General features: G+C 48.3%; 10 protein-coding genes and 1 pseudogene across 24 annotated transcripts in view; 6 read left to right on the top strand and 5 right to left on the bottom strand.

Annotated features, from left to right (window-relative positions):
* The window catches only part of LOC144179199 (uncharacterized), a 78647-nt pseudogene extending 6519 nt beyond the window's left edge, over window positions 1–72128 (top strand). The window contains exons 3-6 of the transcript XR_013324182.1: window positions 101–532; window positions 2611–2722; window positions 25756–26138; window positions 69511–72128. The product of XR_013324182.1 is annotated as an uncharacterized LOC144179199 (transcript). The remainder of the gene's footprint in view (window positions 1–100; window positions 533–2610; window positions 2723–25755; window positions 26139–69510) is intronic.
* LOC144179185 (uncharacterized) lies at window positions 6499–15871 on the top strand. The gene is made up of 4 exons (XM_077707438.1): window positions 6499–7359; window positions 8746–8899; window positions 8987–9103; window positions 11163–15871. The coding sequence occupies exons 1-4, from the start codon at window positions 7241–7243 to the stop codon at window positions 11520–11522; spliced, it is 750 nt and encodes a 249-aa protein (XP_077563564.1). The 5' UTR covers window positions 6499–7240; the 3' UTR covers window positions 11523–15871.
* Window positions 28481–30864, bottom strand: LOC144179182 (uncharacterized). Its single transcript, XM_077707433.1, has one exon. It carries the CDS (start codon window positions 30245–30247, stop codon window positions 29138–29140), a length of 1110 nt encoding a protein of 369 aa, XP_077563559.1. The 5' UTR covers window positions 30248–30864; the 3' UTR covers window positions 28481–29137.
* A 3771-nt stretch (window positions 72129–75899) lies between the features above and the next one.
* LOC144179897 (uncharacterized) lies at window positions 75900–89362 on the bottom strand. Its single transcript, XM_077708321.1, has 4 exons — window positions 89147–89362; window positions 86562–87046; window positions 86192–86423; window positions 75900–76955 (listed from the first exon to the last, which is right to left on the bottom strand). The coding sequence occupies exons 1-4, from the start codon at window positions 89226–89228 to the stop codon at window positions 76465–76467; spliced, it is 1290 nt and encodes a 429-aa protein (XP_077564447.1). The 5' UTR covers window positions 89229–89362; the 3' UTR covers window positions 75900–76464.
* A 4116-nt stretch (window positions 89363–93478) lies between these two features.
* Window positions 93479–127828, top strand: LOC144179183 (uncharacterized). The gene is made up of 3 exons (XM_077707434.1): window positions 93479–93772; window positions 99084–99240; window positions 125943–127828. The coding sequence occupies exons 1-3, from the start codon at window positions 93593–93595 to the stop codon at window positions 126431–126433; spliced, it is 828 nt and encodes a 275-aa protein (XP_077563560.1). The 5' UTR covers window positions 93479–93592; the 3' UTR covers window positions 126434–127828.
* Window positions 127829–154384: 26556 nt separating this feature from the next.
* Window positions 154385–162934, top strand: LOC144179187 (uncharacterized). Of its 8 annotated transcripts, none has more exons than XR_013324174.1 (5): window positions 154395–154515; window positions 155164–155244; window positions 156670–156787; window positions 160228–161082; window positions 162798–162934. XR_013324174.1 is itself a non-coding variant. In XM_077707440.1 (5 exons), exons 2-4 carry the CDS (start codon window positions 155191–155193, stop codon window positions 160692–160694), a joined length of 642 nt encoding a protein of 213 aa, XP_077563566.1. In that variant the 5' UTR covers window positions 154549–155100; window positions 155164–155190; the 3' UTR covers window positions 160695–160726; window positions 162798–162934. The 8 variants fall into 8 exon arrangements, 1 of the variants encoding a protein (XP_077563566.1); XR_013324172.1 differs by having other exon boundaries at window positions 156667–156787; XR_013324173.1 differs by lacking the exon at window positions 154395–154515 and adding an exon at window positions 154549–155100.
* LOC144179193 (uncharacterized) lies at window positions 154414–209718 on the top strand. Of its 5 annotated transcripts, none has more exons than XM_077707458.1 (2): window positions 154414–154538; window positions 206443–209718. In XM_077707458.1, the coding sequence occupies exon 2, from the start codon at window positions 209364–209366 to the stop codon at window positions 209703–209705; it is 342 nt and encodes a 113-aa protein (XP_077563584.1). In that variant the 5' UTR covers window positions 154414–154538; window positions 206443–209363; the 3' UTR covers window positions 209706–209718. The 5 variants fall into 5 exon arrangements, with proteins under 5 accessions (XP_077563584.1, XP_077563580.1, XP_077563583.1 ...); XM_077707454.1 differs by lacking the exon at window positions 154414–154538 and adding an exon at window positions 204222–204424; XM_077707457.1 differs by lacking the exon at window positions 154414–154538 and adding an exon at window positions 204222–204530.
* On the bottom strand, window positions 175380–204149 carry LOC144179896 (uncharacterized). Its single transcript, XM_077708320.1, has 4 exons — window positions 203700–204149; window positions 200343–200662; window positions 197132–197492; window positions 175380–177418 (listed from the first exon to the last, which is right to left on the bottom strand). The coding sequence occupies exons 1-4, from the start codon at window positions 203935–203937 to the stop codon at window positions 176796–176798; spliced, it is 1542 nt and encodes a 513-aa protein (XP_077564446.1). The 5' UTR covers window positions 203938–204149; the 3' UTR covers window positions 175380–176795.
* A 320-nt stretch (window positions 209719–210038) lies between the features above and the next one.
* LOC144179895 (uncharacterized) lies at window positions 210039–284402 on the top strand. The gene is made up of 11 exons (XM_077708319.1): window positions 210039–210177; window positions 213072–213535; window positions 215642–215776; window positions 223229–223412; window positions 230560–230823; window positions 230896–230949; window positions 241860–242305; window positions 244334–244397; window positions 248086–248143; window positions 249819–249878; window positions 281930–284402. Exons 2-11 carry the CDS (start codon window positions 213186–213188, stop codon window positions 282418–282420), a joined length of 2106 nt encoding a protein of 701 aa, XP_077564445.1. The 5' UTR covers window positions 210039–210177; window positions 213072–213185; the 3' UTR covers window positions 282421–284402.
* LOC144179184 (uncharacterized) lies at window positions 230161–236733 on the bottom strand. 3 transcript variants are annotated; one of them, XM_077707436.1, is made up of 2 exons: window positions 236636–236733; window positions 230161–235485 (listed from the first exon to the last, which is right to left on the bottom strand). In XM_077707436.1, exon 2 carries the CDS (start codon window positions 231232–231234, stop codon window positions 230362–230364), a length of 873 nt encoding a protein of 290 aa, XP_077563562.1. In that variant the 5' UTR covers window positions 231235–235485; window positions 236636–236733; the 3' UTR covers window positions 230161–230361. The 3 variants fall into 3 exon arrangements, with proteins under 3 accessions (XP_077563562.1, XP_077563561.1, XP_077563563.1); XM_077707435.1 differs by lacking the exon at window positions 236636–236733 and adding an exon at window positions 236155–236593; XM_077707437.1 differs by lacking the exon at window positions 236636–236733 and having other exon boundaries at window positions 230161–231065; window positions 235143–235818.
* LOC144178768 (uncharacterized) lies at window positions 253629–276602 on the bottom strand. Its single transcript, XM_077706875.1, has 5 exons — window positions 276357–276602; window positions 275829–276279; window positions 260868–261234; window positions 260034–260095; window positions 253629–259035 (listed from the first exon to the last, which is right to left on the bottom strand). The coding sequence occupies exons 1-5, from the start codon at window positions 276600–276602 to the stop codon at window positions 258548–258550; spliced, it is 1614 nt and encodes a 537-aa protein (XP_077563001.1). The 3' UTR covers window positions 253629–258547.
* Window positions 284403–285606: the final 1204 nt, after the last annotated feature.

The following is a 285606-nucleotide window of genomic DNA, read 5'->3' as shown; positions in this document are numbered from 1 at the left end:
TGGCACGGGTATACGACTACTCTAACACTAAGCACAACAGCTTCGCTCGTCATTCTGCGTCACAGAGCAGTAGGGCACTCAGTTTCGTCCCCTCTCCCAGTTGCAGGCTCTTCCCCCTTCTGGAGCGGCCGCGGGGGGCTGGCCGTCCCCCTGCCGGGCAGCCGGCTGCTGCAGTGCCCGGAGTGCAGCTTCACGACCCCGCGGCCGAGCAACCTGAGGGTCCACCAGCGCAAGCACACGGGCGAGCGCCCCTTCCAGTGCAGCCACTGCGGCAAGGCCTTTGCCGAGAAGGGCAACCTGGTGACCCACCTGCGCATCCACACGGGCGAGCGCCCGTACCGCTGCCACCTGTGCCCCCGGGCCTTCGCCCAGAAGGACACCCTGGCCACGCACGTGTTCACCCACACGGGGGAGCGGCCCTTCCGCTGCCGCTTCTGCCCCGAGGCCTTCCCGCACCGCTTCCAGAAGAAAGTCCACGAGGAGAAGGCGCACAGCCACCACCAGTAGTGCCGAGGGAGGAGGGACCAGTCCGGTGGGTACGCAGACACTCACTCCAGCAAGATTGGAGCGGAGCAAGCCCCGTTGCGGGGATCGTTAGGAAGAACGGTTGTGTAGCACACCAAGAGGGTGGGGGGGGGTCTTGGAGGGAGAGCACATTTTATTCTGTGGGACCTGGCTCCGACGAAAAGTTCTGTCGTTTATTGTGACCTCTCCCGCTAGGTGACGATTGCTCCCTGCTAGTGCGGGAAGTGTGGTTGTGGGTAGGACCCTTGCAGACGGGCGTCTGCATTCGTTGCAGGTGGCTTGCACCGATGTTGGACTCGCCATCACAGACTGCCCACTTGAACACGGGGCGCAGCTTTGTAGACCAACTCATGCACTGCGTCACCATGGGTGCATGTGCAAGGTGCCCGCACTGTTTGTGTGTGACGTGACTCATGCCCTTTCCCACTGAAGTGGTGCTTTCTTGTCCCGTGCGCTTGTACAGGTAATTTATCGGTGCACCTTTGAACATTCAGAAAGTGAGGAAACGTGAGAAAATATAAACTTACGCAAGCTACTCTTTTTTTTTTGACAAACGAATTGAACAAAGGCATGCAAACCATAAAGAACAAAAAAAGAGGAGAGGAGGGCTCATGACTTTTTAAATAACTGGTACAGTATGCTGGTTTTATTTGCCACTGAATGAGGATGTGTTCCCCCCCCATTCATGGGGGAGACAGCTGCGCATATTGCGCAGTTTTGATACAAATCAGTTTTCCTGCGCCAAGGTGCTCCAGAAGCTTGAAAATTGCAAAAATAGTGCCAAACTGCTCCAAAACACTCTTAAAGACAGCAATTTTGTCGCGCACGTCAGTTTGTGGGAAGGAAAATTCCAACTTGAAAGCATAATTTTTGAGCACACCCAAGGTGACGCTGTTTTTAGCGGTTTGAGGGATTGATCAATCAGTAAAAAATTGCCTGGCGATCACGATACTCCCTAATGCAGGGGTGGAACAGCTGCCCCATTGAGCGCCAAACTTGTTTGCCTGTGCCTTCCTGTGCCAAACTGACCCTCTTGCGCCAAACTCGTTTATCAGCACCATCCTGCACTGCAGTACCTGAATTGGGCCACGAGATACGACCGCCATGATTGATGCCCAGCACCCAAAAATGGGGCTGAAAATCGTGTTTTCGCTTTCATCAATTTCGCTTTCAAACTACTGTAGCAGCTACGGTAGTTGGCTTTGGCTTAGCTGTAAGGCAGCTGGCACAACCCACCGTCTCCGCCTTTTCTTTGTATTTCTTTGTGCTGCATTTGCAAGGTTTAGTTTCCCGGTGCGTCCGCTGCGCCACAATCGATGGAAAACGGCCAAAAGCGAAATGTTTTTCTGGCTCATAGCAAACAGATAGAATAATGTTTAGAAGAAAAAATTTAGTTTTTGGAAGTGAACATCAATTTATTCGCCCATTTTTGGCGATTCTAGCTTTGCTGCCTGCAACTATCTGTAGCTGCATGTCTTGAACCAACAGGGTCGGGGACGCTTTCCCTCGCTTTTAGTTCAGTTTGCTTTTGTTCTGAGGTAATTAATCTTTTTCGCCTGTGAACTTTGGGGTTTGCTTTGCTCAGTGAAGAATGGCCCAAAATTCAATATTCAGCATCGCACGCACTAAAAATGCGGTTCCATAGAAAAAATGTCAGCAAACACCTTGTTTTACAGAATGCCACCGCGAGTTCCTCTAAACACTACCGTTTACTGGACGCGAAGCAAGGCCTGTTATCTACTCCCCTTTGGTTCTGGACATGAGGTTTGACCCTTCAACAGTGATATTGAGGCGTGCTCGCTGGGGCCGAAAGTAGATAACTTTGCATGTTGTAAAACCTCCAGATATAGTAGAACTACGTTGCTGAGTCGGAGTAGATTCTAGTGCACGGTAGAACGCCTAAATAGTAGATAGATAAAAGGTAACTTGGCTGGAGTTGGCACAGCGGCCTGCAGGGAGGTTTGGGAGGCACCGTAATGCCGTGAAATCGTGCTACATCTGCTCCAAATTGTGTTACTCGCTGCTCCAAAAGGTTTTTCTGGCTGCTCCCAGCCTGCTACAAAAGGCGCTTTTGCTTGCTCCCAGGACTGCTCCCAAACCCATGGACCCTGTTCCACCCCTGCTAACGCGATATTTGGGTGCAGCAGCAGTGCACTGAGGCAGCACTCACTCGTGGGTTCTCTCGATGGCAACTATGGTGAGCCTCTGCGTCGGCGGTGCAAAGTGCGTCTCGGGAAGGAACCATGAACTGTATCTTAAGCGAACGCACATCATAGACACGCGCATGCCCCCCTCGCGTTTTTGCCAAGCGTTGCGCCCTCGAGCGCCTCGTGCGGGCACAGCATACTGCCCCCTCCGCACCACCACCGCACACTTTGAAGAGCACTCGCTCACGATGCCACGGCGAACTGCTTTACCCTCCCAATTTCGCATCACTCTCCTCCTTTGCTTTCTTTCATCGTTCGCTTTTTCTTTCACTCGTCGGTCCAGGCCATCATTCCCTCGGTTTCGCCGACAACAAGCTCAGCCCAGAGACAGCGGCCAAAGGGCTGCGCCCTAAAAAACGTGCATCATGAAAAAAAATGTCCCAGTGATAGTCTTTTTCCGACCTCACATTGGCGAGTTGCACTTGTTATATTCTGTGCTTTTCTGAAGTTTTCTCATTGAAAACCATTGCAAAGTGCCGTAGAAAAATAGTTATGTCAGCTGAGGCGACAAACTATTCGTGCAAGTTGATGAAAAAATGTCAAGTTTGGGAGCGCCGTATCTCCGAAACGGCACCACTGGGCGCCGCCATCGTAGAAAGGAGAATGGAAAACATGGTGCTGGGCGAAGTGGCCACTCGTTGTTCAGGCACTCAGTTCATTTCACCAATCTCTACTCTGGTTTAGATTAAGCGGGTGGCTGGGTTTTCATTTTATCGGATGGTTTGTTTCGGGAAGTTGCGCGGCTTGAAAGACGGAGCTAATTGAAAACAACATGGCGGCCGCGCTTTGACGTAGTTCATCCTTGTGTGAGGTACAGTGCATTCGTGAAGCAAACTTTGGAGCGCCGAGTTATTGCTGTGTTCGAGAGCGAGCTTGCGAGCGAGCAGCGGGAATGGCACGATCGACACGACAGAAGTTGCGGCACAGGCTACATCATCGTGAAATGTTAAGCAGCGTCCGATAGTGGGACTGGTTATTATTGGACGCTAGTAATAATAATTTATCTCTATGAAGTGAGATTTATTGTCAAAAGTGAGGTGGCTAAAAATAGCAACGTTACTCGAGTTTATTGATTATGAGGTTTAGTGTGCCGACGCAACGCAGGCGATGAGGCGCACCGTAGTGGAGGGCTCCGGAATAATTTTGACCACCTGGGAATCTTTAATGTGCGCAGAAATCTCAATCACGCGGGCGTTTTTGCTTTTTGCCTCCATCAGAAAAGCGGCCGCCGCACTTGCTCAAATTGCGATCGTGGTGAACGTGCTTCTCGGGGATTGCAATGGGAGGGTGCTGTGAGTGGCACAACCGTCACCTTGCTTTTCACAACTTTTGCCATGGCTATACACTTGTGCATACATCACCGTCTGAGATTACAAAAATGATTTCAGCATTCAAATGATAATAAAAACACCTTACAGTTGCTGAGTTTCTAAGTTTGATATTTTCAACAACTCTATGCTGGCTAAAGCCTCAGAATTTGAAAAGCTTGTAAAAAGGTAGTGCAGTTCGTACCTTGCGGTACTTTGTTAGAAAGAAAAGCTTTCTCCGACTGCTGTTGCAGTTTTATGTACCTTCAAAAACGATTTAAAAGTGCACTTGTCACCCCGACTTGCCAAAAATTTTATTTCCTTGGCTCTTAAGACGACATAATAAACATCGTTAACTTCTCCAAATCAAGGTTCTTCTGCTCCAAAATCGAAATTTCGCTGCTCGTAAAAACTGCTCCCAAATCTGTTTTTGCTGTCTCACCCCTGTCCATTTTTCGTTAAGTGGAACCCCGATGATACGTCCTGCGGTCTTGCGACGACCCGCTTTTTATGACATGTCGCCGTGGTCCCTGCAAACCCCCGTAGAAACAACGCATTAAAAACCCCGAGTATGCAACGCTCGGGGCAGGCGGTTCGCTTGATACAGCGGACCCTGGCGGGGGTAAACCGGCTTTTTTGTCCTCTTTTACACCGCTTCGCCGCCCTGTGCTGACCTTTCTGGATTCTTAACCCGTTTGATGCTGCTCGATGTGCAAAGATCCGAAGGTGGGCCAGACACTTGCTGAACAGACGCAAAGCAAGCAGGCGGGTATTAGCGACTGGGGGTTAACCTTCAGCGGCCCCTCACGGCAGCAGTACGCCAACGTGCCAACCGCAAGAAGTCAGTACAGGTGGCTGGCGAACCGTGACTTTGCAGCTCCCATCAAGTTGATGAACATGAGAACAAATACGACGTAATCCTACAGCGGTTACTGCACTCTGCTTTCCTTGCTCGCGCGACCCAAGTTCCTACCTTTCACGACACTGTTTCTCTGCTCTCGTCTCTCTGTGTATCGGTGTCTTTCAAAGCCGCGTGGTTGCTCCGTTTCTTTCTTTATCACCCTTTTTTTATCACCGTGTCACGTTTTGCTTGGCCTTGGAGGTTTCACCCTCTTGCCTTTTCTCCTCTCAATTTGCTCAACCACATGGCCACATCGGCCTTCCCAGCTTATGTCGTGAGCGCGAGGTGCAGGGCTGGTGGGTTAAGGCCGATTCACGCGGTGGACGAAGTCACTGATTCGGACCGTGAAATGTGTACCACGTGATATGACGTCACCGATTTGTGGCCCTAGCAAACAGACTGCAGACGAGGCGGGCTGACAATGCGAGGTTTCTTTTCCGTTCGCGATTCTGGTGGGGGAATACAGCAAAATACTGTGCTTTGGCATGCACAAGGCTGGATAGTCTAGCAACCATGTCTCTCTGCTCGGAGCAGTGGGGGGCATATTGAGATCGCGTGCTTGTTCGGTGCGGTTGCATGGCGGTACAGGGCTTTTGCGCCAGGGGCATTTGAATTGTCAGCCGCAAGCACGAGTGGGCGACACACTGATCGCAGCGTTCATTGTGTGTTCTCACCACGGAGCAAGAATAAAATAGGAGGTGAAACAAGGCGTCCCAGCACGTCAAATAATGTCACAAGCGCTCGTCATAGGTTAAGCTAGTGGCAACTGCCACGGTTGAAGAAACTGCACAGCCGCCGCTTTCGGCATTGCACTGAGCAACCAAGGAATGAATTGCGGCCGCTATCATTTTGCCCATCAGGTGCCGCTACCTTCCCCTTTGCCGTCGCAGCAACGAAGCTTTGCAATCCACCCTGGTTTTTGTTGTGATGTTATCTGGTCGCTCGCCCGCACTTGCGGCAATGGGCCGTTTCCCCTCCTATATATTCTGGCTCTGTGGTTCTCACTCAGCACATCCATGATCTTGCGTGGCTCATTCTGTGGCCAACGCTACCGAGGGTAGCTTATTTAGTGACTCTAGCTACGGCCATTGCCAGGCAACAACGCTTTTGGTCGGCGTCGATCTTTGCTGCTCCCCTCAACCACTTGAACCTGTTGGGCTTTTCGCCTCGCGCAGACGGTCCACACATTGAGAATATGCTCTGTCCGTCCACGCTGTCGCCTGCTCGCTTTATCCTTCGTGTGAATGCTTCCTTCCACCAGACCATGTGCTGACGTCATGCAACGTCACCAGTCCGGCTGCAGACATGTCCCCATTTAGCGTCGGATGGTGTGGGGGTCTCGTAGCATGTGGCGCGTGGCTGGCGGGGTAGTGCAGACACCGTGGGGGCACAAAATATACGTTTTTTTTTTTTAATTAAAGGTTCTAAATATTCACAGCTTCAGCTAGAAGTTTTAGCTGAAGGTTCACAAATTATGCGAGAACGTGCTAAATATTAGTAGTTTAAATGACTTCTTAGCCCACTGTCACGCGTCATGTTGGTGAAAAGAATAGATTCTGGACACAGAGGAATCAAGCATGAAAGAGACTTTGAAAGAGGTTAAGGTACGGAAGAGGTAGGAAAAATAAATAATACAAGTGTCGGAAAAGCATACCAAAAGCCCCAAATGCCCTGTCAGTGCTTATACTAGAATACTGTCCGCGCGCTCTGTCCCGAGCGGGGACGAGGCCACCGGGATGAAGCCGTTGGTGTGTGGGTGCCTGTGCACATCGGTGCTGCGGCCAGCGGGGTGGAGCCACTGGTGTCTTCCGGATTCCTAGGCCTATGGTTCCTCCTCCTTCGGTCGCCATGAACCACGATCTCCCCTTCCACCTGCTCCTCGTCTTCCTTCTCCTTTCTCCTCTTCTATCTACTCCAGCTACTAGAAATTCCTTGCTTTCTCCCCTCTGCTTCCTTGTCGTCTTACCTAGTGTCACTATATACGGTTTTAGAGTATCGGCACTCTTTTCTCCCATTGTTCCGTGCCGCCGCCAAGATGATTGGTCAGTTCGCGACACGTGACATTTGTTTACACTGCGACGGTTCATGGGCGCTGCCATTTTGTTGCTTGTGCGTTTTCAGTCGGTCAACTGTGGTAGTCCTAGCTGTTCGCCCTGTGGCTGCGCGCGACCGACGTTCCGAACGTGAACCAAACCGACCAAACCATCCCGCGCTTGGCACGCTTCGCAGCATTTTAGCTGCAGAAGTGTGTCCGGAGATGCCGTTTTGCTGCATACTCAGCTGTTACAACTCCCAGGAAGATGGAAAACGCTTCATGCGCTGCCCGCTGGGGAAAAAGGACGGCGAGCGGCTACGCGTGTGGCTGCAACTCGTCAGCCGCGATGAATTCGTGCCCACCCCGTACTCCAGGATTTGTGAGGTGAGATTGTTTGAAGTGAATTCGCGATAGTTAATAAAAGCTGGCGCCTCGTAGGCGTTGTGAGAATTCCGTGCCGAGCGCTTCGCAGCTAATGAGCTCGCGAGACCGGCCGCCGCCGCCGCGAACGTCCGACCGCGGTCTTCGGGCCGCGATATGCGTCGTGAAATTGCTGTACTCGTTCGCTCGCCAACGCGGCCCGACAACGTACGCGTCGGCCGGGTGCTGGCGGAGTTGTGCTGGAATAAAAGTAGGCAAGAGATGTGGACGCAGGAGGCGTAGTTAAACAGATGAGAATTTACAAAGTGCAGGGGGGAGAAAATAGTATGCAAGGGAAGGAAACGGTGAGAGAGTTTGGGCCGCGCGCCAGCGAGCGAGTACGGCAATTTCACAATCCGGCACGCATATGACGACGCCTGTCTTAGAGTTCATAGAGGCATAGAATTCACATACGTGGAAATTGAAGGTGAAATGCGTGCATGTGGCCTCGCAGGGAATTAACATATATGTCTCAGGGTACGGGGGGGTTCACAACGCCTACGAGGCGCCTGCCAAAATAAATACCGCCATCCGTTTAAGTTATTTCGTCCCCGCCCCGGACGTTTGCATGTCGTGGGACGTTCCATCCCGTTGGGCGATTGCCATTACGAGAATCCGAAATGGTTGGATAAATTTTAATTCGGCAGTTTAACGTTCACGGAGGGGTCACGGGAATTAGTGCGGAACTTTCCAGAAGATTTTGGAAGTTTTGGTTTGATGTACACCGCGAACTGTCACGAGTGAAAGCGCTTAAACTTTACAAATCGCGCGTTGTTTCGCCATGTTCTTTCGTCCTCATTCGTTTTTTAATGTTTAGGCGCTCTCCCACTCATTTATGCGGCACCAAGTAGGCCCCACAGATGTGTTATTAATGTCACAAACGCCTTCACCCCATTCTGTTGCCAATTCTGGTATAAAGCATGGCCTGTTCACTTTAGATAAATTCTACGAGGTTGTGCATTCTGTAGTATAACACGAAACTCTCAGAAAAAATAAGAACAAAACAAAAGCATTCTGTGTGCACTAAGTTATGCGTACACTAAAATTTTCAAAATATTTTCGCAGCCTACATTTATAATGCCACTGAGCGTTAGCATTCTGGCATGTTCTAAAATGCCTTGATCACTAATTGCGGGTATACTGCTTGCGATCTGTTGTGTGGCTTGTAAACTCGGAATTTCGACATGATGCTGCCGAATAAGGCCGTTAGACGTATTGTGGGGCGCAATTTAGCAGTTTCAATTTCATGTGAAGTTGACAGAGAGACGTTCAAGCGAGAAAGCATTCACACAATGTTCTGCATTTGATAAAACTTTTCTTGTTTGCTTATTGTATTGAATTGTTTGTTAGGACCACTTTGAAGACAGCCAATTTGAAACGGGCAGGGCTGATGGCCGAAAGCTCCTCAAGTGGAATGCTGTGCCAACGATCGAAGCCTCCAACAACCAGCAGAAACGGGCTAAGGGGAAGGTTCCGAGGAGGCCAGGCAGTGAACAAGCCCACGGTATGTCACTTAGCTGATGCACTGCTGAGCATTGTACCATGCATTATCTCGATGACATGTATGGTTTTTATTTTTTTGGCATCTCAGACACACTGGATGCCGCCGATGCACCTGCTGCCTCTGTTGCCGTTCGCCCATTCCCAGGTGAAGCACATGGAGTATGACCTCCTCCATTGGATGGCGAAGCTCAGCCAATTGAGACAGGTAAGCATATGTGTGTGTGGAAGTGAACATAGCTTCATAAGATGTAGGTATGTGTGGGCCAGTTTCAAGTTCACCACACACACAAATGGCGCCAACTCCATTTGTACGGTTGGGCAGGCACGTACAGCGCCATGGATAACGCGGCTTGCTTCATGCTATCTCAGCATCATCCCTGTGCGGGGAGTTTCTTATGTCTTGCGTTGCTTCAAACCGCTGCGGCTTGAGTTAGGAAAACGTCTCCACCCAAGGCTGCGACGATATTTTATGTGGCTCTGGCGTGTGAGATGAGGCGGTGGTTTTACATGCCACCTAGGCCTGCTGTGCGCTTCTTGAGGAGTATAAGAGACGGTGATGTGCTCTGGTGACAGTGTTCTCGGGCGTTGAATGCATGACCGTCCTTCACCTGAGCTCCCAATGAAGCTAAGCAATTTTGCAAGCAGTATGGGTGGAAGCAGTCACGAGGTATGTACAGGATGAAATTAGGCATGGCAACGACAAAGATTCAACCGAAGATTTTAATTGTTTCATTTTTTTATGTAGACGAAGCAGAAATTATAAGCAGAACAAGAGCACAATACACGCTTTGACTGCTTCAAAAATAGCCCAGAGACAATTGACAAATCATAGCGCCCTAGTTTGTCACTCCATACACCTTCGTCTCTGCGCTGTTTTTGAAATATTCAAATTGTGGTGCCGAACAAGCTTTAGTATGTTATCACGGTACACGTTTGATCATTAGACATCAGTTGAAGGTGTACCTTGCACGTGGCATTCCATGTACGTGTGTTCACCTCAAAACAACCAAACTAGTCCAGGTTAAGGCTGGGCACCTAGCCGTGCTCGTCTTGTCCGTAAAGTATGCCAGCTAGCGTAATTAGTGGAAATTTCAAGCACTCTGTTAAAGGTTCAAGCATGTGATGAGGTCTGAGGTAAAAGCTTCAATGCTGCATCGTCCCAACCTGAAATGAAACAGGTGCCACTGATTCATTACTAATTAGCCCCATCATCGGCTAATTACTAATTAGGCCCATCATTACTAATTAGCCCCATCATGCTTTTAAAACCGGGCAAAGCTCTACTTTTTACAATTATTACATTGGTCAATTTATGCCTGTAAAGTTTTTTTCGTCATTTTTAGCTTGGGGACAGCGGTATTCCTCGTTTAAGTTGACCCACCGCTCCCTGCCGCATCGCCGGAAGAGCGAGAAACAGCGGCAGCGACCGGAAGTAGCGTCATATTCGGAAGACGGCCAGCGACGTGCGCCGCCGCTTCGCTGTGTCCCAGTTTTCTGGGCGAAGTTCCAAATTAAGCAGGCGTGTAACCTGCACTTTATTAATCATCATTGTCTAGAGTTGCTTCTGCGTCGATTTTTAACCGTAATGCTACTGCGTGATTCCCTAAAGCGGCTCCTAGATACCATGGAAATTTCCTACCCGAGCGCCCGTGGCTACTACATTGCCTTCACGAGTAGTCGCGGGGCAGGCCGTGTCGTCGGGTGCTCTGTGCTTTGTACGCGAAGCGACGGGCTCAAACAAATACGGAGGTACCCCAAGTTCCTGATCCATTATTATAAGGGAATTAGGAAATTTGTGGGACCACAGCGCTCTAGGCTTTTGTTTTCCCGATCAACGTTGTTGGCTGTGACGACAGCTTAGCTGAATAAGATTTTAAGAAGAAATCAAGCAAGCTGAAAGCATGAAGCGTTTTATGCGCGCGGAAGCGCTCCGCACACTTGCCGGTCGTGCATGCCTGTACGGGGCACAAAACGGCTAGCACCACACATGCCGCGGCAGGGACCGCCCTTCGCTGCCGTCCAGAATCAAGGCCGGCGCGAAAAGCAAGGTAAACGTGCAAGAGAGGATGATAGTGTGGTGAAAAATTGTGCTACGGATTGTCATCCAAGGTGATTTCAAAAGAGGTGATCGAACGCAAGAATGAGCACAGCAACGATCGCTAGAATGATTATCAACGTAGGGATAGTGTGTTAGTGTTTGAGCTGGGGGATTTTAGTGCAGTTTAAGCTAAACCATTTTCAAATATGTTCTGTGCATCTCGCAGGTGTCAGTCAAGCACATCAGAAAGCTGGCGGATATTGATGCCGAACGCAACCTCAAGTTGGCCCCCCACCTCAAGCCGGCCTACCTGGACCAGGACCATTTTGCCAAAATGAACGTGGCATCTGCGGTTGCTGTCCTCAACCATAGTGTTGGCGCTGCTATACGCGTACTAGTGAGTCTTGGGCGGATGGAGGAGGAGGCCCTAACCACAGCGTGGTTTGTTGAGCGGGTGTACCGGTGGTTCACCCTGATGACGTCGCGGTACATCGGCACCGCTATGAGCATGTTTAAGCCTGACGCTATGATGAGGCAGTGGCGTTCCTCAGGGAGTTTATGGAGATTTTTGCTCATGTCTCCATAAAGAGCAACCGAAGGGACCAGTTCAAGCCCGTACAAGCAGGTGTACTCATTAGTACAACAAGTGCTCTCCAAATTCAGCACCAGCTTCTGAGTGTGCACAAGTTTAAGTTCGTGCTGCTGTGCAGGCTGACGCAGGATGCCTTGGAGAATCTGTTCTCCTGCATTCGGTCGAGGCACCCGGTGCCGAGGGCACTCGAGTTCAAGCTGATGCTCCGCCTCATAATGTTGAGCCAGTTTTTTAAACCGAGTCGCAAGGGCAGCTACGACATAGACGATTCTGTGGACCTCCTCGAGTTTGTCGAGATGAAGAAGGCAGCTCAGAAGAACAGTGTGGAGGCAGCAGAAGTTGAGCTCCTAACTGACAGCCTTCTTGACGATGATGCTCCCCCACTTAATGACGTACAAATGGAGTCTCTTGTCTATGTGGCGGGGTACGTAACGCATAGTGTCAGCAAGAAATTCAAGCTTTGTGACACATGCAGAGAGTGTCTCCAGGCAGAGCCCGTGGAGCAGAATGAGCAGCTTTTGAAGCTGAAGTCTTACCGCTCACTGTCACAACCCAACCCTCTCACACGTCCATCAGGTCATGTCGTGAGCTTGCTGCAGCATGCGGATAGTGTTTTCCGTGCACACGAACATGACGCTCTAACAGTTTCTCTCGCCTCACTCACAAATGCTGCCTTGGACAAATGCCAACTCGCGAACAGCTTTCCACATTGCCACGACTTGCAGAAGCGCCTAACACAGGCTTTCCTCATGCTTCGGTTGCGGATCACCCTACGAAAGCTACAGCAAGGCAAAAACTGCAAAGGCAAAATGTGGATCGAAAAGTGTTGGAATGAGGGCAGCTGTCTCTCAGATTCGTTAGTGTGTTAACTGGCAGCAGTTTGGAGAACAAAAGGCAAACTTAAAGGAGCCATGAAGAGAAAATGCAAGTTGGTTTTATTCGAAAGATTTCGTGTTTTATAGTGCCCCCAGCGCTTGTCCGGATACAAACGGTGCTTTATTCACTGAGAAATTAAACAATTTAGGTTAAAATTTTGATTTTCCCGCTCAATCGTGCGTTTTCGTGGTCCCAAGTGACATCGCAGGAACCGACCGCTCTGCAGCCTAGAGTACCTTCATTCACGCATCCGCCGTACAGGGTAGAGACACGTAACGCTGGCGCCGCCATGTTCGGTTGCTCGCTCGCCGCCGAAGCAAGTCATTGTGTCAAAACCGTGCTAAAATTATCGCCGCAACGCGGTTTACTGAAGAAGTTTGAATCATATTGTCTGTTTCGCGTTGCTAGGTCTCGTGGGAAATGAAAAGAATAACGCGTTGAGCCCGTTGGCCCAATTGCGGCGGCACGGGACCGTTCAAAAATTGTCTCCACCCTGTACAGCGGTGTTGGTTTGTTCCCGCGTTTCTTTACGTTCCGTAACCTAGATGGCGCCACCATACCGTGGCAAGCGTTTGGTTTGTTTTTGCCCGCATTTAAACCTGGCTTGTTTTTGTTCTGGGAGAAAATATTCGTTCCCTGAAACAGTGCTCGCTCGACAAATGGGGTCACGTAAGACACCGTTGCTTGCGTCAATCGGCCAGTGTCGTCTGCGACAACCCCAAGCCCCGTAGTGCTGTGCAGCTAAACCAAAGCATGCTGTGCGCAGTACGAACAGCAGAACGCATCAGTACTTCTATGTTTACATGTGCTTTCGTAACTTCCACTGTTTGTCCCATAATTCTTATTGCTTTGTAAAGAATGTGCCCTAAATTTAAGCGCAAATCGCTCGTTCGTCTAGTTTGTAAGCTCTACCTAATTTGCGTCTGCTTCTGCCAGCCTCCGCCAATCGCAGAGCTTAGCCCATGTGACATCACAGGTTCTGTTGCGGGAAATGAGCTGGTGGGTCGCATGACCATTCCCGTTTTTCCTAATTATGTAGCTTATTTGAGCGAAGTTTACGTTAAAAGTGGTGTCAGTATGATTCTAACGAGACAATCTTTTGAATGAACCAAACTTGTGTTTTCTCTTCATGGCTCCTTTAAGGCACCGATGTACAGTTTAGGATGATTGATTGATTGTGTGATTTTACGCATCGAAGCTGCACCCGGGCTATGGCACCGTAGTGAAGGGCTCCGGATTAATTTTGACCACCTGGGGTAAACTTCGTGTGCCAAAATCTCGAACACACGGATATTTTCTGTTTTCGTCGCAGCCAGAAATCAAACCCAAATCTTTGGGATCAGCAACGCAACGCCTTAGCCACTCAGCCACCGCGGCAAGTCAGTTCAGGATGAATTTAGGAAACCTCACGATCTTCAGTGTGCATTGGGATCTCATACACTTAGGAGCTTATGTTTGTCACCTCCTGCGGAAAGACAGCTGCTGTGGCCGGAGTATTGAACCTGCTATGTCGTGCTCAGCTGCACAATGTCTTAGCTCCCCCGGCTCAGTGCCATGAGTTGAAGGAAGAGGAATGCAACGAGCAGTGTGCCCGGGAAAATGACAGGGTTCATGTGATGGGGAGAGTGAGAAGTGCAGCAAAGACAAGTGCCGCAAGAAGACCGCTCGAGAGTGGCGATGTGTGATGAGGAGAGTGACAACTGCGACGAAGACCAGTGCAATGAGTGGCGTATGGGCTTGAGAGTGACCACGCGTGGACAAGGTGTGTGGTGGGTAGTGTGATGGGGAGTGACAAGCGTGACGAAAAAGAGTGCAAACAAGTAGTATGGGCTTGGGAGTGACCATGCGTGTGGACCAGATGTGTGGTGGTGAGCAACAAACATGACGAAAAGGAGTGCAAACAGAGAGCATGGGCTCGGGAGCGACCATCTGTGTGATGAAAAGGATTAGTGCGAGGGCATGAGTGAGTGATTGTTTGTTAATGTCGACAGGGAAGGTATCTTTGCGATAAGCAAACAAAGCTCTCGCACAGCACAGGGTTTGAAGCCGTTTCATCACACTGCTATACAAGTCACTGTTATTTGTTGCATGCATAATCTGATCTTGGTTCTTGACGTTAGGACTCAGAGGCTCCTCTCAATGTTGAACTTTTCCATAACTTCTTTTCGCGATTCTCCTACTTTCACGCCTTCAATTTTGGCTGGTGTGGGAGAAGCCATTGCAATGCCGCTTGCGCGCATGTGACGCGCACAAACACAGTGTGAAGATTGACTGGACAGTGTTCGACACAAGGGCAAAAAAAGAGACAACTCCTTGGTTGTCTGCATTGTTCGCTAGATTGATGGCCACAGGTGGGCATTCTGCCTTTCACTTGGTTGTATAGCAATGCCGTGTGGTGTTTTTTTTTGTTTGTTTGTTCTTTTGAGATGCACACAAGCTTGTTCGTTTCCCATTCCAATCTCGAAGTTTTTTAGGTGCGCCTTTGATTTCTGCTGCGAATCCGAATTAGCTGAAGCGTGAAGAATTGACTTTTCTGCTTATTAAAGTTGCGTAAATACAGTGAGAGTGGTTGAAACACGGCCAGACTACAATTTGCGCTAGTAATCCTGCAATGTTTACAAATTGCTTCAGTGTCTCTTTAATGTTCACATGTTTGTTGCTCGAATACAGGGGCTGGAAAAGCCCATTCTACTGCTGCGAAATGGCTGGGGCCAATTTCCTCATGGAAATGATGTAGTTGTGTAGTGCCGCAATTCGAAATCGATTGCCAACTTCATTTCTTCTAGCACTTCCGTACATGTACCTGTGTGACGTATATTCACTTCACAATAATCACTTTTCAAACAGTGCAGAAACTCTGTTTTTGTCAAATTTTTTAAGTTACAATAATTACGTTCTTGGAAAGGTTTGTTTTTATAGTTCAGTAGCAATGTGACTTCACTGTGAAGTAATGTGATTTCATCCTCGGGGTAATAGTTTTCAAGTGTGACATAATCAGCTTTGCACATAGATGCACATACAAAATTCTTCCTTGTGTTACTTTGGCCAAGTACTGATATGCTACCAAATGCATAGTCACTGTGTACAGAATATTTGTTGGATAAATGCGTTGTGTGTGTGTGTGTGCAAGTCATGGGGTCTTTGCATTCTACTTTTTGTACCAGTTTTGTGTTAAGTTATGCAATAAAACAGCAGAGTTTTCCTGTTTATATGGCAATCACTTTGCTTTCTTTCAGGGGAAAGTGTGGTTTTTTCTGCTGCTATGATAGTTTTTGTGATCTCGAGGCATTCTTCTTTTCATTGCGATAGTATGCCGTTTGGCATAAGTCGTCTTCGGAATCGGCCTCATTGTCCTCGGAAAGGCTTGCTAGAGTTCATAATGAATTTTTCCAGATTTTTTTGAACTGCGATTGGTTGTGTTCTTTTTTTGAGGCCGTTGTCTTCAATAAATATTTATTTTACATTCAGTTGTTCTTTTTTGCCCGCTCTGCTTTCATATGCTCATCGTTGATATCCTTCTGATAGTATTTTGATTTTCAGCAGTGAAAGAATACTCCCGGAATATGTGAGGCATTTCTGCACTCCATTAACTGGAGCTAAAAATGACCTGGGCGTTAGTGCTGAACGGGCTGAAGTGTTAAAAACTTTTCGAGCCAAATGAGAGTTCAAGCATCGTTCTGCATCACCTAGGTAGTAACGTCCATTATCAGAAAAAGAGGTGGCTGCATTACTGAATTTTTCTTAGCCGCTAAATGATAGCCGCTCACTAAAGTTCACTGAATTCAGTGCGTACAAAAACCAGCACTTATATGGGGGTTTTGTGATCAGGTAGGGTTTACTGGTGAGTTTTATTTCCTGAAAGCATCCATTTTGGCACTTGATGACTGAGTTGCATTTTCTTTGCAAAGGAAACTTGACAAATGAAACATGTTCAAGTCCTTTGAATTCAATTCATCGAAATTTAGCCGCTAGTGGTGTCACAAACTTTATATAGTGGTACTAGCTAGTGACACTAGTACAACCAGGAATGCATTTACCATGTTTAACAGGCCCTCAGAATAAATGCATACACAGACTGCAGCTAGTTAAGATACCATGCGAATCGCCATCCTGTTCCAGAAGGAAAGAGGAGGCTGTGAGGGGATAAGAGAAGAATCTTAGGTATGTCCTCTAAGTTGCAGACTAGAAAAACGTTACCAAGCTATTCTAAATTATGTTTATGAGTTTCTGATATGGCTAACCGAAATTTAACCTGCGCTTGTCGCAAACAGCGCGCATTGCTGGGTAAAAGCCAGCGTTACTGCATAAGGTTATTTAGTGACTAGCAAGAGTAGGGATTGTGCCCGGAATACATACCTGCTGATGCAATTCGCAGTTTCGCCCGAAAAAAAAAAAATCCAAAGCATGGGGCGGGTTCAGCTCGTCTTTTGTGTTCTTGATAATTTTAATGCCTGCTTCTTGAAAGTGATTTCCCAGGTGACTGGCAGAATCAGCGGAAAACTTGCTTTTCGGAAATCAACCGGAAAATTAGCTACATGCGCACAAACTGACGCTGCAAATCGAATGGTGACGTACACGGGCTAAGTTGCTAATATTTGGGCTTGCGGATCGTTATCGCTCGCCTCCAAGTTAAACGGTCGTTTAGGTGGATCACTCGTCATTGCACCGAGCGTTATTTTATCTTAGGCGCGGTTGCCTTTGCCGAAATAACCGTTTTTCGCTAATTCGCAGCGCCCGTATGCGACATTTCTGCCGCAAAAGTTCGGAGAAACCGGGCAGAAAAAGGGTTACTGTGAGCTACTACAAATGCTTGCGCGGTGTTGGCACTCTGTTACTATAAATTATTTGCAGTGCACTTGAAAGATTCTGCACAGGCGAAAAGCGAAAGCGACCGTGCGTTCTAGATTTCGGCGCACGTCAAAGATCCCCCAGGCTTTCAAGGTTAATCTGGAGCCCTACACTACGACGCGCCTCTTCGCCTGTCTAGCGTCGGCGTGTTAAATGAAAAAAATTGTGCGTATGAAGTATTATTTTGAGACCATTAGCTAGTAGCTTCTGACTTCGAGGCACCACCGCCGGCTGCACGGCCCCGCCAGCCCGGCCATGTTGTTTACAAGCGACCCGGTCAAAGTTAGCGGCGAGAAGGTAGAAGAGACAATCTGGCAACATTGATAAGCACCAAAATGGCCACCGCTGCTCACTTGCGTGCCTCAGTGACGGTACTCTAACCTTATTTAGTGACTCTAGTCTTACCCTTCTTCGCACCAGGGACCCTGAAACCCACCCATCACGTGAGACAGCCTACTAGGCTGGCATTTACCCGCTCCCGGTCATGCGACGCTTTCGCATGGTCCCTTGAAAGTCGTATTATTGGGGTTTCACTGTACTTTGTTTGCATTTCATTGGTATGTTTGCTCGATAGCCAAAAATCCCTCTGGGCACTTAAATCTACTTCCGTGCTTTGAAGGTGAAAGTATTATGGCTTTCCCTGGCAGTAGTTATCAAATGCAGTGGAACCCCGATAATACGACTTTCAAGGGACCGTGCAAAAGCATTGTATGACCAAGGTGCGGGTCACGGAGCAAGAATTATTGAGCACGCGTAATAGGGCTTGCTCCGGCGGCGCGATAACGTCACAGCGCCAGGCACGGCACTGAGGCACCATGTGGCGCGAGGTGCCAAAGAGAAAATTCGCGCGGCACGTTTTCCGAAAAGGCTCGCCAGTTCAAGGTCAGTCAGTGCATAGCCGGCTGCCGTCATGGGCAGACGCCGCCGACGAATTCTTCACGCATCGGAATTTCATTGGGGTAAGTTTGTGGCGGAAGTCTTGATTGTAACACATTCCTCATTTCAACACAGTTTTAGCAGCTTTTACACATCACTTCAGGAGCATAGTTTGTGTCTCTGGAAAGCATGCCTTTTGCATGAACTCGTTCAAGCTGTTCTCGTTCACTTCATTCAACTGCTCTTTTGATTTGACTAGGTCAGCTTCGAAAGCTTTTTTCCTCTCCAAAAGCAATTTCTTAGAGCGGTAGCAGGCAGTATACCGCCTTCGCAAGGCTTTTCAATCTTAATTCTGAACTCAAGGAAGGTCGTACTCGTGTCTGCTTCTTGCTCTTTTCCTTTCGAATTTTGTGGACCCGTAATGTGCTGGACAACGTCTTGCACGCACTGCATTGATCTTCTAGGCCACCAAGGAGCATGGGACACCTTCTATGCCGCCAAAATCCGGTCGCATGGACGGAGCCACATTCGAGTTTTATCGTGGAAAATTTTTCCTTTGCCGGACCGCCGCGACATACAGGTTTCTTGTGGAAGGTCTCGAGCATTTGCGTAACGTCAATAGCATTCTGGGTACTTGTGGGAACATTCACTACCATGCTGTTGACCTCGCGCTGTAGGGCATTCTCTCACATTTATGCTCCCTTTGCAAACCGTGAATTCAAGACTTGTTTGCAAACAAGGGGATCATTGGTGATGGCTCCTTCATCTCGACAAAGCAGATGCTGACTGCTCCTTCTGCGACGTCTTGTCGGCTACGGGCGACGCCAGGCATGACGATTTCTCGTTCCCCTACTAACTCATCTAACAAGCACATCTCAGGTGGCTGCAATTTCGGAATCTTGATTTGCGTATGCACGTCAGCGACACCAGAAGTAAGGGCACAGAGTGTGTGTGATCATCGCTTCCAACACCGCAGATGGCGCTGCTTGTTTCTTCGCCGTTCCCAGCATTGGTGCTAGCACTGCCAACCGCGGGGCTCATGAGCAACGTAGGAGGGGACAGGACGCATGGCGTCATTTTCCTCACCGCCTTCAGTAGTGTGCATGTTGGCGTCTTAATTAAACAGCCGAGTTCTCCGTCCTGGCATGATTCGAGCACGTTACGACGGGTCCAGTTGGCGAATAGAAGAGCTCTCTCTCTCTCAAGTAGCTGGGACAGCTTGGGAATATTGACGGCACAGCGTCTGGTAACAGGACAGGCCGTTTGGGTTTGTCTAGGACGACTTCGTTACCAAGTTCACCGTAATACCGCCGCCTCTCTATGTCACTCTCCAAGAAGTGCTTTTCGCAAACATAGTCACAAGACGTGAACTCCCGATCTTTTCTGGGAATAGCACGAGCCCACACTTCCAACCGTACCTAGTCAGTGGGAACTTTAAAGGTAACTACCTTTCAATTGCAGGATGCGTAGTCACTGTTGCAGTTCGGCACGACACATTTCCGTCCTATGCTCGGGAAGCACGGATGGAAAACACTTGCCTTTGGGAAACATGAAAAACGCGTAAATCTGAGAGGCCTGCGAAAGGTGAAAGCGGCGAGAGAACCACTCGTGGCGAGAATTCAGCGTCGGCAGACGTCGTCTGCTCCGGGATTCCTTCTAGTACTTCGTTTCAAGCGCGGTACGGCATGCAACTAGGGAAGTATTTATTAATAACTGCTGCTAAGATGTCCAGCACTTCTATTTATCTATTTTACAGAAAGAAGTCTGGCAATTTTTACAATGTATTCGATGATATTACGATTTTTGTGCGTCGCATCCTTAGAAGAACGTGTAAACTGTGGCAACGCGCTTGGCGCGTCATCTGTTGTGCTGCTCCGCAACTGCATTTCCTCCTCCCCAGACAGTGGCAGTAACGTGCTGCCCGCCTGCATTGTCCCAGCCCAACAGATTCCCCTTCTAGTAGACGGTCTTGCGCGACAGGTGGGCTGAGAACTTATTTAAACTACTATATTGAGCGCGTTTTTGTGTGATTTACGAACCTTCACCTAAAATCCCGAGTTAGAAAAAAAAGGAACTTTATTTTATGCCCCCTCCCCTCTACGGCGTTGAGCTAGCCCGCCAGCCAAGGCGCTACGCAACTCCCGTGCCGTCCGGCACTATTTATAAGCCCACCAGCCCCGCACCTTGCATGCGCAAGATAAGTCCGACGTGGGCGAGCAAATTAAGAGGGGAAAAAGTGAGTGTGAAACTGCCAAGGCCAAGAGAAACGAACGGTAGTGTCTGGCGGGAATGGAAAAAAGGCGGCAGAGAAAAAGGGAGTGGGGTGACAACGCCGCTTTGAAAGACACAGATCAACAGAGAGCGGAGATAGAGGGAAAGAGAGCGTTGTGAAAGAAAGAAACTTGGATAGAGCGGCCGAGGAAAGTGAGTGCTTGGTCGAGAAGAGGGGGCAAAGCAGGGTAAAAGGTGGGAAATACGCCGGTTTATCTGCGCCAGGGTCCTCCGTTGTATGAAGCGGACCGCATGCACCCGAGCGTCATATCGTTGGTGTTTTTAATGCATTGTTTCTATGGGGAGTTTGGTGGAACCGCGGTAATCCGTCGTAAGAAGCCAGTCGTCGTAATCCGGGGGATGTCACAGCGGGGTTCCACTGTACGTCTTTACTGATACATCTTGTTTGCACCTGCTTCTTTGCTTCGTTTCTTTGTCCGACAGGTAGACTGGTGTCACTTCTGACACCAGTGTCAACTTGAACATCTGAGCTACATAATTGCATCATGCAGAAATGTACAACTTTTGAAGCGAGCGCTATTGATGAAGTAAACTTTCGGGCCGATGCAGTTTTATCTAGTTTTGAGACAGTTCGTTGTGCTTTTAGTAAACTGGAGGTCACGCACTGTTCCGGTTTATGGAAGTGTGAACTTTATTCATCACTTATGAGGTTTAATGCGCCGACGCTACACAGGCAATGAGGCGCGCCGCTGTGGAGGGCTCCAGATTTTGACTAGCCTGGGGATCTTTAATAGGCTCCAAAATCTCAAACACATGGGCATTTTCGCTTTTTCCGCTTTTCACCTCCATCAGAGAAGCAGCCGCCATGTCTGGGAATCGAATCCGCGTCCTTGGGCTCAGAAGCACAATGCCATAGCCACTGGCCCACTGCGTGGGTGGAAGTGTGAGCTGTTACATTTGAAGCCCGCCAAGCCTTTTTGTTTCAACAGGCGTGGATGCGCGCACCATGCCGGAAAAATATGCACGTTGAAGTTTACTACTAGAACGGGCTGATTTAAAAATGACACTGGGCACCTGCATTCTCTTCAGCGTACCACGTGGATTATCGTATGTGGTTTTGAAGGCAATTGTAGCCTACACCTATTTTGCCAGAACTATTGTGCACTGTCAAAAGTTGTTTCTTTGCAAGGAAATTACGTCAGCATGCTATTGCACGGTCATGCATGAAAGAAAGCACATGCCCTTCTGAACAATGTGTCACCTGAAAATTGTGTTCCCATATTTATTCGAATGTACGTTGGTCTCCTGTAGGCCTCTTGTCACTGTTAAAAACCGCATGAAGGAAACAAAATGCTATCTGATAATGCTGCGTTGTGTGCGGTGACGACTTCATGTGGACTGCTCTTAGTTCTTTGGTCATTATTGCAGGATAACCTCCCTTGCATTGGGCGGTACTTTCTAAAAAATCAGTCGTCAACCTGTAACCAAATGAATATGGTATCATTATCCAGGTTTTAAACTGTCGAGTCACTAATCAGACGACAATTTTTGTCATGGTACACAGATGTTTCTTCGCTTGTTTTTTCTCTTTGTTCCCCTCATGTTGCTGTTTAAGCATTTATTTCTTCTTGTAAGGCAATTGTAATTATAGTGTAAAGATGTTTTTTTGCTTGTTTTTGCACCTTTTTTTACCGTATTTACACGATTGTAGGTCGACCCTTTTTTTCAAATTTGACAATCCAATGTTGGGGGGTCGACTTGAATCGAAATCAAACCGTCTACCGCTAGTAACGGCAACAGAAACGAGAAATCGGGGGTTCTGTGAGGTGGGGACAGCTTTGCACCCTCGTTCCCATGGTTATGGTCTAAAGTGTGAACCGCATGGGGCGTTTTCTGCTCGCGAAAATGCGCCGCGCTGACGCTGCTGCGAATACCACCCGCATGCCGCGCTATGCGATCGGCGGCGGCAACATGGCGGCGTCACCCGCCGCGAAGAGATGCGCGTAGCTCCTGCGACCGCTTCTAACCGCTCTTTAAGATATCACTGAAGGCACAAACGAAGGTGTTTGTGCAGGAAAGGAGCTGATAATGTGGTCGAAAACGACACTATAAAGCATCATCTGCGCCGCTAGGAAAAGCGCCAATCAAATATCTGCCACCGTGGTAATCCTAAAACAACTCCGGCGGCGCCAGCCGGCTGTCCCGAGAGCTTTCAAACTGCTGCCCTCCTCCCACTGCCGTGCTCGTCACGCATCATACCAAGGTAGAACTTAAAACGCTTAAAATCAGTAGAAGCAAAAGTTGCCCGCGCTACGCCGACGCGCACTAATCGCGTGCAAAAACGTGTCAAGAAGCATTTCATTCGTCTCTAATAAACAAAATGAGTATTAGCAAATCCCTTAATTCAATGCGCGGCGCTAACATAGCCCAAATCATATCACATTGTTCAGTACACTTTCGAACGCGATGGTGGGAGGTTAGTCGCTCAAAAGTAAATAGCACACGGTCGCTTCCGTCAGCCGCCATGTTGTTTGTTTCGGTATCGCGCAGCAGTGGCCGCTGCCGATTGCTTTGATGGTTGTCATCTCGCAGCGAATGAGTTCTTCCCGCTCAACCCACGGCCCATGGTTATTCCGGATGCTTATAGAAAAGCTTTTCTTTTTTAACATCTACCGCGCATACCGCGAGTGCATGGCTCTTGTGGGAGCATCGATCATTGATGGTAAAGCCACCGTGTGGGTTGACGGAAGCGCTTTTCTTTGTGATACAATTTTCTAGGCGGCGCTCGCATTTTTTTCTTTTCTTTTTCTTTTTTTTTTTTTGAGATGCTATTTTTTGGGGTCGACCTACATTCAAGTTGACTTGCATACAATCGTGTAAATACGGTATGTTGTTATTGAATAATTTATTTCTTCTTGCAAGACAATTGTAATTATGGGGTAAAAATGTTTTTTTGCTTGTTATTGCTCCTTTTCTTATTTTTTCGTTGAATAATTTATTTCTTCTTGTAAGACAAGTGTAATGATGGTGTAAAAATGTTTTTTGCTTGTTTTTGCCCTTTTTCTTTATATTCCTGTTGAAGTATTTACTGCCTCTTGTAAGAGGCAACTTTGAGGGGTAGCAGACAGGGAACCGGGATTGTTTTAACGTAATCCTACTGCATGCTTTGCTGCTGAGAAGCAGTGCAGAGGAAGGATGACAGCTTTTTTCCTTTGCTGCTACTCACTGTCATCTCAGTCTTTCAGATGACCTGATAGCTGTGCGTGTTATCTACACCGAACATGGTGAACAGTGCTGAGATGATCAACCTAGCAGTAGCAATACAGCAACTGTGGTTCTTTCTGCTGCACGCTATTAGTTTTAAGTCTTCGCAACTGTGTTTTGTTTTGTTTAATGGGGTGTGTGTGCGTGGAAGTCAGGCATGTGGTCTTTGGCAGGGGCAGCCATGATGAGGTGACGAGAACTGCTTAAATAGGGGCTGGTCGTTTTGGGTGTCTGCTGGGTTGGTTATGATTATTGCAGCACCAGCAATGCTGGCTGAAAACAACGATCAATATTCAAATTTTTGGGTAGTAGCTTTGCACCTATCGTTGTTTGTACGCGGAATGCTTGGGAGCGCTGCAATCACGACGCGTGCAGGCATGTCATGTTGTGCTCTTCTGTGTTTCGTGGGCATCATCAGTAAGCTAAAAAACACTAATACTGAATAGATAGAAAGACAAAAGCTGTTTTGCAACTTTCTCATTGGCATTTTTTCTCCTACCTTTGTTGCTTTAGAAGTTGGCCAATTAATCTCGACTGATTATCTAATTAAGCAAAATACAAAAAAATCACATGACACATTAACACAAAAGTGAGCAATATGCATTTGGTCGCGTCGACTTGGAGTGCATTGGCAATTTTTAAACTCTGGCTAAAGTAAACCGAAACACCGTGTGTACCCTGTAAATTGGGAAAATTCAACACCTTTGAGGATGCGCTGCTCTTGTCACAAATAGAACGACTTGTTCGCACCACGACTGGATGGTTCATCTTGTGGAGCATCCTCCAGAGAGGAAGATCCTAGAGGCAATAGCCAACCTCCTCCTAGAGCAACACACCAAAATCAAAATGCTCCCGCTGGCCAAGAATATGGACCCCAAGCTCCACCACTACAGAAGACAGGCAAGAATGAAATATTTGAGGAGGAAATTCTAACACCATGCTAACACTGTATAGATGCAATCCTGGGAGACCAAGTCCAACCCTACAGCAGTTATAGTTGACTACCAAGGCAACCTGCAGGACTGCCTCATAATATGAAACATGAGCATCGAGGTGGTCGAGACCGGAGCCGTTCTTCTGATAATGAGGCTAGATGAAAAGAATAATCAAGGACTGAACATCATTCGAGTACCCAAGCGAGCAACTATGAACGTCACGGCTGGAACAATCCGAGGCGGTTAAAACACTTCTCGCCACGAGGATGACAAAAGCCCACATGTAAGCTGGTGTCCAGTCCACAAGGGGCTGGAGAGTAATGAGGTGGCAAGCAGGGCACTGAGAGACCTAATGTACTGAGCCCTACGCGACCATTTATACCACTCCCCATTTCCAGAACAGTGCAGTGAACAGCTTGCAAACACAGACAGAGCAGGCAGACTTTTCCATCTCCTCACAAGGAGCTCAACACCCATGATTCGCAGACACAACAGCGAATACAAACCAATACCTTTATTCACAAGTCATGCTTAGCACTGATGTTTCCAAATTGCATACAAGAACACTGCATGCAGTGCAAAGAAAAGTTTACACTTTTCCATGCAACAGGGGGGTGCCGTTTCATGTGGCCCCGGACGACCAAAACCGACCCTTCTACTTTACTAGAAACATGGGAGGCAGTTCTGGCCAGCTGAACCTTATAGATGACCCGGTAAACTTAGTCAGAAGGGCAAGCAGGGTACTGCTGAACCTGAACCCTGGACATGGGGCCCCACCTACTAGTCTCCCTTTAATCTTTTTTAGCCTCTCTCCACCCTTGTATTTTCTAAAATAAAATATTTCTACTACTACTATGTAGCAAGCTTGAACCCACAGGGGAACGGAATGTTACCAAAGTGTAGCATAAGGCGAGATGTTTTTAGTGCAAAAGCACTAGATGTGCTATTCCTGAACAAGCTGTGACACTAAAGCTTCTCAAACCTCTTGAGCGACAGACTGCGAAGGCATCATCTGCGCTGCTAGGGAATTCCCCAGCACCTTAGACCTGCACAGAGCGGCTTGCCTTGCACCAGTGAGACGAGTCTTCCTCCTTCGTGTTTGTTCTTCTTCTTTCCCCTTCTGCGTGACTGCTGGTGCACTGCCATTGCGTTCGCTGCAGGAAGGGCTCTGAGTTTTTTCCCTCTCCTCCTCGCAGGCCTTTCTTCATCTTCTCGCTCCGGGGGTGACCGCAGGTGGCAGCAGCAAGGCCCTCCCCCAGGTCGTCAGCTGTTGCGCTGCCAGCAGTGCAACTTAGCGACATCGCGGCCAAGCCTGCTGAGGCGACACCGGCGCATTCACACGGGCGAGTGCCCACACCAGTGCAGCCGCTGCGGCAAGGCCTTCAAGCAGAAGGGCCACCTGATCACCCACCTGCGCATCCACCCGGGCGAGCGTCCGTACCGGTGCCACCTGTGCCCCACCACCTTCACCCAGAAGAACGTACTGGTCCGCCACGTGCGCAGCCACCCGAACGGGCATGCCTTCCACTGACGTTTGTACCGTGGTCTTGCACAGGCAGCCGCCCCAACGTGATCGGAGGTGAGCGAGCCGCCATTTCTGCGGATTGTTACGAAAGCAGCTAATGCAGTGTTATGCAGCACTCGAAAACATGTGGGGCTTGAAGAGAGCCTCGTTTATCCTACAACGAAACCTGGCTCCGAGCGAAAGTTTCTGTGTTGAACCCTCAACATCGTCACATCACCAGCCAAGTGACAATTGCTCCATGTTAGTGTGGAAAATGTGATTGTGGGTAAAACCTGTATCGGGCAGTGCCATCCTGTGTTGGTCTCACGTGACCACAGTAGAGTGGGTGTCCATTTGAACACACTGTGGGTGGGACTTGTACAGACAGGGCCGTTTGTGTCGGTCTCAGTTGACTGTCATACAGTGCCTATTTGTGTACACCGTGGTTGCGACATGTAGCCGACAGGGCCATTGTGCCCATTTGAACACGCTCAGCAACTTTTCAGACTGGCATAAGCGAAAAGACGCACTCTCATTAGAAATGGTTGGTCATGATGTGTTGCCATTGATACACGTGCGAGCGTGCACACTGTGTGTATGTTTTTCATGCAGTTTTACACTGTGGTGGTGCCGTCTGTTAGTGAACAGCAGCTGATGTTCAGTGCTTATGCAGTGTACCTCTTGTAGGATAATTTTGAAGGGCAGCTAGAAACACCGAGAAAGGCAAGAAGCGTAAAGTAATAAAGTGACAACCAATTACCCACCAATGGTTGCGTCTATCCTTTCACGAACATACTGTGGGAGTGAGTGCCAACCGTAATAAAAGAAAGGGAAGGAGGGCTCGGAGGTATGGTTGTGGAAATTGTTTAATTTAGGAGATGTCGTTTAGGCACAAACACTCGTTTATTGAAACGTTATATAGAACTACAATAGAGCGCAGGTACCTTGTTAGGCTTCCATACGCGCCGCCTTTTTTTCTCTCCCTCTCTTCTCTTCTCTTGGCTTGGATTCTTCCGGTGGTGTGGCATTGGCTAGCTGGACCAAGCTCTTTGTTTGGTTTCGGCTTCGCTTTTTCTTCACATTCCCCCCCAAAATGACGGCAGTCATTTTCTTTTATTGTTACGTTATTTCCTACCAGTACAATAGCTGCATCGGTTGCTGGAGCGTGGACCCTCCGGGCATTCTCAGGAGGCATGATTGGACCTTTCCATCTCGTCCCGCAAACACCTTTTGGATTCTAACAAGTCTCCATTGCTGGCAGGGTGGTTGAGAGTCTCGAAGGAGTACCAAGTCTCCAACCACAAGGATTTTTTCTTGGCATTCTTTTTCGTTGTGGAGATATCGTAGCTCTGCCATGTATTCCTTGGTCCATATATGCCATAAGGCTTTGATGCCCAGCTGTCGACTGGTCCAAAGCTTGTGCAGGCTGACGTCAATATTGTCGTTCTTCATACCCAGACTTGATAGCGTTCCCAATCATTTGCCTATCGAAAAAAGGGAAGGACATAGTGGTTGCGGTTCCCCCTAGACTCGTCATAGATGTGAGTTAACGGTCTGGATTCCAGCACTGCCTCTACTTCTGAAAGCACTGTTGCAAGCTCATTGAATGACAAATATCTTGAGTCATGTAAGTCAGTTACATTTTTCAGTGCAAGTTTGGTGATCAAATGCGTTCGTAAAACCCACCCCACTAGGCGCACACTCAAAGAGAAACTTCCATTCAATGCGTGCGTTTGAGATGAAATCAAGTGTTGTGGGATTGCGTATTGACATCCAGAGCTGTGAAAGTTTTTTGTTTGCTCTTTTGAAAGACATGGCGCTGTCGCTGCATACGACTCGGGGGATTCCTCTTTTGGATATGAATTTTTAGACTGCCGTCAGGGACAGTTCAGTGGAAATGTTTCTTATGAGCTCTAGATGAACAGCTCTGGTGACGGCTAGCCATGTGCGGATAGTCTTTTTTTTTTTTTTTTCCGAATCGAATACGAAGCAAATAGTGATATTGATGGAATATTTTTCGAGTAGTATCTGATATTTTTGAATCAAAGCGAATATTTTCTATTTGAATGTAATCCATAGTAAATATATTAAATGGAGCAATTATGCCAGCATAAAGGTCAATGGTAGTAGTATTAACATTGATTTTACTGCTTAATTAAGGGGGGACACTGGTCTTAAACCTATCTTCCTTGTTTTTTCACCAACTGCAATGAACCTTGACTCCCTGGTGTAGTTTGCTGTGCTGATCTCAAATCAGCACTTATTTTGTTTCTGTGCCAATTAGTTTTTAGTATAACTAACATTAATTAGTGATTTTTTGCGTAATTAGTTGAAAAAAAGCCTAACTAACTGAAAGTTGTTTTCTTCACACCAAAATGTACTAGAAAGCACAAGGAACACAATGTTACGAGTACTTTTTTGATAAGGCCACAAGTAGTGATTTTATGGCAGTTTAAAGTTTGTTGTTCAAAACTTGGCACCATGAGGTCTGGTTCAGAGCGAAATAAAATTTTTTCGACGCATATAATAAAAATTCTGTTCCTACCATTGTGTGCTTTGCACATTATGCTCCATGGCACAACAAAAATTATAGTTTTGTGTGCCCTGAGAGCTGAGATAGCTCTTCCGCAAGTTTGCAAACAGGCCAAAATTAGTGTTTTGAGAAAATGAAGAAAGAAACAGCAGACTTGTTTTCAGTGAGAACAACAACAAAATTGCAGTGTATTTACACTGGTATGGAGTCAGTAGCCACCAGGCACATAATCTGTTTGACTGGAGGCACCAGAGTGGCGCTTCTTGAAAGCTCGCTGCATGCCGTCAGCTGACTTGTGCTTGCGTGCAGAGGCGGATCCTCGACGGCGGTCTTTTTCTGCCATACGCTTCATGCTGGCAAGCCCAGGGTTCAGGTCAAGTTGCTTTAGAATAGAAGCCGAGGCTCTTTCGTTGCCTGCGTTAAACTTCAGCACCGCCTCAGCCACAGCAGCTTGCACAGTGAACAGCGACGAGTGGTTCTCCTTGGGAGCCAGGGCCCATATCATGGAGTGGAGGGACTCATTGGAGTTCTGCGTTTTGCCTTACAGGCAGCGCTGCAGGAGCTTTTCGTCCGAAAGACGCTCGTACACAGGTAGAAGAGCCTCGCACACGTGAGGTGGCAGGTTGTATCTGTGTTTTGGTGTGGGCTCCCCCTTCGCCTTGGCAGTGTTCCGCCGGCACCACGAGTCCGGGCCTGGTGGGCAGAGGCTGTGGTTGGACACAGGGTCGTTTGAAGTGATGTGGTGGTAGGTGGCCATCACCGCTTTGGGCATGGCCCTGACGTCGCCACTGTGCGATTTCAATGCCCAGCCATAATAAGAACTGAGCTTAGTGACAAGGTCGCCAGTTAGCCGACCCTTGCCACCGAGCCTCTCAGATGCTGAGTCCGTACCTTTTGCAAGCAGGTTACGCAGGGTGGTGCCCATCCTCTTCTTCACATGATTGACACAGTCTTCCTTCTTGATTGGAATATAACCGTACACCTTGGCACCCACCAACGCCAAGTAGGTGCGGCTGTCGCCGTCTGACAGAATTGTGGTGTACCTCAGTTTGTGCCGCTGCAGTGACCTCTCAAAGAGGATGAGACCGGCCTCCACCTCCATCTCACCAGCCTTCTTTTCCGTGTTTTTTTGACAGACGTGATTGTCCTTCCAAGCTTGGTAAGCTGGGTCGCCTACCTTTGGCCCGCGCTTGCACCCAGCACAAAAGTTGCTCAGCACGACGAAGTCTAGAACTAATCCTGTAAAGAGTTCGATAACCACGCCGACGCCGATGTGAGACGAGTGGCCTCGCATCATCCACGACCCGTCGTACGTAACACAAATGTTACCGGGGTTGTTCAGTTGCAGATCGTCGTAGAGCTTTCTCACTGAATGCGCACTTTCGGCCATCACTTTGTCGGCAGCGCGAGTCGCAGCGGGCGCAAGCTTCTCCTTCACGTAGCCTTGCGACGTTTTGGTGTGCAGCCCGCGGTGAGAAATGTTCATTGTAGCAAACACATCGTTCAGCGCGGTTTGGCGATTTCCCATAGCCTGCATCGCTCGCGTGGCGAGAACGTTCACGATAAACGGATTAACTTTCTTATCGCTGTTCACGCGGGGAGAGCTCCACTCCGAGGCAACATCACCGCAGGTCGCACACGCGATAAGCATCTTTATGGAAAGGCCGTACGCCCATTCGCCGGTTCTAAATGTCACGCTGTCACCGCAAACGCTGCACTTTACAGCCGACAGCAACACGTTGACGCAGTCCTAACTCGCAATCACGAAGCTGCTCTCGTCAGGTGGGCCGGGAGGAGTGTCGTCGGCGCTCGTGAACAAGTTGGATTTCCGCTCAGTTGCAGGAGTTGAAGAAAGCGCTTTCAACTGTTCTCGTGCAACCACCTCTCTCTGCAGCAAATCCTCAGGTTGCAGCATCACTGTGTCGCGTCTCATACGGTCGCTTTCCGACGCATTTCCGCTGACTGGTGGGGCCGTTAGGCCTACGTCGGCGGCGGTGGCTTTCGCGCAGCTCGGCGCAGGTAGCGCGTCAGGCCCGGCGCTTTCCTCCGCAACTGCAGGACTCTTGTGGAAGTTGTACAACAACCGCTTCGCTTTTTTCCCAAACTTGTGCCTCGTAGCAAACTTTAGCTGGGCCTTCGGCATGGCTCTTTGCTTGTCGTGCGAACACGATAAGCAAGATGGAGCCGCCTCGGATGCGCTCGCACTACCAGAGCAGACGATGCAAACCAGGCTCTGCCAATCAGGAGACGAGATTTGGTCACGTGCCTTCTCTCGGCGAATGGGATCGCTAGTTGCGGGGGTTTTTGGCGCCGTTTTGCTATTCGGCCAATGTCTGCACGGGGGCAGTTGTGGCGCGAAAAAAAAGCAGAAAAGCTGCTCTTTCAAACGATACCGAGGTTGCCGCGATCATGCATGCGGTACGACCGCCGCGCAACGCGAAAGTAGGGCCGTTTTTGCATCGGCTTCAGCAAAAATTCAGCTCCCACGCGCGTTATAAATCAATATAACGTTTTAAATACTGGTTCATGAGACACAAAACTTCGCACATAGAGAGAATAATAGTTGCGGAATTCGAAAATCTTATTTTCAAAAAATCGACTTTTTCGCGATTTTTTCGTCCCAAAGACCTGCGAAATGCAAGACAAAGAGAGTGACAATAAATTCAGGTTTAATGCAAGTTTATTGACAAGATATTACATCTGGTTCTGTGGTAGCATTGCTTGGTTTGCATTGGTGCACTACTTCAGTGGTGCGCTATTACTGTGGATAAACACGAGCTGCTCCACATGCTGTGGAAGGAGAAGTTGCCTCCTGCACGTGACAACATTTCCAGATGCTGAGAAAAGCCTCTCGCTTGAGGCTTGCGTGGCTGGTATTGAGAGGTACATAAGGGCAATCCTCGACAGTACTGGGTACCGGCTCTTCCCCGCGTTTTTCCACCAGAGGTAAGGGTTCTCAGAGCGACGTATTGCAGGCATGCGGAGATAGTCCTCTACCTCTTCGTGTGGTTGCTGTTGGGTGCTCGCCTGTGATGAGCTAGGAGAGGCCAGTGCACCAAAGACATCCCAGACATCACTGATCACAGGTGTACAGCTGGCATCAGCTTCCTTGCCACTGTCTGGAGGAAGGACCTTCTCCACAGCTGAATAGAGGTGATTCTTTAGCCACTGTTTCTCACTTGCTTCTGTGTAGCACACTGCCAACTGTATAGCACTCGGATCCAACAGGGTGCTTAAGGCATGTGCACTCTGCATCTTGATGTCCACGATTCGTGACCTCATGCTCCGCAGAAGGTTTCCTACAAACGCTGCTTCTTCGCCGCCATTTTGACACTGATGAGACAGACGAATCTGCATGCAGTGCACCATTGATATAACTCGAGATAGTGTGGGATCTTTTTCAGAACACGATTCCCGTGTTGCCTCCTTGACGCACTTCAAAACGGAGATGAATGACAGCAGCCATGAGACACCATTCAGTGCAAGTCAAGTTCTCTATCGTATCTTGTCCGGAGAGATCAACTGAAATTGCTTGTCGCAGCTTAAGTAGACGACACATCATCTCATACTCGCTGTTCCACCGTGTGCGAACATGCTGTATCACCTCAAGCGGTTCAAGGCCCATGTTCACTTGTGCTTCTCTTAGGCGGCTTCTTGCTTGCGAGCTCCTTTTGTAATGGCCCACAACGGCTCGGGCCTTGAAACAGAGCTCCTCGAACTCCGGAGTCTCCTTTTTCGCACTCTGAATGCACAGCTGCAGTGTGTGCACAAAGCAATTTATGCTCAACTATGACGTTCGCGACACTGCTCCAAGAAAATTCCTTGCGTTGTCTGTGATAACAAAAACGGGAATACCTTGAGGCAGGCCCCAATCTGCTGCAGGCTCGAGCAGCACGTCCTTCAGGTTAGCAGAAGTATGGCGCTCAGGCACATGCTTTCTCGCCAGGTTGTACGTGTGCGGTTGAAATTGTGAATCAAGCAAGTGGCATGTCATGGAGACGTAACTGTCTACTGTCCTCGACGTCCATCCGTCAGTGGTTAGGGAGTAGTACGACTTCCCCTTCTCAAAGTGATTGCGCAGCTTGCTTAGCACTTTTTCCTTTTCTTTAGTGTAAAGATCTGGAACAACAGTTTGGGAAAATGTGGTTCTTGACGGTACTTTGTACTCTGGTATGGCGGCATGCATTAATGCCAAAAACCCTGGCTCTTCAACGAGTGAGTATGAGTGCAGCCCAGTTGCAATAAATTGAGCAACCTTTTTTGTGAGCATCTTAGCGTGCTGGCTGTCATTACTTAACAGAGGTTTGAAGTGGTGGGGAGTACTTGCAAAACTCACGTTCGACCTTTTGTTGCCTGCTGATTTCTTAGCACTGTCAGCACACTCAGAAACATGGATCTTCTCGTACTCCTTAATTTAGATTGGCCTGGGTAAAGCCACAAGGGATTCACGTAGGTTGTGGTGGTCCCCATTGGTGTTTTCAAACACGTCTTACACGTGTGACACTTCGCAGTCTTAACAGAACGATCGAAGAAGTTCCATATAGCACTGCGTGGACTTCGCTGAGGAGTCCCGTCCATGTTTCCGGTGTGCACAGATCAAATGATGAAACCACAAAATTTGATGAGCGCTCACCGCACAGCCCTGATGCCGAGAAGGGAATTGACAAAGAATGCACCGCGAACGCGCGAAACACGCAGAATGGGCAAAATTAGGGTGGCTAGAATGGGAAGGTGTGATGACTGTGGCGCTCCGCGGGTGTTCCCCCGGGGCGTGCCTGCCGCTGGGGCAAAACAGGACGCTATCGTCAGGGGCGCCGTCAGCGTTTCCGTGGGGGAAAGCCGCTCCAGCGGCCAGCCTCTCTGCCAGCACCTGGACGCGGGCTATTCGCGGTGTGTTTTGCTGCAGATTATTGCGTGTTGCGTGTATGACTGCACTGCTGTGCGGTGGCGAAGATGCCTTCTACTTGAAATAAAAAACTCAGAGGTGGTGTTGCGTGCCAGGGTGCGATTCCGGATACAAATCTTATTCCGAAAGTGCCAAGACCTATTTTTAAGTGGTCGCGTGCTATTCCAAGGGCGGACAAGATGCTTCAGGACAATTGGGTTGTTTGTGCAAAGCCCTGTGACGCGAGATGAGTAGTTCTAGTATGTGATACAGTGAAAACCCTATCTAACGCAGTCACCGAGAATTATCTCACTAAATCGAGAACGTCATAAATTCAGGACTGGGACTGTCATTTTACAAGCAGTTGATGCCATTAACTCCATGCCTAAAGGGAGTCGCATCCCAGCAGCTACCACGACATCGTAACTGCGGCGGCCACGGCGCTCGCCTGACGATAATTAGGCGATGCACTAAAAGTGCGCGGTGAAAGTAATGAGCCAGATAAGGCTTGCCTTGAAGTCGCCCCAGGTAAAAATGTTTTTTCTAGCTGGATTATTGAACCAGAAATTTCGCTCACTAGAAATATTCTAGCTGGAAATAGGTTTATAGCTAGAAATTGAGTTTCTAGTTCATTTCTAGCTTAATTGACATTTACTTCCAGCTAGCATTTGTCAGGCCAGCTAGAAAAAAAAAACCTGCAAGCTGTAAATAATCGTCTCTAGCCAGGCTAAGAATTTTTCTAGTTCGAAGCTATCGAATAATCTAGTCAAATAAAGCCGGGTATTATGATTTCTTGCTAGACATGCTCTTTTCATTTTCAAGGGGAACGCGAAACAGCGCTTTCTGTTGTGCCACCTCCCCGCTGAGCGAAACGTTCTTGGCTCTCATATCCTTGAACCACATAAACAGGGCTTCCTCCAGCTTCTCGTGCAGGATATACGCCTTCTTGAGGTTATTTTTCTTCAAAGCAATTACAGAAGAAGTGGCATGGATGATGGCATCATTTCCCTAAAAGATTGTGGAAAGGGTGCTGGCCAGGGCGCCGTGCACTACGGGATTGTTGAGTAATTTATTACCTAAAGTTCCGTGAAAACAAAACTATATGCCTTGGTTTTTTTTTTTTTCTCTCTGAGGTGGCGCAATAATCTTCGTGGCGTTCTGTCGAAACACATTCGAAATTTCTCATTATTAGATCTGTCTAGCTCGAAATACTTTGTCAAATCGGGAGTGGCGGGGAATCTATTTCGAATTAGTTCGAGTTCATAAAAGCATTGAACCGTAGAAGCACTTGCAGGGGAATCAGAATTTGCTGTTAGATGGGCTTTCGTTAGATCGAGTTTTGTAGTATAGTAGCACCGCTTATTGCGTGCTACACACCTTTCATTTTAATTGGTATTTTAATTATAGAACGAATGAGAGCAAAGGCAAAATACAAGCTTGCGTAACGTCAAAGAAGAAGCAGAACTGAACTGCATTCTGCTTCATGCAATAAATTTTACTCGCCCAGGAACATGTTGGAGCTGTTTGTTTGGTTTTCGAACTACATTGAGAACGAAATGACTCCAGGATGTTGCATTACAACGTATGTCATAATTTCATGCTGATTTGGCAGGTGTAAACGAATTCAGTTATCTGCTTTCGTATGTAACTACGCCCACCACCAACAGCAACAACAAGAAAAAAACGAGTGGCAAGAATAAACATGCCCCGGGATTCTAGAAGATAGTATAACGCTCACCTCGGTGGAAAAAAAAACATTTTCACATAAACCCCACAAAAAGCACTGTACCATAGTTAAGCTCCCGCTCAGCGGCTTCAATGTGGCATTTCTCAAACGCCTGCTTGCTTTTTGGCAGCGTAAAACTCGGCTGTGTTTAGCCGTGTCGCAAACCCCATGTTAGCGGTAGCGTAATAGCCTTGCCTTGTCTAAAGAACTGTGGTATCAACTAAAATTTCTAGAGCTCAGTAACGCGTCCCCGCCTGTCGGGGCCGCGCGAGCTGACGGCACCCCTGACGACAGTGCCGCCACGCGGCATTCACGCAAACGGGGGCCAGCTTTTCCTCGCTGGTCATCACACCTTCCCATTCTAGCCACCCTAGCGAAATGTGACGAGAGAAAGCCAAAAGCTTCCCGTGTTGCCAGACTAGCAACATCGTAGCAAACTAGGCTTTAAAAAAATAAATACAAAATAGTCACAAAAATTTTCCGCTTATATTACATTACTTTATTACGTATTTACATGCGTTTTCAAAGAAAATTTGCGTCCCAATTCATTCCCCAGTCTCACGGTTGCTTTTGCTGGGAGGCTACGCTTTTGCGGGTTACGTATGTCACATGTATCCAGTTCTTGCTTAGCCTTTCGCATTTGTTTTTGTTGCTTCAGGGAACCAGTCGCACACAACGTTTCTATAGATACCGTAAAAACCCGCGTATAATACGAACCCGCGTATAATACGAGGTGTAATTCGGGGACATCAAAATCAGAAAAAAAGTTTTCATCCGCATATAATGCGAGGTAAAGAGCAAAACATTTATTTGCACTGCAGTTACCGTTCAGTCTGTGTCAGTTTTCGCTGGCACCGTCTCCCGACGTCCGTTTAGTCATCGTCAGGGTCGCTGCCGCTGTCTGCTGAAGTCGCCTTGTCGGAAATGTCTTCCCACAGAAAGTGGTCCTCAGTGCTATCAAGGGCGTTCGAGATGCCGCATTTCTTAAAAGAGCGACTGACGAGCTCCTCTGGAATGCTGGCCCACGCATCCGCGATCCAGCCACAAAGCACCGCTGGAGAAACCCGCGTCAGCCATTCGGTAGCTGTCACTTACGGGTATCCTGTCCTCATCCACTCTTGGTAGCAGGACCCGATGCAGTCTTTGAGAGGCTTGTTGATGCAAATGTCTAGCGGTTGCAGCTGCTGGGATGTCATTCCTCCTGGCATGACAATGAGTTCGGTGCGGGGTTCGTGCAACAACTTCTTCACGGAATCGGCCAGGTGGCAGCGAAAGGCGTCCAACACGAGTACTGACGGGAATCCCCAACAGTGCTCCAGGCCGCCGACACCACACAAACTTTATCCAGTCAAGCACCAGTTGCTTTCTCCACCCACGAATGCTGCCTTCGGTAACGCCGAACTGCCGTCCTGCAGCGCAATTTCTGATGGTCTCGGCACATAAAATAACTTTTCTTTTAATTGCAGCCGAATACTGTTTTAGTGCACCCGACATCTTGATAGACTTGCGGTGAACGTGCCGAGATCCTTCGCGTAGTCAAAACAATCAAAATGGCGCCGGCTGAGAGAAGCAGCAGCCAGCTAACGCCACAGCAAGATGGCGCTCCCTCCGCTGAAACCGAAAGTGCAAATTCTCGGGGGAAAACTTTGGTATCCACATATAATACGAGGCACAAATTTAACAGAGCAAAATTTGGAAAAAAACCTCGTATTATACGCGGGTTTTTACGGTACTTTATTTTTGCAAATATCTATAAGTGCTGGCCGCACACAGCTGGATTTTTACACCACCTACCCATCGCCATCATGAGTGTGTTTACCGTATTTATTCGAATCTAGGCCAACCCTGATTCTAAGCCGACTCCCGAAAGTCCGAAGCCATGAAAAAAAAAAACTTACCTCGAATGTAGGCCGAACAAAAAGGCGCGGTCAGCGTTCACAGAAAGAAAACACGTTTATTGAACATGAAGATGTGGTGCTCATTCTGAGTCATCATCGCTGCTAGCCTCTGAATGCCATTCTCGTTGCGGTGCACGCAAATATCCTCTCCCATTGCGTCCTTCAACGACGGGCATTTTTTTTCATTCACGCCGAAGGCCGCCCGGCTTGAACGTTCGACGACAACTCCACGGCTAAAACAACTTTTCTTTTAAGAGCGGCACTATAATGGCACCGCTTGTTTGGTGCCATTGCGCTGTCAAAACCAAACGCCACACCGCACGCAGACCACATCCGCACAATTCAAAATGGCGGCATCGCCCCCAGCTATGGCCCCTTAAGTGGCTACTGGCTCGTCTAGTAATGGCTACAATACTTTCTTTTCGGGGTGGCGCTAGCTGTGCGCCACTTCCCTCAATTTCACTTGGAAATTGGCGCGTGTTTCAAAATCCTCGAATCCAAGCTGACCCTAGAGTTTGCTATATCAGTATTTCAAAAAAACTATCGGCTTAGATTCGAATAAATACGGTACTTTCGTTTGTCCTTGCGTGGCTTTCGTCACCCGCAGTAGGATTGGTAGGAGGACTAGCGCACGGATGTTGGCAAAATGCTTTGTAAGCATTGTAGCACATGCTTTAAGACAGTCCTATCAAATATTAATACACACCACCATGTTCGTTCAGTAACTAAATATTTGAATCAAAATCGGGCAAACGTGCAAGGGAGGTTGATGCACTGATATGTATTCAGGCGCTAACAAATGGGTGAACAGAACGAATGACAGATGTCACACCATTTCTTGACTTGTGTGCGGCTGTTTGGGCGGATTTGCTTTTTTCTCTGATTGTGGCAGTTCACCTCAGCAGAGCTACCGAATTTCAAAAATATTCTAAAATATTCGAACTTTACAAACGGCCCTATTCAGTTTCGAAGCCCAAGTTGAATACCGGGTATTTGCTTCGAGATTCGAAAATTTCGAATATTCGCACATGGCTAGTTATGGAACAAGTGAACAATGTCGCATACGACTTGTGTATTGTGCTCTCTCCTTTGAACAGAAGCGGTCCCGCAAAGTCGATGCCAGTGACTTAAAATGGTTGTGGCTTAGTGACTCGGTCTCGCGGAAGCAGTGCGATTGCCTTGATGGCTGCGAGCATCGAACCTCTGACAGGTTATGCATCAGGTTATGCATCCCTTGATTATTCTTTTCACCATCTGGTGTGCACGCATGATGTTATCTGTTTCTCAAAAAAACTGAATTACATAAAAATGAATGAGGTCGACGCGAGTAGGGGGTTAAATATAATGAAAAAACTTTATTCACTCGCACAGAAACAACACGTCTTCTTTGGTCGAAGTCACAATGCAGAGTCCCCCCGAAACTTCTCTTCACAGGTGAGGGGGAAGCTCTCTCTCTCGGTCCGACCCCGCTGGGGCTTCGTGGTGCATCTTGGGTTTTGGCTTTCTCTAGGAGCTTGGCTGTCTGTTTTTCTTCTTTTTCGTTGCCGTTGGTTTTGAGGTGATTTCTTACATCCTCCCCCCCAAAATGACCATCGCTCATTTTACTTCTGTTTCCAAAGGGTATAGAAGCTGCACAGGATGTCGCAGAGTGGTCCCAGTTGACAACTTTACAGCACAAGACCGCGCTGCTCCGTCACGTCCCTTGAAAACTTCAACACTTCTTCCTGTTTTCCACATGTGTGGCTTTGCATGGTCATCGTGCACAATCACAATGTCATCCACCGAAACGAAGTTATCCTGCCGTGAGGGTATCAGGTGCGCCGGCCGCAACTGTGGCAGGTATTCCTTCTGCCATCAGTTCCAAAAGGCGTTGACAAGTGACCTTCGGTGTTTCCAGCGCCGGTTGATGTCCGCTGCTGTAGATGAAGGAACCGAGGTTTGTCGAGAGTTAGGTGATGCCATCAGTCTTTTTCCCGTCAACAGATGGGATGGCGTCAGCACTGATAGCTCCCCTGGCTCCTCTAGGGCATAGGTAAGTGGACGCGAGTTGATGGCGTCCAGCTCTCAGAACTTTTCCAAAATTGCTTGTTGTGTGATGTCGCTTTCCAAACCAATCTTTAAAATGTAGACGTTTGTCACCATGGTCAGAGCACTGTCAATGCTGAGGGGACCCTAGAATGTCCATCCAAACTTTGTCTCTATAGCTGCCAAGCCATTGTTCTCTGTAGAGCGCAGGACTTGACCTGACAGAAATTTCCAAAGATGATCGGCTACAATCAGAATTGCGATTCTCTGTACAGCTAGCATTCCTGGGTAGATTAGCTTGTCGGTGATAAGTCCTCCCTTAACCTCAATTTCCTGCACAAATGCATGGTCAATAGGAACCGGTACAACGTCTTTCCAAATGAATGGTACCTCCACGGCCTCTATGATCGTTTCGGTGTCACTGTACTGACTCCTTAAGCGCAGCTCTACAATGCGGAAACTTTCAGTCTTTGCAGCTGTCATTCCAAATTTGTTTAGGTGGAAGTCATTTCATCATAAAACCCACAGGTTAATAGTTTTAGAAACATCTTCCCGAATGAAGTTCTTTTGGCTTCCGCCGTCTAGTACACCACGGATGTAGCCGCATTTGTTTTCTCCGATGGCCCAAGTGCGGAACGTCTGCAGAGGCACTTCATCGTTCGTTTCTCTTTTAGTGGCTGCATGTACGTTGGTTGTGGCGGCTTCTTTCGGAGCAGTTTCTTCCTGAAGGTCCCTTCCAGCTTTCCCCCAGGCGGGGTTGCACACCGAAGAGGCATGGCGTCTGCTGCAGTGAAGGCACCTAACTTTGCTTTTACATCTTTTTGACAGGTGCCCCCACGATGTACAACGAAAGCAGCGCCCTGCTTTGGCCAATTTCTTCGTCTTTTCTTCTGGCGGGAGGGGAGACGGGCAGGACTGGGTCTCATGTTTTGTTGCGGTGCAGAAGAAACACCTCCTCGCCTGCTCTGTCTGCGTGTTAAAGGAGCCATGAAGAGAAAACACAAGTTTGGTTCATTCAAAAGATTGTCTCGTTAGAATCATACTGACACCACTTTTAACGTAAACTTCGCTCAAATAAGCTACATAATTAGGAAAAACGGGAATGGTCATGCGACCCACCAGCTCATTTCCCGCAACAGAACCTGTGATGTCACATGGGCTAAGCTCTGCGATTGGCGGAGGCTGGCAGAAGCAGACGCAAATTAGGTAGAGCTTACAAACTAGACGAACGAGCGATTTGCGCTTAAATTTAGGGCACATTCTTTACAAAGCAATAAGAATGATGGGGCAAACAGTGGAAGTTACGAAAGCACGTGTAAACATAGAAGTACTGATGCGTTCTGCTGTTCGTACTGCGCACAGCATGCTTTGGTTTAGCTGCACAGCACTACGGGGCTTGGGGTTGTTTCAGACGACACTGGCCGATTGACGCAAGCAACGGTGTCTTACGTGACCCCATTTGTCGAGCGAGCACTGTTTCAGGGAACGAATATTTTCTCCCAGAACAAAAACAAGCCAGGTTTAAATGCGGGCAAAAACAAACCAAACGCTTGCCACGGTATGGTGGCGCCATCTAGGTTACGGAACGTAAAGAAACGCGGGAACAAACCAACACCGCTGTACAGGGTGGAGACAACCTATGAACGGTCCCGTGCCGCCGCAATTGGGCCAACGGGCTCAACGCGTTATTCTTTTCGTTTCCCACGAGACCTAGCAACGCGAAACAGACAATATGATTCAAACTTCTTCAGTAAACCGCGTTGCGGCGATAATTTTAGCGCGGTTTTGACACAATGACTTGCTTCGGCGGTGAGCGAGCAACCGAACATGGCGGCGCCAGCGTTACGTGTCTCTACCCTGTACGGCGGATGCGTGAATGAAGGTACTCTAGGCTGCAGAGCAGTCGGTTCCCGTGATGTCACTTGGGACCACGAAAACGCACGATTGAGCGGGAAAATCAAAATTTTAACCTAAATTGTTTAATTTCTCAGTGAATAAAGCACCGTTTGTATCCGGACAAGCGCTGGGGGCACTATAAAACACGAAATCTTTCGAATAAAACCAACTTGCATTTTCTCTTCATGGCTCCTTTAAGTACTGCGGCGCTCGGCGCGCGTTGTTGTTTACGTTTCGCACCGCCATGTGGAACTTTGGGGGGTTTTGGGGCATGGGCGCCTTCAGTGCATCTTTCCCTGCTTTCTATCTCAACGAGAAGAAATTCAAGTATGTCCGACAGCCTGCTGTCTGCACCCAATGCCTAATAGGTGGTTGACTCATGCGGCGACTGATTGGTTGGAGTTTCGGCTCTGTTGGCTCGGCTCAGTTCCATATGGAAGTGCACAACCATTTCTTTTGGGAGCTCCGAGAGTATGACGTCGCTAAGCATTGCTGAGTAGGAAGACCTGCTCGTGTCGAGTCCTTTAAGTCCGCAAATATGGGCTTGCACGGGATCGTACAATCGGCGCAGCCCGCGGACGTCCTCGGATGAAGCTACGCAGGGAAGGGTTCTCAATTGGGCCAAATGTTCTTGTTCAATTCTTTCTTTGTCACCAAACCTTCACTGCAGTATATCTACAGCATCTTCATAGCATGTCTCTGTCGCCTGAAGCCCTCTTACTGCTGTCATGGCTGTTCCCGTAAGCAGCGATCTTGAATACTGGAACTTCTCTGCCTTTGAGAGCTCTATGTTGTCGTGCACTGCCTTTTGGAAACATTTCCAAAAAGCTTGCCATGCTGACTGCTCACGGTTGAAAGGTTCCAAGCGCAGCTTGGGCACCTTCAGTCCTTGTTGTCGAGGCTGGGCAGGCAGCTGAGGCTGTGACGTTGTGAAGTGGTTTGCGGTGTTGGTACTCGCCTGCAGTGCTGCGATCTTCGTTTTGAGGAGGCCGATGGCTTGGTTTGCGCGATCGTCGTACTCGATTGTCTCCACGTACTCTCCCTCAAAGGGGTCCTCTGGCAGGCCATCCTCGATCTGTTCGTTGATTTTTCTGAAGTTCGCCCTTGTTTGCCTCCAATCGTTGCAAGGCACTTAATTGTTCCACACCTGCGTCTTGCAGCACCGTTGTCACCTCGTTGATAATGACGGTGTTTTGTCGTCGCCGAGTGCGTCGCTTCACTTTCAGCTTCTTCATCGCCTTTGTCTTTATCTCTACTCTCGACCTTTGTTTACCTCAACTTTAGTCCTTACTGCCGGGTTTCTGCACCATTATATTATGTTTCTCAAAAAACTGAATTATATAGAAACCATGATGTCGACACGAGACTAGGGGGTTTAATATAATTAAAAAAACTATATTGCTTTCAGTTGTGCAGAAACAACACGTCTTCTTTGGTCGAAGTCACAATGCAGAGTCCCCCCAAAACTTCTCTGCACAGGTGAGGGGGGAAGCTCTCTCTCGGTCTGGGTCTGACCCCGCCAGCGCTCCGTGGTGCATCTCGGGTTTCGGCTTTCTCTAGGAGCTTGGCTAACTCTGTTCTTCTTTTTTGTTGCCGTTGGTCTTGAGGTGATTTCTTACATCGCACCTGTAGGGGACATCGGCGAGCGATCAGTTCTGCTAACCAGTGGCAGCTTGTTGCCACGATGGGGTGCTGTTCGTGGTACGGCTTCTCACTGTGCTGTAGTCTGCCTGTGATTCGGAGCACACCGGCATTGTCCATGAACACGGGAATATTTCAGAGTGGTGACTCTGTGGGAGAACGTTCGCCCTTTTGTGTGCATTCGATTTCTTGCTACAGATCTTCACAATGTGCCAGCCGTATCCAGTATTTCTTACCTTCGTCCAGTTTCTCTGTCGTTAACGAGCCAGATTCATTGCTGGTATGGCGCAGCTTGTGAACGTATCTCAGAATCCATGCGGTTACACGTAAAAGTCTCGTTGCTCTTGTGTCCAGCACTGTCTGTGACGTGGAGCTCGTAGCCTGGAGAACTGCTGGAACCCTTCTTCTGTTGCCGCTGAGGTGCTGCTGGGTGGTGAGCGGTTCGGCCAGAAGCTCTCTGGCATCCCCATCCACGCTGGTCCGTCGCACCAGACGGAACTTTCGATGAGCTGCTGACTGCTAGAACTTTGAGTAATGTGGACCGCTGGATTTCCAGATCCAGGACAGTGTCTCCAAAGCGCAGGGTTTGTGAAGCGTTGTATCTCGGTACCCCGATTCAAACTGCTTCCATTGGGACGGTTCGCCTGTCAGCCAGTGTAGGGCCACAGTCGAGTCTGTCCAGAAGTACCGTATTTACTCAAATCTGGGCCGGCTTAGGCCGACCACCAAAATTCAGAAGGTCAGAAAATAACAAAAGAAACGTTAACTTGAATGTAAGCCGAATGAAAAAAGGCACTGGAGTGAGACTAGAACATGCAGTTTATTTTTTTGCGGTGCTTGTCGCAGCATGTTCAATGCTGACTCACAGGCTGAACCTGAACCGCGAACTGCTTCATAAAGCAAGTGACCCTGCCCCTGCTGGCCTTGAACCGAGACCACACGATGCCTCAAATGTTTGCGATCTCCCTCGCCTTCACTGGTATTATCTCCGTCATCACAGGCATTCCGCCCTCTCTTTGCTGCTGGGTAAAATCAGCAACTTCCTTCTCCACCTCGTGGTGTAGATCTTTCTTGCGTCCTGTGAAGGCCATTCGCTTGGCGGCGCAGTTAAAAAGTTTGTTCCGCTGCTTCCACCATCGGCACACGTTCTTCTCATTGACTCCAAAGTCGTGCTGTGCTTGGAGGTTTAAAGTTCTCTCAGCCTCCAAGACTACCTTCCGCTTGAAGGCCGCAGCATAGTCGCACCGCTTCGTGGGCGCAATTGTGCATCGAACATGGGCGCTTCTTGAGTTCACTTGATGATGTACGCAAGCAAGCATGGAACGCTGAGAGCTGGGTTTACAACACATAATTCACAACGTTAAAACAGGCAAAATGGAGCCTGAAAACAATAGAGTTCTGAGAACCCATTGAGAATCTGCCAGCTGCCAAGCCTGTGGCCGTGAGATGGCGTTGAGTGTCTAGTGGTGGCAGGAAAGCCGCATCCTCGAATCTAAGCTTAAACGGCTCTTTAAAAATTATCAGCCTAGATTCGAGTAAATATGGTATGTCTCCTGCATTCGTTCCTTCAAGTTGTTTGTGATGTATCGGCTCAATCTAGCTGCCAACAAATGAGCCATCAGCTCCAGTCTCGGCAGTGTCAGCTGCTTGGTCGGTGAGATCTTTGACTTTTGCTTGTTCAACAAGTGCTCAACCAACTGATGGACTGTAGCAAAAATCACTTAGACGTGAGCTTCTGTTGGGTACCGAGTCATGTAGGAATTGACGGCAATGAAAAGGCAGATTCCCTCGCAGCCCAGACAAAAGAGCTCGAGGTGACGGAAACTCGTTTACCCTACCAGGATTACAGGCGGAGACTAAAATTATCAATAACGAAGAAGTGGCAGTCTGAATGGACAGAACTCAATGAAAACAAGCTCCACCTTGTCAAGCAGCACCTGAGAGAGTGGCAGAGCTGCAGGCATAAAGAAAGATTTGTAGAGGTGGTGTTATGTCGCCTAAGAATTGGGCACACGCGCTTGACCCACAACTTCCTATTGCTGGGAGAAGACCCTCCAGAATGTGAGCAACGTGGGAAGCGCCTTACAGTAATACACATACTTATCGAGTGTCCTAGTTACGAAAACAAACGTCGGGAATTTTTTTCCCACTTTTATAAATTTCAAATTCCATTGCACCCTGCTTTACTGCTTGGCGATGAACCCCTGGTTCCCTTGGAAAAGGTTTTTAAATTTTTGAGTGCCGTCAAGCTTTTAGACAAACTTTGATATTACCATGTTACATCATTTTTTCTTGAGCGGTTTTTAAATTTTTGAGTGCACTCAAGCTTTTACAGAAACTTTGATTTTACCACTTTACATGATTTTTACATGAACCTTTTACCGTAGTGAGTTCAAAATATTTACCTTGTGTCTGGCGCATTATAGCCAAATTTGGCTGCTGCGCCAATAAAATCCAAATTCATTCATTCATCCACATCTGTAACACAAATTTAGGCCACTGCCCCGTAGGCCATCAGCAAACACATGTAGCACTGTTTTCGGCGTTTGTCCAGTTGTGGCAGCACAGTAGCAATGTTGCACACGCACTGTCTGCAGTTCGTTCAATTCACGACACCACTGCACCCACTTAGTGTCTAAGTCCTGCGGCAGCACTTCGTCCCACTTCACGTTTCGTTGCCAGAGTTCCTAGAATAGAGCTTTGAATAGTGTCAGCCATCCAAGTGGATCATACAGTTGAGCTGTAATTTTCAGCACTGTTCTTTTTGTGCTTGTTCCAGGATTGGGTGGTGCACTTGGTGTGAATGTGAGCTCGGCGCTGATGGGGTTCCTTGTTAATCCCCACATTTTGAGAACACCTGAGAGGTATCCTAGAAGCTTGGAATCGTGACCATCGCTGATGTGTTCACTCACTTCCTTGCTGTTTGTAGACTGTTCATGTAGTTTCGTGAAGACAGCGTTGAAGATAGCATTAGCTTCTGCATAAATCTTCAAGGCTTCTTCATTTTCTGCTCCCGTTAGGAGGTCGTCTACATACAAACAGTCCACTAGAATTCTTGCAGTGACTGGATACTCTCCATCCACGCTCCTCAGGTGGTTCTTCATTCATCGCTGTAAGGAGGAAGGGACTTGCTGTTGTTCCGAACGGAACCCTCATCATCTACCATGCCTGGAGTTTTGGCTTCAGTCCAGTCATTTTTGGCACAGTCTCATACCAAAGGAATCTCAAGGCGTCTTGGTCTTCTTCTCGTATCTCGATTTGCTGAAATTCCTTTTGAATGTCTGTAACGAAGGCAATTCTGTGCCTCTGAAAGTTGAGCAGTAGCCCAGCAAGGACAGCTGTCGGGTTTAGGCCACTTTCAAGGTTTTGGTTGAGTGACTTCAAAGCGTGGAAAGCACTTGGACCCGTGTTGTGTCACTTGCCTCCCGTATCACCACTTGGTGTGGCGTGTAGTACATTGGTCCATCGGTCACATCCTCTTCCACCACAGCCCCTGTCAAGCCCTTCGTATAGTACTGTCGGATGACAGCATTGTTTGTATGCCGTAGTTCTGGGTCTTTCTTGAGACGGTTTGTTAGCTGCACCAGACGTTTTTCAGCGACTTCCTTGTTGTCTTTGAGTTCAATGTTTTCCTTCCAAGGAAGGGCAACTTCATACCTGGACCCAGCTCCGTTTCTCCAGTCGACTCCAATGTCCAAAGTGTTCCAAATACAGTGAAAGCCCAATAATACGGCTTTCAAGGGACCGCGCTAAAGCGTCGTATAACCGGAGCATCGTATGAGTGGGGTACGAGTACATGCCGGCCTAGTAGACAGTCTTACACAACAGGCCAGCTAAGAACTTATTTAAAGTTAAATGTGTTCTTGTGTAATTTGTGAACCCCTAACTGAAACTGATCGTTGGAAGAGGCCTTCATCCTGCAGTGGACATAACCATGCTTAAGATAAAGATAAAACTGAAACGGTAAAGTTTCTAAAAATAAAAATCCTGTTTGTGCCCCCCTCCCCTCCACGGCGTCTGCGCTAGCCCACCGGCCATGCGCTGCGTGCTACGCGACCCCCATGCCATCCGGCGCTATTTAATAGGGGTGTGCAAATAGTGAAATTTGATCCGAATGGAATAGTGTCGAATAGTGGCCAAAAATATCGAAATACCAAAGCTTTTATTTGAAAGAACAAGTTCGTTGGACACTAACAAACATATGCTCATGTCCTTGAGCTCGAAATAGTAAGTAAATGCACTAAAAGGAATTAACGAAATTACAAATTGTCATGTTACAGGTAGTACAAATTGTTATGAAGAAACACAAGCTTCTCCACACGAGCTGGCTTCAGGCTCTCTCGCCGTGATGTCACAGTGTTTCCCAAAGTGGAAAACATGCGTTCACTTGGCACCTCTGTGGCAGGGATGGGAAGATACCGCAAGCAGTTTTGGCAATACCAGGGTAGAGTGCAGCTCCATGCTCTTTCCAGTATATCAAAGGGTCCTCCTTCCTTGGCATCACGGGCTCATTCAGATACTTCCGTACCTCCTGACTGTAAGGTCTCGGGTTATTTCTCGGGCTTTTTTACGACACCAGCAGTTCAGCAGTTTCCCAGACTGCTTGCAGGCTTTTCTTAGGACTGGTTGGGGGTTTGGACAGTTTTTGCCTTTCAAACTGCTCTGAAGGAGAGTCCACGCGACCATATCGGACACTAACTTCTGCTGCAAGCAGCTCAACAGCCCGTATCTGGTCAAAAGAATCGATGCAGAAAATAGACTTAAACCTTGGGTTACACAGTGTCGCAAGCATCAGTTCCTTTTGCTTCAAGCTCTAAATAAGCAAGTTTTTGCTGAACAGACCGGCTTCATTTTCAATGTCACAGCTAGTGTCCCTTCAGAATTCGCTCTGTTCCATAGAGAAAAGGAACGACCATTGAAATCGTACCATACTTCTGGCCTCTCAAATCTGCAGTCGCATCCACAATGGGCTGCAGGACCTGCACCAGGCTTGCTGCAACATTCCACTTGCTTGGTGAAAGGCAGCTCACACTAGTTTCTGATGCTGCCATTTCAAGGGACACGGCATCTTTCAGCTCTGCCAAACGGCTCAACATGGCATGTTCGCTGTTCCAGCGTGTGTCGACATCTTGAATGAGACTTGCATTTGGCAGCTCCATGCGCTTCTGGCAATCTTTGAGTCTCCGAGTTGCCGGAGCACTATGCTTGTAGTGTCCCACTATGGCTCGTACCTTTTTGCAGAGCAGAGACACAGCAGGTGTCTCTTCTTTGGCGTTTCTCACTGCCAGCTGAAAAGTATGTCCCAAGCACTGCAGAGGGGTCCAATCCATTTGGCGTGCGGCTGCGCGAATATTGTGGTCATTGTCTGTGACGACATACGCAGGCACGTTGCTGAGGTGGAGACCAGTTCTCGGTGATTTTTTTTTCCATTTTTAGTACCCTAAAGGCCCTTCCGGGCATTACATAGGGGGGGAATAACAAAAGCACACGGTACACTCATGTGCCAAGAAAAAATACAGATGGTAAATATCTGTTTAGATTGAATTTAAACAAAATGTTACAATGGAACAAAAAACTCTGCGTGCAAAATACAGTGCAGTTTAAAAATAGTAGATCACCATAATAACAAGCAAACAACACAAAGTTAACCACAAAAATAAGATTACATAGGTTCTACCAATTTGGTCAAGCAGGTCTTGATGTTGGCCTTCTGGCAAGTGAGTGCACGCGAGAGTAAATGCCTTGATTGTGAAACTCCGCATCATGTAGTTGCATGTCAAAGAGATGTGACTTTGATTGGTCCTAGAGGTCGACATGTCAGTGGGGAACGTGATCGACTCCACTGAGTTTACCATGTTTGAAGCGATTTCAACTTTGAGTGAGTCAACTGTGCTTTGGCACTGCTCTGGAATTACTGTTCTTGAAAATGTTGCCCTGTGTGGGATCTTGTTCTGGGGCTGCAGGTGATGCATCAAGTCTTGAAATCCTTTGTTCTCGACGAACTCGTACGGCTGCAGATCCTTCGCGATTATGCGTGCGATGAACATGGTGGTCTGTTTTTTAGCACTCTCTGACAAGAGGCCTTTTCCCTTAGTCATGCCTAGCAAGGTTTGTTGGTCTGTGCCTTAGGCTGCTGGTTGGCATTGGCTGAATCTTGAATCTCCAAGTAGTGAGTGGGGTGTTTGCTCTTCAAGTGATTCAAGAGCAGGCTTGTCGTGCTTGCTGGCATCTTGAGCATGGAGCCGCATTTCTTGCAGATAGCAGTGCACGGACTTTCCTTCTGAAGAAATTTCCAAATTACACTTCTTTTTTTCACCGTAGCAATAGCCCGGCATGTGTACGTTACACAGGAGAAGAATCGCGTGTGTGCGACGACCATGGTGGCGACCGTCAGATTGGCTATGGATAGGCGTCGAGGAAGGGTCTAGGACAGGTGATGATAGTGTGTTACAACAAAGCCACAATCACAGAAATTTAACAAGTCTATAATTTTACACTATTTTGCAGCTGCACAGTCATGTGATAAAATTAATTTCAGTCGTTACAAAAAAAAACGATATTTTACGGCCGACCATCAAAGGGAGAAGATGCAGTGTCATTGAGTTAAATTCAAAGAGGATCGGTTGGCCGATGTCGATGATCGAAGCAATGATCCGATGAGATGATCGCTGAAACGATGGCTCACTGGCTCGTTGGCCGACAGCACATAGCCGATGACGGTCTACTCCAAGGAAACTCAAAATGTACAATACGTACACTTTATCTCATGATCGGATACAAGAGGTCGCGCAAGGCCTGCGTCAAGCGCCTCCATCGTCTCTTCTCATCGGGTGGTCACAAAAGCGTCAAGCGCTTCCGTCAGCCCGCTCGTCAGGTGGACACAAAAGCGCGGCGAATAACGAAGACGCCCCTGCGGTTTCTCCTTACGCCTCTCACATGCAAGTCAGCTCAGCCGGCGTGAAAACAAACACCATACAGGTAGACAAGCTAACCCCCAGTGAAAGATATCTAGTTGCCGGGCGGTTTTAAATAATAAGTGAGGGGCCCGAACTTAACAATTGCGATCACAAAACGACACTGTTGTAGTACCAGCGATTTTCGCCCGCAAATTTCTCATTTTGTGCCAACTACAACGCATCATATTTGTTTCCAACGCGGCAACGCACCCCATTATTACAAAAGCCTGCATGTGAGGAACGTTTTCTGCACGCTGGAGACACTGTGTCGCTCCTTCTTTTTGTGTATGCGAGTGACACAAAAAAAGCGAGGAACTATGCAATTACATGTTGGCAATGAAAAGTCTGTACGGGCGAAAAGGAGGAATATGTCCAAACATCAAAGACAACTTTCCTGGCCAGAAACGGGTCGCTGGCAATTGTTTGACCAAAAACTTTCGACATTAGGGTCAGTAAGGCCCACACTAATCTAGCCGCAACTTTGGCAGCGTTCTGAATATTGGCCGTCGAATTATTCACAAGTACAAATGCTGGGTATTAGAAAGTCGAATCAAATAATTCAGGCAGGAAATGTTCGATTCGAATTCGAAAATCGAATATTCGGACACCCCTACTATTTATAGCCCACCAGCCCTGTGCCTCGCACGCGAGAGATAATGCCGACATAGTCGACTTTGGTTTCGGTTTCAGTTTTTTCACAATGACATTGACACCGAAAAGTGGTTGCATATATAAGGAAAGTCATGTTGCCCTCCTTCTTCAGAATGGTTGGCTTCTGTTTCAACGAAACATTCACTAAATGGCAAAAATAAACCCCGGGATGAATTCGCATCCATTTATGTCGAAGTAATTTAGTGCTGTCTGCTCCTCCTAAGCGACGCCATATTGTTTCAAAGACACAGGATGCTTTTTCACTCCTTGAATGTTTCTAACTAAACCTTAAAATTTTTTGTGCAGTAAACTGACAACCAAGAACCTCAATGGCCCGAAGTTCTACCCTTCAGACAGAAATGCCTAAAAAGAGAAAAGAAGTCCCCCCCCCCACATTTTAGAGACCTCTCAAGTTTTTCATCTCCACCTTCATATCTTCCCGCTATGCAGTACAGTGGAATCTCGATGATACGAATCTCGCGGGACCGCGAAAAATATTCGTATCATCCGGAATTCGTGTGAGCCAACACAGACCAAAAAATTGAGCACAAAAAAAAGTTCATTTATTTCTTTGCTTACTTTTGCGTGAAGAAATCCGTGATGGTTTTCTGCCTTTTTTTTACTTCTATGTCGCCGAGCAGTCCTTTCTGGAGCGCGTAAAACTTGGCGCTCGTCTCCTCACTCACGGCGCCAAAGCTCACTGCACGCCGCAACACGTCAAGGGCATGCAGTGTTTCGCTCGTCGATGGTGGTGCTTCACTTCCACCGCAGTCCTCGCTGTCACTGTCCGACTGCTGCTCCAGCTCCTCCTGCATCTCGTCGACGATGTCTTCGATCGTCCGGGTACCGCAAGTGGCGAGGTCATCGTCGACGGTGATGAAATCGTGCGACGAGCATTCCACGCCGAGCTCGTCCCACTCTTCAATAGCCGGTGGCTCTTCTGGCTCTGGAGACACTGTCATTGCGGGGCTGAAAAAGCCACACTTGCGGAAGCAGTTTGCGATTGTGTCCGCAGTAACTCAGTCCCACGACATGGCAAGGAAGTGCACAGCGTCCAGCAGACTGATCTGAAGGTCTTCGTCCTTGCGATTAATTTTCGCCCGCAACCATTGCACCAGCATGCCTTTGAAGTGATGCTTTATGTTTTTTATGATTCCAGCATCAAGTGGTTGCAGGCGGCTGGTGGTGTTAGCCGGTAAAAATACCACTTTCACATGAGGCAGAACTACCTCTTTCGGGTGAGCAGAGCACTGGTCAATGAACAGCAAAACCTTTCTATTTTTACTCGCCATCTTGCAATCCAACAGTTAAATTTCGCCTCTCCATCTTCTTGCCGAACTGATGGAGACGAAATAGTGATGCTCTTTTGATGCGCGAGCCTAGAGGACGATCTCGACTCGCTCCGATGACCGACGACCGATGCTTGGAGCGGGTGAGGGATGAGGACTGCCTTCCTTGCTGGATATTAGGTTTATTTACACTATTTACATTACTCCAAGTTTACATCAGGTCAGAGTGACGGTTACATTGTCACTCTGACAGCAGCAGCCTGTTCGGCCGAGATCTATGCTGAACTAGATCCCCTCTCGACCGACCCTCGACAAAACCCAACACTCCGGTTTTGATACCAAAAACCCCGCCTCCAAGAAGGGGGGCGTTCAAGAAAGAGAGAAAAACCTTTCAAAACAATTAATACAAACCATTGATTGGCCACAGAAACCAGCCAATCACACACATGTCCCCACCTGCGGTCACGTGGCCCAACACTCTCTCTTATGCACTCGTAGTGCGTTTCCCACGCACGCTGTTGCACCCGATAAGCAAATACCCGACATCTGCGGCCTAAAGTGGACACAACATTATGTTCAGCGGGCGGCCTATGCTCAAAAGCCAGTCGACGGCTTACAGCGGTCTTTGCGGGACCAACATCCTCCCGCGACGCCGTGCGTCTGCGGCGGGACAATGAGGGTTGCTAATCCCCTCCCAGACGAAGGGCACCGCCGCCTGCCGCCAGTCCCACCGGAAGACGCGCTTCAGGCCCACTCGGTCGTCAACAACCAACGCCGCCGCCGGAGTCGAAGATTCTCAAAAACTTACACCGCGCGCCTTTCCGACACTATGAGACACACCATCATTCAGCTTCCCGTCAGCTGGTCATGCCGAATGACCCAGCCACCTCCGACGCGACAGAGATACTCAGGCTAATCGCCCCCGTCTTTTGACACACAAAAGGACGGGCACAAAACATGCTCTCCGCGTCTCCGAACTTGGCGTCCGTGCGGCTACATGAAAGGGACACAGGATAGCAGCTACCAGTGGAGGTGACGCGGATACGTGAGTTCCCGGCGGCTTTAATTAATTACATGCGGAGCCCGAACTTAACACCAACTGCGTGAGAAATTCCCTGAAGAATTCGCCGGTCATCCACGCCTTTTTGTTCGCCTTGTACACGCAAGGCAAACTACCCGCATTTTTAAAGCATCTCGGCTTTTGCGACCGCCCGATGACTGTTAGCTTCAGCTTCTTCGACCCGTCGGCGTTACAGCAGAAGAGCACAGTTACTTTCTGCTTGCTGTTTTGTCCACCTTGACAAGCTTCGCCTCTGAAGCGCAAGCTTTTGTTGGGTTGCAAATTAAAAAAAAGTCCCGCCTCATCTGTGTTAAACACGTCTCGTGCTTCGTACTCCGACAGAAGCGCCGGCAAAGTGTCGGTCACCCAGTTGCTCACCACCGAGTCGTCCACCTTCTTCCCTTTGCCACACACGGTTTTGTACACAAGGCCGTGCCGCTGCTTGAAACGGTGAACCCACCCGCCGGAGGCCTGAAAGTTCTCAATTCCAAGCAAAAGGGCGACGTCGTCGGCTTTCTCCCGGAGCACTTTCCCGTCGATGTTTACTCCAGCCGCAGTTATTTCCTTGAACCACATCAGGAGAATGTCTTCGAGCTTGACATGCTGGGCTGTTTTGGCCTGCTTGACGTTCACGCCGAAGAGCTGCACGTTTTTCAAAATGGCGTCCCGTTGCCCAACAATGGTGCACAACGTCGACAGTGGCAGGCCGAGCTCTTTTGCCAAGTCGCTGCGCTTCCTTTTAGGCTCCCTGTCGACTCTATTCAAAATCTCCAGCTTCTCCTTGAATGAAAGGGCTTTCCTTTTGCGCTACATAGCTGAGGCTCCTTTGTCCTCTTCCGAGACTGGTAAAGTCGTCTAAACAAGGGTTATCTACCCTGTTCTGGTTGGACACAAAAAGCTTCTGCAACAACACGTGCTTCGAAATGTCTGCTTTTCACTAGGTATTTTTGCATTTCTGAGGTTAGGTATTTTTGCATTTCTTAGGTCGGGTGCACAGCGCTGGTTTGCGCCTGTTGGTAGGACACGGAAAAGAATGGTAGTGGTAAAACAAGGACAAGCAAGTAGCCACACACAAGGCGCTAACTTCCAACAGTTTTATTTGCAGACAACTTCATATACAGTGTAGACCGCTTATAGTGCATGCAGTGGGAGCTGCAAAAATCCGCACTTAAACAAGGCATGTGTGAGTCCAACCATATCGCAGGCTACATTTCAATAATTTTTTGCTGATCATTACATGAACGAACGCTCTTTATTTTGTCTTTTTTTTTTTTTTTTTTTTTTTGCATAAGGCACTGCTAAACGGTTTCCAAACCACGAGCGCGGCTTTAGCTTATAGTTTGTGTTTATGTTTTGAGGGATCTGTGTCTCTTAGCGTCTATGCCGCTGAGAGGGTAGCAGCCCAGCTTATGCCGGCGAGACAACGTTGTAAGAAGGCAAGCCCGATTTCTGTTTAATCTGCGCCTTGTGTTCGTGACGCTGAAGGTGGTCGCTTATCAGGGCAACTTAGAGGTAGGGGAAACCTCCGGCGTTGCGGCACGGCTCGCTATCTCCAGGTGTTAAAAAAGGACAAAGGGTGGTTGTTTATTTGCACAAGGCTCTGATCACAACAGCTTACCGCGCCGGGGCGGCTCACTATCTTCAGCGGTGTGCTGAGAGTAAGGGCAGTTGTGGTTATCACACGAGTGCTAAACACAGGAACCAAGGGTGTCCTTTTTATTTTTTTAATTTTTCGTATCTAAGTTATAGGAGAGAAAAGGATTTTTTTTTTCTTCTTTTTTCCAAATCTAAAACGATGCCCCAGCTATACTGGTTGATCAGTGGACCCGTCAAAAAACCGCACTATAAACGGTATTGTGCTTCGGGCAACCGCATTATAAGCGGTATGCTTATGCATTGAGCTCTATGGGAGGCCTACCGGCATCCAGGAAAACCCCCTTTACGTTATGATTGGTCTATGCTCTATGTATACATAAAAACTGGTTGACGTCAACAATAATGTGAAGGACAGCGCAGGGGGCTGGTTGGCGTCACACTGCAAGCAACGCGGTTGCAAACCATTGTTCGAGAAGTGCGCAATTGTAGCCAAACACAACAGTCGGCTCACATGCAAGATATTGTAGGGTCATTTGATAGTGAATGGGGAAGACGACTCTGGCCTTATGAAAGAAAGAGCGTGTTTTTCTTTAATTGAATGTGACACAAATAAATATGCATAAAGACGTGTGTAGGAATACTTCTTTTGTCGTCGTAGGTTTTTGAAATAACCCAAAAGAAGCACTTCGTTGGTTCGTTCGCTAACTGTCTATTCTCACTTCTCGTCAGAGCCAATTCGAGCAGTCGCCGGAGCAATGCTCGTCCGTGGGCCCCTCCGAGTCGTTCTCGTTGCTTTCTCCCACTTCGGCGGCCACCAGGAGCCAGGCCCCCTCCCTTGCTTCCCGGAATTCTCCGAGCGGCCCCCTCCCTCCAGTCGTGGTGTCCCGTTACGGCCAGAGGCGCCACACAATGGCTTTTCCTTTTTGGCGCCCGGCCGTTCTGTCGTCCCTCTGTTCTCTCTCTCCACAACTGGACGGAGGGTCTGCGCACAGTTCTAACACTCCCCCCCCCCCGGAATGAGACAGGGCTCATTCTACGCTATGTTATTTCCAAAGGGAACAGGCGGTGAATCGGTTGCCTTACTGTTTTTCCCTGCGGCTTCGCAAGAGTGGATTTTGCCGTCTCGGCCGGGAAGCACTGCTGTCCCGATGCCAGTCTTCCTCAGCAGCCGCGGGCGGTCCTCCCATATTAACACCACGTCGCCGACCCGAGGGATCCCTCCTTTCGTTTTCTTCAAGGCGTAGGCCGAATGAAGCTGCCCCAAGTACTCTTTTCACCACACATTCCAGAGAAGCTGCAGGATCTGCTTTCGTTTCTGCCAGAGCAGTCGACAAGGCGTAGGCCGAACGAAGCTGCCCCAAGTACTCTTTTTACCACACATTCCAGAGCAGCTGCAGGATCTGCTTTCATTTCTGCTAGAGCAGTCAAAGCGAGGTCGCAGAGCTTTCCACGAATTTTTCCTCGTACAGTGGCAGTGTGATTAGGCGTCTTCCGGCCAAGAAGCTGGCTGGTGTGAGGAGGGCACCATCGTTAGGGTCGTTGTAAGTGTAAGTGAGGGGCCTGGAACTTATGACTGCTTCAACCTCGGTGAGCACCGTTGACAGCTCGACAAAACCAAGCGTCTGCCGGCCGATGGTCTTCTTTAGGGCCAGTTTGACGCTTCGAACCACATTCTCTCATAGAACCCTCCCCACCACGGCACTCGTTCAGCAATAAACCTCCATTAGTGCCAGAGTTGGAGAAGTAGCTCTGGGAATCGGGGTGCTGCAGGGCCTTCCAAAGATTGCCCATGTCTCTAGAGGCGCGTTTGAAAGTCAAAGCATTGTCCGAGTAAACTACCCGACATAATTCCCTCCACGACATAAAGCGAAGAAAGGCATGCATGAAAGTTCCTGTGCTGGTGTCTGTAACGAGTTCCAAATGCACTGCACGCATCACTGCACAGGTAAACAACACTATATACATTTTCACTGCCTTGTCCTTCTCGTTCACAAAAAGGAGGCCGGCAAAGTCAATGCCGACAACCTCAAAGGGCTCTGCTTGAGCGCTCTGTCCGGGGGGGAAGGAGTCCGGTGTCTGCCTCGATGTGGGAAGCACTGTACCACCGGCACACAGCACAAGATCGCACCACACTTTTCACGAGTTGACGTCCACGAACAATCCAGTGTTTTTGCCCTTACTCTGAACGTTGACAGGAAACCAAGTGGGTCGTACAGCCGAGCGCTTGTCTGTAGGACGAAGCGTTTCGTGTTTCTTTGCACCGCAGAAAATTCGATGACAGAATCTGGAGCAAAGGTTAGAAGGTCTTCGTTAGGTAACCATGTAAAGCCGAGAACCTTTAGCAGGTTGGCGGGTTGACCAAGAGGTACTTCGTTGAGGCTGTCCTGCACGAAAAGTTCTCTCATTTGGTTGTTGTTAGGCCCCCACTTGTGCAGGCCTTGCATCGATGCTGCAGCGAAAATGCGGTTAACCTCGCCGTACACCTTTACCGCTTCCTCTTTGCTGGAGGTGCTGCACAGCACGTCATCGACGTAGATGCAGTTTTTCAGCATCTTCGTTGTTTCTGTCTATTGCTGCTCCATTTTCTAAAGGTGGCACTGCAGCGTTGCCGTCAAAAGGAAAGGGCTTGACGTTGTCCCGAACGGCACTCAAGTCATCCTGAATGCAGTGATTTCCGGCAAGGGCTTGCCATTTTCGGGCTTACGAGTAAACCACAAAAATCTAAGTGCATCGCGGTCTTCAGGGGCGACACTTATCTGCAGAAACGCCTTTTCCGCATCAGCGACGAGTGCGACTGGGTGGCTTCGGAAATTTAGTAGCAGGCGCACGAGGTCTGGATTTAGATTTGGCCCACTGTCCAAGTTGTCGTTCAGCGAGTTTGCGTCCGTACTGTGCGATGACGCGTCGAACACGATTCTAAGCTTGGTTGTCGTGCTGTTATCTCGGAGAACAGGTTGGTGCGGCATGTAATAGCATACCTGCCAGGTTTCCCGAATTTTCCGGGAGACTCCCGAATTTTCATGGTTTTGTATGGTTGTACGACCGAAACAAAAATCTCCCGAAAACGCACCCGTCTTCGGCTTAATCCTTTTCCCAGTATGGCCAAAATGCGCCGGAGGTATACCTGACAATCCAACCTGACACCAGTTCGCATCATTATCAGTGAAGTGCTTAAAAAGCGAAGTCGGCCATGCGCAGACGGTGAACCTGTTCGTCCCATTGTTAGTTTACTGTTTATAAAAATGCAGCGCTGCCGCCGCTTTCATTTACGCACGAGCACGGCCGTTCTAAAGATTTAGCAAGTCTCCAGTGGTGTAGCTTGTTGTTAGTTTAGACGAAACAACAAAACAGTTCAGTTCCTGCTGTTTTGTATTGCGCTTGCAGTACTATTTCCAGGACTTCATGAAAAGGGTGGCGTTAGCAACGTCGAACATTTAAGTGGTGTAGCTTGTTGGTAGTATGGACAAAGAAACAGTTCATTTCCTGCTATCTTGTAAGTAAATAAAAAAAATGTGTGGAAAGTTACCCATTCTGTTGTTGCTAATACCCCCCCCCCCCGCCTTCCCCCGCCACCGGTAAGATCTCCCTAATGCCATTCCGGCAAACCTGGCAGGTATGTAATAGGTATGCTGATTGCCGTTGTGTGGATCAGTGGGTGCTTCCTCTGCTACGCCATCGTCAATCAGTCGCCGCATCTCGGTGTCATACGTTTCCATGAGTTTCGGGGCCCTGTTGAGCCTTTTTGTGAGGGAACGAAATCATTTCTCTGCTACCGCGTGCTTGTCCGCCAGCTCTGCGTCATCCTTCCACGGCAGCTGCACCTGGTAGCGGCCATTAACCGTCTCAAGGTTGTTCTTGAATTCGTCCTTAACCTGACAGTTCGACGGGTTTCGTGTTGTTTCCGACACACCGACACCCTCTAGCTCCCAAAACTGCCTCAAAATTGGCGCTGTTTCTTGGTCGGCTACTGTCGTACGTAGGACGACCGCATAGGCACAGTTTACCAACTGACATGTTGTCGAAGTTTGACCCTGAATTGCCCAACCAAATCTTGTCTCCACTGCCATGAGTTTGTTTTGCAGCTTTCTTACAGAGCCCATAATGTACTCCCAATAATACTCAGAGCCAACAAGGATTCAGGTGCTCGCGTTCGTTAGTACTGTTGTGTCCTCACTCAGTGGGCAGCGAAGTTCTTCTAGAGACCTGCGAATTTTGTCGTCAGGGCAGGGAATTTGTTGCGCGCAGATTGAGGGTGTTTCCAGCGCCTCAATTACCCATTCCGTGTTTGCATTATGCCTGCTGATGAGGCGAACCTCAACCACCCGGAATGTTCGTGCGTCGCATTGCCCTCCAAAGACTCCTATTGAGAGCTTTTCCGTGCCGAGCAGCCGACAGCTGAGTCTCTGAGACAGCTCCTCTGTTATAAACGATCGTTGGCGGCCGCTGTCGAAAAGAATTCTTGTGAGACTCTTTGCGCTCTGTCCACTGCTCCACGCTGTCACAGTCGGCATGAGTACGGATGGGAGATCGGTTGTGTTCTCGGATGCATGCAGAGAGATGGGAACGTTAAACACCTCCTTCACCTTCGTTTCTTCGCCATGCGCATGCATTTTCCTCAAGAACTCCCGGTCGCACATCGTCGTTGCGTGCCGTCGTTTGCAAGCTTTGCATTCGATGCTTGCCCTTCAACGGCTTGCAAGGTGTCCGCGCTTGGTGCACCAGAAACACCCGCCTTTCGATGTTTGGATGGCCTTCTTTTCTCTCAGGTCTATTTTTGCGTTGCAGTCGGGAGTGTCCACTCGCTTGTCCTTGTTTTCTTAGCGTTTCCATTATTTAGCACAGTTACTACCTTTTAGTGCGTCTTGAAACTTATGGCATAAGCCAGCTCGGAAAGGTTTTTGAACTTTCAGAGCTAAGAAATAAGTAGCATTGTTGAACCCTTCTCGTTTTGGAGACTTCACACCGAGCAGTTGGCCAGTGTTTTCTCTCTGTATGCTGGGGTTTCTTCCTCTACCTATTTCTGGCGCAATCATTGAAAGGGCATTTTCTATGCTGAGAATCATCAGTCGAAAGGAGGGTGCTCCTATCAGCGACAAGAACCACGTAATGTATGCCAGCGTGTATTACAACAAGGGTAAATGTAAATGCTTTGTCTTTGACTATTTGTGCTTGTGTACATATATGCGTGTCTGCCATTCAAACCTTTGAGACAATAAAAATTTGCTCCGAGCGTTCTGAGGTCTTTGTGTTCAGATACCAATTCACCGATGATTGGGATTATTCAAAATGGAGCGGAATACGATCAGAATTTCAGAAAATTGGAAACTCTGAAAAATACCGAAATTACGCTAAAAAATGAACTCCGAAAAACTACCACCGAATTTTGCCAAAAACGAACTCCGAAAACTCGGAGCCCTATGTATAATGCACTACCCTGGTAAGATTGTGCGCTGTTGAAACGTGTAATTTTTGCAAAAGAATGACACCTGCATGCTACTGCACAACCATGCGTGAGAGACAGTGTGTGCCATACTTAACAGCGTGTACCTGAAGAATATATCGCTATCTTTATTTCAACATACACTGGCCCCACCTTTTTTAGAGCCACACGAGGGCAAGAAATACTAACTGAATATGTCAGGTCGTGTGGGGGGGACTTCATTTGTAAGGGCCACTCTTTGTTTCGGCATTGGGTCAGCCTTCGTTGGTAATGATTGCAGGCTGACCTCCCTAGCATTGGGTGTTTTAATTGAACAAAAGCAGTCAACATGTAACTAGTCCTCAAGTTGTGGGTCAGTAATAAAATCGCAATAATAATTACGGTCGTAAAGTATTTTTAGGGGCGAAGCCCCTTAGGGGCTGGGGCTGTTGGCATCTCCTGTCATCGTCGTCGTCGTTGTGATCATCGTTCATGTCATGTTGTCACAGTACTAAAACACTGGGAAATTCGTTTCCGTCTCGCACTGTAGTGCTTGCATGTAACACATGCTTAAAAAACACTGGGACACTCATTTACGCCTCACACTAGAGAGCTTCGTGCTTCGTGACCTTTACGGTGAAGCTGTGTACCTCTACCTCCCAACGGTTCCATTCCTGTTGGCAAAAACGCCAAGAAGCCAAGAATACACTTATGCACGGCATGCTTCACCCATCACCAGGTTTCACGTCAGTGGCGACGGCCCAGGATTTCTTTGCTTGTTCTTACCCTTTTTTTTGTGTGTGTGTGTGTGTTGCTGCTGTAGCATTTTGGCAAAAGGCAACTTTGAGTGGTAGTCGACGCAGAACTGTGGCTGGTTTTAATTTAGTCCCACCAGGTGCTTTGCTGTTCAGAAGTTCTGGACAAGGGGGCGACAGCTTGCTGTCTTTTCTGATTCATATCAGGCTGTTGGGTAATCTGATAGCTGGGCAAGTTATCTACACCGAACTTGATGAACACTGCCGAGATCCTTGGTCTAGTGAAACTAGGAGGACAGGTGTGGTGTGGAAAAACAATGCCACGCACTGTTGTTTTTCAGTCTTTCGACTTTTTTTTTTTTTTTTTTTTTCATTGTCTTATCGGGTGCATGTGTGTAGAAGTTGGGCAAAGGGCAGGAACAGCCGCAATGAGGTGATGTCAACTTGTCGAATCGATTGCCATTTCTGGGTGATCCTATTTCTGACACCAGCAATGTGGCCCGAAAACTCCCAAGATTTTGAAATTTTCGGGTAGGCATGAACTTAGCAGATTTCAAGGCAAAGCATGGTGTGAAAGAAAATTTTTTCTGCCTGAGAGCACTGCATAGGTCATTCCTGAACAAGCTTTGGCTCCAAAGTTTCTGCAGCCCTTTGAAAGACCAGCTGCCGAGCCATCAAGAAAGAGGAGGCCTTGTATGCATTGCTAGGCGGTGTCCAGCCTGATCGAGACTGCGCGGAGCAACTCCTGGGACGCCAGACACCCTCCTCTTTGGTGATCAACCTTTTCTGCTCCTCCTGCCTCGCTGCTGGCGCACTGTCACCGTGTTTGTCAGTGGAAGGGTTCTCAATGTTTCCCCGTCGCAAAATTCATGTCCCTCCTTGATTGTTTTTTTCGCCGCTCGCCTTTTTTGGAGCGAACAAAGACTTGCCAGCGTAGCAAAAGAGTCTTTTCGTCTCCATTGCCGCACATGGGTTGGCCATGGCCATGTAGTTTGGGGAGAGGGGTAGGCGAGAGCGCCGCAGCCAGCGGAAAAGTTTTTCTTTCCTCCATGCAGCGAAAGTCCCCACCCTCTGGATTCTTGGGAGATGCAGGGCCCCAAGGACTGTGTGCTTGGTGCAGCATGGGGTGCGCGGGGAGAATGGAGTGCGAACTGGCGGTGGCCGGATGGGTGGTTGGTACGCAGCATCGGCCCTTGAGGGCTGTGTTGGGGCACCTGTGGGACGACAGCAGTGAACTCTGCACCCCCCAAAGATCGCTTCAAGGAAGTGGAAGTGCGCAGTCGAAGTTCACCCAAATTGCTTCACTAACGAACGGCACCCCACCACCCCATGCGTCACTCCAGCGAGACCGTCAGCCGGACTGCAGCTAAGCCGTTCTCCCCTTCTCCACTCTTCCTTGAACTCTCTCTAATTGCCTTTTCTATTGTCGTGCTTCCTTAAAGGGGCACTGACACAAAAATTTAGCATCTTGTTTTTTTCGTTGCGATAAGTAGCTAGTGACCTACTTATAACCTGTAGAAACCTCATTTGCTTCAGCGTGCTACGGTTGTTTAATTAGAGGGATTTTAAATGCGGCCAGCCGCAGTTTCGGTTTCAGCGAGTGCCGCGAAACGATGGATTTTGTGGATTTTGTGTGAACAAAGCTGACCACGTGACCGTCGGAGGGATATCACAGAGCAGAGCCGCCGTAGCACTGTCGAATCCGCATCGACGGCAGTTTCTGCGAATGCCCCCACGTACTGATCTCGTGAGGCGCTTAATTAAAAAGCGACCGTGGATGTGACACAGGCGCTGCGAGTGCAAATGCTACCGCGGCTAAAGAACGACGCGCGACGCTCGAGGCGGTGGGTGGCAAGACGCGCGCTGGGAGCAGCCGGCCGGTCTGCCTACAGGTCCGCCTACAGGTGTGTTCGGCTCAGCACTGCGGCGGATATTCGAGTGCCGCTCTCGTAAGCGGTGCAGATGACAATTTTTAATGCAACCCGCCATCGCATCATTAACTCCTTTCTCATTTAAGCCACTATGGTCGGGACTTGGGGACAATTTCGGGCAGCGGTAACAAGCTATCACTCGAGCTACCTGCGCCGGCCTGGGCCACTTCGCGGCCGTGGCCGCCGCCTGCACAGCGACCGTGCGGCTAGCTCAGTGGGCTTTTCGTGCCTCCGGCGCGTTTTCGCATCCAATGGTAATAAACAGTAATAGAAACAGAGTGCCTGGAATCGCTGTAGAACTTTGGTCGCGGCCAGCTGCCCGATTAGCTGACGAAATCACGGCGCCTCCGCCGCCAACGATCGGGTCGTTCGTTCTCGAGAGCAGAAGCTCCGCCCTCCGGCCCTCCGATTGAAGCGGCGAGCCGGGCGAGCCCGCGTAAAACGCCGGTAGTGCGGAAGCGGCAAACACAAACTCGTGACGTGTTTGGATGTTGTTTATTTACAATTGCGCGTGGTCCTCTGCTGGCTGCTCGGTTGCGTTTCGCACACTTCAAAATTGATTTTAAATATGTTCTAGGCTGTATTCGCCGCTGATATTTTGCAGACGATGTATATGTGTTCCCACCAATATATCTCCGACATTATCTCGCCTACAAAATTTTGTGTCAGTGCCCCTTTAAGTGGACGGCACGGACTTCTACATCCCCCATCTTTTAGTGCACCGTGTTGTGTGTGTCCCTCGCGGGCCTTTGTTGGCAGTTGGGGGAAGCCCCCAGCCCCGCCTATTGTACACCTTACTACCCCCTTCTTACTGTCGCCTCCTCCTTGGGCTTGTAACAGCGAGTGGCGTTTTGCGTTGTCTTCAATGTACTGTGTGTCGGTCTGATGTCAGCTCTAACCCCAACGTGGTGTCAACTGAGGGGCGGTGCACATTGCGTGCGTTTCGTGCCCCGCGAGGGTATTTCTTGTCTGGTGTATGAAAGTAATTGTGCTTGTTTGTCTTGACTCATGCCTCACGACAGTGGCTGATCAGGTGTGAACCCATTGCTGGTTAGCCAGTCCGAACGACCTCTTCTAATCGGCAAGCAGGGGTGGCGTTGTTTGTCGCCCCTCCCATTTTGGGCGTTGGCCTCGGATGGTGCTGTGGCTGGTGACATAGTCCTTAATCACATTAATTAAGCTTCCCTCTTTCCATCGGCCACTAAACCAAATCGGATTCGTGACACCCCCTCCCTTCCTGTGCAGGCCGTTCCTCCTCAAATGGGTGCAGGCAGCAGCACGGCCCCCCACCGCATGATCAGCTGCTTTGCTGCAAGCAGTGCAGCTACGTGAGACTGCACTCGAATAGTCTGAAGAGGCACCAGTGCGCTCACACGGGCGAGCGCCTTCAACCAGTGCAGCCACTGTGGCAGGACATTCGTTCACAAGTGCAACCTGCTCACCCACCTGTGCATGCACACGGACGAGCGTCCCTTGTGTTGCCACCTTTGCCCCTTGGCATTCACCCAGGACACCACCTTGGTCAACCACCTGCGCACCCACTCAAGCGAGAGGCCGTGTCTGCCCTGAGGCCTCCACTCATGGCCTCCAGCAGAAGAGACATGAGGAGAGGGTGCATAACGAGCGCCAGTAATTCATGGTGTAGAAGGAGCCCGGCCACGTGTGTGCCCAAACGCACGCCCCAGCAAGATCAGAAAGGAGCAAGCTCTTTTTGTGGATTGTTACAAAGCAGGCCAACTCCATGCAGCGGAAAACCAGCGAAGAAGTGGATGGCGATGCTGTCGGCGTTGGAAAAAAGTGGCTGTTCACTGAGTATCTCTCCGAGCTGGATATGTGGTGTCCAGCATTCTTCGCCAGCCACCTGGCAAGTATTTTTGAAAACGCAAGAAAAATAAATATCAGCACCATCCTGAAAAAAAAAAAATGCATGGAACAATCGTCTGCTCGGAGCCCACAGCGCCAAGTGGAAGTAAATAGCCGTTATTGGCTGCAGCCTCAAAGTACGCTGCTTCGCGTCTGGTGGCAACAAACACCAGCCACCGGACTCTATCTCGGGCAGAGAACCACTAAATGGGCACTTTTTCATTGCCCATGGCCATGCAGCTGCTGCCAAATGTCGTGTATTCCACTTCGTCGCCGGTTTTTCGCTGCATGGAGGTTGGTCTTTGTGCCGTGTGTCAGAAAGGGGGGGGGGGGTACTCAGAGTGAGAGCCCATCTTATAGAATCGCTCCAAGAGAAAATTTCCTCCTTTGTAATCCCCATCATCATCATGTCGTGGCCTCACTAGCCAGGTGACTATTACTCCCTGGGACCGTGGAAACGGTCATTGCGTGTTGGACCTGTGGCAGACAGTGACATCCTGTGTTGGTCACCAGCATCTCGTGATAAGTGCCTACTTGAACGTGTGCAGCAACTTTCCAATTGCACACAAGCAAGAAGACACTCAACTTTTTTAAATGTTGGCGTCGTGATGCGTCACTGTTCATACGCATGCAAGCGTGCACACTGTGTGTATGTCTCGTGTAATTTTCCACTGTGATGGTGCCTTTTGTGGGTAAGCAGCAGTTGATGTTCAGTACTTGTCGCATGCTCTTTTTCTGCAGATAAATTTAAGGGGAAGTTAGAAACATTCAGAGAGTGAACTGATATCATACTCTGGTTTTACATATCACTAGACGATAATTTCATCCCCTACTTTTTCAGTATGCTTTGTTTCCATGTATGATACTTTCTAAATGTTAACTCTTTCGTTACCGCGGGAAATTGACCAATTTTGAAGGGTCTAACAAAACATTTTTTTCGTGCTATACATTTTGGTTAGGCACACATTGCAGTGACATAAAATGCAGATTATTCCACGCGCTTTCCAACGACACCAGTTTTAATAATGTTTTCCTAAATATAGATTGCGAAAAAAATTATCGAATTCGAAATTTTTGTCCACGCGTCGTAGAAAATAAGAAAAAGTAATTTGTGTATAATAAACGACCAGTAGTAGAAAAAATTTAGAATATACATTTTGTAGGTAGACATTTCAAAAACCCGCCGTAGAAAAAAAATTGAGTTGCGCAGTACAATTTGTAAGATATAAAAGAAAATGATAGCCCGCGTGGTGCCCGTGCCATGTGGTGAAGCCCAACCACTATTTCAAATTTTGCTATTTTGGATGGTTCTCTAAAAGAAATCTGGTGGTTTGACATTATTAAAGGCTCAAATTAGCCTCCACGTGATGTAAAAACACCTTGTCAATGATTATGACCGGCACAATATTGAAGGCAAGCAAGCGATGTGAAAAAATCCGCTTGGAGTTGAGAACCAAACTCTTTGGTAGATGCTTGTTGACGTTCTGATGATCACTTATCAGTCAGAACTTTCATTTGCGGTTTAATATCATGTTCTGACTCACTAATGTAGCCCTGCTTGCAGGAATAACGTACGATGCGCTCGAATCATGCCCAGCAAGCTTTCACCAAGCCGCCGTCGGGCTGTAAAGCGAGTTCAGCACTACGAGCCTACTACATTTCAGCGCCACCTAACAATTTTGAAAAGAAATAAATACAAGGCTGTTGGAGACTTTGCCAGAACAGATAGTTGTACTAAGTAGCGACACTAGACCTCCGGAAATACCCTCGTATGAAACCGAAACTGGCCGGTGAACAGCTGGCGGTGCTCAAGGCCAATTGGAAGCGTTCTCGTCTGAACTGATACCCGATGACTTGGTGTTATCGTTTGACTTTGAGCGGAAGCTCTTATCGCAGAAACAAGGCGTAGATAAAGTGGAAGCACGAGCGGCATGCTCGTTTTGAGGAGCAGTAGCGGGCAACGGAAGCGCCATGGCAAATGAGCTTGTAGTTGGGTAACTGCGTAGTAGTGCCAAATATGAATTTCGCAATGCAAAAACGAAACCGAAACTGCTGGAAACTGGTTGAAAATGGCAGGCACACTCGCTAGACATGCGGGGGACCATCAGAAATAAGCTTCGGGAGAATAAAGCTGCCCTTTGTCCGAACCAAAGATCATTAGTGAATAGCTGGGGCCATTTTCAAGTAATTATCACCCCTTAACGCTGCCGGATTACAAAGCTAACCGCATTATTTGGTATTTGTATTGCCAGGAGCCTTTTGACAAAAAAAAATATTATGGTAATGCAGCCTAACCACGGTCTGCGTCCTTTTTCCTCAAGTGTAGCAGCCACGCCCCCTTCCTCAAAAACACACGCACCTCAGCTCGCAAAAAACGTCGTCGAAAATCTCAATGTCGCCGGAGCGGGAACATTTAAACTGATTCTAAAAGGGCAGCGCCTAGACTAACCACTGGCCGCATTAGGTGTAGGAGAAACGACTACAACATGTTGAAATAGGCAATATAAATCATCGATCACCGGTGATCGATTTGAATAGGCGTGGTAACGAAAGAGTTAAACCTTAGTGGACAGTTGGTGTCAGTTCATGCGTGTGTTTTTTCGCACTCTAAGTGTTTCTAGTTGAACCTTTTCTTTGTACAGTGAATCAGCCTCAGCGGCTGCAATTGTAAATCTTATCCAGAGTAAAGGATACAAAGAGGCTCCCAGTAGCTACCTACCTGGCATAGTGTAATCGTTGCTGTAAACAATTTAGCATGTCTTTTATTTCGTGGCTTTTGAGCATTTGACAGGATGCAAAAAAAAACGTTATTTTGAAGCTGCCATAGCAACACCTAATTGAAAAGTAACTTTTAATCTTGTAAGAGTTCCACGCAGGTGACTGCTGTGAATCGTTTCATGCGTTTTTAGCAACAATGAGGTAGGGATGTGGTGGCTGTGCAATCTTGTAATCGTATTTTTGAAATTCAAAGTTCTATTAAGAATGATGATCCTGCAAGTGTCTTAAGACAGCAAAGTAATCAAGCGCTGCAGCAATTTCCCCCCGTAATCACCACTGCCGTCTGCCTAATGCTTTAAATGCAAGTTTGGTTCATTTTAAAGATTGCCTCGTTAGAATCATACTGACACCACTTTTAATGCACACTTCGCTCAAATAAGCTGTATGATTAGGAAAATGGGGAATGGCCATGTGACCCACCAGCTCATTTACCACAACAGGACCTATGATGTCATACGCCAGCTGTGCGGTTGGCTGAGGCCGGCAAAAGCAAATGGAAATTAATCAGGGCTTTTATAAGCTTGCCAAATGAGCTATTTGTGCCTAAATGTAATGCATATTCATTTTACAGCAGTAAGAATGGTGCGGTAAACAATGAAAGTTACGAAAATACACGTAAGCATAGAAGTACCAATGTGCGCTGCTGTAGGTACTGGGCGCACTATGCTTGTTTTAGCTCCACAGCACTCCGCCGCTTTGGAGTTGTCTTACACGACACTGGCCGACTGGCTTAAGCGACATTGTCCTACGTGACCCTGTTTGCCGAGGATACCCCGTGTTTCACAAAGCGATTACTTTCTACCGTAACAAAACCAAGCCAAGTGCAAACACGGTCAGAAACAAAGCAACGGCAGGCAACGGTCCGCAGCTGACTATGGTAGTGCCGTCTGGGAGGATGGACTGTAAGCAAGGCTGCAGAGCGTAATGACACACTGGAAGTTCGTTTGAGTACCCTCGTGACTTCATGGCGGACGTCACAAAAACACGGTTTCGTGGAAGAATCAATATTTTAACCTAAACTGATTAATTTCTCAGTGAATATGGTATCGTTTGCTGCCGGACAACCGCTGGGGGCACTATAAAACACGAAATCTTTCGAATAAAACAAACTTGTAGTTTGTCTACCTGGCCCATTTAAAGAAACCCTGAAGCCAGTGATTTAGCACTGTCTAGCCACTTTACCAGATTGAATATTTGAATTCATAAGCCATGTAGAATGCTTTAGTGGTCAATTTGCATGCATTCTTTTAGAATTAAAAGCACGCATCGAAGTGCTGTTTTCTTCGTACTACCCTTGCCCACCGAATTGCTGGCAGTGTCTCTGACAACACTGGCAAGTCGTCAGGGGCTGAACTTACTAGACTGCTAGCATGCATACTATCTGTGCACAAAAAAACAATAAATTACAGGGACACATCATGATGTATTGAACGTGAAAGTACCATTGTTATGTTAAGCTTTAGAACAGTCTGAATGACAAATTAATAATATCTAGCGTACAGAGTTGAACCTTCAGGTTGTGCCCAAGAACGAAGAGTGGTGGCACCAGGAGAGGGGAAGCTTATTGTTGACTATTAGACGGTAACTGGCTGAAGGAGAAAATTTATTTTATGAGTCATTTTACCAAGCCCGGCCGATTGCTCTCCATCGGTGTGCCATCGGAGCACATCCATCTGGGCTATACATCAATATGGTGTTTGTGAGCAGCCATTTACAGTCGCTTGGCGCTACCAAGTCAGCTGATGTGAATGTTCTGTGGACAGCAAAGCACCTTCTGTGATTATCACTCCCAGTACTCCCCAGGCTATGCATGAGCTTAGATGAGGTCCAATTAAAGTACGTTCTTCGCATGGCAGGTCGCTCATATTTCAGCCAAAGTATTCTGTTGATCGACCAGATTTTAGGGGAAATCCCCAAGGTGGAGTAAGTTTCTGTGAAGGAAAGTTTGACATCCACATAAATGCAGCCATACGGCTACAAAGGAAAGCTATACAGCTTTCTCAGAAACTTCGTAGTTGAAAAAAAAAAAAAATTCGTCGTCCAGGATTCGAACCCGGGACCACTGCTTAACCGGGACCGATTAAGCAATGGTTCCGGGTTCAAATCCTGGACCAGGATGAATTGTTTTTTCAACTGCGAAGTTTCCGAGAAAGCTGTATAGCTTTCCTTTGTAGCCGTATGGCTGCATTTAGGTGGATGTCAAACTTTCCTTCACAGTATTCTGTTGAGTAAAGGAAGCGAACTGTGCACTAATAACGTGCAGGAGGAAAAGCAAGCACAAATAGACCGGAACTCCTGTTGGCGCAGTTTCAGGCAGGGTGCGCACGAGCACTGCGAAGGCGGGAAATTTGAAATACGTTGGACAAACCCTCTGTTGAATTCATCAGTAGAGGAATGAGACAGGGCGGCAAAGAGCATGGTGCGTGGTAACAGGTAGGAGTGAGTAGATAATGGCGCTACAGCCAATTATGGCGAATTGCTGGTTTGCACTTCCGGCAGCTTTCACATTGAGTAGAACGGCTTTAATTTTCTTTCCCTCTCGCAGGCCCTTCCCCCTCATCGAATGGCCACAGGGTGCGGCACGGCCCTCTGCCTGGTCGTCGGCTGCTATGCTGCCAGCAGTGCAGCTTCAAGGCACCACACCAGAGCCTGCTGGAAATCCACCAGCGCATACACACGGGCGAGCGCCCCCACCAGTGCAGCCACTGCGGCAAGGCCTTTGTGCAGAAGGGCCACCTGGACACCCACCTGCGCATCCACACGGGCGAGCGCCCCTTCCGTTGCCACCTGTGCCCCAGGACCTTTGCCCAGAAAAACACTTTGGTCAGCCACGTGCGCACCCACACGGGAGAGAAGCCCTTCCACTGCCGCTTCTGTCCCGAGGCCTTCACACACCGCATCCAACAAAAGACGCACGAGAAGAAGGTGCACAACCATTGTGTGAAGGCGAACACTCGCCCAAAGTGATTGAAGGAGGTTATGGTTTCTGTGGCAATTGTTGTGCTGCAAGCGATATACGTGGCATAGCAAGAGCGGAGGGGGGGGGGGGGGGGGGGCAGCTTATAAAGAGGGCAAATCGCCACTTGCTAGCGCAGAAAGTGTGATTGTTGGTGAGAGCTATGGCAGGAAGTGGCGGCGGCCCGCACTGGTTGCAAGTGGGTTGTGGCGACAGCCGGACCACTAGCGTGTAGAGTGCCTACTCGAGCGCATGCTGGAGCTTTGCAGACTGACACAAAAAGCACCCCTCTTGAAGAGGGGAACTTGCAATGTATCGCGATTTAGATGTGTGCAAATGCACACAGTCTGTGTAAGTAAGCCAGTGCAACCCCTGATTGTTGTTCCAGCCAGCCTAGTTGAACACGAGAAGACAAGAAAAACAAACAACCCATGAGACCCGAGTCCTGAACGTCTTCCAACAGGCTTACCTAGTGGGGCTGAAATTCTATCTAACACTCGAGGCCCAAACAGGAGCTCCCCTGACTGGGAAATGCTGCATAACTTGAACATGTTCAAGTGGCGACATAAAATGATTAAGGACACAAGGGCTCTGCTCCTCATGCTGACACCCTGTACCACTGCCCATACTGCAAGGACTCCACAGCAGGGCATTCAGCACCTCATATTGGGGCCTCCACTTGAAAGTGCCATCCTGCAAAGAGTGACAATGCCTGTGAATCCCAGCTGCACCAAGAAGGTTTTTCTCTTTCGGAGGGAATTTGTGGAAGAAATGGGCATAGCCCAGTTTAGTGTAGAAGATACGCCTAGAGTAGCCTGTACAAACTCTCGCATTCATTGGACCGCTGGCTGCTCCGTTCCCAATAAATATATATGTACATACATGTTTGCGTGTCACCCAAGTTGAGCACTTGATGCTAGACTGTGCAAGCGACAAGCCTCGTGCCCTGAGAAGCGATTCCTGCTTTGTGAGTTTGGTTCATTAGAGCCAACATATCGATGGCGCATACCACTCTGGAAGATTGGCAAAGTTGGACTTGCATATCATTGTGAAAGTATTATTAGTAACATCTTTATTGGATGTAGGGAGGCCAAGTTGGATAACATTGGGGGGCAGCTAGTGGTTACGGAGTTATTTCACTGTTTGGGCTTCATGTGAGAAGTGGGACCATTGTCGATTTTGATTACACTGCTATAGGGTGCGGCCACACTTGATAGAATAAAGTGGTGTGGAATGTAGAATGCTGTTGTCTAATGAAGTGCATTCTTACCTGAGGAACTAACAGATGGCGCCATGCGGCCAAGCTGAGTGCATAGACAACAGGACCCGACCCACGGTGCATGAAAACCACTGGTGGGAATAGCCCCCAACGCGGGGTCCCACAAATTAAATTCCTCTCTATCTCCATACCTGCCAGGTTTCCCGAATTTTCCGGGAGACTCCCGAATTTTCATGGTTTTGTATGGTTGTACGACCGAAACAAAAATCTCCCGAAAACGCACCCGTCTTCGGCTTAATCCTTTTCCCAGTATGGCCAAAATGCGCCGGAGGTATACCTGACAATCCAACCTGACACCAGTTCGCATCGTTATCAGTGAGGTGCATAAAAAGCGTAGTCGGCCATGCGCAGACAGTAAACCTGTTCGTCCCATTGTTAGTTTACTGTTTATAGAAACGCAGCGCCGCCGCAACTTTCATTTACGCACGAGCACGGCCATTCTGAAGGTTTAGCAAGTCTCCAGTGGCGTAGCTTGTTGTTAGTTTAGACGAAACAACAAAACAGTTCAGTTCCTGCTGTTTTGTATTGTGCTTGCAGTATGTACTATTTCCAGGACTTTCTGAAAAGGGTGGCGTTAGCGATGTCGAACATTTAAGTGGTGTACCTTGTTGGTAGTTTGGGCGAAGAAACGGTTCATTTCTTGCTATCTTGTAAGTAAATTAAAAAATGTGTGTAAAGTTACCCATTCTGTTGTTTCCCCCCCCCCGGGTAACATCTCCCTAATGCCATCCCGGCAAATCTGGCAGGTATGTATCTCAATTCATCGGCGTACAGTGAACCTTGAGCGAACGACGGCATTGAGTTACGACCACGCCGTGTCGGCCACTTCTCTTTCTTTTCTGTGCTTCAGCCATGTAGTCGCTTGTATTTGATATCTCTTCCTATGTTGTAATAAACTCAATTAACCCAGTATCATCAAAGTCCAGTGTTCAATACTAGAACCCAAAATGAAACATGTGATTCAGGTGGTTCTGCCTTTGTTAGGATGGATGTTTGATGTTGGGGGACACTTGAGCAGTTCCAAATGAGATGGTGGTGGTTGGCTTGTGTGGAAAGCTTTTGGTATGGGCATCTTGGTAGAAGATGAAAGGAAAACTAAAGGGTCTCAGCTAGGAGTGTAGGCTGCATTGGCTGTTTGCTTATTAAAGCGAAGCTTTCTTGGTCACACTGTGGTGGTGTTATAACCGAATGCACTGCAGGAAAGCCAACTTTACACAATTGGGGTGCTTATGATGGTGACAAAACCGTAAAAAACGCTTTCCTTGGTCAGAATCGAGCTTGGGTACCTAAAGTTATGAAGCCGTTTACTGATTGTGCCATTCCGACATGATAGAAGCAGCTGGATTTTGGATTTTTAAAGTTCGACTGAGGTGGCATGGGAGAAATCTGCAAGTTCACCCACATTCTCAATTACCTTTCCAGAACTTTGGAGTGTATTAAGGCCAGATAGTCTTGAAGGGGTGGCATCTTGGCATTGTTGCTTTTTAGCTTGCTCAAAGTAGAGGAGGTGCACCTGGGGGTAGTGTGTGAGATGTCGTTTCCATGGAACCAGCGCAGAGGGAGCAATTAACCTCCCCTGTGGTGCAGCATATGGAACCCAATTCCCAGTGCAGACCATAGAGTTGAGGATGTTGGTTGAATTTTAATGACACAAGGACAACTGGGCCAAACAGCGCCAAAAAAATTATTGTATCTGGTACTCGCTCCGTTGAAGGAGGCCAGTATATACAGGGTTTATACAAAATAAAATCGATTTTCGCTATGGGAAAATAGCGGCTAATTTGGACGTGCGAGCCAGTGCAAGTTGATGTTGCAACGATGTAACCACCTGGGGTATGCAGAGCGAAACATGCGTTTGGGATTTACGGTAGGAAGGAGCTAAATGGTGCAGCAGACGATCAGAAAATAAATACACCTAGGAATAAGCTATACTCGGTGACAACTTAAGAACGGCACCGGAAGTTGCCGCTGTGCCTTATCACCGTAGCCGGATGTTTCTCCGCGCGGCGCAACTAGGGCGTTACTGGGAATATTTTGAACATAGCATGAGCTGTTCCCGTGATTTTTTGGACTTAATATGCTTATAAACGACTCCAGTGACGACAAACAAACTGCGTGAGGCAAGGAAGACAATATCACGCATTCATAGCAAACCCCTTTCAAAACGCGCGCGCACTGACGTCACGGGTCCAGCGCTTTGGCGGAGTGATGCACTATATGAGGTGGTGCCGTTCTTGAGTTATAACCGAGTTATAGCAGACAATTAGAAAATCCGGTTTTCGGGCTCGAACATACAAATCAGCCGCCATTTTCCCACAGGCGAAAATCGTTTTTATTTATTTCCACGATAAACAGGTAAGTATTGTCGTAGTTCCCGGTGTCAAACAAAATAGACCACACAATGCGACCTTCGTGTGAAGTTTGAGCGCAAACAGAGCGGCGGTTCAATCAGGAAAAATCTTTAAAGTGTTCCAATTATCGTCGCAACACACTGTATATGGTTAATAATCTGGTGGACGAGAGGGTTTGTGGAGGATTATTTTGTGAGCTCTACAATGATTTGAAAGGAATATGTTAGGAAACAAATGATTGATAGAATAGGTTAAGAGTAATCATAACTGATGAAGCAGCACCCACTCTGCTGCTTCGGGGGGGCCCTGAGTGCTTGCAGTGACTGCAGCCAATTGTTCCACACCGGCAAACAGTCCTTCCCCCCTACAGTGCTGCCCTCTGGTGCCCGCAGAGAAGTGCCTGTTGCTGACCGTGTGTCCCTCTTGATTTTCTGCCAGAAACGCTTAGGTGCCTGACGGCCCGCCGGCTTGAGCTCCTCCATGAACTGCTTGTTGGTCCTTCTGATGCTGGTCTGCACCATGGCTGCTGCTGAGCGTTTGCAGTCCAAGGACTCCCATGCTCTCTCAGCAGCCTCGGGGTTCCCAGCTTTGTTCAGGCGTCGATGGAGGCTTCCTTTGCTGTACTGCAGCAGCCACCTCAGCATTCTACCACGCCTTCGGGCGGTGTGGCCGTGCTTTCAAAGGCAACTGCTTGCGCCACCATAGTTGATGTCATCGCGATACGACTTTTAACACCAAAGACACCACCAACCAAAGAGGAACGCGTTACCACAGAATGCCAAGATCATATGAATACGTAATAATGCTAAAAGAATGCATCAGTATAAAATTCTGAGAGAGCCATAGCTTAGGTTTTGTTTCTTGTTTCTCAGCAGCTATAAGCCAAAGCCCATAATCTTGCACTTAACGCCTATAAAGGTTCCATCCCAGAGTTTTTCAATATATACAGTCGAGAAACTCCGCTTCAGAATCCGCGCCGCGCGTGCACCGCTGCTCCGTTGAAGCTGAGGGGCAGGTGTACTGGCGCGCCTTGAAGATAAGTTGGCTTCGGTTGTCCATATCTCATGCAGTGTCAATCCTACAGTTTCCCTTCCCCTTTTACAGTATATTGTTATGCGCAGCTGGTGTATTGACATCATATAGTTCGTGTTTCCTTTCAACAAAAAGTACAATAGACTCTCGATAAACGGAACTTCAAGGGCCCGAAAAAATTAGTTTAACAGGAGCTCCATTTATTAGGACAGGTGTGAAAGTGCATATTTTTGTGCATATACACACTATTAATTCCATTTTATGGAACTCTAAGCACTAGAAGGTGAATGTAGCTAATAGTTCTTCAGAAAGCAAGAAAACTACAAGAGGGTTAGGCACAGCATTCAAAAAGTTGATTTCGCAAGAATTTGTCGCTGTGCACTACAAAATGCATCATTTTTTGTTTGAGTCCTTGCAACTGCATTTTCACGGAAGCTAGAGGCCTCAACTTTATGGGTGCTTACGAGCCACCGAATTTAGAAAACGGTAACGCTGTAATGAAGCATGAATAGCACCATGAAGGCATGAACGAGGCGGCAGTAGCTGAGCCCTGTAACCTCGGCGTCTTGAATAGAAACTGAACGACTGGAACAAGAAGTGCGATGTCATATTCGTTGCGCTAACACGGCTGACCACTAACGAGACAAGGCTTATAGGCAAAAAAAAAAAAAACATTGTGGAAGAAAAACTAAAACAAGAAAGAAACAGCCAGAACCGTAAAAAAATCTGATTCTCATGCAAATGGGTTTCACAAAAAGTTTCATTTCTGATACCGTTTACACAGTGACTCGAAAATTTTAGTTCCGATTACCAAGAGTTTTTTTTACGTTATATGAATACGAAACCAACCAACTCACAGGCTACTGTTCCGTTTATCGAGATTCGACTGTAGTTGCGAGTTAGCACTCGTCCAGTTGCCTTCTCCTTTGTCTTTCGTCTGTGCGCGCTGCTAGTCAGCATGAAGACTACAACTTGTGGCTACTCACGTTTTTGAATAAGTAATCGCAGATTAAATTATAAGGATCAATTAGAAACATTGGGAAATTGAAGAAACACATGGACATTCACTGATGCCAACTGACCACTTAAGTTTACTACTACTGTTAAGCAAATATATAAAAAAACGAAAACAAACCATACAGCAAAATTCTGCAAGGAAACCTGACTTGTCCTGCCAGTGTTTGGTACCATTATTAAACAGTATTGACCCCTCCCTTTTCTTTCTTTTTCCATTATAGTTTGCACTGTTCATTCAATGCATTTTCTCAACAGTGGAAACAAACTTCATCAGGCAGTAGGCGCCAGTTTATGTCTCTCTGAATGCCTGTCAGTTTGTGTCACTCTCTGAATGTTTCCAGCTGACCTATCTCTAGAAAAAGCACAAACGACGAGCACTCGACATCAACTGCTGTTTATCGACAAAAGGCACCACTGCAGCACGAAATTACATGCAACATATGCAAACTGTGCATGCTTGCATGCATATGAATGGTGACACATTATGATTCTAAGTTCCTAAAAATCGGTGTGTCTTCTTGCTTCAGTCAAGCTACAAAGCCATAGCACGCATTCAAATAAGTGCTCGTGAAGAGTTGCCGGTGACTGACACAGGATGCCACCGTCTGCTACCCGTCCCACCGACGACCAAAAATCAAATTTCCCCCAGCAGCGAGGAACAATCATCACCTGGCTGGGGAGGCACCGACGCGATGACAAACGTGGAAATTGTCCCTCGAAGTGAAGGTTCAATGTACAAAAAACAGGCTCTCTGAGTCCCCCACCCCTTGGCATGCATGCAACTGCTTTGTAACAACTGCCAAAGGGGGGCTTATTCCCTTGTGATCACGTTTAGCACGCACCCATTCTCCTCATGTTGCCCTACTAAGGGTGGTTGTGCTCCTTCTCCTCGTGTGTCTTCTGCTGGAGAAGACCAGTGAAGGCCTCAGGGCAGAAGCAGCACCAGAAGGGCCTCTCCCCCACGTGGCTGCGGACATGCCTAGCCAGGGTGCCCCTCTGGGTGAAGGTCATGGGGCACAGGTGGCAGCGGAAGGGGCGCTCGCCCGTGTGGATGCGCAGGTGGGTGACCAGGGTGCTCCTCTCCGCGAAGGCCTTGCCACAGTGGAAGCACTGGAAGGGGCGCTCGCCTGTGTGGATGCGCAAGTGGGCAACCAGGGTTCTCTTCTCCGCAAACGCCTTGTCACAGTGGCTGCACTGGAAGGGGCGCTCGCCTGTGTGGATGCGCTGGTGGGCCTTCAGTTTGCTCGGGTACACTGTCGTGAAGCTGCACTGCCTGCAGTGCAGCAGCCCACGGCTCGGCTGGGGTCGATGCTGCCGGCTACAGCCATCCACAGAGGGGAAAGAGACGCTACAACCTGCATCGAAAAGAAAGAGGGGAAAAAACTGAGAGCCATTGCACTGATGAACACAGTGGCAGTGTGCCAAGACAAAAGGAAAGAACCAGCACGGAAGGAGAAGCAGCGTGTCCGTTGGTGTCAGGTGAGCCTCTCTGCGCAGATATGATGCACCTACGCATTGCTTTGCAACGCAGACTAGTCCTCCTCCACCTCACTGGCTTCACCCAGGAGGGTTTCCGACTTGGCGGTTAAGGCTTGTTGAGAAACAGCACCCACATACACACACACAAAAATGCCCATCCAATCCATACGCATGGGCGCCAGCGAAGCTGTAACATATGCCGCTGGTATGTGCTCGCATGCCACTCTTTTGGTCCATAAAAGCCTTTCTCATTATACATTGCATGGTTCTAGTATTTCCTTTCGCTCCCATTCCCGCCCGTTGCATCCCCGTTGTAACCTGCCTGCTGCTCAGAAGTACACGATACGTGGCCTTCCCATTTCAAAGTAGCGTGTAGCTAGTCCTCGCCAGTGCCACACTGAGGTTGCTCATTCCAAACCACCAGAATCGCTTGATCGGTATTTCACTCTGTCCCTAGCTGTGAGAGCCCTCTGCTAAAAGAGCGATAAGACCAGCCAAACTCCCTCCCCTTATTATATTTCCTTTACAACGTGTTTGTTTCATGCATGCTTATCGAGTTTTGCTGTGGTAGTTTTCTGCGTACACAGGACTGCAGAATTTTCCTTTCAGCTAGCTACATAACGCTCCACTTTAAAACTTTCCTTTGACACTGCTCTTTGTGCTGAAAGCTGTTAAGTTTGTGCCTCCACAAAAATTTTTTAAATTCTGCAAGCTTTCTGGCCACACTTCTGCTGTTCCAAACTGCACCCCCCACACCCAATCTGCCGGGCCCTTCTTAAGAAAGTTCTTGTCACCTCATTGTGGCTGAACTGCCTCAGCCTCTATGCCTAACTTTTGCGTACAACCATCCTGTCAAGAAACACTACACAAAAAAGCAGTTAGAAAGACAAAGAAAAAAACAGCTAACGGCATAACTAAAAAAACTGTCTGCTATACTCGTCTGGGCCCCTCGGCATGTTGATCAGGTTTTACTTGCTGGAACTGCATGAATCAGCGGAACGGCCGCAATGATGTTCCCCAGAGATCGATCGTTGCGAGCTCGTTGTTAAAATGCGTTCACATCAGTTTTAAAAGATGACAGTCATTCTTGGGCTTCTTAAACACTAACATTTCAGTCTGCATGCCTGTCTGTCTGTGGTTCAGCCGTCCAGCCAAAACATAAACGAATTCTTGAACTGTTTACATCCTTCGTACTTGTCAACATTGTTCAGAAAAAAAAAAAAAAAAGAACCTCACACATATTTAAAGTAAAACATCAATACATAACTGACACTACCACTATTCTTTAACTGAAAATAGATGTGGCTACTTCTTGCGTTGAAAACAATATTTTAACCAGTCTCCGTGGACGCCATGTGAGGCGGTACAGTGTAGTGAAATTTCAGAATGGCAAAACATTATTTGTATGCATAGTACTGTCCACCACGAGGACTGTGAGAGCTTTTTCAGAGCTGAGGAGTCAGCTAGAAGCAATAAAAAATGAACCATATCTCTATGATCGAAAAAAAAATGTTGCCAACTTTTGCCGCACCAGCAAGCTGTTTCCTTGGCATAACTGACAGGCTCAATGCTGCTACAGTAAATATTATTTATTTGCACTTGGGCGGACACTGCGGGGCCTACGAATGAAAATTGTGTCCTAAATTTGCGTTTAAAAAATGAACCAGATAAAGTTTCGTCCATGGCAGTCATAGCAGGAATCAGAAATAATGAAGCTGCTGACTACCCAATGAACTGAAGGCACAAACTAGAAAATTAGTTTGAGCAAATTAAATTACTAAAGTTGATGTAAATTTGCCTGTGTCCTACTTGTGGCTGCACTGTTAAGTTTATTCCATTCAATCAAATATTTGGCTGTATAGCAAATGTCTGGTGTCTGAAGCCATATGTACTGAGCAGCACGAGAGAACACGCTATACACTGAACACGCCGGCCTCACCAACTGCTACAACGACAACCTACTAGTTTGCGGTGTATTATGATGCTACGCCAGCCTTTAAAATTTTTACATTTTTCTTGCTTCTTATTATATTGGCTCTTTAGTGCGCCAGAATTATTTACCACAAGAGGTCAAAAATCATGCATTGTCATGGCCAAGATTTCACACAACATAGCTAACAATACCGCTAAAAAAAACGTGAAAAATCTCGCGGGATGCATAGAAATTTTTGAGAATACGCTGATATACAAGACATGCCACGGAAGTTTACTTTTGCCAAGGAAACAAACCCTAGCGAGTAGTGACTACCTGGATGTATAAATCCAGTTTTCGGTATCCATAATTAAATGTCATGACCCCTCCCCTCCTTGGAATTTTTATTATAGTTTGCGCTCATTCCACAAACTTCATCAGGTCAAATTATGCCTGTTGAGTTCCCTCCGTCTCTTAATGTTTCTATACTTTGGTACAACAATTTGCGTTTAACAAATAGACCAGATAAATTTTCGTCCACGGCAGTCATACCAGGAATCAGAAATCATGAAGCTGCTGTCTACCCAATTAACAGAAGGTGCAAACTAGAAAAATAATTTAACTTTCTTAATTAATTTGACTTTCTGAATTAACTTAATGGCAACGGAAGTTGCCACTGTGCCTCATCATCGCAGCCGGATGTTACTCTGCGGGGCACAAGTACTCCGTTACTGGGATTATTTTGAACATGGCACAAGCCGCTTCCGTGATTTTTTGCACTCAATATGCTTATAAATTACTGCAGAGACGACAAATAACCTACATGAGAAAAGACAGACAATATCACGCATTTATAGCAATCTTTTCAAGACGCGCACGCCCAGTTGACATCCGTGTCCGTCGCGTAGGCGGTGTGATACGGCACATGAGCTATTGCTTTTCTTAAAGGAGCCATGAAGAGAAAACACAAGTTTGGTTCATTCAAAAGATTGTCTCGTTAGAATCATACTGACACCACTTTTAACGTAAACTTCGCTCAAATAAGCTACATAATTAGCAAAAACAGGAATGGTCATGCGACCCACCAGCTCATTTCCCGCAACAGAACCTATGTCGTCACATGAGCTAAGCTCTGCGATTGGCGGAGGCTGGCAGAAGCAGACGCAAATTAGGTAGAACTTACAAACTAGACGAACGAGCGATTTGCGCTTAAATTTAGGGCACATTCTTTACAAAGCAATAAGAATGATGGGACAAACAGTGGAAGTTACGAAAGCACATGTAAACATAGAAGTACTGATGCGTTCTGCTGTTCGTACTGCGCACAGCATGCTTGGTTTCGCTGCACAGCACTACGGGGCTTGGGGTTGTCTCAATCAATCAATCAATCAATCAATCTGTTTATTTGGCATCTACACACTTACAGATGCCGGGAGCACGGACAAAAAGCCAATAAAGTGGCTTGACGGGGTCCGTGCCCCTTAATGTACAGGTCAAGTAAAAGTGCACATTCAAATTGTAGCACAAGCTGCGCATGCATAAAATTCGCGTTTATACAATAAAATCAGCTAGCAACAACACCGCAGCACCACCGCATTTAGCGGTATAAAACGCAAACACAAATACACCCGCCCAAGATTACGCTAATACTGACAACCTGCAGGGTAGAAAAACAAAATGATAAGACATGACACCTAAGGAATCGAAAAATACTGACATCACGTAGTTCGAAATACAGAAAAATACAGACAAATATGTAGGAAGACCGAAAGGGAACAAAAATTACAAATCACAGGTTATATTCCGAGTTTAGCAACGTAGGCAAAGTATAACACAGCAGCTGTTTGCCATAATTTGTTCTCGGGATGGGAACAAGCCATGGTTCTGCATGACGTGTATTATGGCTGTGACTGCGGGGTGTTAAGTTTGCAATATGTAAAAAAGAAGAACTGCATCTTTTTCTTTCTTTGTGATACCGTTTAGTTAGTGTTTCATTATATAAATGCGTAACGGGACTGATATTCATAGTTTCAAAGAGTGGTCCTGTGTGCGCATCATACGTCGAGTTCGCTACTGCTCGCACAGCTTTCTTCTGTATTAAATGGAGTTTGCTAATGTTGGCATTTGTTGTGTTGCCCCACACAAGTAAGCAGTAATTGAGGTGGGAGAAAAAAAGAGAGTTGTAAATCAAAAGCTTGATTTTTTGGGGTAAGAAAAAACGCAACTTGGTAAGAATCCCAGCAGAACGCGAAAGTTTACCTACTACATTTTCAACGTGTTTGTTCCAGGTCATGGTCTCTTCAAAGTAAACACCGAGACTTTTAAAGTGGGACACAGTACTCACAGCAGATGCTCCGATGTGCAGGCAACCATCAATATAGGCTTGCGAATTTTTTGGCCTAAATAGCACGGCTTTAGTTTTTGTGGTGTTAATTTGTAACGCATTGATTGTGCTCCAGGCGTTTAGCGTTGCCAGCACATCGTTGGAATCACGCAACAATCGTGCAGGTGAATAATGTAGTGTCATCCGCGTAAATAACGAATTTTGCAGAGGTGGAAATATTCACAATGTCATTTATGTAGAGTATGAACAGTAATGGTCCAAGGATGCTTCCTTGGGGTACTCCTGAATTTAGAGGTTTACTAGCAGATATTTTATTATCAATAACAACAATCTGGCTCCGAAACTGCAGATAGCTTCGTAGCAGATCTAAGAATACACCCCTGAAACCATAATATTCAAGTTTTGTGAGCAGAGTTACATGGTTAATCCGGTCGAAAGCTTTTGAGAAGTCTACAAACACCGCTAGCGTTAGCAGCTTATTTTCAAACGACGTTAAAATTAACTCTTTTTGTGCCAGTAGCGCTGATTCCGTCGAAGACCCTTTCTTAAAACCAAATTGGGAATCGGTAATTATACTATGTTTTTCGCAGAATGTGGTCATTCTTCCTGTGATTATTTTTTCAAGGCCTTTAGAAAACACGGGTAGGACGGATATGGGCCTGTAATTAGATAACTCGTTTTTATCGCCGCCTTTAAATATCACGCTAACTTTAGCCATTTTCATACGGTCTGGAAAAACGCCGTTTGAAAGAGCAAGATTGTACACATGTGCAAGGGCAGGGCTGATTATGTCAAGCGTGTACTTCACGGGTCGTATTTGCATGTCATCGTAATCACATGACCTGCTATTGCGCAACGTACAAAATACGGAACAGATTTCAGCGCTACTTGTAGGTGTTAAGAATGCACTTTTGCAATTTCTAGCTGCCATATATTCGACGATATGAGGGTTATGAGTACTGTTTACAATGTTGACAAAGTAATTATTAAACTCATCCGCTAGCTGCGTTCCACAGGTTGGTTTACCATTTAGCATTAGTTCTGTGCTTCGCGTGAATTCTTTTTCCCTGCCAAGTAGGGAGTTTAGTTTTTGCCATAAAACATCCGTTCGTTTCATTGCCTCCTCGTTAAAGATGTTGAAAAGGTAGTTTCGTTTAGCCTGTCTAAGACAGTTTGTGACCTTATTTCGAAAAGCCTTAAATGCCACAAGATCAGCGGGGTTTCTAGTTTTTAGGAAACGCCTATAAAGAGAATCTTTCTCTCTTATAAGCTGCAAGGATTCGGGCGTAATCCATGGCTTTCTTGATTTTCTGGATCGCAAACGCTTGCGTGGGAAGTGTTTTTTATAGACCAATATAAATTGTGTCAGAAAGGCTTCGTAGGCAATATCCGGATCGTTTGCCGCATATACGTCCTGCCAGCTTATCGTAGCTAGTTCGTTACGAAAAAGGTCTAAAGTAACTGCATTGATATCTTGGAATGTTGGGCCGGGGCTTCGTCGAGGGTGTTTCGTTTCAGTAGTGTCTGTCATCAGAAAGATAGGTAAATGGTCACTGATATTTATACCAATGGTACCAGACTCAATATTGGGGTCTTCAACGTTTGTAACGAAAACATCAATTAGTGATGCAGAATCGGGTTGAATACGAGTAGGCACAGTGACAGTGTTTACAAATGCATTCGATGTCAATATTGTTGCAAATTCACGCTGTGCTGATGTCGGAGCTAACATATTGATATTTATATCACCACCCAAAACAAGTTTTAGACGGTTTTCGTTTATCCACCCTAAAAACGCATCGATAAATGATAGGAAGGCACACATGTTCCCTCCTGGTGGCCGGTATAAAACTGAAAAAACAAGTTTTCCGCTTAGCATTGTCAGAATCTCAAAGTCATCAGTAATCACACTGAAATCGTCGATGACTTGGCAGCTAAAATTATTTTTTGCCATAAGTAATACGCCTCCCCCTCTTTTAGTCGTGCGGTTTAGGTAGTAAGTATTGTATCCGGTCATTTTAAATATATTCTGCGTTTGCTGATACCACGTTTCGGTCAGCATGACGACATCGAATACGAAGTTAAAGCTCAGAAGTAGAGCATGCAGGCTATCAGCTTTATTGCAAGCTGACTGAGTATTTACGTGAAAAAAAGATAGGCGATGTTTTTTAGCTAAATATACATTGGTAACGTCACTAGTACTCAGCTGAGAGTAAGCCATCTCGGCTTACGAAATGATTCGATGCGCGCCTGCTTACACATCAGGCTATTGAATTTTCTCTAGGTCCTGCTGGCAGGTTATGCGCAGTGTCCGAGATGTGTCTGTCTTGCGGGCAAAGATTTTGCCGTCCTTTGTCCAGGCGTACTTCCAGTTTCGTTCCTTCTTTCGCGCGACAGCTTGCCCGAGCAGTTTTTTAAGAGTAGGACACAAATGCTCATTGACGAACACCGGTAAGGGTTCAGAGAAACCAAAACTGGACGCGCAGACCCGTTTCGTGCGTGCCTTCTCAATTACAGCGTCTCGCTTTGCACGTGAATGAAACTGCACAACCACATTCGGGCAACCCTGATCTTTCCTTGGTACACGATGGCACACATCGACGTCAGTTTCAGAGATCCGTTCATCGATAGCATCGCCGAGCATCCTTAGCATAGCTGGAAGATTTTCCTTGTCAACGGCCGGGAGTCCTTTGATCTCAATGTTCCTACTTCGCGAGTACTGCTCAAGGCTGGTCGTACGTTGCTCGGAGGATATCACAACTTCATTCAGCCTTTTGCATTCTGCTGCTAGATGCAAGTTCTCTTTTTTCAGCGCTGCGTTCTCTTTCTCGATTTTCGCGGAGCGCTTAGCCATTGCGTCAAACTGAGTGCTGAAGAAGTCAATAGAATTCTTTAGTTCTTTGAATTCCCTCCTCAATTCTTTCTCCATCTCTGTCCGCATGTCTCTCATTTCCTGCCTCAAGTCCTTCAAGAATTTAGCAATTTCATGGGGCATCTCGTATTGCGACATAATACAACCACAGTTTGGCAGCAGCGGAACAAAAAGCAATACGCCAGGCGGAAAAAACACGACACAAACCTGTGTTTCAAAAGCGTGACGATTAGGGCAGTGTACTGCGGTGGCCGCTGCTGCCAAATGAAGCCCGGAAGATCACCGCAGATGCTTTTACGGTGGGGGTCCCGCCGGTCATCGATGCGCAGATTCCTCTGCGCAGGCGTCACCTCGCTGGCAACGTCAGCAGGCCAATATGGTGCTCCACACAAGGCGAAGCACTTCACAGCAAACAGGCCAAGCGAGCGGCTGCGATTGGTTCCGAGGGGCGACGAGGCAAAGCTGGTCCGGCGGAGAACGCCAAAGGCCCAGCACCACCGTAGAGCAGGATCTGTGTTTCAAAAGCGTGACGATTAGGGCAGTGTACTGCGGTGGCCGCTGCTGCCAAAAAAGACGACACTGGCCGATTGACGCAAACAGCGGTGTCTTACGGGACCCCATTTGTCGAGCGAGCACTGTTTCAGGGAACGAATATTTTCTCCCAGAGCAAAAACAAGCCAGATTTAAATGCGGGCAAAAACAAACCAAACGCTTGTCACGGTATAGTGGCGCCATCTAGGTTACGGAACGTAAAGAAACGCGGGAACAAACCAACATCGCTGTACAGGGTGGAGACAACCTTTGAACAGCCCCGTGCCGCCGCAATTGGGTCAACGGGCTCAACGCGTTATTCTTTTCGTTTCCCACGAGACCTAGCAACGCGAAACAGACAATATGATTCATACTTGTTCAGTAAACCGCGTTGCGGCGATAATTTTAGCGCGGTTTTGACACAATGACTTGCTTCGGCGGCGAGCGAGCAACCGAAAATGGCGGCGCCAGCGTATACGTGTCTCTACCCTGTACGGCGGATGCGTGAATGAAGGTACTCTGGGCTGCAGAGCGGTCGGTTTCAGTGATGTCACTTGGGACCACGAAAACGCACGATTGAGCGGGAAAATCAAAATTTTAACCTAAATTGTTTAATTTCTCAGTGAATAAAGCACCGTTTGTATCCGGACAAGCGCTGGGGGCACTATAAAAGACGAAATCTTTCGAATAAAACCAACTTGCATTTTCTCTTCATGGCTCCTTTAAAGGAGTACTGACACGAAATTTTCATGTTAAGTTTTTGCTGCGATATGGGTGCCTACGAGCCCGCTAATCATGACATGGCACCTTAGACGGTTGTGAGCAGCGCAAATAAATATTTGCAGACTCATTTATTTGTGTTTCGGTTTTGACTAAATGAACACCGAAGCAGCCGCGATGACAGGAGAGCGCTCTTGACCTCACCATTCTCGTCGCATTACTGGCAGGTTGGATGCGCAAGTGCTCGCATGCATATACCAACCGTGGTCTCGACCATCTCCATGCACCGGGCAGCATAACGTCAGCCCCAAAATCGTGACGTGTACAAACGGTAGAACAGCATGCGCCAACCTCAGCCAGCACGTTAGCCACGACACAGGGCCCCTCATGTCGGCAGTTTGGGGCCAGGAGCTTTCTCGTGTGCACAAAGATTAAAATGGATTTAAAATATGTTGTACTGGACAGTAACTGTTAAGACTTGCTGGGAGGTGCCTCCAAATACAAAGAAAGCTTTTTACATAGTTATCCCAGCTTTGAAATTCCGTGTCAGCACTCCTTTAACTTGTTCTTGAGTATAGCTGCCCCATAAAAATATCTGTGCAAAGAGCATACGAAACAAGAACTGGATGTCAACTGCCGTTTACTCATAGAAAGCACCAACACGGTGAGAAATTACGAGTGACATAGGCATTAACTTATATGGATATAATTCGTGACCCATCACTCTTTCCACCTTGTTGGTTGTGTCTTTCTGCACAGCAGTAGAACGGGTTCAAGTAGGCACTCAGCACTAATGGGCCAGCCCCCTTCACGAGATGCTTGTGAAGGACACAGGATGCCACTGTCTGCCACAGTTCCCACCCACAGTCACACTTCCACACTAGCATGGGGCAATGGTCACTTGTTCGGTGAGGCGACGATCTGATGACAAACATGGAAATCTTCGCCCACAGGGAGCTCTCTCCCTAAGCTCCCCACCGCTTGGCGTGCTACACAACCCTTCTCCGTAACGATTCACATGAAGGGGCTTGCTCCCCTCGGGCCTCGTAGGAGCGAACGTCTGGGCAAACACACGGCTGGGGCCTTCCCCTCGTGCTGCATTACTCTCGGTGGTTGTGCTCCTTCTCCTCGTGTGTCTTCTGCTGGAGGCGACAAGGGAATGCCTCGGGGCAGAACTGGCAGCGGAAGGGCCCCTCCCTCGTGTGGCTGCGCACATGCCTAGCCAGGTTGGTCATCTTGGTACAAGCCATGGGGCACAGGTGGCAGCGGTAGGGGCGCTCGCCCGTGTGGACGCGCAGGTGGGCGACCAGGGTGCCCTTCTCTTTGAAGGCCTTGCCACAGTGGCTGCACTGGTGGGGACGCTCGCCTGTGTGGACGCGCAGGTGGGCGACCAGGTGGCTTTTCCGCACGAAGGCCTTGCTGCATTGGCTGCACTGGAAGGGGCGCTCGCCCGTGTGCGAGCGGCGGTGAATTTTCATATGGCTCTGGAATGGCGTCTTGAATCTGCACTGCTCACACTGGAGCAGCCGACAGCTCGGCTGGGGGCCATGCTGATCCCTGTGGCCTTCCAAGGAGAGAGAAGAGGGGCCTGCAACAGGAGGAGAGAAGCAGTGAGAGCCTTGCCTTTTCGAATGGGGTAGCAGTGCATAGATGGTAGGGGAGAAAAACTGGCGCAAAATAGGAGAGCGAGTCTCTGTTGGTGCCAGGCAAGCTGCTCTGCCAAGGCCTAGCATGCATGGGCGTTGTCTATCAGTGCAGATGAGCTGCCGCCTTTCAAGCTGGCTTGGCAGTCTTTCACTCAGGATGCTTTGAAAATTTCGGAATCGCGGTTTGTACATGGACACACCTTGCACTCGTATCAAATCTCTTCTGATGTCACTCTTTGTGCTCAAAGCTGTTACGTTCATGCCTACTTAAAAATTCTACGCGTTTTCTTGCCACACCACTGGTGTCCCGAAAAGCATCCGTCACCAAGGAGACACTCAATTCAACAGGCGCTTTCTAAGCAAGCTCATGTCAGCTCATACAGCTGTTCCTGCCTCAGCCTCTACCACGGAGCAATAATAATATAGTAGGTGAAACGAGGCTTTCTAGCACGGCCAGATAATGTCACAAGTGCTCGTAATAGGTTAAGCTAGCGGCTTCTGCCACAGGTGAAGAAACTGCGTGGCCGCAGCTTTCGGCATTGCACTTCACAGCCACAGAAAGAAGTGTGGCTGCTCTAATTTCGTACATCAGGTGCCGCCATCCTCTCCTTCACCATTGTGGCGATGAAGCTTTGGAGTCCGCCTTGGTTTTCATTGTAACATTATCTTGTCGCTCACCCGGGCTTATCATTATGGGCCGTTTTACCTCCCATATATTCTTGCTCCGTGGCCTCTACGCCTGCCTTCTACATACAAGCAGCCCGTCAAACAAGACCAAAAAAGTTTGGAAGACTCGGGAACAACAGTGTGTGACATAACTGAGCATGGCTGCTCTACTAGTTTCACTGTACCGAGAATCTTGCCAGTGTTCACCAAGTTCGGTGTAGGTAACACACCCACTCATCTGGTTATCCGACAGCCTGAGATGACAGCGAGTAGCAGGAGGGAAAAAAAGCTGTCACCTCCCTGTGCACTGCTTCTCAGCTTCAAAGCATGCGGTAAGACGAAGTTAAAACACTCATGTTTGCACCGTTATGACAATGGCGGTTTCATTTCTGACACAAACTTTTTGAACCTGAAAAATGAATACGACATTCATTCTGTTACAGGTTGTCTGCAATTTTCAAACATAACACGGCAAGTAGGGAAGTCGGCCTGCTGACATGACCAAAGAAAGTCGACCCACAATCGCATTTAAGAGCAGCCCGCATAAACCTGTCACCGTACACCACCTGACATATCAATATGGTGATCTTTTACTTTCGTGTGGCTCCTAGTAATGAGGAATAATTACAGACATACACTTTTAAAAAGGCCATGCACCTTTCTTTACACATGGCTTAGAAGTAGCACGAGGACAAATTTTCTTGCAAAAGAGAGAACTTTCAACAGTGCACAATCTTCCCAGTGAAGTAAGTGTCGCATCTTTGTCCTTTGTGTCATTTTTCAACTAGCCCAATCCACTATAAACTCCAATGTGTGTATTTTTCCAGTTTTGTGTGCACATCAATGCATGCTTGGCAGGCGCCAAGCATGACAGCTCATATTTCCATAAACCACAACTGTGTGAGACTGCAGATTTACCAAAAAAGTGTGAAGGTTGTTTGAATACTGGAAGGTGTATTAACCAACAAATATATTTCTTCAGGAGTGCTCACTTCAGGTACTGTACATTTCCCCATAATGCAACGGCACAGCTCGGATGTTTTTGGAGAAGCTAGCTTGCTGAAGTTCAGTACAGTTAAATGCATTTGAAATTGCATTTGTAACGAAGAGCAAACATAGCATGAAGATATGGAGGTGGAATTGGAAGATTTGAGTTATCTTTTAAAGGGGCCATGAAGACAAAATGGAAGTTTGGCTCATTTGATACTTGCTTTGTCAGAATAACACGGACACCACTTCTAATGCCGACTCTCTCGTATAAAACAAACAAACTTGTATTTTGTATTCATGGCCCTTCTAAATGGGGGGTGGTACAACTAAGCTGGGCCCTGCCCCTGCTGTACTACTGGTGGTGGCAGTGCGCTTCCTGCTCGTACGTCGACTGTAGGGGCCGGCGTGCCAAGGCTGTGCGGCAGAAGAGTCAACAGAAGGAACGCCTGGCCGTGTGGCTGTGCACATGGCCGGCGAGCGTGGTCTTCAGGGCGAAGGCCGCGGGGCACAGGTGGCAGCGGAAGGGCCTTTCTCCCGTGTGGACGCGCAGGTGGCTGACCAGGTGGTCCTTCCGCATGAAGGCCTTTTCGCAGTGGCTGCACTGGTGGGGGCGCTCGCCCGTGTGCGTGCGCTGGTGCCTCTTTAGGTGGCTCGGGCGCGATGTCATGAAGCTGCACTCCTGGCAGCGCAGCAGCCGGCGATTTGGAAGAGCCCCACGCTGCCACCTGTGGCCAAGCAGTGGGGGGGAAGGCCCTGCAACAGGGAGGAAGAGGAGCGCAAACTGGGAAACCTTTCCACCTAAAGAACGCGGAGGCAGTGCGCCAGCAGCAAGGTTCTAAAGACGGCAGTCTTCTTTGGGCTACATAAGCGTGAAAAATTTGTTCCGTCTCTCTGTCTGTCCCTCAATTCAGCCTTCTGGCCAAGAGATTAAACCATTTGTCAGAAAGAAGTATACCATGGCAGAACTGTTTCAAAAACAACCGAATCTGCTGTCCTAAGTCGTGCTTGTACTCATTATTTATCCCAAAGCTTCGGGCACAATTGCAGCAAAATAACCAGTTGGCCTTAAAATTAAACCATGAATTGGTTTTTATGACATCAACAGAAAAAAAAGCAACCAATTAAAAGCCAAAAAGAGACTTCATGAGCGAGGTAAAAGCAAGCACAAAACGAACACAGCTTGTATTACCGCTGTTTTGGGAAGAGAAAGAAATAACATAAAAAAGAGGATGCATGCTGTCCCAACAGACAGGTGGGAGCAGGGCAAAGGCGGGAAAATTTGAATTGCATTGAACAGACCTCCGTTCAATTCATCACAAGAGGGGAGGGAATAGCATGAGGAATGGGAGCAGAAAAGGAGTTACGTGGCAGGGGAGAAAGACAACTCTCGCCTTTCGGCGACGTTTGCAGTGAAGCAAGCAGATACGCGGTCCAATTTTGTGGAGCCTACCACAAAAAATTTCATTCTTGATTCATCTTTCACACATGAACCAGACAAAGCTCCGTCCACAGCAGTAATGCCAGGAATCAGCAAGGACAAAGCTGTTGTCTGTTCAAATAACTTAAAGGGACACTGAAGCAAATTGGTACAGGTCCCATTGTTGGCTGCATTATGAACTGTCTTCCACGTCATTAAATGACTGCTTAGCAAATTCTATGGTCCCAATTTATTTTTAGCAGTTGGCGATAGAAAGCCCCGTGCACCGACCGCGGCAACCGTATCGACTACCACAATGATGCCATACTAGTTTGCAGTCTAGTTTCATGCCATGTCAGCCTTAAAAACTGTAGCTTTTTTTTTCTTCGTTACTGTGGACATTTAATACAAAAGCATTAGTCAGCTAGGTAGGTGAAAAATGTGGTGTCGCCGAGGGAAAAGAGATAGCACACAATGTGGCTCATGGACAGTTCAGTTCACACAAGCAAGAAATGCCGGCATTTCAAAGAAAACAAAACAGAGTGAAATTGGTGGCACATTTCACACAAAAGCCCCAGTAAACAAAGGAAAGCAATTTAATCAAAACGAAAATTGAGAAAATGTGGATCCGGGTGAAAATCAAAACTGGAACCTCTGAAATGCAAGACAAGCAGGCATCCCCAACACTACAGTGGCTCAATGGCTCCGGCCATCTACAGGTGCACCCAGTGGATGCGTTGTGTCCTTTGACTTCGAAGAACACAGTCGCGACATGTACCGAGGCCTGCATTTGTAGTTCAGGCATGCTGATTATGCAACTAGCAATAACGCGAGTAACAGTGCATGTTTCTGCAAAATGCCCGCTTTGCTCAGTGTGGAACTACAGTGCGATCATGCAGCAGCTACTGAAACCAGCAATCATAGAGTACTGTCCAAACAGATGGTGGCAAGAAGTGTATATGGGAAACGAGTAGGACACAAAATGGGGAAATGATAATGAGGGGACACGCTCGACAATGACACATTAATGCATTTCCGTTTAACTACAACTTAAGGTGTCCTCATAATTTTGTGTTTGCTTGCTGTGTGCTAAGCATGCTCACAATCCCTTAAATTTAGCCCCGACGGGCTTGCCAGTATGTCATCATGGTCAATGTCAGCAATTCGGCAGGCCGGAGGGTGCAGAGAAAATAGCCCTTTCGACTTATTGCTCACTGAAAATGCACGTCAATCAACCACAAAAGTTTAACTGACAAATTTAAAGATACAATGTTTACAAGACGCTTGACGATAAAGTGTCATATCAACTAAGAATTTTTCATTGAGACTTGGCATTCTTCATACACCACCCCAGTGCTTTGTTTAAACGTGTCCACTTAGCGGTTAGCAACAGCTGAGCACATCAGACATCTGCAGTGTGACAACTCCAGGATTATCAGGTGGCAAATAAAGGGCACTAAACAAGGATGACCAACAATGGGAAACAATACAGCAGTTTGTAACAAATGAGCGTAAACTGAAGCAGTGATGATGGTGGCAGTAATGATATGTGCAGCAGTTAACCTCACAGCCAAAATGTTCCTAGAACGGTCACTTGTGATGCAACAACTACAACCCAAGCACAGCTGGAAACTTCCTTGTTAGCAAGGAATATGGCGAAGCTCAGTCACTTGGTTGGACTTGAGGTGACCACGACGAGGACACGATTTGACTGCTCAGTGATGCACAACAAACTTGGAGATCATGGCCGTGTCGGAATGCAGACGGTGGGCATCTTCGGCCCGATCTTTTGGTCCCAGCAGATCAGTTGTTCGCTGGCGAGACTGATGCCTGCAAATATGAAGCACGACTTATCAAGCCGCTTAAGTTTTGCGAAGTCACAAAGCATATTCTGCAAGCAGCTGACCTGACCACGGCTGCCCTCACGACGCCTCCCTAGAGTCTTCCCACTTTTGACAACTGACAATTGCAACAAGCGGCTCAATATGGGATTCAGTCTTGAGGAGCTTGACGGTAAACAGGTACCATAGTCGCTTTTTCGTGCTGCTAGATCGGAAATGGCGCTGGAGAAATCACCAGTAATAAGGCGTAACAACTGCACGACCAGACCAGTGCATATTTCGCAACCTAGGTGTCAAAATCAACCGCGCTCGATGTTAGACTCGTTGTTCAGCGAAGGGCAAAAACGCTAGCGGCAAAAACATAGGCAAGTGGGTCACAGCGATTGGAACGATCATTAGAGGGTGTCAGCCGCGCTGTCCCAGGCCGAACGGCGAACACTGAGGTGAAAAATGATGGACACAGCTTACCGACACCTTGGGCAGCAAATGCGCTGGTCAGTGCATTGTGGCTGTCACTTGCGCTTACCCAACGACCCATACGGTCGGCACATACAACGCCGGGAGCGAAAACAACTTCGTTCGTAAGCGTTCAGACCTCAACCTCAATCAAGCTGCTCTCATTTATCTTCGTTGTTTTCTCGTTCATAGTGAGTAAATTAAGCGAGAAATGCGGCGGCCGAGTATGGCACGCCGTTGTTCTCACAAACAGCATGCATCTTCAGCATTAAGCTGCGCGAGCCAGCGACTTTTCATTTCAATGGTACTCAACCAGCAAACGCCGCACGCAAAAAATCTGGAGCGAGTTGTCACTACGTATGAGCGTGAAACTATATGTTGTCAAACAGTTGTCAGAACTATAATGGTCCCTAGAAATATATCATAACCATGGAGGATGATCATAACAAACGAGTGGGCGCCGCCATAGTTGATATCATCGGGATACGACTTTCCTCGGGATGTTGGGATGTTGGTTTCGTATATATGATACCAACATTCAAACCGAATATGGTTTCTACTCGAAACGCGTCAGAACAGAATGCCACGATTATGCAAATACGTAATAATTCCAAAAAAATGCATCAGTACAAAACAAAACAAATCGAGCCAGCGAGTGACTGGCACTACCGGAATATTCCATATTTCTGGCAGCGCGTTATAATAGGAAACCATGCTTTTTTGTGCGTCAAAAACTTTACATTTACTTTGTGGCATTCGGCTTTGCCCAGTCGCCAAGGCAAGTCGCATCAAGATGGCATCAATCATGGCGGCGCCCACCTAATTGTTTGTTTTGGCAAGGTTGCAAGGCTTTGGCCGTGTTTGACAACTATCTACCGATTTATTTTTGAATTTGCTGCATACCGCTATGTGCCGGGCTGAACGTTCACGCGCTCGTGTCCCGGGGTTCACGCGCTCACGTCCCTGGAGATGCGCGATATGCGTTCCATCGCAGCTCTGCCATCGAACGCTGCTCTTTGCTCAGTGGTGATTTTGGTTGGGGTTTTCCGATTTACGGGGTGGCTGCTTGTTTAGTTTTATCTCTGTTCCCTAACCGCGGCAGCGGATAGGAGTTTATCATGTCATTTTCGTCTCCCGGCCAGGGAACTACTCCCTGGTTGGCTAGTCTCTCGACGCAGGACGTGCCTCTGGACTCCTTGCGGAATGGCGTCACGGCTATTCCGGTGGCTTTGGTCCCTACGAATGGCGGGGCGATCCGGCTCAAAAACTTCAAGACAATTCAAAAAGACCTTCAAGCGGTAAGCGAGCACTACAAGAACGTGAAGGAGGTGAGACCGTATGGAAAGGGTGGAATCATCTGCAAATCCTCAGACAAGGCCTGCTTGGCCGACCTTCTTATGTGCACGAATTTTGGGTCTTTCCCGGTGAGCCCTTTTGTGCCATCTCACCTTGCATGCTCCAAAGGAATTGTCCGCGGTGTTGATGTGGACATCTCTCCCAGTGAACTGCTAGACCAATTCCTGGATGCTGGCGTAGTCGCAGTTTACCGATGCTCCCGCGCAGTTGACAACACTCGCATTCCAACTGAGTCTGTGATAGCTACTTTTGCTGACACTGCATGCCCGTCAGAAATCAAGGTGTGGCCTTTGGTGTACAGGGTTGAGCCTCTATCGCCCCGTCCTCGCCAATGCCGCAACTGCTGGCGTTTCGGTCACAACACAGGGTCATGCAAATCCTCTACCCGCTGTGGCAACTGTGGGGGCGAGCACTTGGCTAGCCAGTGTACTGCTGTTGAATCTTCGTGCTGCCTTTGCGGATCTGCGCATCCAGCCGACTACTCAAACTGTCTGGCTCGTGCATCAGAAATTAATGTTCTCGAAGTACTATAAAAACGTCGATGCTCTCGTAAGGAAGCAATGGCAATAGTGAAAGAGAGAACCTATGCGTACGCTGGGGCAGTGGCTCGTCAAACCCCATCGAATGAACCATCTCTAGCAAAAGCCATATGTATTGCTTTGAAAGAAGTCTTGCCAGAAATTTCCGGCCAACTAGTGTTGTCTGTAACTGAACAGGTTACGTATCAAATCTGTTGTCGGCACATACACAGCAATTGGCGCAGGTTCTGTCGTTACCCTTGTCTGCCTTCCAGCAGCCGGGGTGTTGGCAGTCGGCATCCAAAACTTCCACAGAGCATGTACCCCAGACTTCAAGAGTTCAGACAATCATGTCCGAGTCGAGTCATCCATCGGCCACCGCACTCCAGCAGGCTGCTCCCAACGAGGATGGTAGGCAGATTTCAGCTACGACATCAACTGTTCAGGCTTCGACGCCTGTCTCGGCGGCCCCTCAAGGTCAGCCATCCTGCTCCGATCTTGATCTAGATAATGAGTTTGATATAGAAGTTGAAAACTCCGCAATGTCGGCAAGACGCCCTGAAAGTAAGAGATCACCTTCCAGCTCACAACCACCCACGTCCCCTTCAGAAGTGCGTTCGAAAAAAGCAAAAAAGGGCCAATCCGAAATTAAACTCAAAGAAAGCATTTTGGAGGCAGCTGTGGCTGCCATCAACTCCCCTTAATGTCCCTACGCATTCTTCAGTGGAATTGTCGATCAGTAATAGCGGCCCACGCGGATCTAAAATATCTTATCCACAATCATTCCCCAGATGTTATTATTCTACAAGAATCCTGGCTATCTCACGGCAAGCACTTCATGCTTCCAAATTTTAGTGTGTTTCGTCTAGACAGGACAACAAAAGGTAGTTGATTATTGATTCTCATATCGTTAAACTTTTGCCGCAAAGCCAAGTTGTCCTTCCAGTACTTCTCGTCAGAGTGTGAACTCATGGCCATTGATATCTTCCTCCCTGGGTGTGTGCCCTTCTCGTTACTTAATGCTTATTCCCCTACCGGTGTGCTTACCACCAATCCTCTTGATTTGGCCATGTCGTCCTGTCAGCAAAACGTCATAGTCGCAGGAGACTTTAATTCCCATCATGTTAGTTGGGGTTTCAAAACAGACATAAGCGACTGCTGGTTATTGGATTGGACCGCAGAAAATAACTTGGTCTGCTTCAACTCGGGCAATGCGACATTATTTAGGGGTCAAACGCATTCAGTTTTGGATTTAACGTTTGCAAAGGGCGGATTAATTTCTTCGTGAAGTACCATTGACTGCCCCTTGAGTAGCGACCATGTACCCATTGTTTTTAATGTAGCAGCCTCCCTGAGCGCACCAAATCATGTAGTGCGCACTTTAATAAATTATCAGGTAATGCAACAAAAACTACGCTCAGCCCTCTCCTCTCTACCTAAGGACCCTGCGGAAACGAGGGCTCTGGAGGTAACAACAGTACTAAAAAGTTCACTAAAAAACTCACAATTTATTGTTTCTTCAACTAAAAAAGACGGAGTCAGTCCTTGGTGGAACCAGGACTGCACCAGGGATTATCGTCGTAGAAAGGCGGCATGGAAGAAATTTATTCACAATCAAAGCCCTGATAACTGGGTGAATTTCAAATATTACTCTGCCATTTTCCGCCGAACTATATATGTTGCGAAGGAGGAGTTCCATAAAAGTCGCTTTTCCGCGCTTTCAGAAAAGAAAAACCGGCGTGCGTTGTTTGCATTCCTGCGCAACCGTAAAAGTACTGGTAATCCAAGTACAGTTGTTTCAGTTGTAGAGAAGCCGGAGGAAACTTTAGATTACCTCGAACAGATCTCTAGGGAATTACAAAAAAGGTTTACTGCAACCCTTCCTTCTATTATACTAGAAATAGACCCAGGTTCAGACTTTTCCGCGGTAACGATGGAAGAGATGGCTGATGTCATCATGCGTCTCCCGGACTCCTCTCCAGGGCCCGATGGTATCTCTACCGCCTGTATAAAGCTCCTCTTTGAGGAGTCGCCTGAGGATCTGTTAAATATCGTCAATACTTCCTTAGAAAAATCATGGATCCCTGCAGATTGGAAAATTGCGAAAATTGTTACTCTGCTAAAAAACCCTAGTCTAGGAACTATCCCAGACAACATTCTTCGAATTGCTCTGACTAGCAACTTGGTCAAGTTGGTGGAGAGAATTTTACATGGCCGTTTACTCCGCTTCCTCTCTAAAGAAAATATCCTTAGTCCCCATCAAATCGGCTTCCGCCCAGGCTGCTCTATTTATTTGGTCAGCTCACGTTGACTTGGAGAGCAGAATACAATTTTCCCGCAGATGTAAGCAGGTTTGCGCGCTGGTCACACTGGACGTGGCCAAGGCATATGACAGCGTGGAGTATAGCATCCTGATTGCCAAACTCAAGGATTATGGTCTTCCCAAATACATCATCTCCTGGATACAACAATTTTTAATTGGTCGTCAATATTTTTGTTCCAAAAATGGTTTTCATTCATCGACTCGACAGCAAACAAGGGGTGTTCTGCAAGGATCGGTTCTTTCTCCTATCCTTTTTAATATATTGCTGAGTTCTATTCCAATCAATCAGGCAGTTTGCTCTTATGTATATGCTGATGACATAGCTTTCTTTTCTGCTGCGTGGAATATTCACGATCTATATGAACAATTACAGGCATATCTGGGTTCTATCGAGAGGTGGATTACAGGTTTGAATGTGTCCATTAACGTCGCTAAATGCGCGGTCCTGGTGTTTACATTATCCACTCCTGTTAACCTTTGTTTGAGTTATCGCGAGAAGAACATTCCTCAGGTGACTGCTCTGAAATACTTGGGTATTATCTATGACAGTACGCTTGATTGGCGCCCGCACATAAACCACATTTCGACAAAAGGGGAAAGAGCTCTAGCATTGTTGCGTAGAGTTAGCAACAGAAAAATTGGCATGTGGAGGGACACCCTACTCTTTATATACGGTGGTTATGTAAGACCCATTTTAAAATTTGGGTGTGTCGTCTTTTCGGGTGCAGCAACGTACAAACTCCGTCCTCTTATTCTTTTGGAGCGACGAGCACTGAGATTATGCCTCGGCCTGCCGCGATATGTCGCAAACAACATTCTGTATTTAGAAGCCCGCTCGTCGTGTCTAGAGTCTCGATTTAAACTTTTAACAGTGCAGACTATGATGGGAATCTTCGAGTCTCTTTTGAGCAAACCTTTGTCATTGATGGTGGCTCAGCCAGCATTGTTTTTTAACTATCCATGGCCTCGATACAATCGTCCTCAATGTGTGTATGCCCAAAGCTTGCTTTCACCTCTCACCATCAGTCTTCCGGAAATTCTTCCGATGTTACCTGAAGTCGTACCTGTTTCTCTGTCCCTCAGTAACGTATTCCCCCATAACGCCAAACTGCTATCCACACGGATACTAATGGGTTTGCTGGATGAGCATCTGGGGAACTTGCGCTCACATGTGGTAGTGGCAACGGATGCATCGCAACGTGCGGAGAGGGCGGGCGTGGTAATTTTCAGCCCACAACTTAATTGGTCATTTTCTTGTCGTTTACCTGATTTTACTGGTATATTCTAAGCTGAGTTTTTTGCAATAGTTATGGCCTTAATAAAAGTACCTCCACAATATTTAATTGTTGCTATTATTTCTGATTCCCTGTCGGTTTGTACCGCGCTAACATCACCAAAAAATTAATTACTTATCCGTACCTTCAGCTGCCTTGTGCCTCCCCATTTACGCGACATTTGGGTCCCAGGGCACAGGGACCTATGGCTCAATGAAACAGCTGACTCATTGGCTGGTTCAGCTTTAGATGGCCCTACGGTGGACCTCAGCCCTACCCCATTTCTCCTGGCGCGAGCAAGGTTCCGCAGATATCTACAACTAGGGATGACACAGGGAGGTACTATCACAGGCTTGGATGACTATGCCCACCTTGCTTACACTTGGAATGTGAGATTTTGCGAGTCTCGCCAGTGTGAGGTCACTTTAACCAGCATCAGATGCAGAATACCGCAGCTTAATTTTTATTTTCATCGCGCTGCTCTCACCTCCTCCGATCTTCGTGCTGCTTGCGGCGAAATTGAAACAATTGAACACTTTTTCCTGTACTGCCGCGGTTTTTCTTTCATTCGGAAACGGTATCTAGCCGCAACAATTCAACGTATTGGCCTTCCTCTGTCGATGCCCGTGCTTCTTTCGTTCGGGGCCACATCCCTGGGGTTTTGTCATATAGGGATTATTGCGGCCCTTCACGCGTACATATCAGAGACCAGACGCATGTCCTGCTAACTCGGTCAAAATTTTTTAGCCTTTTCTCCCAAAAATTACATCATTCACTGATTCATTCCTTAGACTTATTATACAATTCGGTAACCGTCTCCCCAATTCCTACAGGCTGATTATATAGGGCCATGAGGTGGGTGTTTTAGCCCCAAAAAGCCACTCCGTTTCTTGGCCAATCCCCCACGTCGGTATGTGCCACTAGAAAAGGATCAACAACAACAACAACTGGCGCGACAAGCTCCGCTTTATTGGCTCGGCGGCCAGCATCGAGTGGGGCGTGCAGCTGTTCTACGCTATGTGGTGATTTTGGTTGGGGTTTGCCGATTTGCGGGGTGGCTGCTTGTTTAGTTTCAACTGTGTTTCATACCCATGTTAGCGGATAGGCGTTTACTTTGTCTCTTTCTTCTCCCGGCCAGGGAACCCCTCCCTGGTCGGCCAGTCTCTCGGCGCAGGACGTGCCTCTGGACTTCTTCCTGCGGAATAGCGTCACGGCTGTTCCGGTGGCTTTGATCCCCACGAATGGCGGGGCGATCAGGCTGAAAGAACAAGTCCATTTAAAAATACCTTCAAGCGGTAAGCGAGCACTACAAGAACGTGAAGTAGGTGAGACCGAATGCAAAGGGTGGAATCATCTGCAAATCCTCAGACGAGGCCTGCTTGGCCGACCTTCTAACGTGCAGGAATTTTGGGTTGCTCCCGGTGAGCCCTTTTGTGCCATCCAACCTTGCATGCACCCAAGCAATTGTCCGCGGTGTTGACGTGGACATATCTCCAAGTGAATTGCTAGAACAATTCCTGGGTGCTGGTGTAGTCGCAGTTTACCGCTGTTCCCGTGTGGTTGACAACGCTCGCATCCCCAGTGAATGTGTGTGGCTACTTTTGCTGGTACTTCATGCCCATCAGAATTCAAGGTGTGGCCTTTGGTCTACAGTGTTGAACCTTTTATCTCCCCCTCATCGCCAATGCCGCAACTGCTGGCGTTTCGATCACAATGCAGGGTCGTGCAAATCATCTATTAGCTGTGGCAATGGACCTCTCCCGGGGTACGACGTCATGCGGCGGCCATGACGTCACGGCGAGCGCATGTGCTGGGCGTGGCCGGGAGCGTGGTTGGCAAAACATTAGGACCGGCGCGCGGCACGTATGCATTTAGGCTGCATTAGACGCGCTCAAAAGGGGAGTTTTAAAGACGATAGTCTTTCTTGGGCTACTTAAACCCAGAAATTTTGGTCTCTCTGTATGTCTGTCTGTCTGTAACTCGATTCAGCCACCCGGCCAAAGTAAAACTGATATTGCGCAATAGTTCTATATACTCACAGCCAAATGGAAACATCTAAGCTTGGTTTATATGTTCATACTTATCAACTTTGTTGAATAAGAAGAAGACATTATGCAAATATAAGACAGGAAATTAGTACACAAGGGATATCTTTTATTAAAAAATTCATGGATGCTTGGTTTTTTTATAACAAATGATATTCTACATCTACTGCAGAAAACCGCTGCCTCCTGGCGGCATATGAAAAATCACGCGGCAACAGCAACGAAAGGTTCCACTAGCTATGTTCCACGTTCTCCTTGGAACGCATGTGGAGCACTGCCACGCGGTTCTCTAATTGTAGTCGGCCGCCTCCATTCACGCACGTCTTCACCGTACTGCAGCGCTTGCGTCGAGGAACCCGGCCTGTAGCAGTGGATTGCGGTAAATTAAAATCGCCTTGCGCAAAGCTTTAGTGTGTTTACCTTGGGATGAGCGTGACGGTACAGGAACAGCATAAGAGGTGAGCGGGAAAGCAAAGGGGGGCATTTCCTTGGCAAATGTCTACAAAGACTATCGTTTTTTGACGACATTTGCAACGAAAGGAGCAGATACGCGGCCAATTTTTTGTTTGTGTTGGCTTTTTTGATGCTGGTGGGCTGCCGTGCTCCCGCCTACGTAAATCGTGCAAGCAAAATCAGTGGCACCAGACACTTTCGCGTCCCCAAAGAGGTAAATTCGGCGGTTACTGTGGATGCACGCAATGCGCCGAAGCGGCTAGCAGCTAAAGCAGCGACAGGGTCTGCTCTTACTCATAACAGTTTCCATTCGCGAACTTCTGCTGTGCTTCAATGTGCCATCCCACCGCCCACACTGGCAGTCCGTGCTGATTAGTGCCATGAAACGATGCTGTTTGTCAACCGGCTGCTATCACGCAGCACCTGCAGATATTTGGTCCAGTGAAATAGTGCCGGGGGGGGGGGGGGGGGGTAATTTTCTTGCTGCGAAAAATTGTCATGTTTTGACGGGGTAGAGTACTGTGTTAAAAAGACAATGCATGGGTAACCTTCTTAGCCGACGCGAAGACATAAATGTTTCGTCGAGCGATCCGCGATAGCCGCCTGTTGCCAGATCGACCACGACAAGTTTGGTCGTATGGGGGAATCTGTACAAGACGAACGAAATTTATTGCTTGTAAGTGCAATAAATTTTTGCTTGATCAATTATATTTTGCCTTGAGGATGTGGCAAAACAGAGATGCTTGCCGTGCTCACATGCATTAAGCATCATGCCTTTGCCGCTAGATGGGTCGCTCACGCGTCCCGAAACTACTCGAAAAATCTGTTTGCCCTAGGCAAACGGACTTAGTGAATGTATTCTTTTGTTGCGACCTCCCGACGCTGGCTTGTGCAGCGGGCGTGCAAGTACACTAACTTTAATTATCATGAAATAATGACTACCAAAAATTATTTCACTGCCACTGTCGCAAGCGATACGCACTAACCATGTGTGGCTGATACGTTACTCTCACCGTGGCCTCCGCGATCGGCTGCCGGCGGCGCGCCGTTGCTCCGGCCGTTCCAATCGGCCGGAGAGAGCGTAATTCCGAAGAGGCCGTTTCGCCGTTTTCTGCCGCACCGCGGCGCGCGTAGCCTAAGGTCGTTTTCCCTGGCGCGGAGGACGAAAACTCGGGCTTCGCAGCCTGTGTGCGACGTTTAATAAAAAAGTTACCGCACACCAATGCAGGTGAAAGGTAGAAGTACTTACTGGTGCCATTAGGGTTACCGGTGCTTTGAATTTTTGACGTAGACTATGCCCGGGGTGATGCATAAGTGAATTCATTGCACAGCAGTATTCTTTTTTGTAGTCACCCATGGTTCCAAAACCAAACACGTTTTCCGGTTTTATTTCTGAAAATCTCGTACATGATGTTTGGAACGCACGGAACGCATATTCCGTGCGTTCAGAGCAAGAACCAAATTATAGGAATTCAGCCGACCGAAATCCAACAATTAGTAAACACGAAAATACCCCCTATGTCGTTTCCTTTTTTTCCCTTTAAACATGCGGTCTTTGACAGATGAAGTAGATGACATGGCAACACTACTTGAAACGTTTGGCGTAACTTTTCCCGCGATACTATTAACAGAGACGTCGTATACTTCAGCATCTGAAGTGTATACTGTCCAAATGGCTGTCGGTATTTTCTCCGCAATAGGCAGGGTAAACGTGCTGGTGCCGTTTATTGGCATGCATGCTTGCATATACAAACGTACAGAGGTACTTCCAGTCTGCGATAAATGGACCTGGTCTAAGTATTGTAATAAAAATCTTTACCCGAGTTACGATTGGTATAGTTCTCCACTTGATGTGTTTATTCACTAATATCCCGAACAACTTACTTACAGCCGATGTTTTGCATACAGATATTTGTGATCAGCTTAACTGCTCACCGAAAAAAATAATGCCCTTAATATGTCATGACAACAAATTAGCAAATCTGGAAATTCAGAAACAGTCGTTCGAAAAAATACATATGTAGAGTCGATAGCGACATGAAAAGCATCGCGGAATATCATAACTTTTTCACTCACGGCAAATAATTTGGTAGCGTGATTGCAGTAGGTACTTGAAACCCCTAAGCATATTAAATAAAACGCAAAAATATGATTTATTCGTACCCGTGGAAGCCTAACAGATTATTTGACTATCGTAGTCACCTGCCTATAAACAATATACGAGAGCTTATTGGTATTACGCTGTTTTCGCGCGCACACGCACGCACGCACACACACACACACACACACACACACACACACACAATGGATACTCAGAGCGTTCGAAACAACTTAAAAGGCAAAAAAGCATATGTTTGCGCAGCGATATCGCGCGAAAATGATGTAACAGCGAAAAAAGAATTCAGCACGCTGGCATTCACTCTGCCCGAAATGACAGAACCCTTCTCGCCATTCGCTTTTCAAGCAAACGACCACTAAAGCTGCGTACAAAGCCAATCGTAGGTGTTAAACAACGTACGTTAAACAACTTTGTACTTGTAGGATCGAGTCAAAACACATAGACCATATATTCAAGTTTTCTATCCCGAAGACGCGACAACGAAGGCTGATTTACAACTCAAAGCGCAGGCAGCGTTGGCCAGACGAGCCTCGCTTCAACCTTAGGCTAACGGCGCCGCCTCGCGGCGTGTGTCGGAGTTAGCAAAATTACACCGCTCCCTTTGTTTCCGCGCCGAATGGGACGGCCGGAGCAACGGCGCGCCGCCGGCAGCAAATCGCGGAGGCCACGCTCTCACAATGACGTTGAGCCATTTCGCGATTTCGCTGGGGAAAAGGTAACAAAAGAATCGGTCACTCACGTAGAGCACGACATCGCCGCGATATTTTTATTGGAATAATTTTTGGCTTTTGTTCTTTATGTTTCTGTTTCATTGCTGTTTATTTTACTTGACATGAAATCGTGTGTACGCCACTGTCTCCGGGCGACGCAAACAGACCAAGAACAGGGAGCGTATGTGCTGCCTGAGGCAACGCGTGACCTCGAAAACAACCATGAATGAGCTTTCCTTGGTATGTGTCCAGACACATAGCATCTTAATTAAAAAAACATTCTTGGAACGCATCACAACAGCACCAACCTTCAGAATGACCCATTTAGGCTATTCTGTCGCGCACTTATTATCCGAAAGCGTCACCCATCAGTTGACCGTATGGTACACGAAAGTGTTGTGGAGGTTGTAGGTGCAGAAAGCTACATGGAGGTGCGACGGCCGCAGCTAGGATAGCTGGACCCCCCACCTGAAATGTAGGCGGCCAACAACGGACTGAACCAACGGCACATCGTTTCTTTCGGGTGCCGCGCGGCCAGGCCGGCATCTCGGCGCAGGCGCGTTCTGCCAACCGCCGCCGCATTTTGCGACCCCCAGAAGGCGCCACCCGTCGCGCACGTGCACTTTGTGACGTCGCGGTGTTTACATACAGGGAGAGGTCCATTGGGGGGGGCGAGGGCTTGGCTAGCCAGTGTACTGCTGTTGAATTTTCGTGCTGCCTTTGCGGATCTTCGCATCCAGCCGACTACTGAAATTGCCCGGCTCGTAAATCAGAAATTAATGTTCAGGAAGTGCTCAAAAAACATCGATGCTCTCGTAAGGAAGCAATGGCGATAGGGAAAGAGAGGACTTATGGGTACACAGCAGCAGTTGCCCATCAAACCCCATCAAATGAAGCTTCGCTAGCAAAAGTCATAGCTATTGTTTTGAAATAAATCTTGCCTGAAGTTTCCAGCCAAATGGTGTTGTCCGTAACTGAACAGGTATCAAATTTGTTGTCGGCCCATACACAGAAAATGGCGCAGGTTCTGTCTTTATATACCCTTGTCTCCCTTCCAGCAGCCGGGGTGTTGGCAGTCAGCATCCACAACTTCCACAGAGCATGTGCTCCAGACTTCAGGAGTCCAGACTGTCATGTCCGCATCCAGTAATCCTTCGGCAACCGCACTCCAGAAGTCTGCTCCCAACAACGGAAGCCAGATTTCAGCTATGACATCAACTGTTGAGGTTTTGACTCCTGTCTCTGTGGCTCCTCAAGGTCAGCCCTCCTCCTCTGATCTTGACCAAGATAATTAGTTTGATATGGAAGTTGAAAACTCCGCAATGTCGGCAAGACGCCCTGAAAGTAAGAGATCACCTTCCAGCTCACAACCGCCCACGTCCCCTTCAGAAGTGCGTTTGAAAAAAGCAAAAAAGGGCCAATCCGAGGTTAAACTCAAAGAAAGCATTTTGGAGGCACCTGTGTCTACCATCAACTCCCTTAATGTCCCTGTGTATTCTTCAGTGGAATTGTCATTCAGTAACTGCAGCTCACACAGATCTAAAATGTCTTGTCTGCATTCATTGCCCAGATGTTATTATTCTACAAGAATCCTGGCTTTCTCAGGGCAAGAACCTTATGCTGCCAAATTTTAGTGTGTTTCATCTTGATAGGACAAGAGGTGGTGGATTATTGATTCTTATATCACTAAACTTTTGCCACAAAGCCAAGTTGTCCTTCCAGCACCTCTAGTCAGATTGTGAACTCATGGCCATTGATATCTTCCTCCCTGGGTGTCTGTCCTCGTTTGTTAATGCTTATTTCCCTAACGGTGTGCTTACCACCGATCCTCTTGATTTTGCCATTTCGTCCTGTGAGCAAAACGTCATAGTTGCAGGAGACTTTAATTCTCACCATTTTATTTGGGGGTTTAAAACAGGCATGAGTGGCTGCCGTTTATTGGATTTGACAGCGGAAAATAACTTGGTTTGCTTCACCTCGGGCAATGCGACATTCTTTGGGAGTCAAACGCATTCAGTTTGAAATTTAATGTTTGCAAAGGACAGATTATTTGTGGAGTACCTTCGACTGCCCCTTGAGTAGCCACCATGTGCCCATTGTTTTTTATATAGCAGTCTCCCCGAGCACACCAAATCGTATAGTGTGCACTTTAATAAACTATCAGGTAATGCAACAAAAACTAAACTCATCCCTCTCCTCTCTACCTAAGGATCTTGAGGAAGCGAGGGCTCTGGAGGTAACAACCGTACTAAAAAACTCATTAAAAATCTCGCAATTTATTGTTTCTTGAAACAAAAAAGATGGAATTAGCCCTTTGCGGAAATCAGGGCTGTGCTAGGAATTATCTTCGAAGGAAGGCGGCATGGAAGAAATTTATACAAAATCAAAGCCCTGATAACTGGGTGAATTTCAAATACTACTCTCCTATTTCCACCAAACTATATCTGTGGGGAAGGATGAATTCCATAAAAGTCGCTTTTTCGCGCTTTCAGAAAAAAAAAAACGGCATCCGTTTGCACTGCTGCGCAACCGTAAAAGTACTGATAATTCAACTACAGCTTTTTCAGTCGTAGAGAAGCCAGAGAAAATTTTAATTTACCTTGAACAGATCTCTCAGGTATTGCAAAAAAGGTTTACTGCAACCTTTCCATCCGTTATAGGTACTCTAAAGGCCCAACCACACGCACGCGTAAAACCGACATACTCGCGCAATGACGTAAACCGGCGTAAGCGCATAAGGAACTGGCGTACGCGTAATGTATTGGTATGCGCTTGTTACGCCCAAGTCAGAGCGCGCCAGACATTGACGCAAACTTTCGGACGTACGGTGTTGACGTACACCTCTAGTGGTGATGTTATCGGCGGTCAGGTCGCATAACAAGACAGTGAAGACAGTAAATAAGCTAACTTCACTATTCATTATGCGATAAAACGAAGTAATTTGTAAAATACGGTGACCAAACAACCGGACAAAACGCGAAGCAACGAGCAACTATGGAGCAAGGCAGTTTTACGCCAAATGTAGCGGAAGGGTTTTGTGCCTGCCAAGTATGCATACTAATCCTTAACGTTTTTAATGTCCCAAGAACTGTTTTAATTGTTTCTGTAATGAATATGCATATTTTTGTGAGAATAGGCATTATTTGCTTTATTTGAGTTAAAATGTAGTTGAATTGTTCGCCACAAAGCTGAGTCCGAAGTAGTCGAGCCACACTGCGCGGCGCATTGGTTTACGCGCGCAGTGCGGCGATATGTGGTTACTCGCCCTCTCCGACATCGTCGGCCGGCGTAAAGGCAGCGGCCGCCGGAGGCGTACGTCGTTCCGCGAGTACGTCGGTTTTACGCGTGCATGTGGTTGGGCCTTAATGAAGAGAAAACACAAGTTTGGTTCATTCAAAAGATTGCCTCGTTAGAATCATACTGACACCACTTTTAACGTAAACTTCGGTCGAATAAGCCACATAATTAGGAAAAAAGGGAATGGCCATGCGACCACTAGCTCATTTCCAGCAACAGAACCTATGATGTCACACGAGACAGCTCTGCGATTGGTGGAGGGCGGCAAAAGCAAACGAAAATTAGGCAGAGTATAAGACTGCCGAACGAGCTATTTGCCTTAAATTTAGGGCACATTCTTTTTAAAGCGTAAGGATGGTGGTAAGTGTAAGTTACGAAAGCACATGTAAACATAGAAGTACCGCTGCGTACTACTGCTGTTGGTACTGCGTGCACTATTCTTGTTTAGCTGCACAGGACTGCGGGGCTTTGGGGTTGTCTCAGACGACACTGGCCAATTGATTGACGCGACGGTGTCTTACGTGAACATATTTGTTAAGTGAGCAGTATGTTTCACGAAACGATTTTCTCCCAGAACGAAAAAAAAAAGGCAGAAAACGACACGACATGGTATGGTGGCGCCATCTAGGTTCAGTAACGTAAACAAACGCGTGAATACCTCGATACCAACTCTGCCGTACAGGTTGGAGACGCCCTTTGACCGGTCAATGCCGCTGCGATTGGGTCAACGTGCTCAGCGCGTTGTTCGTTTCATTTCCCACGTGACCCAGCAACGCGAAACAGGTAAGTTGATTCAAACTTTGCCAGTTAACCACGTTGCGGCGATACCTATAGCGCGATTTTGATACAGTGACTTGCTTCGGCGGCGAGCGAGCGATCTAAAATGGCGGCCCCAGCGTGTACGTGTCTCTACCCTGTACGGCGGACGCGCGAATCAAGGGATCCCAGGCTGCAGAGCGGTCTGTGATGTCATTGCAGCTACGAAAACACACGATTTAGCGGGAAAATCAAAATTTTAACATCAATTGATTAATTTCTCAGTGAATAAAGCAGCGTTTGCATTCGAACAAGCGCTGGGGGCACTACAAAACACGAAATCTTTCGAATAACACAAACTTGTATTTTGTCTTCATGGCTCCTTTAAAGGAGCCATGAAGAGAAAATACAACTTCATTTAATTTGAAAGAACTAATATGCAGTATGTCACTCAGCTTCATTACAGCCACAAAAGATGTTTTTTTTAAACAAAAAAAGCAAGAAGTATTTAAAAACTTTCAAATTTTGCACCAGTTACGTGTTATGAGCAAGAATGATGTCATACGGGCCAACAATAAAGCATAATTTTCAGTACATTAACTGCACATTAGCATTCAAGGGATGCGGTCAAATGGAACTAGAGGCCTTATTACAGACGTCCAGTCATATGTCGTCGCGACAGGTCAGCTAGGCAGCCGCCAAATGCACGAACAAGGTTCCGTGACGTCATAGAAAAGTTGCGGGAAATTGGCTGGGGGGTCGCGACTGCTTCACACGTTTTCGTTAATGTCTCTGTTATTTGTTCGAAGATTGTGATGATATTGGCATCATTGTTATCGGGACTAAACAGTCTTTGTAATAAACCCAACTTGTATTTTTTCTTCATGGCTCCTTTAAATAGACCCAGGTTCAGGCTCTTCTGTGGTAATGATGGAAGAGATGGTTTATGTTATCATACGCCTCCCGGCATCTTCTCCAGGACCCAATGGTATCTCTATCTCGTGCATAAAGCTTCTCTTTCAGGAGTCACCTGAGGATCTGTTAAATATTGTCAATACTTCGTTAGAGAAATCATGAATTTCCGCAGATTGGAAAATTGCGAAAATTGTTACCCTGCTAAAAAACCCCAGTCTTGGAACTGTCCCGGACAACATTCTTCCAATCGCTCTGACTAGCAACTTGGTCAAATTGGTGGAGAGAATTTTACATGGCCGTTTACTCCGATTCCTCCTTAAGAAAATATCCTTAGTCTCCATCAAATCGGCTTTCAGCCAGGCTGCTTTATTTGGTCAGCTCACGTTGACTTGGAGAGTAGAATTCAATTTTCCCGCAGAAGCAAACAGGTTTGCACACTGGTCACACTGGACATTGCCAAAGGAAATGACAGCGTGGAGTATAGCATCCTGATTGCTAAACTCAATGATTTCGGTCTTCCCAAATACTTCATTTCCTGGATACAGCAATTTTTAATAGGCCTTCATAATAGGCCGTCAGTTCTTTTGTTCCTAAAATGGTTTTCACTCATTGACTCGACAGCATACAAGGGGTGTTCCACAAGGATCAGTTCTCTCTCCCATTTTTTTATATATATTGCTGAATTCTATTCTAATCAATCAAAAAATTTGCTCTTATGTATATGCTAATGACATAGCCTTCTTTTCTGCTGCGTGGGATATTCATGATCTATATGAAGAGTTACAAGCATATCGTGGTTCTTTCGAGAGGTGGATTACAGGCTTGAATTGGCCCATCAACATCGGCACATGCGGAGTCCTGGTATTTCCAGTATCCACTCCTGTTAACCTTTGTTTGAGTTATCGGGAGATCATTCCTCAGGTGACAGCTTTGAAATATTTGGGTATTATCTATGACAGTACACTTGATTGGTGCCCACACATAAACCACATTTCAACAAAAGCTGAACGAGCTCTTGCATTGTTGCGCAGATTTAGTAACAGAAAAATCGGCATGCGGAGGGGCACCCTACTCTTTATTTTTGGTGTCTATGTAAGACCCATTTTAGAATTTGGGTGTGTCCTCTTTTTCGGGTTCAGCAGCATGCAACCTCCATCCTCCTATTCTTTTTGAGCGAAGAGCACTAAGATTGTGCCTCGGCCTTCCGCGATATGTGGCAAATAACATTCCGTATTTAGAGGCTCGCTTGCCGTGTCTAGAGTCTCAAATTAAACTTCTAACAGTGCAGACTATATATGAGAATCTTCGAGTTTCATCTGACCAAATATTTGTCATTGATGGTGGCTCAGCCAGCATTGTTTTTCAACTCTCCATGGCCTCGATACAATCGTCCTCAATCTCTTTATACCCAAAGCTTGCTTTCACTGCTCAACGTCAGTCTTCTGGCAATTATAAAGTCGTAACTGCTCCTACGTCCCTTGATAACGTATTTCCCAATAATGCCAAACTGCTATTCACGCGGATACTAATGGGTTTGCTTGACGAGTGTCTGGAGAACTTGCGCTCTCATGTGGCAGTGGCAACAGATGCATCGCAACGTGCGGAGAAGGTGGGCATTGGAATTTTCATCCCACAGCTTAACTCTTTCGCTACTGCCGGAAAACTGACCAATTTTTAGGGGTCCAAGAAAACAGTTTTTTCGTGCTAAAAAATTGGTTAGGCACTAATTGCAGGAACACAAAATGCAGAATATTTAACTGCCTTTCCAGTAACACCAGTTTTTTAAAGGTTTTTATATATCATAGTTGTGAAAAAATTATCAAAATCAAAATTTTTGTCAAGTTGTCGAAAAAAATGATAAAAAAGGAGTTGTGCATATCAAACCAATGGTAATAGAAAAAAATTAGAATATACATTTTGTAGGGAAACATTTCCAAAACGCTCTAGAAAAAATGTCGACTTGCGCGAAACAGTTTGTCAGATATAAAAAAAAATGTTAACACGCAAGTCATGCGGTGAAGCCCAACCTCCAATTCAAAATGTGCAATTTCGGGTGGTTCCCTGGAATAAATCTGGCGGTTTGACATTATCAGAGGAACCAATTTGCCCACACATAATGTAAAAACATGTTGTCAATGACTGACTTTGCATTTACAGCAAGCACAATATTTGGGACAATATTTGGGATGCGGAAAACAACATGCATGAAATTGAAAACGGAACGCCCTGGCTGATGCTTGTCGTTCACGGTCAGTTATCTCTCAAAACATAAAGCTGAGCTTTGTTATCATCTTCTTACTCTAAATTGTAGCCTTGCTCGCAAAAATGAGGTACGATGAGCTAGAATCGTGCCCTGCGATCTTTGGCCGAGTAGCAGTTGCGCAATGAAAAAGATCAGCACAACGAGCCTCCTCTATTGCAGTGGCACCTAAAATTTTTATATGAAACAGTACAAAAACTTATTGGAGACTCCGCCCGAATAGGCAGTTCAACTAAGCAGCAACATTAGACACCCGGATATTACCCTGGCATGGAAACGAAACTAGAAGGCGAACAGTTGGCAGTGTAAGGCCGGTTTGAAGCGCTGTCCTCAGCGGAACAGATATCTGGCGACTAGCTGTGATCTTTTGACTTGCATCTGAAGTTCTTATCGCAGAAATCGGGTTAGGGTGGGGGGAAATCAGGCGCGGCATGCTTTGTTCGAGGATCAGTCGCGGACACTCCAGGTGCCATGGCAGGCAGCCTTGAAGTTGGGTAACTGCGTAGTAGCGCTAAATATGAATTTCGCGATGCGGAAACGATGATTGATTTGATTTGATTGATTGTGGGGTTTAACGCGCCGACGCAACGCAGGCGATGAGGCGCGCCGCAGTGGAGGGCTCCGGATTAATTTTGACCACCTGGGGATCTTTAACGTGCGCCGAAATCTCGTACACACGGGCGTTTTTGCTTTTCGCCTCCATCAGAAAAGCGGCCGCCGCGGCCGGGAATCGAACCCGCGACCTCGTGCTCAGCAGCGCAACGCCTTAGCCACTGAGCCACCGCGGCGGGTGATGCGGAAACGAAACCGAAACTGTTGTAAACTGTTTGCGAATGGTCCTGGGGTAAGTAGAACTACCACAGAACTTAGAACAATAAAACTACCTAAAATCATAAAGTAGCTTTGCAACCAGGCACTGCTTGACATTTTCAGTCGATTTCTGGGATTATTACTGTCAGAGCGCGAACCTGACAATTGAACATCGTTTGCTAGTTCACCATTCACGCCCTGATAGCAAAAAATAAACGCTGGTGCAGAGTAATTATGAGTTGCACGCATTCTTCGTTGGTAGCAGTGACGCGCGATGACCACGCCCCTTTTTCATACCCAGGTGATTCAAAAGCTTGTCAAAAATCACGTTTCCTTTCCAAAAATGAAAACAAAACTGATTTTGAAAGGCAATTTTCTGATCTAACTCCGAACAACAGCCTTACTTGTTCGAGAAAGGCCTGCAACGCTATGAAAAGGCACTCCCAAAGTATCGATCAAATTGATCGATTTTGATAGGCACGGTAGCGAAAGAGTTAATGGGTCGTTTTCTTACCATTTACCTGATTTTACTCCTATATCAGTGATGTAATAGCTGTGCCAATTGCACCTAACTGCACCGAGACGTAAATCCTGCTTCATTTCAAGCAATCTGCACCAATCTTGCGCCGACTCCTCGTTTCGCCGAGCTTCGTCGATGTCTGGTGGGAGGAGTCCTCTTTACGCCATGAGCGTTGAAGAGGAGGGAATCTTAAGTGTTTTCTGCTTGCAAAAATGCGCCACGCACACCACAGGCGCGCCGACACTGCCAATGAACACCCACACGCTGAGCGCGCCATGGCCGGCAGCGGCAACATGGCAGCAGCTTCGGCCGCGAAGTGGTATGGGGATCTTGAGCAACTGCTTCTAACCGCTATTTAAAATGCCGCTCAAGGCACACATAAAGTTGCTTGTGCGGTAAAGAAGCTGATAATGTGGGCGAAGACAGTACTATAAAACATAATCCGTGCCGCTAGTGAAAGCGCCCATGCAATATCTGCGGGGGTAGTAAGCCTGAACATCTGCGGCGGAGCCAGCCGGCTGTCTTGAGCACTTCAAAACTTCCGCCATGAGGTGCGTGCCTCTCCATTGGGACAAGTCGGCAGGCTCCTCCCACTTCCCACTGTCGCGCGCATCGGAAATCAGTTTCTGACTGAGGTAGAAGCTGACGCAGGCATGATATCGTCGATGCGGGCGTGAAAATATTGCGCGGGCAATGCCGACACGCACGAACGTGTGTAAAAACGTGCCATGCAGTTCACGCTTTGCTATCTGCTTTGCAATAAAGCTTGGCAGGAGTTCACTTGACTAGCTCCTAGGGGTCGAGATGGTGAGGGTAGCAAGGGTAGCTTAGTGGGAAAGGGGAAAGGGACGAAAGTTCAAGATGGCTTAGTTTGGGCCCAGCTGTAAGCTTCCAAGCTTTGAAGAAAGTGATCTTGTCTGAGTTCAGGAGGAATGCTACAGGAGCGCTTCAGGAAAGCTTTTTCTGATAAAACTTTGCAAAGCTACTCTTCGTGAAGAATGTGGTCGAAGTTTTCACTGATATTTTTGTGTTCGTTGCAAATAAGTTAGCCATTCGTACACCTACTCTATGATCATCATAGGTGAGCCTTGTTCACAAGCTGGGTGGACACTTCGTGAAGACAGCGTCTTACCGCTTGAAGAAAGCGAGAGAGTTGCCGTTGTTGCAAACCTAGTCCCCTGCGAATTGGAAAGTGAGAGTAGAAGTCGGAGAGGACACATAGCATGCAATTTCGTCTTGGGAACCCGGAGAGAAACAGATGCTTTAATTGGGCGCTAGAAGCTTTAACATAAAATGCACTCAGTACCTTCTGTCGTGGCTGCGATTCGACAATGTCATTTTGCAGAGCCTACGCTTCTTAAGCCCACAGTTTGAAGAACAGAAGTCCTCTTGCACTCATTTTAGGGTGCTAGCTACCAGGCTGCCGTAAGTAATCAAATCCTGCAGTGCCTTTACTTGGATGGATGAATACATGCTCTTCCAACTCGAACGTGTTGAATCAAATCTGTCTACACAGATTGACGAGTATTGGAAGGAGGCTGAAAACAATGCCGAATTCCCTCTCTTGCTAGTGAAGACATTGCTTCACATTTTACATAGAAATGCAGATGTGGAAAGGGGCTTCATTGAGAACTGCCGGCACCTTAATGAAAGGGCTTCGTTGACGATACAAATTGTTAATGGCATCAGGGACACTGTTTCGTTCTTCAAGCACTTTGAAAGAGATGCAAGTCACTTGACACCAGAGGTTTTGAGAGCAGTACGAACGTCCAGCGAAAACTACCAAGAGCGCATTGCAGCTGAAGAAGCTGAGGCAGCTAAGCAGTGGTGTCTTGACCCAGCCAAGGCTGGTCCTAGTCACCATGGCCGAGTCAGGCTCCTGCGAGAAGTGGAGACCGCAAAAGAAATGCTGGCAAATGTGCAGCAATTAGCCACGGCGTAAAGTCTAAGAGCTTCAGTGATGTCGAAAGTGGACACTCTTTTCTAGCTGAGGGCAAAACAAGAATTGCGGCAGCACTAGACAAATGGCACAAAAGAAAACTTTTGGCCAGTCACGGTAGTTCTACTTTCATGTATATTTAACCAGAGAACCATGGGTTTGGCACAATTTCCTGTTTTCTTTTATTACATGTTCTGCTTACTCTAGTCATGTTGTGTTTTATTGCCATGTAGTCGTTTTTTGCTTCAAAATGTTCTAATCTTTTGTACGTACATCAAACTGTCCACATTATGTTACTGTGTTTCATTCATTATGGTTTTGCCAAACGTTCTGCTGCCTACCAATTAGAATGCTACCCCGATAGTCATTTTTTACACAAAACAAGTTCTGTCATGATCTGTTGGCTCATGCAGGGAATGTACACACTCTCACGATCTCTTTCGGTGCTTGTTTTGACGCATTTCATAGTCACTGCTAAAAGACGTGCGGCAAAAACTGTTCTGCACCGAAGCATTTTACTTGTTTAAACATTTCTGTGTGCCCAGGATGCTGCTTTTGGGGATCTTCTCGGTTGTTTTGCTCCTCTTCTAGCAATCTTTCTCAAATCCTAATGCTCGTTCTGCTGCTCCTAAAGTCGATTTTTCTGCTACGAAACCTACTTTTGGCTGCTCCAAAAGCTGCTCCAAAATGACCCGGCCCAATCACATCACTGCTATATTCGAAGCTGAGTTTTTTTTGTGATATTTATGACCTTAAAAGGTTACCTCCACAATATTTAAATGTTGCTGTTATTTCTGATTGATTGCCTGTCTGTTTGTACCACGTTCACATCTGCGCATTCCTACCTTCAATTTCTGTGTGCCTCCCCATTTACGTTACATTTGGCTCATTTGGGCCCCAGGTCGCAGGGGCCTATGGCTCAATGAAACGGCTGTCTCTTTGGCTGGTTCATCTTTAGATGGCCGTATGGTGGACCTCAGCCCTACTCTATTTCTGTTGGTGCGATCAAGGTTTCGCAGATACCAACAGCTAGGCATAAGTAGGACTTGATTGCTGGCTAGTTGGTTCATGATGTACAGAGGAATAAGTTTGCGCAAAAGATGAGGACGAATAGGGGAGAGGACAGGACGAGCACAACTTCCAACTTTATTTTGCATGAACTAGCAACACACATAAATACCCCCACTCGTGTCACCCTCCTTCCTATCACCAGTTGCACCACCCGATAAGGCGTAACAAGAATCACAAATCAAATACCACAAACAAAACAACCATTCGATAAGAGGGCGTAATAAAACAGTATGCGCCAGATAACAGATACTACTTAGACTGTGTACGTCTTCTACAAAAAAGCACGTGTTGCACTTAAAATCAAAGATGAAGGAATAAAATCAAAGCCAAAAAGGCATAAAACCACTAAGAATAAGATGTAGACTGCAGTTTTACCTGCAGTCTACAGTTGTCATCCATCAAGATCATTTTTATGTTCAAAAATCAGGCGTATGCATAGGGTCATCAATAGCTCCTGCTCTCTCTGATATCTACATAGCATCATTTGATAAACGCCTCGAAGGACAGCTTAAAGCTTTGTGGGTGGTGAAGGTTCTAAGATATGTAGATGATTATCTCATGCTTGTAACAACTGCTTACACTGACCTTCAAAACCAGGCTTAAGAAATTGTCCATTTTATTTCAGCCTCTAATGGACTTAATTTTACCCATAAAATTCCACAACACAACTGTGTACAATTTTTAGATTTAAACCTCAGCATTTCAAGTAATTACATATGCTGGCGATTCAACAGCGCACATTCAAAGCTGGTCAAAAAGGGCATTGTTATGAATTGTTGTTGCGCTGCTGTTTCTAACAGTCATGCCAGCACAAATTCTGAAAGCTTCGAAGCTCAAGTGTCACGCCTTCAGTTAGCAGGTTACACTTCATTCTTCATCAGTAGCGTCTGTGAATCACTTTTTCAAAAAACCAAGCAAGCATCTAGCACAAAAGAACAGCAAAAAGACAAACGTAACAATCCACACGTCATGCCTTACATCCACAGAGTGTTGCATGACATTAAAAAAGTAGCCAGCCGGTGCAATGTAAAAATGTTTTTTTCAGCCCTGTGTAAATTAGCAAAACTGTGCCCAATAATGTCTAAAAGAAAAAAGAGAGTGTGTGAAAAAAGACACGAAAAACGCTACACGAAATGCGTTTCAAACCTAATCTACACAATTCCTTTGACCAGCAAAAGGCTATACATTGGTCAAACTGGGCGCTCTTTTAATGGGAGCGCGGGAGCACAGTCTTTCTGTTAAAAATAAATCAGGGGGCATCTGACTATGCATTTTAAAACCTGCGGGTGCATTCCCAAGCTTGAAGATACTGAATTCGTTGCATGAGCTAAGGATTAAATGGAGAGAGAAATAATAGAAGCCTACAGAATTAGAGCCTTTGGGGAGAAATTGCGTCAGCACACCCTCGGTAAGCCTCCTCCCACTGAGTTAGCCTTCTTAGAAGGTCATGTTTAAAAGGCTTTGATATTTGTAGTCACTTTTAGGCTTTTTTAAATGTTGCAATGTGCACTCTGTGTTGGTCACCATCTATTTTTAGCGTTTTTATGCCTTTTGGCTCCAATGTTATGCTTTTATTCTTAATACTAAAAAGATTGTGTAAGCTCGAAATTTGATGCGTTTTAGCTGCTCATAAGTCTCGCAAACGCAAACTGTGTTGTTCTTAACTTCGACTCTATACCCGTGTTATCATGTTATCATCTTATTCTTTGTGGTTTTATGCCCTTTTCGCTCTGATTTTATTCGTTCATCTTTGATTTTAAGTGCGACACGTGCTTTTCTGTGGAAGACGTACGCAGTCTAAGTAGTATCGTTTATCTGGTGCATACTGCTTTATTACGCCCTTTTATCGAATGGTTTTGTTTTGTTTGTGGTTCTTGTTACGCCTTATCGGGTGGTGCAACTGGTGATAGGAAGGAGGGTGACACTGGTGGGGGTATTTGTGTGTTGCTAGTTCATGCAAAATAAAGTTGGAAGTTGCGCTCGTCCTGTCCTCTCGCCTATTTGTCCTCGTCTTTTGCGCACTTATTCCTTCGGGCTAGGGATAACACAGGAAGGTGCGATCACGGGCTTGGATGACTATGCCCAACTAGCTCACACTTGGGATGCGAGATTTTGCGAGTTCCGCCATTGTGAGGTCACTTTAACCGGCATCAGATGTAGAATACCGCAGCTTAATTTTTATTTGAATCTCACTGGTCTCACCTCCTCTGGCCTTTGTACTGCTTGCAGTGAAAGAGAAACTATTGAACACTTTTTCTTGTACTGCCGTGGTTTTTCTTTCATTCGAAAAAACGTTATCTAGCCGCACCAGTTCAATGCATTGGCCTTCCTCTGTCAATGCCTGTGCTCCTTTTATTCGGGGCCACATCTTTGGGGTTTTGCCAGACGAATTATTGTGGCCACTCACGCGTATATATCAGAGACCAGACGCCTGTCCTGCTAACCTGTTCAGAAATTGGTTTTTTAGCCTATTCTCCCAAAAATTGCGTCAATCTCTGATTGTTTAATTCTATTTATAATTCGTTAACCATTTTTCCAATTTAATTCTACAGGCTGATTGTATAGGGCTATGAGGTGGCGTTGTAGCCCCAAAGAGCCACCCCGTTTCTTGGCCCACATGGGTATGTGCCATCAGAAAAGATACAACAACAACAGAGCGGGCTGCTTTTTCTGACACCATGTTTTAGCTGTATCCACCGGCTAGACTCTGACTCGCTTCCGATAAATGGCATTGACACTTGACACTGGCGACGAGGGTGACCAGTTTTAAGAACTGGCGGACTGACCTACAGCGACATGGTGACGCACGGCTCCATCACAGAGTTTTCGGGTACGGGCTGGGCTTTGTGGTCGAAGCGACTTCAGTTCTACTTCGAAGTCAACGGCATCTCAGAGGATGCTGGGAAACGTGCCGTTTGGCTGACCCTTTGTGGACTGACTGTGTACGAGACGGTAAAAGCATTGGTGGCACCCCAAAGACCGAGTGACGTTCTTTTGGAGGAGATCACTTCAACCCCAGGCCATTCAAACTCTACAGTCGCTGTCGTGTCCAACAACGCGACCAGTTACCAGGCGAGTTGATCACAGCTTACGTCGCCGCCCTTGAGACTTGGCGGCGCAGTGCAACTTCGGCACACCGTTGTCGGTGGATGCATCGCAAGGAGACGGATCAGGGCTGCAGGCAACAATGCTTCTCCTCGATGTCATGTTACGTGACAGATTAGTTTGTGGTTTGCAAGATGCCTATCTGCAACGTCTCTTCGCCGAGAAAGATTTGACGTTCCAAAAGGTGTTGGACATGTCTCTACCAAGTGCCAAGTTGCAACAGCAGAGTATCAAGGGCAGCGTCTCGGAGGTGAACAAATCCAGTGCAAAGGTACCTGGGAAGAATTCAGCGCACCTGACATCGGACAAGCCCTGCTACCGCTGTGAGGAGCAGCACAGCTCAGATTCCTGTGCACACACCAATCATGTTGCCGTTTTTGCAGGAAGGTGGGTCATAATGATAAGGCGTGCATAAAGAAGAAAAGCAAGAGACCACAGGGCTAGACCTCACAGTGGTAAGCTACACACAGTCCTTCCACCCGTTCTGAGCAATACCTAGCCATGGCACCAAGACCAATGCTACAACCTCAATCATGTCTTGGCTACGTCCGACACCAAGGCACCCAGTAGAACTTCACGTTCATGGTGTGATTCTACTTTTCGAAGTTGATTCTGGAGCATCGCACTGCATAATCAGCAGAAACATTCTGCCATGCTTGGCCAAAGCAGCACCCTCTCTTCTGGATGCGCCTGTGGCTCTGCGCACGTGGTCAAGGGAAGGCCTCCAAGCACTGGTAACTGCCATTGTTGAGGTGCGGTACAAGGGTACGACCCAGAGATTACCATTGGTGATTATGAAGACACCTGGATGCAACTTGTTAGGCCGCAACTGGTTCGAGCCACTAGGCATCGGCATCCGTGGTATTAACCTCCTAGCCTGTGGCAGCAGCATTAAGGTCATTCTGGAAAGGTTTGGTTCTGTTTTCGACGGCAAGTTGAACGAATACAATGGCCATTGGTTAAGCTTGACCTCAAGGACTTGGTATCGCTAAAGTTCCTCCGTGCTTGTCCTGTGCTGTTCGCACTTAAAAAGCATGTCGAGGAAGAAATTGACCTGCTAACCAGGCAAGGTATCATCAAACAAATACAACATCCCGAATGGGCCACTCCTGTTGTCATCATTCTGAAGAAGAACGGGCGCATTCGTCTTTGTGGTGACTATTAAAGCACTGTCAACAAGGTGTTGACAAAAGTTTCATATCCTCTACCCACCATAAGCGAGGTGCTGGCAAAGCTTGAACGGGGGAAGTTGTTCTCGACATTGGGCCTGACCCAAGCCTACCAGGAGCTCAAGGTCACGGATGAAACAGCTGTCATCTTGACAATACGTCCAAGGGCCTGTACCGTGTCAAGAGGTTGCCGTTGGGCATCTCGGCTGCTCCTGCCATTTTCCAGCAATGTATGGAGACCACCCTGGCTGGAATCAAAAGTGTTTGCGCATAGCTGGATGGCATCATAGCTTCAAGTTTGCGCAAGAGGAGCATAATGAGTGTCTGGGTTTAGTCCTTGCAAGACTACAGGCTCAAGGACTACGAGCCAAAATGTCTAAGTGCTGTTTCGGGCTCCGAGAGGTTGTTTACCTTGGACACAGGATTGATGCCAAGGGAATTTGAGCGATGGGCGAGAAGATTAGGGCGATTAAGGAGGTGCCGGAACCCACATCCAAGGCTACACTGCAGTCGTTTCTTGGCATGATTTTCTTGTATGACCGGTTCCTGGAGCATCGTGCCACCATTGCCAACGGTCTCTACCAGTTACTCGCCAAGAATGTGCCTTGAGATGGGAAGTGAAGCATGCTGTAGCTTTCAAATGGCTCAGACAGCTTGTGGTGCGGAAAACTGCTGGCTCATTACGTCCCATCGAAACCGTTGATCCTCTCCTGTGACGCCTCACCGTATGGCATTGGCGGAGTCCTTGCCCAGAAACACAGTCAAGGCCGGGAAGCCCCCATTGCTTTTGCGTCCAGAACTCTAGGCCCAGCTGAGAGGAACTATTTGCAACTGGATAGGGAAGTTCTTGCTGTTGTTTTTGGCGCCATTCACTTCCACCAGTACCTGGCAGGCCATCACATGATCATTTACACAGACCACCAGCCTCTACTGGGGCATCTGAGCCCCGGGAAACTGGTACCGGTGGTTGTCGCTCCTCGCATGGAGCTCTGGTGCATTAAGCTAGCTGCGTATGACGGAGTTAGCGTGTCGGCCTTGCAAATCGCATCAAAATGCTGATATCCTTAGTCGGCTTCCGCTATTGCGCAGCGTTGATGAACCATGGCCTCCCGCTGACGTGCTCATGACAGAAGCACTTCTGAATCCCCCACTATCTGCTGAAAAGATAGCCTCATTGACGCAGGAAGACTCGACGCTTCGTCAAGTCTACAGTGCGTTCTGAAAGGCCAGGATTCGTGACCTAACTGCGGACACCTTCCAAGGTTTTCGTAAAAAGGACACCGAGCTGTCGACACTACGTGGTTGCCTGCTTTGGGGGTCACGGGTTGTGATACCAATGGTGGTTCGACCTGAAGTTTTGAAACTTAGCCATGCCGGTCATAGAGGTGTAGTCGCGGTGAAGGCGGTGGCACGCAGTTACGATTGGTGGCCTGCTACAGATGGAGAAATCAAGCGAACAGCAGCTGGTTGTGTTCAGTGCCAGGAGTCCCGGCGAGACGAAGCCAGAGTTCCTTTGCCTATTCATCGCGCCCTTAGCAGACGCTACATTTCCACTTTTCTGCACCGCTCGAAGGGCGAATGTTCTTGTCGTCATCGATGCATACACCAAATGGTTGAAAGTGCGGCGCATCCCAAACACTACGGCGGCAATGGTCATCCTGGAGCTTCGTGTACTGTTTGTGACTTGGATATCCGGAGAAGCTCGTCACCGACAATGGTACTGCTTTCGTTGCAGCCGGAACGACAACATTTTGTTAGAGGAAAGAATTCAGAAAATTACAAGTGCTCCATACCATCCGGCAACTAACAGCCAAGCAGAATGTATGGTGTATGAACTTAAGCTAGCTCTGGGGAGAGAGAAAGGTTCAGACATCAACCTGCGCTTGGCAAGATTGGTTTTTGATTAAACAGCACTCCATTGTTAGCTCCTCAACAGGGAAAAGCCCAGCACAACTAATGGTCTGTTAAGAATTCCGGACAAATTTACAGTTGCTAGTGCCTACTAAACCCAACAGTCATCCAGAACAGGCCGACACTTTGAGAAAGGAATATTAGCTACAACAGCAAGTTTTCATTAGAAACTTCGGCAATAGGCCTCGGTGGATTCCTTGCATGCTACTCGAGAGGAAAGGACTTTGCTCGTGGTTAGCCCAGACGTCTGCTGGACAGGTTCACATACATTTCAACCATTGACGCGTATGGCGGACTGAGTACCCAGATCAACCGTTGTCTTTACCGATGCCGTTAACCCGAGACACATCGGGTCCGGAGGTAACTTGTTCGGGAGAAGAGCTAGCGCCCAATGCGGTTGTCGACACGAAAGAAGGAACCCGTAACGAGACGTGTGATCAGAAAGACAGCACACCCGCTGGAAGCCCTTCTGGCGAAAAGCTAGTGCCGGCCACTACGGTTGTCGATGCGGAAAAAGGCGCAGCAGCATGTCCTCAGCCAGAATTGCAACGGTGCACAAATCCACCGAGGAATCGACGTCGTCCCGCAAGATATAGAGACCCAAACTAGCAGTGGGGAGGAGTGCTACATACCGCTATGTGCCAGGCTCAGCATTCATGCGCTCATGTCCCGGGGTTCATGCGCTCATGGCCCTGGTGCGAGAGCGGGCTGATTCTTTCAACACCATGTTTTAGCTGCAGCCGGTGGCTGGACTCTGACTCGCTTTCTAGAAATAGACGGCATTGAGACTTGACAAAATTGAAACATTTTCATGACTCCGGTGTGGCATTCGCTGGCCGAACACCTAAAGAAAATGAAAAATTGTGTGTTTTCTCATCTTAGAACTGGCGACACATGCAGTTTATGAAAAGTACAGCGTGTCAATTCCGGCCGCCTGCCGCAATGGTTGCTTGATTCCAGGTTTCACTGATTTGCTGAAAACAACAAGACAGCAAAGATAGTGAACAGTGGTGCAATCGAGTTTTGGACGAGTACCAGTGCAGTTTTTGCTCCCAGAAGTGTATGTGCCGGCAGTCCTGTGTGTTCACCAATTCATCATTGCATGCAGTGGTTGCGCTGGGAAAGTGGGGCCTAACCCGCTAATCATTCGAATCGCCGTGACTCACTCGGTTTTTGTAGCAGGCGTTTTCTGCAAGGTAAATTTTGATGGTGTTCATTTTAACTCCTTGGTTGCAAAATACGCATTTCTGAATCCGATCACGCTGGTGGAAATGCTGTGAGCTACTCCTGATATAATCATGAATCATTGATCTTACCAGCGTCATTTTCTAGTTGGCTGCACAAAAAACTACTGTGCCGTCTAACAATGTGCTGTCTCAAGTTATCAAGCTCCAAAAGAGAAGTACAGTCAGTGGAAATGCTGGTTTGGACTGCTTGTTGGAGTTGTAAATTGTCGAAAGCAATAACGTGTTGTCATGAATGCTCACTTGGCTGACACAGCGACTTGTAGAATAAGCTTTGGGATTTCGCAAAACTGAGCGGCTTGTTTTGTCGTACTTCACGTTTGCAGGCATCAGTCTCGTCAGCAAACCCTTGATCTGCTGAGACGAAAAGATCGTGTTGAAGAGACCCGCCGTCCACATTCTGGCAGCGCCATAATCTTCAAGTCCATTATGCGTGACCGAACAGTAAATTTGTCCAGTCTCCGTGGTCTGCTTTTGTTCTACCATGTGACTGAGCTAGCTGTACATCTGCTAGAAAAAAAATGACAGCTGTTCAGCCCACAAAGAAGACCGTGTTCGAAACGACAGTTATAGTGACATTTGGTTGCATCGCTAAGTGCTGCATATGTCAATTGCACCCACATTCATCAGTGCTTGAGCTCATCACTCATGAATTACAGACTCCTGTGCTGTTTCCTGTTGTTGGTCGTCCTTGTTCAGTGCCCTTCATTTGCCACCTGATGATGCTGCGGTTGTCACCTTGCTGATGCCTGATGTTCTCAGCTTTTGCTGTTCAAAGGAAGCACTTGGGGGTGTATGAAGAATACCATGTGTCAATGAAAAAGTATTAGAGTGCAGCTTTTATGCGACCGCTGTTGTGGTTTCGCTTCACCGTTGGCGTAACCGAGCGAATGGAAGGGACACCCAGGGTGAGCAGGATAAAGTGAGCAGGAAACTGTTATGGGGAGGGCGGTACGCCGAGACCACACGAGGCGTGCTTGGCGGCAAAAACATGCTGCAAGGTAACGCCAGGGTAGTGCATGCTGTCATGCATTCGACGCTGACGAGTCCACTTCTTGAGACGAAGGAAATGCTGCATCTGCCGCTGCAGCTAAACGAGCCGTCAACGCCAGGATTCACCGGTGCATGTCGCTGAAGCAGCAGTTATGTGCCATGTGTTACAGTCTGTCTTAAATTCTTTGCCTCAACATATTTTGTTGAATCGAAACAGATAAACAGCTGCGTTGAAATTTCACATTAGGGAGTATCGTAATCATCAGCGATATTTTTTTTATTGCCTAGAGCATGGTTTCTCAAAGTGGGTTCCGCGGAACCTAGGGGTTCCGCAGGCCCCTCCTCGGGGTTCCGCGAGCCACTGAAATTTTCCCTGGTTCCGCACTAGCCAAGTAACTTAGATGGCGAACCCTAGGTGCAATCGATCTAAGGAACCGCCATTACTCATGCCCGAGCGTCAATAAGCACATCTCAGTGCATAACAGAAAGGTACGAGCTGCGCAGTAAATCCCACCAGCAGCTTGTAACCAGCCAGACTCCCAAAACGGGCCAAGTATTGCACTTGAATCTCGGCCTTATATTACCCCCAGGCGCATTTCTTTTGTTTGGAGAAAGGTGCCGCTAGCATACGCGCTCACGTAAAGTCGGCATTCACGTGCAATAAATTCGAAAGCAAGCAAGCTTGCTTCCTTTTGAATTTATTGCACGTGAATGTAGCGTGAACGGAATGAAAAATTGGGGGGGGGGGCGGAGAGGGGTTCCTTGGCACTTAACGGAGCTTAGAAGGGTTCCCTGGGACCAACATGCTTGAGAACCCCTGGCCTAGAGGATACTTCGTCAAGCATGTCCACAATTCCGCCTGTATTTACCCTTACATAGCTATGTATATGTTGGCTGCTGGTCTAACATCCTATGGCATAAGGGGACACTTCTATTGTAAACATTGTCTGTTTTGATTTATAAACTAGATTTTATGGTTGGTTGACACGCATTCCTTAATCATCAAAGTGCAGTCGGGAGTGCTTTTTTCCCCATTCAACATCTTTTTACCATGTTTGCATTGCCCGTGCACATGTGTTGGAATAGTACTGTCTCAGGCTTCAGTAGATCCCACATGATAGCACTGTAGTTGAACACTGAGCAAAGTGGGCATTTTGCAGAAATGCACATTGTTACTCGCTTCATTGCTAGTAGTATAATTAGCATGCCCAAACTACAAATGTAAGCCTTTGTACATAACTCAAAGGCCTCAACACATTGGTTGAGTGCACGTTTTGTTCACTGGAGACATTACGCCACTGTGGTGTCGGGTATGCGTTCTTAGTGGCATTTCATAGGCCTTCAGTTCCGGTTCCCACCTGGATTCATATTTTCTCATTTTTTCTTTTCAACAGAATTGCTGTACTGTGTTTATTGTGGACCTTTCTGAAAAATGTGCCGCCAAGTTCACTCTTTGTTGTATTCTTTGGGTTGTCGGCTTTGAACCATCTGTCAGCCACGTTTTACACTATCTTTTTGCCACAGCGATGCCAGATTTTTGACCTACCGAGTTGATTGATGCTTTTGTAGTAAACATTCCATGCTAACAAACAAGGAAGAAGCTGAAGTTTTGAAGGCTGATGTAGCACGACATCAGACTGCAAACTCGTATGGCCTCACTGCTGTAGCTGATAGAATCGCCTTGTTTGATGTATGGATTTTTCTGTTCTGCTACCTGCTACAAATGACTTGAGACTCTAGAGGTTGCTAAATAATCAATCAGGTGGAAGGACTTCATAACACAGCTACAAATAGTACATGGACAGATTTGCTTCAGTGTCTATTTAAGTTCAGTGGGCAGACAACAGCTTTGTGTTTGCTGACTTCTTGCATGACTGTTATGGATGGAACGTCACCTGGTTCATTTGTTAAACGTTTTTCTGGTAGGCTTCTTTCTGGTAGGCTCCCAAACATTCCGTAAAAGTTTTTATGAGTATCTGCTTGCTTGACCCACAAATGTCGCCAAAAGATGTGCTCTGCCTCCCCAGCCACATAACTTCTCCGCTCTCTGCTTTTCTTTCCCACCTTTTTGCTTTCCCATCCCTCTAGCTATTTTCTCCCATCTCGCTTCTCTTGTGACGAGTTGAGTGGAAGTGTGTTCAATGCAGTTCAATTTTTCCGCTTTCACACTGTTTCTGCGCATCTGTTGGGACAGTGCACACCCTTTTCTTTAACCCTTGTTTCTTGCTCTGCCTAGAACAGCTGAGAGCTGGTCAGTTCTTTCTGTGCTATCTATCTTGTACCTCGCATACACTGTACTCTTTCTGTGCTATTTTTAATACACTGTTTTTTCCCTTTTTTTATCATAAAAACCAACCCATGGTACCTACCAGTTCAGTACTTACATTTTGCGTCAAATGTTTCCTTGGCGATGAATAATGGGGACATGTAGGACTTAGGCCAGCAGATTTAGTGCTTTGGGGCAGTTTTGCCAGTAGATACCTCTTTTTAGTGCTTTGGGGCAGTTTTGCCAGTAGATACCTCTTTTTGATAAATGTTTTAAAAAGTTTGGTCGGAAGTCTAAGCTGAGCAAAAGACAGACGAACCAAAATTCTTGCCTTTTAAACTTTGCGGCTGGCGCGCTGATACTGCATTCTTCGCTGGAAGTGCTCTCAGTAGTTCCCCTTCCTCTTTGTTGCAGGCCCTTCCCCCTCTGCGAGTAGGTGCAAACAGCAGCAGAGTGCCACACCAGGTGGTCGGCTGCTGCGCTGCCAGCAGTGCAGCTATGTGACACGGCTCTCGAGCAGTCTGAAAGTCCATCAGTGCTTCCACACGGGCGAGCGCCCCCACCAGTGCTGCCACTGCAGCAAGGCTTTTGTGCTGAAGAGTCACCTGGTGACCCACCTGCGCACACACACGGGTGAGCGCCCCTACCAGTGCAGCCACTGCAGCAAGGCCTTCGCAGAGAAGGGCCACCTGGTTGAGCACATGCGCATCCACACGGGCGAGCGTCCTTTCCGTTGCCACCTGTGCTCTTCGGCCTTCACTCAGAGGGCCCACCTGGCCGCCCATCTGCGCACACACACTGGCGAGCGTCCCTACCAGTGCCACCTGTGCCCCAGCGCATTTGCCCGGCAGAGCATGCTGGCGAGCCACTTGTGCACCCACGTGGACGGCCATTCCTCCCGCTGACTCGTCTGCTCTGTGGCGTTCGCATGTTGTCTCAGCAAAAGACGCAGAAGAGAAGCACATGGCCACCAGCAGTAGCGCAGGGGTAGAGGAGGGCTCAGCCATGCGTGTGCTGAATTTGATTGAAATGAAGCAAGCCCCTTTTTGAAGATCATGCCGAAGCAGCGGTATGCGGCGCGCTGATGGGGGGGGTGGGGGCTGTGAGTGTGCTCTATTGTTCAGTAAGACGTGATTCTTGGTGAAAATTCCCACGTTGGTCGTCACATCGTGGCCTCGCCAACCAAGTGACAACTCCTTGCTAGTGCCTGAAGCGTGGTTGCAGGTGTGCCCTGTGGCTGACAATGCCATCTTGTGTTGGTCTCAAGCGACCATCGTACAAAGCCCATTTGAACACGTGCTGCAGCTTTGTGGACTGACACAATCAAAAATACACACCTCCGTTGAAACGGGGCAACCACAATGCGTCACCATTGATACACATGCAAATGCGTATGTTGTGTATGTCTTCTATGCGATATTTCATTCTTAGATAGGTGTTAGCCATGTGCAAGTCTGGCACTTCCATTGCAATGCAAAACATTAAACCTGTTGATGCGCCATGCCCACTTCTAAACTGACTTAATAGATGCCAAACAATTTTAACACCAGAGCTGTTTAAAGGAGTCATGTAGACAAAATACAAGTTGGGTTTATTAGAAAGACTGCTTAGTCCCAATAACGATGATACCAATATCATTGCAATCTTTGAACAAATAACGGAGATATTAAAGAAAACGTGTGAAGCAGTCGTGACCCCCTAGCCAATTTCCTGCAACTTTTCTATGACGTCACAGAACCTTGTTTGTGCGATTGGCGGCTGCCTAACTGACCTGTCGCGACGACACATGGCTGGACATCTGTAATCGGGCCTCTAGTTCCATTTGACCGCATCACTTGAATGCTAACGTGCAGTTAACGCACTGAAAATTGTTTTATTGTTGGCCCGTATGACGTCATTCTTGCTCATAACACGTCACTGTGGCACAAAATTTGAAAGTTTTTAAATACTTTTTGCTTTTTTTTCGTTAAAAAATCTTTGGGGCTGTAATGAAGCTGAGTGAGATACTGAATCCTAGTTCTTTCAAAGTACACGAAGTTGTATTTTCTCTTCATGGCTCCTTAAGCTTGAGCTTGGTCTGGTGGCGTTTGCAAAATGAGTTTACAAAAAAACTAGCACACGTGGGCCTGCACCTCATAAAAAGTGTCTGGCATTGTCCAGGCTTGCACGTAGGCTTCTGCCGTGTGAGCAGCTCGAAAAAAAATGCTAAGAAAGTAGTTCACGTGTATTTGCGCCTGAAATCAGAGCACTGACTTGGACTTGGCAAAGGTGGTTGCTGCAGGTTTTAATGCATGCTAATGCAGTCCACTTCGGGATTGTTATGAAAGCCTGTGGACGAAACGATCAGAGCGTTCCAGTCATGGAGTTTGGTTCATTAGAGCCAAGATACTGATGGCGCATACAGTCTTGAAGATTGGCCACGTTGGGCTTGCATATCATTGTGGGAGGAGTATTAGTATTAGAACATCTTTATTGGATGAAGGAGGGCCGTGGGCCAAGTTGATAACGTTGGGGGACAGCTAGTGGTTACAGAGTTACTTTACTCTGGTCTCCATGTGAGAATTGGGTTCATTGTTTGTCTTGGTTACGCTGCTATAATGTGAGGCCACACTTGATAGAATAAAGTCATGCGGAATGTAGGACGCTGTTGTCTAATCAGGGGCATTGTTACCTGAGCAACTTACAGATGCTGCCACGCAGTCAAGCTGAGTGCATAAATGGCAGGACCAAACCCACGGTGTATGAAAGCAGCTGCTGGGAATAGCCCCCAAACGAGGTCCCACAAGTTCAATTCCTCTCTGTCTCCCTTTGGCGGTGCACAGTGAACCTTGAGCAAACAATGGTATTGAGTTACGACCATGCCCTATAGGCCAGTTCTCTTTCTTTTCCTTGCTTCGGCCATGTAGTTGCTCATACTTGCTATCTCCTCCTACGTTACAATAAACCTTATTAACCCAGTACAACCGAAGTCCAGTGTTCTATACTAGAACCCACAACGAAACATGCCTCTAGTTGTGTGTGATTCAGGTGGTTGTTCCTTGATTAGGATGGATGTTTGATGTCAGGGGAAACTCGAGCAGTTCCAAACGAGATGGCGGCAGTTGGCTTGTGTGGAAAGCTTATGGTATGGGCATCTTTGTAGAAGATGAGGGGGAATCTCAGCTAGGAGTGTAGGCTGCATTGGCTGTTCTCTTATTAAAGCGAAGCTTTCTTGATCTCACTGATGGCGGTGGTGTAACCAAACTGAACTGCAGGAAAGACAACTTTACACAATTGGTGGGCACACGATGATGAAACAAACTTCCCGTGATCAGAATCGAGCCTGGGTACCTCGAGTATGAAGCCAGCGTCTACGTATCTGATTGCTCCGTTCTGACACAATGGAAGCAATTGGATTTTGGACTTCAAGTTCAACTCAGGTGGCATGACAGAAATCTTCGAGTTGCAAATATCTGTCTCCTAAGAAATGGATTTCTTTGAATGGGCTTTGATTTTTAACCTCCCCAGAACGTGGGAGTGTATTAACCCTGTATAGATCTCTTGAAGGGGTGACATTTTAGCACCATTGCTTTTTAGCTTTCTCAAAGTGGGTGAGGTACAGAGCTGGGGCAGCGTGTGAGATGCCGCTTCCATGGAACCAGTGGAGGGGCAGCATTTAACCTCCCCTGTGCTGCAGTGTATGCAGCCTGATTCCCTGTTCAGGCATCCTAGTGTCCTGATGATGATGATGGTTGAACTTTAATGGAGCTAGGCCAACTGGGGCAAAGAACGCCAAAGAAATCCTCGTGTCCTGGTACTTGCTCCGTTGGAGGAGGTTACTATCTGGTGGATGAGAAGGTTCATTGAGGAATATTTTGTGAGCCCTTCAATAACTTCAAAGCATCATGTTAGGAAACAAATGATTGATGGAATAGGTTGAGAGTTATCATAACTAATGAAGTTCAGTTTTCACTGATGAAAATGGCAGCTTACCACACTTCGCTCGTTTTGAAAATGTGAGCCCTATCAATAATGTTATAATATCTCAGCAGGGCATACTTTCATTACTTCTCAATTTAGACTCCAAAAAATCACCTGGTGTATACGGCATTCCTAACGCATTCCTAATTAGATACGCTGAATGCTGCTCACAGTACCTCTGCATTATTTACCAGAAGACTTTGAGCTTACCACAAGTTCCAGAAGATTGGAAGTACGGTAAAATTGCCCCATTTCCTAAAACCAATGACTCGTCCAATATGGCATTATACAGGCCAGTCTCTATACTATGTACTTGCGCAAAAGTCCTAGAGCATGTTATCTTTAAGCACCTGACAATTTTTCTTGAAGGAAACAATTTTGTTGATTCTCGCCAACACCGATTTCGAAAGGGTGTCTACTACAATGCAGTTACTTTAAAAAGTACATGATCTTGCAGCAATATTAGACAACCAAAGTTGATGTTTTTTTAGGTTTCGAAAAGGCTTTTGACCGTGTGAGCCACCAAAAGTTACTCATCAAGCTTAGATCAATCTTCAAAAATGCCGAAGTTGGAGGATGGATAGAAGCCTACCTTTCGTCCCGCAGCCAGATCGTAAACTTTAAAAACGCCTGCTCCCGTCCCCAGACTGTTCGATCCGGCATACCTCAAGGATCTGTCTTCGGACAACTACTCTTTTTAATTTTTATTAGTGATATTCTCCAAGATATACCAGAAAATATTCGGCTTTTTGCAGACGACTGCATACTTTACCAGAAAATAACTTGCACCGATGATCAGCTTAAACTAAATTTGTCATTAGCAAAAATTGAATTATGGTGTAAATCCTGGCAAATGAAGGTTAACGCAGAAAAAACTAGCGATGACATTAACAAGAAAGCGCCACCTTTTGCCTTTTTTGTATTCTATTAACGGCTCTCCACTATCATCTGTTGCAAGTTATAAATACCTGGGCGTCATAATTACTTCCGACCTGAGCTAGAACGAGCATGTCATGTACATCCAGAAGAAGGCCATGCAGAAATTAGGATACCTAGGACGGTCATTGAGAAGGTCAACATGTGAAATAAAATTGATGGCCTACAAAACATACATCAGACCTGCCTTCGAGTACGCTTCTGTCGTTTGGGACCCAATACGAAACTTAACATCACCAAACTTGAAAATGCTCAACGTAAAGCAGCGCGATTTATTCGTAACAGTTACAGCTGGAAAACATCGCCTAGTACCCTTTTGCAAAGCGATAACTTAGACAGTCTTCAACTCAGGCGATATCGTGAGCGGCATAAGTACATGTATTTGTTGTACCATGGCAAACTACAGGCAAGTAAAAACGAGTATATTGAACATGTTACTCGGCGATTCACGCGTGCGCAACATTCCAAAAAGATTAGGGAATTCTCTTGTCGAACGGAGTCTTTTAAACATTCATTCTACCCAATGGAATAAACTGCCTGCAGAAATTGTAGAGCGTGATAATGTACAATCATTTATGTCCGCAATCAACGACCACACGCAGTCCGACATTCCCTGTGTATCTTTGTAGTGCTTGGCTGCACCTGATTGAATGCTTTTCTTGTTCATGGTTCTTTCTAAATTATTTGCATTTGTGTTTTCCACTTGTTTGCTTCCCTGTGTGATCTGCGTGTTCAATTGATGTTATGCCGAGCGACAAAGTCATCGTCTTTGAAGTTCCCCGTTCTTTATTGCTGTTTTATTTTGCCACGCGAACAAATTGCGTTCCTCTGTTGGTTCTATGCACGTTATTTCCTGCAGTTGTCTAAAACTACTCCTGTTCCCCTGTTTTTGTATCATTATGTTTGTCCGCTCCTGCCTATGGCTTCTTAAATGAAGCTGGTAATACCCTGCAAATAAACAAATAAATAAGTAAGTTGATGTCACGTGATGGCATATTCAGCTTTTCAAGGGCCGCGGCTGCATTGGTTGGAAATCAGAGATGACGAGCCGGATAGGTAGGGTAGTTATTGCAGTACCAGGTGTGCAGTTGACCGTTGGTTTTGGATGTGTTTGACAGCTATATTCCAATTTATTTTTCATTTGAAACATTTGTTCAGCAGACTAGTGTCCTATCATCAGTGAAAATGTCATTCTTGAGAGAGTGAAAGAATGCGATTCAATTTTCAATATAGCAAAACAAAAATTGAGCCAGCCAGTGACTGACACTACCAGAATATTTCATATTTCTTTACTTTTTATTTTGTGGCATTTGGCTTTGCCAAGTTGTATCAAGATGGCATTATTGATGACGGCACGCAGTTGGCCGTTTGTTTTGGCTGTGTTTGACAGCTATATTCCGATTTATTTTTCAATTGAAACATTTGAATGACTGGTGTGACATTCACTGGCCAAAGGAAATGAAAAATTGCATGCTTGCGCATCTAAGTGGCGAGACGTGCAGTTAATGAGGACATGGCATGTCAGTACCAGCCACGTGTCGTAATGGTTGCTTCGTTCTAGGCTGCACATGCTGCGAACAACAAGTCATCTGAGATAGTGGACAATGGTACAATCGAACTTTGGACGCATACCAGTTGAGTTGTTTTTGCTCCTGGAAGTGTATTTTCCGACCGTTCAGTGTGTTCGGTTATTCTAATTGCATGTGGTGGTTGCACTGGGAAAACGGGGCCGACACCTGCTAATAATCGTTCAAATCGCCGTGACACTTGTTTCTGTAGTAGGCGTTTCACGCAAAGGAAGTTTTAATGGTGTTCATTTTAACCCATTGGTTGCGAAATACGCATTTCTGAACCCGACCACGGAAGCGGAACTGCTGTTGGCAAGCTACTCTTGATGTAATCCCAAGTTGGCGAGCTACAACACGAAAAATCTACTGTGTTTTCTGTAACATTGTGCTGTCTCAAGTAATCAAGCTCCAAAAGACTGAAGGACACACAGAACAAATCTCGTTTTGAGCTGCTTGTTGCAGTTGTAAATTGTTGAAAGCAAAAAAGGCTCTAAAAGGCTGTCGTGAATGCACACTTTGGCCGGCACGACTTGTAGAATAAGCTTTCTGATTTCGTAAAATTAAGCGGCTTGGTTTGTCCTGCTTTACATTTTCAGGCATCAGCCTTGTGAGCAAACCCTTGAGCTGCCGTGATGAAGATCGTGCTGAAGAGGCCCACCGTCTACAGTCTGACAGGGCCATTATCTTCAAGTCCATTATTCCTGACCAAGCAGTCAAATCGTCGATTCTACATGGTCTCCCCTGTTCTACCAAGCGACTGAGCTAACTACATCTGCTAGGAAAAAATGATAGTTCTAGCGACATTTTATTTCATCCCTAAGTGCTGCATATGTCAATTACTGCCACATTCATCAGTGCTTCAGCTCATCGCTTGTGTGTTAGACTGCTGTGTCGTTTCCTGTTGCGCGTCCTTGTTCAGGGCCCCTCATTTGCCACGTGATGCTGCTGTGGTTGTCACCTTGCTAATGTTCTCGGTGTTCTCAGCTTTTGCTAATTGCTAAACGGACATGTTGAAATGAGGCACACATGGGGGCGTATAAAGAATACCATGTGTCAATGAAGAAGTATTGGAGTGGTTTCGCATCGCCATCGGTGTAACCAAGAGAATGAAAGGTGCACCAAAAATGAATGACATAGAGTGAGCAGGAAAGTGTTATGGGGAGGGCACTATGCCGAGGCTGCACGAGGCATGCTTGGTAGTGGAAACACTGCAAGATAATGCCAGAGTAGTGCATGCTGCTGTGCATTCGACGTTGATACGACCACTCATTGAGATGAAGGAAATGCTACGTCTGCCGCTGCAGCCAACGCCCGAATCCAGAGGTGCATGTCACTGAAGCAGCAGTTATGCACCGTCACTAACAGTATGTCTGAAATTCTTTGCCTCAACATATTTTGCTTATTTGAAGCAGGTAAACAGCTGCACTCATATTCCACTGCATAATCAGCAAGTTTTTTGTTGTTGTTGACGTCATACTTTATCGTGAAGCATGGCCGCAATTTTAGCGGATTTGCCATTACATAGCCTTGTATATGAGATCAAGAAGTTTGCGGGGATAAATTGGTCACAGTTGGCACAGGACCGAGGTAATTGGAGAATAATGGGAGAGGCCTTTGCCCTGCAGTGGGCGTAGATAGGCTGGTGGTGGTGGTGGTGATGAGCCTTGTATATGTCGGCTGCTAGTCTAACATCTTATGGCATAAGGGGACACTTCTGTTTTAAATGCTGTCTGTTTTAAACTAGGTTTTATGCTTTTATCGTTGATTTACACGCATTCTTTAGTGAGTAAAGTGCAGTTGGAAGTGCTCTTTTCCCCTGTCCACCTTTCTTTTTTACCATGTTTGCATTGCTCGTGCAACGTGTTGGGATAGTACCGTATGAGTTCAGGTTTCAGTAGATCCCACATGATAGCACTGTGTTGAACACTGAGCAAAGTGGGCATTTTGTAGAAATGCACATTGTTACTCGCTTCATTGCTGGTTGTATAATTAGCATGCCCAAACTACAGATGTCGGCCTTGATACATAAGTCAAAGCCCACAATGCATTCGTTGAGTACACGTTTAGTTCTCTGGACACATTGAGCCACTGTGTTGTTGGGGATGTGTTCGTACTGGCATTTCATATGCCTTGGGTGAGATTTCCACTGGTATCATATTTGCTCAATTTGCTTTCGACAGAATCGCTTTACTTTGTTAACCGGACCTTTTACGAAAATATGCCACCAATTTCACCCTTTGTTGTATTCTTTGAGATGTCAGCTTTGAACCATCCGTCAGCCATGTTGTGCACTATCTCTTTGCCACACCGATGCCAGATTTTTGACCTACTGAGTTGACTGATGCTTTTGTAGTAAACATTCCATACTAACAAACAAGGAAAAAGCTAACGTTTTGAAGGCTGGTATAGCACGAATTCAGACTGCGAACTAGTATGGAGTCATTGTATTTTCTGATAGAGTCACCTTGTTTGTGCATGGGGTTTTCTGTTCTGCCACCTGCTATAAATAACTTGAGACCCTTGAGGTTGCTAAATAAATCAGGTGGAAGACACTTGATACCACAGCCACAAATAGAATCGGGTAATTTGCTTCAGTCTCAAAGTTCATTGGGCTGACAATAGAGCTGTGTTCGCTGACTCCTTGCGTGACTTTTGTGGATGAAACGTTATCTGGTTCATTCATTGGTTTTTTTTCTGCTGGGCTCCCAAGCAGTCCGTTAAACTTCTCTTGTGTATCTGCTTGCTTCACTGCAAATGTCGCTGAAAGACGTGTTCTGCTTCCCTTACCACGTAACTTCTCCACTCTCTGCTTTTATTTTCCACCCGTTTCCTTTTACAGTCCTCTAGCTATTTTCTGCCCTCTCGCTTCGCTTGTGATGAGTTGAACGGAGGTGTGTTCAATCAACACCACCTAGAACTGCTGCTTAAATGCAGCTTAATTTTCCTGCGTTCACACTGTCTCTGCCCATCTGTCGGGACAGTGCACCCCTTTACTTTAACCCTTGTTTCTTGCTCTGCCTAGGACAGCTCAGAGCCAGGTCCATTCTCGTGCTATCTTTTACCACACTGTAATCTTTCTGTGCCATTTTTAATGCACTGTTTTTTTTTCACTTACCGTAGAAATCAACCCATAGTACTTACCAGTTAAATACTTACATTTTCTATGAAATGCTACCTTTGCGATGAATAATAAGGACATATATAGCTTAGGGCAGCAGATTTAGTTGTTGAAGCAGTTTTGATAATACATACTTCTCTTTGATGCATGGTTTTAAATTCGGGTCAGAAGCCTCAGCTGACAGACAGAGAGACGAACCAAAATGTTTGCCTTTTAGACGTCGCTGCTGGCATGCTGCCACTGCATTCTTTGTTGGAAGTGCTCTGAGTGGTTGCCCTTCCTCCCTGTTGTTGCAGATACGCCAGCAGGGTGCCCCACCGGGTGGTCACTTGCTGTGCCACCAGCAGTACAGCTATGTGACACTGCTCTCGAGCAGTTTGAAAATTCATCAGCGTGTCCACACAGGCGAGCGCGGGCCCCCAGCAGTGCTGCCACTGAAGCAAGGCTTTTGTGCAGAAGAACCACCTGGTCACTTACCTGCATGCACACACACGGGCGAGCGTCTCTTCCGCTGCCACCTGTTCCTCGCAGCCTTCGCACAGAAGGCCCACTTGACCACCCACCTGCGCATGCACATGGGCAAGTGTCCCTTCCAGTGTCACCTGTGCCCCAGCACATTCACCCAGAAATGCACGCTGGACAGCCACGTGTTGAACCACTCGCCTGGCCTTTTCTTCCACTGACTGTTCTGCCCCGTGGCCTTCACTTGCCATCTCCAGCAGAAGTCACAGAGGGGGAAGGACACGGCTTCCACCAGTATTGTAGCAGGAGAACTGGGCCATGTCTGTGCACAATGCGAGTGGAAGGAAGCAAGCCCCCGTCTTGGCGGATTGTTATGAAGGAGTGTTGTGTGGCAAGCCAAGAAAGAGGGGTTCAAGTTCACCAAGACTTGATTACAAGTGAAAATTTCTACGTCGGTCATCACATCAGGGCCTCACTAGCCGTGAAAGAATTGCGCTAGTGCAGAAAGTGTGATTGTGGGTGGAACCTGTGGCAGGCAGTGTTGAGTGCTCATTTTAACATGCACTGCAGCTTTGCAGGCTGACAGAAGCAAAAAGACGATCCTCCATTTAAAACCAGCAATTACGATGCGTCATCATATGTACATGTGCTGATACGCATGCTGTGTGTATGTCTCATTTAAATTTCCGCTGTGATGGTGCCTCCTGTTGGTAAACAACAGTTGACGTTCACTGCTTGTCCCATGTGTTCCGTGTACAGGTGATTTTAAGGTGCAGCTGTGAAAATGCAAAGCGTGAGGAAACATAAGAGGCATAAACTGATGCCAACTAACCATTTAACTTTGTTTCCACCATTTCACAAATGTATTGATTAAACGAACACAAACCGTAATGAAGGGACAGACAGACAGACAGGGAACTTTATTAAAGGTCCTGAGGGACTATCCTGGATGGCCTCTAAGGGTCTTCATCGGGTAGTCGCTGGCCACACCCGCGCAGGAGGTGAGAGACCTTGGTCTTCCGCCCTCTCGCAGGCCCTCTGGACAGCCATGAGTTGCTTGTGCAGATCGTTGCTCGAGAGAGCGCTCGTCCATTCGTGCTCGGTGCTGTAGTCCGTGGCCGCACGTAACGCAGGACATTGCCAGAGCATGTGTTCAAGATTGCAGTAAGCCTCTGAGCAGTTAAGGCAATTAGGTTCACTGGAAGGCAGGATAACGCTGAACCTGCTTCTAGTCGGAAACGTATTCGTCTGTAGCATTCGGAAAGCTATGGATTGTGGTCGTGTGAGCTTGGGGTGAGGTAATGGGAGTGTCCTCCGGGATAGCTGATAGTGGGAAATGATTTCATGAAAAGTGAGTAAAGGGTCTCTGTACTCGCCCAGCCTGTCACTCGGGATAGCGTTAGGACCGGCGCGGCACGTGAAACCTCGCGCACGGTCGTTAGCTAACTCGTTGACGTTGGGGATTTCTGGGTGTACTGTGTGTCCCATATGCGCGGGGAACCATGCAATGTTGAAGGCTTCTTCGCTGCGTGCGGTGAGAATTTTGGCTGCGTCCGTCGCAATCCTCCCCAACAGGAAGGCCCTGGCCGCGGAGCGAGAGTCCGTATATACGTTGGGCCGTGACAAGTCTTGCATTGCTTGAGCTATCGCCACTTGCTCGGCTATGACTGCAGTCGGTGCTTTGATGGTCGCCGCGGATAGAACGGTCCCTGCGAAGTCCACCACTACCGTCGTGAAAAGTCCGGGGGTCGCATTCTGGGCAACGTCTACAAACGCCGTTTTTGTGGGGTTCTTCGCCGCGTGTTGTAGGAGGGCTCGCGCTCTGGCTGCGCGTCTTCCCTCATTATGCTGCGGATGGACGTTCCGTGGGATAGGCTCAACATGTATGGTTTCCCGTATATGTGGGGGGAGCTGTACGGCATGTTTTTTCAGGTCTTCCGCTCTGTAGCCCAGGGTGCGCAGGATCTGGCGACCCGCTCTCGTTGTGAGAAGACGTTGTGTCTGGGCAGTGCTCTGTGCTTCGATAACTTCATTCAGGGTATTGTGCACCCCGAGAAGTTAGTTCCAACCTTTCGGTGCTTGCCGTGATGGGGATACCCAGCACTCTCTTAATGCTCTTGCGCATAAGTGTATTGACCTTTGTTTCCTCCGCTTTGGACCAGTCAAGTGCCGCTGCCACATAGTTTATGTGGCTCATCAGAAAAGCATGATATAATCTAAGCAGGTTGCTTTCCGTTAGGCCTCCACGTCGGTTGGATACACGGATGATGAGTCTAATCATGTTCTCTGTTTGAGTGGTGAGCTTCTCGATGGTTTTCATATTGCTGCCCTGTGCTTGTATAAGGAGCCCAAGGATGCGAATACATTCCACTTTAGGGATGGGTTGGCCATTCTTTGTATGTAAGTTGATGTCCGTGTGCTCTGGCGGGGGCATGCCGCGTCCGCCTTTTCGGGAGGACCGGTAGAGAAGCAGCTCAGATTTAGAGGGTGATAGCTTTAGTCCCGTTCCTACCAGGAAGCTCTCTGTGACCTCAAGCGCTTGTTGTAACCTTTGTTCGATGTCGGCGTCGGACCCGCCTCTGCTCCACACCGTGATGTCATCGGCGTAGAGCACATGGTGTACCCCTGGAATCTGTGCGAGTTGCTCCGACAGCTTCTTCATTGCAATGTTAAATAACAGCGGCGAGATGACCGCCCCCTGTGGTGTGCCTCGTGCTCCCAGAGTGTACTCGGCAGACTTGACGTGCCCGATTTTCAGTGTGGACTTCCTGTTCCGGAGGAAAGATCGAACATAGTTGTGAAAATTTTTACCCAGGTTCATCTGTGATATGGCCTGCAGGAGATACTTGTGTGAGACGGTATCGAAAGCCTTAGTAAGGTCGAGGGCAAGGATGGCTCCTACATCCTTGGTGTGACGGTCGATGATTTGGTGCTTGATCATTAGCATCGCATCCTGGGTAGAGAGACCTTGGTGAAAACCCAGCATGTTATATGGGAAGAGGTCATTGCTCTCAATATATTGAGATATGCGGTTGTGTATAACATGCTCGATGACCTTTCCCACACACGAGGTAAGGGAGATAGGTCGGAGGTTCTCGGGTGAGAGTGGTTTTCCGGGCTTGGGAATGAGGATGACCGACGCCAGCTTCCAGTCATCAGGTACCTCTCCCGTGTCCCATACGCGGTTGGCTTCTTTGGTGAGTAGCTCGACCGAGGCGCTGTCAAGGTTGCGTAGTAGTTTGTTGGAGATGCCGTCGGGCCCTGGGGCCGACCCCCCGTTTAGTTCTTGTAAGACTGCCCATATTTCCTGTACCGTGAAAGGGGACTCGAGTTCTGTGATGTCAGTACCCCGATAGTCTGGGTAATCTGCATCATCAGCTGGGCCCATGGGGAGATATCGATTAGCCAGATCCTGTAACAGAGCTGCATCGTCGATACCTGCCATCTTTTGCTTGTGGATGATGCGGTCGATTGCGAGTCGTTGATTCCCTTTGCTCTCTGAGTCATCCAGAAGATGCTTTAGGAGGTCCCATCGGCCACCTACCCTCATTCTCCCGTCCATTAAGGCGCACACTTCCGTCCACTGTTGCCGTGCAAGCTCCTCCGTATGCCTGTTGATTTCTCTGTTAAGTTCGGCTACCTTTTTGCGGAGACGTCTGTTTAAACGCTGTGTTTTCCACCGAGCGAGGATGGATTCCTTTGCCTCGAGTAGGTGTGCTAGGCGGGCGTCCATGCGGGTAACCTCTAGGCACGTCTCAACGCATCTCGACGCGGCTTGAACATCCTCTTTGAGTCGTGCGAACAGACTTGCTGTGTCCTCGTAGGTTGTGTGATCACCACTGCGGAGCTGTCTGAAAGCGTCCCAGTCTGTGATTTTGAAGGTCCGTTTCGGGCGCGTTTTAATAGATACCGTGACTGAGGTTATATAGTGGTCGCTACCCAAGTTCTCCTGGAGGTTAGCCCAGGTTTCACCCGTGATGTTCTTGGCGAAGGCAAGGTCCGGGGTGGTGTCTCTTGCCACTGACGTTCCAATCCTCGTGGGGTACTGTGGATCTGTGAGCAGCTGCAGAGAGCAGTCTGTGGTTGCCTGTAGGAGACTGTCCCCTTTCTTGTGTGATTTATGTCGTGGATATCCCCATGCTGCGTGAGGTGCATTAAAGTCTCCAGCGATAATGAGCGGTTTATTCTTCGCCAGAGCGCTCGCTTTGTTTATGAGAGCCTTAAAAGATTGGTGGTAATCAGAAGGTGCGCTATAGACGTTTAGTATGAATAGCTGGTCGCGCATCTGGCTGTTCGGTACAATTTCAACCATGATTGCCTCGATACGGGAGTTTCCCAGGTTAAGCTGGTGTTCTTGGAAGGAACAGTGCCGAGCGACAAGCGTCGCAGTGCCGCGTTGATCTTGTGTGTGCGATGCCACAGTACGAAAGCCCGGTAAGACGGGTGCGTCGCAGAGGGTTTCTTGTAATAAAATGACGTGCGGTTTCTTTGTCTGTGCTGCAATGTACTGCTGAAGCGTGGTTCTGCGTTGTTTGAAACTGGCGCAGTTCCACAGCCATATTGTTAGTTCTTCAATGGCGACTGGCATGATGGTAGGTCTGGTCTGTTACTTCCGTCATGCCCGTTCGCGCATGTGCTCGACCGCTGGGTTCTTCCGTGGATAGGTTCATCGGGCTGCTTGGGCGAAGAGTGAGTTTTGCGCTTTCTAAGGTTGCAGTTCTCTGAGAGTATGCTGCTAAAGTGCTTTGAACTGCCGATATTCTTTGGAAAATGATGGCCATGTCGTCGGACATTGTCTTGATAGTGACTGTTAGTGTGGTTAGCGTTTCTTCGATTGTGCTTTTCGGAGTATCGTGTGGCGCGGGAGCCTTACGCTTTGCTACCTTAGCTGAAACCTCTACTTGAGGAGATGTAGGAGGTGAGACTTTTTCAGCGCGTAGCGCCTCATTCTCTGCCTTAAGTCGAGCGTTTTCCTCTTGGACCTGAGTAAACGTTTTCATAAGCTGCTCTAGCTTGTGAGTGACGTGATCGAGTTTCTGCGACATTTGTCTATTCTCAGCTACTAACTGGTCCACTCTGGGGTCGTTTACATGCTCTGGCAAAGGCCCTGGCGTTACCTGTTTTGTATCTTGCGCCGTGCCCTCTTTGACCTTGTCCGCCCACAAAGAGGAGGTCTGGAGGTCCTATTGCCCGGATCTTCCTCGAGACTGGGACCGGTGGCTGGCCTGGAACCGTCTCCTGGACTGGGCGCGGCTCTGGCGGGTATGCGACCGGCCCTTGGAGACGCTGCGTTTTCGGCTGCCGGAAGAGGGCGAGCGCTCTCTCCTGAGGATCATGTTCTGCTCCTAATTTTTCTATATATTTTGGTTCTATTTCCGTCATATATCTGCCAAATGGCAGAAACAAATTTCAGTGGACAGTTGGCTTCAATGTACGTATGTTCCATCGGTCCCTCAATGTTTCTGTTTGAATGTTGTAATGCTTTGCACAATGAATTGTCCAACAAAAGTCTGCCTATTATACTCTTTCGGGACAAAATACGTTCTGCCTCACTGCTCGTGCACTGCCACCGTGGTTTCTGCTGGAAGGGTTCTCAGTGTTTCTCCCTCTCTTTCTGTTTGTTGCAGGCCCTTCCTCCTCTTCTAGTGGGTGCAAGCGGCACCACGGCCCCCCACTGCATGGTCGGCCGCAGCTGCGCTGCCAGCAGTGCAGCTATGTGACACTGAACCCAAACCATCTGAAGATCCACCAGCGCATCCACACGGGTGAGCGCCCTCACCAGTGCAGTTACTGTGGCAAGACATTCGTGCACAAGTGGAACCTGGTTGCCCACCTGCGCACGCACACCGGAGAGCGTCCCTACCAGTGCCACCTGTGCCCCAGTGCCTTTGCCCGGCAGAGCACGCTGGAGAGCCACTTGTTCACCCATGTAGACAGCCGTTCCTTCCACTGACTCGTCTGCCCCCTGGCCTTCGCTTGTTGTCTCAAGCACAGGACGCAGAGGAGCAAACACGCGGCCACCACCAGTAGTGCAGGGGAGAGGAGAGCTTGGCCATGTGTGTGCACCATGTAATTGAAATGAAGCAAGCCCCTTCTTGAAGATCATTACAAAGCAGTGGTGTGCAGTGCCATGGGTCGCACCTGCAACCACACCTCAGGCACTAGCAAGGAGCAATTGTCCCGTGGATGGTGAGGCCACGATGTCACAACCAATGTGGAAATTTATATCCGGAATCACGTCTTGCTGAACGATAGTGCCATCTTGTGTTGGTCTCAAGCGACCACTGCACAGTCCCTATTTGAACACGTGCAGAAACTTTTTGGACTGACACAATCAAATATACACACCTGTGTTGCAAAGGGGCAACTACAATATGTCACCATTGATTCACATGCAAATGCACATGCTGTGTGTATGTCCCCTGTGCGATATTTTGTTCCTAGATAGGTGTAAGCCATGTCCAAGCCTCGCACTTCTGGTCCAAAGCAAAACATTAAGCATGTTGATACGCCATGCCGACTTCTAGACCAACTTAAAAGATACCAATTTTAACACCATAGCTGTTTAAGCTTGAGCTTGGTCTGGTGGCATTCGCGAAATGAGTTCACAAAAAAATACCGAGCACACATGGGCCTGCACCTCGTGAAAAGCGTCCGGCAATGTTCAGGCATGACCGTGGGCTTGTGCCACGTGAGGAGATCCAAAAAAAAGCCAAGAAAACAGTTCACGTGCATTTGCGCCTTAAGTGAGAACACAGACGCCACCGAATTCGCGAAGCCAGCTGCTGCAGGCTTTAGCGCGTGCTAATGCGGCACACTTTGGCAAAGGTGTGAAAGCCTGTGGACAAAACGATCGGGGCCTGCCAGTCATGGAGAACTTTGAGCAGCAAGTTAAAAAATCCACATGATTTGCAACAGCTGGTTCCCCAACAAAGGAAGGGCCGCCCCCTCTGTTATTCCGTCAGCTTTGCGCTAGTCCAAGCTGCTGCATTCTCTTTTTATTTATAAAATGTACAGTTGATCTAAGGGAACATTTTACTATTTAAAAAATTGTAGGTCTGGCAAAAAAAATATTAGCATTGCTGAGGCTCGAAGCCTCAGTCTGTTCTAAAATCCACGATTCTACTCCTAGGGTACTAAGGCAGAATACTGAAGCACTTTAGCAGTTGCATATAGGAATAGAAAGAGTGTTTGAAGCGAAGCAGGCGCTGGGCGCGCTTGGGAAATGCCAGGCTTGTACCCTCACGGGAACCGAATCCTACGTCGCTCGTGCAATGCTTTCTCTTAGTAAACAGCAGCTGATGGGCAGAGCTCATCCCATGTGCCTGAAGAAATAATTTTAAGGGACATCTAGACACATTGCTCAAGAACACACACACACACACACTTCATAAAAGGAAATGGGCAACACGTGTGCTGTTAATAACCGACCATATTTAAACCTAAGGGAGCATTGCCGTGCGTGTCACCGTTGCACAAAGTTGAAGGGAACCACGTGCTTGTACTGGAACAGATGTGCAAACTTGGGAGATCATGGAGACATTTTATAGAGACGATGACACTTGTGTAAGCCAGCAGTCGGAGGCCCTCTCGGAAAGGGAAAACTGATATCTTGCCACTTCATGGTTGTGTGCACAATGATCTGGGCAATGGAGGACAGCCTAGGGGAGGGAGAGAGGAGTGCTCACGCTTGTTTTCGTGTGTGGCTTCTGTATTTTTACCATAATAAAATTGTAGTTGATAGTCTGCATTCGTGTGTCCCTTCCTTTTTCTGAAGTGTGTTGCGGTTCTTTTCACTATAAACTGATACCAACTTGCTCGGTTTTTCGCTCTTCTAATGCACCTAGAAACATCGAAAGAGTTGGCACTCTTTGACCTTAGTTGGCTATGCGCCTTTAAAATCCAAACATCAACATCAAGAGAGAGAGAGAAACGTTTATTGCACAAAAAAAGAAAGAAGCGATAGATGATCTTGGATGATTTAATGTTGATCATTCAGGGTGGGTGGTGCCCCTAGTCTGGGATGACATGGCCTTCAGCTGCTTGTCTGGCCTGGATCACCAGGCCATGCTGGTTTCCCAGGATCTCGCCGGACGGCAGGTCCCCCCACTGTTCCATCAATGGCGCCAGGACTTCTTGCTTGACACCCCTGCAGTTCCATACCATATGGTAGAGAGTTTTGGGCGTCCCACAAAATTTGCAGTTGTAACTGCAGTAGCAGAAAAAGAAGACAGCTGCCACCTTCTTGGGCACTACTACTGCACTGCAAAGTGAGGGCTGGGATTAAGTTAAAGCAGTTGCTGTTCTGTTTCTGCTAGCTGTCAGAGTTGCCTGTAACAGCAGGCAATAGGTGCTTCACTGCAGCGACGAGCGGAAGAACGACAAAGACAAGCAATATTGTTTTTTTTTTGGTAACAGGTTGACTGTTTTTTTTTTCTCAAAGAGACCACAGGCGGTATGAAAATCAGGCTGCTGTCATTAGCTAAGAAAGCTGACGCACAGCCACAACCAAGACTGGTCGGCATGAAGTTGTCACCACACACAACTCTGCTTTTTCAGTCGGTATTTCTTGCCCTCGAGTGGCCTATATGGGGCCTATGGATATTCAAGTAAATACGGTAGTACAATTTTCACGTGACACATAGTTATGTGGTGCAAACTAGATGTGGACGAACGTCCTCAAGCAGGACACGTGGCTCCTTTCACACATTCGAGCAATAGCATGCAGGTGCGATTTCCCTCAAGAGTCAAAACGGCACGATGCTCCCGTCGGAGTAATTGTCCTATTTTCTGGACTATAAGTCGCACCCCCCTCAAAACGGCAGTTTCTCTAAAAAAAAACATAAGTTGCACCGTGTATAAGACACACCGGCCAGTGTACAAAACGGACTTCTTAATCAGGTAAACTCGGAGTATCAGTTAGTTAGAAAGTGCAGCGAAAGTACATATGGTTGCGGCAGCCACGGCCTCTGAATGCATCCCCCAATAGCAGCGCTAGACGTGTTCATCTACCACCCAAAGTCTAGACAGAACTAATTTCTCAAAAATGGTTTATTGTTACACAGATGGCATGTACTTACAGACAGCGTTTAGGCAAAACCATCAAAGCCTTCTTCCTCCAACTCACTAACAAATAATTCATTCATTTAGACCATAGAGCTGTGTCTCTGAACGTGCACTGACATCACGCAGCACACAGGCACATTTTTGAGAGCGGACCGTGTGCTGCCGCCACATACCAAATTTATTCCATACATAAGTCGCACCGGTGGATAAGACGCTGCAATGTCAGTAAAAAAACGCGACTTATACACCAGAAAATAGTGTGCAGTTGTCATAACAATCAACATGGGAACTCGGAAGGGAATGTTGGTGCCCAGTTTCATTTTTTAGACAGTCCATCCCATTTTTTCCAGTGTTTTGCATGTGGCCATGGATGTTGGACATGGAAACCTGGCAGAATCCGAGTGTGACAGATTACGCTTCCATAAACCAGAACAGTGCACAAGCTTTGCAGGTTTACTGAAAAATGCAAATCGTGCCAGTACTAGAAGCTACGTAACTGAAAATGCCGTGGCCTAGAAATAGATCGTCGTGGCCTCGAAATAGCCCACGACATGGCTGACGGGTGGCTTAAAAATGAAAAATGACCGACCTCTAAGAGAACAACAAGAAAAACAGATATGAAAGGATTCTCAGGTTGGCACTAAATTCCTCGGAGAAGCTTTCACAAAGGAAAGTAATTGAGTTCCACACAAAATTCCTTGGGAATTTTTGGTCTGGCTGGGATTATATTGAACCCAGGGTGTCCGGAATGCCAGTGGAAATTTGTGTTAAAGATATGCTCTGAGGCCTACATAAGCTACTTGGGCATGTTAATTACAGAAGTAGCAATTCAACAGATAACCAAGTGTTTCTCTGCAAAATGTCTGCTTCGGTCAATACGAAATTGCAGCAACATTCACGGAATCCTGCAATCATACGGCACTGTCCCAGCAAATAATGCGTGAGCACTGCAAACACCGGGAGAAGAAAAGACACAAAGAAGAAATGGTGGTGATGATGATGATGAATACAGAATCGAGATAACATGTTAAAGAACCTCACAATAGTGTTTTCACACTCTACGCGTTATAGGTTGTCCTCAGAATTTTGTCTGGACGCATGCTAGCAATGGACCTTTTTCCAGTACCGGTCCCTCTAGCGGCCGCCACGGCGAACTAAAAATGGCAGTAAGGCACACCCCCAAGAAAGTTTGGCTTTCGGAGAACTCGTGCACAAAATATCCTGGTCCTGCTGCCCCTCCCGCACTGACCCGTCACCCCCACCTTTCACATGAATGTCACGGTAGCAGGCGAACGTTCTCGTGACTAATCTGCCGTGTTCGAAGCGCTCCCCCCCCCCCCCCTTTTTTTTTCATTTTCGTAACCCCCTCACTGGCACCCATGTGCTGGAAGCGTGGTCAGTCTCAAGCGACTTCGCCCCTTTTCTTAGAAAGCCACTATTGTATGCACGTACGATCCCACCGCGAGGAGTCCAAAGAGAAAAAAAAAAAGAAAACGTGCAGCTTATAGCCGCTCCCTACGCAGAAAACCGAGGGGCGCGCTTGTTTATTTTGCCCGAGGCGCCTGCCAAGAATGGCGGACCGGCAGCCCGCGCATGCGCAGATCGCTACTGGAAAAAGGTCCATTCGTTAAATTTGGCCCTGACTACTTGCCACTGCCATCAGGGACAATGTCAGCAACTCACAGGGCAAAGACGGTATGAGGAAAGCAGCACTTCTGAACCTTATTTTAATACCAAAAAAATGCACGTGAATTGACCAGAAAAACTTAATACACGTCCTCTGCATTCAAAAATTCAATCTGGTATGGTGGCGAGACTGCTTGCAACTAAAGCCGGCAAAGGCAAATACAGGTGAAATCAGTGTAGCACTTGATTATTACTGTTGTCTCCAAGACACTTGCAAGATCAGTCTGTACAGAACTTCGAGTTTAAAAATACAGTTACAGAATTACATGGCCACCACATCCCTTCATCACCAACGGTTTACAGCTTTCACGTGTAAAAGTATTGACAAGCCGAAAGCAGTCACTTTTCAATTAAATGTTGCTATACCAGCTGCAAAAGCAACTTTTTTTGTGGTCAAGTGCTCGATATCCACAGAATTAAAACCATGCTGAATGACCCATAGCTATCAAGTGCTACTGTACCTGACTACTACTGCTTTCGTGAGAAGTGCCAAAAAAACAAAAGCTTTTTTCTTTTAGAACTTTTCTGAGAAATTAGGATCACAGCAAAGCAAACAGCTGTTCCGTGATGACCAACTGGAAGTTTTTCGTTTTCTAGCTTTGAAATATGCAGTTTTAAGAGAGTCAGCACATAAGGGAGCACACATTAATGCACAAAGTGTGCAAGTAAGTGCACTTGTTAAATTGTTATGTGCCACCACATGTCCCACACCACAACAGCATCCAGTCTCCACATTGCTGATTTCAAATAAGGCATCCCCCAACAACTGGGCATTTAATTCGACCAGCCTTTTCTCAGCAAGTTCACGTCAGCTCATTGTTCCTGCCTAAGCATCCATGCCCGACATTCAAATGCCTGGTAAAACGGAGCACCTAGGACAAGCCCTGGAAGTCAACTGCTGTTTATCGACAGAAGGCACCATCGCAGTGGGAAATAAGATGAGAGGCATACACACAGTGTTCGCGTGCGTATGAATGGTGAAGAATCAAGACTTTTCAATGCGGGCAGGTCTACTTACTTGTGTCGGTCAGCAAAACTGCAGCATGCGTTCCAGCTATAGGCACGAGACGTACGTTGGTGACTGACGCAGGATGCCACTCTGTCACAGGTCTTACGCACAATAACACTTGCCATGCTAGGGAGGAGAAATCGTCACCCAGATGGAGAGGCCACAATGTGACGACGCCGAGGACGATGAACAAGAAATACTTCTCTCGGAAATTTTCACCCGCTCCACGATAGGGTGGGCTCTCTCTATCTCACAGCCCCCTCGTCCCCCCCCCCCATTTCGATGTGCTGCATAAAGGCCTACCTCCATGCAGCGAAGAAGTGGAGAACGAAACGCCTTTTCAGCGGCTATCCGCCTGAGCTGGATTTTGGGTGGCTGACATTCACTGCCGCCAGAAGTGGCCAAGGAAACATTGAGACTGAGAAAATCGTGGCTTTCTTCTTCCGCTCTGAGCTTTGGGCGTGGGCTTCTGGCCAACAAACAGCAGACGATAGTTTGGCACTTCTGTTTCTAAGGTAGCGTCATTTTTTTTCACGTCGCATCCACAAAAATGGACAGGAAGGCTCATGTGCTGGTCGTCCGGCAGCAGGCAGCAAACGCTCGCTCCCACATATAAATCTTATAGAAGAAGCCCCCAACCCAATCTGTACCACTCCTGTGGACCCTGGCCCACACTGGTATAGGCGGTAATGAGGCAGCCCACCATCAGGCTCTAGTAGAGCCACTAAATGAAACCTGATCTAGTGGCTCTAGGCCTGAGCATTGACCACCCATACAGGCCCTTCCTTTCTGCCCAACCGTGACTATAACAGCTTCTCAGTATGAACCTCTGACATATTGCAACGTCGCCCATAACTACCGACTTCTCCGCAGCCGCTATCCTCCACCGCACCCATCGTTGGGGCACGCTGCAGCCAACATGTGGCGCAAGCTGCAGCCTTGCATTCGTCGGACCCGCAGAATCGACATGAACGCCTAAACAAGCTCGATCCAGAGCGGAAGTTCTGGGTCAGTCATGCTCCTCGTCTTCGCCGAAGTCAAGAGACATTGCTACACAGGCTGCGTCTTGGAGTAGCGTTGACTCGGAAGTATCTTCACACAATCGGACGAGAGGACAGCCCAGACTGCCTTCTGTGCGGTTGTCCTGAGGCTATCGAACATTTGCTTAGTGTTTGTCCAAAGTACTCCAGTCAGCGAATGAACTTTGAGACAGCTTTACAATGCTTGGACACTCGCCCTCTGACCGAACAAAAGATTTTGGGCACGTGGGCTGACAACAGGAAGCAAAACCTAGCCGTTAAAGCCCTGCTTACATTTCTTGGTGACTCTTTTTTGGATTCTCGCCTCTAGGTTGCGCCAAAATTGAACAGACTGCGAAATAATGTCTGAGCAGTTTTTTTTTTTTCATGGATGATAGTCATGTGCTAAAAAGTGAACTGTAGTCATCTGATTCAGCGCCCCGTTGTACGTGAGACGTTTATTGGTTTTACTGCTTGTACATAGTTCATTTTTTGCTTTCACTGTCATTTCCCAAACCTTCCATATTCATTCCTTTCTCTTTCTGTCCTCAGTACCCTCCCCCCAGAGGGAAGTAGCAGGCCCAAGATCAATTTCTCAGGCCGACCTCTTCTCCTTTTCAATAAACATTTACTCTCTCTCTATCCTAAAAACGCACTTCTTCCCCAAGAACCACATTCACACACGCACGCACGCCAGCACAAATTTCCAAGACCACACTGACAGGACTGCCACAAATGGGATACCCACTTTCATTGACTCTGTGAATGTCCACGTGACCCCTTTCCCGGCTACCCCCCCCCCCCACTGGAAACTGGCATTGGGGAGCTCGGACCTGGTGGTTCAGGAAACTCCCATCGCATAAGTCCTTGCAGTCCCCGAAGCCATATGGGCGTCGGCTGTCCTTCTGCCCGAAAACCCAGCTGTGAAAAATAAAGAGGTTCTTCCTCGCTCACTCTCTCCCTCCAGCTGGGACAGAGTTGTGGTGAACAGCTGCTTTCTTCCACTCTGATGGCTTTGTTCACCACTTCGTTGTCCGTCTTCTGCTGTGCTAAGAGGCAGGCTCTTCTCAAGCACATTATCGACAAAGAGCTGTTCTCACAACACTGACGGTGGAGAAGCCATTCGCCCCGTCTTCATCACACTAGATTGGTCTTAACAGTACTTTCTTAATGACCCGCAAAAATAGCTCGCTATCTTCCGGCAGTGTTGCAGAGTGTGTGCGCACACACACGGCTGGGCTCTTCTCCCGCCCTCCAGCTGCACTACTCGTGGGGGCAGTGCGCCTTCTCTTCGTGCTTCTTTTGTTGGTAGCGGCGAGCGAAGGCCTTATGACAGAAGCGGCAGTGGAAGAGCCTCTCGCCTGTGTGGCTGCCCACATGGTTGACCAGCGTGGTGTGCTGGGCAAAGGCCATGGGGCACAGGTGGCACTCGTAGGGCCTCTCGCCCCCGTGGACGCGCAGGTGGCGGACCAGGTTGCACCTCTGTGCGAAGGCCTTCCCGCAGTGGCTGCACTGGTGCGGGCGCTGGCCTGTGTGGATGCGCAGGTGACTGACCAGGCTGCTCTTCCACACAAAGGCCTTGTCGCAGTCGCTGCACTGGTGGGGGCGCTCGCCCGTGTGCGTGCGTTCGTGTATCTTCAGATGGCTCGGCCATGGTGCTACGTAGCTGCACTGCTGACACTGCAGCGGCCTCTGGTCACCCACGGAGGAAGAAGGACCTGCAATGGGGAGAGAGGGGAAACACTGAGAGGCCTTCCTGCAGCAAACACGGAGGCAGTGCACCAGCAGCGAGGCCGAAGACGAAAGAACAAACGCGAAAGAGCAGGTCACATATCTGTTAGGGCAAGGCAAGCTGCTCTGCACATGTCTACGGTGCCTGCGCATCGACTAGCAATGCTTATCGGATAAGCCCACCGCTTCCTTGATGCCTCCGCAGTCTTGTGTCAAGAGGCTTCAGAAGCTTCAGTACCACAGCTTGCCCAGGAATGGTACATACGGGGCTTTTGCACAAACAAGATCTTATGTGCACACTTCTGCAAGATTCTGCTGCCCTATGGGTGCAAGCCTGCCGCTTCCCGCTCACACCCAGCAGCCTGTTCGCTTCAAATACGCCTACCATTGATGTGAGCGCCTGCTAAAAGAGCTCTGCTGTTCAGCTTCAGTAACTTTGGTATAAAAATGGAGGTTTTGCCAAGCACAGCCTGGCTTTGAGCTTCAGCAGTGCCAAAGCTTTTGGAAGAACAATGATGTTTCTTGGCTGCTGTTCTCCTGGCTCAGTTCTATGAATGGCCTTCATCAAAAAGGCTGGCGTGGTATCGTTTAGGTCAATTTAAAAATGGCACGCGGCACACCGACACGTTCCAGTAATGTTCTGCACTGCACAGTAAGTGCATGTCTTGTAATTAAATAACGCCACGCTTTGAACTAAACGCTTCCAGCTCACGCCTACCCAAAATTTTTATTATTTCTCCCCATTTTCAACCAGCATTGCTGCTGCTGCAATAATCACCCACCAAACAGACACCCAATATGACCAGCCCTATTTAAAAGCAATCCCCTCATCATGGCTGTTCCTTCCACAGACCGCATGCCTGACCACCATGCACACAAACCCTATTAAACAACACAAGACACAGTGGTAAAGACAAAACCAACAGCACTGCTTCTCAACAGCAAGGCAGGCAGGAGGATTAGGTTAAAACAGTGACGGCTCTCTGCCTGCTACCCCTCAGAGTTGCCTCTTACAAAAGGCAATAAATGCTTCAACAGCAACATTCGGAAAAGGGGAAAAACAAGAGAAGAAACATCTGTGCACCAATATAACAGTTGTCGTATGATTAATGACATAAAAGTGAAAAACATGACCAAAATTTCCACAATCATTTGGTTACTAGTTGACAACTGCTCTTTTAGGAAATACCTGTATGATGACCAAATAAAGTCTACCCACACTCACAACCAAGAGCGGTCCGCATGAACTTGTCACAACACACAGTGTAAAATAATCATACAGCATTTTGTTTACTTCATGTGGCTTTTAACATTGAGAAGAGGCCTATTGGGGTACAACGTACATTCGAATAAATACGGGAACACAATTTTCAGGTAGCACATAGTGAAAAAACGCACGTGCTTTCTTAATAGCATGCAGGCGTGATTTTCTTGCAAAAGAGACAACTTGCAACACTGCGATGTTCCCGGCAAAGTAAGCGCATACTACATGCCCCCAAAACAACACACAATAATCTTCATCGTACTCTAACATGAAGGTAGGTAACCGGGGTCACTTTTAACCAGCCCATTCAAGAGCAAAATCAGAATACACACACTTCTAGGCAAGGTGGTATCCCTCCACCATGGGATCAGATGTACAAAGGGCAGACATCGCGATGGTTGAACGTGCACTTGCGCAAGCATGTGCGGAACATGAAGACTGGGCAGCTCAAATCACACTGCCAGAAATGAAAATGCATGGCTCGCTCTAACGAGACTGTAGTAATAGAAAGGCATAAAAAACCAGCTCGCAAGAGAAATCATCACAGCATTTGAAATGTCTTGCCTTGGTGATGCTTGCATAAGCATTCCATCTTTGGGTTTATTGGCCAAATAAATCGCACATCTTGCGCTTGAATAATTCCAAACAGCCGCACGTTCGTTCTCTGCCTTTTTGTTTTTTTGAGTGTGTGTGTTTGGCGGTGCCAGGTGTCACACAGTTGTCGGCTGTTGCCTAGTTATATGTACATAAGAGCATGAGCTGCGTCAAAAAAAAAAAATGTTACCAGACGGATAGTTACATGCCCTGTAGAGTCTAACTGCTTGCCGACATGTGCATGTTTTATGTGTGTACAATGAGTGGTTTTTACGAATAAATGTTAGATGGAAGTAGGACCAGACTTTAGCAAGACGTCAAGCACAGCCGCATCAGGCAGAAAATGAAGGGCATTGCACAACAATGACGAACAAAGGGAAACAATACAGCAGGTTGTAACAAATGATTGACCAGCTCAAGCACTGATGAAGGTGGCAGCAATGACACAAGCAGCATTCAACGTTGTACCAAATGTTGCTAAAACCATCATTTGTGATCCAACAACAGCATTTCAAGCACAGCTTTCTTCCTGGGTTGAACAGCTGCCACATTCATTGTTAGCAGATGGATGGCACAGCAAGTCTCAGGCACTTTGTTGAACTAGAGGTGACCACGGGGTGGAGACGATTTGAATGCAAGGCCGTGCATAATGGACTGGAACATGGTGGCCTTTTGAGAATGGAGGCGGTGGCCCTTCTCAGCACCACGGTTTCGTCCTAGCAGCTCAGGGTCTTGCTGAGGAGATTGATGCCTGCAAATATAAAACATGAAAAACCACACCGTTGCATAAATGCGAAGTCGCAAAGCTTATTCTACAAGCCGTTGTGCATGCGGAGGGTGCTTTCACGACGGCTCCAATTCTAAGTTGCAACACGCTGCTCGATACTGGATTCACATTTTGTGTGCTTTGGTCTTTTGGGGCTTGACTGTCAACTGAATAATGACATTTGATGAGAGAACAAATGGTTATGGGGAGCACGATGTTTTTTCGTGCTGCTGTCTTGGAAATGACGCTGGAGAGGTCGCCAGTAATATAGGACTCGGCAGGCAATTACTCGTTTCACTCGCACCAGCAACTCAGTGCGGGAAACTTCGTCTGCTCGGTAGGGTTGACAAGTGCGTATGTCGCAATCCGGGCGTTAAAATGAACCGTGTTAGAACTTTTCCACGTAAGACTCGTTGTTAGGCGCGAGGTAAACACGCTTGCGGCAAAAAACAACGCAACTCAGTCACGGCGATTTGGACTTATTAGCGGGTGTCAGCCTTGCTGTACCCGCATGACCACCGACGTGGAAAATGAAGGACAAGAAACTAATAGATTCTCTGAGCTTACCGAAACCTTTGCAAACCAGTCACAAATTGCGCTGACCAGTGCATCATACGCCTGTCATTTTCGCGTTGCCAAATGACCCGAACGATCGGCACATACACCGCCGGGAGTGAAAACAACTAAGCGCGTACACAACCAAACTGGATCAAAACGCTCTTCGTTATCTTCGTAGCTCTGCCGTTCATACTGAGTCAACGAAGCATGGAATGAAACACCAATCGCAGCTGCGGCCGAGTATGAAACGCCGTTACTCTCACAACAAAGGGCACGCTTCTCCACTGCTTAGCTGCGCGAGGAAGCGACTATCTCTTTCCCTGTATACTTGGCCCATAAACGTCGCACGAAAAAACAACATCGGGAGCCAGGTGTTCCTCTATATTAGTATAAAACTGCACGAGTTTTCAAAAAAATAACTTAAAAAGCATTGTCCACGGTCAATAAACAGCAAGGAGGAAGAAAATGTTTCCTTCCTCCATGATAAGCAGTTGGGCGCCGCCATTGTTGATGCCATCGTGATACGGTTTCGGAAGGGGAAAAAAAAACTCTGCAAACCATAAAAAGTGCAATATGTAATGCATAAGGCTAGCTCGTTAAAAACATTATGCTGTCTAATTAGATCGGGTCGATCGGGTATCTGAGGAAAAAACCGGTTCCGAAGCATAACCCATTACACTGACTTACCTGGAACTGCAGTCGTCGTGCTTCGGTATCAGTTATTTTTCTGTGAAAACGTGTTCTAAATAGAGAGTATATGATATTATAACGAGCTAGCCTTTGTTCAGTATTTTTAATTAGAAAAGACGTATTACGATGGCATCAACAACGGCGGCGCCCGCCGCCCAGTCGTTTTCGTTTGGTTGGTTTTGGTCTCGCCGGATCATTTTGACAGTGTTTGACGTCTCTTTGAGTTCCGTACTATTACAGAGTGACAACTAGCTGCCAATCGCGGGTCAAGTACCCAGGGAAAAAAATTCGTGTGTTCGCGCAGCTTAGCAGTGGAGAAGCGTGGACACTGTGAGAATAACGGCGGCTCTTACCCGGCCGCCGCCGCCTGCCATGGGTGTTTCACTTAGCTATGTTTCACTAACTCACTAAGAACAACAAAACAACGAAGAGCGGTTTGATAGAGTTCTGCACGCGTACCGATTTAGTCGTTTTCGCCCGCGGCGGTGTACGTGGCGAACGTTCTGCTCATTCGGTAACGCAAAAGTGACAGGCGTATGATGCACTGGTCAACGCAGTTTGTAAGTGTTTTGCCCAGGTGTCGGTGAGCCCAAAGAATTTATTAGTTTCGCGTCCTTGATATTGCACGTTGATGTTCACGCTAGTATAGCGGGGCCAGGTTCAAACCATTCAAATCGCCATGACTCACATGCGTTGTTTTTGCCGCAAGCGTTTTTACCTCTTGCCTAACAATGAGTCTTAATTAGAAAAAGTCGAACACGGTTCATTTTTAACGCCTGGATTGCGAATTACGCACTTCTCAACCTGACCGCGCAAACGGAACTGCCAGCAGCGAGCTGCTGGCAAGATCGAAACAAGAGCAATGAATGACCTATCTGTTGTGACCAGTTACTGGCGATCCCTCAACCGTCATTTCCGAGGTAGCAGCGCGAAAAAGCTACCGTGCTCTCCGTAACCGGGCTATCCCATCAGGTGTCGCGATAAATCAGTTGACAGTCAAGCTCTGAGAGACTGAAGCACACAACGCATATCCCGCGTCGAGCTGCTTGTTACAGTTTTGAAATAGAGGCGTCATGAATGCACCCTTGGCCCACACAGCCGCTTGTAGAATAAGCTTTAGGACTTCGCAAAACTGAAGCGGCCGGGTATGTCATTCTTCATATTTGCAGGAATCAGTGTCATATTTGCATCAGTCTTCATATTTGCAGGCATACGCATGAGCAACATACGCATGCATGCTGCTCACGGAATTTACCACTGTGATGGTGCCTTCTGTTCGGAAAAAGCAGGTGACGTCTGTTTCTCGTCCCGTGAGCTCTTTATACAGATAGCTTTTGGGGGGCAGCTAGTAAAATCGTGGAAGTAAGTAAATGCAGAGTACTAATAAAGTGATGGCCAACTGCCCACTCAAGTTTAGTTCTACATTTCGCAAATGTGTTGCAGGAACAAGTCCGACCATAATGGAAAAAAGAAAGAGGAGGAGGGCTGGGTAGCATGATAGTGTTACCAAGAACGGATTGTATTCATCGAGAGTCATGTTTCCTTCCACCCCCTCCCAATTTTCAGTACGGTCTGCTTCCATCTCGTTGATACATTCACTTCATGGCAAAAATAAGCTTCTTGGGCAGGTGGCATCATTGTGTCTATGTGTAGGGGTAGTAATAGCAGTCAGTGTTGTTTGCTGACGCAGGCTTATGCTTGCATAGAACTTTCGCCGCTTGCTCCGCATAAGTGACACCATATCGTATCAGAGGCATGCAAAGCCACCAGTCATTGCTTTGTCTTGTTCTTTCACTCCCTCAAAGTTTCTAGTTCACTTTTAAAATTCTATCTACAATGAATTACCAAACAAGAAACTCAGTGCCCACGAGTGTTTTCTTTTCACGAGTGAAATGCCTGAACAGAGTAAAGGAGGCAAAGTGCCTCTTTGTAGCTGCCTCCTAGACACTGTGTTGTCATTGCTGTGAACAGTTGTTTCCTACCCAATATTCCATTGCCACCTCCACATCATCATGTTATGTAAGCTAAGTGTCACAAGCGCAATGACTTGAATGCACTGAACTTCGGCCGGTTTGCTTATCCAAAAGATGTCCGAGCTGTGACGTTACATTATTTGCAAAAATGTGCAGTTGCTGAAGTGAGCACTCTTATACTCGATGGCTAAGGCATTGTGTTGCTGAGCCCAAGGACGTGGGTTCGATTCCTGGCCCCGGCGGTCACTTTTATTATGGAGGGGAAAAGCGAAAACGTTCGTGTGTTCGAGATTTCGGCTCATGTCAAAGATCCACAAGTGGTCAAAATTAATCTCGAGCACTCTACTACGGCGCACCTCATCGCCTGTGTAGCGTCGGCTCGTTAAGCCTCATAATCAATCAATCAATCACTCTTGAAGAAGTAAATTTGTGTGTCTATCCAGCTTTTTCTGGCATTGTTGCATTTTTATAGTAAAGCTGTGGTCCCGCATCGTTCTAATTTATAAAGGCGGGAGCTGTCACGCTTGGAACCTGCCAAGCCTCCCTGACACGCATGGATGTGCACACAGAACTGGGAAATTGCACACAGTGGGGTCCACTGTTGTACAGGCTGGTTCCAAAGGGACTGGCATTCTCTTCCGAGTTTTTCACGTGATGTACCATGTGTTGTTCCCACGACAATTGTATACACTTACTTCGGTGGGAAGATTGTGCGCTGTTGAAAGTTGTCTTTTGCAGCAGCAAGGCCTTCAAGTACCGCCCCCAGGCCTTCAAGTACCGCCCCCAGCAGAGGAAACACCAGGAGGAGGAACACGGCGACAGCCAGTAGTGCAGCGGGATGGGAAAGACCCAGCCGTGTGTATGTGTGCATACAGTCGCTCCAGTAAGGTCAGGGAAGTGAACCCCTATTTGTGGATCATTATGGAGAATGGTTGTGTAGCATGCCAAGAGATGGGGAGCTCAGCGAGACAGCCTGTTTTTTGCTACAGCGACGTCTTACCTCGAGCGAAGATTTCCACGTTTGTCATAACATCGTCGCCTCGCCAGCCATTGCTCCATGCCAGTGCGAGAAGTGTGATTGTGGGTGGGAACTGTGGCAGACAGTGGCGTCCTGTGTTGGTCTCGAGCATCTCATGATGGGTGCTGGCCCACTAGCACATATTACCTACTCTAACACACACCCCCTGTTCTGCAGAAAGAAATGAGCAAGGTAGTGGAAATTGTGGTGGGTCAGCAATCATACGTATGCAAGTGCATGCATACGTCGCTCGTGTAATTTCCCACCATGATGGTGCCTTCTGTCGGTAAGCAGCAGTTGACGTCCAGTGCTGAACCTGTGTGCTGCTTGTACAGATACTTTTAAAGGGGCAGCTAGAAACATTCAGAGTGTGAGGGAACTCTGTAGACGTGACCCCGCCGTGATGGTGCCTTCATTTAGTAAACACAAGCTGATGTCCACTGCTTGGCTGTGTGCTTCTTGTAAAGATAATAATGAAGGGGCAGCTAGAAACATTGAGAAATAAAGAAACACAGAGACATGAACTGACAGCCAAGTACCTACCCATTGAAGTTTGTTTCTACCCTTCCGCAAATGAATTGCAGAAGCCAGTATTACCGTAAGGGAAAAAAGAGGAGGGTGGGTTGGGGGGGCATGTTAGTGATACCAAGCACTGGTCGTATACATCAAAAGTCATGTCCACCCCCCCATTCTCAGTATGGTTTGCTTCCATCTCCTTGACACGTTCACTTAATGGGAAAAATAAACTTCAAGGGCTGTTGGCATCGTTGTGTACCTGTGTAGTGGTAGTAGTAGCAGTCAGTGCTGTTTGCTGAGGCTGGCTTAGCTTCGCAAAGAACTGTCGCCAATTGCTCTGCCATGCGACACCATATTGTATCAAAAACACGCAAAGCCACCACTCATCGCTTAGTCTTGTCCTTTCATTCCGTGAATGTTTCTAGCTGACTTTTAATATTCTATGTACTGTAAATTACCAAAGTACCTCAATGGCTGCAAGTGTTTTCTTTTCACAAATGAAATGTCCAAAAAAAAAAGAAATGGAGGCAAAGTGGCTCTTGATAGCTGCCTCCCTGACACAGTGTCATCGTTGCTCAGTTGTTCCCCCACCCCCCACTTAAGAGATTTCTCAAGTGCTCCATTTCCACCTTCATGTCTTCATGTTGTGCGACATCTGCGTCGCATATGGAATCACTGAAATGCATTGAACTTCTGCTGGTTAGCCTCTCCAAAAGACGTCTGAGCTGTGCCGTTGCCTCTTGCAAAACATTAAGGTACTGAAGTGAGCATTCTATACGATGTACATTTGGGGGTCGATGCCACTTCTATTAGCATTAAAACAATTTGTTGCGTTTTTGTTCAGTAAACCTGAGCTCGTGCACTGTTCTGGTTTGTGGGAGTGTGGGCTGTCACGCTGGGGGCCTGCCAAGCCTCTGTGTCTGACATACACAGACAACCAACCACACAGCATCGTAAAAATAGCCACGTCGAGGTTTACTGTGAAACTGGCTGGTTTAAAACAACACCTGGCGCTTGCATTCTCTTCCAAGTTTCGCGCGTAGGCGTGGCTTATTGTATGTTGTTCCCTTGGCAATCGTATATACTTACTTCGAGGGAAGATTGTGTGCTGGTGAAAGTTATTATTTTTGCAAGGAAATTACGCCTGCATGCTATTGCTTAACCTTGCGTAGAATAAAGCACTTGCCATTCGTAACTACATGTCACCTGAAGAATATATTCCTATGTGTATTCGAATGTACATTGGCCCCAGATAGACCCCTTCTCATTGTTAAAAGTCTTATGAGGGCAAGAAATACTGAACATGCCAGGTTGTGTGTGGTGGGTATATCATGTGGGTATACCTTTGGTTGAGACTATGGGTCAACCTTCTTTGGTCATCATTGCAGACTCCCTAATAAAAAAAAAGCAGTCAAGTCGACTTGTAACCAAGTGAACACGGTATTTTTACTCAGGTTTTTCACTGTCGTGTCATTAATCAGACGACAATTTGCTTGTCTTTTACCCTTTTTCCTCGTGTTGCTGTTGAAGCATTTGCTGCCTCTTGTAAGATGCAACTCTGAGGGGCAGCAGGCAGAGAGCTGGGACTGTTTTAACCTAATCCTACCGCATGCTTCGACGTTGTGAAGCAGTGCTCAGGAAGGCGACAGCTGTGTTTCCTTTCCTGCTACTCATGTCATCTCACGCTGTCGGATGACCTGACGGCTGTGCATGTTACCTATACACCGAACATGCGGAACAGTGCTGAGGTGCTCAACCTAGCAGTAGCAGTTCAGCAACCGTGGTTCTTTCTGCTGCGCTGCGCACTGTTGGTTTTAAGTCTTTGCAACTGTGTTTTGTTTTGTTTAATGGGATGTGTGCACGTGGAAGTCGGGCATGCTGTCTGTGGCAGGAATAGCCATGACGAGGTGACGGGAACTGCTTAAAACGGCGCTGGTCATATTGGTGTGTTTGGTGGGTGATGGTCTTGCGACCGCAGCAATGATGCCTGAAAAAACAAAACGGGCATTATTAAAATTTTTGGGTAGACGTGAGCTTAGCAGCTTTCGGGGAAAAGCGTGGCGATATTTCATTCCGATATAAGTACAAGCCAGGCACTTCCCATGCATTGCAGAACGTTAACAGAACGTTTTGATGTGGTGGGTCCTGTTCTTAAACCAACCTAAATGATGCCGCACCACCTTTATTTTTGAAGGCAATGCATATGATTGAGCCAAGAGAACAACAGTCGAGAAACATCATTGGTCTTTAAAGAGCCTTGGCACTACTGTGGCTCAAAGCCAGGCTGTGCATGTAAAAACCTGCTATTCCATCTGGAGGGTACCGAAGTCAAACAGCAGAGTGCTTCTAGCAGTTGCTCACAATTGAAGGTGTAATCGAAGCGAACAGGTAGATGGCTCTGGGTGTGTGCAGGAAGCGGCAGGCTAGCACCCACAATGGACGGAATCTTGCCAAAGTGTGCTGTCACATGAGGTATCTCTAGTGCGAAAGCCCCGTATGTACCATACCTGGGCAAGCTGAGATACTGAAGCTTCTGAAGCCTATTGAGCAACAGATCTTCGAGCCATCAAGCAAGTGGAGGGCTCATCTCTGTTGCTGGGCAGTGTTGAGGCTCATCAGGGCAGCTCACCTGGCACCAACGAAGACGTTCCCTCCACTCTTCATGTTTGTTCTTTCTCCTTTCCGTTCTACCTCATTGCTGCTGCCCTGCTTCCATGTTTGCTGCAGGACGGGCTCTCAGTGTTTCCCGTCTCTCCCCATTGCAGGCCCTTCCTCCCCCCCTTCTGCCTCCGTGGGTGACCAGAGGCAGCTGCAGTGTCAGTGGTGCAGCTACGTAGCACCATGGCCGAGCCATCTGAAGATCCACGAGCGTACGCACATGGGCGAGCGCCCCCATCAGTGCAGCCACTGCGGAAAGGCCTTCGTGCGGAAAAGCCACCTGGTCACCCACCTGCACATCCACACGGGCCAGCGCCCACACCAGTGCAGCCACTGCAGCAAGGCCTTCGTGCGGAAGGACCACCTGGACGTTCACCAGCGCACGCACACGGGCGAGCATCCCTACCGGTGCAGCCTGTGCCCGGCGGCCTTTGCCCACAATACCAGCCTGGACACCCACTTGCTCAGCCACACGGGGGAGAGGCCCTTCCACTGCCGCTTCTGCCCCCAGGCCTTCAAGTACCGCTTCCAGCAGAAGAAGCACGAGGAGAAGGAGCGCAGCGACCGCCAGTAGTGCAGCGGAACGGGAAGGACCCAGCTGTGTGTGTGCGTGCATACAGTTGCTCCAGTAAGGTCAGAGGGAAGTGAGCCCTTTCTTGCTGGTCATTAAAGGGAAGGGTTGTGTAGCACGCCAAGAGGTGCCGAGCTCAGGGAGAGAGCCGGCTTCTTCCTAAGACGACGTCTTACCCTGAGCGAAGATTTCCACATTTGTCATAACATCGTCGCCTCGCTGGACAAGTGACCATTGCTCCGTGCTAGTGTGAAAAGTGACTGCGGGTGGGAACCGTAGCAGACAGTGGCGTCCTGTGTTGGTCACAAGCATCTCATGATGGGTGCTGGCCCACTAGCACATAGTGCCTACATGAACACACACCACCGTTCTGCAGAAAGAAGCAAGCAAGGTAGTGGAAATTGTAGTGGGTCAGCAATCATACGCATGCAAGTACATGCAAAAGTGAAAACGTTTGTGTGTTCTAAATTTCGCCTCATGTTAAAGATCCCCAAGTGGTCAAAATTAATCATGAACCCTCCACTACGGCGCACCTCGTCACATGTGTAGCGTTGGCGCGTTAAGTCTCATAATCAAAGAAGTAAATTTGTGGGTCTATCCAGCTTCTTCCAGCGTTGTTGCATGTTTCGAGTAAAGCTGTGATCTCACATCGCTCTGTTTTATGGAAGCGCAAGCTGTCATGCTTGGAACCTGCCGAGCCTCCCTGTCTGACACGCATGGATGTGCACACAGAACTGGGAAATTGCACACATTGAGGTCCACTGTTGTACGGGCTGGTTCAAAAGGGACTGGCATTCTCTTCAGAGTTTTTCACGTGATGTACCATGTGTTGTTCCCACGACAACTGTATACACTTACTTTGGTGGGAAGATTGTGCGCTGTTGAAAGTTGTCTTTTGCAGCAGCAAGGAAATTATGCCTACATGCTACGGCGTGGCCATGTGAGAGAAGGCGTGTGCCCTAGTTAATGTATATAATGTATATATATAATGTATATCTAGTTAATGTATAATGTATATTTGAATAACACAGGCATACCTTAACTATGCCTGTGTTATTCAAATATACTTCGCCCGCAAGTAGGCCATTCGTTATTGCTAACAGCTGTGTAAAAGTAAAATACCATCTGATTATGCCAGGTTGTGGGGTGACAAGTTCATGCTGGCCGCTCTTAGTTGCAACTGTGGGCTCACTTTCTTTGGTCATGACAGCGGGCTGACTTCTTTGCTTGTCGGTGTACCTTCGGAAAATTGCAATCAACCTATAACTGAATGAATATGGTATTCATTTTTCAGGTTTTAAACATTTGTGTTAATAATCAAACCGCAGTTGCAATCATGGTGCAAAAATGACTGTTTTAACTTCATTGTATCGCATGCTTTGCAGTCGAAAATCAGTGCACAGGGAGGTGACAGGTTTTGTTTTTCTTTCCCGCTACTCGCTGTTCTCTCAGGCTGTCGGATAACCTGATGGCTGGACACGTTATCTACGCCAAACTTGGTGAACACTGCCGAGACTCTCAGTCTAGTAGAACTAGTAGAGCAGCCATGCTGGCTTCGGTTACGACACAACTGCTGTTTCTAAGTCTTCTAAGCTGTTTTTTGTTGTTGTTTGACAAGTATTGTACGTAGAAGTCGGCAATAGAGGTTGAGGCAGGAACAGCTCAATGAGGGGATGTGAACTTGCTTAGAAAGAACCTGTCGAATTGAATGGCCACTTGGCAAAGGTTGCATTTTGGGACACCCACGGTGTGGCAAGAAAACCTGCAGTATTTTTGGGTAGGCGTGAACTTTGCAGCTTTCAGCGGAAGGAGCGATATCGGAATAAGCTTGGTGCTAGCACTAGATGTGCCGTTCTCAAAAAAAAAAAAAAAAGAAATTTCAATTCTCCTGAGCGAAAGACTGCCAAGCCAGCAAGAAAGATGAGGGCTCCTGTGCGTTGCTAGGCAACGCCCGTGCACATTAAGCCTAGCAGAGTGGCTCGTTTGGCACCATCAGAGACGCTGTCTCCTCCTCTGCGGTGGTTTTTCCACCTCGCTGTTGATGCACTGCTGTCTCATTTTCCAAAGGAAAGGCTCTCAGTGTTTCCCGTTCCCTTCCTGTTGCAGGCTCCTCCGCACTTCCTTTCCCACGAGTCCGCAGGGGCGGCCTCCCACCAGTTCATTGGATGTTCAGCTGTCTGCAGTGCAGCTTCATGACGCCGACCTCGAGCAAGCTGGAGAGCCACAGGCGGACACACACGGGCAAGCGGCCTAATAAATTGCATATCTTGCCCCTGAATAATTCCAAAGAGCTGCATGTTCGTTCTCTGCTTTTTGTTTTTTCGTGTGTGTGCTTGGCGGTGCCAGGTGTCGCACAGTTGTCGGCTGTTGCCTAGTTATCTGTACATAAGAGCATGAGCTGCGTCAAAAAAATATTGTTACCAGATGGATAGTTACATGCCCTGTAGACTCTAATTGCTTGCCGACATGTGCATGGTTTATGTTTGTACGATGAGTGTTTTTAACGAATAAATGTTAGATAGAAGTAGGACCAGACTTTAGCAAGACGCCAACCACAGCCGCATCAGGCAGAAAATGAAGGGCATTGCAAAACAATGACGAACAAAGGGAAACAATACAGCAGGTTGTAACAAATGATTGACCAGCTCAAGCACTGATGAACGTGGCAGCAATGACACGAGCAGCACTTAACACTGTACCAAATGTTGCTAAAACCATCATTTGTGATATAAAACTACATTTCAAGCACGGCTTTCTTCCTGGATTAAACAGCTGCCACATTCATAGTTACCAAATCGATGGCACGGCTAGGCTCAGGGAGGAGGAGGAGGAATCAACTCTTACTGAGCCCAAGAAATCGGTGGTGCGCACTGGCACCAGACGGGGTGGTTCCCTAGTTACGGGACCCATATGTTCCCAGCAGCTCCTGGCCCCTGTCTGTCAGTGCGAGCTGAGTCGGCAGGGCGGGGCTGGTCAACAAGGTCTCCCATCGCTCAAGGGGTTGCGGATTGGGGGTGTTGTGGGGAAGGGAAGGAGGGGGGGTCTTGAGTTCTGTACACTCTGTCAAGATGTGTGGCAGGGTGCCCCTCTCTCTTTTGCAAAACGGACAGAGCGTATCGTGTTCCGCAGGGTACATGAGGTTCATCAGTACGGGATGCGCAAGCGATCCCGCCTGCGCTCGACGCAGGATCGTCTGTTGCTGCCTAGTCAGTTTGGGGTGCGGTTCCGGCAGTCTGCGCCTCTCCTCTCGGTACATCCGGGTAATGTCCCGAAAGCTGGTAACCGGGTGCGGTAGCTCTTCCGGCTCGTTCTCAGGCACTTTGTTGAACTAGAGGTGACCATGGGGTGGAGACGATTTGAATGCAAGCCCGTGCATAATGGACTTGAACATGATGGCCTTTTCAGAATGGAGGTGGTGGATCTTACCAGCACAATGGTTTTGTCCTAGCAGCTCAGGGTCTTGCTGAGGAGACTGATGCTTGCAAATATAAAACATGACAAACCACACCGCTGCACAATTGCGAAGTCACAAACCTTATTCTACTAGCCGTTGTGCATGCGGAGGGTGCATTCACGACGGCTCCAATTCTAAATTGCAACAAGCTGCTCGATATTGGATTCACATTTTGTGTGCTTGGGTCTTTTGGGGCGTGACTGTCAACTGAATAATGGCATTTGATGAGAGAACAAGTGGTTATGGGGAGCACGATGTTTTTTCGTGCTGCTGTCTTGGAAATGACGCTGGAGAGATCGCCAGTGATCGGACGCAACAGACAGGCCATAACTCTTGTTTCACTCGCACCAGCAACTCGGTGCGAAGCTTCGTCTGCTCAATCGGGTTGGGAATTGCGTATGTGGCAATCCAAGCGTTAAAATGAACCGTGTTCGAACTTTCCCATGTAAAACTCGCTGTTAGGCGCGAGGTAAAAACGCTTACGGCAAAAACACAAGTGAGTCACGGCAATTTGGACGATTATTGGCGGGTGTCACCTCACTGTACCAGCGTGAGGAACGTGAAAAATGAAGGACACAAGACGCGCGCTAATAAATTCTCTGCGCTTACCGATGCTTACCGACTCACGAACTGCGCTGACCAGTGCGTCATATGCCTGTCATTTTCGTGTCACCGACTGAGCCGAACGGTCGGCACATACACCGCCGGGAGCGAAAACGACCAAACTCGCACGCGTCCGGAACACGATCAAGCCGCTATCCGTTATCTTTGTTATTTTTTCGTCCATAGTGAGTCAATGAAGCATCGAATGAAACACCCATTGCTGGCCGGCGGCCGGGTATGACACGCCGTTGTTCTCACAAACTGCACGCTTCTCCAGTGCTAAGCTGCGCCAGCACGCGACTTCCTTTTTCCCTGTGTACTTGAACCACAAATGTCGCACGCAAAAACGAAATCGGGAGCCAGTTGTACGAGCGTCAAAACAACTGTCAAAACCATCTTCCACGGCCAGTACTGGGCGCCGCCATCGTTGATGCCATCGTGATACATCTTTCCAAAATAAAAGAAACACTACAAACCAAAAAAGTGCAGTGGTTAACGCTGAAGGCTACAAGCTTGTTAAAAAACGATATGCTGTCTGTTTACAACGCGTTTCCACATAGTAACCGGTACCGAAGCGGAACCACAGACACTATTTTGTTTGCCACCTGCCCTACCTATCCATTACTCTTCCTCAACCAATCCCCTCATCCACTCCTCCAGCAAAAAAAGTAAAGCGTTCCTTACCGAGACATGAGGGTGCCTGCATTGGGAATCGGAGTGCACACGCCGCAGAACCGAGTTTAAACACAACCCCCCCCCCCCCCCCCCCCCTACCCCCACCCCGTTGGTTCCCACGAAAGCGACACCTAGCTCCCACGCTACTCCCAGGTCTGCGTCTTATATCCACTACAAGAAATCCAAAAGGCAACATGACCAAGGCTTCACCCCTTCGGATCTTCTATGAGGCCTTGATGTAGTCCCACGTTCTATAGACATATTGTTAAAAAGCAAAATTTCACCGCAGCCTACACTTCTGAAAATTGTGGTATCCCCTCACAAGCTTCTTCCAAGATGCCCATTCAGCAAACTTTCTGCACAACCCTACCTCCACCATCTTGTTTGTCAGGTAGTGCAACAAATTTCACCCAATATCAAACATCCATCCCAGCCAACAAACAACCATCTGACCCACGCACAACTGTAATTGCACTTCTTTAGATGTACTACAAAAGACTCCTATATTTCATGGCACTTATTCTATTAGTAGTGACTTCGCATTAACAGCGTTCTTGAGACCAGAAATGACCCCATGTCTCATATGACGACCGAACAGAGAAAAATTAACTCCAATGTGAGCGACCTGAAACCCGCATCATGTGTGCTCCACAGCAATTCAGAAAGGTCGGGTGAGGCATGCACATGGAGCGATTTTGCAAGCGACTTGGGGAGCGACGCGACTAGCGATGAACTACTTTTCGCCGCGGACCAAGTCGCTCATCGAATCGCTCGGTTCTGGGTCGCCAGAAACAGTTGCTCGCCTCCCGGAAGTGGTTTCAGCGACTAGCCAAGAGGAGAGCCCCTACGTGAGCACGCAATCTCCGGTTTTGGAAGATAACAAAGCGGGGGGGGGGAGATTTTGCAAATCCACGCAGACAACGTTTGCGGTGCAGCGGCAAAGAAAGCTTTGCATGGCAAAGCTTGTGTACATGCTGAAGCAGAAGCAAGAAGGCTCCCGCACACACTAGGTGAGACCCGTGTGGGAAAAACGACGTCAAGAAAGCGAATTCTTCACGGCGTTCATGTTGGAGCCGAGAGACGAGGTGCAGAAGGAAAAGCGTGCGCTATCGCTAACCCAAGCCAGTTTTAGAGATGCGATGAAGTGCAAAAGGTAGAAAGGCGTAATACTTTTCAGTCATGCTTTTTATGACAAATGAACAAAAAAAAATGTTTGCAAACAACCAGCGTACCAAGCGCGTTACTATGCGCAGTACGGAAACATTGAAATCGCCATCCTCAGTCGCTCGAGTCGTCGCTGTCATGTGGTTGCGTCGGCGAGCGACTTCGGTTCAGCGACTGCGGATCCTAGTCGCGTCGCTCGTCGCGTCGCTGGAAAAATCGCTCCATGTGGTTAGCGCTTTATATCCGCTCCGCTACAAGAAATCCAAAAAGCAACATGACCAAGGCTTCACCCCTTTAGATCTTCTATGATGCCTTGATGTAGTCCCACGTTCTATAGACATATTGTTAAAAAGCAAAATTTCACCGCAGCCTACACTTCTGAAAATTGTAGTATCCCCTCACAAGCTTTTACCAAGATGCCCATACAGAAAAATTTCTGCACAACCCTACCTTCATTATCTTGTTTGTCAGCTAGTGTTCGAATTTCACCCAATATCAAACATCCATCCCAGCCAACAAACAACCATCTGACCCACGCACAACTGTAACTGCACTTCTTTAGATGTACTACAAAAGACTCCTATATTTCATGGGACTTATTCTATAAGTAGTGACTTCGCATTAACAGCGTTATTGTGATCAGAAATGACCCCACGTCTCATATGGCGACCGAACAGACAAAAATTAACTCCAATGTTAGCGACCTGAAACCCGCATCATGTGTGCTCCACAGCAATTCAGAAAGGTCGGGTGAGGCATGCAAGTCCAAATGTCACCTCACCAACTCTTGTTTGGAGAAAATAAAAGTTTTGTCAATGGCTGGGCAATGCTTCGTGTGCGCATTGAAAGTACACTGAGCACAAGACTGTCGCTAGAGGATCACCTGCACTACCTGCACCAGTAGAAATGCATCATCTGCAACCAAACCAAAAGCAACGAGCGCATTCTTGGAAGTTTGAACCCGTATATGAATCGGTAGGAAGCAAGCGAGTAGTAGAAAATGCAGGTGGCCATTCCTAAACAGTCAGCAGGCAGTCAGTGAATGTTTTGCAAAGGTGAAAGACACTTGATTTATTTGAACGCGTCGTTATGGTCGCCACCTTTCCCCGGAAAAAAACCTGACCCTTCAAGGGGGGGTGAGGGGGGTATTTAGATGGTTGACTTAGTGGGGATAAAAAAAAAGAATCCATGTTTTATGACATGCAATGCCATATGCATTGTAGCGTTTTCCTAGAGAGCAACCAACACAATGTTTGTACTGAAAGTTACTGAAATTTTGGTTATTGCTCTAAATGCGCTTCACTGAAAAGTAACCGCACGTACTTCGTCCGTTAAAAGCTCTTTGCATCTTGCCCGAGTTCGCCCGCACATTTTCTCTGCTTCCGTGTCTTTGCGCAGCTTGCCGACACGTATTTATCATCTTAGTTGCCAAAATGCCAAAAAAATAAATAATCACAGCACGATAGTCGAAAAACCAGTCGATGACGGCCGGTTTGAAGTATTAACCAGCAACCAGCCCGCTGTATAAAAAGCCGGGCAGGTGGCAACCCTTTGCATCGTTCACCAATACCAAAAGTCACCCCCCTACAATCAGTCGGTTCATCAAGCTTCGATTGAGAAGCCACTTTTCTGATACGGAAGTTGTCCTGAGTGCCATCGAAATACCGCACATCTGCCACAGCATTGAGGATTTGGCAATGACCTTCATCATGGCATGCAAGGGATCAGGAATGGGCATTGCTGATGAGCTGCTGCAACTTGACGACGTCACGCGTGGAGGTACAAGCGTTCTGATTGCATTGCACCATACATGAAACCTAATGACTGGCAAATTGGTGGGGCCTGACAAAACCATGCTCTCATTGCCCCAAACTAAAAATCATGTACCCTTGCATCTGACGTGGACAATGGTTAATTGCTAAGCTTCCTCGTGAGGGATTCTTTCGTTGTCCCCTGGGTTTGGACTCTGACCCACACGCAGCTTAGACTTTTGATCACACTAGCTTTGACTTTGACCCTTCACCATTAGTGAGTAAATACTGGTCAGCCTAAATATAGCTGGGGACACAGACACAGATGAAAGGCGAAGCACAAGCGCTGGCACTACCAACTGAATTTTATTACGCCTCCCCTGGTACATTTATACGCTCCTCTAGCCACGTGGTCCAGGTACAACAGCACGAAGAAATAGTTTCTCTTTACCGGTTAGCACAACTGCCGCAGTGCTGACACAACCGTCGACGTCCTCTTCAATTTCCATCGCTTTGATGATTTTGTGTGCAAGCCTATCACTGTTTTTATGCATGGTCACGACAACAGGTGCGCACTGAGGTAGAAGACTACAAACTCTAGGCTTCTTGGTTTCACTGAATTAAACATACCACAGCTGTGTGCTCGAACTCCTGCCCATTGCCTCCTTGGTCGCAGACCCTCATGTGCCAACCTAGGCAGGCAGCTCAGGACATGCTCCAACCACCTTTGTGCTCACAGAAGCCATGCAGCAATGTTGATGTTGCGAGCGTCTGACAAAACTTCTGGACAAGGCGGATGAAAGGACAGCGGTTGCAGCAGCAGTCTGCACACTTTGTGAGGAAGAAAGCAGCCATGAAAATCAGAGAAGGGAATGTGGCAATAGTTTACCAAGACACCCTGCTAAATGTGGATACTCCCTAAACTCGAGGAGGTCTACAAAACTGCTGGTGGTTCCAGGTGTGGGATGGACTTAGTAACAACCAGGGTTGCACAGACTTGACCTTCTTGATATTTCTGCCTAGCCAGTTTCCCCACAGCCCGGAATGTATAGAAATTACTATTACTATGTTTCTCCGAAGCATGTTTCTCATCATTGCCATTCTTACGGCCGTCATGTTTACCCGCTTTAAGGCTCTCTTTCTGCAGTTCGGCATAGAGCACCTGAGCTGGGCGACACGCAAATAAATACGTCCTCTGTTGGTTATCTAAAAAGTTCGATTTCTCAGTCCCTGCTACGGCTCGCTCAGTACAGACGTAAACTGATGATAACTACCCAGTGAAGTTTGTTTTTGCCACTAAGCAAGTATCAACAATGGAAGCAAACCACACTGAAAGAGGGGTTGGGGAGCATGACTTTCTGATACATAACGTGGTTTTCCCAAATGATAGGAGCAAACTTCAGTGGGTAATTTCCATCAGTTTATCTGTGTCAAGTCCCTCACCCTCTGAATGGTTATAACAGCCCCTTAAACTATCTGTGCAAGGAGCACATGGGACAAGCACTGGACGTCAACTGCTGTTTACCTACAGAAGGCACAACTGCAGTTGAACACTACGTAACAGGAATGCACACAGTGCGCGCATTTTCACCAATCGTGACATATCCCGATTCCCCCTGTTCAACAGGGGTGTGTTTCTTGTGTTGGGCTGCAAAGCTAAAGCATGCATTCAGGCAGGCACTCTACACGCTAGTGGGCTTGCCCTTGTCCCAACCCACTTGCAACCAATGTGGCTCGCCTCGTAACCTACCGCTAGTCCCTTTCACAATCTCACTTTCTCAGCCAGCGAGGGGCAATGGTCAACCAGCTGGTGAGGCTGCAGGATGTCATAATGAGCGAGGAAATTTTTGCTCGAAGCGAGGTTTCGCTGCATGATAAAATGGGCCCTCTTTATGAGCCGCTCTCCGTCTTGGCGTGCTGGGTACATCGCTTGCTTCGTAACAATTCGCGCCGAGAATTCGCTCTCCTCCAGTCACATTAGGTGAGTGTTCGCGCGCACACACGAAGGTTGTACGCCTACATCTAATGTGTATTCTGGTAGGGTGGTGTGTGAGGGCCCTAGAGAAGAAAGGTCAGTGGAAGGGACGGCCAGCCGTGTGGCTCCGCACGTGGCCGGCCAGGTGGCTCTTCTGGGCGAAGGCGCTGTGGCAGTGGAAAGGACGTTCACCTGAGTGGGTGCGCAGGTGGGTGGCCAGGTGGACCTTCTGCACGAAGGCCTTGCCGCAGTGGCCGCACTGGAAGGGGCGTTCGCTCGTGTGCGTGCGCCCGGGCTTTTTCAGATTGCTCGAGTCTGGCGTCATGTAGCTGCACTGCTGACAGCGCAAGAGCCGACGACCCGGTGGGGGGCCGTGCTGCACCCTGCGGGCATTCGGGGAGGGAGGAGAGACTGTGGCAGGGATGAAAGAGAAAAACTGAGATGCCTTCCACAAACGAACCCGGTGACAGCGAGGCAAAAGTGCAAAGAACCAGCACGAAGGAGGAGGGAGCGCTGGTGCCAGGTGAACCGCTCTGCTCAAGCCGTGTGCCAAGGCGTTGCCCAGCAATGCTGACGAACCCTTCTCTTTCTAGCTGGCGCGGCAGAATTTCACTCAGGAGGCTGCAAAAGCTTCGCAATCAAGGCTTGTTCAGGAACGGCATGGTTAGTGATCTTGCACACAAAGGGTCTCCTGTGTTACCATTCTTTCGCTAAAAGCAACTAAGCTGATGCCTATCCTATGAAGCCATGGGAGTTTTCATTCCTAGAGGTGCTTTGACGTCCACAGAACATTCGCATCAGCTGACTCGGCAGCTAAGGGCAGCTGCTGTGTATGGTGTTCACGAATGTCAAGTGGTTGGACAGTCCGGTTGCATCTGCTCCACTTGAGACGCACATACATGCACGCGTACAGTGGCCGGTACCACAGGAGGGTAATTGGCCAAGGCTTGGTAAAACGGCTGATAAAATTAATATTTTCCGTTAAAGTTTCAATCAACCAGAACTTCACCTTCTACTGGCCTAATCCTGGGCATAACTTGGTGCACCTAAAATATTGGTACATGACGGGTAACAGCGCGAAAACTGAACGAAAACACGAAAAGGGCGAGACACAAACAAGCGCTTGTTTGTGTCTTGTCCAGTTTTCGTGCTGTTACCCGTCATGGAACAGTACCAACTAGCCCAGCTCACAACACTCCTGCAAATATCGGTAACTTATTTGCACTGTTCTGGAGCGTGCCATGATGTACTTTGGAACATAAACCAGATAAAACTCCATCTATGGCAGTCATGCCAGGAACCAGCAAACTTTTGTAAAGCTGTTGCACTTCCAATGAACTGAAATGGTAAGTTAGCAACGTAAGTCTAGTAATATAAGTTAGTAAACGGAAAGTTGCTTCCATTTGTGGCTCTCTTGTCAAGTTTGACCCACATAATAAAATATTTCACTGTTTATTGAATGCATATGGTTTCATTATGCGTAGCATGTAGAAAAACAAAAACCCAATAAACCAACTACGGCGACCCCAGCAACTACCGCAATGACATCACACCCGGTCGCAGAGTTTTTTCGTGATATGTCACACTTCAAAATTTTCATTTTTTCCTTATTTGTTACTAGTAACTTTTAGATGCGAAACATGAGTAAATGCAGTAGGTAAAAAATCAGGCATCGTCGTGGCCTAGGAATAGCCCACTTAATGGCTGTCCGGTGGCCTAAAAATGAAAAATGACCGCCCTCCAAGAGAACAACAAGAAAAACAGATGAAAGGATTCTCAGGTTGGCACTAAATTCCTCGGAGAAGCTTTCACAAAGGAAAGTAATTGAGTTCAAAAAAAAATTCCTAGAGAATTTTTGTCTGGTTGGGATTATATTGAACCCAGGGTGTCCGGAATGCCAGTGGAAATTTGTGTTAGAGATATGCTCTGAGGCTTACATAAGTAATTTGGGCATGTTAATTACAGAAGTAGCAACTAAACAGATAACCAAGTGTGTCTCTGCAAAATGTGTGCTTTGGTCAATACGAAACGCAGCGACATTCACTGAATCCTGCAATCATACGGCACTGTCCCAATAAATAATGTGTGAGCACTGCAAACACCGGGAGAAGAAAAAACACCAAGAGGAAATGGTGGTGATGAGGATGATGGTTACAGAATCCAGAAAACATGTTAAAGAACCTCAGAATAGTGTTTTCGCATTCTATGCGTTATAAGTTGTCCTCAGAATTTTGTGTCTGGATGCATGCTAGCAATGCGTTAAACTTGGCCCCGACTACTTGCCAGTGCCGTCAGGGACAATGTCAGCAATTCACAGGGCAAAGAGGGAATGAGGAAAGCAGCACTTCTGAACCTTCCTTTAATACAAAAAAATGCACCTGAATTGACCAAAAAAAGTTAATACACGGCCTGTTCATTCAAAAATTCTATCTGGTACGGTGGTGAGACAGTGCTTACAACTAGCCAGCAATGGCAAATACAGTTGAAATCAGTGTAGCACTTGATTATTACTTTGTCTTCAAGACACTTGGAAGATCATTCTCTACAGAACTTCGAGTTTCAAAAATACAGTTACAGTATTACATGGCCACCACATCCCTTTGTCACCAACGGTTTGCAGCTTTCACGTGTGAAAATTTTGACAAGCCCAAAGCAGTCACTTTTCAACTAAATATATACCAGCTGCAAAAGCAACTTCTTTTGTGTTCAAGTGCTCGATACCCACAGAATTAAAACCACGCTCAATGACCCGTGGCTATCCAATGCTACTGTACCTGACTACCACTGCTTTCGTGAGAAGTGCCAAAAACACAAAAGCTTTTTTTTTTTAACTTTTCTGAGAAATTAGGGTCACAGCAAAGCAAGCAGCTCTTCCGTGATGACCAACTGGATATTTTTCGTTTTCTAGCTTTGAAATATGCAGTTTTAAACAACAGGAGAGTCAGCACATAAGGGAGCACACATTAATGCACAAAGTGTGCAAGTAGGTCCACTTGTTAAATCGTTATGTGCCACCTGCACATGTCCCACACCACAACATCGTCCAGTCTCCACATTGCTGATTACAAATAAGGCATCCCCCAACAACTGGGCGCTTAATTCGACCAGCCTTTTCTAAGCAAGTTCACATCAGCTCATTGTTCCTACCTAAGCATTCACGCCTGACATTCAAATGCCTGGTAACAAGGAGCACCTGAGACAACCCTGGAAGTCAACTGCTGTTTATCGACAGAAGGCACCATCGCAGTGGGAAATAAAATGAGAGGCATACACACAGTGTTCGCATGCGTATCAATGGTGAAGAATCATGACTTTTCAATGCGGGCAGGTCTACTTGCTTGTGTCGGTCTGCAAAAGGTTCAGCATGCGTTCCAGTAGGCACTAGTCACGAGACGTTGGTGACTGACGCTGGATGCCACACTCTGTCACAGATGCCACACTCTAGTCTCTGTCACAGGTCCCACGCACAATGAAACTTGCCATGCTAGCGAGGAGAAATTGTCACCCAGATGGAGAAGCCACAATGTGATGACGCCGAGGACGATGAAAAAGAAATACTTCTCTCGGAAACTTTCGCCCGCTCCACGATAGGGTGGGCTCTCTCTATGTCACAGCCCCCTCTCCCCCACCCCCATTTCGATGTGCTGCATAAAGGCCAACCTGCATGCAGCGAAGAAGTGGCGAACAAAACGCCTTTTCAGCCAGCGGCTATCCACCTGAGCTGGATTTTCGGTGGCTGGCATTTGATGCCGCCAGAAGTGGCCAAGGGAACATTGGGACTGCAGAAAATCGCGGCTTTCTTCTTCCGCTCTGTGCTTTGGGCGTGGGCTTCTGGCAAACTAACAGCAGACGGTCGTTCAGCACTTCTCTTTCCGAGGTAGCGTCAATTTTTTTTCATCTCGCGTCCACAAAAATGGACACGAATGCTCATGTGCTGGTTGTCAGGCAGCAAACGCTCGCTCCCACATATAAATATTATAGAAGAAGCCCCCAACCCAATCCGTACCACTGCTGTGGACCCTGGCCCACACTGGCATAGGCGGTAATGAGGCAGCCCACCATCAGGCTCTAGTAGAGCCACTAAATAAAACCTGACCCAGTGGATCTAGGCCTGAGCATTGACCACCCATACAGGCCCTTCCTTTCTGCCAAACCGTGGTGTATAAGAACTTCTCAGTATGAACCTCTGACATATTGCAACGTCGCCCATACCTACCGACTTCTCCGCAGCCGCTATCCTCCACCGTACCCATCGTTGGGGCACGCTGCAGCCAACATGTGGTGCCTCCTAAAAACGCACTTCTTCCCCAAGAACCACGCTTACACATGCACGCCAGAAAAAGTTTCCAAGACCACACTGACCGGACTGCCACAAATGGGATACCCACTTTCATTGACTCTGTGAGTGTCCACATGACCCATTTCCCCGCTACCCCAACCCCCAACACTGGAAACTGGCATTGGGGAGCTCGGACCTGGTGGTTCAGGAAACTCCCATCGCATAAGTCCTTGCAGTCCCCGAAGCCATATGGGGGCAGGCTGTCCCTCTGCCCGAAAACCCAGCTGTGAAAAATAAAGAGGTTCTTCCTCGCTCACTCTCTCCCTTCAGCTGGGACAGATTTGCGGTGAACACCTGCTTTCTTCCACTCTGATGGCTTTGTTCACCACTTCGTTGTCCGTCTTCTCCTGCTAAGAGGCAGGCTCTTCTCAAGCACATCATCGACAAAGAGCTGTTCTCACAACACTGACGGTGGAGAAGCCATTCGCCCCATCTTCATCAGTATTTCACTGCATGGAGGTTGGTCTTAAAGGCCAACTGCACTCAAAATTGCGACTGCGCGAAATCACAGTTCCTGCATACTAAAAAAGACGGCGATGTACGAAGTATGACGCCTAAAATGTGCGTAATTACGCCGCAAGCGACCAGCAAACTGGGACGATTTTGAAAACGAAACTGGGCAAAACGCGGCCATTATGGGCAGGCGCAAGTGACGTATCAGCTGTCGGCGCGAGCGGCCAGAGGGCCTGGCCTGATGGCGCGAGCTGTGCGGACCGGCCGACGCAGCCGGCTCGGCCCGCCAGGGGGAGAGTGTGAGCGCGCGTGCGGGGGTGTGAGAGGCGCGCGGAAAAGCGAGCGCTTGTCCCGCATGCACGACACTATTCGTGCGCTCCGACAGCAGCACACCGCGTAGGCATGATGTCGCGACGACACTTGAACAGGAGATAACCGTGCGGTTAATGAAGCCTCTTCGGAGCCATGAAAGCCAGGCGTACCGGCGCGAAATACGAGTTTCCTGGATTCTCCCGCTGCGAGGCAGGCCGATCGACCTGGACGGCTGGCATGTAACTTCCGCTAAATGGCTGTTTACGCGACACGCCGGCAGGTGCTTTGTCATATGCAACGGCATTATTTTGAGTGCCTGAAACTGAATAACCACGCATTGCACAGAGCTACCGGTCGCGTCGCAGTAGTTCTCATGGTACCTACTACACATTTCGAAGGCATTTAGCCAGGGTGAAATTTGAGTGCAGTTGGCCTTTAACAGTGCTTTCTTAACGACCCGCAAAAAGAGCTCGCTATCTTCCGAGAGCGTTGCAGAGTGTGTGCACACACACGGTTGGGCTTCAATTCAATTCAATCCGATTTATTCAGCATCTCAGCAATGTTTGGAGCACAGGCAAAAAGCCAATAAAGACTTGACAGGGCCTGCGGCCCCAATGCATGGAAACAGCACGGTCAAAATAACAACACTACACTGTGTTGAAAAAAACAAGGATAACTGCATGGTCCGCATCGACCACAAACAACACTAGTAAACATACGCAGGTACATACACTGCGTAAACACATGTCAGGGTGCAACTGCAGTGTAGAAATGAGCAGTATAAATAAGATGCAATCGGACTAAAAACAACATAAAAGTACCAGCAAGTCAGCATAAAAACACACGCACAAAAAAAAAGAATGACAAGGCATGAGTATAAGAAACCTTCAAGTTTGCATGAACATTGCGCGCAGCTCCTTAAGAGATATGGATAATATATCTATGTTATGATGCAGAGCCAATTCATTTAATAATGTTGGAAGCAAGCGCTTGCTTGCTTGTTTCCGGAGAACGGTGGTGCGTGTTCAAAAAAACACTATGTGCTGGTGGGCCAGCACTAATCGTGATATGCTTGAGACCAACAGAGGATGCACTGTCTGCCACATTGTTCACCCACAATTACACTTCCCACGCTAGCATGGAGCAATGTTCACTTGTCTGGTGAGGCGACAATGTTATGACAAATGTGGCAATCTTCGTTCGGGGTAAGACGTCGTCATAGGACGAAACAGGCTCTCTCCCTGAGCTCTGCTCCTCTTGGCGTGCTACACAACTATTCCCTTTAACGATCTCCAAAAAATGGCTCCCTTCCCTCTGGCTTCGTTGGAGTGAGTGTCTGCATGCACACACATGGCTGGGTCCTTCTTGTCCCGCTGCATTACTGGTGGTCGCTGTGCTCCTTCTCCTCATGTTTCTTCCGCTGATGGCGATGGGTGAAGGCCTCGGGGCAGAAGCGGCAGCGGAACGGCCTCTCCCCCGTGTGGGTGCACACGTGGCTATCCAGTGTGGACCTCACAGCGAAGTCCATGGGGCACAGGTGGCAGCGGAAGGGGCGCTCGCCCGTGTGCGTGCGCAGGTGGGTGGCCACTCTGCTCTTCTTGTTGAAGGTCATGGGGCACAGGTGGCAGCGGAAGGGGCGCTCGCCCGTGTGCGTGCGCAGGTGGGTGACCAGAGTGCCCTTCTCGGCGAAGGCCATGGGGCACAGGTGGCAGCGGAAGGGGCGCTCCCCCGTGTGGGTGCGCAGGTGGCCGATCAGGTGGGCCTTCTGCACGAAGGCCTTGCCACAGTGGCTGCACTGGTGAGGACGCTCACCCGTGTGGATGCGCAGGTGGTTGTGCAGGTGGGGCTTCTGCACGAACGCCTTGTCACAGTGGCTGCACTGGTAGGGGCACTCGCCCGTGGGCAAGCACCGGTGTGTTTTCAGATGGCTCGAGAACGGCGTCACGTAGCTGCACTGCTGGCAGCGGAATAGCCGACGACCTGGTGGGGAAGGTGGAGGTCCTACAAGAGAGGAAAACAGAGAAGCTGAGATCCCTTCCACCTATGAACACAGTGGCAGCTTCTCTCTCCCAAAGGCAAGCGAGGTTTTAAAGGGGCTATGAAGACAAAGTATGTTTGTTTCATCTGAAATATTTGGTGAATAAACCCACGCTCCATTCACTCAGAAATCAAACGTCTGAGCCAAAATTTTAATTATCCCACTACATGTTTTGTGACATCAGCAATCACGTATCCAGGAAAAGTGCCTAAAACGAAAGTTAGTAAACTGACTAACAGTGCTGGAAATGACAAAACATCTTATGTTGCCTTCTTTACCATCTGCCTTCACAGATGGGGCAATAACACCGCCCGAGAACCGCTGTATGCAGTTGCATTGTTTCTGACCTGATTTGTACCTGGCTTGTTTTTCTTAACGTTTTTAATAAGAGTAATCCACCGTATGAAATTGGGTATGCTCAACAAACAGGGTCACGTAAGGGACGACCCTTTAAGCTAAAAGACATTAGATAGACTACCAGATGGTATAAACGTAGCTACACAATGGCAAACACTGGACATATTGCTGCCCCAATGTAAGATTAGGTGTCATATCAAGAAAAAACTGTTCCACGGACGAATCGCATTCTCCATACACCACCCAAGTGCTTCATCTAAACATGTCCACTTAGATGGCAAAGCACACCAGACTATAGCAAGATGACAACCACAGCATCACCAGGTGCGAAATGAAAGGCACTGAACAAGGATGACCAAGAACAGGAAACAACAGAGCAGTTTGCAACAAATCAGCGACCAGCTCAAGCACCAATGAAGACTGCAACAATGGCATAAGCAGCATTTAACGTTGAAACCAAATGTTGCTGGAGCCGTCACTTGTAACCCAGCAACTACGTTTCTAGCACGGCCTTCTTTTTGGGTTGAACGACTGACAGTCTTTGTTAGCAAAAGGTATGCCCAAGCTCAGATTTTTGGTAGAACTAGACATGACTATGGGGAAGAGACAATTTGACTGCTTGGTTGTGCATAGTGAACTCGAAGGTCATGGCCACGTCAGAATGCAGACGGTAAGCCTCTTCAGCTCGATCTTCTCGTCCCAGTAGTTCAGAAGCTCGCTGACTCTCGACACTGATGCCTGCAAATATAAAGAAAGACATACCAAGCCGCTTCAGTTTTGCGAAGTCACAAAGCTTATTCTACAAGTGGCTGTGTGGGCCAAGGGTGCGTTCGCGACGCCTCCAATTCAAAACTGGAACAAGCAGCTCGACGCGGGATTTGCACTGCGTGCTTGTCTCTCGGAGCTTGACTGTCAACTGATTCATCGCGACACCTGATGTGATAGTACGGTTGGTTAGAGCCCAGTACCTTTTTCGCACTGCTAGCTCGGAAATGACGCTGGAGAGATCGCCAGTAATATACAGGACACAAAAGATAGGTTAGTCAGTGCTCTTGTTTAGATCTTACCAGCAGCTCGCTGCCGGCGGTTCCTTTTACGCAGTTGTGTTGCGAAGTGCGTATTTCGCAATCCAGGCGTTAAAAATGAACCGTGTTGGACCTTTGCCAAGTAAGACTCGTTGTTAGGCGCGAGGAAAAAACGCTTGCGGCAAAAACAACGCAAGAGTCACGGCAATTTGGACGATTATTGGCGGGTGTCAGCCTCGCTGTACCAGCGTAACCACCAACGAGCAAAGTGACGGACACAAAACTAACAGATTCTTTGAGCTTACCGGCACCTTGGCCAAACAATTACAAACTGCGCGGACCACTGCCTATCATTTCACATTGCCGAATGAGCAGAACGGTCGGCCCACGCACTGTCGTAAGCGAAAAGGACTAAACTGGCACGCGTCCAGAACTCCATGTAACCGCTATACATTATCTTCGTCGTTTTGTCGTTCTTAGCGAGTCAAGGAAGCATAGAGTGAACCATCCAATGGGGCCGGCGGCCAAGAAGGACCCGCCGTTAGTCTCACTAGGCTCTGGTCTCACACACTTCTGCACCCCTAAGCTGCGCAAGCATGAGGCTTCTTTTTTCCCTGTGTACGTGACCGGCAAACGTGGCACACTAACAAGAAATCGGGAGCCAGTTGTCATAGTTGTACGGAAGCCTGCAATATGTCAAACCATAGCCTCCTTTATTAACGCCTTGTGCCTGCTCAGTGCCAGAAATTCCGCCGTTCTCTCTAGTGTCGCCCTAATCCCAGGTTCTCCTGTGTTGGCGAGGGCACGGTCACCATTTGTCTACACACCTGGCAAAATGAGTGGTTTGAAAAAAAGTTGTCAAGTCCCTTCACAAACAAAAAATACGTGTGTATAAAGGTGACTCTGCCTCTAGCACTGACGGGCAAGTGCTGTTTGAACAAAAAAGGTATACAAATTCACGAGGCCAGAAATAAAACCATCTAGCTAGGGCGACGCTAGAACTTAATTGTGTAATTATAAAAGAGATGGTCTCTCTCAGGCTACAAGCTTGTTCGTTTGAAAATAATTTGACGCAAAAGATTATTCAGCCAGAAATGTTACGGGTGAGTTTACTAGTGGGTTTGTGACCCACTGGGAATTGATCGGTTATTCGATATGTGATTGGTAAGGGAAGAATGAATGTACTGGGGAGAAGCAGCGAGAAACAAGCTAAGTGCATGCTGATCGTTTATCCTAAGCGTATTCAGGCGCTCTCAAATACTGAGCATCGCCTTGAGCTGAAGCTTGAAGTCGTCATTCTTTGCGCAGCAGCCAGGCATTGCCGATTACCGCGTCGTCAATATATCTACTACATGCGCGATGGCAACATTTTGTGGAGCAGCGGCGAAGGAGAAGTAGGGAAGGGATGGAGGACGGTTGGCGCGTAACCTTTCGGGGACCGTAAAAAATATTAGCCACAGGACAAGACTTAATAGACTCGTAGTCGTAAGTAAAAAAGGGGTGCTCAACTGTTTGGACTTCTTGAAACAAAATGTAATTAGTATGACTCAATTATCACGAAACATCGAGTCAAGAATCATTTTTTTTCACTTGTCAACTTTTCACTTATCAGCGGGAGAAAAGCTAACTGGCGCTTATCGCAGTGACAACCATGAGTTCATGTATACATTTTGTTGGGAAACTGCCGTAGCGAACCCAAAAGGGCGAGCGTGCAGGCAAAAACAGTACACTGAACTCAGTTTAGTAGTTCTGCGACACCACGCATAAAACTTCGGTCTTTAATACTGGCTCATGAAGTTCAAGCTCGCCGTTTTCCGGACTTTTGTAACTGGAAGACGCCTTCGTGTAGCAGACGACACTGAGGTGCGTTTCAGTTCGCCTCCGCCTAAAACAGAAGTTCGCATCGGCATGGCCATCGAAAAACCTGGGATGTTGGCGCCCCCACAGTGAATGGGCTGCTGCAATAGGTTTCGGGGCGATTGAGCAGGCACAGTAGGTTATATAGGAGTCTATACTACTACTAAGTGATTCAGGTGAAAAGGAAAGGAAATGCACTGGGGATATTATTGAGCTCATCTGGGGGCTCACCTGCATACAACCCAGTGCGGGAGGACAAGGAGGAGGGGGGATGAAAGATTATGGAGGAGAAAGAGGGTGGTAAAAGAAATAGGTAAGCTGAAAAAAGAAAAAGAGAGTGGAGCCTCTACGCTAAACTAAGTGAAGCACCAGCAGCAATGGCGCAGACAGCAGTCTGCCGTCTACAGGTGCTTGGTGAGTCCGGCGGCCTCAAGGTAGAGCGAGAGGTGACGGAAGACGTCACGGCGGGCGCCGTCAGAGCCCGTAGGGAACAGCAGTTCATCGAGGTGCTGGTGGGGCAGCCCAAGACGCTAGAGTGAAGTCTGCAGCACTCCTCGCTGTGTTGCAAACTCTGGGCAGGAGCAGATCAAGTGCTCCAGCGTCTCGGGCTTGGGACAGTAGGCACAGGTGGGGGAGGTGCAGCGGCCCTGGCGGTGCAGTCGGGCTGCCACATCACAGCAGTCGAGCCGCATCCGGAGCAGCAGGCTGCAGGCGTCCCTACTCAGACGCCCCGGGAGGACCCGAGGGGCCTGGCCGCTCACTACTCGGTGGTCTGGGTGCATGGTCAGGGCCACTCGGGTCAGCTGCTGGCGTGCGACGTCAAATGCTGTGACGTCCCGGGAGACAGGGGTGTCCGGCTGGTGGGCATCCTTGGCCAGGGCGTCGGCCTCCTCGTTCCCCGGGAAGCTCATGTGGGGCGGCAGCCACTGTAGTCGGACGCTGCAGCCACCAGCTGCCACTGCGTGCAGCTTGGCAGCCAACAACAGCTCTGTGTGCCCGCCGGAGCTGGACGGCTGGTCTGCCGCCCGCAGTCGCAGCAGAGCTGGCCGGGAGTCCGTCAGGACCAGGGCCTCGCTGTCCTGGCCTGCCCGCTCGAACAGCAGGTCCGCAGCCAGGTGCAGGCCGGTCAGCCCCGCAGTGGTCGATGACACGGGGAAGGGCAGGTGGCATGCTCGGCTGGCGCCCAGCGCAGGAGCCGTGCACACGGCTGCCGAGTTGCCTGTGTGGGGCAGCACAGAGCCGTCTGTGAAGACGTGCAGGCGGCGTCCGCTGACGTCTTGATACAGCAGGGTGGCCACCTCCTGGTAGATAGCTGTGTGGGGGGGGTGGTGCGCTTGCTGCGCACCCCGGGCAGCCTGGTGGCGATCTGCAGGGCCTCCCCCGTGCCGGGCGGAGGCGGCTCCAGACGGGGCCGCTGCGGAACGACAATGTTTTCATCGTAGATCTGCAGCAGCGTGCCCATCTGTGAGTTGGGCCGGCCACGAAACCGCTGCAGCAGGGCAGCCCCCTCCAGGGACTTCTGCAGCCGGTCGATCTGGCGAAGGCTCATCTGGAGAGTCCGCAGCTCGATGGGCCATGTGGCCGCCTCCGTGTAGAGGTGGCCGCCACGGGAGAGTACCTGAGGAGGCCCAGACAGAGCTGGATGGCCCGGCGCTGGTCCAGCTCCAGCTCGCCCCACTGGCGGCGCTTGAGGTGCACAAGGGGCAGAGCATACAGCACGGCCGACAAGGCCATGCAGATAATGATGATGCTTAGTGGCTTCCCCTTTGTAACGGGGTGGCATTGCACAGCAGCCTTAGTCTCAACGCCACTGTACAATCACCTCGCCAAAAAAATATAAACAAAAGAAATAAAAAATAATGTCAAAATAAAAACAAAATACTTTTACGATATTTTTGTGCTAGTCTGACTTCTTTGTTCGCATGTCTTCCCAGATTGTTCTCTGCTCTTTTCCCACCAACATTCTAACCTTCTTTTACTAACCTCTACTGCTGTCCAGTTCACTTTCCACTAACCTTAAAGCCAAGGGCTTCCTGAAGCTGGATGGCTCCATCACTGAGGACTGGACGGATACTTTTGCACTCTGCATAGTTTCTGGCTCATTTCCGCAGCCTGCGCATAGTTTTTCCAGTAACGGCTTGCGAATAAGCGTTTTTGTCCGCAGCAATGCACTCCCTTTGGTATTATCGAATAATTTTTCCCTTGTGATCTCCTGCTTCCCGATCCTGTAGATATCTAAGGACTTCTTCGCATACATCCTTTTTTTCCAGGTCGTTGTCTCTGTTTCTTTCACTTCATTTTTTGCCTTGGTCGTTTACCCTGCACTTCCAGGTTTCATATACTTTGTCTTGAGCCTTCTGGTTCTTTTCTTCCATTGTGTGTCCACACTTTTCATGTAAAGATACCGTAACACTTTGGCCGCCCATCTCTGATCATCAATATTTCTAAGTCGTTCTTCAAAACATATTTTGCTCTGTGCTTCTCTCACTTCAAAGCATGCCCGTCCCATGTCTCTCTGCACTGCCTCGTTTGTTTTACTGTGTGCTCCTAATGCCAATTGACCTATGGCCCTCTGATTTACTTCTAGCCATGATTGAATCTCTGATTTGACACACACTACTGCGTTTGAAAAGGTGAGTGCTGGTACCATTACTCCCTTCCAGATTCCTCTCACTACTTCATATCTTACCGTAAAATCCCGAGCAAGCACCCCCCCTGTGGTAACAGATAATTTGAGGAATTTTTGAGGGGGGCCCTTGCTCGGTCGTCGACCGAAATTCAAAATGGCGGCGTATTATCCCGAGCAAGCGCCCCCTCCCCCAATACCTATCCCGCAAAAGTTTTTACGGTAGCGGACCGGAACTCAATATGGACGCAAAACACTCGCTGAGAAAAGAAATAACTTTATTTCCACCTCTTGATGTATTGCGACGATGCTGCGAAGTTCCCGAGCTTCAGGTTGTCCGCGATTTTTCTGGCCTCTTCAGCCAACAGCCTGTTGCTGACGGCACGACCGGCACTCCTCTCACTCTCGAAAAAGTTCTTCACTGAATACAGGCGCACCGTTGCTTAGCTTCCGTTGTGCCTTTCCTTTTTCGTAGCTGCGCTGTAGTACGGTTTCAAAGTTCTTGTCCCATTCGCGCACTCTCTTCCGGTCGATCCCGAAATGCCGCGCAGTCGCGTGCACGTTTCTGCCGGTTTGTCGATGCCATTCTACAACCTCAACCTTTTTTTTTCACTGTGTACGAATGCATCCTTCTCGCTTACGTCCCGCACACGTGGGACAGTCCACACGTTTTTCGATAATGGCAAATGGCGACTGACAGCAGCTATGCTGGCTCCGGCTGGCTCACGTTTCGGCCAGCTTCGGCTTCGGTCGTGTGCTGGCTACGCATGGGGAACAGATACTGCACGAGACATACGTAAGCCCAAACAGTTTATTTTTCTAAAAAATTGCATCATTCTATAATTTAACATGCAAATATTTAGCAAAAAAAGAAAAGAAAATACTAAACAACTAGGTAAGAGGTTTTGTGAAAATGGGTGAAGCGCCGGAAAAGGTTAAAAAAAGGCAGGGGGCGCTTGCTCGGGATTTGGCGCCAATTTCAAATCACTCGAGAATGGAGGGGGGGCGCTTGTCCGGGTAGGGGCGCTTGCTTGGGATTTTACGGTATATCCCCAGAGTGCTCTGTGCTTCATGGTAGAGGCGTTTATTCTGCCTTTCATTCTTAAATGCTCCTCATGAGTTTTTAGATACGCCTGACCTTTGTTTAACCATATGCCCAGATATTTGTATTCCGTTACCCACGGTATTGCTGCTTTTTGAACGAATACCGATTCGTTACGGCTGTTGTCATTAAAAACTAGAACTCCCGACTTTGCTGTGCTAAACTCTAACCCCAGTTCAGTGGCTTCTTCCCCGCAGATATCTGTGAGCTGTTGCAGACACTGTTTGCTATCTGCTAGTAGTACTATGTCATCTGCATATATCAGTCCTGGGATATGTTGTTCCACTTCCTGTCCTATGCGGCTATAACATAGATTGAAACCTATTTTACTGCCTTCCAGCTTTCTTTCTAATCTAGCCATGTACAGCATAAACAGCAGTGGCGACAGAGGACAACCCTGCTTTAAACCTCTATTTGTGACTACCGGTTCCGTGCACTTTTGGTCCTCCCAGGTAATTTGCACCTTGCTCTCATTGCAAATTCCCTGCAACAGCTGTATAAAGTCCTGGCCTAATCCCTCTCGCTCAAGTATGCTCCATAGAAGTTCTCTATCTACGTTGTCGTAGGCTTCCTTTATATCAAGAAATGCTATCTATAGTGGCCGCTCCTGAGCCATTGACACCTCTATGCATTGGGTTAGGACAAATAAATTGTCCTCTAAGCGTCTGTCTTGTCTGCAACTATTTTGTAGTTCTCCCAGTATGCTGTTCCCCTCTATCCACGCCTGTTGTTCCGCTTTTATTGCATTGCCAGCCTGTATGCCACTGACATAACTGTAATAGGCCTGTACGAATTGGCATCAGCCCTGTCGCCTTTACCTTTATATATCATCTTCATCCTGCTGTTACGCCAATTGTCCGGTACTTGCTTAGTTAGTTTTTATCACTTTTTCGATTGCTCGAATCAGTTGTGCCTTGCTTTTTGGACCCAGTAGGTTGACCAGCCGTATAGGAATTTCATCCGTCCCTGTTGCCGTATTAGCTGGAACATTTTCTTCGGCTTTTTTCCAGTTTAGATTCTCCAACTTTAGCTCTCTATCTGTACGCACTTCGATTGCCCTACTCCCTGAATGTACCGCTTCTTCCCCTTTTAGTACCTGGCCTTCGCCGTTTATGACATGACGTTGTACTTCTGTCTTTTTCCTTAGTTCCTTTACATGATTCCAAAACTTTCTCGGCGCGCCTTTATCCTTTGCCCGTATATTCGAGACCCATCCCACACTTTCGGTACCAATTCCACTTCAAAGTTATTTTCTCTCTTTGCAATCCCATTTGCTTGGCCTCCCTGTGCTCTCTCGAGGTTTGCTGCCTTTGTGTTATAGCTTCCTTGATGTCCTTGTTCCACCAGCTTCTAGGTTTTCTTTTTCCTTTGCGGTAGTTGCGTTCTTTCGCGTTCGTTATCTTTCCTTGAATGAAACCAATCAGTTCGCTGTATTCCTAATCTTTCGTAGGTTGTCTCTCGATTTCCGTCTCCAGGCTTTTTGCAATATTAGCGATTTGCTGATCATTTAATTTCAAGTCATGTACCACCGTTTTCTGGCTTTGACCGTCTATTTTTCCAAAAGTCAATGTTGTCCGTTTATGGTCACTTCCTAAGCTGTGATCTATTTCCATTTGAGTCAACCTTTCATACACTCCTTCTCAAAGGAGGCTGTAGACTATACTGGACTGCTTTTCCCCTCGTTCCCAAGTAATTTGTCCCTCACATTTATTCTCTCTGCTTACTACAATGAGATTATGTTCTTCACACATATCTAGTACGAGTTTGCCGTTGCGGTCTGTGTATCCGTCCAGGTCCTCAATGTGGGCATTCATGTCTCCCACTAGAATCACTTCTCCCGATTGTCTTAACTGATCGAGGTCCCGCTTAATGCATCCTACCAATTTTTCATTCTTTTCTCTAACCTCCCTGTCATCACCTGACCAAAGATAGGCGACTCCCAACAGCGTTTCTCTTCCCGCTATCGCGCCCTTAACCAACATGTTCTTCGCAGTCTTCATTTACTCTGTGCCAATTGGCTCCCTGTCGAATAAGCATGCCGACCCCTCCCCTCTTCCTAGTACCTATCGTTCTGTTACAGCCTTGCCATATATATTCATGCATTGCTGGGGCTCTTCTAAATCTCGAAGAAAAGTTTCTGTAAAGGCATATACTTCAGTTTTTTTTTTCTAGTTGACCGCGAACCTCTAACCATTTTTCCCGTGATCTGCCACCGTGCATGTTTATGTAGTTAATCTTAGTCACCCCATGCTTTTTCTTTCGGTTAATTCTCTTCCAATGTTTGGGATAAGAGTCGGTCACCGGGGGGACGTCGCTTGCCTCCTCGCTCGCCTGCATTGCTACCTCATGCCCCTTTCTAAGCTTTTGTGCGCCCTGTGTGCTAACTTTGGTACTTTCCTTTGCGCTGTACATTCGACTTCGATCGCAATCACTTGTCCCTGCCGCATTTTCACTGTGCCTGTTATTTAGTCCAGCTTCCGGGATGCTCTTGGCCCCCCTAAAAAGCTACCGCCCGCGCAGCTAGTCGCCTCCCCACTGGCTCCACTACGCCCTCAGTGAAATGTACTCCGTCCCTAACAAACGCCCGGCCCCGGCCCGCACGGTGCACTTCCCGGTTGAGGTCAACCACTTCAAAATTCATTGCTTTAACGAGCGTCCAAATTTCCCTGTTGGCTTCTACCACTGCCCTTGCTACGGGGCCTCCTCTACCCTCAACTTCCGGCACCATGCAGACCGCGATCTGGGCGTCATCCGAAATTGCCCGGAGTTCATTGGCCCCCTTCGCCACCTGCTTCGCTATGCCTTGTCCTCTTCCCTGAAGCACGTCGTTTAAGCCCCCCATTATCACCACTAGGTGCTTCTCTGTCATTGTGTCCCACACCTGCTCTTTCACCTTCTCAATCATCGCGCTAACCATCTTTCCAGGGAGCGTGCTAGCCTTAACTCTGTTGTCCTCCCCTACCCTTTTTGTAATCACCTGCTCTGCCCTGCGCATGTTCGAGTCGCCCACAATGGTGACTCACTGCTCCCTTGGTTCTTTTGGCTGCAGAGGTGTTTTTGCTGCCAAGGCTTTCGTGCTGATTGCCTCTGAGTAGCTCTTGCCCGGCGGCGACCCCTTCCCTTCTTCCACGACAGCGTTAGGCCCCTTTCCGTGACCAGCGATGTCATGTCCGCCCGCTGCCTCATGCTCGACGGCCCTAGCCTCCCCTTGTATTCCCGCCTCGGAGCCAGGCACCCTCGGTGCGCTTGCCCCGTAGCGTACGCCATTGCTTTCTGGAATGGCATTCCTCGGCACACACACTTTCTACCTGGGCTAGCTTCCTTTCCAGCACCTCCCGCTGTTGCCTTTCGGCTTTCAGCGCCTCCACTAACCCGTCAACCTGTACCTTCAGTTGCTCCTTCTCCTGCTCTAGCCGGTCGAGGCGTGACTCCATTACACACATTCTACACATGAAGTCCTGCTCTTCCACATCCTCAGCTGTCTTGAACCTTGTATCCTCGAGTGAATACTCCCGCTTGCACGTCATGCACGCAACGCCCGGCTTCTTTTTCGTCTCCGGCATGTTTGGGAGCTACCTGACTGCCGTCCACAAAGTTATTACTGCCGCTTTCTCCCGCACGTGCTACGCTCGAAAAGAAAGGACAAACACTGTGCGATGCTTGCCTACAGCATCTTCCTTTGTTGGTGCACTGTCCAAAAGGTGCTTAAACACACTACTAACACTAAACGTTACTTCTATTTGCTCTACAGCATTACCTCCCTAAGAAAAAAAACAAAACAAAGACAAAGACGGCGAAAGGAGGACCCGCGCTCCCCCCTGGTTGCGGCGACAGGGGGCGGGGCGGGGACACCCCTAGTAGCCCGAGCCGCAGGCCAGGCCCATTGCTTCGAGGTCAGCCCGATACCTAGAATAGGTAGATAGAGAGGGGTGACGGCGAAGCGCTGCGTGGCCTGACCCGCACCCCCCGCCGGACAACGCAATAAAGGTCATTTCTCTCTCTCTCTCGACCACCTCTGCCACGCGAAGTACTTCTCATCGATGGATCTGAAGACCGGCTACTGGCAAATCGAAGTGGAGAGAAACCGAGAGAAGACTGCATTTATAACCCCGGACGGCCTATACGAGTTCAAGGTGATGCCGTTTGGGTTGTGCACGGCGCCAGCAATGTTTCAAAGAGTCATAGACACGGTGCTAGCTGGCCTGAAGTGGCACACCCGCCTCATATACCTCGACGATGTTGTGGTATTCTCCCGGACTATCGACGAACACCTTGCAAGGTTGCAGTCTGTACTCGAGGCCATCCGTACGTCGGGGTTAACGCTGAAGCCTGAAAAGTGCCGCTTCGCGTACGAGGAACTCAAGTTTTTGGGCCACGTCGTCAATGCCGCAGGAGTCCGGCCTGATCCGGCGAAAACTTCCGCCATAGCGAACTTCCCAAGACCGAAAGATAAGAAGGGCGTGCGAAGATTTCTCGGACTATGCGCATACTACAGACGCTTCGTCGCAAACTTCGCCCGCATTGCAGAGCCACTCACCCGCTTGACGAAAGATAGCACCCCTTTCAGCTGGGAAAATGCCCAAGAAACAGCATTCTGCGAGCTGCAACAATGCCTGCAAAGACCGCCTGTAATCGTGCATTTTGACGAAAACGCCGAAACGAAAATGCACACGGACGCCAGTGATATAGGCTTGGGCGCCGTCCTCGTACAAAAGCAAAGCGGGTGCGAGAAAGTAATCGCCTATGCCAGCTGTGGTCTGTCCAAAGAAGAAACTACTCAGCCTGTGAGAAAGAGTGCCTCGTGATTATATGGGCCATTTCAAAATTTCGCCCATACGTGTATGGAAGACCGTTCAAGGTGGTGACAGACCACCATGCGCTGTGTTGGCTCGCCAATTTGAAGGACCCCTCTGGCCGCCTTGAGCGATGGAGCTTGCGCCTGCAGGAATTCGACGTTACGATTGTCCATAAATCCAGCAGGAAAGATTCCGACGCCGACTGTCTGTCCCGTGCCCCCACTGACCCACCACCACAAGACTCCGATGAAGACAGCGCGTTCTTCGGAGTCGTGACTGAGAGCGACCTGGCCGCCCAGTAGCGTGCCGACCCCGGTAGCATTTCGGCTGGCGTACCCACAAATTTTCCCGCCATTTTTTCGCGGGGCTACCATGGTTGCCAGACCAGGACTGCCCTCTGTTGATTAGATCGCATCATCCGTAAAGGCTGCGGATCTGTCAGCCCGCTCTGAGTATACAAAACCCCTGCGCGCTCGCGCCGCGGGCTCGAGCCCGGGTTTTTTTTTCGCTTCGTCCTCACGGGAGGTACTACAAACGTATGGGGCCCGTAAAGGCAGTCCGTAAAGGGAAGGGCAGTCCTGGTCTGGCAACCATGGAGACGAAGCGAAAAAGCTTCTCAAAAGCTTCAAGACCTATTCCACTGCAAAGAAACATAACTGGGCGATTGCAGGGGGGCCTCTAGTTCCGTTTGATCATATCACTTCAGTGTTTACGTACAGTTAACATACTGATGACTGTGTTATAGTACAGTGGCTAGAATAGGAAAGTGTGATTAGCGGCATGCAGCGCCTACGAGGCGCTTTGAAGCCGCCAATAGGGATCCGCGAGGGGGTACACGCGATCGTTTACACGTCGCCTGCTGAGGCGCGCACGGATCGTCTGCAATGCGATTGCCGCTTTGCCCAGAGAGAAGCACCGCTTGTTTCCTGTGCTGTAGCAGGTTTAACTGCCGCCAAAGCAGAGCCACAATTTTGTGCCGGGCCGCTCTACGGTGTACAAGTCCTGCAAAAAAAAACTGTCGTTGTTTGGCGTTCCGAAGAACGCGTGTCGACGTCTATATTGGCGCAGTGGCGACGAGCAATACTACGTACTGAGAAGCAGCTCAAGGAAAACACCACTATGTGCGAGCTACACTTCGACGTGAGGTAAATCTCCCGGCACATTGAACATACCGTGAACTGAGAAGTTGTCTCAATCTACAGGGGCAGGCCTCGGTTGCCCCCGGAAGCTGTGCCCACGCATTTCCCAATCTTCCGAAGTACCAGCCGAAACAACTTCCCCGAGCAGGAAGTGTCAAGCGAGAAGTGCACCCGCGGCCCCACCCAGCAATAAAAAAGCTAAGGATGGTGACTCCCCTGTGAGTGCAGAGTTTGAAGAACCCCATGCTTCTTTTCTGTCAAGAACTTAACCAGGGTGTCTAGCAAATTGCCTAATTCAATTTCCCTGACTTTTCCATGTTTTCCATGACCATTTTAGTCAAAATTCCCTGACCTATACAACAAGCGCCATTCTGTGGAAATGGTCAGTGAAGCATATAAAAAGCGTAGAGAAAAGACATTCTATCGTAGGGAAAAACACATTTGTTGCAAGTGCCCTACTTCTCAAAATGCACTTTGAATAACTCAGTTTGCTCGTCCAGCTTGAGGTTTGCTTGCCTTCAGTTACAGCTTCAGAGAGTTTTTTCATCTTGCGGGATAAAAGCTTTAAGTTGCGCTTCAGCCAGCACTTTTTTCTTTTTTTCTTGATTGTCCTGGCTCGAAATGCAACGTGAAACGCATGGTGCGTTTTTGAATGCGATTCGGGCACGTTGGCGCTGCGCATGCGATTTTTTGACGCCCGCGTCGACGATTCGCGCGCGCGGTAGCTTCTGCCTCGCTGAGGAAATGACGCGCGTCGCGCGTAGCAGTGGGAAGAGCCTGGTGACGTGCGCCAATGGGGAGCCGCGCGCCTCATGGCGGCAGTTTCGAAGCACTCCAGACAGTCGGCTGGCTCCGCCAGGGATGTTTAGGCTTACCACCCCGGCAGGTATTGCATGGGTGCTTTCACTAGCGGCGCGGATGATGTTTTATAGTACCGTTTTCGCCCACATTATAAGCTCCTTTACCGCACAAGCAACTTCGTGCATGCCTTGTGCGGCATTTTAGAGAGCGCTTAGAAGCGGTCGATCGAACTTCGCGGTCGAAGCCGCCGCCATGTTGCCGCCACCGGCAGCACCGCGCGCAGCGTGTGGGTGGTTGCGCGGTAGCGTCAGCGCGCCTGTGACGTGCGCGGCGCGTTTTTGCGAGCATAAAACACCGCATGCGGTTCATGCTAACCTTTTTGATTATGTAACTCTGGCTCCTGATGCCATAAGAAATAACTTCTTTCAAGATTAGCTCCCGAAAAGCGCTGCCTTTTAAAATTCGCTGGAAAAAAAAAGCGCGTTGTGCGTGTGATTTGGGCACCACACACATCGTCCCTCTGCACAAATGCACCCAGCAACCTAAGCCAGCTGCGAGCTGTGTGAACCGCACGGCGAGTTTCTGCACACGCTTCGTGCACGGTATTTTCACGGCCGCGTCAACGATTTCGTGCCTGTGGTGGCTCCTTTCCTGCACAAGCAAGTGCGTTTGGGCCTTGAGTAGCATTTTAAAGAGCGGCAAGAGCGGCCGTTGGAGCTACCTAGCGTCACTAAATAAGCTACCGCACTACTCCGCGGCCGGTGCTGCCGCCATGTTGCCGTCACCTGCCGCTTGGCACACACCGTGCGGGTGGTTTCCGCGGCGGTGTCAGCGCGCCTCAGGCGTGCGCGGCGCGTTTTCACTTGCAGAAGAACCAGAAAACGTTTCATGCGGTTCCCCTTTCGTCGCGCGCGAACGTGTTACGTTCGGTAACTTCTTGGGGGGCCTCGAACATTGGTTTCCCCTATTCTAAAACAGTGTGGGCAGGCCCCGAAGTGTTTTTCCCTGACTGGTAGTACTTGATTGAAAAATTCCCTGACAATTTCCTGACTTTTCCCGGTGGCTCAAAATTCCCTGACTTTTTCCAGTTTTTCCGGTCGCTAGACACCCTGTTAACCCTACCTTCGGTAACATGGGGGAAACCACACGCTGAGTGTTTCGCCCTTCACAATGGCTTACAGCGTGTGTCACACTGCGCAGGATGAAGCGAAAGCCCGCACACGTACCCTTCCAGACAATGGAAGCATTTACGAAGCATCTGACATACTGGAAAAGTCTGCCACTTTGTTTAGGCCTTGTCGTGCAAGGAAGAACCACTTTGAGCTCAATTTCCTCACGCAACAGCAGAACCGAAGGTCGAAAACGCTTTTCCGAAGACATTTCGAGAAAAAAATGCCTGAATTTGTTCACACACCAAAAAAGAACTAGCAGCGAAAGGCAAGGCCCATTGAGCAAAGAAAGTTGATGGGTTCGAGACTTCGTAATTTTCAAAAAATCATAAGAAATTCACCAAACGTGAGCAGTTTTTGTCTGTCTGTAACGAGCACGTCGAAAATAAAATGCGTGTTTACCAGTTACCAGTCCACAATTCTTATTTGGGTTTCATCACAGCCAGCCGGCTATATTCGGCTGTCAAAGCGCGTCCTGTCGGTTGTAATCTGCGATGATACAGCAAAACCCCGTTACAAGAGACACCTGGTTATAAGAGACATTTGAGTGAAAGCGGTTTGGTTGGTTTTCCTATGTTCGCCATGTTAGCAACACTGCATACAAGAGACCTTGGTTACAAGAGACATGTTTTTAAATGCAGAGCATTTCTTTAACTCACATGTAGCGTCCGCCGTCCGTCCGCAACAGCTCAGCGCGCAGGTGCGCCCTTTCCCCCACTCCTCCTCTCCCGCATCACGCTACCCTCATCGCTCTCAACAACAGGTCCGCACCCCTCCCCCTACACTATAAAAAATAACACTTATCGGCGCCTGGTTTCGATCCAACGACCCTGCGGGCTGAACGCAAGGTACAGGGTGCTCTACCCACTGCGCCACAAAGCCGACACAGATTCAAAGGCTACGAACGCGCCTTATATCCTTGACTCATTCAAACTACGTCAAGAAGCTGCTGATACAACGCATTCACTACCTGTGGGCGGAACGCGAGGTACATGGTGCTCTTCCCACTGCGCCACAAAACCGACACAGAATCAAAGGCTACGAACGCGCCTTATATCCTTGACTCATTCAAACTACGTCAAGAAGCTTCTGATACAACGCATTCACTACCACCAACTCCCCAAACACTAAACGTTAACGCAATACACCCACCCCCTATGCGACGCATTTACTCGAGTCCCCCTCGCGGGGAGATGGGCCCAATTTTTTTGGCTCCCTTGAGTGTCTCTTGTAATGAGGTTTTATTGTAGTAGCTCTTAAAAAATACGGCATTCATTGCATCTCAATTTGCGCTAGCACGCAGAATAGCTCTCAAAGAAGCTTTCTCGGTGTGGTGCTGCGCGAATACATTTGTACTCCATAATCCGTCGCCGTCGCAGTGAACATGTAAGCGTGTGACAGCGCCACCTGGAATTTCCTCCAACAGCGTCACGCGGGAGTGGGCACGGTCATCACACTTTCCTATTCTAGCCACTGTAGTTATAGTGCATGCCTAAATGACATCACTCCTACCCATATTACATCAATGTAGTTCGAAATTGGTATTTTTTTTCGTTAAACTCGCCCCATGAAAGCCTTGATGTTTGCCTATCAATTACATCTGCCTATCAATTACATTTGCAGCGTGCTCGCTGCTTATACCTGTGTACACAAACAAACCGTAGACGCTTTCACGTTCCAGGCACATCTTAAGATTCTCTTTGAGGTTGCTTTTTGAGCCTGTGCAGAACCCATGGGTCTTCAATGCTGGAGTGCATGTATGTGTATTAGACATAGTGGTCGGCCAAGTGTACACCCTTCCTATTACCGTCTGTAGAGCCTCTTCTTTGACCCTATCGTCTGGGTGTCCTGAATTAACTTCCTTTGCATGCATGAAGGGACTCGGTCAAGTCTGGCCAACATAGCGAATACCACAGGATATACAGTGAGACATGAAACTTATACCAGTGCAGTAGCTATGAGATGAAGCACCTAGCTAGTCTACCTTGGACCCAGGTCCTAAATTGTCATAGAATCATGTATTCTACTAGGAAATTTTTGGTTTCTACTAGGAAATCTTTTAAGTGCTGAGTATCATGCAATTATGATGCTTGTGGCGCATGCTCACAAGACTTTTCTGCTCATGAAACGTATCCTTGGTGTAAAACAAATTTTAAGCTACAATTTCGTCCACTCGAAAATAAGAACTTCCCGATTTTTCCGAAGAGGAGATCTACTGTAGTGGCACGTACGCGGTACGTGTGGGGACACCAAAAATTACCTTTCCTATTCTTGGCGCAATTGTTCGTAATTGTAATATGCACATGTGCCTAGTAAAAACAAGTTGCCGCCACTACCCTTCGTCCTCAGCACTGTACATTCCAATTATCTTTGGTGCTGCTAAGTTGTCTTCATTTCGAGAACACACACCGTGATTTCAGGTCGCCCAATTTAAGCATTCTGAACTTGCCGTGGTGCAAAGTGTTGATAGCAGATGCCGCCACGCCAACATGCGTCAGAAGGTTCACAGAATTACGCTCGGACGGTGTCTTTTCTTGTGTCGAACGTAGCTTGTTCGAACGGGGCTAGTCGGCTGTGCGATGTCGTCTCACGTATGCGAAAACTGTACGCAGGTACCATCGGCGTCCACCAAGCATAACCAAGTGGTCACAGGTCAACATTACTTGAGAGCGGCTATTTTGCTGCCGTCTGGAAAGGCTGGCTGGGTCCCCACGCAATACCGTAAAAACCCGCGTATAATACGAGGTTTTTTTCCAAATTTTACTCTGTTAAATTTGTGCCTCGTATTATATGTGGATCCCAAAGTTTTCCCCCGAGAATTTGCACTTTCGGTTTCAGCGGAGGGAGCGCCATCTTGCTGTGGCGTTAGCTGGCTGCTGCTTCTCTCAGCCGGCGCCATTTTGATTGTTTTGACTACGCGAAGGATCTCGGCACGTTCACCGCAAGTCTATCAAGATGTCGGGTGCACTAAAACAGTATTCGGCTGCAATTAAAAGAAAAGTTATTTTATGTGCCGAGACCATCAGAAATTGCGCTGCAGGACGGCAGTTCGGCGTTACCGAAGGCAGCATTCGTGGGTGGAGAAAGCAACTGGTGCTTGACTGGATAAAGTTTGTGTGGTGTCGGCGGCTTGGAGCACTGTTGGGGATTCCCGTCAGTGCTCGTGTTGGACGCCTTTCGCTGCCACCTGGCCGATTCCGTGAAGAAGTTGTTGCACGAACCCCGCACCGAACTCATTGTCATGCCAGGAGGAATGACATCCCAGCAGCTGCAACCGCTAGACATTTGCATCAACAAGCCTCTCAAAGACTGCATCGGGTCCTGCTACCAAGAGTGGATGAGGACAGGATACCCGTAAGTGACAGCTACCGAATGGCTGACGCGGGTTTCTCCAGCGGTGCTTTGTGGCTGGATCGCGGATGCGTGGGCCAGCATTCCAGAGGAGCTCGTCAGTCGCTCTTTTAAGAAATGCGGCATCTCGAACGCCCTTGATAGCACTGAGGACCACTTTCTGTGGGAAGACATTTCCGACAAGGCGACTTCAGCAGACAGCGGCAGCGACCCTGACGATGACTAAACGGACGTCGGGAGACGGTGCCAGCGAAAACTGACAAAGACTGAACGGTAACTGCAGTGCAAATAAATGTTTTATGTGCTCTTTACCTCGCATTATATGCGGATGAAAACTTTTTTTCTGATTTTGATGTCCCCGAATTACACCTCGTATTATACGCGGGTTCGTATTATACGCGGGTTTTTACGGTACTCACTCACAAGCAATTTTCTCATGTTTTCAGATAGTGCTTCTAACAATATGAACTCCGGTTTATCTACGTTGTCGGCCCGAGAAAATCGGAGCTTCGTCCCGCTTTAGGATACGTGACTCCATGTACGCGATATGGCTGCAGCAGCAGCAACGCCGGCTGCTCCCGTAATAACAAAAATTGTTTGTTCAGAAAAGTTCTAGCAGTAGAATGGTGTGTTAATTTGCACAACAAATAAAAAAATGTGTATTTCTTACTACACCACACAAAATAATGGCAATTATTGTTATGATGTCATCATGACATCACACGTGGCAGCAGCCACTACAAGGGGGCGTCTCGTGCCACGCGCATGGCACGAGACGCTGCCTAACATATGGATATGATTCGTGACCCATCACTCTTTCCACCTTGTTGGTTGTGTCTTTCTGCACGGCAGTAAAACGGGTTCAAGAAGGCACTCAGCACTAATGGGCCAGCCCCCTTCACGAGATGCTTGTGAAGGACACAGGATGCCACTGTCTGCCACAGTTCCTACCCACAATCACACTTCCTGCACTAGCATGGAGCAATGGTCACTTGTTCGGCGAGGCGATGGTGTGATGACAAACGTGGAAATCTTCGCCCACAGGGAGCTCTCTCCCTAAGCTCCCCACCCCTTGGCGTGCTACACAACCCTTCTCCGTAACGATTTGCATGAAGGGGCTTGCTCCCCTTGGCCCACGTAGCAGCAAATGTCTGGGCACACACACGGCTGGGGCCTTGCCCTTGTGCTGCACTACTGGCAGTGCTTGTGCTCATTCTTCTCGTGCGTCTTCTGCTGGAGGCAACAATGGAATGCCTTAGGGCACAAGTGGCGGCGGAAGGGCCTCTCCCCCATGTGGCTGCGCACATGTCCAGCCAGGTGGGCCTTCTGGGCCATGGGACACAGCTGGCAAGGGTAGGAGCGCTCACCCGTGTGTATGTGCAGGTGGGTGACCGAGGTGCTCTTATTCATGAAGGCCTTGTCGCAGCTGGCTGCAATGGAAAGTTGCACTCACCTGTGTGGATGTGCAGGTGGCTGGCCAGGTGGCTTTTCCGCATGAAGGCCTTGCTGCAGTGGCTGCACTGGAAGGGGCGTTCACCTGTGTGCGTGCGGTGGTGCCTTTTCATATCGTTCAGTTGTAGTGTCTTGAATTTGCACTGCTCACACTGCAGCAACGGACGGCTCGGCTGGCGGCCATGCTGCACCCTGCGGCCACCCAAGGAGAGGGAAGAGGAGCATCCTGCAACAGGGAGGAGGAGAAGCAGTGAGAGCCTTTCCTTTGCGAATGTGGTAGCAGTGCATAGGTGGAAGGGAAAAAAACTGGTGCAAAATAGGAGAGAGTCTGTGTTGGTGCCAGGCGAGCTCTCTGTCCAGGCCTAACATGCATGGGCCTTGCCTATCAATGCAGATGGGCCGACGTCTTTCTTGCTGGCTCGGCATTCTTTCACTCGGATGGCTTTGAAAATTTCGGAATCGCGGTTTGCTCATGGACGACACATATAGTGGTCGCATGAAACTTCTTCCAATGTCGCTTTTCCTCCTGGAAGCTGCAAAGTTCATGCCTAAATAAAAGTTCTACACGTTTTCTTGCCACACCACCTGTGTCCCAAAATGCATCCCTCACCAAGGAGACACTCAATTCAACAGGCTCTTTCTAAGCAAGCTCACGTCAGCTCATTGAGCTGTTCCTGCCTAAGCCTCTACACCCAACTTCTACATACAAGCACCTTGTCAAACAGCAACAAAAAAAACAGTTGGGAAGACTCAGGAACAACAGTGTGCGACATAACTGAGCATGGCTGCTCTACTAGTTTCACTGCACTGAGAATCTCGGCAGTGTTCACCAAGTTCGGTGCAGATGACACGCACAGTTATCTGGTTATCCAATAGCCTGAGATGACAGCAAGTAGCAGGAGGGGAAAAAAAAGTTCTCACTTCTCAGTGCACTGCTTCTCAACTTCAAAGCATGCAGCAAAATGAAGTTAAAACACTTATGTTTGCACCATTATGACAATGGTGGTTTCATTTCTGATACAAACTTTTTAAACCTGAAAAATGAATACGACATTCATTCTGTTACAGGCTGACTGCAATTTTCAAACATAACACAGCAAGTAGGGAAGTCAGCCTGCTGTCATGACCATAGAAAGTCGACCCACAATCGCATCCAACAGCAGCCCGCATGAATCTATCACGCTACACAACCCCACATATCAATATAGTGATCTTTACTTTCGTGTGGCTCCTAGCAATGAGAAATAAATACAGGCATACATTCTTAAAAAGAGCACACACCTTCCTACATGTAGTGTGTCGTGTCGTGTCTTTGGCATTGGAAGAGTACGCGATGAACCACACGATAAACTCTGAAGAGAATGCAGGTGCCTGGTGTCATTTTACAACCAGCCTAATCCACAGTAAACTTCAATGTGTGTATTTTTCCAGTTTTGTGTGCACATCCATGCATGTCAGACAGGGGTGCTTGGCAGGCTCCAAGCATGACAGCTCACACTCATATAAACCAAAACAGTGCGAAACCACAGGTTTACAAGAAAAATTTAACAGTAATTTGAATACTAGAAGAAGCTGTATTAGCCCAGAAATTTATTTCTTCAAGAGTGCTCACTTCAAAACATCTACATTTCCCCATGATGCAACGCCGCAGCTCAGATGTTTTTGGAGAAGCAAGCTTGCTGAAGTTCAGTGGAATTACATTTGTTATCGCATTTATAACGAAGAGAAAACATAGCATTAAGATATGGAGGTGGAAATGGAAGATTTGAGTGATCTTTTCAAAGGGCCATGAAGACAAAATGCAATTTTGGCTCATTCGATACTTGCTTTGTCAGAATAACATGGACACGGACACTTCTAACGCAAACTTCACAAAAATAACCTGTATAACGAGGAACACAGAGAACAGCCATTCGACTAACGAGTTACTTTTCCGCACTGAACTTGCCACATATTACGGGCGCCTCGTTAAGATGGGCTGAGGCCGACAAACTCCAATGCAAAGTAGGGTTATTATAAGCTTGCAGAACAAGCCATTTATTCTTAAATTTAGAGCACACTTTTTAATAGCAGTAAGGATGATGGGCTAAACAAAGTTACCAATGAATATGTAAACATAGGAGACCTAGTGCGTGCGGCGCACACTATGCTGGCCGATGCACAACCGTCTGGCGCGTTGGGCTTGTCTGTCACGACACTAGCCAACTGGCATAAGTGAAACTGCCACTTACGTGACCCTGTCTGTCAAGCCATACCCAATGCTTCACGAACCGATTACTATCAACTGTAACAATAAGCCTGGTACAACTTAAGTCAGAAAGTGTCTCGTACTGCAGTTTCATTATTTTCTGACACCGATCTAAGCCTGACTGTTTAAACCTCATGGGCAACTTTACCACAGAATATCAGACGCTTTCATCTAACGAAAAATATAATTGCAATGCCAAGCTTGCTCTGCACAAAATTAAGCAAGTGGGCATCAGTGATTGATTTGTTTGCATTATATTATTTAGAAGATCGAGTAGGTAAGGGTGTGAGTAGATGCTTACAAAATCCAAACCGCTTCAACCGTTTCGGCATGACAGTATCGGAGAGACGTCGTCTTTATAACACAAGGGACCCCGCTTCGATTTCGACCCAGGGAAGCGTTTTTTTCTTGTTTCAACATAATCATCATCATCATCATGTGCCTTCCCATCGTGTAAAGTTGGTTTCCTGGAATAGGCTTCAATTACGACACCGCCATGAGTGAAAGAAAGCTTCCCTTTGTAAAAAACAAGTGCAGACAGCGGCCCTTAGATGATATCATTGCACTATGTAGGCAAGTAGAAGGTAACTGGGGTAACAAAAAAAAACATTAGTTAACAAACTAACTTCAGTTATAGGTGCCTGCCCTGAATACGTCATTGCCAACATCATGAAGCACGCGATGTAGGGGGAGAATTGAAATTTTGGCTTAAATTAGGTAGTTCCTCAATGAATAAAGCATCATTGGCTGCCAGACAATCACAGATGGCAGTAGAAAATGCCGAATCTCTCATGTGAAACAAACAAACATATTTTGCCTTTATGGCCCATCTAAATGGGAAGGGGGGGGGAGTACAACTGAGCTGGGCCCTTCCCCTGCTGTACTACTGGTGGTGCAAGTGCGCTTGCTCCTCGAGCGTCTTCTGCAGGAGATGGCATGCCAAGACTGCGCGGCAGAAGAGTCAGCGGAAGGAACGCCCGGCCGTGTGGCTGTGCACATGGCCGGCGAGTGTGGTCTTCAGGGCGAAGGCCGCAGGGCACAGGTGGCAGCGGAAGGGCCTTTCTCCCGTGTGGACGCGCAGGTGGCTGACCAGGTGGTCCTTCCGCATGAAGGCCTTTTCGCAGTGGCTGCACTGGTGGGGGCGCTCACCCGTGTGCGTGCGCTGGTGCCTCTTTAGGTGGCTTGGGCGCGATGTCATGAAGCTGCACTGCTGGCAGCGCAGCAGCCGGCGATTTGGAAGAGCCCCACGCTGCCACCTGTGGCCAAGCAGTGGGGGGGAAGGCCCTGCAACAGGGAGGAAGAGGAGCGCAAACTGGGAAAACTTTGCACTAAAAGAATGCGGAGGCAGTGCACCAGCAGCTAGGTTCTAAAGACGCCAGTCTTCTTTGGGCTACATAAGCGTGAAAAATTTGTTCTGTCTCTCTGTCTGTCGCTAAATTCAGCCTTCTGGCCAAGAGATTAAACCATTTGTCAGAAAGAAGTATACCATGGCAGAACTGTTTCAAAAACAACCGAATCTGCTGTCCTAAGTCGTGCTTGTACTCATTATTTATCCCAAAGCTTCAGGCACAATTGCAGCAAAATAACCAGTTGGCCTTAAAATTAAACCATGAATTGGTTTTTATGACATGAACCGAAAAAAAAAGCAACCAGTTAAAAGCCAAAGAAAGACTTAGCAGGAGCGAGGTACAAGCAAGCACAAAACGAACACAGCTCGTATTACCGCTGTTTTGGGAAGAGAAAGAAACAACTTATAAAGAAGAGGATGGACGCTGTCCCAACAGACAGGTGGGAGCAGGGCAAAGGCGGGAAATTTGAATTGCATTGAACAGACCTTCGTTCAATTCATTACAAGAGGGCTGGGAATAGCATGAGGAATGGGAGCAGAAAAGGAGTTACGTGGCAGGGGAGAAAGACAACTCTCGCCTTTCGGCGACGTTTGCAATGAAGCAAGCAGATACGCGGTCCAATTTTTTGGAGCCTACCACAAAAAATTGCATCCTTGATTCATCTTTAACAAATGAACCAGACAAAGCTCCGTACACAGCAGTAATGCCAGGAATCAGCAAGGACAAAGCTGTTGTCTGTTCAAATAACTTAAAGGGACACTGAAGCAAATTGGTACAGGTCCCCTTGTTGGCTGCATTATGAACCGTCTTCCACGTCATTAAATGATTGCTTAACAAATTCTATGGTCCGCATTTATTTTAGCAGTTGGCGATAGAAAGCCCCGCGCACCGACCGCGGCAACCCTATCGACTACCACAATGATGCCATACTAGTTTGCAGTCTGGTTTCATGCCATGTCAGCCATAAAAACTGTAGCTTTTTTTTTTCTTCATTACTGTGAACATTTAATACAACAGCATTAGTCAGCTAGGTAGGTGAAAAATGTGGTGTCACTGAGGGGAAAAGAGAGCACACGTGGCGTGGCTCATGGGCAGTTCAGTTCACACAAGCAAGAAATGCCGGCATTTCAAAGAAAACAAAAAAGAGTGAAATTGGCGGCACACTTCACACAAAAGCCCCGGTAAACAAAGGAAAGCAATTTAATCAAAACGAAAATTGAGAAAATGTGGATCCGGGTGAAAATCAAAACTGGAACCTCTGAAATGCGAGACAAGCAGGCATCCCCAACACTACAGTGGCTCAATGGCTCTGGCTATCTACAGGTGCACCCAGTGGATGCGTTGTGTCCTTTGACTTGGAAGCACACAGTCGCGACATGTACCGAGGCCTGCATTTGTAGTTCAGGCATGCTGATTATGCAACTAACAATAACGCGAGTAACAGTGCGTGTTTCTGCAAAATTCCTGCTTTGTTCGGTGTGGAACTACAGTGCGATCATGCGGAAGCTACTGAAACCTGCAATCATACAGTACTGTCCAAGAAGTGCATATATGGGAAAAGAGTGGGCCCCAAAGGGGGAAATGATAATTAGGGGGTACACTCGACAATGACACATTAATGCATTTCCGTTTAACTACAACTTAAGGTGTCCTCATAATTTTGTGTTTGCTTGCTGTGTGCTAAGCATGCTCACAATCCCTTAAATTTAGCCCCGACGGGCTTGCCAGTATGTCATCATGGTCAATGTCAGCAATTCGGCAGGCCGGAGGGTGCAGAGAAAACAGCCCTTTCGACTTATTGCTCAGTGAAAATGCACGTCAATCAACCACAAAAGTTTAACTTGTAAATTTAAAGATACAATGTTAACAACACGCTTGACGATAAAGTGTCATATCAACTAAGAATTTTCATTGAGACATGGCATTCTTCAACACCACCCCAGTGCTTTGTTTAAACGTGTCCACTTAGCGGTTAGCAACAGCTGAGCACATCAGACATCTGCAGTGTGACAACTCCAGGATCAGGTGGCAAGTAAAGGGCATTGAACAAGGATGACCAACAATGGGAAACAATACAGCAGTTCGTAACAAATGAGCATAAACTGAAGCAGTGATGACGGTGGCAGCAATGATATGTGCAGCAGTTAACCTCACAGCCAAAATGTTTGCAGAACGGTCACTTGTGATGCAACTACGTCCTAAGCACAGCTGGACACTTCCTTGTTAGCAAGGAATACGGCTAAGCTCAGTCACTTGGTTGGACTTGAGGTGACCACGACGAGGACCCGATTTGACTGCTCAGTGGTGCACAACAAACTTGGAGATCATGGCCGTGTCGGAATGCAGACGGTGGGCATCTTCGGCCCGATCTTTTCGTCCCAGCAGATCAGTTGTTCGCTGGCGAGACTGATGCCTGCAAATATGAAGCACGACTTATCAAGCCGCTTAAGTTTTGCGAAGTCACAAAGCATATTCTGCAAGCAGCTGAGCTGGCCAGAGCTGCCCTCACGACACCTCCCTATATCTTTCCACTTTTCACAACTGACAATTGCAACAAGCGGCTCAATATAGGATTCAGTCCTCAGGAGCTTGACGGTCAACAGGGACCATAGTAGCATTTTCGTGCTGCTAGATCAGAAATGGTGCTGGAGAAATCGCCAGTAATAAGGCGTAACTGCACAACCAGGCCAGTGCATATTTCGCAACCCAGGTGTCAAAATCAACCGCGCTCGATATTAGACTCGTTCAGCGAAGGGCGAAAACGCTAGCTTCAAAAACATAGGCAAGTGGGTCCCACCGATTGGAACGATCATTAGAGGGTGTCAGCCGCGCTGTCCCAGGGCGAACGGCGAACACTGAGGTGAAAAATTATGGACACAGCTTACCGACACCTTGGGCATTAGAGGGTGTCAGCCGCGCTGTCCCAGGGCGAACGGCGAACACTGAGGTGAAAAATGATGGACACAGCTTACCGACACCTTGGGCTGCAAATGCGCTGGTCAGTGCATTGTGGCTGTCACTTGCGCTTACCCAATGACCCATACGGTCGGCACATACAACGCCGGGAGCGAAAACAACTTCGTTCGTAAGCGTCCAGACCTCAATCAAGCTGCTCTCCTTTATCTTCGCTGTTGTCTCGTTCATAGTAAGTAAATGAAGCGCGGAATGCGGCGGCCGAGTATGGCACGCCGTTATTCTCACAAAGAGCATGCATCTTCAGCGTTCAGCTGCGCCAGCCAGCGACTTTTCATTTCAGTGGCACTCAACCAGAAAACGCCGCACGCAAAAAATCTGGAGCGAGTTGTCACTACGTATTAGCGTGAAACTACATGAGTCGTCGAACAGTTGTCAAAACTAGTCATAACAAACGGATGGGCGCAGGGATGGCAGGGATGTCATCGTGATACGACTTTCAAAACGAGACACTAACCATAGTTTCTTACCTGGAACTGCAGTCATCGCGCTTCGGTATCAGTGATTTTTCTGTGGAAACATGTTCTAAACAAAGAGCATAACAATATTTTAAAGAGGTAGTCTTCTTCAGTATTTTTAATAAAAAACACCTATGACGATGGCATCAACAATGGCGGCGCCCAGTCGTTTGTTTTGTTTTGATCTCGCCGGATCATTTTGACAGTGTTTGACTTCTCGTAGAGTTCCGTGCTATTACAGAGTGACAACAAGCCCTCAATCACGGGTACAGTACCCAGGGGAAAAAAAAAATTGTGTGCTCACGCAGCTTAGCAGTGGAGAAGCGTGCACATTGTGGGAATCACGCGGCTCTTACCCGGCCGCCGCCTGCCGTGGGTGTTTCACTTAGCTATGTTTCATTAACTCACTAAGAACAACAAAACAACGAATATAGCGCAGAGCGGTTTGATAGAGTTCAGCACGCGTACCGATTTCCGCGGCGGTGTATGTGGCGAACGTTCCGCTCATTCGGTAACGCAAAAGTGGCAGGCGTATTTTGCCCAGGTGTCGGTGAGCCCAAAGAATTTATTAGTTTCGCGTCCTTGATATTGCACGTTGATGTTCACGCTAGTAGAGCGGGGCCAGGTTCAAACCATTCAAATCGTCATGACTCACATGCGTTGTTTTTGCCGCAAGAGTTTTTAACCTCTTGCCTAACAATGAGTCTTAATTAGAAAAAGTCGAACACGGTTCATTTTTAACGCCTGGATTGCGAAATACGCACTTCTCAACCTGACCGCGCAAACGGAACTGCCAGCAGCGAGCTGCTGTTAAGATCGCAACAAGAGCAATGAATGACCTATCTGTTGTGACCCGTTACTGGCGATCTCCCCACCGTCATTTCCGAGCTAGCAGCGCGAAAAAGCTACCGTGCTCTCCGTAACCGGGCTATCCCATCAGGTGTTGCGATGAATCAGTTGACATACAAGCTCCGAGAGACTGAAGCACGCAACGCAAATCTCGCGTCGAGCTGCTTGTTACAGTTTTGAAATAGAGGCGTCATGAATGCACCCTTGGCCCACACAGCCGCTTGTAGAATAAGCTTTGTGACTTCGCAAAACTGAAGCGGCCAGGTATGTCCTTTTTCGTATTTGCAGGCATCAGTGTCGAGAGTCAGCGAGCTCCTGAGCTACTGGGACGAGAAGGCAGGGCTGAAGAGGCTTACCTGCTGCACTCTGACGTGCCATGACATTCGAGTTCATTATGCACAACCAAGCAGTCAAATCGTCTCGTTCCCATAGTCACCTCGAGTTCTACCAAGTGTCTGAGCTTAGCCATACCTTTTGCTAACAATGACTGTCAGTAGTTCAACCCAAAAAGAAGGCCGTGCTAGAAACGTAGTTGCTGGGTTACAAGTGACGGTTCCAGCAACATTTGGTTTCAACGTTAAATGCTGCTTATGCCATTGCTGCAGTCTTCATTGGTGCTTGAGCTGGTCGCTGGTTTGTTGCAAACTGCTCTTGTTTCCTGTTGTTGGTCATCCTTATTCAGTGACCTTCATTTCCCACTTGGTGATGCTGGGGTTGTCATCTTGCTATAATCTGGTGTGCTTAGCCGTCTAGATGGACATGTTTAGATGAAGCACTTGGGTGGTCTACCGAGAATGCAATTCATCTGTGAAACAGAGTTTCCATGATATGATACGTAATCTTACGTTTTGGCAGCAATTTGTCCAGTGTTTGCCATTGTGTAGCGACGTTTATACCATCTGGTAGTTTATCTAATGTCCCATAGCTTAAAGACTCGCCACTTATGTGAATATATTTGTCGAGCATACCCAATTTGTTAGGGTTGATTGCTGTGAACGGTAACAAAAATAAGCCAGGTACGAGTCAGGTTAGAAACAAGTGCATACAGCGGTCATCAAGCTGTGTGATCGCACCAAGGCACATGGTAAAAAAAGAAGCAAGAGATGTTTTGTCATTTCTAGCAGCCTTAGTCAATTTACTAACTTTTGGTTTAGGCACTTTCCCTAGATACATCATTGATGATGTCACAAAATAGGCACTTTCCCTAGATATGATACATCATTGATGATGTCGCAAAATAGGCACTTTCCCTAAATACGTCAGTGCTGATTTAACAAAACACATGATTGAGTGGTAGATTAAAATTTTGGCATAGACATGTTTCGAATGAAACCAACTTGCATTTTTTCATCATGGCCCCTTTCTAACCTCACCTGCCTTCGAGAAAAAAACGGCCACACTGTCCATCAGCTGGATGTTTCCCTTCCTGTTGCAGGTCCTTCCCTTTCTCCGAAAGGCCACAGGGTGCAGCACGGCCCTCCCCGGATTGTCCGCGGTTGCGCTGTCAGCAGTGCGCCTATGCAACTCCAAGCTCAGGCAATCCGAAAAGGCACTGGTGCACACACACGGGCATCGCTCCTTACAGTGCAGCCACTTCGGCATGGCGTTCGTGCAGAAGAACAGCGTGGTTGACCGCCTGCGCGTCCACACGAGCGAGAGTCCTCTTGGAAAGGGGCACCCACAATGCGTCGCTATGAGCAACATACGCATGCATGCTGCTCACATAATTTACCACTGCGATGGTGCCTTCTGTTCGGAAACAGCAGCTGATGTCTGTTGCTCATCCCGGAGCAGCTAGTAAAATCGCGAAAGTAAATAAATGCAGAGTACTAATAAAGGGATGGCCAACTACCCACTCAAGTTTGGTTCTACATTTCGCAAATGTGTTGCAGGAACAAGTCCGACCATAATGGAAAAAAGAAAGAGGAGGAGGGCTGGGTAGCACAGTAGTGTTACCAAGCACGGATTGTATACATCGAGAGTCATGTTTCCTTCCCCCCTCCCAATTTTCAGTACGGTCTGCTTCCATCTCGTTGATACATTCACTTCATGGCAAAAATAAGCTTCTTGGGCAGTTGGCATCATTGTGTCTATGTGTAGGGGTAGTAATAGCAGTCAGTGTTGTTTGCTGACACAGGCTTATGCTTGCATAGAACTGTCGCCGCTTGCTCCGCCTAAGTGACGCCATATCGTATCAGAGGCATGCAAAGCCACCACTGATCGCTTTGTCTTGTTCTCCCACTCCCTGAATGTTTCTAGTTCACTTTTGAAATTCTATCTACAATGAATTACCAAACAACAAACACAGTGCCGACGAGTGTTTTCTTTTCATGAGTGAAATGCCTGAACAGAGTAAAGGAGGCGAAGTGCCTCTTTGTAGCTGCCTCCTAGACACTGTGTTGTCATTGCTGTGAACACTTGTTTCCTACGCCAATATTCCATCGCCACCTCCACATCATCATGTTATGTAAGCTAAGTGTCACAAGCGCAATGACTTGAATGCACTGAACTTCAACCGGTTTGCTTCTGTGAAAGATGTCTGAGCTGTGCCGTTACATTATTTGCAAAAATGTGCAGTTGCTGAAGCGAGCACTCTTATACTCGATGGCTAAGGCATTGTGTTGCTGAGCCCAAGGACGTACCTAGGTTCGATTCCTGGCCCCGGCGGTCACTTTTCTGATGGAGGGGAAAAGCGAAAACGTTCGTGTGTTCGAGATTTCGGCTCATGTCAAAGATCCACAAGTGGTCAAAATTAATCTCGAGCACTCTACTACGGCGCACCTCGTCGCCTGTGTAGCGTAAAGCCTCATAATCAATCAATCAATCACTCCTGAAGAAGTAAATTTGTGTGTCTATCCAGCTTTTTCTGGCATTGTTGCATTTTTATAGTAAAGCTGTGGTCTCGCATCGTTCTAATTTATGGAGGCGGGAGCTGTCATGCTTGGAACCTGCCAAGCCTCCCTGTCTGACACGCATGGATGTGCACACAAAACTGGGAAATTGCACACATTGGGGTCCACTGTTGTACAGGCTGGTTCAAAAGGGACTGGCATTCTCTTCAGAGTTTTTCACGTGATGTACCATGTGTTGTTCCCACGACAACTGTATACACTTACTTCGGTGCTTCGGTGGGAAGATTGTGCGCTGTTGAAAGTTGTCTTTTGCAGCAGCAAGGAAATTATGCCCACATGCTACGGCGTGGCCACGTGTGAAAGAAGGCATGTGCCCTAGTTAATGTATGCCTGTGTTATTCAAATATACATCACCCTCAAGTAGGCCATTCGTCTTTGCTAACAGCTGTGCAAAAGTAAAATGCCATCTGAATATGCCAGGTTGTGGGGTGACAAGTTCATGCTGGCCGCTCTTAGTTGCAACTGTGGGCTCACTTTCTTTGGTCATGACAGCGGGCTGACTTCTTCGCTTGTCGGTGTACCTTCGGAAAATTGCAGTCAACCTATAACTGAATGAATATGGTATTCATTTTTCAGGTTTTAAACATTTGTGTTAATAATCAAACCGCAGTTGCAATCATGTTGCAAAAATGACTGTTTTAACTTCATTGTATCGCATGCTTTGCAGTCGAAAAGCAGTGCACAGGGAGGTGACAGGTTTTGTTTTTCTTTCCTGCTACTCGCTGTCATCTCAGGCTGTCGGATAACCTGATGGCTGGACATGTTATCTACGACAAACTTGGTGTACACTGCCGAGATTCTCAGTCTAGTGGAACTAGTAGAGCAGCCATGCTGGCTTCGGTTACGTCACAACTGCTGTTTCTAAGTCTTCTAAGCTCTTTTTTGATGTTGTTTGACAAGTATTGTACGTAGAAGTTGTACAATAGAGTTTGAGGCAGGAACAGCTCAATGAGGTGATGTGAACTTGCTTAGAAAGAGCCTGTCGAATTGAGTGGGCACTTGGGAAAGCTTGCATTTCTGGACACCCGTAGTGTGGCAAGAAAACCTGCAGAATTTTTGGGTAGGCGTGAACTTTGCAGCTTTCAGCGGAAGGAGCGATATCGGAATAAGTTTAGTGCTAGCACTAGATGTGCCGTTCTCCAAAACAAAAAAGAAATTTAAATCCTCCTGAGCGAAAGACTGCCAAGCCAGCAAGAAAGACGAGGACTCCTGTGCGTTGCTAGGCAACACCCGTGCGTGTTAGGTTTAGCAGAGCAGCTTGTTTGGCACTATCAGAGACGCTGCCTTCCTTTCTGTGTTGGTTTTTCCACCTTGCTGTTGATGCGCTGCTGCCTCATTTGCCAAAGGAAAGGCTCTCAGTGTTTCCCGCTCCCTTCCTGTTGCAGGCCCGTCCTCCCTTCCTCTACCAGGAGGCCGCAGGGGCGGCCTCCCGCCAGTTCATCGGATGTTCAGCTGTCCGCAGTGGAGCTACATGACGCCGGCCTTGAGCAAGCTGGAGAGCCACAGGCGCACCCACACGGGCGAGCGCCCGTTCCAGTGCAGCCACTGCGGCAAGGCCTTCGTGCGGAAGGACCACCTGGACGTTCACCGGCGCACGCACACGGGCGAGCGTCCCTACCGGTGCAGCCTGTGCCCGGCGGCCTTCGCCCACAATAACAGCCTGGACACCCACTTGCTCTGCCACACGGGGGAGAGGCCCTTCCGCTGCCGCTTCTGCCCCCAGGCCTTCAAGTACCGCCCCCAGCAGAAGAAGCACGAGGAGAAGGAGCACAGCGACCGCCAGTAGTGCAGCGGGACGGGAAGGACCCAGCCGTGTGTGCATGCGCGCGCAGACACTCACTCCAACGAGGTCAGAGGGAAGTGAGCCCCTATTTGTGGATCATTATAGAGAATGGTTGTGTAGCATGCCAAGAGGTAGGGAGCTCAGGGAGAGAGTCTGTTCCGTTCTACAATGACGTCTTAGCCCGAGCGAAGATTTCCACGTTTGTCGTAACATCGTCGCCTCGCCAGCCAAGTGACCATTGCTCCGTGCCAGTGCGGGAAATGTGATTGTGGGTGGGAACTGTGGCAGACAGTGGCGTCCTGTGTTTCCCTCGAGCATCTCATGATGGGGGATGGCCCACTAGCACATAGTGCCTACTTGAACACACACCACCGTTCTGCAGAAGGATACAGGCAAGGTGGTGGAAACTTCATATGCGTGCAGTGCATGGATACATCGCTCGTGTAATTTCCCTCCATGATGGTGCCTTCTGTCGGTAAGCAGCAGTTGACGTTTAGTGCTGGACCTGTGGGCTGCTTGTACAGATACTTTTAAGGGGCAGCTAGAAACATGCAACGAGGGAACTCTGTAGACATGACCCTGCCTTGATGGTGCCTTCATTTAGTAAACACAAGCTGATCTCCACTGCTTGGCTGTGTGCTTCTTGTAAAGATAATAATGAAGGGGCAGCTAGAAACATTGAGAAATAAAGAAACACAGAGACGTGAACTGACAGCCAAGTACCTACCCATTGAAGTTTGTTTCTACCCTTTCGCAAATGAATTGCAGAAGCCAGTATTACCATAAGGGAAAAAAAGAGGAGGGTGGGGGGGGGGGGGGGGGGGGCATGTTAGTGATACCAAGCACTGGTCGTATACATCAAAAGTCACGTCCACCCCCCCTTTCTCAGTATGGTTTGCTTCCATCTCCTTGACACATTCACTTAATGGACAAATAACCTTCAAGGGCTGTTGGCATCGTTGTGTACATGTGTAGTGGTAGTAGTAGCAGTCAGTGCTGTTTGCGGAGGCTGGCTTAGCCTCGCAAAGAACTGTCGCCAATTGCTCTGCCGTGCAACACCATATTGTATCAAAAATACGCAAAGCCACCACTCATCGCTTAGTCTTGTCCTTTCATTCCGTGAATGTTTCTAGCTGACTTTTAATATTCTATGTACTGTACATTACCAAAGTACATCAATGGCTGCAAGTGTTTTATTTTCACAAATGAAATGTCCAAAAAAAAAAGAAATGGAGGCAAAGTGGCTCTTGATAGCTGCCTCCCTGACACAGTGTCATCGTTGCTCAGTTGTTCCCCCACCCCCCACTTAAGAGATTTCTCAAGTCCTCCATTTCCACCTTCATGTCTTCATGTTGTGCGACATCTGCGTCGCATATGGAATGACTGAAATGCATTGAACTTCCGCTGGTTAGCCTCTCCAAAATTCGTAGCGTTTTTGTTCAGTAAACCTGAGCTCGTGCACTGTTCTGGTTTGTGGGAGTGTGAGCTGTCACGCTGGGGGCCTGCCAAGCCTCTGTGTCTGACATACACAGACAACCACACAGCACCGTAAAAATAGCCACGTTGAGGTTTACTGTGAAACTGGCTGGTTTAAAACAACACCTGGCGCCTGCATTCTCTTCCAAGTTTCGCGCGTAGGCGTGGCTTATTGTATGTTGTTCCCTTGGCAGTCGTATATACTTACTTCGTAGGGAAGATTGTGTGCTGGTGAAAGTTATTATTTTTGCAAGGAAATTACACCTGCATGCTATTGCATAACCTTGCGTAGAATAAAGCACTTGCCCTTCTTAACTATGTGTCACCTGTAGAATATATTCCTATGTGTATTCAAATGTACATTGGCCCCAGATAGGCCCCTTCTCATTGTTAAAAGTCATATGAGGGCAAGAAATACTGAACATGCCAGGTTGTGTGTGGTGGGTATATCATGTGGGTATACCTTTGGTTGCGACTATGGGTCAACCTTCTTTGGTCATCATTGCAGATGCCCTAATAAAAAAAAAAAAAAGCAGTCAAGTCGACTTGTAACCAAGTGAACACGGTATTTTTACTCTGGTTTTTCACTGTCGAGTCATTAATCAGACGACAATTTGCTTGTCTTTTACCCTTTTTCCTCGTGTTGCTGTTGAAGCATTTGCTGCCTCTTGTAAGATGCAACTCTGAGGGGTAGCAGGCAGAGAGCTGAGACTGTTTTAACCTAATCCTACCGCATGCTTCGATGTTGTGAAGCAGTGCTCAGGAAGGCGACAGCTGTGTTTCCTTTCCTGCTACTCATGTCATCTCACGCTGTCGGATGACCTGACGGCTGTGCATGTTACCTATACACCGAACATGCGGAACAGTGCTGAGGTGCTCAACCTAGCAGTAGCAGTTCAGCAACCGTGGTTCTTTCTGCTGCGCTGCGCACTGTTGGTTTTAAGTCTTTGCAACTGTGTTTTGTTTTGTTTAATGGGATGTGTGCACGTGGAAGTCGGGCATGCTGTCTGTGGCAGGAATAGCCATGACGAGGTGATGGGAACTGCTTAAAACGGCGCTGGTCATATTGGTGTCTGTTTGGTGGGTGATGGTCTTGCGACCGCAGCAGTGTGGCCTGAAAAAACAAAACGGGCATTATTAAAATTTTTGGGTAGACGTGAGCTTAGCAGCTTTCGGGGAAAAGCCTGGCGATATTTCATTCCGATATAAGTACAAGCCAGGCACTTCCCATGCATTGCAGAACGTTAACAGAACGTTTTGATGTGGTGGGTCCTGTTCTTAAACCAACCTAAACGATGCCGCACCACCTTTATTTTTGAATGCAATGCATATGATTGAGCCAAGAGAACAACAGTCGAGAAACATCATTGGTCTTTCAAGAGCCTTGGCACTACTGTGGCTCAAAGCCAGGCTGTGCATGTAAAAACCTGCTATTCCATCTGGAGGGTACCGAAGTCAAACAGCAGAGTGCTTCTAGCAGTTGCTCACAATTGAAGGTGTAATCGAAGCGAACAGGTAGATGGCTCTGGGTGTGTGCAGGAAGCGGCAGGCTAGCACCCACAATGGACAGAATCTTGCCAAAGTGTGCTGTCACATGAGGTATCTCTAGTGCGAAAGCCCCGTATGTACCATACCAGGGCAAGCTGAGATACTGAAGCTTCTGAAGCCTATTGAGCAACAGATCTTCGAGCCATCAAGCAAGTGGAGGGCTCATCTCTGTTGCTGGGCAGTGTTGAGGCTCATCAGGGCAGCTCACCTGGCACCAACGAAGACGTTCCCTCCACTCTTCATGTTTGTTCTTTCTCCTTTCCCGTTCTAACTCATTGCTGCTGCCCTGCTTCCATGTTTGCTGCAGGACGGGCTCTCAGTGTTTCCCGTCTCTCCCCATTGCAGGCCCTTCCTCCCCCCCCTTCTCTCTCCGTGGGTGACCAGAGGCAGCTGCAGTGTCAGTGGTGCAGCTACGTAGCACCATGGCCGAGCCATCTGAAGATCCACGAGCGCACGCACATGGGCGAGCGCCCCCATCAGTGCAGCCACTGCGGAAAGGCCTTCGTGCGGAAAAGCCACCTGGTCACCCACCTGCACATCCACACGGGCCAGCGCCCACACCAGTGCAGCCACTGCGGCAAGGCCTTCGTGCGGAAGGACTACCTGGACGTTCACCAGCGCACGCACACGGGCGAGCGTCCCTACCGGTGCAGCCTGTGCCCGGCGGCCTTCGCCCACAATACCAGCCTGGACACCCACTTGCTCAGCCACACGGGGAAGAGGCCCTTCCACTGCCGCTTCTGCCCCCAGGCCTTCAAGTACCGCTTCCAGCAGAAGAAGCACGAGGAGAAGGAGCACAGCGACAGCCAGTAGTGCAGCGGAACGGGAAGGACCCAGCTGTGTGTCTGCGTGCATACAGTTGCTCCAGTAAGGTCAGAGGGAAGTGAGCCCTTTCTTGCTGGTCATTAAAGGGAAGGGTTGTGTAGCACGCCAAGAGGTGCCGAGCTCAGGGAGAGAGCCGGCTTCTTCCTAAGACGACGTCTTACCCTGAGCGAAGATTTCCACATTTGTCATAACATCGTCGCCTCGCCGGACAAGTGACCATTGCTCCGTGCTAGTGTGAAATGTGACTGCGGGTGGGAACCGTAGCAGAAAGTGGTGTCCTGTGTTGGTCACAAGCATCTCATGATGGGTGCTGGCCCATTAGCACATAGTGCCTACTTGAACACACACCACCGTTCTGCAGAAAGAAGCAAGCAAGGTAGTGGAAATTGTAGTGGGTCAGCAATCATACGCATGCAAGTACATGCAAAAGCGAAAACGTTTGTGTGTTCTAAATTTCGCCTCATATTAAAGATCCCCAAGTGGTCAAAATTAATCATGAACCCTCCACTACGGCGCACCTCGTCACATGTGTAGCGTTGGCGCGTTAAGTCTCATAATCAAAGAAGTAAATTTGTGGGTCTATCCAGCTTCTTCCAGCGTTGTTGCATGTTTCGAGTAAAGCTGTGATCTCACATCGCTCTGTTTTATGGAAGCGCGAGCTGTCATGCTTGGAACCTGCCGAGCCTCCCTGTCTGACACGCATGGATGTGCACACAGAACTGGGAAATTGCACACATTGAGGTCCACTGTTGTACGGGCTGGTTCAAAAGGGACTGGCATTCTCTTCAGAGTTTTTCACGTGATGTACCATGTGTTGTTCCCACGACAACTGTATACACTTACTTTGGTGGGAAGATTGTGCGCTGTTGAAAGTTGTCTTTTGCAGCAGCAAGGAAATTATGCCTACATGCCACGGCGTGGCCATGTGAGAGAAGGCGTGTGCCCTAGTTAATGTATATAATGTATATATATAATGTATATCTAGTTAATGTATAATGTATATTTGAATAACACAGGCATACCTTAACTATGCCTGTGTTATCAAATATACATCACCCGCAAGTAGGCCATTCGTTATTGCTAACAGCTGTGTAAAAGTAAAATACCATCTGATTATGCCAGGTTGCGGGGTGACAAGTTCATTCTGGCCGCTCTTAGTTGCAACTGTGGGCTCACTTTCTTTGGTCATGACAGCGGGCTGACTTCTTTACTTGTCGGTGTACCTTCGGAAAATTGCAATCAACCTATAACTGAATGAATATGGTATTCATTTTTCAGGTTTTAAACATTTGTGTTAATAATCAAACCGCAGTTGCAATCATGGTGCAAAAATGACTGTTTTAACTTCATTGTATCGCATGCTTTGCAGTCGAAAATCAGTGCACAGGGAGGTGACAGGTTTTGTTTTTCTTTCCCGCTACTCGCTGTTCTCTCAGGCTGTCGGATAACCTGATGGCTGGACATGTTATCTACGCCAAACTTGGTGAACACTGCCGAGATTCTCAGTCTAGTAGAACTAGTAGAGCAGCCATGCTGGCTTCGGTTACGTCACAACTGCTGTTTCTAAGTCTTCTAAGCTGTTTTTTGTTGTTGTTTGACAAGTATTGTACGTAGAAGTCGGCAATAGAGGTTGAGGCAGGAACAGCTCAATGAGGGGATGTGAACTTGCTTAGAAAGAACCTGTCGAATTGAATGGGCACTTGGCAAAGGTTGCATTTTGGGACACCCGTGGTGTGGCAAGAAAACCTGCAGAATCTTCGGGTAGGCGTGAACTTTGCAGCTTTCAGCGGAAGAAGCGATATCGGAATAAGCTTGGTGCTAGCACTAGATGTGCCGTTCTCAAAAAAAAAAAAAAAAGAAATTTCAATTCTCCTGAGCGAAAGACTGCCAAGCCAGCAAGAAAGATGAGGGCTCCTGTGCGTTGCTAGGCAACGCCCGTGCACATTAAGCCTAGCAGAGTGGCTCGTTTGGCACCATCAGAGACGCTTCCTCCTCCTCTGCGGTGGTTTTTCCACCTCGCTGTTGATGCACTGCTGTCTCATTTTCCAAAGGAAAGGCTCTCAGTGTTTCCCGTTCCCTTCCTGTTGCAGGCTCCTCCGCACTTCCTTTCCCACGAGTCCGCAGGGGCGGCCTCCCACCAGTTCATTGGATGTTCAGCTGTCCGCAGTGCAGCTTCATGACGCCGACCTCGAGCAAGCTGGAGAGCCACAGGCGGACACACACGGGCAAGCGGCCTAATAAATTGCATATCTTGCCCCTGAATAATTCCAAAGAGCTGCATGTTCGTTCTCTGCTTTTTGTTTTTTTGTGTGTGTGCTTGGCGGTGCCAGGTGTCGCACAGTTGTCGGCTGTTGCCTAGTTATCTGTACATAAGAGCATGAGCTGCGTCAAAAAAATATTGTTACCAGATGGATAGTTACATGCCCTGTAGACTCTAATTGCTTGCCGACATGTGCATGGTTTATGTTTGTACGATGAGTGTTTTTTACGAATAAATGTTAGATAGAAGTAGGACCAGACTTTAGCAAGACGCCAACCACAGCCGCATCAGGCAGAAAATGAAGGGCATTGCAAAACAATGACGAACAAAGGGAAACAATACAGCAGGTTGTAACAAATGATTGACCAGCTCAAGCACTGATGAACGTGGCAGCAATGACACGAGCAGCACTTAACACTGTACCAAATGTTGCTAAAACCATCATTTGTGATATAAAACTACATTTCAAGCACGGCTTTCTTCCTGGATTAAACAGCTGCCACATTCATAGTTACCAAATCGATGGCACGGCTAGGCTCAGGGAGGAGGAGGAGGAATCAACTTTTACTGAGCCCAAGAAATCGGTGGTGCGCGCTGGCACTAGACGGGGTGGTTCCCTAGTTACGGGACCCATATGTTCCCAGCAGCTCCTGGCCCCTGTCTGTCAGTGCGAGATGAGTCGGCAGGGCGGGGCTGGTCAACAAGGTCTCCCATCGCTCAAGGGGTTGCGGATTGGGGGTGTTGTGGGGAAGGGAAGGAGGGGGGGTCTTGAGTTCTGTACACTCTGTCAAGATGTGTGGCAGGGTGCCCCTCTCTCTTTTGCAAAACGGACAGAGCGTATCGTGTTCCGCAGGGTACATGAGGTTCATCAGTACGGGATGCGCAAGCGATCCCGCCTGCGCTCGACGCAGGATCGTCTGTTGCTGCCTAGTCAGTTTGGGGTGCGGTTCCGGCAGTCTGCGCCTCTCCTCTCGGTACATCCGGGTAATGTCCCGAAAGCTGGTAACCGGGTGCGGTAGCTCTTCCGGCTCGTTCTCAGGCACTTTGTTGAACTAGAGGTGACCATGGGGTGGAGACGATTTGAATGCAAGCCTGTGCATAATGGACTTGAACATGATGGCCTTTTCAGAATGGAGGTGGTGGATCTTACCAGCACAATGGTTTTGTCCTAGCAGCTCAGGGTCTTGCTGAGGAGACTGATGCTTGCAAATATAAAACATGACAAACCACACCGCTGCACAATTGCGAAGTCACAAACCTTATTCTACTAGCCGTTGTGCATGCGGAGGGTGCATTCACGACGGCTCCAATTCTAAATTGCAACAAGCTGCTTGATATTGGATTCACATTTTGTGTGCTTGGGTCTTTTGGGGCGTGACTGTCAACTGAATAATGGCATTTGATGAGAGAACAAATGGTTATGGGGAGCACGATGTTTTTTCGTGCTGCTGTCTTGGAAATGACGCTGGAGAGATCGCCAGTAATCGGACGCAACAGACAGGCCATTACTCTTGTTTCACTCGCACCAGCAACTCGGTGCGAAGCTTCGTCTGCTCAATCGGGTTGGGAATTGCGTATGTGGCAATCCAAGCGTTAAAATGAACCGTGTTCGAACTTTCCCATGTAAAACTCGCTGTTAGGCGCGAGGTAAAAACGCTTACGGCAAAAACACAAGTGAGTCACGGTGATTTGGACGATTATTGGCGGGTGTCACCTCACTGTACCAGCGTGAGGAACGTGAAAAATGAAGGACACAAGACGCGCGCTAATAAATTCTCTGCGCTTACCGATGCTTACCGACTCACGAACTGCGCTGACCAGTGCGTCATATGCCTGTCATTTTCGTGTCACCGACTGAGCCGAACGGTCGGCACATACACCGCCGGGAGCGAAAACGACCAAACTCGCACGCGTCCGGAACACGATCAAGCCGCTATCCGTTATCTTTGTTATTTTTTCGTCCATAGTGAGTCAATGAAGCATCGAATGAAACACCCATTGCTGGCCGGCGGCCGGGTATGACACGCCGTTGTTCTCACAAACTGCACGCTTCTCCAGTGCTAAGCTGCGCCAGCACGCGACTTCCTTTTTCCCTGTGTACTTGAACCACAAATGTCGCACGCAAAAACGAAATCGGGAGCCAGTTGTACGAGCGTCAAAACAACTGTCAAAACCACCTTCCACGGCCTGTACTGGGCGCCGCCATCGTTGATGCCATCGTGATACATCTTTCCAAAATAAAAGAAACACTACAAACCAAAAAAGTGCAGTGGTTAACGCTGAAGGCTACAAGCTTGTTAAAAAACGATATGCTGTCTGTTTACAACGCGTTTCCACATAGTAACCGGTACCGAAGCGGAACCACAGACACTATTTTGTTTGCCACCTGCCCTACCTATCCAGTACTCTTCCTCAACCAATCCCCTCATCCACTCCTCCAGCAAAAAAAGTAAAGCGTTCCTTACCGAGACATGAGGGTGCCTGCATTGGGAATCGGAGTGCACACGCCGCAGAACCGAGTTTAAACACGACCCCCCCCCCCCCGTTGGTTCCCACGAAAGCGACACCTAGCTCCCACGCTACTCCCAGGTCTGCGTCTTATATCCACTACAAGAAATCCAAAAGGCAACATGACCAAGGCTTCACCCCTTCGGATCTTCTATGAGGCCTTGATGTAGTCCCAAGTTCTATAGAGATATTGTTAAAAAGCAAAATTTCACCGCAGCCTACACTTCTGAAAATTGTGGTATCCCCTCACAAGCTTCTTCCAAGATGCCCATTCAGCAAACTTTCTGCACAACCCTACCTCCACCATCTTGTTTGTCAGGTAGTGCAACAAATTTCACCCAATATCAAACATCCATCCCAGCCAACAAACAACCATCTGACCCACGCACAACTGTAATTGCACTTCTTTAGATGTACTACAAAAGACTCCTATATTTCATGGCACTTATTCTATTAGTAGTGACTTCGCATTAACAGCGTTCTTGAGACCAGAAATGACCCCATGTCTCATATGACGACCGAACAGAGAAAAATTAACTCCAATGTGAGCGACCTGAAACCCGCATCATGTGTGCTCCACAGCAATTCAGAAAGGTCGGGTGAGGCATGCACATGGAGCGATTTTGCAAGCGACTTGGGGAGCGACGCGACTAGCGACGAACTACTTTTCGCCGCGGACCAAGTCGCTCATCGAATCGCTCGGTTCTGGGTCGCCAGAAACAGTCGCTCGCCTCCTGGAAGTGGTTTCAGCGACTAGCCAAGAGGAGAGCCCCTACGTGAGCACGCAATCTCCGGTTTTGGAAGATAACAAAGCGGGGGGGGGGGGGGGAGATTTTGCAAATCCACGCAGACAACGTTTGCGGTGCAGCGGCAAAGAAAGCTTTGCATGGCAAAGCTTGTGTACATGCTGAAGCAGAAGCAAGAAGGCTCCCGCACACACTAGGTGAGACCCGTGTGGGAAAAACGACGTCAAGAAAGCGAATTCTTCACGGCGTTCATGTTGGAGCCGAGAGACGAGGTGCAGAAGGAAAAGCGTGCACTATCGCTAACCCAAACCAGTTTTAGAGATGCAATGAAGTGCAAAAGGTAGAAAGGCGTAATACTTTTCAGTCATGCTTTTTATGACAAATGAACAAAAAAAAATGTTTGCAAACAACCAGCGTACCAAGCGCGTTACTATGCGCAGTACGGAAACATTGAAATCGCCATCCTCAGTCGCTCGAGCCGTCGCTGTCGTGGTTGCGTCGGCAAGCGACTTCGGTTCAGCGACTGCGGATCCTAGTCGCGTCGCTCGTCGCGTCGCTGGAAAAATCGCTCCATGTGGTTACCGCTTTATATCCGCTCCGCTACAAGAAATCCAAAAAGCAACATGACCAAGGCTTCACCCCTTTAGATCTTCTATGATGCCTTGATGTAGTCCCACGTTCTATAGACATATTGCTAAAAAGCAAAATTTCACCGCAGCCTACACTTCTGAAAATTGTAGTATCCCCTCACAAGCTTTTACCAAGATGCCCATACAGAAAAATTTCTGCACAACCCTACCTTCATTATCTTGTTTGTCAGCTAGTGTTCGAATTTCACCCAATATCAAACATCCATCCCAGCCAACAAACAACCATCTGACCCACGCACAACTGTAACTGCACTTCTTTAGATGTACTACAAAAGACTCCTATATTTCATGGGACTTATTCTATAAGTAGTGACTTCGCATTAACAGCGTTATTGTGATCAGAAATGACCCCACGTCTCATATGGCGACCGAACAGACAAAAATTAACTCCAATGTTAGCGACCTGAAACCCGCATCATGTGTGCTCCACAGCAATTCAGAAAGGTCGGGTGAGGCATGCAAGTCCAAATGTCACCTCACCAACTCTTGTTTGGAGAAAATAAAAGTTTTGTCGATGGCTGGGCAATGCTTCGTGTGCGCATTGAAAGTACACTGAGCACAAGACTGTCGCTAGAGGATCACCTGCACTACCTGCACCAGTAGAAATGCATCATCTGCAACCAAACCAAAAGCAACGAGCGCATTCTTGGAAGTTTGAACCCGTATATGAATCGGTAGGAAGCAAGCGAGGAGTAGAAAATGCAGGTGGCCATTCCTGTGCAGTCAGCAGGCAGTCAGTGAATGTTTTGCAAAGGTGAAAGACACTTGATTTATTTGAACGCGTCGTTATGGTCGCCACCTTTCCCCGGAAAAAAACCTGACCCTTCAAGGGGGGGTGAGGGGGGGTATTTAGATGGTTGACTTAGTGGGGATAAAAAAAAAGAATCCATGTTTTATGACATGCAATGCCATATGCATTGTAGCGTTTTCCTAGAGAGCAATCAACATAATGTTTGTACTGAAAGTTACTGAAATTTTGGTTATTGCTCTAAATGCGCTTCACTGAAAAGTAACCGCACGTACTTCGTCCGTTAAAAGCTCTTTGCATCTTGCCCGAGTTCGCCCGCACATTTTCTCTGCTTCCGTGTCTTTGCGCAGCTTGCCGACACGTATTTATCATCTTAGTTGCCAAAATGCCAAAAAAATAAATAATCACAGCACGATAGTCGAAAAACCAGTCGATGACGGCCGGTTTGAAGTATTAACCAGCAACCAGCCCGCTGTATAAAAAGCCGGGCAGGTGGCAACCCTTTGCATCGTTCACCAATACCAAAAGTCACCCCCCTACAATCAGTCGGTTCATCAAGCTTCGATTGAGAAGCCACTTTTCTGATACGGAAGTTGTCCTGAGTGCCATCGAAATACCGCACATCTGCCACAGCATTGAGGATTTGGCAATGACCTTCATCATGGCATGCAAGGGATCAGGAATGGGCATTGCTGATGAGCTGCTGCAACTTGACGACGTCACGCGTGGAGGTACAAGCGTTCTGATTGCATTGCACCATACATGAAACCTAATGACTGGCAAATTGGTGGGGCCTGACAAAACCATGCTCTCATTGCCCCAAACTAAAAATCATGTACCCTTGCATCTGACGTGGACAATGGTTAATTGCTAAGCTTCCTCGTGAGGGATTCTTTCGTTGTCCCCTGGGTTTGGACTCTGACCCACACGCAGCTTAGACTTTTGATCACACTAGCTTTGACTTTGACCCTTCACCATTAGTGAGTAAATACTGGTCAGCCTAAATATAGCTGGGGACACAGACACAGATGAAAGGCGAAGCACAAGCGCTGGCACTACCAACTGAATTTTATTACGCCTCCCCTGGTACATTTATACGCTCCTCTAGCCACGTGGTCCAGGTACAACAGCACGAAGAAATAGTTTCTCTTTACCGGTTAGCACAACTGCCGCAGTGCTGACACAACCGTCGACGTCCTCTTCAATTTCCATCGCTTTGATGATTTTGTGTGCAAGCCTATCACTGTTTTTATGCATGGTCACGACAACAGGTGCGCACTGAGGTAGAAGACTACAAACTCTAGGCTTCTTGGTTTCACTGAATTAAACATACCACAGCTGTGTGCTCGAACTCCTGCCCATTGCCTCCTTGGTCGCAGACCCTCATGTGCCAACCTAGGCAGGCAGCTCAGGACATGCTCCAACCACCTTTGTGCTCACAGACGCCATGCAGCAATGTTGATGTTGCGAGCGTCTGACAAAACTTTTGGACAAGGCGGATGAAAGGATAGCGGTTGCAGCAGCAGTCTGCACACTTTGTGAGGAAGAAAGCAGCCATGAAAATCAGAGAAGGGAATGTGGCAATAGTTTACCAAGACACCCTGCTAAATGTGGATACTCCCTAAAGTCGAGGAGGTCTACAAAACTGCTGGTGGTTCCAGGTGCGGGATGGACTTAGTAACAACCAGGGTTGCACAGACTTGACCTTCTTGATATTTCTGCCTAGCCAGTTTCCCCACAGCCCGGAATGTGTAGAAATTACTATTACTATGTTTCTCCGAAGCATGTTTCTCATCATTGCCATTCTTACGGCCGTCATGTTTACCCGCTTTAGGGCTCACTCTTTCTGCAGTTCGCATAGAGCACCTGAGCTGGGCGACATGCAAATAAATACGTCCTCTGTTGGTTATCTAAAAAGTTCGATTTCTCAGTCCCTGCTATGGCTCGCTCAGTACAGACGTAAACTGATGATAACTACCCAGTGAATTTTGTTTTTGCCACTAAGCAAGTATCAACAATGGAAGCAAACCACACTGAAAGAGGGGTTGGGGAGCATGACTTTCTGATACATAACGTGGTTTCCCAAATGATAGGAGCAAACTTCAGTGGGTAATTTCCATCAGTTTATCTGTGTCAAGTCCCTCACCCTCTGAATGGTTATAACAGCCCCTTAAACTATCTGTGCAAGGAGCACATGGGACAAGCACTGGACGTCAACTGCTGTTTACCTACAGAAGGCACAACTGCAGTTGAACACTACGTAACAGGAATGCACACAGTGCGCGCATTTTCACCAATCGTGACATATCCCGATTCCCCCTGTTCAACAGGGGTGTGTTTCTTGTGCTGGGCTGCAAAGCTAAAGCATGCATTCAGGCAGGCACTCTACACGCTAGTGGGCTTGCCCTTGTCCCAACCCACTTGCAACCAATGTGGCTCGCCTCGTAACCTACCGCTAGTCCCTTTCACAATCTCACTTTCTCAGCCAGCGAGGGGCAATGGTCAACCAGCTGGTGAGGCTGCAGGATGTCATAATGAGCGAGGAAATTTTTGCTCAAAGCGAGGTTTCGCTGCATGATAAAATGGGCCCTCTTTATGAGCCCCTCTCCGTCTTGGCGTGCTGGGTACATCGCTTGCTTCGTAACAATTCGCGCCGAGAATTCGCTCTCCTCCAGTCACATTGGGTGAGTGTTCGCGCGCGCACACGAAGGTTGTACGCCTACATCTAATGTGTATTCTGGTGGGGTGGTGTGTGAGGGCCCTAGGGAAGAAAGGTCAGTGGAAGGGACGGCCAGCCGTGTGGCTCCGCACGTGGCCGGCCAAGTGGCTCTTCTGGGCGAAGGCGCTGTGGCAGTGGAAAGGACGTTCACCTGTGTGGGTGCGGAGGTGGGTGGCCAGGTGGACCTTCTGCACGAAGGCCTTGCCGCACTGGAAGGGGCGTTCGCTCGTGTGCGTGCGCCCGGGCTTTTTCAGATTGCTCGAGTCTGGCGTCATGTAGCTGCACTGCTGACAGTGCAAGAGCCGACGACCCGGTGGGGGGCCGTGCTGCACCCTGCGGGCATTCGGGGATGGAGGAGAGACTGTGGCAGGGATGAAAGAGAAAAACTGAGATGCCTTCCACAAACGAACCCGGTGACAGCGAGGCAAAAGTGCAAAGAACCAGCACGAAGGAGGAGGGAGCGCTGGTGCCAGGTGAACCGCTCTGCTCAAGCCGTGTGCCAAGGCGTTGCCCAGCAATGCTGACGAACCCTTCTCTTTCTAGCTGGCGCGGCAAAATTTCACTCAGGAGGCTGCAAAAGCTTCGCAATCAAGGCTTGTTCAGGAACGGCATGGTTAGTGATCTTGCACACAAAGGGTCTCCTCTGTTACCATTCTTTCGCTAAAAGCACCTAAGCTGATGCCTATCCTATGAAGCCATGAGAGTTTTCATCCCTAGAGGTGCTTTGACGTCCACAGAACATTCGCATCAGCTGACTCGGCAGCTAAGGGCAGCTGCTGTGTATGGTGTTCACGAATGTCAAGTGGTTGGACAGTCCGGTTGTATCTGCTCCACTTGAGACGCACATACATGCACGCGTACAGTGGCCGGTACCACAGGAGGGTAATTGGCCAAGGCTTGGTAAAACGGCTGATAAAATTAATATTTTCCGTTAAAGTTTCAATCAACCAGAACTTCACCTTCTACTGGCCTAATCCTGGGCATAACTTGGTGCACCTAAAATATTGGTACATGACGGGTAACAGCGCGAAAACTGAACGAAAACACGAAAAGGGCGAGACACAAACAAGCGCTTGTTTGTGTCTTGTCCAGTTTTCGTGCTGTTACCCGTCATGGAACAGTACCAACTAGCCCAGCTCACAACACTCCTGCAAATATCGGTAACTTATTTGCACTGTTCTGGAGCATGCCATGATGTACTTTGGAACATAAACCAGATAAAACTCTATCTATGGCAGTCATGCCAGGAACCAGCAAACTTTTGTAAAGCTGTTGCACTTCCAATGAACTGAAATGGTAAGTTAGCAACGTAAGTCTAGTAATATAAGTTAGTAAACGGAAAGTTGCTCCCATTTGTGGCTCTCTTGTCAAGTTTGACCCACGTAATAAAATATTTCACTGTTTATTGAATGCATAGGGTTTCATTATGTGTAGCATGTAGAAAAACAAAAACCCAATAAACCAACTACGGCGACCCCAGCAACTACCGCAATGGCATCACACCCGGTCGCAGAGTTTTTTCGTGATATGTCACACTTCAAAATTTTCATTTTTTCCTTATTTGTTACTAGTAACTTTTAGATGCGAAACTTGAGTAAATGCAGTAGGTAAAAAATCAGGCATCGTCGTGGCCTAGGAATAGCCCACTTAATGGCTGACCGGTGGCCTAAAAATGAAAAATGACCGCCCTCCAAGAGAACAACAAGAAAAACAGATGAAAGGATTCTCAGGTTGGCACTAAATTCCTCGGAGAAGCTTTCACAAAGGAAAGTAATTGAGTTCAAAAAAAAATTCCTAGAGAATTTTTGTCTGGTTGGGATTATATTGAACCCAGGGTGTCTGGAATGCCAGTGGAAATTTGTGTTAGAGATATGCTCTGAGGCTTACATAAGTAATTTGGGCATGTTAATTACAGAAGTAGCAACTAAACAGATAACCAAGTGTGTCTCTGCAAAATGTGTGCTTTGGTCAATACGAAACGCAGCGACATTCACTGAATCCTGCAATCATACGGCACTGTCCCAACAAATAATGTGTGAGCACTGCAAACACCGGGAGAAGAAAAAACACCAAGAGGAAATGGTGGTGATGAGGATGATGGTTACAGAATCCAGAAAACATGTTAAAGAACCTCAGAATAGTGTTTTCGCATTCTATGCGTTATAAGTTGTCCTCAGAATTTTGTGTCTGGATGCATGCTAGCAATGCGTTAAATTTGGCCCCGACTACTTGCCAGTGCCGTCAGGGACAATGTCAGCAATTCACAGGGCAAAGAGGGAATGAGGAAAGCAGCACTTCTGAACCTTCCTTTAATACAAAAAAATGCACCTGAATTGACCAAAAAAAGTTAATACACGGCCTGTTCATTCAAAAATTCTATCTGGTACGGTGGTGAGACAGTGCTTACAACTAGCCAGCAATGGCAAATACAGTTGAAATCAGTGTAGTACTTGATTATTACTTTGTTGTCTTCAAGACACTTGGAAGATCATTCTCTACAGAACTTCGAGTTTCAAAAATACAGTTACAGTATTACATGGCCACCACATCCCTTTGTCACCAACGGTTTGCAGCTTTCACGTGTGAAAATTTTGACAAGCCCAAAGCAGTCACTTTTCAACTAAATGTTGCTATACCAGCTGCAAAAGCAACTTCTTTTGTGTTCAAGTGCTCGATACCCACAGAATTAAAACCACGCTCAATGACCTGTGGCTATCCAATGCTACTGTACCTGACTACCACTGCTTTCGTGAGAAGTGCCAAAAACACAAAAGCTTTTTTTTTAGAACTTTTCTGAGAAATTAGGGTCACAGCAAAGCAAGCAGCTGTTCCGTGATGACCAACTGGATATTTTTCGTTTTCTAGCTTTGAAATATGCAGTTTTAAACAACAGGAGAGTCAGCACATAAGGGAGCACACATTAATGCACAAAGTGTGCAAGTAGGTCCACTTGTTAAATCGTTATGTGCCACCTGCACATGTCCCACACCACAACATCGTCCAGTCTCCACATTGCTGATTACAAATAAGGCATCCCCCAACAACTGGGCACTTAATTCGACCAGCCTTTTCTAAGCAAGTTCACATCAGCTCATTGTTCCTACCTACGCATTCACGCCTGACATTCAAATGCCTGGTAACAAGGAGCACCTGAGACAACCCTGGAAGTCAACTGCTGTTTATCGACAGAAGGCACCATCGCAGTGGGAAATAAGATGAGAGGCATACACACAGTGTTCGCATGCGTATGAATGGTGAAGAACCAAGACTTTTCAATGCGGGCAGGTCTACTTGCTTGTGTCGGTCTGCAAAAGGTTCAGCATGCGTTCCAGTAGGCACTAGTCACGAGACGTTGGTGACTGACGCAGGATGCCGCACTCTGTCACAGATGCCACTCTCTGTCACAGGTCCCACGCACAATGACACTTGCCATGCTAGCGAGGAGAAATTGTCACCCTGATGGAGAAGCCACAATGTGATGACGCCGAGGACGATGAACAAGAAATACTTCTCTCGGAAACTTTCACCCGCTCCACGATAGGGTGGGCTCTCTCTATGTCACAGCCCCCTCTCCCCCACCCCCATTTCGATGTGCTGCATAAAGGCCAACCTCCATGCAGCGAAGAAGTGGCGAACAAAACGCCTTTTCAGCCAGCGGCTATCCACCTGAGGTGGATTTTCGGTGGCTGGCATTTGATGCCGCCAGAAGTGGCCAAGGGTACATTGGGACTGCAGAAAATCGCGGCTTTCTTCTTCCGCTCTGTGCTTTGGGCGTGGGCTTCTGGCAAACTAACAGCAGACGGTCGTTCAGCACTTCTGTTTCCGAGGTAGCGTCAATTTTTTTTCATCTCGCGTCCACAAAAATGGACACGAATGCTCATGTGCTGGTTGTCAGGCAGCAAACGCTCGCTCCCACATATAAATCTTATAGAAGAAGCCCCCAACCCAATCCGTACCACTGCTGTGGACCCTGGCCCACACTGGCATAGGCGGTAATGAGGCAGCCCACCATCAGGCTCTAGTAGAGCCACTAAATAAAACCTGACCCAGTGGATCTAGGCCTGAGCATTGACCACCCATACAGGCCCTTCCTTTCTGCCAAACCGTGGTGTATAAGAACTTCTCAGTATGAACCTCTGACATATTGCAACGTCGCCCATACCTACCGACTTCTCCGCAGCCGCTATCCTCCACCGTGCCCATCGTTGGGGCACGCTGCAGCCAACATGTGGTGCCTCCTAAAAAAGCACTTCTTCCCCAAGAACCACGCTTACACATGCACGCCAGAAAAAGTTTCCAAGACCACACTGACCGGACTGCCACAAATGGGATACCCACTTTCATTGACTCTGTGAGTGTCCACATGACCCATTTCCCCGCTACCCCAACCCCCAACACTGGAAACTGGCATTGGGGAGCTCGGACCTGGTGGTTCAGGAAACTCCCATCGCATAAGTCCTTGCAGTCCCCGAAGCCATATGGGGGCAGGCTGTCCCTCTGCCTGAAAACCCAGCTGTGAAAAATAAAGAGGTTCTTCCTCGCTCGCTCTCTCCCTTCAGCTGGGACAGATTTGCGGTGAACACCTGCTTTCTTCCACTCTGATGGCTTTGTTCACCACTTCGTTGTCCGTCTTCTCCTGCTAAGAGGCAGGCTCTTCTCAAGCACATCATCGACAAAGAGCTGTTCTCACAACACTGACGGTGGAGAAGCCATTCGCCCCATCTTCATCAGTATTTCACTGCATGGAGGTTGGTCTTAAAGGCCAACTGCACTCAAAATTGCGACCGCGCGAAATCACTGTTCCTGCATACTATGACTAAAAAGACCGCGATGTACGAAGTATGACGCCTAAAATGTGCGTGATTACGCCGCAAGCGACCAGCAAAAATCGACGATTTTGAAAACGAAACTGGGCAAAACGCGGCCATTATGGGCAGGCGCAAGTGACGTATCAGCTGTCGGCGCGAGCGGCCAGAGGGCCTGGCCTGATGGCGCGAGCTGTGCGGACCGGCCGACGCGGCCGGCTCGGCCAGCCAGGGGGAGAGTGTGAGCGCGCGTGCGGGGGTGTGGGAGGCGCACGGAAAAGCGAGCGCTTGTCCCGCATGCACGACACTATTCGTGCGCTCCGACAGCACCACACCGCGTAGGCATGATGTCGCGACGACACTTGAACAGGAGATAACCGTGCGGTTAACGAAGCCTCTTCGGAGCCATGAAAGCCAGGCGTACCGGCGCGAAATACGAGTTTCCTGGATTCTCCCGCTGCGAGGCAGGCCGATCGACCTGGACGGCTGGCATGTCACTTCCGCTAAATGGCTGTTTACGCGACACGCCGGCAGGTGCTTTGTCATATGCAACGGCATTATTTTGAGTGCCTGAAACTGAATAACCACGCATTGCACAGAGCTACCGGTCGCGTCGCAGTAGTTCTCATGGTACCTACTACACATTTCGAAGGCATTTAGCCAGGGTGAAATTTGAGTGCAGTTGGCCTTTAACAGTGCTTTCTTAACGACCCGCAAAAAGAGCTCGCTATCTTCCGACAGCGTTGCAGAGTGTGTGCACACACACGGTTGGGCTTCAATTCAATTCAATCCGATTTATTCAGCATCTCAGCAATGTTTGGAGCACAGGCAAAAAGCCAATAAAGACTTGACAGGGCCTGCGGCCCCAATGCATGGAAACAGCACGGTCAAAATAACAACACTACACTGTGTTGCAAAAACAAGGATAACTGCATGGTCCGCATCGACCACAAACAACACTAGTAGACATACGTACATACACTGCGTAAGCACAAGTCAGGGTGCAACTGTAGTGTAGAAATGAGCAGTATAAATAGGATGCGATCGGACTAAAAACATAAAAATACCAGCAAGTAAGCATAAAAACACACGCACAAAGAAAAGAATGACAAGGCATGAGTATAAGAAACCTTCAAGTTTGCATGAACATTGCGCGCAGGTCCTTAATTGAGAGATATGGATAATATATCTATATTATGATGCAGAACCAATTCATTTAATATTGTTGGAAGTTGAAATTTTACCATTTGGTCACCATAATTTGTTCGGCATTACAGGATTATCCATTCTTTAATATGGCGAGTGGGATACGGCGGGATATATTTTTCTAGATGAGATAAAGTAGCCAAAGCCTTGTGGTTTTTGCTTACATCCAGCTTGTAGTAATGGCAAATTCTGAAATTATATAGTTGACCAACGCGAATTATATTGTATTTTTTAAACATATTACTTGTGTGACTTAGATAAGGCGCTCTGCATACCATTCGTACAATACGTTTCTGAAGTACAAGTAGCCATTGAATGTTTTCCATGGTAGTTGTTCTCCAGATTAGTGACACATAATTTAATTGAGACGAAAATAAAGAGTTATAAAGCATAACATTGATCGGAATTGGGAAATTGCAACAGTGACGGCGGAGGACGCCAATTGTACTAGATAATTCCTTCAGCAAATACTCCATGTGGCTGTCCCACGTCATATTTCAGGAAAAATACACACCTAAAGTTTTGAAAGACTTCACAACTTCTATTTCGATGTCATTTAGTATGAGGGGTGGTAGATCAAACGGTTTGTTACGCGGGTGGAACATAACGGCTTTGGTTTTTTTAATGTTTAATTTCAAATCATTGTTTTTAGCCCAGTCATTAATTATCCCAAGAGTTTGATTAGCTCGGATAGATAGGTCTGTTCCTGAGCGACCTGAAAAAAACAAACTGGTGTCATCTGCATATATGATGCACGTTGCAGTGTCATCAATATGCATGATTTAATTAATGTATGAAACAAACAGAAAAGGGCCCAAAATACTCCCATGGGGGGACACCTACTGTTATTCGTTTAACGGCAGATGGCCATCCACTGATTTCTGCGTACTGTGACCGATGTTGCAGGTAAGATGATATTAGTGACAGGGCAGTTCCTCTTATTCCATAATGCTGTAATTTCAGTAGAAGTACCTCATGATTAATTAAGTCGAATGCTTTTGTGAAATCAAGAAAGATGCCGAGCACCATGTTTTTGTCTTTGAAATTCTGCAATATGAATTCTTTCTGTTCCAGTAATGCCAATTCTGTCGATCTATTTTTGAGGGAAGCCATATTGGGCGGGCATTAAAATATCGCCCGCCCAATCTTCTCCCGCCCTCCAGCTGCACTACTCATGGGGGCTGTGCGCCTTCTCCTCGTGCTCCTTTTGTTGGACGCGGCGTGTAAAGGCCTTGGGGCAGAAGCGGCAGTGGAAGAGCCCCTCGCCCGTGTGGCTGCGAACATGGTTGACCATTGTGGTGTATCGGGCAAAGGCCATGGGGCACAGGTGGCACTCGTAGGGTCTCTCGCCCGTGTGGATGCGCAGGTGGCTGACCAGGTGGGGCTTCTGCATGAAGGCCTTGCCACAGTGGCTGCACTGGTGCGGGCGCTCGCCTGTGTGGATGCGCAGGTGGCTGACCAGGTGGGGCTTCTGCATGAAGGCCTTTCCGCAGTGGCTGCACTGGTGCGGGCGCTCGCCCGTGTGGACGCGCAGGTGGCTGACCAGGTTGCCCTTCTCCACAAAGGCCTTGCCGCAGTGGCTGCACTGGTGCGGGCGCTCGCCTGTGTGGATGCGCAGGTGGTTGACGAGGTGGGGCTTCTGCACAAAGGCCTTGTCGCAGTGGCTGCACTGGTGCGGGCGCTCGCCCGTGTGGATGCGCAGGTGGCGGACCAGGTGGCCCTTCTCCACAAAGGCCTTGTTGCAGTGGCTGCACTGGTAGGGGCGCTCGCCCGCGTGCGTGCGCTCGTGCATCTTCAGATGGCTCGGCCATGGCGCTACGTAGCTGCACTGCTGACACTGCAGCTGCCTCTGGTCACCCACGGAGGAAGGGCCTGCAACGGGAAGAGAGGGGGGGAGAAAACAGCCCTTTTTGCAGCAAACACGGAAGCAATGCACCAGTAGCAGTGAGGCAAAAGGGGAAAGAACAAGTGTGAAAGAGCACGTCAAGTATCTGTTAGCACAAGGCAAGCTGCTCTGCACATGTCTACGGTGCCTGCGCATCGACTAGCAATGCGGATAAGCCCACCGCTTCCTTGATGCCTCCGCAGTTTTGTTGCTCAAGAGGCTTCAGAAGCTCCAGTACCACAGCTTGCCCAGGAATGGTACATACGGGGCTTTCGCACAAACAAGATCTTATGCGCACGCTTCTGCAAGATTCTGCTCCCCTGTGGGTGCAAGCCTGCCGCTTCCCGCACACACCCAGCAGCCTGTTCGCTTCAAATACGCCTACCATTAATGTGAGCGACTGCTAAAAGCGCTCTGCTGTTCAGCTTCAGTAACATTGGTATAAAAATGCAGGTTTTGACAAGCACAGCCTGGCTTTGAGACCCAACAGTGCCAAAGCTTTTGGAAGAACAATGATGTTTCTTGGCTGCTGTTCTCCTGGCTCAGTTCTATGAATGGCCTTCATCAAAAAGGCTGGCGTGGTATCGTTTAGGTCAATTTAAAAATGGCACGCGGCACACCGACACGTTCCAGTAATGTTCTGCACTGCACAGTAAGTGCATGTCTTGTAATTAAATAACGCCACGCTTTGAACTAAACGCTGCCAGCTCACGCCTACCCAACATTTTTATTATTTCTCCCCATTTTCAACCAGCATTGCTGCTGCTGCAATAATCACCCACCAAACAGACACCCAATATGACCAGCCCTATTTAAAAGCAATCCCCTCATCATGGCTGCTCCTGCCATAGACCGCATGCCTGACCACCATGCACACAAACCCTATTAAACAACACAAGACACAGTGGTAAAGACAAAACCAACAGCACTGCTTCTCAGAAGCAAGGCAGGCAGCAAGATTAGGTTAAAACAGTGACGGCTCTCTGCCTGCTACCCCTCAGAGTTGCCTCTTACAAGAGGCAATAAATGCTTCAACAGCAACATTCGGAAAAGGGGAAAAACAAGAGCAGAAACTTCTGTGCACCATGATAACAGTTGTACGATTAATGACTTGGTGAAAAACATGAGCAAAATTTCCACAATCATTTGGTTACTAGTTGACAACTGTTTTTTTAGGAAATACCTGTATGATGACCAAGTCAAGCGTACCCACACTCACAACCAAGAGCGGTCCACATGAACTTGTCACAACACACAGCATAACATAATCATACAGCATTTTGTTTCCTTCATGTGGCTTTTAACAGTGAGATGAGGCCTATTGGGGGACAACATACATTCGAATAAATACGGGAACACAATTTTCAGGTAACACAGTTAAGAAACACACGTGCTTTCTTAAATAGCATGCAGGCTCGATTTTCTTGCACAAGAGACAACTTGCAACACTGCGACGTTCCCGGCAAATTAAGCGTATACTAGTTGCCCCCAAAACAACACACAATAATCCTTACCGTACTCTGACATGAAGGCAGGTAACTGGGGTCATTTTTAAACCGGCCCATTCAGGAGCATGGTCAGAATATACTGAACCAATTAGCGAACCATCTTTCCCACTCTTTTCACCCCACCTGAATCGTCCCCGATCCCCCTTTCTTGAGATCATCGCTCCCGTCTATTAGCCCAAAAATGTCCTCCAAGAAGGGATACACATTCCATAATTCCGCCGTGAGTCAGCTCTCTGCCCCCTAACGCTTCCCAGGTGGAGGAATTTTCTCCCAGGAGGCTTCGGGCTGAGGTGGCCCTCACACCTTCTGTCCCTTCGACTAGGGACACTCACAAGACGACCCAGGAACTTGTCCCAAGTGTCCGGCTCCGGCGGCTGAAGCTGATGCCAATTATCTTTTGTAGATGCGCGCGGGAACAAGGACAGCTCGAGATGACGTGCTCAGAAAGTTTGGTTTCCAGGGGACTAAACCGGATGACTACAAGTGCTGGGTGCAGGAAGATAGATACTGCAGGTCGCTGATGGACTTTCTACATGTAGCTGGACTTCATGCATACCGGTCCACTCGAAAACTTAATCGGTTTCACGACTATCCGTGCTTTTTGCAACACTCTCGCTTGCTTTCCTCGTTTCTTTTCTTTCTGCGGCTTTCCTACTTTCTTCTCCCTTGTTTTCTTTCAACCTCCTCTCATACGCCGTGTGGCAAACACATAAAGCGAAAAAAAAAAGTAGTAACCTTCAACCTGCATATTTTTCCGGCAGTGCGTGCACGTCCAGGGATGTCAGACATGAAGGCTTGGTGGGGGCCAACGTACACACACTTCCATAGACCAGAACAGTGCATGACCGCCGGTTTACTAAAAGACGCAACAAACTGTCTTAAAGCTAGAAAAAGCTGCATCGGCACAAAAGTTTACTTCACCAAGAGTGCTCGCTCTCTGGTGCCATACATTTCTGCATGGTGCGATGCGGCAGCTCAGAGTGGTGTCATTAGTGCAACCAGCCTGCCTGTAGAGGTGGTTTGCCCCAAAATATGAAGAAAGAAAGCAAATAAAGATGAAAACACGGTGTTGCAGTAAAAAAAACCTCCATAAATATTGCCAGGGGAAGCCACAATGCTTTAACCTTCGAAGCATGGAAGCAGATAAGAAATTTTTTGCCAGTGAGCAAACGTATCAATGAAATGCAAACATATTTGGGGGGGGGGCACATAATCATTTAGCCCTTATAAAACTAGGCACAGCTGAACTCCACTCCCCTCCCGCATCTAATCTAATCTAGATATAATCTAATGTAAGCTAATATGCTGCCATGCACTGCTGCGCAGTGAGCTGCCAGCATCCAATCTAGTAACGTTGGCCAGCACTGACAGCTGTGAAAACTAATGGTGGCACCATGGAAAGATGTCCTGAAGATTGGCCACATTGTGGGGAAAGGTCTTCCGTGTACCACAGGTTCAATGGAAGGACCTAAAATCGCTACATGAAAAAAGCGAGTGCCTTATGGTAGACGTGCTGCCTTCGGCCAAGTTAGCATCATTTTCTCAGTTGGAGCCTCATCGTTGAACTGCTCTCCACTCAACACTCAAATTAACGATTTGTCAAAGATTGCCAAACTGCATATATAAAAATCAGGCCTCACCAATTTTCCCAAAAAATCAGCCAGAAAAAATTGCACGGCGAGTATGAACACAGCACACAGACTATTTTTTTTTTAAATCTGGAAACGAGTGATAGGAACATCATAGTCGCAGCAAACTAGTCTGCTTTGATTTTGTATTTTTTTCTACCCTGTTTTATTCGTAAGGGCGCGTTTTATATCTAGTTATCCGATGAACTGTATTTTGCAGATTAAAGCACACTTCTAGGCAAGCTGGTATTGCATTGTAGACATCCAATTCCTCCACCATGCGGTCAGATATACGTAGGGCAGACATCGCGATGGATGAACGTGCACTTGCGCAAGCATCTGCGGAACATGAAGACTGGACAGACTGGGCAGTTCAGTGCACAAGGCCAGAAATGAAAATGCATGCCTCGCTTTAACAAGACTGTAGTAATAGAAAAGCATGAAAAACCAGCTCGCAAGAGAAATCCCTATGGCATCTGAAATGGTTCGCCTTGGTGATGCTTGCATAAGCATTCCGTCTTTGGGTTTATCGGCCAAATAAATCGCATATCTTGCGCTTGAATAATTCCAAACAGCCACACGTTTGTTCTCTGCCTTTTTGTTTTTTTGAGTGTGTGTGTTTGGCGGTCCCAGGTGTCACACAGTTGTCGGCTGTTGCCTAGTTATCTGTACATAAGAGCATGAGCTGCGTCAAGAAAATATTGTTAACAGACGGATAGTTACACGCCCTGTAGAGTCTAACTGCTTGCCGACATGTGCATGTTTTATGTGTGTACAATGACAGTTTTTACGAATAAATGTTAGATTGGAGTAGGACCAGATTCCAACAAGACGCCAACCACAGCCACACCAGGCAGAAAATGAAGGGCATTGCACAACAATGACAAACAACGGGAAACAATACGGGAGGTTGTAACAAATGACCAACCAGCTCAAGCACAAGCACTGATGAAGGTGGCAGCAATGACACGAGCAGCACTCAACATTGTACCAAATGTGGCTAAAACCATCATTTGTGATCCAACAACATTTCAAGCACGGCTTTCTTCCTTGGTTGAACAGCTGCCACATTCATTGTTAGCAGACCGATGGCACAGCAACTCTCAGGCACTTTGTTGAACTAGAGGTGACCACGGGGTAGAGACGATTTGAATGGAAGGCCGTGCATAATGGACTGGAACATGGTGGCCTTTTCAGAATGGAGGTGGTGGGCCTTCTCAGCACCACGGTTTCGTCCTAGCAGCTCAGGGTCTTGCTGAGGAGACTGAGGCCTGCAAATATAAAACATGAAAAACCACACCGTTGCATAAATGCGAAGTCGCAAAGCTTATTCTACAAGCCGTTGTGCATGCGGAGGGTGCTTTCACGACGGCTCCAATTCTAAGTTGCAACACGCTGCTCGATACTGGATTCACATTTTGTGTGCTTGGGTCTTTTGGGTCTTGACTGTCAACTGAATAATGACATTTGATGAGAGAACAAATGGTTATGGACAGCACGGTGCTTTTTCGTGCTGCTATCTTGGAAATGGCACCGGAGAGGTCGCCAGTAATATAGGACTCGGCAGGCCATTACTCTTGTTTCACTCGCACCAGCAGCTCACTGCCGGAAGCTTCGTCTGCTCGGTAGGGTTGAGAAAAAATGAACCGTGCTTGAACTTTCCCACGTAAGACTCGTTGTTAGGCGCGAGGTAAACACGCTTGCGGCAGAAAACAACGCAACTCAGTCACGGCGATGTCAGCCTTGCTGTACCAGCATGACCACCGACGTGGAAAATGAAGGACAAGAAACTAATAGATTCTCCGAGCTTGCCGAAGCCTTTGCGAACCAGTCACAAATTGCGCTGACCAGTGCATCATACGCCTGTCATTTTCGCGTTACCGAATGACCCGAACGATTGGCACATACACCGCCGGCAATGAAAACAGCTAAGCGCGTACACAACCAAACTGGATCAAAACGCTCATCGTTATCTTCGTAGCTCTGCCGTTCATAGTGAGTCAACGAAGCACGGAAGGAAACACCCATCGCAGCTGCGGCCGAGTATGAAACAAAAAAGTACACGCTTCTCCACTGCTAAGCTGCGCGAGCAAGCGACTATCTCTTTTCCGGTATACTTGGCCCACAAACGTCGCACGAAAGAACAACATCGGGAGCCAGGTGCTGCTCTACATTAGTATAAAACTGCACGAGTTTTCAAAAAAATCGTTAAAAACATTTTTCATTGTCAATAAACACCTGGGCGCCGCCATTGTTGATGCCATCGTGATACGGTTTCGGAAGTAAAAAAAACTATGCAATCCAAGAAAAGTGCACTAGGTATTGCTGAAGGCTATTTCATTAAAAACAATATGTTTTCGAATTAAAACGAGCATCCACAGAATATTAACCGGTAGGCAAGGTATCCAAGGAATGTCTTACCTGGAAAACTGCAGTCGTCATGTTTCAGTATCAGTTATTTGTTTGTGGAAATGTGTTCTAAACAGAGAGCATAAGATATTATAGCGAGCTAGCCTTTGTTCAGTATTTTTAATTAGAGAACACGTACCAAGATGGCATCAACAATGGCGGCGCCCCGTCGTTTGTTTTGTTTTGATCCCGCCGGCATAGAGTTTCTCACTAGCTTTGACATCTCGTAGAGTTACTTGGTATTATAGAGTGACAACTAGCTGCCAATCGCGGGTCAAGTACCCAAGGGGAAAAAATTCGTGTGCTCGCGCAGCTTAGCAGTGGAGAAGATTGGACACTGTGAGAATAACGGCGGCTCTTACCCGGCCGCCGCCTGCTATGGGTGTTCTCGCTAAGAACGACAAAACACCGAAGATTGCGGAGAGCGGTTTGATAGAGTTCTGCACGCGTGCCGATTTAGTCGTTTTCGCTCGCGGCGGTGTACGTGGCGAACGTTCTGCTCATCCGGTAACGCAAAAGCGGCAGGCGTATGATGCACTGGTCAACGCAGTTTGTAAGTGTTTGGCCCAGGTGTCGGTGAGCCCAAAGAATTGATTAGTTTCGCGTGTTAGTGTTCACGCTGATAGAGCGAAACCGACACCCTGTAATAATCATCAAAATCGCCGTGACTCGCATGCGTTGTTTTTGTCGCAAGCTTTTTTACCTCTTGCCTAACAATGAGTCTTATTTAGGAAAAGTCGAACACGGTGCATTTTTAACGCCTAGATTGCGAAATACGCACTTCTCAATTCGACCGCGCAAACGGAACTGCCAGCAGCGAGCTGCTGGCAAGATCGAAACAATAGCAATGAATGACATATCTGTTGTGACCTGTTACTTGCGATCTCTCCAGCGTCATTTCCGAGCTAGCAGCGCGAAAAAGCTACTGGGCTCTCCGTAACCGGGCTATCCCATCGGGTGTCGCGATGAATCAGTTGACAGTCAAGCTCCGAGAGACTGAAGCACGCAACGCAAATCCCGTATCGAGCTGCTTGTTACAGTTTTGAATTGGAGGCGTCGTGAATGCATCCTTGGCCCACACAGGGGTTTATGCAGAATTTCGATTTTGGGGGGCTGTCGGTGGTATGTTTGGGAGGGTGTTGTATAAATCCCTAGGCAGGGTGCTTGTGGTTGTGGAATCTTTTTGGGGGGGTGTCGAAGTCCTTCTGGGGGGGTGTTAGGGGGGGTGTGTATAAATCCCTGGGCCCACACAGCTGCTTGTAGAATAAGATTTGTGACTTCGCAAAACTTAAGCGGCCTGGTATGTCATTCTTCGTATTTGCAGGCATCAGTGTCGAAAGTCAGCGAGCTACTGGGACGAGAAGGCAGGGCTGAAGAGGCTTACCGTCTGCATTCTGACATGGCCATGACATTCGAGTTCATTATGCACAACCAAGCAGTCAAATCGTCTCGTTCCCATAGTCACCTCGAGTTCTACCAAGTGTCTGAGCTTAGCCTTACCTTTTGCTAATAATGACTGTCAGTAGTTCAACCCAAAAAGAAGGCTGTGCTAGAAACGTAGTTGCTGGGTTACAAGTGACGGTTCCAGCAACATTTGGTTTCAACGTTAAATGCTGCTTATGCCATTGCTGCAGTCTTCATTGGTGCTTGAGCTGGTCACTGATTTGTTGCAAACTGCTCTGTTGTTTCCTGTTGTTGGTCATCCTTGTTCAGTGACCTTCATTTCCCACCTGGTGATGCTGGGGTTGTCATCTTGCTATAGTCTGGTGTGCTTAGCCGTCTAGATGGACATGTTTAGATGAAGCACTTGGATGGTCTACCGAGAATGCAATTCATCTGTAAAACAGAGTTTCCTTGATATGATACGTAATCTTACATTGTGGCAACAATTTGTCCAGTGTTTGCCATTGTGTAGCGACGTATATACCATCTGGTAGTCTATCTAATGTCCCATAGCTTAAAGGGTCGCCACTTATGTGAATATATTTGTCGAGCATACCCAATTTCTTACGGTTGATTACTGTGAACGGTAACAAAAAAAAGTCAGGTACAAGTCAGGTTAGAAACAAGTGCATACAGCGGTCATCAAGCAGTGTTATCGCACCATCCGTGAAGGCACGTGGTAAAAAAAAGAAGCAAAAGATGTTTTGTCATTTCTAGCAGCCTTAGTCAATTTACTAACCTTTGATTTAGGCAATTTCCCTAAATACGTCATTGCTGATGTTACAAAACTTATGATTGAGAGGGAGGTTAAAATTTTTGCGTAGACATGTTTCGAATGAAACCAGCTTGTATTTTTTCATCATGGCCCCTTTATAACCTCACCTGCCTTCGAGAAAGAAACGGCCACACTGTCCGTCAGCTGGAAGGGCTCTCAATACTTCCCTTCCTGCTGCAGGTCCTTCCCTTTCTCCGAAAGGCCACAGGGTGCAGCACGGCCCTCCCCGGATTGTCGGCTGTTGCCCTGTCAGCAGCGCGGCAACAGAACTCCAAGCTCAGGCAGTCCGAAAAGGCACTGGTGCACACACACGGGCATCGCTCCTTCTAGTGCAGCCACTGCGGCATGGCGTTCGTGCAGAAGAACAGCGTGGTTGACCGCCTGCGCGCCCACATGAGCGAGAGTCCTCTTGGAAAGGGGCACTCACAATGCGTCGCTATTCTTGCACGTGCAAACACATACGCATGAGCAACATACGCATGCATGCTGCTCACGGAATTTACCACTGTGATGGTGCCTTCTGTTCGGAAAGAGCAGGTGATGTCTGTTGCTCGTCCCGGAGCAGCTAGTAAAATCGTGAAAGTAAATAAATGCAGAGTACTAATAAAGGGATGGCCAACTGCCCACTCAAGTTTGGTTCTACATTTCGCAAATGTGTTGCAGGAACAAGTCCGACCATAATGGAAAAAAGAAAGAGGAGGAGGGCTGGGTAGCACAGTAGTGTTACCAAGCACGGATTGTATACATCGAGAGTCATGTTTCCTTCCCCCCTCCCAATTTTCAGTACGGTCTGCTTCCATCTCGTTGATACATTCACTTCATGGCAAAAATAAGCTTCTTGGGCAGTTGGCATCATTGTGTCTATGTGTAGGGGTAGTAATAGCAGTCAGTGTTGTTTGCTGACACAGGCTTATGCTTGCATAGAACTGTCGCCGCTTGCTCCGCCTAAGTGACGCCATATCGTATCAGAGGCATGCAAAGCCACCACTGATCGCTTTGTCTTGTTCTCCCACTCCCTGAATGTTTCTAGTTCACTTTTGAAATTCTATCTACAATGAATTACCAAACAAGAAACACAGTGCCGACGAGTGTTTTCTTTTCATGAGTGAAATGCCTGAACAGAGTAAAGGAGGCGAAGTGCCTCTTTGTAGCTGCCTCCTAGACACAGTGTTGTCATTGCTGTGAACAGTTCTTTTCTTTGCCAATATTCCATCGCCACCTCCACATCATCATGTTATGTAAGCTCTGTGTCACAAGCACAATGACTTGAATGCACTGAACTTCGGACGGTTTGCTTCTCCAAAAGATGTCTGAGCTGTGCCGTTACATTATTTTCAAAAATGTGCGGTTGCTGAAGCGAGCACTCTTATACTCGATGGCTAACGCATTGTGTTGCTGAGCCCAAGGACGTGGGTTCGATTCCTGGCCCCGGCGGTCACTTTTATGATGGAGGGGAAAAGCGAAAACGTTCGCGTGTTCGAGATTTCGGCTCATGTTAAAGATCCCCAAGTGCTCAAAATTAATCTGGAGCACTCCACTACGGCGCACCTCGTCGCCTGTGTAGCGTAGGTGCGTTAAGCCTCATAATCAATCAATCAGTCACTCTTGAAGAAGTAAATTTGTGTGTCTATCCAGCTTCTTCAGGCACTGTTGCATTTTTATAGTAAAGCTGTGGTCTCGCATCGTTCTAATTTATGGAGGCGGGAGCTGTCATGCTTGGAACCTGCCAAGCCTCCGTGTCTGACTTGCATGGATGTGCACACAAAACTGGGAAATTGCACATATTGAGGTTCACTGTGGAACGGGCTGGTTCAAAAGTGACATCAGGCACATGCATTTTCTTCCGAGTTTGTCACGTGATGTACCATGTGTTGTTCCCACGACAACTGTATACACTTACTTCGGAGGGAAGATTGTGCGCTGTTGAAAGTTGTCTCTTTTGCAGCAGCAAGGAAATTATGCCTACATGCTACGGCATGGCCATGTGTGAAAGAAGGCGTGTGCCCTAGTTAATGTATGCCTGTGGTTTTCAAATATACATCGCCTTCAAGTAGGCCATTCGTCATTGCTAACAGCTGTGCAAAAGTAAAATACCATCTGAATATGCCAGGTTGTGGGGTGACAAGTTCATGCTGGCCGTTCTTAGTTGCAACTGAGGGCTCACTTTCTTTGGTCATGACAGCGGGCTGACTTCTTTGCTGTCCGTGTACCTTCGAAAAATTGCAGTCAACCTATAACTGAATGAATATGGTATTCATTTTTCAGGTTGTAAACATTTGTGTTATTAATCAAACTGCCATCATTGTGCTAAGATGACTGTTTTAACTTCATGGTATCGCATGCTTTGCAATTTAAAAACAGTGCACAAGGAGGTGACAGGTTTTGTTTTTTGTTCCTGCTACTCGCTGTCGTCTCAGGCTGTTGGATAACCTGATGGCTGGACACGTTATCTACGCCAGACTGGGTGAACACTGCCGAGATTCTCAGTCTAGTGGAACTAGTAGAGTAGCCATGCTGGCTTAGGTTACGTCACAACTGCTGTTTCCAGGTTTTCTAAGCTGTTTTTTGTTGTTGTTTGACATTTGTTGTACGCAGAAGTCGGCAATAGAGGTTGAGGCAGGAACAGCTCAATGAGGGGATGTGAACTTGCTTAAAAAGAGCCTGTCGAATTGAATGGCCACTTGGCAAAGGTTGCATTTTGGGACACCCACGGTGTGGCAAGAAAACCTGCAGTATTTTTGGGTAGGCGTGAACTTTGCAGCTTTCAGCGGAAGGAGCGATATCGGAATAAGTTCAGTGCTAGCACTAGATGTGCCGTTCTCCAAAACAAAAAAGAAATTTAAATCCTCCTGAGCGAAATACTGCCAAGCCAGCAAGAAAGACGAGGGCTCCTGTGCGTTGCTAGGCAATGCCCGTGCGTGTTAGGTTTAGCAGAGCGGCTCGTTTGGCACCATCAGAGACGCTGCCTTCTCTTCTGTGTTGGTTCTTCCATCTCGCTGTTGATGCACTGCTGCCTCATTTGCCAAAGGAAAGGCCCTCAGTGTTTCCCGCTCCCTTCCTGTTGCAGGGTCCGCCTCCCTTCCTTTCCAGGGAGGCCGCAGGGGCGGCCTCCCACCAGTTCGTCGGATGTTCAGCTGTCCGCAGTGCAGCTTTATGACGCCGGCCTTGAGCAAGGTGGAGAGCCACAGGCGGGCACACACGGGCGAGCGCATGTTCCAGTGCAGCCAGTGCGGCAAGGCCTTTGTGCGGAAGGACCACCTGGACGTTCACCGGCGCACGCACACGGGCGAGCGTCCCTACCGGTGCAGCCTGTGCGCTGCGCCCTTCGCCCACAATAACAGCCTGGACACCCACTTGCTCTGCCACACGGGGGAGAGGCCCTTCCGCTGCCACTTCTGCCCCCAGGCCTTCAAGTACCACCCCCAGCAGAAGAAACACGAGGAGAAGGAGCACAGGAACCGCCAGTAGTGCAGCGGGACGGGAAGGACCCAGCCGTGTGTGTGCGCGCAGACACTCACGCCAAAGAGGTGAGAGGGAAGTGATCCCCTATTTGTGGATCATTATAGAGAAGTGTTGTGTAGCACGCCAAAAGTTGGGGAGCTCAGGGAGAGAGTCTGTTTCGTTCTAAAATGACGTCTTAGCCCGAGCGACGATTTCCACGTTTGTCGTAACATCGTCGCCTCGCCAGCCAAGTGACTGTTGCTCCGTGCCAGTGCAGGAAGTGTGATTCTGGGTGGGAACTGTGGCAGACAGTGGCGTCCTGTGTTGGTCTCGAGCATCTCATGATGGGGGAGGGCTCACTAGCTCATAATGCCTACTTGAACACACACCACCGTTCTGCAGAAAGGCAAGGTGGTGGAAATTGTTCATACGTATGCAAGTGCATGCATACGTCGCTCGTGTAATTTCCCACCATGAGTGTGCCTCGTGTCGCTAAGCAGCAGTTGACGTCCATTGCTGGACCTGTGTGCTGCTTGTACAGATACTTTTAAGGGGCAGCTAGAAACATTCAGAGAGGGTGGGAACTTCGATGGCTACCACTGGACGGGGATCACATGATGAGGTGTTAGCTATAACATCTTCTGACAGCATTTTTAAGCTGTCTGGAGTAGAAAGGTGCCTCCGGAACCCCGTTTGACGTGGGTGTAGTTGGCCTGTTGTTTCTAAATGCCATTGAATTCTTGTGAGAACTATCCTCTCCATAAGTTTCATAATGTTAGAAATCAAAGAAATGGGTCTCAGATTCTCTATTTGTGTGAGAGGTTTGCCAGGCTTTGGAATGGGCACCACCCACGATTTCTTCCACTCATTAGGCAGCACAGAAGATTCCCAGATAGCATGGAGCCAGTCAAGGAGTTGCTGCTTGTGCGCTTCAGGCAAGTTGCGAAGGGCCGCACAAGTGATCCCATCCAGACCAGGTGTGCTCGTTATTTTGGTTTCCTGAAGAGCTGATAGAAGTTCGGCCATTGTAAACGGGTCATTTAGACTGGTGTTCATTTCGGGAGGCGTCGTGCGCGGGAGAACCGGCGCTCTTGGCTTCACCCCAAGTGGGGGTTGTGGAAAGAAAAGTTGGCCGGCCTGTATCGCAAGATCGGTCTTTGTGATCCCAGTCGAAGAGCTATGTTCTGGCCCACCGTTGTGTTCTTTCTTTTGTCCTGCATGCCACGAAAAGTTGTCCAGACTTTGCTGAGCCCAGTCTACGCATTGAAGGCGGCGCAGTAGAGGCTGTTTGTGAATGTGGTGCACCCAGCTGCCATATGGTTGAGGGTGGCTAGGTGGTTGCACTTGGGGCACAGCTTCGGGTATTAGGTTGGGTAAAGTTTGTCAGCTTTAGTCCCCTCGGTTTGCTGATGTTGAGGATTACTTTCAATGTGTTGTGCCTTTATTTTTATTTTTTGCATTATTGGTCGTAAGAATTTTTATTTCTTACTTTATGAGAGAAAAAATGAGGGTTAATTTTGCCCCTTGCCGAGGACATACGCAGAACACAGAGGCACTGCCCAAAAAGCGCCCTCCGGTTGCTGTTTTGCTGCACGTCACTGGAGCAGTGCGGGAAAGCCCATTGTTGTGAGCAGAGAACGCAGTGCATCTTTTCGATCGTTGAAATGCCTCGAAAATTTATTCGGAATTTTGAAATTGGTCTATTTGATCTGGAGATGAACTGAATTTTTCATTATTTGCTCTGATATTTTAAAGCTTGAAATATTTGAACACCTCTCGTGTGATGGTTGTTTTGTGGTAAGAGTTGTACTGCTTCCTCTATTGCGGGGATGCTGGCCATCAAATATATCTGAACAAGTGAATTCAGTGGTTTACTTCTTTTGTTAAGATCTGCAATGTCCCTGAAATGGCGGAAGCGGTAAGACCTCCGAGCAAACAAAAGAGAAGGGCAGCCACTGAGTCCCCTGCACTGGCACGATGGAGTAGCTGCTCATTATTCACCAACCATCGAAACGGGTGTGATGGCACGTGGCATGTGTGTGCTTGCACAGATGTGATGGCAGAGGGTGTGACGATGTGGGACGCACACACGCCGGTCTCTTGCACCACATGCAGGTGAGCCTGGAGCGCGATGAGCGAGTGGTGGACGGCCGGTGTTTCAGCCTCACAGCCTCATAGCGGAGGGCACAGGCCACCGACCCGGACACCCAGAGCTGCTCCTTTTTGAGGTAGTATGGCACCACGTTTTAAGTGCAGAGCACTTTAAGGGCTCACCATGTCGTCGTAGCTCGCTGTAATGCTCTATGCCAAGCAACTGCCGAAACCAGGCGGCGCAGCGAGATAATGGAACCAAGTAGAGCCCGGCGTTCTGTCGTAGGGCATCCTGCAGAGGCTTCGAAAACCAAGCGGTTTAAATAGTCATAACCGTTCAAAACTCGTGAAATGCTGGCGCTTGTTTAGCGCCCCGTTTAGCGCAAAAAAAAAAAAAAAACTGCACGTACATTTGACGCAAAATATATGTAAATAACCGGCAGCCCCCACGTTCATTTAGTTCGGAACGCTTGTTGGGTTGGCTTTTACGATAGTAAGCGAAAAAAAGTGGCAGCGCGGGAGGAAAGTGGCACGTGCGAGAGCAAAAGCAAGCACAAAAAGAACAGAACTCCCGCTGGCACAGTTTCAGGCACGGGGCGCACGAACACTACAGAGGCGGGTAATTTGACTTGCTTTGGGTGGTAGCAGTGAGTGGATAACGGCACTACAGCCCATTATGGGGAATCACTGCTTTGCACTTCCGACAGCTGTCACAGTGAGTGGAACGGCTTTAATTTTTTTTTAATAAGTGCGGAGCACTTTAGGTTCCCTGGTTTTTATCGTAGCTCATCCAGGCTCATGGCGTCACGGCGCCACGTGCCCAAACAGATGCTTTAAAGGAGCCATGAAGAGAAAACACAAGTTTGGTTCATTCAAAAGATTGTCTCGTTAGAATCATACTGACACCACTTTTAACGTAAACTTCGCTCAAATAAGCTACATAATTAGGAAAAACGGGAATGGTCATGCGACCCACCAGCTCATTTCCCGCAACAGAACCTATGTCGTCACATGAGCTAAGCTCTGCGATTGGCGGAGGCTGGCAGAAGCAGACGCAAATTAGGTAGAACTTACAAACTAGACGAACGAGCGATTTGCGCTTAAATTTAGGGCACATTCTTTACAAAGCAATAAGAATGATGGGACAAACAGTGGAAGTTACGAAAGCACATGTAAACATAGAAGTACTGATGCGTTCTGCTGTTCGTACTGCGCACAGCATGCTTGTTTAGCTGCACAGCACTACGGGGCTTGGGGTTGTCTCAGACGACACTGGCCGATTGACGCAAGCAACGGTGTTTTACATGACCCCATTTGTAGAGCGAGCACTGTTTCAGGGAACGAATATTTTCTCCCAGAACAAAAACAAGCCAGGTTTAAATGCGGGCAAAGACAAACCAAACGCTTGCCACGGTATGGTGGAGCCATCTAGGTTACGGAACGTAAAGAAACGCGGGAACAAACCAACACCGCTGTACAGGGTGGAGACAACCTTTGAACGGTCCCGTGCCGCCGCAATTGGGCCAACGGGCTCAACGCGTTATTCTTTTCGTTTCCCACGAGACCTAGCAACGCGAAACAGACAATATGATTCAAACTTCTTCAGTAAACCGCGTTGCGGCGATAATTTTAGCGCGGTTTTGACACAATGACTTGCTTCGGCGGCGAGCGAGCAACCGAAAATGGCGGCGCCAGCGTATACGTGTCTCTACCCTGTACGGCGGATGCGTGAATGAAGGTACTCTAGGCTGCAGAGCGGTCGGTTCCAGTGATGTCACTTGGGACCACGAAAACGCACGATTGAGCGGGAAAATCAAAATTTTAACCTAAACTGTTTAATTTCTCAGTGAATAAAGCACCGTTTGTATCCGGACAAGCGCTGGGGGCACTATAAAACACGAAATCTTTCGAATAAAACCAACTTGCATTTTCTCTTCATGGCTCCTTTAAAAGATCACCGTTTCCCCTGGTCGAGATCGAACCTGGGTCTCCTTGCGTTAGGAAGCTGTGATGTCAATCCCATTGCATCACAGAGGCACATGTTACTTATGTGCAAAGTGTTGGGGGTGGTCTTTGCGCTGCACCATTGCCACGGACGCTGCCGTTGCTAGGCCACAAATGAGCGCACAATAACCTAAAATAAGAAAAAAAAATCACTAATTAGCACATTAGTTACCCCAAATTAATAAAAACTCCATCCAGTGTCTCTTTAGAGGCCTTTTCATGGGCTGACTACTTTTGGTATCAACGCCAGGCTGATACTGAAACTAGCCTTCGGACCCTCTGACAAATCACTGCTCCGCACTTCATCATGTTGACTGGAACTGCTCTAATTTTTTTGCTGAAGTGTCACAGTATTGGGGCTTCAAGCACTTTTTTTGTGTACAAATGACTCATCACATGCTCATGCTCAAATTTCTTGCCAAGATTGCAACTTATCCTTTGTTTATTTCAGTGATCATGATCAGAAGCAGCACTTGCCTGGTTGCTCAGAAATTGATTGGAAAAATATAGTTTGGGAGCTAAAAATCACCTGGACATTTTCACGGGTCTCCTGTTTGGGTAGAAACAAGCCACCATGAACTGTGTGGTCAATACAGTGGGGAATGAACAGAGCTCATGGGTCAATGGTAAACTACAAAGCGAAAAGCTTTCACTGTTGCAGTTATCGGTGGTAATGCCAAACTGCTCCCCCGTCTTCAGGCCACGCACCAAGCAGTGATTTTGAATTAGTAATCTATGAACCCCTTTACCACCACACTCATTAGTCACTCAGTTTCACTGCATTGCACTGTGCAATGTCTGGCCTTGCGAAACACTGTGCGAGCCGTGTGAACCTAAAGCCTGCCACTGCATGTGTTGTGGCAACAATTACCGATAAGCTCTTGCTGTCTGCTTTTCACTTTTCAGCTTCACAATCGTCCAAGTTTAAATTAGTTTGTAAGTGCCTTGCCTCCTACTAAGGCAGTCTGTGATTTGAACTTTCTTGTGTTGCCGCTTGTTCAAGGACAGTGTTTTGGTAGTGTGCAAGACCCCCTCTCCTTATGCTGCATAGTTTGCACCTTCCCAAAAGTCACACTGCCCCATAACAGCTATATTTTTTAGAAATGGTGTACCTAAGCTGCACTTTTATATAAACTGCAATTACCCCCCCCCCCCCTCCTCGTATAATCAGCATTTTGCCTAAAAAATTTTACTGCGTACATTGCGCTGCCTCAATTTTTGAAAAAGAGTACAGTAAGACCTCTTTATAAGAGGCACCTGAATAAAAATAGTTTGGTTGGTTTTTCTATGTTGGCCATGTTAGCAACACCACATACAAGAGAGCCTGGTTACAGGAGACACGTTTCTAGGGTCCCTCGAGTGTCTCTTGTATTGAGGCTTTACTGTATACCTTGTATGCGTGAAAGTTGTATCCTTTATAGTCGTTTTGTTTCAACCTGCAGTTGCGTCAACATTACTGAGGCTTTCATTTACACAACTTTCCTTCAGAAAGGAGCGCTTGCCATCGCAGAAGCTTGTAGAAACAAACTGTGTGATGAGTTTGCATGTTGTTTTTGGAGTGCTGATTTTTCTATGGTTGTGTACAATCACAGTGCATAAGAGATTAAACTGTCAATCTGGAAGCGTGTGAGTTCAGTGTGTTGGGCTCCTAAGATGGCTAAACCAACCGCCTTGGCAGCCTTTTTATTTCGTTTTGCTTCCTTTGCAGAATTACGAGAGCCGAGGCAAGGACATCCTGCTGCCCACTGGCATCTACAGTGTGGAGAGTCCTGCTTGTGCCAGCAGTGCTTTGCGGAAGCGTTGGGTTCATCGTTCGTGGTGCTGCGTAGGGTGCCCAGCCTTTTCGAAGTACGTAATAGAGTGTCTCTGCTAGGAGTTCTGAAACAGCAGAGGCCGCATAAAAACACTGGATTGGACGTTTTGCGAGTGAGCGAATTGAGGCCTTGCTACATCTAAGCCGACCACAATGCAAACTGCAAAGACACAGTTTACAAAGTTCTAGTAGAGCACGGACTGCTTCCATCAGCAATGGGATCTTCAGTCTGTGCGTAGTTGATCTTTGGTATGGGCACCATTGGCCTGGAGATAGCACATTAACCCACTCTGCATTCTTCATACAGACCTTTAAAAACAGCCACATTGCTTAACTGCAATGTCTAAACTTTTGTCTACCATCCTCATTCTGCAGCAGTTCATTGAAATTGTCTTGGACATTGCTGCTTTGTACCATAACTGTAATTATCTGTCTCAGTGGCCCAACCTTGTCGACTGAAGGCTCTGACCACGAATATTCCTGCTTCAGCCCTTATTAAAGTTTTTTTCACTATCTCTATCTCTCAACCCATACAGGTTGTATAAATTAAATCGATTTCTGCTACTAGCTTCACTGCTCTAAGTAACCTTATTCTTGAGACGCTGCTGTTTTCACCTGTGTTCTGTTCTATTGTTATTGATATTCTACTGGGCAGCAAAGAATGACCTGTCTTGTCAAAGGCTCCCTTTAATTTTTTTTGCCACCATTGAAGTGACTGTAGAACGCACATTTTCTGGCATGCGTTTCATCAGGTGCAACGGGGAGGCTTAGCTGGAAGACAAAAAGCTATCGCCATACATGGTCTTTTCTTTCATCTGTTTGAGTATGAATTGTGAGCTAGTACAATAGTGGAATGCTAGCCGTCTTTCTACTTTGTGTAAAGTAGCTGTAAAGCAGGTGCAGTAAACCTCTTCAGCAAAGTTGTGGCCGGTCATTGTATGCTGCGCTTTGTGCAACACTCCTTATATTTTATGATCACTTTAAAGCACAAGCCGCGGACAGCTGCCTAGCTATTTTCAGTCCTTGTACTATGCATCGGAAAAACGTACGTGAAATAAACACTGAAAAGCTACCCCCAAAATTGATTAAAGTTAAACATTGAAAACTCTGGGTTGTATTCGTGTAAAGAACTTCAAGCAGTCTGTTATAACGTCTGTTCTCTCTTTAAGAATTTAAATTCACAGATAGGGTGTTCTTTCAATCCAAGGTTGGAATATGAGAGGTACCTGCCGCTGTGGCTTAGTGGCTAAGGCGTTGTGCTGCTGAGCCCAAGGAACGCGTGTTTAATTCCCGGCCGTGGCGGCTGCTTTTCAAATGGAGGCGAAAGGCGAAAACGCTCGCGTGTACGAGATTTCGGCGCACGTTAAAGATCTCCAGGCGATCAAAATTAATCTGGAGCCCTCCACTGCGGCGCACCTCATCGCCTGAATAGCATCAGTGCATTAAGCCCCACAATCAATCGAGTATGAGAGGTCAGCGATGGAGGAAAGGGGATTTCCATCTTGAGATTTCCTCAAGTAATTGTGATGTGCCTGGAGCTGATAAGTACAGCATGTTCTGTCTTCTGTCTTCACTCATTTCACGAGGCCTCTCTTTCCAATGAGACATCCTTTTTCTTCCCACAGGATGACCTGAAGGAGTATGGCCGACAGCACGGCCACTGCCCCTACTTCATGGCACGGCAAGCTGTGAGTGTCTTTCTCTTGTCATCCGTTGGCTAAGTGTCACAAGGCTTGAGGTAAATGTCACAGTTAGACCCTCCTTTAAAGGCCAACTGCACTCAAATTTCACATCGACCAAATTTATTTTTAATGCGTAGTAAGCACCCCCAAATCAGCTGGGACACAAATGGTAGCCCCCTGAAACGCCTCGTTAATCAGTCAGAAGCGGTTAAAAAGCTCCGCCGCAGACCACGCTGCACCTGCCAGCGGAGCGCGTAAACGGCCATGACGCTCCTGTGACGTTCTAGCCGACGGGGGCTTCTTCCTCTGGCCAGCCACGCAGCGGGAGAACCGGTTGAGCTCGGCTGTGGACACTTCACCCATTCACTGCCCCGTGCGCACGTAGAGCTTGCGCGCAGTCTTTCTCCCGAGCTGGTGACCGTTCGGCCGCTCGCTGGACGGCTGCAATGTCACTGCAATGGCCGCACTCTCCTCGGTTTCGGTTTCAAAATCGCCGATTTTTGCTGGCTGCTTGCGGCGTCCATGCACATATTTCAGCTGTTGTATTTTGCATGTTGCTTTCTTTCTAGGCAGACTACATGAAAATAGGGTTTTCAAGAGGTCGAAACTTTGAGTGCAGTTGGCCCTTAAAGCCTGAGTACTGAGACAAACAAGCGTGCTCTGGTGTTGCAAGTTGTTTCAGAAAAGTTCCTGGCCACCTCTAACGGATCTTGTGAGATGAGGGTTTTGTGCCTCCTTCTGAGACAGCATTGTGGGTCACTTTGTTTCAAACTTACCATTACATTTGAAGGGAGGAGGAGGGAAGAATGCCGGTGGGAGTGGGGAAAAAGGGAATGTTGGAACAGAGGGGAAAAATCTTGCCTGCTGAAGGAAAATATTTTGGTTTGCCGACTCAAGACTTTGAGACAGAGACCTTCTTTTCTCTAGCCTGGCAAGCATGCGGCTACCCACTAAGGTGCAAAAAGCATGTAGAGGATGTGGGAAGATTTAATCCAATCGCCATACAATTTAATCCAAGCGCCAGCCAATTTAATCCAAACACCATCGAATTTAATCCAAGTGCCAACCAATTTAATCGAGCTGTTGGAAGGTTGTTCAGGGGTGTTTTGTGGGTCATTAAGCGAGCTTTGCGGGCTTTGATGCGTGTGCTGTGATGAAAACGTGGTGTTCCTTGATGTCTTACGTGCGAAATATCATATGCGCGTAGCTTAATGAGCATTTACTAACAACCGCAGATCAAGAGAGCGGTCTCGTTTGATCTGTAGGTGGCGTGTGGTGATCGTCTGCGAGATCGTCAGAAGTGTCGTCTGCTCGCGTATTGTTACCCCAGCATATTTGCCAGCGTATTTTCATGCGAGCAGACGACACTTCTGTCGCCAGCAGGTGATATTTCTGACGATCTCGCAGACGATATTATAATTCGGAAATATTGCTTAACACTTCAGAAAATCATTAATGAGTTTTTACCAAGGCATTGTTACGCGAGGAGCAGACGATAATTCTGACGCGAGTTACACTACGCTGGCAAGTCGGGTGGTGTAACAATATCTTAACAAACGATACTTAACTTCTTAAGGCATTGTTACGCGAGGAGCAGACGATAATTCTGACGCGAGTTACACTACGCTGGCAAGTCGGGTGGTGTAACAATATCTTAACAGACGATACGTCTAAGAAACTCGCAGACAATCACCACACGGCACTGATGGAGTAAAAATACCGCTGTCCTGGCCTGCGGGTGTTAAAAAATGTCCCGAGGAAGACCGAAGAAAGCGCCGGGTGAAGGCAAGAAAAAGTACAATTCCGTTCCAAATGTCGACAGAGCCCAGATAGTTGAGGTTTATGGGCGCGGTGGCGACTTGAAGCTTCTAGCTGAGACGCTTGGCATAAATGTCAAGACGGCCATTGAGAACATCAGTCCCGTTGAATGTGCAGCGTATGACAAACACAACTTTTCGTTAGTTCGCGCTGCCATTAACATGGAGAATATGTAACCACATTCAGTACGATCGCTACATATTACACCTCGAGATGTCGCGAGGTGTCGTAAGACTGTTCACTTGTTCCTTGTGTGGTGTAATGTGAAAGACCCACTAAATAAAGAATTTTACATGGTCGAGTCATATAGCCGTTATGGCCGCATGCAATTTTATAAGATGTGCGGATCGTGTGTCATGAAAACGAGTAAATCAAAGGGCCTTATTTCATATCCGTTAGGCCATAACCGAGTAATGGCAGAATCGGGGGGGGGGGGGGGGGGGGGGGGGGAGGGAAGGGGGGGGGGAAGGGGGGGGGGGGCGGTAAAAGTGATGAGATGTCTAAGTGATTATTTACCACTCTCAAGTCTGACTGCAACTACAGGTTTTCCGGCTCAGGTTAATCCAAATGTCCATAGAATATTTAATCAAAGCGCCAACCACTTTAATTCTTTTGCCAACAAAATTTATCCAGGTACCGCAAGAATGTTCAGGAGAGTTTTGGGCGAAATTGGGCCCAGCTTTGCGGACTTTGTTGCGATTGGTGTCGTGAAAACGTGGTGTTTATTGATCCATCATGGGCAAAATGTCTTATGTGAACACCTCAATATACATTTACCAACACGCGCAGATCATTTCTGTGAGCTGATCGTCTGCAACAGTACCATCGATAACACGTCAGAAGTACTGTCTCATCTTCGCGTAAAAATGCCCTCAGAATTTCCTTTGATAAAGACACATTACATAAATGCCCTTTGCATTTCGATTTTCAATAATGCAATGCTTTTATGCAGTGTTAAGCAATATTTCCGAATTTTAATATCGTCTGCGAGATCGTTAGAAATATCGCCTGCTGGCGACAGAAAAGTCGTCTGCTCGCGTGAAAATACGCTGGCAAATATGCTGGGGTAACAATACGCGAGCAGATGACACTTCTGACGATCTCGCAGACGATCACCCCACGCCACCTACGGATCAAACGAGAATGCTCCCTGATCTGCAGTTGTTAGTAAATGTCCATTAAGTTACGCGCATATATTTCGCACGTAAGACATCAACGAAGACCACGTGTTCATCACATCACGCGCATTAAAGCCCACAAAGCTCGCCTAATGACACACAAAACACCCCTGAACAACCTTCCAACAGCTGGATTAAATTGGTTGGCACTTGGATTAAATAATTTGGCACTTGGATTAAATTCAATGGCATTTTGATTAAATTAGATGGCACTTGGATTACATTGGCTGTCGCTTGGATTAAATTGCATGGCGATTGTATTAAATTGGGCGGGAAAACCTGTAGTTGCCAGACCCCCGCCGTGTGAAGCTTTCCATTGAGCTCTTAGCATACTTGAAGCCAATTCTGTGTGGCTAACTTGTCCACATACCCTTGGGCTCCGTGATTAAGGCGGTAAAGACATTCTTTGAGTATGCTGTTATGCTTGTCACGTTTCCAGCATTTGACAGCAGCATGGCGCTTTTGCCAGAGGGTAAGGAGGTGTTGGTCAATGTAGTGATTGGATTCGGTGCCGCTTGTCCCTTTAGTGTGTACGTACCACCGCCAAGATGACGTCGCTCCATTCAGCAAGGGGGATGCCGCTCGTGTCAATTTCTTGCAGGTGTTTGCGGACATTCGGCGTTTTCGTTATACTTGTTGTGGGCCTGTTTGACTGCTTTCTTTTTGATAATCGAGTAAGAGGGACACTTATTCAGATAATGTTGTGCTCCCTCCCGAGAATGCAAGGTTCGCTTTCAGCAACATCAGAACACATAGCAGCTCCAGAACTCCATTTTTTTTAATAATACTGTCAACCCTCGCTTGAGGGTCATAACAGGGAGGGAGTACAATAGTGAGTACGAACAGAAAACCAAAAAACAACAAAGGGCAATCACAAACCAATGCGCACAGAAAAACAGAATTGGCAGTAGTTCAACCATGACCAAAATAAGCATCAATTTCTCTCAAAAGTTTGCACATCGCTACTATTAACAACATGGTGGGGTAAACAATTCCATTGTTCTATAGCATCCGGAAAAAATGACCACCGAAAGATGTCAGTGCGAGCGTTGAAAGGTTTAATAGGGGCATCATGATTCAATCTGGCACTACGTTTTCCGGAAAGGCGTATGTACTCGTCTTTAGGCATTTTTAATATCCCTTGGATTATACGAAATAATGTTTTAAGTTTTTGTTTTCGTCTTCTAATTTCTAGTGATTCTAAATTACATGAATTGCGCATATCAGTTACTGAATCCCACCTTCTATATCTAGAGCACACAAACTGTGCTGCACGCCTCTGTATACGTTCTAACTTGGTGACCAAGTGTTTCTGGTGAGGCCTCCAAACCACAGAGGCGTACTAAAGTCCAGGTCTAATATATGTTTGGTATGCAAGCAGTTTAATGTGTTTCGGTGTTTTATGCAACTTCGCTCGTAAAAAACAAAGTTTTTTAAATGACTCGGAACAAACGATTCAATATGACGGTGCCAAGTTAAGTTGCTTGCAATTGTCAGCCCTTAGTATTTAAAATAAGACATAATAGGGGCATGATTTAATCTGGCGCTACGTTTTCCGGGAAGGCGTATATACTCGTCTTTAGGTATTTTTAATATCCCTTGGATTATACAGAATAATGTTTTAAGTTTTTGTTTTCGTCTTCTAATTTCCAGTGATTCTAAATTGCATGAATTGAGCATATCAGTTACAGGTTAGCCGAGATGGCATTAGGGAGATCTGACCCGGGGGGAGGGGGGGGGGGATAGAAAAATTAGTAGCAACAGAATGGAATAATTTACGTTTACATGCATTTCTAATTTAGTTACAACAGAGTAGGAGCTGAACTGTTTCATCCAAACTACTAACGAGCTACTACACCACTTGGTCAGCTGCTAAATTTTCGATGCGGCTGATGCTGCCTTTTTTCAAGGAGCCCTGGGAATACTGTCGAGCATAACAATGTTCGTTCCTGCTACACTTCGACAAAAGAACGCGACTGAGCTCGGATTGTGCCAGAACTTGATGCTCGGAAGTGGGGGCAATTTTGTTTTACCATGCTGAACTGCCTCTCGCCTTCAGCGTTACTGTGGTACTGACCAGTTCAACTTGCGCGCATTGCCAACCATGCTTTATACGTTATTACGATGTCCAGTGGTGTAGGATGCGATTGGGTTGTCAGGTAGCTTTAGCACAATGTGGCTAGACTGGGAGAAAGGTTTAGCCAAACACAAGTGTGTATTTGGGAGATTTTTGTTTCGACCGTACAATCGTACAAAACCATAAAAATCCGGGAATCTCCCGGATAATTTGAGAAACCTGGCCAAGTATGCTAACCGGTACATGTGGTGGGCGCGGACGGTGAGGCCACTTATTATTGCAGGAATTCCTGCAGCATGTTGAAAAGAGCCTGCTTTAATTGGTTATTTTCGGCTCCTTTCGCAAGCTGCAATGATTGTGGCACTGTGACAGGTTAATAGCATGTGCTCTAGAGTGATTTCTGCCTGTTCTTGTTGCGCTAGTGTAACATATTCTTCTTTGAGTGTAATGGTGGACGCACCAAGGAAGTCGTACAGGTCGGGTAACAGCTCTGCTAACGCGGTCGCATCATCGCTCATCGTGTGGACACCGCCTCATCGCGGGACGTGTCCGAGTCGCGAGTAGAAATGTGCTTCAGCCAACCTACCGGCGTGTAGTATCGCATGGCTCAAGCAGAGGTTCTTAGTGGCACCCTGATGTCCCAAAAACGTAAAAGGCTTCGTTTGGTCAACTGAAAGACCACCTATCTTGGTTACTGGAAAGACAAGGGCTCAGTAATGTGATAGTTTCACTAGTGTCTCTACATAATCGGCGCGCTTTTCCCCTATTGCTCGGTGCCATTGGTCAGTTCGCATCACTTGGAATTTGATTACAATGTGACGGTACTCTCAAGCGACGGTTCATGGGAGCAGCCATTTTGTTGTTTATGCATTTTAGCCGGTCAACTCTGGTAGGCTTAGCTTGTCCTCCCCGCTCTGTGGCTGCACGCGACAGATGTTGCTCCAAACGTAACTCAAAGATAATGTATCTATATGCATTTCAGCAGCAGAAGTGGGTCTGAAGATGTCATTTTGCTGCATCTTTGGCAGTGTTAACAAACAACTCGGTTGAAGCTATCGGAAAGGCCGCAGAAGCGGCAACCTCTCAACACTAATAAACACCAAAATTACTGCCGTTGCGGGCTCGCGTGCCTCGGTGGCGGTACTCTGATACCATATCTAGTGACAGTAGTTTCACCCTTGCTACCATGGAGGAAACGCTTGCTGCTGTTCGACAGACGTTAGCAAATGCGTATCTGTCACACCGAAACTGAAACCAAAACCAGTTTATCGGGAACTACCTTGTTGCAGTAACACAAAGCAGAGCTCCCTCCCCCGTCTGCAGCGTTCTCTCCATTGCCATGAAAAGTTGTCCCGGAGTATTATCTTCACAAGAAGCACACGGCCAAACAGTGGACATCAGCTGCTGTTTACTAAGAAAACGCACCATCCCCGTTATGTCTACCCAGCTGAAAAAAACCATTGGGAGTCCAGTTGGGCCAACTGGTGATGCAAGTCGCCTGATCTCAATTCTTTGTTTTTTCAATGAGTTTCGTTTGTTCGAATTCGTTTTAAGTAGAACTGACTGAGAGGTTTCAGTGGCCGACCAATTGTAAATTCCATTTGGCCAGCCAATGGATTTTTTCGGCCGAGAATCGGCCCCTTAAAAGTATCTGTACAAGGGCCACACACAACAAGTACTCAACGTGAACAGCTGTTTACGACAGAAGGCACCATCATGGTGGGAAATTACATGAGCGACGTATGCATATGCACTTGCATGCGTATGATTGCTGACCCATCACAATTTCCACCATTTTGCTCGTTTCTTTCTGCAAAATGGTGGTGTGCGTTCAAGTAGGCACTCTGAGCCAGTGGGCAATCCCCCGTCACGACAGAGGACGCCACTGTCTGCAACAGTTCCCACCCACAATCATACTTCCCGCGCTGGCATGGAGCAATCGTCACTTGGATGGTGAGAAGATGATGCAATGTCAAGCACAGAAATCTCTGCCTGGAGCCAGACGTCATTGTAGGACGAAAAAGTCTCTTTTCCTGAGCTCTACCTCTTGGCAAGCTACACAGCCCTTCTCTATAATGATCCCCAGGAAAGGGCTCACTTCCCTCTGTCATGAGCAACCCCCTGAACGGGTGTGTGCCGAGACCCCCCCGAAGGTGCATGCGCCGAAACCCTCCCAAGGAGTATGTCCCAGTCAAGAAGGTACGAAGGGTGCCAACAGGGAAATGCACAGGGAGAGGAGAAGATGAAGGAGGAGGCAAGCGGGGGAGAAGGAGGAAGACACGGGAGACCAGGCTACGCTCCTGGAAGTGACCCCAGTGTCATTGGGGCCCGGCTACGCCTCAGGCCTACTGACTGGAATTCCAGGCGACGATCCTGGAGGGAGACCCCGAGGCACGGAGCAAGAATTATTGAGGAGGCAAAATAGGGCTGGCTTCAGCAGCAGAATAAAGTCACGGCACTGGGAGCAGCAGCGACGCACCCTCTGTCGTGAGGCGCCAAAGGGAAAAGGCTCGCCGGTTCAAGGTCAGTCAGTGCGTAGCCAGCTTCCGCCGTGGGGAGATGACGCCGACGAATCCCTCGCGCAACTGGACTTTCATTGGAGTCGGTTTGCGGCAGAAGAAATCATCGTTTTAAACATTTTTCGTGGGACGAAGGGGATTTGATTTTTGTAGAATGCGAAACCTACAATAAAAAAAACGTGGTTGAGAAGCTGGGTATGATTAGTTCACATGAATGATGGTTCTTACCTTCTATGCCATTAGTTCATATTTAGACTGTCCTAACTTCCTCGCCCTGCCTGTGCAACATGAAAAGCACGCACAAATCAGAGAAGCCGCCCGCGAGAGGCGAGAGTGGCATGAGTGAACCACTCATGGCGGGATGGCAGCGTCGGCAGATGTCGTCTGCTCCGTCCGGGATTCTCTCAGAAGACTGCTTCGTTTCAAGCGCGGTACGGGTTGTAACTAGGGCAGTATTTAATAATAACTGCTGCTAAAATATCCAGCACTTCTATTTATTTATTTTACAGAAAGAAATCAGGCAATTTTCGCAATATATTCGATGATATTACGATTTTTGTGCGTCGCGTCCGTAGAACATGTAAACTATGGCAACACACTTGACGCGCCATCTGTTGTGCTGCTCCACAAGCTGCATTTCCTCCTCGCCAGGCAGTGGCATTAACGCGCAGCCCGCCCGCGCTGTCTCAGCCAAGCAGATTCCCCTCCTGAAATACTTTCTCCGTGCCCCACGGCAATGCTCCGTCGGTGCCTCCAGGTTATCAGCTAGGCTACCGGGCTGGGACGCTCGGGCTACGCACCGATGCCAGCTCAACATCGCACGTAAGGCTACGCCCCCTTGGCTGTTAGCGGCGACAGCTGGACCCACTTCCTGCAACCCTCTACGAGACGCGACGGTCGCCTTGATCCAACGTTTCTTCGACTATTTACCATTACTTGTCTTGTGCTCCGAAATACCGTCGCCATCAATTAAAAGTTTTTCTGTGTGTCCAGTCCGCTTGATGAATTGATGTGACACCCTCTGACCTCATTAAAGCTAGTGCCTGCGCACTCACCCACCTGGTCCCATCCCCTCCAGCTGCACTACTGGCAGTGATTGTGCTCCTTATGTTTCCTCAGCTGGGGGCGATGGGTGAAGGCGTGCGGGCAGAAGCAGCAGCGAAAGGGCCTCTCGCCAGTGTGGGTGCGCACGTGGCTATCCAGTGTGTCCTTCACAGCAAAGTCCATGGGGCACAAGTGGCAGCGGAAGGGGCGCTCGCCCGTGTGGACGCGCAGGTGGTTGACCAGGTGGCGCTTCTGCACGAATGCCTTGCTGCAGTGGCTGCACTGGTGGGGGCGCTCACCCGTGTGGATGCGTAGGTGGGTGACAAGGCTGCATCTCTGCCCAAAGGCTTTGAAGCAGTATTGGCACTGGTGGGGGCGCTCGCCTGTGTGCTTGCGCTGGTGGATCTTCAGCTGGCTTGGGGATGGCGCCATGTAGCTGCACTGGTGGCAGCGCAGCCGCTGCCAACCTTGCAGGGGGCCGTGCTGCTGCCTCTGGCCACCCACAGAGAGAGGAGAGGGGGAGGGGCCTGCAATGGGGAGAGAGGGGAAACACTGAGAGCCCATTCAACAGCAAACATGGAGGCAGTGCACCATCAGCGAAGGCAAAAGAAGGAACATGAAAGAGGAGGGTGCATCTCCGTTCGAGCCAGGTTAGTCCCTCTGCACACGCCACCCAACAAGCCTGGACACTGCCCAGCAGGCCTTTATCTTGATGTCTCGGAAGTCTGTCACTCAAGAGGCTTCAGAAGCTTCAGTATCATGGCTTGTCCAGGAATGGCACATCTAGCGCTCTTGCACTAAAGAGACCTCATGTGACAGCACACTTTGGCAAGATTCCGTCCCCTATGGGTTCACGCCTGCCACTTCTGCATACAGCAAGCGCCATCTACCTGTTTGCTTCGATTACACCTTCTATTGTTCTGCGCAACTGCTAAATGCCCTCTGCTGTTCAGCTTCAGAACCCAGGGGATAAAAACGCAGGTTTTGATGCACACAGCCTGGCTTTGAGCCACAGCAATGCCAAAACTTTTAAAAAACCAATGATGTTTCTCAACAGTTGATCTCTTGTCTCAGTTCTATGCATCGCTGTCTTACATAAAGCTGGCATGGTGTCCTTAAAGTCGGTTAAAATGGCACGCAGCATACCAACATGTTCCATAATTGTTCTGCACCGCACCACAAGTGCCTGTTGTGTACCTATCTCTGAATGAAATATCGCCATGCTTTGCCCTGAAAGTTGCCAGCTCACGCCTACCCCAAAGTTTTATTATTTCTCGCCATTTTCAGCCAGTATTTCTAGCTGCAATAATCAAAACCCACCGAACAGACACCCAATATGACCCCTTTTTAAGCAGTTCCCGTCACCTCATCATGGCTGTTCCTGCCAGACTTCAGGCCCAACTTCCAGGCACATACATACCCCATTAAACAAAACAAGACACAATTGCAAAGACTTAAAACTAACAGAATGCTGTGTAGCAGAAAAAAACCGCGATTGCTGTACTGCTCCTGCTAGGTTGATCACCTCGGCACTGTTCACCATGTTCGGTGTAGATAAAATGCACAGCTATCAGGTCATCCAACAGACTGTGATGACAGTGAGTAGCAAGAACGGAAAAACAGCTGTCTACTTTGGTGCAGAAACACAAAGCAGTTAGGTTTTTCCCCCTTTCTTTCCATTGCCATGGAAAGAAGTTTTTCAGTATAGCTGAACCTTAAAATTAGCTTTACAAGGAGCACAGAGCCAAGCAGTGGACATCAGCTGCTGTTTACTAACAGAAGGTGCTATCACAGTGGGATTATGTCTATCGAGTTACCTCATTACCTGAATGTTTCAGCACAGAGGACAAGTACTGGACGTCAATTGCTGTTTACTGCAGAAGGCACCATCATGGTGGGAAATTACACAAGCGACGTATGCATGCACTCATGCATATGAGCAGAGTCCTATCACAATTTTCACGACCTTGCTTGCTTGCTTCTGGAGAACGGTGGTGCGTGTTCAAAAAAACACTATGTGCTAGTGGGCCAGCACCAATCATGATATGCTTGAGACCAACAGAGGATGCACTGTCTACCACATTGTTCACCCACAATTACACTTCCTATGCTAGTATGGAGCAATGGTCACTTGTCTGGTGAGGCGACAATATTATGACAAATGTGGCAATCTTCGCTCTGGGTAAGACGTCATCGTAGGATGAAACAGGCTCTCTCCCTGACCTCTGCTCCTCTTGGCGTGCTACACAACTACTCCCTTTAACGATCTGCAAAAAATGGCTCCCTTCCCTCTGGCCTCGTTGTAGTGAGTGTCTGCATGCACACACATGGCTGGGTCCTTCTTGTCCCGCTGCATTACTGGCGTTGGCCGTGCTCCTTCTCCTCGTGCTTCTTTTGCTGGAGGCGGTACTTGAAGGCCTCGGGGCAGAAGCGGCAGCGGAAGGGCCTCACCCCTGTGTGGGTGCGCACGTGGCTATCCAGTGTGGCCCTCACAGCGAAGTCCATGGGGCACAGGTGGCAGCGGAAGGGGCGCTCGCCCGTGTGCGTGCGCAGGTGGGTGACGAGGTTGCCCTTCTCCGCAAAGGCCCTGCCACAGTGGCTGCACTGGTAGGGGCGCTCGCCCGTGTGCAAGCGCCGATGCGCTTTCAGATGGCTCGAGAACGGCGTCGCATAGCTGCACTGCTGGCAGTGGAATAGCCGACGACCTGGTGGGGAAGGCGGAGGTCCTGCAAGAGAGGAAAAGAGAGAAGCTGAGATCCCTTCCACCTATGAACACAGTGGCAGCCTCTCTCTCAAAGGCATGCGAGTTTTTAAAGGGGCTATGAAGACAAAGTATGTTTGTTTCATTTGAAAGATTTGGTGAATAAGCCCACGCTCCATTCACTCAGAAATCAAACGTCTGAGCCAAAATTTTAGTTCTCCCACTACATGTTTTGTGGCATCAGCAATGACGTATCCAGGAAAAGTGCCTAAAGCAAAAGTTAGTAAACTGACTAACAGTGCTGGAAATGACAAAACATCTTTTCTTGCCGTCTTTACCATCTGCCTTCACGGATGGGGCAATAACACCGCCCAAGAACCGCTGTATGCAATTGCTTTGTTTCTGACCTGATTTGTACCTGGCTTGTTTTTCTTAAAGATTTTAATAAGAGTAATCCACCATAGAAATTGGGTATGCTCGACAAACAGGGCCACGTAAGGGACGACCCTTTAAGCTAAAAGACATTAGATAGACTAGCAGACAGCATATACATAGCTACGCAATGGCAAACACTGGAGGAATTGCTGCCACAATTTAAGATTAGGTATCACATAAAGAAAAAACTGTTTCACAGACGAATCGCACTCCCTGTATACCACCCAACTGGTTCATCTAAACATGTCCACTTAGATGGCTAAGCACACCAGACTATAGCAAGATGACAACGACAGCATCACCAGGTGCGAAATGAAAGGCACTGAACAAGGATGACCAAGAACAGGAAACAACAGAGCAGTTTGCAACAAATCAGCGACCAGCTCAAGCACCAATGAAGACTGCAACAATGGCATAAGCAGCATTTAACGTTGAAACCAAATGTTGCTGGAGCCGTCACTTGTAACCCAGCAACTACGTTTCTAGCACGGCCTTCTTTTTGGGTTGAACGACTGACAGTCTTTGTTAGCAAAAGGTATGCCCAAGCTCAGATTTTTGGTAGAACTAGACATGACTATGGGGAAGAGACGATTTGACTGCTTGGTTGTGCATAGTGAACTCGAAGGTCATGGCCACGTCAGAATGCAGACGGTAAGCCTCTTCAGCTCGATCTTCTCGTCCCAGTAGTTCAGAAGCCCGCTGACTCTCGACACTGATGCCTGCAAATATAAAGAAAGACATACCAAGCCGCTTCAGTTTTGCGAGGTCACAAAGCTTATTCTACAAGTGGCTGTGTGGGCCAAGGGTGCGTTCGCGACGCCTCCAATTCAAAACTGGAACAAGCAGCTCGACGCGGTATTTTCGTTGCGTGCTTCAGTCTCTCGGAGCTTGACTGTCAACTGATTCATCGCGACACCTGATGTGATAGTACGGTTGGTTAGAGCCCAGTACCTTTTTCGCACTGCTAGCTCGGAAATGACGCTGGAGAGATCGCCAGTAATATACAGGACACAAAAGATAGGTTAGTCAGTGCTCTTGTTTAGATCTTACCAGCAGCTCGCTGCCGGCGGTTCCTTTTACGCAGTTGTGTTGCGAAGTGCGTATTTCGCAATCCAGGCGTTAAAAATGAACCGTGTTGGACCTTTGCCAAGTAAGACTCGTTAGGCGCGAGGAAAAAACGCTTGCGGCAAAAACAACGCAAGAGTCACGGCAATTTGGACGATTATTGGCGGGTGTCAGCCTCGCTGTACCAGCGTAACCACCAACGAGCAAAGTGACGGACACAAAACTAACAGATTCTTTGAGCTTACCGGCACCTTGGCCAAACAATTACAAACTGCGCGGACCACTGCCTATCATTTCACATTGCCGAATGAGCAGAACGGTCGGCCCACGCACTGTCGTAAGCGAAAAGGACTAAACTGGCACGTGTCCAGAACTCCATGTAACCGCTATACATTATCTTCGTCGTTTTGTCGTTCTTAGTGAGTCAAGGAAGCATAGAGTGAACCATCCAATGGGGCCGGCGGCCAAGAAGAACCCGCCGTTAGTCTCACTAGGTTCTGGTCTCACACACTTCTGCACTCCTAAGCTGCGCAAGCACGAGACTTCTTTTTCCCCTGTGTACGTGACCGGCAAACGTGGCACACTAACAAGAAATCGGGAGCCAGTTGTCATAGTTGTACGGAAGCCTGCAATATGTCAAACCATAGCCTCCTTTATTAACGCCTTGTGCCTGCTCAGTGCCAGAAATTCCGCCGTTCTCTCTAGTGTCGCCCTAATCCCAGGTTCTCCTGTGTTGGCGAGGGCACGGTCACCATTTGTCTACACACCTGGCAAAACGAGTGGTTTAAAAAAAAGTTGTCAAGTCCCTTCACAAACAAAAAATACGTGTGTATAAAGGTGACTCTGCCTCTAGCACTGACGGGCAAGTCCTGTTTGAACAAAAAAGGTATACAAATTCACGAGGCCAGAAATAAAACCATCTAGCTAGGGTGACGCTAGAACTTAATTGTGTAATTATAAAAGAGATGGTCTCTCTCAGGCTACAAGCTTGTTCGTTCGTAAATAATTTAACGCAAAAGATTATTCAACCAGAAATGTTATGGGTGAGTTTACTAGTGGGTTTGTGACCCACTGGGAATTGATCGGTTATTCGATATGTGATTGGTAAGGGAAGAATGAATGTACTGGGGAGAAGCAGCGAGAAACAAGCTAAGTGCATGCTGAATGTTTATCCTAAGCGTATTCAGGCGCTCTCAAATAAGGAGCATCGCCTTGAGCTGAAGCTTGAAGTCGTCATTCTTTGCGCAGCAGCCAGGCATTGCCGATTACCGCGTCGTCAATATATCTACTACATGCGCGATGGCAACATTTCGTGGAGCAGCGGCGAAGGAGAAGTAGGGAAGGGATGGAGGACGGTGATCGCGTACCCTTCGGGGAACGTAAAAAATATTAGCCACAGGACAAGACTTAATGGACTCGTAGTCATAAGTAAAAAAGGGGAGCTCAACTGTTTGGACTTCTTGAAACAAAATGTAATTAGTATGACTCAATTATCACGAAACATCGAGTCAAGAATCATTATTTTTCACTTGTCAACTTTTCACTTATCAGCGGGAGAAAAGTTAACTGGCGCTTATCGCAGTGACAACTATGAGACCATGTATACATTTTGTTGGGAAACTGCCGTAGCGAACCCAAAAGGGCGAGCGTGCAGGCGGAAACAGTACACTGAACGCAGTTTAGTAGTTCTGCGACAACACGCGTAAAGCTTCGGTCTTTAATACTGGCTTATGAAGTTCAAGCTCTCCGTTTTCCGGACTTTTGTAACTGGAAGATGCCTTCGTGTAGCAGACGCCGCCGAGGTGCGTTTCAGTTCACCTCCGACTAAAACAGAAGTTCGCATCAGCATGGGCATCGAAAAACCTGGGAACTTGGGGCCCCCTCAGTGAACGGGCTGCTGCAATAGGTTTCAGGGCGATAGAGAAGGCACAGTAGGTTATATAGGAGGCTATACTACTACTAAGTGATTAACGTGAAAAGGAAAGGAAATGCACTGGGGATATTATTGAGCCCACCTGCATACAACCCAGTGCGGGGGAGGAGGGGGGATAAAATATTATAGAGGAGAAAGAGGATGGTAAAAGAGATAAGTAAGCTAAAAAAAAGAAAGAGAGAGTGGAGCCTCTACGCTACACTAAGCGAAAGCACCAGCAGCAATGGCGCGGAGAGCAGTCTGCCGTCTACAGGCGCTTGGTGAGTCCAGCGGCCTCAAGGTAGAGCAAGAGGTGACGGAAAACGTCACGGCGGGTGCCGTCAGAGCCCGTCGGGAACAGCAGTTCATCGAGGCGCTGGTGGGGCAGCCTAAGACGCTGGAGCGAAGTCTGCAGCACTCCTCGCTGTGCTGCAAACTCTGGGCAGGAGCAGATCAGGTGCTCCAGCGTCTCGGGCTTGGGACAGTGGGCACAGGTGGGGGAGGCGCAGCGGCCGTGGTGGTGCAGTCGGTATACCACGTCACAGCAGTCAAGCTGCATCCGGAGTAGCAGGCTGCGGGCGTCCCTGCTCAGACGCCCCGGGAGGACCCGAGGGGCCTGGCCGCTCACCACTCGGCCGTCTGGGTGCATGGTCAGGGCCACTCGGGTCAGCTGCTGGCGTGCGACGTCAAATGCTGTGACGTCCATGGAGACAGGGGTGTCCGGCTGGTGGGCACCCTTGGCCAGGGCGTCGGCCTCCTCGTTCCCCGGGATGCCCACGTGGGGCGGCAGCCACCAGCGGCCACTGCGTGCAGCTTGGCAGCCAACAACAGCTCCGTGTGCCCGCTGGAGCTGGACGGCTGGTCTGCCGCCCGCAGTCGCAGCAGAGCTGGCCGGGAGTCCGTCAGGACCAGGGCCTCGCTGTCCTGGCCTGCCTGCTCGAACAGCAGGTCCGCAGCCAGGTGCAGGCCGGCCAGCCCCGCAGTGGTCGACGACGCGGGGAAGGGCAGGCGGCATGATCGGCTGGCGCCGAGCGCAGGAGCCGTGCACGCGGCTGCCGAGTTGCCTGTGTGGGGCAGCACAGAGCCGTCTGCGAAGACGTGCAGGCTGCGTTCGCTGACGTCTTGATGCAGCAGGGTGGCCACCTCCTGGTAGATAGCTGTGTGGGGGGTGGTGCACTTGCTGCGCACCCCGGGCAGCCTGGTGGCGATCTGCAGAGCCTCCCCCGTGCCGGGCGGAGGCGGCTCCAGACGGGGCCGCTGCGGAACGACAATGTTTTCATCGTAGATCTGCAGCGTGTCCATTTGTGAGTTGGGCCGGCCACGAAACCGCTGCAGCAGGGCGGCCCCGTCCAGGCACTTCTGCAGCCGGTCGATCTGGCGAAGGCTCATCTGGAGAGTCCGCAGCTCGATGGGCCATGTGGCCGCCTCCGTGTAGGTGGCCGCCACGGGAGAGTACCTGAGGAGGCCCAGACAGAGCCGGATGGCCCGGCACTGGTCCAGCTCCAGCTCGCCCCACCGGCGGCGCTTGAGATGCACAAGGGGCAGAGCATACAGCACGGCCGACGAGGCCATGCTGATGTGCTTAGTGGCTTCTCCTTTGTAACGGGGTGGCGTTGCACAGCGGCCTTAGTCGCAACGCCACTATACAATCACCTCGCCAAAAAAAAAATTCAAAATAAAAAGAAGATACTTTTACGAAATTTTTGTGCTAGTCTAACTTCTTTGTTCACATGTCTTTTCAGACTGTTCTCTGCTCTTTTCCCACCAACAGTCCAACCTTCTTTTACTAACCTCTAGTGCTGTCCAGTTCACTTTTCCGCTAACCTTAAAGCCAAGGGCTTCCGGAAGCTGGATGGCTCCATCACTGAGGACTGGACGGATACTTTTGCACTCCGCACGGTTTCTGGCTCATTTCCGCAGCCTGCGCATAGTTCTTCCTGTACCGGCTTGCGGATAAGCGTTTTTGTCCGCAAGCAACCCGCTCGGGCTTCAGAAAGCAATGCACTCCCTTTGGTATTATCGAATCATTTTTCCCTTGTGATCTCCTGCTTCCCGATCCTGTAGGTATCTAAGGACTTCTTTGCATACATCCTCTTTTTCCAGGTCGTCTCTGTTTCTTTCATTTCATTTTTTATTGCCTTGGTTGTTTCCCCTGCACTTCCAGGTTTCATATACTTTGTCCTGAGCCTTCTGGTTCTTTTCCTCCATTGCGTGTCCACACTTTTCATGTAAAGATACCGTAACACTTTGGCCGCCCATCTCTGATCAGCCATATTTCTAGGTCGTTCTTGAAAACATATTTTGCTCTGTGCTTCTCTCACTTCGAAGGATGCCCGTCCCATGTCTCTCTGCACTGCCTCGTTTGTTGTTTTACTGTGTGCTCGTAACGCCAATTGACCTACGGCCCTCTGATTTACTTCTAGTCATGATTGAATCTGATTTGACACACACTACTGCATTTAAAAAGGTGAGTGCTGGTACCATTACTCCCTTCCAGATTCCTCTCACTACTTCAAATCTGTTATATCCCCACAGTGCTCTGTGCTTCATGGTAAAGGCGTTTCTTCTGCCTTTCATTCTTAAATGCTCCTCATGAGTTTTTAGATATGCCTGACCTTCATTTAACCATATGCCCAGATATTTGTATTCCGTTACCTACGGTATTGCTGCTTTTTGAACGAATACCGATTCGTTACGGGCGTTGTCATTAAAAACTAGAACTCCCGACTTTGCTGTGCTAAACTCTAGCCGCAGTTCAGTGGCTTCTTCCCCGCAGATATCTGTGAGCTGTTGCAGACACTGTTTGCTATCTGCTAGCAGCACTATGTCATCTCCATATATCAGTCCCGGGATATGTTGTTCCATTTCCTGTCCTTTGCGGCTATAACATACATTGAAACCTATTTTACTGCCTTCAAGCTTTCTTTCTAATCTAGCCATGTACAGCAGTGGCGACAGAGGACAACCCTGCTTTAAACCTCCATTTGTGACTACCGGTTTCGTGCACTTTTGGTCCTCCCAAGTAATTTGCACCTCGCTCTCATTGCAAATTCTCTGCAACAGCTGTATAAAGTCCTGGCCTAATCCCTCCCGCTCAAGTATGCTCCATAGCAGTTCTCTATCTACGTTGTTGTAGGCTCCCTTTATATCGAGAAATGCTATCCATAGTGGTCGCTCCTGAGCCATTGACACCTCTATGCATTGGGTTAGGACAAATAAATTGTCCTATAAGCGTCTGTCTCGTCTGAAAACATTTTGTAGTACTCCCAGTATGCTGTTCCCCTCTATCCAAGCCTGTAGTTCCGCTTTTATGGCTTGCATTGCGAGCCTGTATGCCACTGAGGTAACTGTAATAGGCCTGTACAAATTGGCATCAGCCCTGTCTCCTTCACCTTTATATATCATCTTCATCCTGCTCTTACGCCAATTGTCCGGTACTTGCTTAGTTTTTATCACTTTTTCGATTGCTCGAATCAGTTGTGCCTTGCTTTTTGGACCCAGTAGGTTGACCAGCCGTATAGGAATTTCTTCCGTCCCTGTTGCCGTATTAGCTGGAACATTTTCTTCTGCTTTTTTCCAGTTTAGATTCTCCAACTTTAGCTCTCTATCTGTACGCACTTGATTGCCCCACTCCCTGAATGCTGTAGCCCTCTCCGTTTTTCTGAACTTCTCTTGTATCATTGAGCGAACGTGAAATACCGCTTCTTCCCCTTTTAGTACCTGGCCTTCGCCGTTTATGACATGACGTTGTACTTTTTCGGTCTGTTTCCTTAGCTCCTTTACACGATTCCAAAACTTTCTCGGCGCGCCTTTATCCTTTGCCCGTATATTCGAGACCCATCGCACACTTTCGGTACCAATTCCACTTCAAAGTTATTTTCTCTCTTTGCAATCCCATTTGCTTGGCCTCCCTGTGCTCTCTCGAGGCTTGCTGCCTTTGTGTTATAGCTTCCTTGATGTCCTTGTTCCACCAGCTTCTAGGTTTTCTTTTTCCTTCCTTTCCGGTAGTTGCGTTCGTTCACGTTCATTATCTTTCCTTGAATGAAACCAATCAGTTTGCTGTATTCTTAATCTTTCGTAGGTTGTCTCTCGATTTCCGTCTCCAGGCTTTTGGCAATATTATCGATTTGCTGATCATTTAATTTCAAGTCATGTACCACCGTTTTCTGGTTTTGACCTTCTATTTTTCCAAAAGTCAATGTTGTCCGTTTATGGTCACTTCCTAAGCTGTGGGCACCTATTTCATCTATTTCCATTTGAGTCAACCTTTCATACACTCCTTCTGAAAGGAGGCTGTAGACTATACTGGACTGCTTTTCCCCTCGTTCCCAAGTAATTTGTCCCTCACATTTATTCTCTCTGCTTACTACAATGAGATTATGCTCTTCACACATATCTGGTACGAGTTTGCCGTTGCGGTCTGTGTATCCGTCCAGGTCCTCAATGTGGGCATTCATGTCTCCCACTAGAATCACTTCTCCCGATTGTCTTAACTGATCGAGGTCCCGCTTAATGCATCCTACCAGTTTTTCATTCTTTTCTCTAACCTCCCTGTCATCACCTGACCACAGATAGGTGACTCCCAACAGCGTTTCTCTTCCCGCTATCGCGCCCTTAACCCACATATGTTCTTCGCAGTCTTCGTTTACTCTGTGCCAATTGGCTCCCTGTCGAATAAGCATGCCGACCCCTCCCCTCTTCCTAGTACCTATCGTTCTGTTACAGCCTTGCCATATATATTCATGCATTGCTGGGGGCTCTTCTAAATCTCGAAGAAAAGTTTCTGTAAAGGCATATACTTCAGTTTTTTTTTTCTAGTTGACCGCGAACCTCTAACCATTTTTCCCGTGATCTGCCACCGTACATGTTTATGTAGTTAATCTTAGTCACCCCAAGCTTTTTCTTTCGGTTAATTCTTTTCCGATGTTTGGGATAAGAGTCGGTCACCGGGGGGACGTCGCTTGCCTCCTCGCTCGCCTGCATTGCTACCTCATGCCCTTTCTAAGCTTTTGTGCGCCCTGTGTGCTAACTTTGGTACTTCCCTTTGCGCTGTACATTCGACTTCGATCGCAATCGCTTGTCCCTGCCGCATTTTCACTGTGCCTGTTATTTAGTCCAGCTTCCGGGATGCTCTTGGCCCCCCTAAAAAGCTACCGCCCGCGCAGCTAGTCGCCTCCCCACTGGCTCCACTACGCCCTCAGTGAAATGTACTCCGTCCCTAACAAACGCCCGCCCGGCCCCGGCCCGCACGGTGCACTTCCCGGTTGAGGTCAACCACTTCAAAATTCATTGCTTTAGCGAGCGTACAAATTTCCCTGTTGGCTTCTACCACTGCCCTTGCTACGTGGCCTCCTCTACCCTCAACTTCCGGCACCGTGCAGACCGCGATCTGGACGTCGTCCGAAATTGCCCGGAGTTCATTGGCCCCCTTCGCCACCTGCTTCGCTATGCCTTGTCCTTTTCCCTGAAGAACGTCGATTAAGCCCCCCATTATCACCACTAGGTGCTTCTCTGTCATTGTGTCCCACACCTGCTCTTTCACCTTCTCAATCACTTCGCTAACCATCTTTCCAGTGAGCATGCTAGCCTTAACTCTGTTGTCCTCCCTTACCCTCTTTGTAATCACCTGCTCTGCCCTGCGCATGTTCGAGTCGCCCACAATGGTCACTCGCCGCTCCCTTGGTTCTTTTGGCTGCACAGGTGTTTTTGCTGCCGAGGCTTTCGCGCTGATTGCCTCTGAGTAGCTCTTGCCCGCCGGCGATCCCTTCCCTTCTTCCACGACAGCGTTAGGCCCCTTTCCGTGACCAGAGCTCTCATGTCCGCCCGCTGCCTCATGCTCGGCGGCCCTAGCCTCCCCTTGTATTCCCGCCTCGGAGCCAGGCACCCTCGGTACGCTTGCCCCGTAGCGTACGCCATTGCTTTCCGGAATGGCATCCCTCGGCACGCACACACTTTCTACCTGGGCTAGCTTCCCTTCCAGCTCCTCCCGCTATTGCCCTTCGGCTTTCAGCGCCTCCACTAACCCGTCAACCTGTACCTTCAGTTGCTCCTTCTCCTGCTCTAGCCGGTCGAGGCGCGACTCCATTAGACACATTCTACACATGAAGTCCTGCCCTTCCGCATCCTCAGCTGTCTTGAACCTTGTATCCTCGAGTGGATACTCCCGCTTGCACGTCATTCACGCAACGCCCGGCTTCTTCATCGCCGGCATGTTTTGGAGCTGACTGCCGTCCACAAAGTTATTACTGCCGCTTTCTCCCGCACGTGCTACGCTCGAAAAGAAAGGACAAACACCGTGCGATGCTTGCCTACAGCATCTTCCTTTGTTGGTGCACTGTCCAAAAGGTGCTTAAACACACTACTAACACTAAACGTTACTTCTATTTGCTCTACAGCATTACCTCCCTAAGAGAAAAACAAAACAGACTTATCGCATTCGCCGTATGGGCTGTCGTCGCTGCGCTGGGAACACACGTCTGTCTTCCGCTGCGTCCGCCTCCAACGTTGTAGATGCGCAACGAAACCTGGTGGGAGCAGCCGTTGCCACGGGCCAGCAGCTGCCGCACTCTGCACAGCACCCCAGGAGCACGTTTCCGCAAGGCCCGTGCGGCTGGGGCCCAAGTCAGCCGGCAGTTGACCAGCAGGCCCAAGTAGGTGACCTGGAGGCGCCGCGGGAGGGGCTGTTCGTTGAGGATGAGCTGCGGCGTTGTACAGTGGGCGGCTTTCCCCCTGGGGTGCAGCATGAGGGCTTGGGTTTTGGCCTCGTAGGGCACCAGGCCATGGCTTCCCAGGAAAGCCACGACCGAGTCCAGCGCATCCTGCAGGCACGCCCTCACGTGCCTGTTCATCCTGGTGGGCCCATGCGTCCAAATGGCGATGTCGTCCGCATAAACTGCTATCCCCACTGGGTACTGGTGTCCAGCGGGGAAGCAGTCTGGAAGGGGGTCAGCACCAGGTTGAACAGGAAGGGGCTCAGCACGCCTCCCCGGGGCACCCCAGAGCAGACAACCGTGGACTGCTGGTTGCCTGACCGAACTAAACCTGGAAGGTTCGGCCAGCCAGGAACGCCTGCACGTAGCCCCTGAGGTGCACCACAACGCCCATGCCATCCAGCGCCTCCAGGATGGCGCCGTGCGGGACAGTGTCGAATGCCGCCTTCATGTCGAGCAGCAGGAGGTAGGCCACCTCCTTGTGGTGGGCCTGCTCGAGCACGGAGACGACGTCGCCCAGGGAGTCAGCCGTGCAGCGGTGCCGCCTGAAGCCGCTCTGCTGCTCCCGGAACACTGCCCGCTGGTCAGCGATCCATCGCAGACGTGCCAGGGCCACATGCTCCAGCACCTTGCCCGCCGTAGACGTGAGCGACACCGGGCGGTCGGACGCTGGCTCCGTGGGTGGCTTGCCGACCTTGAGGATCGGAGACACCAGGCCCACCAGCCAGGCTGCCGGGAGGATGCCCGTCCACGCGCGGTTGAAGAGCCGCAGGAGCGACCCCAGGTGGGTGACGTCCAGGTTGCGCAGCATCTGGAACGTCACCCCATCGATTCTCGGGGCGCTCCTGCATTTGGGGAAGCAGTCCAGGGCCGCCTGCAGCTCCCGCAGGGTCAGCTCAGCGGAGCACAGGGCCACAGCTCGGGGCTCGGGGAGGGCAGCCGCAGTCGCGTTCCGCCGGGCAGGAGCGGCCGGGCAGGCCTGGACAGACTGGGCGAACTGGTCCGCGAGAAGCTCTGCCAGGCCCGCCCCCGCGATGTTCAGGCGGACGGCAGCAGACTGCAGCCGGCGTTGACTGATGGTTGTAGGGTGCAGCAGGGCCTTGAAAGCACGCCAGGACCTCGCTGGGTCTCTGCTCGAGTCCATGGAGGAGCAGAGAGACTCCCAGCCCTGCAGGCGTCGCTGCCGAGCCCGTCGTCTGCACTGGGCGTCTACCCGCCGCTGCTCTGTCCAGTCACCTGGCCGCCCGCTCCTGATGGCACGCCGCTGCAGCTGGTTGCGGCGCGCCCGAAGCCAGAGCAGCTCCTGGCAGTGTCGTGCAGAGGGGTAGCTCCCCCCATACCTTGTCGGCACTCTGCACGACAGCTGCCAGGAAGTCGGGCTCCGGATCCTCCAGGCACTTCGCCACCTCCTTGCGGAAGTTGCCCCAGCTGATGATGGCATAGACCCTGGTGTCGGCACGTCTGCGGTCGCCCATGGGGGTGACCAGAATGGGATAATGGTCTGACCCCCAGGTGTTGGTGGCAGTCTCCCAGCAGTAGGGTAACCGCTGCGACACCAGGGTCAGATCGATGTCAACTGCAGTACGGTGTTCCGATGGCCAGGGCACACAAAGGTGGGGCTGCCCGTGTTGGCGACAAGCAGCCCGCAGGAGGTGGCGGTGTCCAGGAGGTCTCGGCCCCTGCCCATGGAGCGCAGACTGCCCCAGGCCGGGTGGTGGGCGTTGAAATCCCCACACACCACCGCGTCAGGGCGCAGGAGTGCCCCCAGTTGGCGCAGCGCTGTGGCGTCCCAGGGAAGTGTTGGCCGCACGTACACGCTGGCCACGGTGGTGTCCGTGGACCCCATTCGCACCGTGACAGCGGCGAACTGCATGGGGCCCTCCGTGACCAAGCCCGTGTCGACCGGGGCGCTGCTCAGTGCGGCCCGCACATAGATGGCTGCGTGGGACTTCCCTGGTGCAGGGGTGAGACAGCTGCGCATATTGCGCCTTTTTGATACAATTCCATTTTCCTGCGCCAAGCTGCTCCAAAAGCATGAAAATTGCGAAAATTGCGCCAAACTGCTCCAAAAGAGCCTGAAAGGCACGGATTTTGATGCTCATGTCAGTTCCGGTAGCGACGAAAGCCTCCCGCATCCCAGTGACCGCTTTTATTGGCGGTCATTTGCAAACACAGAAATGGCAAAAATAGAAAGACTGAAGAAATGAAGCAAACGATAGCTTCTAAAACACGATTGGCTTTCTGTCCGGGTTCGCTGAAACGGCCTTCCCGATTAGGCATCGCTGTGGCTACAAACATGGCCGCCGCCTGATCTGCCTGCTACTGCCTACTTCACACGCTCACTGCACATCGCCGATATTTTCCCTGGTTTATTTTACGCTATCAGCTCGGTTCCAGTCTATTCATGCTATCAATTGTGGCTCTGAACAGTGACGTTAACGCGGGGATATGGTTTGAGATTGGTGCGAGATTACGAGAAGTTGCGCGGCTCGTAAAAAAAGTTTTGAAATGTGGGGTTTACAGCGTCGGCGTGATTTGTCCTTGAGTGCGAAACGCGGTGCGTGCGTCTATAATCGGGTTCGTGAATTGAACTTTTTGGCTCGTTGTGGTGTTATAAAATGCTGAGGTGTTGCTATGCTTCGAAGCGCGATCGTGAGCCTCAGCCCGGGAGGGAACGGTCGGCACGAAAGTTGCGGGCTGCGCTGCGGCGCTGCGACCTGTCCAGGCAGCGCCCAATAGCTGCAGGACTGCATGGTTGCCATAGCACGCGACTAATAACACTTGATGTATGCGAAGTGAAATTTAATCCCCAAAACTGGGTGGCTAAACAGTAACGCTACTCAAATGATCACCGGGTGGACGTGCGCCCCACGGACTGCAACGGGTAGGCTGGTTGGTTGGGCTATGCGACCGTTAGCTCGAAGTTGCTCAACTGTTGCCGTGACTACACTCGTTCGTACAACGCAGCCTGGGATTACAAAAATAATAATTTCAGCATTGAAACGGTAAAAAAACACGCCACAATTGCAGAGCCCTTAAACTTGATAATGTTAACGACAGTTTTGTTGTCAGTGTTGCGTACAGCCACAACACAATCTCACCAGTTAGGAAAAAGGTAGTGCAGTTAGAACTTTGTGATACTCTTTAAAAATTCTTTCGCGTAAGGCTGTTTCAGTGTTCTGTGTATTCAAAACTGATTGGAATGTGTACTTGACCCTTCAAATTGCTGAAATTGTGATTTTTTAAGCTCACAAGACAATGTATTAAATGTCCCTACCTGCTCCAAATCAAGCTTCTTCTGCTCCAAAATCGAAATTTTGTTGCTCCGAAAACTGCTCCCAAATCTCTTTGGGCTGTCTCACCCCTGCTGGTGCGTGGTTAGCATCGAGGCATGGGTGGACGCTGCAGTCGCGCAGGGAACAGCTGGTGGGGCTGGGGTGACACACGTACCCCGGCAGGTGCGGGGAGTCGACACTGATGTACGCCTCCCGGGGCGCCACCACGTCAAACTGCTCCCTTAGCAGATGGTCCGCTAGCTCTGCCTGGCGGGGCCCCAGATGGTTGCAGTTCCACTGCAAGATGTGTGGCCACTGGCCTGTCCTACAGGGTCTGCTAGCCATGCTGGGGGGCAGGGGCAGGGTTGATGTGGGCCAGGGCAGCAGTGGCCGCCAGGCGGGCGGGGTCGTCAGCAGGCAGGTGGCCCACCAGGCTCTGGACCAGAGCCAGGAGGACTGGCACCAGCTGGGGGCGGCAGGGCTTGCTGGCGGCTGCTGCATCGTGGGCTGCTGGACAGGAGGGCGACGGGCTGTCTTTCGCTGCTGCCGCTGCTGTCCCTGGTTGGCGGTGGGCTGCTGCCACTGGCTGTTGTGGTACTGCTGCTGACTGCTGTGCTGCAGCGGGCTGGTACGATGCCTGACCATGTCCGCGTAGCTGGGGGGCTGCTGACCAGTGCGCAGTGACGCAACGGCCTGAGCACGGGGCACAGGCTGGGGTGTCCGTGCCATAGCTGTGGCCACCCGACGTTCCTGCTGCCAGCGGGGGCAACGGGGGTTGGTGACGGCATGCGCACCGCCGCAGTTGGAGCAGCGGAGGGCAGCGGCACTACACTGCTCGGCAGTGTAACCCCCCCCCCCCCCCCCTTCCCCCCGCAGCGCGCACACCTCTCCTTGCCCCTGCAGCGGGCCGTCACATGGTCGAGGCGGCCACAGCGTGCACACTGCGTGGACCGCGGCCTGCAGCCCCTCACAGGCAGCAGCAGCTTGAACACTGCCACAAACTGGGGAGGGGCCGGGGCAGCGAACTCCAGCAGCGAACTCCAGCAGCAGAGCGCCATCCCCCTTCCGCACCACATTGCTCGTGCAGAGCAATGCGATTCGCGGGACGGCCGGCACGGACAGCAGCAATGCCAGCCACACTCTGGGTGGCCAAGAGTACAGCCAGACACTCGTCCGTCTCGGCATCGGCCGCCACCACGTTCAAACGGGTGTTGACCCTCACCTGGGACACTCCAGAGGTGGCGGCGAGCTCCCGGGCGATGGCCTCCCTTGACGTGGCCAGGAAGGAGGCAGTCCGGTCGGCAGGTCGGAAGAGGCAGGTACCGGCGGCCGGCAGCGCGATCGGGCGCCGCGAAGCCAGTTTCCTGGCCTCCCGCCGGCCCGCCTTGCTTCTCTGTGTGGTCCACATCCCCTCCGGATCCACGCCGGGAAGTTTGGATGGCGTAGGGCAACCCGAAGGGCCGCCGCAGGCCGCCGCGTTGACGAGAGGCGAGCCGGGCGGCTGTTTGTTTACAGCGCGGGCGCCGCCGTCTTGTGCGGCGGCCTGGGCGGCGGAAACAGCAGCCGAAGGCGTCCGCGCTGCGTGGAGAGGGAGCAGCGGGAGCCTCGGCGGCCCGGGAGGCAGGGCCAGGGGAAGCGGGAGCTCGTCCGATGAGCTGGATGGGGAAAGGTGTTCATCCACGCCGTCCATGCGCGCCTCCGTCCCGTGACTCCCATCGGTGAGGGAGTGGGCAGAGTGGGTGGTCGGGGCCTCGGTGGTGGAGGCGTCGGAGACGTCCTGCTCCTTCCCCAGTGCCTTGACCAACGTTACTAGAACCTTGACCTTGCGTGGGGGGCGGCAGGCGCCCATCGAAGCGGCGATGGCGGCTATCTGGCTGTACATGCGCTCGGTTACCGTGCACACATCGTCTTCGGAGCTGGCGCCGAGATTGGCGTAGTCGTGATCATGGTCGTACGCGCGTTCTCGGGCGCTCCAGCGTGTCCATATCTTCGTCATCGTCGCTGCTCGCGGGCAGTGGGACGCGGACACAATCGAGGAGACTCGGGCCGGCAGGCGCGCATGTTACGACCACCGTGTCCCGAGTTCGTTCGGCGGGCGGTGGGGCCGGTGTTTGCCTCGGCGAGGAGCGGGGGCCGGTAACCGTATGCTTGCACGAACTGTTGTGCACTTTCCTGTTCTTGCAGGATCAATCAAAACAGACGCATGCATAAACTACTGTACATAAACAACGTTATTGTATCTATAAACGTTGTACATAAACAGACGACTAAGCGCCGCCATTATTGATGCCATCGTTGTACGGCTAGTACGGCCAAGGTAAATTACCTTGGTACGGCTTTTCAAATCAAAATACCGTACCAAGGCCAGTTCGCTAAAATATAATAAGGTCTTTGTTTAGGACACGCTTCCACACAGAAATAACGAGTACCAAATCGGAACGACTGCAGTGCAAACGAAGACAAATACAATAGTGTCAGTGTAAATATTGAGTGCAGAATTATGGGTTCTGCTTCGGTACCGGTTATTATTCTGCGGACGCGCATTGTAAACAAAAAGCGTATTGTATTTTTAGCAAACTTGCCTTTAGCATTAATTGCGGCACTTTTGGTTTGTAATGTTTTCTTTTTTTCTTCAGAAAGCCGTATCACGATGGCATCAACGATGGCGGCATGCAGTCGTTTGTTCTTTACATTTTTTTTTTCTTTTGGCAGTTAGCTCCCGATTTCTTTTTGGCGTGCGCCGTTTGCGGGTCAAGTTCCCAGGGAAACAAAAAGTGACGATCTCGCGCAGGGCAACTGAGCAGCGAATTAGCGTGCGCTTCGTGAGATAACGAGATAACGGCATAACGGCATGTCACACCCGTCGGCCGGCCGCACTGTGTGTTACATTCCATGCTTCATTGGCCCACTGTGAATGATAAGACAACAAATACAATGAACAGTGTTTTGATCGAGTTCTGGACGCGTACGAGCTATTTGTTTTCTCTCCCGGCGGTGTATGTGCCAACTGTTCCGTTGACTCGGCATCGCGAATGCACTGGTCAGCGCAGTTTGTAAGTGCTTGCCCAGACAATTTTAGTTCACATTTTGTGTCCTTCATTTGCACGTTGGTGGTCTCGCTAGCACAATGGCGCTGACACCCGCTAATAATCATTCAAATCGCCGTGACTCACTTGCATTCTTTTATGCCGCAAGCGTTGCCTCGTAACAGCGAGTCTTGTTTAGGAAAGTTCGAAAAGGTTCATTTTAGCGCCTGGGTGGCGAAACGCGCACGAGCAGACGAAACTGCCGGCAGCCGAGTCACTGGTAAGAGCGAAACAAGAGTAAGGGCCTGTCTGTTGCGTCCTATTAGTGTCGATCTCTCCAGCGTCATTTCCGAGCCAGCAGCACGAAAAAGCTGCTGTTCTGTAAAAAGCTGCTGTGCCGAGCTGCTTGTTGCAATTACGAATTCGCGAAAGCAAAAAGGCTCTACCTAGCCGACGTCACTGCACCCCTGTCGCTAACTGTGGTATGTGTTGCTTCACAATTTTGCAGGCACCAGCCTTGTCAGCGAGCTCCTGATCTGCTGGGACGAAAATATCCACCGTCTGCATTCTGATCTGGCCACGATTTCCAAGTTCATTATGCATGACCAAGCAGTCAATTCGCCTCCTTTCTGTGATCCCCTTCAGTCTTACCAAGTTCCTGAGCTTAATCAAACTGCTAACAAGGACTATGCCAGTTTAACCCAGAAAGAATACCGTGCTTGAAATGTAGTTAGTTCTGGCTTTACAAGTGACAGTTCTAGCAACATTTTGTTACAATTTTACGTGCTGCATGTGTCATTGAGGCGGTCTTCGTTAGTGCTTGAGCTCATCTCTCATTTGTTATAGCCCACTGTGTTGTTTCTCTTTGTCTTTGACCTTGTTAGTGTCTTTGACCTTGCCACCTGATGCTGCGTGGGTTGTTGTCTTGCTGATGTCTGATGAGCTCAGTTGTTCCTAAGTGGGCGTGCTTGAATGAAGCACTTGGGTGATGTACGGGGCATGCCACGTGTCAAACACAGTTTTTTCTTGATATAAAACACTATCGTCAAATGTGTGACAGCAACTATGTCTGTATTTGCTATTGGATAGCTATGTATATACCGGCTGCCAGTCTAACATATAGTAGCGTAAAGGGGCACTTACGTAAATTGTAAACGTTGCCTGTTTTGACTTTTCAAGCTAATTTCTAGCTTTTATGGGTGATGGACATGCATTTTGAACGGGCAAAACGCGGTTGGAAGTGCTGCTTTTTCCGCACCCATTTGCCCGAAAAATTGGTGATATTGCCCAGGACGACACTCTGGCAAGCACTCGGGGGTTGAATGTGACAGATCGTCTATCGTGTTTAACATGCGGCGGGCAAACAAAAATTACCAGCACACCTTATGATGCAATGAATGCAAATGCATTAATGTGGGACTGCCCAACGCGTCCTCTCGTTATAATTTCAACCTTTGCATCTTTCTGTTTGTACCCTTGTTCGCATTGCTTCACGGAGCAATAATATATAGGAGGCGAAACGGCACATTGCGGCAAGTGCGGGCGAGCGACCAGATAATGTCACAATGAAAACCAAGGTGGACAGCAAAGCTTCGTAGCTGTGACAGCGAAGGAGAGGGTAGCGGCACTTTATAGACAAAATTATATCGGCCGCAATTCATTCTGTGGCTGCACAGCAAAATGCCAATCGAGCCGGCAGGGCAGTTTATTCACCTGCAGCAGATGCCGCTAGCTTATCCTATGACGAGCGCTTGTGACATTTTATGGCCGGGCTAAGCTTTGTTTCGCCTCGTATCTTATTCCTGCTCCGTGCGTTGCTTGCACACCATTCGTTGCGACGGTACCTTATGATTGCAGGTTTCAGTAGGTGTCTCATGGGGGCACTCTTGTTGAACACCTAGGAAAGCGAGCATTTTGCAGAAATCCACATTTTTACTTGTTTGATTGCTAGTTGTATAATTAGCATGCCCCAACTACAAATGTAGACCCCGGTACATGTTTTTAACACGTCTTTTCAATTCAAAGGCTACAGTGCACTCACTAGGTACGCCTACTGTTAGCTGGAGCCATTGCTGTGTCGGCAATGCCTCCTTGTCTTGCACTTCAGGGGCCTTAGGTTTGATTCACATCCAGAGCTGCTGCTTACTGGAGCGTTCCAGAGAAATATGGCATCAATTGGAGCATTCTTTTATTTCTTGGTATTCTTTAAGATGCCAGATTTTCTTTAGTCGTGGTGACACCGGATTTTCGACCTAGCGAGTTGGCTGCTGCTTTTGTATAAAACAGTTCGTACTAACAAAGAAAAAGCTATAGGGTTTTGAAGGCAGACATAGCATGAAAACAGACTGCAAACTAATATGGTGTCATTCGGGTAGTTGATAGGGTCACCTTAGTCGATGTATGGTGCATTCTGTTCTCACACTTGCTACACATAAGTTGAGAGTGTAGACCCGCCACGGTGGCTCAGTGGCTACGGCGTTGCGCTGCTGAGCACGAGGTCGCGGGTTCGATTCCCGGCCGCGGCGGCCGCTTTTCTGATGGAGGCGAAAAGCAAAAACGCCCGTGTGTACGAGATTTCGGCGCACGATAAAGATCCCCAGGTGGTCAAAATTAATCCGGAGACCTCCACTACGGCGCGCCTCATCGCCTGCGTTGCGTCGGCGCGTTAAACCCTACAATCAATCAATGAAGTTGAGAGTGTAGAGATAGCTAAACATTCAATCAATCACATGACAGACACATCATGTCACAGCCACAAATAGGACCTGAACAAATTATCTTTGGTGTCCCTTTAGAGCCCATTAGGCCGCCAACATGTTTGTTCGCTAATTCCTGGCGAGACTATTGTGGACGGAATTTTATATGCTTCCGTAGCTAAAGGGGAATTGAGCACACAAATTTTTTTGGCAGGCTCCGAAACAGTTTGCAAAAAATTGTCTGCTTGCTTCAGTGCAAATGTCGTTGAAAGCACGCCCTTCCTGTTTGTCTGTTGCCTTCTGATGCTATCCCTCTCTTTTCGCTCCTGTTGCGATGATTTTAATAGAGGTTCATCGACTGCAATTCAATTTTCCCGCATTCGTACTGCTATCGGCCACCTGTTCGAGAGCACGTACCCTTTTTTTTAATCTTTTCTTGCTCTGGATAAAATAGCATGAACACAAGCTCTGATTTTTTTTTTTTTTTTTGTGCGAGCTTTTATCTCGCATGTGCTGGAGTCTTGCTCTCTGCACCATTTCTAATGTACTTCTTTTTTCTTTACTTGATATAAAAACCAACCCAACCTGTATACCTCACTAAAAGAATACTGGAGCTACTGGTGAAGTTCTTACATTCTGCCTTAAATGTGTGTGAGGTTTCCTTTGAGACAAATAATGAAGGCGTGTGACTTAGGCCAGCAGATTTAGTTGTTTGGAGTCGTTTTGCCGATACATACCTCTTTTTGATGAATGGTTTGAAATTTTGGCTCGAAGCCTCAGTCAAGAGACATGCAGACGAACCAAAATTGTTGCTAAGGTATAAGCTTGGGCGTGTTGGTACAACATTCTTGGAACAGCGCACAGGGACGAGGTGTTGACGGGACACAGCAAAGGCTAACAATAGGTGTTTGTTGCACGAAATTACTTATATGCAGGATTCCGTTGCAACAAGGGGAGAAGAAACGCATAGACATTTCAAGCTGTCACTGCGGCTCGCGTTTTACCATCAGACAAAATAGAAATTTCTTTGTCGGTTAACAGCACCGAAGGATAGCTGACTCGCGTGCCTTTGTTAGAATAAATCTCGTACACTTCAACAATATCCGTTGTCGTTTGATTCTTCGTTTTATAAATTATGGAGCATTTTCTAAGGACAGGATACCAACCACAATCTTGACAATGTTCACCTAAATGTCCATTATCTCCTTTTTTCATGCTATTGCACTCCTCATGCAATCTGTCCGTTCCTCATCTTCCTGTTTGTCCTATATACTTGCTACTGCATTTATTTGGTGGTAATGAAGAAACCATGCCACAAATGGTGTGCAATGTTTCATGCTACGCGTACCACACTGAAAGTGGTCCTCATTAACTTTGTTGCAAAACAAAAGTCTGCATATAAGTAATTTTGTGCCATAAACACCTGTTGTTAGTCTGTGCTGTGTCCCATCTACGCCTCGTCTTCCTTTTTGCTATGCCACGAAAATTTTCGCATTTAGGTAGTCCACAAGACTATCGTCTTTCAAGTGTCGCTGTAGATGCACTGCCCCACATTTTTCACTGAAAGTGCTCTCAGTGTTTCCTTTTCCTCCCTGCTGCAGGCCCTTCCCCCTTCGCGAGTGGGCGCAGGCAGCAGCAGGGTGGCCCACCCAGTGGTGGGCAGCTGCATTTCCAGCAGTGCAGCTACGTGACACCGCTCTCAAGGAGTCTGAGGAGCCACCAGTGCGTGCACACGGGCAAGCGTCCCCACCAGTGCAGCCACTGTGGCAAGGCCTTTCTGCGGAAGGGCCACCTGGCCGGCCACCTGCGCACACACACGGGCGAGCGCCCCTACCAGTGCAGCCACTGTGGCAAGGCCTTCGCGGAGAAAGGCCACCTGGTCGGGCACGTGCGCATCCACACGGGCGAGCGTCCCTTCTGCTGCCACCTTTGCCCCGCAGCCTTTGCACACAAGGCCTCCTTGACCACCCACCTGCACATCCACACGGGCAAGCGTCCCTACAAGTGTCACCTTTGCCCCTGCACCTTCACCCAGAAGGGCACGCTGGACAGGCACGTGTTAAACCACACGGCTGGCCGTTCCTTCCAATGACTCTTCTGCCCGTGGCCTTCGCTTGTCGTCTCCAGCAGAAGACTCGGAGGAGGAAGCACATGGCCACCACTAGTAGGGCAGCAGGAGAACTCTGGCATGTGTGTGCACAATGCGATTGGAAGGAAGCAAGCCCCCCGCTTGGCGGATCGTTATGAAGGAGTGTTGTGTGGCATGCCAAGAAAAAGGGGGGCTCAGAGAGAGGGCCAGTTTTATCGTTCACCAAGACTTGACTCTGAGTGAAAATTTCCACGTTTGTCGCCCCATCAGGGCCTCACTAGCCTGGTGACAATTGCACCACGCTAGCGCCGAAAATGTGATTGTGGGTGGAACCTGTGGCAGGCAGAGTAGAGTGCTCATTTCAACATGCACTGCAGCTTTGTTGGCTGACAGAAGCAAAAAGATGATCCTCCTTTGCAAAGCAGCAAATGTCACCATAGATATGTGCTCGTGAACATGCTGTCTCTATGTCTCGTATGTAAATTCTCACTGTGACGCTGCCTTCTGTAGGTAAACAAGTTAATATTTAGTGCTTGCCCCAGGTGCTTTTTGTACAGGTATTTTCAAGGTGCAGCTGTAAAAATGCAGTGTCAGGAAACATGAGGCGTGGGCTGATGCCAAGTAACCATTTAACTTTGTTTCCACCATTTGACAGATGTATTGTACAAATGAGCACAAACCATATTGAAAAAAAAAGCAAAGCTTTAAACGACACCCACAACAATTGCCCATGCAGCGTAACTTGAATTCACACACATGGCTCTACAAAAAACGAAACCAGAGATTATGCCAGCCGTTACCTAGGATTCGCACTAAAGAGCACCCTCCCCTGCCTCTCCCCAGCCGTTACCTGGGATTCGCGTGGGTGGTGTCCTGAACGAACATGCGTCGGTGGAAACAAATCGGAGAAGCAATCATCGCTAAAGCAAACAAATTCGTGACGCCAGTGCGGCCGCCGCTCTGAGCAAGCACCTGCGCGGGGAACGTTGGGTAACCGTTCGCCGCGGCATCTGCACTGTGCTCCATGAATGAACCCCGCCCTCCCCCTCTGCCGCGTTGGGAGTTCCTTGTTCCGCATGCCACAAAAGAACCATTGGCTAGTAGCGCTAGAAAGCTTTGGTTTAAAAATGCAACGAGGCAATTGTAAATAATGTTCTCTTCCGACTTTTTCTATATAGTTTGTTTGTTTCCATTTCTTTCATATATCAGCCAAATGGCAGAAATAAACTTCAGTTGGCATCAGTGTACATATTTGTGTTCCTTCACTCCTTGAACGTTTGTTTGACCCTCTCGATATTCCTTGTGAATGAATAATCCAACAACGCCAGTGGCTGCATGTTTCACTTTTTAGGGACGAAAGACTTGAGCGATTCCTTTAATGGAGGCTGCTGGGGAACAACTGATTACAGCAAAGATGACAATGTGTCCTGGAGGCAGCTGCTGGGATTTCATGCCTGAAAAGATTAGAGGAGGCACAGTGGCTCTTGGTAGCCGCCTTCCAGAAAGACTGTTACCCCTGATGCTACCCGTGTCCTTTCGCTTCTCTTGCAATCAGTTAAAGGGAAGTTTGTTCAAAGCAATTCAATTTCCCTGCATGTGCAGTGCTTGTACCCACCTGTTGTGAGAGCGCGCAATATTTATTCATCTTTTGTTTATTGCTCTGCCTAGAAAAGCACAAGTTCGCGCTCCGTTTCTTTCTGTGCGAACTTTTACCTTGCACTTACTGGAGTCTTTCTGTGCCACTTTTGATGCACTCCTTTTTCTGCACTTGATGTTAAGATATAAAAACCGTCTTTCAAAGGGCGAGCAGGAGGGCCGCACAGGCAGTAATACATCTTCTCTCTTACTGCCTCTCATCACTCGTTTCATGTGTCGCCTTCCAAGCGCCCCCCCCCTCCCCAGGCACTGAATGAAAACCAGGCCCAAGGTGTATACATAACTAAAAGAACACATGGCCCACAGGTTAAGTACTTACATTTTGCCGCAAACGTGCGTGAAGTTTCCTTTGCGATGAATGATGGGGACATGTATGACTTAGGCCAGCAGATTTAGTTCCTTGGAGTGGTTCAGCAATACGTACTTCTTTTTGAAGAATGGTGTGAACTTTTGGACAGAACGCTGAGTCGGGGGATAGACGGGCAGATCGAAACTTTTGCTTTTGAGTAGCCCAAGAAAGACTATCGTCTTTAAAATGTCGCTGCTGCCGCCCTGCCACCGCGTTTTGTGCTGGATGGACTCCCAGTTTTTTCTCGTTTCTGTCTGTCGCAGGATCTCCCTCCTCCACCTCTGTGAGCAGCCACAGGCGGCAGCACAACCATCCCTCGGCTCGCAGGCTGCTGCACTGTCAGCAGTGCAGCTTCACGACACCACGCCCAAGCACAATGACGGTCCACCAGCGCGTACATACGGGTGAACGCCCCTACCGGTGCACACACTGCAGCAAGGCCTTCAAGCAGAAGGGCCACCTGGATGACCACCTGCGTATCCACACGGGAGAGAGGCCCTTCCACTGCCATCTCTGCCCCATGGCATTTGCTCAGAGGACCAACTTGATTGGCCATGTCCACACGCACGCAGCTGGGTGTTCATTCCACTGACTCATCACGATGGCCTTTGCTTGCTGTCGTGCTGATGGTGCTTTTGAGAATCTCGTGCGCTGCAAGGACATTTGGCTTCTCACCGCATTCGATTCGATGCATGATTGCCAGCTTCATGGTGAAAGGCAAGTTCGGCTTCTACGCACTAGCTAGACCATTCAAATAAGCCTTAATTTAGTGACCCTAGCACAAGCCCCACGCCTGCACTGTGGAGGAAAGCCCACAAAGTGCAAACAATGCAAGCACAATGAACGAAAAAAAAGAGCATGGTGGGCTGGCCAAGATTATTTTTTGCATGGGTATTGTCGACGGCTCGCCCTACACTGCGGCGGTGCAGTGAGGATAGAAAGAGCGAGGGGAAAGGAGCCAAGAGCTGCCCGCTGCCGGTGAGCAGCCAGGCTAAACCACTTTTAGGGGTATGCCGGTAGAATTTCTTTCTGCTGCAGAAAAACCCAACTTGGAGGGGCTCTCGTGCGGCATTTGGCATTCGATATATCAGGTGTTGCTGGTATTTTAGTTCGATATAGGCGTAATTTTTGCTATATATTCTTACTGCAAATATACCGTGACCAGAAATAGGTTGATTACAGGA

The sequence above is a fragment of the Haemaphysalis longicornis genome, unplaced genomic scaffold (genome assembly GCF_048455015.1).
Source record: "Haemaphysalis longicornis isolate Haplotype H1 unplaced genomic scaffold, Haemaphysalis longicornis Haplotype H1 scaffold_4, whole genome shotgun sequence".
NCBI lineage: Eukaryota > Metazoa > Arthropoda > Arachnida > Ixodida > Ixodidae > Haemaphysalis > Haemaphysalis longicornis.
Note: the sequence above shows the minus strand (reverse complement) of the source record. Positions and strands in the feature narration are given on the sequence as shown.

Excerpts from the sequence above, each read along its gene's own strand:
- LOC144179895 (XM_077708319.1), top strand. The coding sequence starts at position 213,186 with ATGGGCGAGCGCCCCCATCAGTGCAGCCACTGCGGAAAGGCCTTCGTG. Across the intron at positions 230,824-230,895 it reads ATGCGCAGGTGGTTGACGAG|GTGGCGGACCAGGTGGCCCT; the intron begins GTGGGGCTTCTG and ends GTGGATGCGCAG. Across the intron at positions 230,950-241,859 it reads TTGTTGCAGTGGCTGCACTG|TTTGCCAAAGGAAAGGCCCT; the intron begins GTAGGGGCGCTC and ends ACTGCTGCCTCA.
- LOC144179187 (XM_077707440.1), top strand. The coding sequence starts at position 155,191 with ATGCTGCTCACGGAATTTACCACTGTGATGGTGCCTTCTGTTCGGAAA. Across the intron at positions 155,245-156,666 it reads CTTCTGTTCGGAAAAAGCAG|CAGCAAGGCCTTCAAGTACC; the intron begins GTGACGTCTGTT and ends TGTCTTTTGCAG. Across the intron at positions 156,788-160,227 it reads TGGGAAAGACCCAGCCGTGT|GCCCTTCCTCCCCCCCTTCT; the intron begins GTATGTGTGCAT and ends TCCCCATTGCAG.
- LOC144178768 (XM_077706875.1), bottom strand. The coding sequence starts at position 276,602 with ATGACGAAGATATGGACACGCTGGAGCGCCCGAGAACGCGCGTACGAC. Across the intron at positions 261,235-275,828 it reads CCACCTCTGGAGTGTCCCAG|GACCTCCGCCTTCCCCACCA; the intron begins GTGAGGGTCAAC and ends CCTCTCTTGCAG. Across the intron at positions 260,096-260,867 it reads AAGGAGCACGGCCAACGCCA|TCTGTTGGATGACCTGATAG; the intron begins GTAATGCAGCGG and ends CTGTCATCACAG.
- LOC144179896 (XM_077708320.1), bottom strand. The coding sequence starts at position 203,937 with ATGCTCTTTGTGAGAATAACGGCGTGCCATACTCGGCCGCCGCATTCC. Across the intron at positions 200,663-203,699 it reads ATTTGCAGCCCAAGGTGTCG|GGCCTTCCCCCCCACTGCTT; the intron begins GTAAGCTGTGTC and ends TCCCTGTTGCAG. Across the intron at positions 197,493-200,342 it reads CGGCCGGGCGTTCCTTCCGC|GCCTGGACAGAGAGCTCGCC; the intron begins TGACTCTTCTGC and ends CATGCATGTTAG.
- LOC144179184 (XM_077707436.1), bottom strand. The coding sequence starts at position 231,234 with ATGCGCAGGCACCGTAGACATGTGCAGAGCAGCTTGCCTTGTGCTAAC.
- LOC144179185 (XM_077707438.1), top strand. The coding sequence starts at position 7,241 with ATGGAAAACGCTTCATGCGCTGCCCGCTGGGGAAAAAGGACGGCGAGC. Across the intron at positions 7,360-8,745 it reads CGTACTCCAGGATTTGTGAG|GACCACTTTGAAGACAGCCA; the intron begins GTGAGATTGTTT and ends ATTGTTTGTTAG. Across the intron at positions 9,104-11,162 it reads AGCTCAGCCAATTGAGACAG|GTGTCAGTCAAGCACATCAG; the intron begins GTAAGCATATGT and ends TGCATCTCGCAG.
- LOC144179182 (XM_077707433.1), bottom strand. The coding sequence starts at position 30,247 with ATGCTTATCGCGTGTGCGACCTGCGGTGATGTTGCCTCGGAGTGGAGC.
- LOC144179193 (XM_077707458.1), top strand. The coding sequence starts at position 209,364 with ATGTTCAGCTGTCCGCAGTGGAGCTACATGACGCCGGCCTTGAGCAAG.
- LOC144179183 (XM_077707434.1), top strand. The coding sequence starts at position 93,593 with ATGTCATTTTCGTCTCCCGGCCAGGGAACTACTCCCTGGTTGGCTAGT. Across the intron at positions 93,773-99,083 it reads TTCAAAAAGACCTTCAAGCG|GGAACCCCTCCCTGGTCGGC; the intron begins GTAAGCGAGCAC and ends TCTCCCGGCCAG. Across the intron at positions 99,241-125,942 it reads TTTAAAAATACCTTCAAGCG|GCCCTTCCCCCTCTGCGAGT; the intron begins GTAAGCGAGCAC and ends TCTTTGTTGCAG.
- LOC144179897 (XM_077708321.1), bottom strand. The coding sequence starts at position 89,228 with ATGTGCACAGCCACACGGCCAGGCGTTCCTTCTGTTGACTCTTCTGCC. Across the intron at positions 86,424-86,561 it reads AGGAGCACAACCACCGAGAG|GGAGAGAGCTCCCTGTGGGC; the intron begins TAATGCAGCACG and ends TGGGGAGCTTAG. Across the intron at positions 76,956-86,191 it reads AGAAAGACACAACCAACAAG|GTTGTAGCGTCTCTTTCCCC; the intron begins GTGGAAAGAGTG and ends TTTTCGATGCAG.